We start from the raw sequence: 283959 nt of genomic DNA, 5'->3' as shown, positions 1-283959 counted from the left end.
GCGAAAGGCAAAGGAGAAAGGGAAAGATATACCCATTTGAATGCAGAGTTCCAAAGAATAGCAAGGAGAGATAAGAAAGCCTTCCTCAGTGATCAGTGCAAAGAAATAGAGGGAAACAATAGAATAGGAAAGACTAAAGAGCTCTTCAAGAAAATTAGAGATACCAAGGGAACATTTCATGCAAAGACGGGCTCAATAAAGGACAGAAATGGTATGGACCCAACAGAAGCAGAAGATATTAAGAAGAGATGGCAAGAATACACAGAAGAACCACACAAAAAAGATCTTCATGACCCAGATAATCATGATGGTGTGATCACTCACCTTGAGCCAGACATCCTGCAATGTGAAGTCAAGAGGGCCTTAGGAAACATCACTACGAACAAAGCTAGTGGAGGTGATGGAATTCCAGTTGAGCTATTTCAAATCCTAAAAGCTGATGCTGTGAAAGTGAACTGCACTCAATATGCCAGCACATTTGGAAAACTTAGCAGTGGCCACAGGACTGGAAAAGGTCAGTTTTCATCCCAATCCCAAAGAAAGGCAATGCCAAAGAATGCTCAAACTACTGCACAACTGCACTCATCTTACATGCTAGTAAAGTAATGCTCAAAATTCTCCAAGCCAGGCTTCAACAGTATATGAACTGTGAACTTCCAAATGTTCAAGCTGGATTTAGAAAAGGCAGAGGAACCAGGGATCAAATTGCCAACATCCGCTGGATTGTCGAAAAAGCAAGAGAGTTCCAGAAAAACATATATTTCTGCTTTATTGACTATGCAAAGAATTTGACTGTGTGGATCACCACAAACTGAAAAATTCTTTAAGACATGGGAATTCCAGACCACCTGACCTGCCTCTTGAGAAACCTGTATGCAGGTCAGGAAGCAACAGTTAGAACTAGACATGGAACAATAGACTGGTTCCAAATAGGAAAAGGAGTACGTCAAGGCTGTATATTGTCACCCTGTTTATTTAACTTCTATGCAGAGTACATCATGAGAAACGCTGGACTGGAAGAAACACAAGCTGGAATCAAGATTGCCGGGAGAAATATCAATAACCTCAGATATGCAGATGACACCACCCTTATGGCAGAAAGTGAAGAGGAACTAAAAGGCCTCTTGATGAAAGTGAAAGAGGAGAGTGAAAAAGTTGGCTTAAAGCTCAACATTCAGAAAATGAAGATCATGGCATCTGGTCCCATCACTTCATGGGAAATAGATGAGGAAACAGTGGAAACAGTGTCAGACTTGATTTTTCTGGGCTCCAAAATCACTGCAGATGGTGATTACAGCCATGAAATTAATGCTTACTCCTTGGAAGGAAAGTTATGACCAACCTAGATAGCATATTCAAAAGCAGAGACATTACTTTGCCAACAAAGGTCCGTCTAGTCAAAGCTATGGTTTTTCCAGAGTCATGTATCAGTTTGAGAGTTGGACTATAAAGAAAGCTGAGCACTGAAGAATTGATGCTTTTGAACTGTGGTGTTGGAGAAGACTCTTGGGAGTCCCTTGGACTGCAAGGAGATCCAGCCAGTACATCCTAAAAGAAATCATTCCTGAATACTCATTGGAAGGACTGATGTTGAAGCTGAAACTCCAATACTTTGGCCACCTAATGCGAAGAACTGACTCACTGGAAAAGACCCTGATGCTGGGAAAGATTGAAGGTGGAAGGAGAAGGGGATGACAGAGGATGAGATGGTTGGATGGCACCACTGACTCAATGGACATGAATTTAAATAAACTCCAGGAGTTGGTGATGGACAGGGAGGTCTGATGTGCTACAGTACATGGGATCTCAAAGAGTTGGACATGACTGAACAATTGAACTGAACTGAACTGGATTTGCTTCAGAATTATCAAGAGAAAGGAGGAAAGGACAAATGAAATTAGCATGGCCATGAATTGAAAATTGTTGCTGTTGGATGAAAAGTACATAAAGGCTCATTCTACTACAATCTCTCCTTTTGCAGACACTTCAAATTTTTCATACTTAAAAGAAAATATTTTCCAAAAAATATTTATCTAAAGCACATAGTTACCTTAAAAAAGCTCTTATTAGAGTCATGCTTAATACATGCATGTAAATATGAATAGAATAAGAACAAGTTCTCACACATTTGGCTTAATAAGTCCTTTTCTATTGTATTTTTAAAACAAAGATCATCACTTCCATCAATATGGCTGACTAGATGCTCCAAAGGACTCTTTGGCTGTAAAACAACTAAATTCTCTTGAAGGCACACTGAGACATGACCAGCTTCACAAGAGACAGGGGATGAGTTCAGAAATCTTTTCCCTAAAATCACCTGAGATGAGAAATAGCAGGAACTGATGCAGCTGGAAGGGACAGTATTGCCTAAGACTGGTTGGCCAATGACATGGCCCACTGTGCCAACAACAAAAGGAACTTCAGACACCTTATGTGAGCCCAGACCTCCAAGGAGGCTGAAGAAGTGAATTGCATCTGGGGAAACACAGCCATGCCCATTTGTTTATTATATTGTCAGTGGCTACTTTTTGCTACAGGAGCACTTTTCAATAGTTAACAGACTGTTAAGCCCACAAAGTCTTAAATCTTTGTCATCTGGCCCTTTAAAAGAAAGTTTGCCAAGTTGCTTTAGATACTTCAAAGTGACACCAATCCTGACTCATTCCCAGAGGAGTTTCAGAGGCCTCCACTTTGCCTTCCTCTCAGGAAAAAAGATACAATATGGAAATCATTATAATGGCCATGCATAAGAATTCTAACTACACATTCCAAGACCAAAGAAGTGAAGTGAAGTGAAAGTCACTCTGTTGTGTCTGATTCTTTGCGATCCCATGCACTATACAGTCCATGGAATTCTCCAGGCCAGAACACTGGAGTGGGTAGCCTTTTCCTTCTCCAGAGGATCTTCCCAACCTAGGAATCGAACCCAGGTCTCCCAAATTACAGACAGATTCTTTACCAGCTGAGATTCAAGGGAAGCCAAGACCAAAGAAATGACTATGAAACAGGTGTGCCCATGAACCCAAGGGACCCGCTGTGAGTTGACATTGGCCAGGGCTTCACTGACTACCTAGCCCTACTGTGCTGCACGCTAATAGGCCATGATGACACCTCTTCAATAGTCCTGGGACTATGTGAGTACTTCCCTTCCCCGAGTTACCAGAGTAAATGGCCTTGGATCCCTGTGGGAAAGCTCCAGGGTAGTCATTCCCAGGTGTACTTGTCATGGTATACTTAGTTCTTCCTCCTGGGGACCTGGTCTTCAGTTTCTAAGGCTGACAATCAGTGAAGGTTCAGACATTAAGCAAAGGATTATGACTTTTTATTGCTACTACCCTTAGGCTGTTGGTCATTTATCCAATTCTTTTTTTCTGACAGTATGAACTGAGTAGTACCCTTGTCAGCTGCCCATCTATTTTGCATCTAAGACTGCCATGTTCTATTACACTTCTCTGTAAGTCTTTGTAGAATGATCTCCCTCAACTGTCCCTTCAACCTACCCAATCATTACAAAAACTATGTCCAATTGGATTCTTTTATGACAGTCCTTTGTAAGCTACCCAAGAAGCCTTCTGTTTTCACACCTAGCTTTTAATTTACCTGTTCATCTCTTACAGCATTACATCATCTTTTTCCAGGGCATCAACATTGGGTAGCAATAGCCATCCAATCTCATTGCCCTTAAGGTTACCATTTCCCCATATACTTCTCAACTGCCTGTTATGTCATATCAGCTAGTGAACTACACCCAACTATTACATCACCCCCAGTTCACCTCTGACGAGAATGTTAACCATGGATTGTCACCTTGGGCCAGAGATTATACTTACTTGTCCCACCTCAGTGATGAGGACCTCATTGCCAATAAGTAGGTGCATGATCTAGCTTCAAACTCTCATCTTATCACCCTTTCTCCAACCACTCTTCATATCACAGCTGTCTTGATAGGGTTACCTCTGCAGGAGAAATGGAGGCTATACAGAAAAGGAGCAAATCAATTTGGAAAAATTATAGCTAATGCTCCTATTCTTGGGTGGGTGGCGTATTCTCTATTGTTTATTTTATTATCTGGTAATTAACATACACTTACTTATAATCTTTGGGTATATCTAACAGCAGTTTTTAATGGTAAGAAGGCAAAAAATAAACCAATTATTGTTTATATTGCATAGCATCTTCTGCTACCATAATTTTAAAAATTATGAAAAAATATTACTGCATTTAAATTTTTTCTTTTAGTCTTCCAAATACTTTAAAACAGTATATGTGTTATTTCGTTGTTGTTCAGAGTATACATGGTCAGTGGGAATTAACCAAGCATAACGGTAGTTCATTATCTTTGTCACTCTTTAATGCAATCTTGATTAATTTTGAATAGAAAAATGACTTAACCTTTAATACTATTGTCTGCCTAGCTTTTTACCAATTAATATTTTTAAATCTCTGTTTTGAGGTACAAATAGAAATTAATATGTCTCTATAAGAAGTCGTGATTTTAACAGGGTTTCGACGTAATTCTAAATGTAATAAAGGATAGTTTCCTGGGCTAAGTTTTAAAAAACTGTCTGTACTGATCTTGCTTCACTAAGTTTCACCTTCCCATAAACTTTGTTTCAATGTTACTGTAATGATTCTCAATTTTTTGCCTGATGCAGTCCTTAAATACTGATAAGATTTTTCATGGACCAAAGTTATCAACAAAAACCTTGGATGACTGTCTTTTGTTGTTTAGGCAGGGGAGTAGGTACTTGTGTCTATGCTTTGTAAAAATATAAAGTTTGCTGTTCTGTGGACAATAAATAAGAAAGAAGAATTCAGGGAAATAAAGAGGGAAGCCATAGAGGACACTTGACCAAAGTCAAAGCAAAAAGCAGTTAAGTGTCTAAATTCAGACAGTGACAATGACATGACAGTGATAATAAAAAGATTGAAACCAAGAAACCATTTGGACATATACTTCCCTAGTATACTAGGGAAGTACATGTGATCAATTTGATACAGAGATAAAGGCTAAGGACAAGTCAAAAGTGATTCAAAGCTTCTAGTCAGGTGGACTGGATGGAGATGTTGCCATCAACACATAGTGATTAATGAGGAATTGACAGGTTTGGCAAAGAAAAGATTAGCTCGAGTTTTAGCCATGTTGATTATGAGAAGTTCACCGGGCATAGAGGAAGAACCAACAGGAATTTTCAAGCAAGGACATTTGCCAAAGGAATACTTTGTATGATTTGTTAACTCTCTTAGTTTTTCTCTGCCATTACTTCAGTTATGCCTTTCTTATTTCCCTAGAGGAAACCAGACAGATCTCTTAGATATGTAGGAAGGGAGAAAAGACAGCTATACAGATAGTCTGAGCTAGAAGCAGCACTAAGCCAATCCTAGTATCATGTACAGGTCCATGGAACTCTAATGCAGGCTGATTTTTTCCATATTATTTTAAATTTTATTCTTTTTAAAATCATACCACAAAATATTTTCAAAGTTACGAAATGTATAAGTTTTCACATTTGCATCATACAGCTCATGCTAAAAAATGCATGATTGTGTACAAAAAACCATACAACCCATAATTTCCTGTTGAGCCAATACAGAAATAATCAATATATAACAGCAAACGTATCAACTATTAATATATAGCATTACACCAACCAGTCCTTTTATAAATGGAATATGTAAACCATTAGCAGCAGGCCAACTTGGGTGTTTTTTTTTTTTAAGTTGAGTTTAGCTTACCTTTAAATAGATTTGCACTGGGAGAAAGGTAAACATTTCTCAAATATAACACTACTTAATTCAACACAAGCCATTAGGAATGGGAGGTTTTTCTGTTACTTTATATTTCAGTAACACATTAAAAAATAAAGGTTTCAGTTAAGCTATTTCTCTGAAATTTTCATAGTCTAGCGAAGTTTATTAATGTGTCTTTGTGTTTAATAAAAATGTGACTGAATGCTGTTGCCTCCTCAAAGCTGTTCTCACCTCTGGGATTAGGTTTCTTGGCATCTAGTTTCAGGTGATGCTGTTCACTTTGATAGCTATCCCTGCAATTTTGTTATGATGCCACAAGATGGTGATAAAAATATTGTGATCGAACTGTAGAGGCTGGGCCCCAAAGATGCAAGATGGGGAGGAAATTAATTAATGGGCATCCTCTCCACCGATGATTTTAACTTTTATAGTCTGCTGCTGCTAAGTTACTTCAGTAGTGTCCGACTCTGTGTGACCCCATAGACATCAGCCCACCAGACTCTCCTGCCCCTGGGATTCTCCAGGCAAGAACACTGGAGTGGGTTGCCATTGCCTTCTCCAAACTTTTATAGTCACGACAGTACAAATACATTGTTGTGGGCAAGTTGTAAGTGGATGAATTTTGTCTTCTGAACCTTCAACTTTCCCATTCAAACCCTTACCACCCTAGGTACTTCTTCCATTTCCTGGCCCATCTATCAGTACCTGTCTCTGTTCCTTCAACAATAACTGTCTAGTTGTTAGGTGTAAGATTTTTTTATTTAATAAAATATTATTTCTGCTTTCCTCATATCAGTATGTAAGATAGGTATTATTATTACCTTTTCACTGAAGATAACAATGAGGGAAAACTGAGGATCCATAAGATTAAATTACTTGCCCAAGATAGCCCAAAGCACTGGAAACTTTATTAAAATTTGAATTTTTTTTTTACTGAGGCATAATTGACATATAATATTATATCAGTTTCAGGTATATGATATAATGACTTGATATTTGTATATACTGCAAAATGATCACAATAATAAACCTAATTAACATCCATCACCAAACATAGAAAAAATTTTTTCTTGTGATGAGAACTTTTAAGATCTACTCCCTCAGCAACTTTTAAATATGCAATACGGTATGATTAACTATAGTCACCATGCTATACACTGTATTCCTAGGACGTATTTACCTTATAACTGGAAATTTGTACCTTTTGACCTCTTTTATCCATTTCACCACTGCCAACTCTCCATCTTTAAGAACCACCAAACTGTTCTCAAAATATATCTATGAGACAGTATTTCTCCCTCTGTCTTATTTCACTTAGCATAATGCCCTTAAGCTCCATTCATGGTGTGACAAATGACAGGATTTCCCTCCTTTTTACGGCTGAATTACATTCTATTGTGTATACACTGCTTTTTCCTATCCTTTCATTCATCTGTGGACATTTAGGTTGTTTCCACGTGCTGATTATCAGAAATAATGCTGCAATGAACATGAGGGGGCACATATCTTTTCACACAAAATTTCAAATTTTCTTTTCTTCAAATAAATATCCAAAAGTGTTATGCTGGGTCATATGATAGTTCTTTTTCTCCATGTTTTGAGAGACCTCCATGCTCTAAGACACTGGAAATTTTAAAGCCAGGTCTAATCCTCAAAATTCAGCTATCATAATATGCTGACCTCATATGTTACCTGCTTGGGTTCTCTCAAGGTCTTTAGTTAAAGGACTTTTTTTGAAAAAAAATCAGGTTTTTGGTTTGGAAGAGTTTGAGGGAACTAAGAGTTCTCAGAGGATGTAGATTCTCCTATTAAACAAACAGAAAACATGTTTGCTTACATTATTCAATTCAAAGCAACGATCTGGGGTTCCCATGTGCTAGACACTGTGCTCAGTGTTATAGAAAAAAACAAAGATAAGTGAAATCAAGTTCTACTTCCCAAGAAGTTCCAGTGCTAAGTCGCTTCAGTCATGCCCAACTCTGTGTGACCCTCTGGGCTGCAGCCTGTCAGGCTCCTCTGTCCATGGGATTCTCCAGGCAAGAACACTGGAGTGTGTTGCCATGCCTTCCTCCAGGGGATCTTCCTAACTCAGGGACTGAACCCATGTCTCTACCTGCATTGGTAGGTGGACTCTTTACCACTATTTCTCTCCATTTTGGTCTACCAAACATCACTGGATGGCATGTTATCCTAACAGAAGAATTAGGTTTAATGAAAGTAGCAACAACCTGAGTTGTAGAGTAATACATAGCACAGGACTTATTAGGACCTATTCCAAATCGATACATTTAACAAGGACTATGCAATGGCACACCACTCCAGTACTCTTGCCTGGAAAATCCCATGGATGGAGGAGCCTGGTAGGCTGCAGTCCATGGGGTCGCTAGGAGTCGGACACGACTGAGCGACTTCACTTTCACTTTTCATGCATTGGAGAAGGAAATGGCAACCCACTCCAGTGTTCTTGCCTGGAGAATCCCAGGGACGGGGGAGCCTGGTGGGCTGCCATCTATGGGGTCGCACAGAGTCGGACACAACTGAAGCGACTTAGCAGCAGCAGCAGCATACATCAAGGAATGCCTTGAAGGGCAGAGGAAAAGCATGAGTTGGTAGGAGAGACCATTAGAGTTTTATGGATAACTCATATGTTATAGTGGACATTTAAAAAAATTTATCTTCATCCCTTCCTTGAAGAATCTACCCCTTTCATACATGGTGAGACCCCAACGGAGCTATTAATCACAACACAGCCCTGCCCCTATTGGCCATAAGAATAGGCACATGACTCCTCAAATCATCCAATCATGTTCTTCAAGGCATTGTGATAGGTCCAGAGATGTGCCTGTGTTCCAAGTAGAGCCAATCAGAATCCATGTGGGGCATTGATACATGGAAGTAGAAGCTCTTTTGTTTACATTGTGATTTCTAACCACAGACCAAAACTGCCCACAATATGGAACGAGTGTATAAGTGGAATAAAGCCAGGCAGAGACAAACAGTGCCAAAACTTGGAGAGTAACAGGACCCTGATGACATCATTTGAACTCTTAGATATATTTCTTAAACTTTCAGTCGTATGAAACACACACAGACATAAGCAAAACATTTTGTATGTACTCATTTTTTCAGGGTTTGTTTGTTTGATGTAGCTGCAAGTTCAAGAAGCAGCATGAGTAGTTAGGTTGAAAGTATAAGAAGTTAGATTGAGTATCTCTTGCTTGGACCCAAGAGTCCTAACTTAAAAAAGAAAAAGAAAATCTATACTATCCTTAAACCCTGCAGTTAGTGGAGCTGCAGCCTTTAATCTCTTGAGAGTTACGTGGTGCAAAGTAGAGAGCCTGGTACATCTGCTCCGCTTTTCATTTGCTGTTCCCAGAAATACAGCTCTCTTGAATACCAGTTCACTGTGTTTCCAGGTCTCTTCCAAAAAGATCTGGTGCAATCCCTGCCAGTCTCCTTCAATATCAAGGATGTTACTGAAAGCAGCATCTTGAATCCTACGCAACCAAGGCAGCCTTCTCCTCCCTATTAGCAATTTGAACGATTTGCCATCAGGTCTTGGGACTTGACCCTTTTTCTTTGTCTGACTCCCTGCAGATGCTGAGCAATGAATTGAGATCACTGATCTAAGGTTTCTACCTCCACAAACAGAAATATCTTAGCTCATTCCTCCTTGTGATGAGTAAATAGACTTCCAACTATGAACAATCTGAAAACAAGCATTTTATGGGCCCTCTCGGATCATTGTTAAATTGGTAAGTCATTAATCAATTTCAATTACCTGGCAGGATGGGAGGGTGAGGTCTGGAAATCATCATCATGGCTGATAGGCAGTGTGTGGTGCACTGGTCTGGAATTCGGCTACTGAAAACACATGGAAAAAGTAGCTGAGGTTTCAGCCTCACAAGCTCTGATAATTTACCACTAAAAATAAACATGTGCTCAAGAGACAACTACTATGTAAATACTCCCAGAAAGATTTTTCAGCATCTGCATACAGAAGCTGCCATCCAATACACAGGGAAGCTGGGGGCACAGCACACAAAGAATGCTTTATCTTTGGTAGGGGGGTGGGGGAGCCAGCATCTGCTGAGTTTGAAGGAAAGGCAGGACAAAGAGTCGCTTCTCTTGTTCGGGCAGGGAAATGAAACGTGATTCATTGTTCTGTCTTAAGCAGCCGCACGTTTACTGTTCCACAACCATGCTGAATACTGGAGTTTGCTTTTCCGTGTTAGAAGTATACTAGTCCTTAATGTTGGTGGCAGGCTACAAAATACTTCTTGGGAAGCTAAGACATCAACACACCTCATTCTCACTGAGTGTGCCATGTACAGCATATTACCTGGCACTTAGTGGGTGCTTAATAGTTTGTATTTTCCCATTAATAATGTCTAGTGCCCTGCCATACTCGGTCGTGTCTAACTCTTTGCGACCCCATGGACTGCAGACCGTCAGGCTTCCTTGTCCACTGAATTTTCCAGGCAAAGATACTGGGGTGGGTTACCATTCCCTTCTCCTCGGGATCTTGGACTTTCCTGGTGACTCAGAAGGTAGAGAATCTGCCTGCAATGCGGAAGACCTGGGTTTAATCCTTGGGTAGGAAGATCCCCTGGAGAAGGGAACTGCTACTCACTCCAGTATATTGGCCTGGAGAATTCCATGGACAAAGGAGCCTGGCAGGCTACATAGTCCATGGACTCGCAAAGAGTCGGACATGACTGAAAGACTTTTACTTTTTCTCCTTGGGATCTTACCAGCCCAGGGATCCATCCCTCATCTCTTGCATCTCCTGCATTGGCATGCAGATTATTTACCACTGCGCCATCTGGGAAGCCATTTTTCCATTAATAATGTCTACCGAAGGTAACTATGATTTGTGAAAATCAAAACATTTTAGGCTGCTAAATTAGAACACAAATACTGTAAAATCAAAGGACTCTTTCCTTTACCACAGGATCATTTTAACTGAAAGTTCCCTCTCTTGGGGGTACATTTAAAATGCACAATTTACATCCAACTTTTCCATGATACTTTGAGGTAAGAAACAGGGCATATATTTGTGTGTACCATTTTGCCTCCATCCCGTTTTGTAAAGGAAGGGCTAAAGGAAGAACTGGCTGAAAGAACACTGTTTTGTGAAACAGAAAGCTGAAAACTTAAAAAGCTTCTAACTTAAAATTAAGCTTGGGGATTATCTGAGGTCTTCAAATATTCATACAAACTGTATTCTTCATTATAACAGGTCATGGGAGAGACTGTGTGATGCTTAAGGATTTTATTGCACAGTGTTGTGACAGGAAAACCTCCAGAATCATCAATTTATGGATTTATGGGGTTTGAATATGAATTCTTGCCACAGATCACAGACTCACCTTGATGAGGAGTTGCTTTGGCTGAGCTATGCGAGACATGGAGACCCCTGCCAAGATAAGGAGGGCTGGGGAGCCATATGTGGAAGGGAAAGAACATGTGCTACTTGATATTCTGCATTCTTGGTTTGTCTGGAAGTCTAGAAGCCTAAACCTGCCCCCCAAAGTAGATCAGCCTTCCTAGCCTCCCAGTTGAGCCCAGTTCCTCACCAGCCCACCCCAGCCCTCAGATCAGATCAGTCGCTCAGTTGTGTCCTACTCTTTGCGACCCCATGAATCGCAGCACGCCAGGCCTCCCTGTCCATCACCAACTCCCGGAGTTCACTCAGACTCACGTCCATCGAGTCAGTGATGCCATCCAGCCATCTCATCCTCTGTCGTCCCCTTCTCCTCTTGCCCCCAATCCCTCCCAGCATCAGAGTCTTTTCCAATGAGTCAACTCTTCGCATGAGGTGGCCAAAGTACTGGAGTTTCAGCTTTAGCATCATTCCTTCCAAAGAAATCCCAGGGCTGATCTTTAGAATGGACTGGTTGGATCTCCTTGCAGTCCAAGGGACTCTCAAGAGTCTTCTCCAACACCACAGTTCAAAAGTATCAATTCTTCGGCGCTCAGCCTTCTTCACAGTCTAACTTTCACATCCATACATGACCACAGGAAAAACCATAGCCTTGACTAGATGAACCTTTATTGGCAAAGTAATGTCTCTGCTTTTGAATACGCTATCTAGGTTGGTCATAACTTTCCTTCCAAGGAGTAAGCGTCTTTTAATTTCATGGCTGCAGTCACCATCTGCAGTGATTTTGGAGCCCAGAAAAATAAAGTCTGACACTATTTCCACTGTTTCCCCATCTATTTGCCATGAAGTGATGGGACCAGATGCCATGATCTTCGTTTTCTGAATGTTGAGCTTTAAGCCAACTTTTTCACTCTCCACTTTCACCTTCATCAAGAGGCTTTTTAGTTCCTCTTCACTTGCTGCCATAAGGGTGGTGTCATCTGCATATCTGAGGTTATTGATATTTCTCCCAGCAATCTTGATTCCAGCTTGTGTTTCTTCCAGTCCAGCGTTTCTCATGATGTACTCTGCATAGAAGTCAAATAAACAGGGTGACAATATACAGCCTTGATGTACTCCTTTTCCTATTTGGAACCAGTCTGTTGTTCCATGTCCAGTTCTAACTGTTGCTTCCTGACCTGCATACAGATTTCTCAAGAGGCAGGTCAGGTGGTCTGGTATTCTCATCTCTTTCAGAATTTTCCACAGTTTATTGTGAACCACACAGTCAAAGGCTTTGGCATAGTCAACAAAGCAGAAATAGATGTTTTTCTGGAACTCTCTTGCTTTTTCCATGATCCAGCGGATGTTGGCAATTTGATCTCTGGTTCCTCTGCCTTTTCTAAAACCAGCTTGAACATCAGGAAGTTCACGGTTCACATATTGGTGAAGCCTGGCTTGGAGAATTTTAAGCATTACTTTACTAGCATGTGAGATGAGTGCAATTGTGCAGTAGTTTGAGCATTCTTTGGCATTGCCTTTCTTTGGGATTGGAATGAAAACTGACCTTTTCCAGTCCTGTGGCCACTCCTGAGTTTTCCAAATTTGCTGGCATACTGAGTGAAGCACTTTCACAGCATCATCTTTCAGGATTTGGAATAGCTCAACTGGAATTCCATCACCTCCACTAGCTTTGTTCGTAGTGATGCTTTCTAAGGCCCACTTGACTTCACATTCCAGGATGTCTGGCTCTAGGTCAGTGATCACACCATCGTGATTATCTGGGTCGTGAAGATCTTTTTTGTACCACTCTTCCGTGTATTCTTGCCATCTCTTCTTAATATCTTCTGCTTCTGCAAAGGAGAAAAGGAAAGATATAAATATTTGAATGCAGAGTTCCAAAGAATAGCAAGAAGAGATAAGAAAGCCTTCTTCAGCGATCAATGCAAAGAAATAGAGGAAAACAACCCTTGCCCTAGGCTGTGGTTATTCACATCTGTCCTAGAAATTGCTGTAATGAAATCCTCACTGGAGACGACTGAGACTTGTATTTCTATGGGCTTCTTTCTAAATTTAGCAGATGGTTTAGTTTCTTTTCTCTTGTTTTGAGTTTGTTTATGATTCTGTGTTACCATAACATTACTTAAGGAGGATTGAGGTTTTTCATGGATTCTGACTACCTGAAGTCTGATTCTTACTTTCAGCATTTACTGAGTAATATTTCTGACTAGCTCCTTCCCATGCTTGCTCCCTATATCAGAATTTATGAGAAATCATCACCTAATTCTAATGTCCAGTAAGTCTGTCATGGGAACGAAATGTCAGAAGCTCAGAATTTTAGGAACAGTCTTGTGACTAATTAACTCCATAGGCTTGAGCAAGTCCTGGACTCCAGGATTCTTGTGATGGTTAATTGTATATATCAATTTGGCTGGGCCACAATGCCCAGGTATGTGGTCAAATGTTATTCTGGATGCTTCTGTGAAATATTTTTGCAGCAGTGGACTTTGTATAAAACAGGTTGCCCTCTATAGTGTAGGTGGGCCTCATCCAATCAGTTGAAGACCTGAATAGAAAAAGACTGATGACCCTGGATCAGGAAAGAATTCTGCAGCAGACAGACAACCTTTGAACTTGAACTGCAACAACAGCTCATCTCTGGATCTTCAGCTGCTGGGACTTGCCAGCCTCTGTAATCATGTGAACCAGTCCCTTAAAACTCTGTCTCTCTCTCTCTTTTTTTTTTTTAATTACGGAGACAGCGTTCCCGCACCCGCGGGTGCAGGTAGGCTGCCCCCCGCCTGAGGTCGCGGGCGCCGCGCTGCTCGCAGCCCCCTCCCCTCAGGAGGAGCGCCGAGCCCCTCTGGGCCGCGCCGCGCCAGTGCTTTTTTTCTTTTTTTAATTTATCAGTTCTGTTTCTGTGGAGAACACTGACTAATACAACCTTCTTTTTTTACATTTTAAATTATGGGATAAATTAAATCCATTCTATAGATATCATGATGAGAAATAATGTGTGCAAAAGAAATATGAAATAAAGCACGGAACAATACAGGATTTTTTTAAATTATACCTTCAACTCAAGAGTTTATAGTTAAAATTAGCAGTTTACTTAAAGATGAGCACCAGAAATTTCTCCCTCTGCAAACAGCCCTTGCATGAACTTCTAACCTTCAGTCAGGTCTCCACTATTGGGCTCAGACAAGTCTGACCCAAGTATGGCCCCAAGGGCCTCAGAAGAAGTGGTGCTATTTTAAGATGAATGTCAAAGTTGTTATCTCTATGTCATTTACCCAGTTATAGCTGGGGAAGGGGGGTCCTAAACTAGTCCCCACTCTCTTCACCAAGGCACACAGGGGTTTTCCAGGTGACCTCTGATTTTATGAAGTCTTTACTCACTAAGACCAGACTGATGACACAGTGACTTCTTTGTTCATTGATTAAAAAAAAAAAACAAACCTATACCTCCAACAAGGCTTTATAGAAAATCCATCATGTACCACAAACAGGGTTCAAGTATGATGAAGACATCATTCACATGAAGACACACTGTCCGAGGGAGATGATATGAGACATTCTCCAGTTCCTAAAATCAAAAATATGGAAGTGCCTTTATAGCTTCCCAGCTTTTCTCCTGAATCTTATTTTTTTTTTTTTTTGCTCAGAGTCACATAGAATCTATGAATATTTTCACATCACAAGTTAGTCACCTTTTCAACTTCACTAAAGATTAATATTAACATCTTTTATAAGGCAGTCACTTTTTTCCTTATAAATGGAAATAATTGCTATGTTTATTATGCTTGCTCCTTTAGCAGAGCAGAACCTTACATGGACCAACGGACTGGTTCAAAATTGGGAAAGGAGGACAACAAGGCTGTATATGCCACCTTGATTATTTAACATATGCTGAGCACATGGAAGGAATGATGCTAAAGCTGAAACTCCAGTACTTTGGCCACCTCATGAGAAGAGTTGACTCATTGGAAAAGACTCTGATGCTGGGAGGGATTGGGGGCAGGAGGAGAAGGGGACGACAGAGGATGAGATGGCTGGATGGCATCACCGACTCTATGGACATGAGTTTGAGTGAACTCTGGGAGTCGGTGATGGACAGGGAGGCCTGGTGTGCTTCGATTCATGGAGTCGCAAAGAGTCGGACCCGACTGAGCGACTGATCTGATCTGGTCTGATCTGAGCACATCATGCGAAATGTCAGGCTGGATGAATCATAAGCTGGAATCAAGATTGCCAGGAAAAAAAATCAACAACCTCAGATATGCAAATGATACCACCCTAATGGCAAAAAGTGAATAGGAAATAAAGAGCCTCTTGATGAAGGTGAAAGAGGAGAGTAGAAAAGCTGGCTTGAAACTCAACATTCAAAAAACTAAGATCATCGCATCTAGTCCCATCGTTTCATGGCAAATAGAAGGGAAAAAAGTGGAAGTAGTGACAGATTTTATTTTCTTGGTTTCCAAAATCACTGCTGATGTTGACTGCAGCCATGCAATTAAAAGACGCTTACTCCTTGGAAGAAAAAACCTGTGTGTATGTATGTGTGTGTGTGTGTGTATGCGTGCATGCGTGCTAAGTTGCTTTAGTCGTGTCTGACTCTTTGCAGCCCTATGGACTATAGCCCACCAGGCTCCTCTGTCCATGGGATTCTCCAGGCAAAAATACTGGAGTGTGTTACCATGCCCTCCTCCAGGGGATCTTCCTGACCCAGGGATTGAACCTATGTCTCTTATGTCTCCTTCATTGGCAGGTGAGTTCTTTACCCCTAGTGCCAGCTGGGAAGCCCCCATGAGAAACCTGAACAGCGTATTTTAAAAGTAAAGACATCACTTTGCTGACAAAGGTCCATATGTATAGTCCAAGCTATGGTTTTTCCAGTAGTCATGTATGAATGTGAGAGCTGGACCGTAAAGAAGGTTGAGTGCTGAAGAATTGATGCTTTTGAATTGTGGTGCTGGAGAAGTCTCTTGAGAGTCCCTTGGACAGTAAGGAGATCAATTCTAAAGGAAATCAATTCTGAATAGTCATTGGAAACATGATGAAGCTGACGCTCCAATATTTTGGCCACCTGATGTGAAGAGCTGACTCGTTGGAAAAGAACCTGATGCTGGGAAAGATTAAGGGCAGGAGGAGAAGGGGATGACAGAGGATGAGATGGTTGGATGGCATCATCTATTCAGTGGACATGAATTTCAGCAAACTGGGAGATAGTGAAGGACAGTGAAGCATAGTGTGCTGCAGTCTGTGGGGTCACAAAGAATTGGACATGACTTAGCCATTGAACAACAGAACAACAGAACATAATGAGTGATGAACAGAGGACTCAGGTAATTGATGGGTCAGTAGATTCGTAGTCTCTTTCTCATCTTTGTGATTGAATCTACTCTCCCAACTGCCAGCCTCCTAGAAACTCAGTCAAATCTCACTGAAGGATTAACGCAGCCTGAAGTGCATCTCTGATCAGAACATATCCTAGAATTGCTCACAGACTACTAAGGGCTCACTCATTTATATAACAAATATACATTAATAGTGTTAGTTGTTCAGTTGTGTCTGACTCTTGGCATACATTAATACCTACACTGTGGTAGAAACCCAGGAGGGGCACCCCTTGGCAGTTCAAATAAATATCAAATTCAGTAGCCTGGCAGCTGTGTTAGTCACTCAGTCATGTCCAACTCTTTGTAACTCCATGGACTATAACCCACCAGGTCTTCTCTGTCTATGAAATTCTCCAGGCAAGAATACTGGAGTGGATAGCCATTCTGTTCTCCTGAGGATCTTCCTGACCCAGGGCTTGAACCCAAGTCTCCTGCATGCAGGCAGATTCCTTACCATCTGAGCCGTTGGGGAAGCTGAGGGCCCCACCTTATGGTTCCAGCCTCCTTTTGGGGTATATCTTCGCATACCACACACTCACCTTCCAACCACAATTCTTGGTTCCAAGGATTCCCTGTACCAGTCTCAACCTCCAGGCAGGTCTGGGCAGGACTGGAATCCCTCCCGGTCTGCAACACCAAAGGGAGAGCCAACCTTTGATCTCAGCCCTCAGGCAGCATTTGTGATGCTGATAATACTGGAGAAAGGCCTTGGAAAAGAATAGGGGAAGCTCTGGGCTGAGAACAGAGAGAGCAGAGTTCAAGACCCTATTCTTCCTCTTATTGCTTTTGTGATTTGAACTAGTCACTTAATCTTTCTGAGCCTCATTTGTATAATAAAGAGATCAAACTAGATTGATCTAAAATCCCTTATGGCCCTATTGAAGACTCCAACCTACATGATTAAAGAGAGAAGAGAGACAGTACTGCTACGTTTGGCTGCATAATGAGCCACAGGGTGTACTGAACGGTTCAGCTACTTTCATTTGTCATTTACTTGGATATAATCTCCTGTGTTGCTTTGCCCCAAATACTGAGTAACCCTGATCTCCATCTGGTACCTATTCTGTGGGCATTTCAGGAACTTTCATTTCCTGTATTCAAGTCTGGAATCCTTGAGAGCCCTAATTTCCATTTGAAGGGAGACATTTCTGAACTTACAAAAGCTGAACATTCTATGATTCATGTCATAAAGAGATTCACACACAAACACTCATAAAATCCAATTTAATTAATATGTAACAGCTATTCTGCCTATTAATAACTGGGATTTTTTTTAACTTATGGGTTTATACAATTGAATCTTTATATCGTTTTGTATGAGTCTAAAATTTTCAATCGTAAGAAACAAATATTCATAATTCTAGGACTGCAGGATTAGTCATTTAAAATTTTTTTGGTTAGAATTTCTGCCAATGATCTAAAAATAGTTAAAGGAGTTCTTTTACTTTTATTTTAAATATGAATTCCTTTTTACTTAAATCATCTGTCATCTGAGGCTCCCAACTTCCCTCTGAATTGAATTCTGTGCATAAGTTTATAACGCCTAAAAATATTAGTTTAAAATGTAAACATCAACAACATCCCCACAACTATGCTCAAGTTAAAATTCTTACTATTAGTGGATGTGATTATGAAATATTCTAAACACTTAAGAGCACTAAAAAGATTTTGTCTTCATACAGCTCTAATTTTCCCTGGAGGTTCAATTCCATTTTCAAGCATATCTACTTGCTCTTTTAAAAATGGCTAGAGAAAGCCAAGATAAATATGTGACCAGAAATTTAATGTCTCTTTAAGTTTATTAAACAGGGAAAGAAAAGAAACAGCCATTTATTATGTACATTTGTGTTAACTCATATGTTAGGTACTTTCATACATTTTCTCTCATTTAATTATAGATAAAAAGCTTATAGGAAAACAAAGGAAAAGTAATGAGCTTTGAGGATGTAACAGAAGTCTGATGATTCTACCGAATTTACAAAGATTTTTTAATGCCTTATTCATTTATTTATTTATAACTGAAGTATAGCTGATATACAATATTATATTAGTTTCAGAGGTACAACATAGTGATTTGACACTTAAATACATTACAAAGTGACCACCAAATCTAGTTACTATCGGGCACCATACAAAGTTCTTACAATATTACCAACTATATTCTTTATTCTCTTTGTTATTAATATATCCCTGTGACTCATTTATTTTATAACTGGAAATTTGCACCTTATCTATCTCTTCTCTCACCTTCTGGCAAATACCAATTTGCTCTCCTATAAGCTTGTTTCTGTTTTGTTTGTTCATTTGTTTTGTGTTTTAGATACCATGTGTAAGTGAAATCATATGGTATTTGTCCTTTTTGACTTATTTCACTCAGCATAATATCCTCTAGAGCCATCCATGTTGTCACAAATGATAAGATTACATTCTTTTTTATGACTGAGTAATATTCCTCTGTGTGTGTGTGTGTGTGTGTGTGTGTGTGTGCGCGCGCATGCACCACATCTTCTTTATCCATTCTTCTGTCAATAGCCACTTAGATTGCTTCCGTATCTTGGCTGTAACAAATAATATTGCAGTGATCATAGGAATGCATAAGTCTTTTCAATCTAGTGCTTTTGTTTTCTTTGAGTAAATACCCAGAAGTAGGATGTATGGTAGTTCTATTTTTAATTATTTTAGGAACATCCATACTATTTTCCAAAGAGGCTGCACCAATTTCATTCCCACCAACAGTGCACAAAAGTTCCTTTTCTCCACATCCTCACCAACACTTGCTCTTTGCTGCTTTTTATGATAGCAATTCTGACAGGTATGAGGTGATAACTCACTCTGGGTTTGATTTGCATTTCCTTGATGATTAGTGATGTTGAGCATCTTTTCATCTGTCTGTTGGCTGTCTTTATGTTGTCTTTGGGAAAATGTCTATTCAGGTCCTCTAGCCATTTTCTAATTGAATTATTTATTTTTTTGATATTGAGTTGTATGAGTTTCTTATATATTAACCCCACATTGGATATCTAATTTGCAAATATCTACTCCCATTCAGTAGGCTGCCTTTTCATTTTGTTGGATGGTTTCCTTCCCTTTGCTGAAGGTTTCAATGCCTACTTAAAGGTCAAGTTGAATAATGAGTATTTATTTGAACTTCCTAAAAATATCACCACTCGTGTATAATTAAAATAAAACCCCCTGGGCTCACCTTGATAACTGAAAATGTGTTCAGCATTTTTACTCTCTATTTCTCCTCTTCTGTCATGTTAATTCAATATTAAAATTGCATTTTACTTAGTCCTCCCTTTGTTCAGCTTATTTTCTAGGAAATCTGAGAACAGATTTGCATTAGGTGTGAGATGTTCTTCTTCGAGTGTTGCAAAAATGGATTTCATTTGTATCTAACAGACTCCATTGACATAAAGTAAGACATTTTTAGGTTACTTCTAATTCAAGTTTTGAATTGTTAATGAGTGTGTAGCAAAAATAGCAATTAAAAAGTAATAGCACTTCTTAGTATCTCTAAAGTGTACTGAAATTGTCCAAGTATGTTACTGTAAAATAGAAATTATTAGTGGGGCAAGATTTTTTTGATCCTGATTGGCAATTAATAGTTACTAAGACAAAAGACTTAAAAAAAAAAACAATCTTCTAAGGAAAAAAAAAAAATCTGGTCCCTTCTACAAGCAATCTGTGGAAGATAGAGTATAAGAAGACATTCCTTAATTATCCATAGAGAGAAAAAATATGAATAAATATTTTCAAATATTAAAACTTACAATAGCGATGTCAGTGGCATTTTTATTGATTGATTGAAAGTTGGCATTATGAGAAATTGATGCATACTATTATAGTTTATGGAGAAGGCAATGGCACCCCACTCCAGTACTCTTGCCTGGAAAATCCTATGGATGGAGGAGCCTGGTAGGCTGCAGTCCATGGGGTCGCTAGGAGTCGGACACGACCGAGCGACTTCACTTTCACTTTTCACTTTCATGCATTGGAGAAGGAAATGGCAACCCACTCCAGTGTTCTTGCCTGGAGAATCCCAGGGAGCGGGGAGCCTGGTGGGGCGGTCTCTGGGGTCGCTAGGAGTCGGACACGACTGACGCAACTTAGCATTGTAGTTTACTAAAGTGGAAATTTAATAAACAGGACTCAAGTGACTCAAAAGATTTATGTTATTAATAGCAGATATTGACATTTGGGAGCAAAGAATCATCACATTATTTTTTCATTTGAAGAAATGAACCCGGTAAGTTCTCTATCATCGTCATCATTCCCTTTTTACTGCAGATACTGAAATAGTGGCAGGCCAAGATAAGAATGGCTGGTCACTGATCTTAAACTCACTATTGGTCCCATTTTCCAAGAGGTTTAATTGAGAACATCAGATGGACACAATTATTAGCCTTTGTTATGTCTCACCTATATTCAACTCCTGTTAGCTTAACCAAAGTCAAGAAATTGTGTAGATTATAGCCCAGTGCTTTTCAAACATAAAAATCACCTAGAAAGCTTGTTAAAACACAGAGTCCCAAAGATTCTGATTCGGTAGATCTAGGAGAAACCTGAGCACCTACATTTTATCAAGTTCTCAGATGATGCTTTTGCTGCAAATGGCATTATTTCAGTCTTTTTTATGGCTGAATAGTATTCCATTGTATATATGTACCACATCTTCTTCATTCATCTATTGATGGACATTAGGTTATTTCCATGTCTTGGCTATTGTAGATAGTGCTGCTATGAACATTCAGTTTAGTTCAGTTCAGTCGCTCAGTCGTGTCCGACTCTTTGCGACCCCATGAATCACAGCACGCCAGGTCTCCCTGTCCATCACCAACTCCTGGAGTTCACTGAGACTCATGTCCATCGAGTCAGTGATGCCATCCACCCATCTCATCCTCTGTCGTCCCCTTCTCCTCCTGCCCCCAATCCCTCCCAGCATCAGAGTCTTTTCCAATGAGTCAATTCTTCGCATGAGGTGGCCAAAGTACTGGAGTTTCAGCTTCAACATCAGTCCTTCCAAAGAACACCCAGGGCTGATCTCCTTCAGAATGGACTGGTTGGATCTCCTTGCAGTCCAAGGGATTCTCAAGAGTCTTCTCCAACACCACAGTTCAAAAGCATCAATTCCTCGGCGCTCAGCTTTCTTCACAGTCCAACTCTCACATCCATACGTGACCACTGGAAAAACCATAGCCTTGACTAGACGTACCTTTGTTGGCAAAGTAATGTCTCTGCTTTTCAATATGCTATCTAGGTTGGTCATAACTTTCCTTCCAAGGAGTAAGCGTCTTCTAATTTCATGGCTGCAGTCACCATCTGCAGTGATTTTGGAGCCCAAAAAAATAAAGTCTGACACGGTTTCCCCTGTTTCGCCATCTATTTGCCATGAAGTGATGGGACTGGATGCCATGATCTTCGTTTTCTGAATGTTGAGCTTTAAGCCAACTTTTTCACTCTCCACTTTCACTTTCATCAAGAGACTTTTTATCCTCTTCACTTTCTGCCATAAGGGTGATGTCATCTGCATATCTGAGGCTATTGATATTTCTCCCGGCAATCTTGATTCCGGGTTGTGCTTCTTCCAGCCCAGCATTTCTCACGATGTACTATGAACATTAGGGTGCATATATTTTTTTGAATTATAGTTTTCTCTGGATATATACTCAGAAATGGGATTGCTAGATCATATGGCAAATATTTGCTTAGTGTTTTTAAGGAACCTGCATACTGTTTTTTTAAAGTGACTGTGCCAATTGATATTCCCACCAACAATGTAGAAGGGTTAGCTTTTCCCATGGTCCACTCTTTCAGTTACATTTTATATTCTACTGGTTTTATTTAATGTAGTGGCTAATGAATAGATTGCTAGAGCTGCAAGGAAATAGCCAATAGGTCAGCAATAACAGCTTTAGTGCTAATTGGGCCATGTGGTGTGAGTGTGAGCTGCACAACTCTAGAATGTTCTACTTAGCCTACACCCTACACAACTGGTAGTCTCATCCTTAAGTACTAAATGAGTGTGTTTTAGAAGAAAGAGAGAATGGAACAGGTGGTGGAATGAAAGAAACAGTATTATTTTAACCATTGGATTTTGGGGATCTCTCAGATCCAGGAATATTGCCATAATCTGTCTGATCAGGCTGTTTTAGGGTCAGAAAGTTTATCTAAGGAGAAAGTCTTAGATCAGTTTTAGAAGGCAGGTACTAGAGATTAAATGTTTGTGTCCCACCACTCCCCAAAATTCATATGTGGAAACCTACTTCCCAATGTGATGTTATTAGGTGGTGGGGCTTTTGGAAGACGTTTAGGTCATGAGGGTAGAGCCTTCAGGAATGGAATCAGTGCCCTTCTAAGAAGTGACTTTGTAAGAGCTCCCTCACCCCTTCTGCTATGTGGAGATGTAGCAAAAAGACAGCCATCTATGAACCAGGAAGCAGACTCTTATCAGACATCAAATCTTCTGGCACCTTGACCTTAGACTTCCAGTCTCCAGAACTATGAGAAACAAATTTCTGTTGTTTATAAGCGACTCAGCCTATGGTATTTTGTTTAGCTGTCCAAGAATCTGCGGAGTCTTGAAGTTCATGTAATACTATTTGGGGTCCAGAGGACAAAAGTCATCACAGAGTTGGGAAAAAAATCATTCAACCCATTTTTTTTCTCAGAACATCTGTGGCTTTGGTGGCAGGAGGACCTCGAAAGCATTAGGAGGCAATATCAAGGCACTATCAGTGAGGATACCAGCAGCAGAGGCCATGAAAACCTGCCTCCTCCAAGTAGCTGGCAGACAACTGCCTCCCACCCAAACCTCCCAGAAAGTGAAAGTGAAAATGAAGTCACTCAGTCGTGTCCAACTCTTTGCGACCCCATGGACTGTAGCCCACCAGGCTCCTCCGTCCATGGGATTCTCCAGGCAAGAATACTGGAGTGGGTTGCCATTTCCTTCTCCAGGGGATCTTCCTGACCCAGGGATCTCCCGCATTACAGGCAGATGCTTTAACCTCTGAGCCACCAGGGAAGCCGTGAGGCAGGGTCAAAAGAACTGAGCAACCCTGGGATACCAGCTAGGAACTCCCAGGAGGGAGCCAGGGGAGCTCAAGGAGATTCCAGTGGAGGGTAGGGCTGAGATCTGAGAGCAGTGCAAGGGGGAATAAAGAGCTTGCTGAATATTATTAATAAATGCAACTTCTTTCATGTTCTCAGGCTGGTGAATTCCAAGCACATTCAAAGGAAAGAAAAATTTAAAAATTACAGCAATCCTAAGAATGCAGATTATAAGCATTCCCTTTTGTGATAGGAATAGCTTCATTATTTTACTATTAGTCACACACTGTAAGTAATTCACTTTTCTAATCAATATCGGCTGCTTGTAAACTGACAATTCAACTAACACTTCAGTCTGCTACCAGGTTTTGACACCTGAGACAAATCCACAGGGGCTTCCCTGGTGGTTCAGTTGGTAAAGAGTCTGCCTGCAATGCAGATAACCTGGGTTTGATCCCTGGGTTGGGAAGTTCCCCTGAAGAAGGAAATGGCAACCCACTACAGTATTCTTGCCTGGGAAATCCCATGGACAGAGGAGCCTGGTGGGCTACCATCCGTGAATTTTTAAGAGCTGGACATGACTTAGTGACTAAACCTACCTCCCTACAAACCCACAGCACTGTGAGTGTGAAAACATCGTACGTGTAGATTTTACTGAGCTCAGATTTACTGAGTGGTAGAGATCAGTTTCTCCTCCTCCTCCCAGTATTCCTTCCTTGGCCCATAAAGTCCACTTCTTTGGAAGTAATGGAAAGAGAGCATCTGTCCTCATTTCACTTCAAGAAATGAGGAGTGATGTATCTAACTGATGGATTTGGGAAAAGGAACAGAACTGTTCCTAGCTTAGTTCTTTCTGCTTTTGGTATGGTGAGTCCTCAGGAAAAAAATTATCTTCTGGGAGAATCTTACACTCGTGTGGTGGATCTGAGCGGGTAGTCTAGTTCAAAACCATTTAGCTGCTGTTTCAAACCACATTCTCTCATCAGGGTCCCAAAACAAAAGAAGCAGATGGCACATTCAAACTGGAATAATTTGAGGAGGAAATATTTACAAAGGGACAATTTACAAAGATGGGAGCAGAGTGTAAGAAAAGTGCAAGGGACTGTGCTAGACAGAGCTCACCAATGTGGGTGACCACCATCCAATGTGTTGAGGACCCGAATAGAACAATAGGACAAAAGAAGGCTGAATTCACTCTCAGCATGAGCTGAACATCTTGGTCTTCTCTTGCCCTTGGTGTTCCTGGTTCTCAGGCCTTCAGACCCAGACTGGAACCTACACCATGGATTCTCCACTTCTCAGGCGTTAAAACAACACCACTGGCTTTCCTGGTTCTCCAGTTTACAGACAGCGGACTGTGGGATTTCTTAGCCTCCATAATGACAAGAGCCCATACCTGATAATAAATCCCTCCCCCCCGCCCCTACTTATTGATTTTGTTTCTCTAGAGAATTCTGACATACAAATAGGCTATTGCAGCCCCACTTACATTATCTTGCCATTTTGGCACCATCCATTGCAAGGCATGCTACTCAATAGCTTCTAACGGAAAGCACTGGCAACTCTCTGTCTGATGGATTTCTCAGACCAATAGAATACACCTGACCTGCATACTGAGCAGCTGAAAGTGCCAGACAGATAACAGGTTCTGAAAGCACCCCTCAATCAGTGACTGATAAGAGTTGAAGGACAACTGTCTCAGGCTCTTGCTCCTCAGAAATAATTTCAGGCATCTTCTGTACTATCTCCCAGAGCTCCCCAGTAGGATGGAGTCCTAAGTGTCCACGATGGCAATATGCTTGATTGTACACTCTCTATTAGGCTCCTTGTCTCATTTCCCCATTGTCCTACCTATACTTCTAAGGATTACTCCCAAATAAACTATTTTCCTCAAGTCTTTGATTCAGGTCTCCTCTGGGTGCACCCAAATTACACCAGTAGTATAAACAGGGTGGGGCTTCCCCAGTGGCTCAGCAGTTAAAAGAACTCACCTGGAATGAAGGAAATGCAGGAGACACAAGTTCGATCCCTGGGTTGGGAAGATCCCCTGGAGGAGGGAATGGCAGCCCACTCCAGTATTCTTGCCTGGAGAATCCCATGGACAGAGCAGCCTGGCGGCTACAGTCCATAGGGTCGCACGGAGTCAGACACGACAGAAGCGACTAAGCATGTACATATACAGGGTGAAAGGATCAATAAGTAACTGACTACTGGAGTTTAAGCATATTGTTTAGAAACATAGAGGATTGCACCAGAAGAAACATGTAAAACAATTGAAAGTGATTGCTTTGGGGAGGGGATTTGGGAAAAGCCTTAGGAAACAGGTGGGCAAGAAACAGCTGGTGTTTGTTAAAACTTTGTAATATTATTTGACTATTTGATACATATACATGTATTTCTTTTATGAAAATAAAGATAATATTAGAACATGCCTTTGACTTACTTTCAGAACAGAGCAGCAAGGGAGTAAAAGAAAAATAAAGAAATATAGGCTGATTAAGCTGGAAGAAGAAAGAAATTTCCTTGGGAAAAAATGGAGCTTAGTTAGTAGGCTAAAAAGATATGAAGAGAAAAATAATATTCTAAAGGCCAGATAATCAATGAAGTATGGAAAATCTAACTTGTTAGAAATATGGGAGTATAAAACAGGGTGATGTTTTGTCATTCCTGGTTCTTGAGAGGCCAGTGGGGCCCAAAAGAAATGTAAAAGGGAAATACTCATAATTTCAGGGAGCAAACCAGAATGGCATTTCTTGAGAGGATTCAGATGCAAGAAGTACTGAATGGCATTCCCTTAAAGCCATAAATAGGATGCCCATAAAAATGTAAACTGGAAAGTACCCTTTGGAGAATGAAATGGCTCTAATAAGTTGTAATGGAAAACTTGGACAGCTTGTAGAGAAAATGAGTGAGAAAAATCGATGTAGAATATGCTACCTACATTGTTAGGTATCACAATCTGAAGGTGAGAGAGTAAATGAAAGAGGATGGATTTTGGAAAGGAGAAGACACGTAGAAGGATAGAATGGCATAAGGTGAATTTCCCACTTTTATGGCTTTTAGCCCAGGGACAGGCTGCAGTTGGCACCATGCAGAACAGCTAGAACTCTGGTAGAAAGCTCAGAACAACTCTGAACAACCAGAAGACAGAGTGCAGAGAAATACAGCTGCAAGAAACAAGAGAATTATCCCAGAAAGTATTTACATAGATGGAGTTAATACTCTCGACACAGTGCTGCCAGACCCCTCAAGTCTAGCTAACAATAAAAGAACTGAACTGAGATCTGAACTGCCATCTAAGGAATAGGAAGTCTGAAGTCTGAGTCAAGCCAAGTCAATTGCCTGATAAACCAAAGCCCAGTGAGAAAGAACACAGAGTCAAGCTCTTCTGAAGAATTTAATACAATCCAGTCTCTACAACATAATTTTCACAATGTTTAGGATACAGCCACGAATACCCACAACATATAAACACCAAGAAATTGCAATTGAGTCTCAAGAGAAACAACAATCAATACAGACCAAAACCAAAATGATTCAGAAATCAGAATTAGGAGACAAGAGTTTTAAAGCAGCTATTGAACTATTTACAGATTGAAGAAGCTCAGCAAAACTCAAGCAGTACAAATATAAGGAAAACTGTACCCCGCGCATGAAAATCAGACTGCTTTAAAAAAGAAAATAAAAGTCTTTGAATGTAGCTTGAGATAGAAATAAATACCACATTTCTTGTAGGTTATTGTTAACATTATATCTGAAACAATGGAGGACAGAATACCGTGCAGCGACATATTCAAGGTATTGAAGAAAATTATATTCAGCAAAAATTTCCTTCAAGAATAAAAATGAAATCAGAACATTTCAGATTTAAGAAAAAGAAGCTAAGAGTATCCATCATCAGAAGTCCTGTACTACAAGAAATACAAAGGACATTCTTCAGGCTGGAGGACATAATATCAGAAGGAAACTTGGATCCTCAGGAAGGAATAAAGAACATTGGGAATAGCAAAGAGCTAGGTATTTAGAAAAACCTTTTTTTTCTTCAACCTTTAAGGATTCATAAAGCAAAATTATAACATTCTCTTTGAGGACTTACTGTATATGGAGATGCAATAAATAGGGCCATTATAGCATAAATTCCATGGACAGAGGAGCCTGGCAGGCTACAGTCCATGGGGCTGCAAGAGTCAGACACGACTTAGCGACTAAACCATAACATAAAGGAAAAGGCTAGTAAATGCAATTTCTATGGTCGCAAGGTTTCTACATTTCACATTAAAAGATAAAGAATAACCTAAGAGGGCCTTAAAAAGTTAAGAATGGTAGTTTAATTCCTAGAACAATTAGTTAAAGCATTTAATGCAAAGAAGTATAGCTAGTAGATTAAAAGGGAATTCTAAAATATATGCAATTGATCCAAAAGAAGGCATAAAAGGAGAAACAGAGGAACGAATGATAACAAGAACATAAAATGAATATCAAAATGGTGGACATAAATCCAACCATGTCAATATAAGCTTTTCAATGGTGAAAAGAGTCTTTTCAACAAAAGACACTAGAATAAAAGGATTATACATATGAGGAAAAAATTGACCCTTAGCTCACATTGGACACAGTTATTAATTTCCAGTGGATCAGAGGTGTAAATACATAAGCAAAAACCATAATGCTTTAGGAAGAGAACCTAGGGAAAAGGTTTCAAGATTTGGGGAGGGATAACGTGTTCTTGGGGTACAAAAGCAATCACTACTCTGGAAAAATGATAAATTAGACTTCATCAAAACCAAAAACTTCTGCTCATCAAAAGACACTGTTAAGAAAAAGAATAGATAAGCCACAAATTAAAACAAACTGAGATTTATTTGGCAGAGGACTTTTTATAAAGATGTAATCAGGATAGAGAGAAACCAAGAGAGATAATTCCAGACCAGAGTTGGTAACAGCAGAGGGCAGGCAACAGTTGCCAGAAACCAGAGAGAAGTGAATCATATAGAAAAGCTCACCTTGGGAATAGCTGTGACCTTCAGAATGCAAAGCAGTGACCTTTGGTCAAGACAGCCAGACTGAGGCAATCCCATAGGAAGGAAGCAGGGGCATAAATAGCCCATATATCACTCTCCTCCATCTCGCCCCTTTCACCATGGCTCCCTTTGGACTGAAGCCAACTGAAAGTCAAAGGCAGGAAAGCTATTTAATAATCATATGGGACACTGTCAGGGCCCCACCCAAATCACCTGGGCATTTACATTCCAGTGTGATTTTTGTCAAAATCATATTTTAACATTTTTATTATATGATTACATAGGAACTGCCAACAAGACCATTCCAGAAGTTCCTATAGACACATGGTCAATCCCTGCCAACTCTCAGCTCCCCATCTCCTTCAGCTCTCTCCTAGGATCCATCACCAGTGCAGGGATTCCAGAAAGCACACTGCTTGGCACAGCCCATTCACGGTGCCTAACAAGACTCCCTTCTGAGAAAGCTCAGAGAGACTTTCACACTTGCAGAGCTTACGAAACAACTGAAGATTTCCTTACCGCCTCATCACCATTCACCATGCTTTTTAACACCCCAACTTATTATCTGCCAGGGTGGAGTGGACCAGGCAGATGTCTATGTTTGCCAGTGATGTTTGAGAGGGGTTCTGGAATTGTAACCAACTGACTGGACTAAAATTTGAATGTGAAATAGACTAGAAGATAATTGGGTAACTGGTAGCATTTGGGGCAGAAAACAGCTAAATCACCAACATAGCTGAGCACCAGAATAAGATTAGATACTAATTTCTGAGGAAGTTAAAAAATTAGATTCAAGCAAGTTTAACTGTTTCTTAAACCAATATTTACTTGTTCAGAAGACCTGCTGAGGCATTGTGTTTTATCCTAACAAACCTGAGGAGACCTCAACAGATCTCAGTTCTTTGCAGCCTTAAGATATCCCATTATATCTTTCAGTTAAGCGACAGGCATAAAAGAAAAAGGAAACATACTGCCTTACACAACTGGACAGTCTTGAAGTAGTCAAGTGAAGTTTGATCTAGCAGTTCAATGACATCACCAATAACTTTTCTCATTGACTATCCCGTCAACCATCTACAGGGTTGGCTTGATTTTCAGGTTTCAAATAGAAGCTTTCCTTTCATGGTGGCAGTGATTTCAACCCTTACAGTTTTATAATTCGGTGCTTGGAGGAATAGTGAAGAAACTTCTGGTAGTTTCCACACAAATTGTGGGATTTACTCCCACTGAACCACCTCATGTAATATTCCCATCCATGAACCAATCTCAAGGGTCAGGAACATTGAAAGAGCTAATTTGTCAATGTTCCACACCGGAAGTTAGAAGTGGCTTCAATTTTCATAGAGGTTCAAGGCTTCCCAAAGATATTGGGGCCTATGAAGAATTGCATAGTGGGAAAGGAATGCTTGGAAGTAACCCAGTATCTGCCTATGTCCACTTCCTAGCCTAAATGGCAACCCAAGGATATACCACTTCTATTGGTTTATTGAGCCCTAGCATTCCAAGCTGAGAAAGCCCTTTGGTTAAGCCTTGGTCCTGTACTAATGTGCAAGTATCCCTTGTAGGATAATCAGATCAGTCACTCAGTCATGTCCGACTCTTTGTGACCCCATGAATCGCAGCACGCCAGGCCTCCCTGTCCTTCACCAACTCCCGGAGTTCACTCAGACTCACGTCCATCGAGTCAGTGATGCCATCCAGCCATCTCATCCTCTGTCGTCCCCTTCTCCTCCTGCCCCCAATCCCTCCCAGCATCAGAGTCTTTTCCAATGAGTCAACTCTTCGCATGAGGTGGCCAAAGTACTGGAGTTTCAGCTTTAGCATCATTCCTTCCAAAGAAATCCCAGGGCTGATCTCCTTCAGAATGGACTGGTTGGATCTCCTTGCAGTCCAAGGGACTCTCAAGAGTCTTCTCCAACACCACAGTTCAAAAGCATCAATTCTTCGGCACTCAGCCTTCTTCACAGTCCAACTCTCACATCCATACATGACCACAGGAAAAACCATAGCCTTGACTAGACGGACCTTTGTTGGCAAAGTAATGTCTCTGCTTTTGAATATGCTATCTAGGTTGGTCATAACTTTCCTTCCAAGGAGTAAGCGTCTTTTAATTTCATGGCTGCAATCACCATCTGCAGTGATTTTGGAGCCCAGAAAAATAAAGTCTGACACTGTTTCCACTGTTCCCCATCTATTTCCCATGAAGTGATGGGACTGGATGCCATGATCTTCGTTTTCTGAATGTTGAGCTTTAAGCCAATTTTTTCACTCTCCTCTTTCACTTTCATCAAGAGGCTTTTTAGTTCCTCTTCACTTTCTGCCATAAGGGTGGTGTCATCTGCATATCTGAGGTTATAGATATTTCTCCCGGCAATCTTGATTCCAGCTTATGCTTCTTCCAGTCCAGCGTTTCTCATGATGTACTCTGCATAGAAGTTAAATAAACAGGGTGACAATATACAGCCTTGATGTACTCCTTTTCCTATTTGGAACCAGTCTGTTGTTCCATGTCCAGTTCTAACTATTGTTTCCTAACCTGCATACAAATTTCTCAAGAGGCAGGTCAGGTGGTCTGGTATTCCCATATCTTTCCGAATTTTCCACAGTTTATTGTGTTGCACACAGTCAAAGGCTTTGGCATAGTCAATAAAGCAGAAATAGATGTTTTTCTGGAACTCTTTTGCTTTTTCCATGATCCAGTGGATGTTGGCAATTTGATCTCTGGTTCCTCTGCCTTTTCTAAAACCAGCTTGAACATCAGGAAGTTCTCGGTTCACATATTGCTGAAGCCTGGCTTGGAGAATTTTGAGCATTACTTCACTAGCATGTGAGATGAGTGCAATTGTGCGGTAGTGTGAGCATTCTTTGGCATTGCCTTTCTTTGGGATTGGAATGAAAACTGACCTTTTCCAGTCCTGTGGCCCCTGCTGAGTTTTCCAAATTTGTTGGCATATTGAGTGCAGCACTTTCTCAGCATCATAATCATAAATCATGGGCAGATGTAGATTTCAGGAAGCCAGAAAGCATTTGAAAGCATGACAGCCTTGGATACCTAGAAAGGAGAAGAAACTACGAAAGGGGAAGTAAAGAAGAGACTTAGGATGCTAATGACAAATTGTGTCTCATTTTAAACAGTGGATACTTTTTTAATGGTCAAAATTACTTCCCAATACCCACAATAATATTCCTCTCAACTGCACAGAGCAGGCTGAAAATGCCCATTTGTCATCTCTGGCCCAAGAATGGCTTTAGGACTTCACAGACCACTTCAGATATTTGAGTCATTTTTTATTAAACTCTGGTGGGTCATTCCAAAGAGGGAAGATGGGTTTGTCCCAGGATTTTTCTCTTTACTAAACTGAAATAAACAAGATCCATAATCAGCCATTTTCTCCCTGCCTTCTAATAAAATACACAGACACATACATACTGTTAAAAGTATTCCATTCTTGCCTGAGTCAAAATCTGTACAGAAAAGATGCATCAGGCAATAACCCTAGAGGCTCCTCAATGTGCCAGCTCAGAATTATGAGCATTTTAATGAAGTGTCAATGAGGCACATTTATCCCTACTTCATACTAACCTGCTTCCCATTATTCCTCTCCCACTCTGAAAGGCCTAAAAACAATTTGGATAAAAACAAGCTTATAGAACTCAAACCTGATAAGATGATAAGCCAATAGGACACAAGATATAAATGTCAATTTATTCCTTTATAATAAAAATTTAAAAATTAGTCCTATTGTATAGCACAGGGAACTATATTCGTGTCCTGTGATAAGTCATAATGGAAAAGAATATGAAAAAATAAAAATACATGTGAAACTGATTCACTTTGCTGTACAGTAGAAATTAGCACAACATTGTAAATCATTTATACTCCAATAAAATAAATTGTAAGCAATTTAAAAAATAATGAGTTAATTTGAAAACAGAATAAGTAAAGACTATGCTTATAAAAACTAGGCAGTTTGGGCACTGGCAGATTATTTTTGACTTAAAAAATTTTAAATAAGGACACATGTAAAATAAGGTCAGTCTCCCTCATAATTTGTTTAAATGTATATGTGTTTCAACAAATTAAATATCCACTTTTGAAATAACAAACTTCAATTCATAGCTCCCACCATATATAAAAACTAACTCAAAATGGATCATATATTTAATTGTAAAACGTAAAATAATAACATTTCTGGAAGAAAATATAGGATTTTTTTTGGTGACCATTGGTTAGGTAAAATTCTTTTTGAATATGATACAAAAAGCACAATCCATAAGAGAACAAAATGAACTTCACCAAAATTAAAATTTTCTACTTTTCAAAAGACATAGTTAAAGGAATAAACAAATAAGCCACAGACTGGAAGAAAATACTTGCAAATCATATATATATATATATATATATATATGAAGAACTTATATTCAGGATACATAAAGAACTCTCAAAATACTATAATACATTTTTCAAATGGGCAAAAGAAATGAACACCTGACCGAAGAAGATATGTGGATGGCAGATAAGCCATGAAAAGATACTCAACATCATTAGTCAATAGGAAAAGGCAAATTAAGACCACAGTGATATACTACTTCACATCTATTAGAATGGCTAAAATTAAAACTACTTACCATACCAAATATTGTGAAGGATGTAGAGAAATTAGAACATCACAGACTGCTAGTGGGAAGGTACAATAGTTCAAAATTTGGGAGAAAGTTTGGCAATTTCTTATAAAGTCAAATATACACCTACCATATATTATAATGGGCTTTCCTGGTGGCTCAGACAGTAAAGAATCTGCCTGCAATGCAGGAGACTCCGGTTTGATCTCTGGGTCCGGAAGATCCCCTGGGGAAGGGAATGGCAACCCACTCCAGTATTCTTGCCTGGAGAATTCCATGGACAGAGGAGGACAGCCCACGGGGTTGCAAAGAGTCAGATACAACCGAGAAATGAACACACATACGTACATTATAATCATTCCATTCTTATTTATTTACCTAAGAGAAATAATGGAGAAGGCGATGGCACCCCACTCCAGTACTCTTGCCTGGAAAATCCCATGGACGGAGGAGCCTGGTAGGCTGAAGTCCATGGGGTTGAGAAGAGTCGGACACGACTGAGCGACTTCCCTTTCACTTTTCACTTTCCTGCATTGGAGAAGGAAATGGCAACCCACTCCAGTGTTCTTGCCTGGAGAATCCCAGGGACAGGGGAGCCTGGTGGGCTGCCGTCAATGGGGTCGCACAGAGTCGGACACGACTGACGCGACTTAGCAGCAGCAGCAGCAGCAAGAGAAATAAAAGCATACGCCACACAAAGACTGTCCCACAAATGATTCATAGCAGCTTTATTTGTAATAACTAAAAATGGAAATGACACAAAGATCCATCAACAGATGATAAACAAATGGTGATATACCAATAGAAGAGAATGCTATTGGGCAATAAAAGGGTGTGAACTATTAAGACATGAGACACAAGAACAATTAAAATAATTATGCTGAGTGAAGAAAGCCAGGCCAAAAACAAGAGTATATAATGTGTGAGACCACTTACATAAAATTAAAGAAAATGTAAATTAGTATAGTGACAGAAATTGGATCAGTGGTTGCCTAGCGGTGAGGGTAGGGTAGGGAAGACAGAAGGAGGGGTTACCAGGGGCACAAAGAAGAAACTTCAGAGGTTATGACTTTATTCCCCATCTTGGTTGTGGTGAAAGGTATGTACATATTAAAACATCAAATTGTATACTTTAAATACGTGCAATTTATTGTATATCAATTGTATCTCAGTAAATATATTAAATAAATAAATGAAATTTAAATGTTTGTTGAAAATATCCAGCCATGTTGTCATTTGACAATAGTTGCTGAACCCTCTGTGCAGTGAAGCTATAAAAATAGGCATGAGATGTAATGTCTATACTCCAAAGTCTTTCAAAGTTGATGGAGAGTTCTAATTTTGGACTGGGGGAGTGGAGTTGTTTGTGGGACATAATTACATAGATTTAGGATCGAGAAGTCTAGAGCCAAGGACAGAGCTGTGAGCTAAAGATAAAGATACTGGACTTACCATTTGTACAGAGCCAATGAAACAACTTACATGGAGGAGGTAATCTAGAAATATAGATTGAGGACTGAAATGACCGAAAAAGGACACTAATAGTAAGAGGAAGATGCCCCAGTGTGAGACTGGAAAGAGACCAACCCGGAGCTTGGATAGCAGCTCAGAGTGACAGCACAGGGAAGCAGTGCTCAGTCACTCAGTCATGTCTCACTCTTTGTGACCCCACGAACTGTAGTCAGCCAGGCTTCTCTGTCTGTGGAATATTCCAGGCAAGAATACTGCAGTAGGTTGCCATTCCTTCTCCATGGGATCTTCTGGACCCAGGGATTGAAATTGCATCTCCTGCATCTCCTGAATTGGCAGGCAGATTCTTAATGTGTTATCAAAAGGAGGACAGTGTCAGATCATTCAAGGAGGTTGGGGAAGATAAAGGGTGGACACTGTCAAATGAATTGGGCAAATTGGAAGTCTCTGGTGACCTTGGTAGGGAGATACTTGGCGTGTCATTGCAGAGGTGAATGCTCTAAGACACCAATGCTCTAATACTCTTGCCTTATACTTTGGTTATTATAAAGCAGGCAGAAAAGAAGCAGTTGGGCAGTCATATCATCCATTCTCAGGACGTTACAGCACACTGGAGCACTGAAAGAAAGACATCTGTGTGTCTAGACTACTAGCTTTCACTTCTTTACTTTGTCTTTCCCCAGATAAACATACTCATATGCCTAATTTTGGTCAGAATTCCCGGCAGTCATCACTTTATTATTCTTTTTCTCCTTCACTCAAGCCCTTAGGTCCTTTATTTCTTTCTATCTCCATCTCTGTCCTTCAAGCTGTTAGAAAGAGTGGTCCACACCCATCATTTCCACTTCCTCAGACTCCTTCCACCACTCACCGTCTTCAGACATCCAGAAATTTGGTCCTGATATGATGGGGAGCAGGGAAAAGGTTGTACTGTCAGACCAGGGGTAGCCTAGAGAGTTTGGTCACCAGGCTGTGAGATGCTAAACATAATTTGATTTTCCAGACAAAAACTACACTGAAATGTCTGAACTCTTCACAACCAATGCAGTTTACTCTTTAGTATAATGACCTACCTGTTCCCTTGTACTGAGACAGGACACGTCTCTGCTCACAGCTGCAAGCACTTGACTGCCACGGGTAGACCATCTGTTCTTCTGCTTGTGGCTTTTGGCAAAAGGGGATGTCTGGTGGAAGCTTTCAGATTTGGATTTAAGTAGCTCCCCAGTGGCTAAGACTGTAAAGAATCTGCCTGCAATGCAGGAGACCTGCATTCGATTCCTGTGTCAGGAAGACCCTGTGGTGAAGGGCATGCTACCCACTCCAGTATTCTTGCCTGGAGAATTCCATGGACAGAGGAGCCTATTGGGCTACTGTCCATGGGGTAACAGAGAGTTGCACACGAGTGAACAATTAATACACACACAACTCTCTTTCAGAGAAGTAGACTTTGAGTAGGGTTGTTAGTTTGGCTTTTATCTTATGTCCTAGTCCTAGTAACTGTCTTTCCTCCTTCTTCCTCATCCTGTACTAGAATTCTTGGAATGAAATCCCCACTCTCTTCCTGTTCCTTAGTATCTAGCTTGTAAGTTGGCTATCTCAGATAAGAATTTCGATTGGTACAGAAATACATCTGGTCTGGGGTGAGCAGATCCTCACCGTACTTGTACTGCGTCATCTTCCTCCCCTCTTCTCCTTGGCCAATTAGTCATCATCTCTGTGATAAGCCCCTGGATCCAAGTCTTTCATTCCCAGTTTGGCAACTAGATTGCTGCCTTCCAAAATTTCTCCTCTTTGTAGCTTCCTTGGTTTGGGGTCATTTCTGGCTATAAGTCATCAGTCATAGGCTTCATCTTAGAAACTCTGTTTTCTTAACTTTCTCCTTCACCTGCCCGGTCAGACACTCGTTCTCATTAATAGCATCTTCAGGTTCTATCTTGAGACTACTGATAAACAAGATTGTTTATTTCTGGGGATTTGATGGAAGAGGCTTATGGTGGCTTCATAGAGCCAACTGCTAAGTACAAAAATATATTAAAATAAATATAAATAAATAATGTTGTCAAACTGTTGGTAGCTTGAAATTGGCCATGGTAGAAGTATTTATATATAACATGGAAATTGGTAAATGCTACCAAGTGGGGCCATTTTTTCCCCTTAAAGGTGGTATACTATCACACCATTGCTTGTTTCTCCTCCATAATTGCCCCCTGCATAGCTGTACATGCACACATACACACAGGCACTCACTCAGTAGACAGCTCTAATGCCAGATCCTCATCTCTTCAGTCTACCTTAGCCTCCAGCTGCAGAGAACACTTTCACACTCACCCAAAACCAGTGATATTTTTTTCCTACTTTAAAACATTCACTTTAAACATTTAGTAATGGAATATATGTATTATATATATATATATTATATACATATATTTAAAATACATTCCGGACCTTAGCTGCTGCTGCTGCTGCTAAGTCACTTCAGTTGTGTCCAGCTCTGTGCGACTCCGTAGACGGCAGCCCAGCAGGGTCCCCCATCCCTGGGATTCTCCAGGCAAGAACACTGGAGTGGGTTGCCATTTCCTTCTCCAATGCATGAAAGTGAAAAGTGAAAGTGAAGTCACTCAGTCGTGTCCAACTCTTCGAGACCCCATGGACTGCAGCCCACCAGGCTCCTCCATCCATGGGATTTTCCAGGCAAGAGTACCGGAGTGGGGTGCCATTGTCTTTTCTGGACCTTAACTAGACCTATTAAAAACTACTGACCACACTATTTGGGAAATACTAATGTATTCAGCTAAAGCTGAAGCTCCAACACTTTGGCCACCTGATGGGAAGACCCAACTCATTGGAAAAGACCCTGATTCTGGGAAAGATTGAAGGCAAAAGGAGAAGAGAGCTGCAGAGGATGAGATGGTTAGATAACATCACCGACTCAATGGACATGAATTTGAGCAAACCCCAGGAGATAGAGGAAGATAGGAAAGCCTGGCGTGCTGCAGTGACAGAACATCAACAGTGTAGTACATCTGTGCCTTCAGAGTGCACTTAATCACACGGAGGAATCATTCGTGGGGGGACCCTACTTACTACGATGTCTCAGTAGAAGGAACTCATATATCAGTACCATAGATGATTCATCACAGCATATTAACTTCTGTGAACTTCAGAGTGGAAGGAAGACCAGCTAATTATCACAGGTATTTCAGAAACCTTGGTGCAAGCCATGCAGTGATAAAACTGCATGAGCCAACCAAAACATCAAGTTGTTTGCTTCTGACAAGATTTTTATGAGATCATGCTGTTACTTCATATTGATCTGGAGCTCTGTCACATATTTCTTTGATTAACAGCAATGAAAAATAAATTATTATTTATCACTGAAGTGCTTTAGTAAATAAAATCATTCAAAACATGTAAAGTAAAAACAAAAAGGACATTGAATGGCTGGGGACCACTAGACTGAATTTTTAAAGAACACACCACATTTTTATTTTTAAAAATCTAATGTTTAGTTGCTATAAACATGTAGAGGTTGCTAGTCAAGTGACTAGAAACACAGGCTCTGGAGACAGATGGGCTGGATTTACTCTGGAGCTTTGTCACTTACTATCTCTATGATTTGGGGGCAAGTTACTTAATTTCTCTGTGTTTCATTTTTCTCACCTATAAAATGGAAATAAAAGCACCTACTTCACATGATTATTGTGAAACCAAAATGAAATAGCACATGAGGTGCTTAGAATAACAAATCAGAATTTTAAATATTTGCTCTCAAGTTCATTAATAACACTATTTCTGGAGTGCTTACAGTGTGCTTGGAGCTTACTACATGCTTGATATTCAATCTCTTACTACTCTCTGAGGTAAAAATTAAGCCCATTTTATGACTAAGGAAACAGACTCTCAGTGAAAAGATGTAACTTTTCCACGGTCTTGTGACTAGTAAGTGAAAGAGCTTGGCTACCTATATTTTAGTTTTCATTTAAGTGATAGAAAGATGCAATACTGAAGCTTGTATTGGAATCCAAGCCACCCTGATATTTAGTATTCTATCAGGAAATGGCAACCCACTCCAGTGTTCTTGCCTGGAGAATCCCAGGGACGGGGGAGCCTGGTGGGCTGCCGTCTATGGGGTTGCACAGAGTCGGACACTACTGAAGCGACTTAGCAGCAGCAGCAGGAAATGCTTCCTTTATAGTCAACCCAACCCTTGCTTGCTGTGGCATAAGCTATTCTTGTTCTGTCTTCAGCAGAGACAGAAAAACTCATCAACATCCCTGTGCTTCCACTTGAAGACTGTTACTAAGTTGCCCTTCTGACTTGGTATTCTCTTGGTTTTAAAAACCCACAACTCCCATAGGCCTTCCTCACGAACTCTATTTACTAACTATTGAATAATTTCTACAGCAGCATTTCTGCTTTGCTGCTGCTGCTGCTAAGTCGCTTCAGTCGTGTCCGACTCTGTGCGACCCCATAGACCGCAGCCCACCAGGCTCCCCCGTCCCTGGGATTCTCCAGGCAAGAACACTGGAGTGGGTTGCCATTTCCTTCTCCAATGCATGAAAGTGAAAAGTCCAAGTGAAGTCGCTCAGTCGTGTCCGACTCTTCGAGACCCCATGGACTGCAGCCTACCAGGCTCCTCGGTCCATGGGATTTTCCAGGCAAGAGTACTGGAGTGGGGTGCCATTGCCTTCTGCATTTTTAAGTTAGACTTTAAAATTCATTATGAATGTAAGCCAGGCGCACTATCCTTTGGCTGAACTTGCTTTGCTTTTGAAGCAACTGCATGTAAGGACTCCTGTTTGGGACTTCCTTACTCCACCACCCCATCTAGAAGGTTCTGTCCACAATGGGCCACAATATACTTAGTAAGGATTTTTAAGTTTTTCAAGGTTTCATGTCACTTTGTTTCACAGGGTTGAGTCTGGAGGTACTTATATTTAGTTGTGCGATCAGGAAGACAAATGGCAGTGTGGACTGGCCCTCTTTACAAGACAGATGTTGCTCTTCATTCAGTTACCTTGTCTGAGTCAGGCACTGTGCTAGACCCAGGAACAAAAGACACGGTCCCTTCTCACAGCCAGTGTTTATCTCACCACGGAGATAAATGCCCAATTACCTAATTATTACATTAGAGAAATGCCCTGGAATCAATAGGAACCCCGGAAAAGGGGCAGGAAGACTGCTTGGAACACAGAGGTAGGGGGGTCTGATTAAAAAAAAAAAATCCTGGGTAACTTCAGACAGCCAGGCTCTGACCCCACTTTTACTGTTAACTTCATTATGCCATCAATTGTGGTTGAATTGTCCCTGCTGTCGTGCCTGACAAAATTTTTTTTAAAAAGAGAGAAAGAAAAAAAGAAAAAAGATATGTTGGGGTCCTAACCCCCAGTACCTGAGAATGTCATCTCATTTGGAGGTGGGGTCTTTAATATGAAGTCATTGTGCATGCTAAGTCGCTTCAGTCATGCCTGACTCTTTGTAACCCTGTGGACTGTACCCTGCCAGGCTTCTCTGTCCATGGGATTCTCTAGGCAAGAATACTGGAGTGGATTGCCAGGCCCTCCTCCAGAGGATCTTCCCGACCCAGGGATCGAACCCACATCTCTTATGTCTCCTGTGCTACAGGCAGATTCTTTACTGCTGAGCCGCCATGGAAGCCCATGAAGTCATCAGGGTGAGCCCTAATCCAATATGGTTGGTGTCTTTATAAAAAGGGGAAATTTGTACATGAAGACCGATGCACATAGACAGGACATGATGTGAAGAGACACAGGGAAAAGACAGCCATCTATAAGCCAAGCAGAAAAGCCCAGAACAGATCCTTCCCTCACAGCCCTCGGAGAAATCAAGGCTGTTAACACCAGGCTTTCAGACTTTCAGCCTCCAGAACTCTGAGACAATAAATTCCTGTGGTAAGCTGCCCACCCCGTCTCTGGTGCTTTCTTATGGCAGTCCTAGCAAACTAAAACCTCATTTCCCTATCACCAGCATATGCCATGTTTCAGGCTCCACCCCAGGCAAGGCCAGTCCCACGTGTGGGAAGGGCAAAGGCACTCAGAGTACAACCAACCAGAAAAACGCCTGAATCTGCCTTTGGTTCATTCCTATGGTGGGCTTTTGTTTATAAGGTAAAAAGTAACAGTCAGTAATACGGGGACTTTTGGAGTACAAGCTATACCCAAGAGACAAAACTTTCTGTTAAGTAACACATCAACATGGCTTTACTCAAATGGTCAATAAATATACATGACGTTCCATCTCGCTAGAATCAGACTTGTGACAAAACTACTCTTGGTCAACAGAAATTGCTAATACACATCAGAGAACGAATGAAAGGCCTCCTGAATGAGTGACAACCTGTACATCTCTAACACACACTGGGGCCACGTCTTCCTGTTGGCACAACTAAGGTTGAATGAACCTTAAATTACCTTCCTAGAATACACAGTGACATGGAAACTTTAAAGCCAAATAAATAAAGAAATAAGAAACCTTTCTATTAGGTATATATTCATTTCAGCTTCTGAGAAGATTTTTAACCTAAACAAAATCTGGAGCAATGAAAATATAACATAACATTTAGCGCCTATATAGACTAAGAAAGTTCAGCCAAGGGACATTATTTGGTTTTTGTGTTTCCAACATGTTTTGCCCTTAGGCCAGCAAGGTTATCCTTTCTCTTCTCACCCTAAGTGTTCCTCTTTCCTGGAAAGTTTCCAAGCAGAACCCTGGTTCCAGGTCGTAACAACTCGGTCTGCTGCCACTGGAACTCCAAGGGAGTGACTCATGCCTGTGGATTTGCCTCAGCAAGTCTACAGCAAGTCTTTGTTCTTATGCCCGTCCACCCCTCAACCTCTCAGCATTGGCCAGGCTCCACAACCGGCTTCTTTTTCAGTCTCTCTTGACTTCGGTCCTTTCGCTTTTTAAAGACATTATAATTATAAAAATGATATACAAAGGGAAAAAGAGAAGTGTACAAAGTTAAAAATGTTTTAATATAAGGGTTACCAAAGTCAACAGGGTGCATATCCTTCAAGATAAGTAGACTTCCGCCCTCCTTCCCCTTTTTTTAGAGCACATATTGTACATATTGTTCTGATTTGCTCTTATCACTCAAAAATATGTCATGAACACTATTCTGTGTCAACACATGCATAGTTCCCTGATTTTTAAACAGTTATTTATTATTCCACAGTGTATATACATTCAATTTTTCTAAGCATTCCTTTATTCATAAGTGTTGAAGTGCAGTCTGATTTTTTTCTCTTACAAATAATACTGTAACAGACATACATGTAAGTACACTCTTGCACACATAAGTATTTCTGTAGGATAGCTTACTTGTAGTGGAAATGCATGGTCAAAGTATATATGCATTTTTAACATTTACAGATACTGCAAACTGCTTTCCAGAAATGTTCATACTATATCATCAATTCATACTATAGTCAGTTGAATATGAAAGTTGTATTTTTAATGTGCACTCACAAACATCTTATATTAAAACATTTCCTTGCCAGTGTAATAAGTAAAAAATGCTCTTGCAATTTACACTCTGATCGTTGATGAGGTTGAATATGTTTCCATATGTTCATTAGCACATATTCCTTCTTCTGAAAAATTACTTCTTCATGTCCTGTGTTTATTTTGCTGCTTCTCTTTTTTATATTGATTTCTAGAAGCTATTTGGTATTTGCATATTAATCTTTCCTATTGTGAATATATGTTGCATTTATTTTTTCCCCTTTAAGTAATATTGTTTATGGTACCTGTCACTGTATAAAAATGCTTGGGTTGTTTATTCTGTAGTCAAATGTGTTTAATTTTTCTGTTATAGTTTCTGGGGTTTTATATCATGATAAAAATTATTTCTAACTAGTTTTTAAAAGATAACCAGTATTGTTAAAGAATTTCCTACATTTTCTTTTAGTCTTTTACAGTTTTCTTTGTTTATTAATCCACCCAGAATTTTTTCTGCAATCTGGGATAAGATAGCATATTAATTATGCTTAACTCATCAGAAGTTTGCTTTTTTAACTCAGATTACATTTCAATGTGTGTGTTCAGCAAATAAATACCCTGGGGAACTCAGAGACTCAGGATCCCGCCATCCTGTGTTTCTACCCTCCACTAGGTAAGAAGTCAGCAAATAATCATCCCAAGGAAATGTGGACCCACTGCCTGTTTTTTTAAATAAAGTTTTATTGGAACACAATCATGTCCATTTGTTTACATAATGCTTATGACTATTTTCCTGTAAAATAGCAGATAGTTATGACAGAGAACTCATGACCCACAAAGCCTAAAATATTTACCATATGGCCCTTTATAGAAAAAGTTTGCTGACTCCTGCTCTAGAATCCTTAGTTTCCATGTGGCAGATGGAGATGAGAGATCATGCAGGTTTTCCACAGTGGAGACTGGAGGTGGAGCACAAAACTTTCATCTACATTACACTCGGCGGAATTCAGTCCTATGGCCTCACTTCACTACACAGGCTGAAAAATGTGAATTAGTTGTGCACCTGGGAGGAAAGAGTTGTAGAATTATTAGCCATTCTCTGTTCAATGTGCCCTGCAATTATTTATATCTTTTTTCCTCCCTACTTTTAATCAGAATGGTCTAGATTATACTGCAGAGACAAACAACCCCTAGATTTCAGTGACTTTATTTCTCACTTATGCTCAGGTCCAATAAGGGATGGTAGGAAGGTATGGCATTCCTCATGGTCGTCATTCACTGCAGTCCAACAGAGCAGCCACCACAAGCACCTTGCTGGCTAGGTGCTACAGGGAAAAACAGAACAGGGTCATACCTGCACTAGCTCTTGACTTCTGCCCAGAACTGATACTCATCACTTCCATCTACTTTTCACTGGCTGAAGCAAGTCCCAGAGCTACTCTGTACATTAGCAGGCTTTTGTTATTGTTCAGTCCCTAAGTTGTGTCCAGCTCTTGGCAACCCCATGGAGCCAGGCTTCCCTGTCCCCCACTATATCCCAGGGTTTGCTCAAATTCATGTCCATTGAGTCAGTGATGCTATCTAACCATCTCATCATCTGCCGCCCCTTTTTCCTTCAATCTTTCTCCATATCAGGGTCTTTTCCAATGAGTCAGCTGTTGGCATCAGGTGGCTAAAGTATGGGAGCTTCAGCTTCAGCAACAGTCCTTCCAATAAATTTTCAGGGTTGATTTACTTTAGAATTGACTGGTTTGATCACTTTGCAGTCCAAAGGATTCTTTAGTAGGCTGCAGACAGGCAATCCTCCCATATGCTTTGAAGGAGGTAGAGCTGGAATATTTGTAAACAGTTCTAATGAACACCACACTCACACACACAGAGCGCATTTATCTCTTCCCCAAAGGAGATCTGCCAGATACCACCCAGTCTCTGCACCTAGTCAAAGTCAAGGCTCTCTAGATAAAAGGCTTTCCAGTAGGTCTGAAGAGCACTCTGGAGCCCAGTGCTCAGTGGTCTGGAGCCAGGCAACTAAAGTTACTCTCTGTCCTCACACTTATTTCGATGCCCAAATCCTAAAGACAGCTGACCACGCCCTGAAACAGGCTTCTGGGATCTGAGTGGTGTCCATGTCTGTATGGCCATGCCTAGAGAATCAGGACAATCTAGAAGCTGGAAAATAAGAACTATGGCATTTTGCTGAAATCTTGCAAGGAAAAGGTCAGCCTCCTTGCAGGATAGGTATTGTTCCCTCATGTTTATAATTAAGTACATCAGATAAACGGGGTAAGTGACTATATGGAGGGAAGCAGTAGATACAGATGAAAAATACCTGTGTGAAAATAGTATACAAACTACTATACTTTGTTCATCTTTCAGAAAATGTTTAGTCTTATGATTCTGTTTGCTTAAAGAAAGACTTTCACTTTTCTATTTAGCTTAGAAAATAGTAAAATGGGATTCATGGATTATAATCACAGAATCATTTTGAATAAGTCATACTAGCTTTAAACATATTACCTTCTGATTAAACTTTCAAATAATGTAATTTTTCAAGTAAATTCTCAATATCTGGTGCCAACACCAATACATATCTTTTTCATATTCTACTTCTTTGAATGTTTCTATCTCCATGAAATTATAGGAATGTTAACTCATGTTTTAAAAATCATTTAAGCTTAACTCGTCAAAATACTGCTTTGTTAGTTATTTGATGTCCAAGAAATTTTTACATATTTTTCAATAATCAATTTGAATGTTTATTGAGTAAACCCTCCCTCTCAGAAACAGAAGTTTTCACTTTTCTTTCCCCTATAGTAAATTAATCTGAGCATCAAAAGGTTGAAGTTTTATTTGAAACTCACTGTGTGTAAACTTTTAAATATTTATTATTTATCTACTTTGGCTGTGTTGTGGCTTGCAGGATCACCGTTACACCACGTGGACTTCTTAGTTACAGCATGCATGCAGGATCTAGTTCCCTGACCAGGGATCGAACCCGGGACCCCTGTACTGGGGGCATGGAGTCTTACCACTGGACCACCAGGGAAGTCCTTGTATAAACTTTTAAAAGTCTGACTTCTTTTGCTAGGTCCCTTAAGTGACTAATGAAAGTTGTAATTATTTTCTTTTACTTTATAATTGTCTCTTGATGGACTAGGACTCCATTCCCAGGAGAATTAGTTTTAGTCTAATTTGTGTTATAGTGGCTATACTATACACCCATTCTCCATTTATTTAATCAAATTCAATGCTTTAATATTTTCACCCTCCATACACATACCAGTTACCTACTTTGCCTTGAAAAAAATCCCATGGACAGAGAAGCCTGGTGGGCTATAGTCCATTGGGTCGCAAAGAGTCGGACTCCACTGAATGGCTAAGCAAGCGTGACTACCTACTTACTGAGAAATAGCCCTTAAAGGTAAAAGGCCATGTACAGGCATCTGAAAACCCTTTCTTCCCTCTGGTCATATCCAGGTCGTGAAGGCTTTCTTCTTTCAGACTTTTAAATAAATTGGCTTTGGAGTCCCAGGAGGTAATGAAGTAGAAGAATGGAATGAAAGGACTGAGTTCAATGTTATTTCCAAAGCCCTTCCTAGGAAAACAATAATTTATTACTCATTTTGGAATTCTAAATTATGAGGAGAAACTCCTCAAAACTTAAGTGAATTATTTTGCCAGAGGACCTAAAAAATGCATCAAATTCCAAGTCAAATTGTTCCAAGTTACCTTTCCATCTAAATTCGATAAGCAGTATGAAGTTTATCCTTTATATTTGCATATAATACGACTTTTAGAGGCAAACTTTCTTTTCAGTAGCATCAGTGGGGCCAGACTGTGTAGGTTCAAATCCTCCCTCTACATTTTCTCCTCTCCTTGACTCAGTTTATCTATTAAAAAAAAGTTCAAAAATACTACCTATCTGACTGGACTGTTTAAAGGAGTAATTGAGTTAATGCTTACAAAGCTTTTACAATTTTTTTTTTAAATTATATGATCCCATATTCCCATCCAGGATAACAAGAACCACCACAAGTTGCGTGAGAATTTAAGTTCCTCCGCTTTCGGCTCCTTTATCCCTTATTAGAAAAGTGCTTTGTCAACATGAGCACACTACTTTAGCAGATTTGAGCTTTGCCAGAAAGGTGTTTGTATCTAATTTCAAATTATGAATTCCTGAACATTGGATGATGTACCATGCTGCTATACGCTCAGGGGCCCCTTCGAGTGTTGGGCGTGAGAGTCGTAAGGAACTCTGGCCTGCGTATGTCTAAGTTTTGACAGCCAAGGAGCCGCTAAGAAAGTTATTGGTATTGAGAAAAAGGGAGGCTAAGTCACCCTGAAAAAAAAAAAAAAATACACTGAACTGGAGAGCTGCCTGCATTTCACTCTGCTGCCTCTGGAAGAGGTGTGTTATCTAAAGTGCTTCCATCATGAATAATGATGGAGAAACTGCCTTTACTCTCCGACTACTGTACTTTCAGGCAGAAATCCATGGGCTGGTGCCCACGGCATCTATCGGGAACTTGGTTATCACACACGTTTAAAGCAACCAGTACTCAGCGTGAAAGGCAGCGAAAGGGAGGGGCCGGGACACTTCGGGTGAGCAGCGTTTCTAAGGTCAGACCCAACCCAATCCCCGCCCCCCCACTACTTTTTCCGCTGCTGGTTCTCCTGGTGATTTCGGAAATCGGCTACCTTTGTTTACATGTTGGCTCAGCACTAGAAAGCCTTAGTGCTTTCTAAAAAAGAGAAATCTCTTGCGTTTATAGACAGTGCTGGGGGAGCAAAGTTCCTTCTCCTGGGCAGGGGAGGGTGCCTCTCCTGCAACACGTGCCGGTGGTGGCAACATCTCTGAATCGCACAGAGGCAGCTTAAGTGAGGGAGAGGTTCGGGGGAAGGCGAGGAGGGTGGTGTGGGGCAAGCAAGCAAAGTGCGGAAGCTGTATGGGGATTCTTCTAGAAAGTGGGGTGGGAAAGGAGCTAGGGAGGGCGTGTGGAGGGAAGGGATCTGTGTCAGAACGTGCGTGTGAGCGGATACAAAACCCGAGAGAGGCGTGAGCAGCGCTGTGTGTGCGAGCGGGAGCGAGGGGCGCCGGCTCTGGGTGTGTGCGCCTGGGTGAGTGACACCGAGGGGCGGGCTGGCCGGCTGGCCGGCGGGCGGGAGCAGCCTGCGAGGGGCGGGAGTGTCCCTGCGTGGAGCGGGCCGACCCGGAGTTGTGTCAGTGAAGGAATCTAGCCCGGGGGCCGAGCCGGCTGCGCCCTCCGCCGCGAGCGCCGGCAGCGCGGGGCTAGCTCCGGACGGCGCGCGGCCCAGGCAGCGGCTCCTGCTCCGCCCGCCCTCCGCGCCGCAGGGGCCGCCACCGCAGCCGCGCCTCCCCTCGCCGGCAACCGTGCCCCCAATCCCCGTCCCCGGTCCGGGACGGAGAGGCCGGCGCTCGGCACAGAGGTAAGCCCAGGATCTCCGGCCGCCGCCGCCTCCCGGGACCCATTCCCCGCCCGCCCGCCCGCCGGGCTCGGGCCGGGACGCGGCGGGGCCTGCGCAGCCGGGACGGTAGCTGAGCCCGGGCCGCGCGATCCGCAGCCTGAGTCGCCCAGCCCCCGCCGCCTCCCGGGGCGCTGGGTGTGGCCCCCGCTCGGCGCCGAGGCGGGCTGGCCAAGCGGACCGGACGCGGAGGTCGCCGTCCTGCCTTTCTCGGGCCGGCACTGGCGAGCGAGCCGGCGGGCGGGAGGAGGCGCAGGGTGCGGTGCACATTCGCGCGCCCAGGGCGAGCGTGTGGTGGCGGCGCTCCGACGTGGACCCGCCCGCCCCGGATCTGAATCGGCCGCGGTCTCTCGCCTACCCTCCCTTACGCGAGCGCCCCCTTCCACCCGCCGGGCGGACGGAGACCGATCCCCTCTTGCCGCCGCGCTCCTGCTCCGAGCCGCCTCTGCCGGCAGCATCACGCCCTCGATCGCTGTCCGGCCTGGGGGCAGCCGGTCCAAGGAAACTCGCGCCCCTCGGTGCTCGGTGGGAGCCGGATGCGGCGGCTCCCGGAGCGGGTAAACTCGCCGTGGTGGTCCTCAGGGTGACGGGAGGCGATGCCTGGAGACTTGGCCGCGGGAGTAAGCGTTCGCGTCGCCGCGACTGGGCGGGCTGACCCGGAGTCGGCCGACGTTGGCCAGAGCTCGAGACAGCCGTGGTTCCGGAGATGCGAGAGGGTCTTCCCGCTCTATGCCCACTCCCGACTTTTCCGTGCCTCGGAAGATCGGTCCCGCTCGCTCGCACTCTGTTTGGTGATTAATACTTACTGCAAACGTGGGAGATGAAGGGTTGAGACTTTTACCTGGACAGGGGATGCGACTGAAACCTCCTATCATGTCAGCTTGAGGTTTCCACCTCTTAGGGGGTTGGTGTGTGTGTTTGTGAACTTCCTGAGCTTTTGATTCCCAGTAGTCCGGGTTTTAGCAAATGCCAAGATTTTGGAGCCCTGACATTTTAAAGATTCTTTCTGTGCAGCATTTTCCTTTGAGTGAGCTACAAAATCTGTAGCTTGAGAACTAGGGAAAAACCTTGAACTTCAAACACAGCCTCTTTCATGAAATGTTATGTGCAGTATTTTTTACTTGCTTATTTGATTTTTTAAGAAAATGTTATATTAAAAACTTTTACCAGTCCTCTCGCACATCAGGAAAAAAATGACTCAAATTTTAGAACCTATGCAGAAGAAGAGCTTTATGCCAGTATTTGAAAGAGTAAGGTCGTGTGACCTTTATGACTGGTTTAGTTTGTCCTAAAGGAACGATTCATTGCCGTATCTGATTGATTTTGTTTTCTAGAGATTAAGCAGATGTGTAATATGGCAGAGAGAAGAGACAGGAAGTCAGAATTGCTTCATTCTGAAAAAAGAAAAAATATTATCCAAGTAACAAATTCATTTACTTTGAAAGATACTCTGAAATGAAGTCTCCAGTCGCTTTGTTGTATAAAGTATTTGATTGGCCTTTATAAAATTATATCAACTAAAACGCAATGTGTTGTATAGATGGGGCAGGTTTTTTATCAAGTAATTGTAGTATTTAAAAAAAATACCTGTGTATGAAAATATTTGTTGGATCTCTAGGGGAGATCAACTAGGGGAAAATCAACTTTGGGAATGATTTTCTATTTGGACAAGGCAAATGCTGCTGCAGTCTCTAATTAGAGTTTTGGATTAAACTCAAGCTTTGTTAAAACCTATTTTATGGAGCAGCAGAACAAAAAATATGTCTAATTCTTTATTTGTGTGTGGCTTTAAACACATACGTGCACGCGCGCACACACACACACACACTTACACGACTAGCTCCAAAGGATAATTTGCATAAAAATACAATCACTTGAATGCAGAGACTATCTAAGAGGATGGTTAGAAAAAAAAAAAAAAACGAAACTCAACATCAGGGAAAGGAGTATATTAATTGGCAATTTTCTTTCTTTAATCCTTGCCTGTGAAAATATTAAATAATTTTCTAGGAATCAATTTAAATTACTTACTAAGGCAAAATGTTCAAGACTCCTTTTGTATTCATTTTGTTTTAGGGAGCCCCCTAATGAAAGTCTCCAACTGACTGTTGCTGTGCTTGCCTGATTTTCAAGTGGCCTTTGTGGGGATAGATTTCTGTGGGCTTGTGAGGCTGCTCAGCCAATCTCTGTAACGATCAGGAAAAGAAAATGCTTAGGCCACACCATTGCAGTCTTTGATACTCTGCCAGTAGGAAGCATCTCAAAGACCTACTTTGCCATGCAGATGGAAATACTTTCCATCAGAAGTCAAGCTTTAGAAATATTTCATTTTTGGTTCTAAGTTTTATCGGTTTCTCTGTCTCTGATGATAGAATTGTGCTGTTATCAATGAATATTCATTTATGGCTTTTGTGTTGAAGGCACTTAGGTGATCTTCATCCTGTTACCTGTGTTATCTTTACACAGCTTTAATCAGCATCTTATGAGGCAGGACAAAAACTTTGGGTTACTGTTTGATGGATAAGTGGAAGAAGTTGAGATTGCTCATGGTATGATCTAAACGGCAACCATGTGTCTCCCCATGTGATGATAGATGGAGTGGGTTTTGTGTGACATGGATACAGCCTGCTCACTGCTCCCTTGTGTTTCTTCACTAGTCATCTTCTGTAGACCCTTCACTGTTATTTAAAGGTGATAATTGAATCAGATGGCTGTTACAGTGTTTGTACCCAGAACAGTTGCTTTCACAAGCATAACACAGGACATGACGGCAGCTGCATAATATGGGCAGATTTAAGTGATGGAGTCTGTTTATTGATCTCTGAATGATTGTGCATAATTCAGCCAATCAATTCATTCCATCACTGTTCTGTCTTAGTGTGTAATCACACAATTAAAATGTGATTTTCATGATACAGTTAAAAAACACCAGTACACATAATTATAGAACAAAAACAAACCTTTATTTTTTTTTCTTCCTTTTTTTTTTTTTTTGAAGTAGTCTGCTGTGAAGGTGTTATTTCCTTGACACATCAAAATGGCTAATTTGGAGTTGTGACGCTTGTTATGTAAATAGGCCATATGTTGAATTTCTACAGAAGTTTATTCATTCAATGTTGTGATAATGGATAGGATCCCCTAAGTACCATAGCTAAGAAAAATAGCCTGTGAAGATGCATTTCTACTGTGTATATCATTCCCATTATTTTTGTTTAACAGCTAGTGTTTTTATTTTCTAATAAAAATATTCTTAAATGGGATGTTGTCATCTATCCTTATATGTACCAATTATTGTAGTCCTGATGTGACTTAGCAGCAGCAGCATTGTAGTCCTGACTCTAACTTTCTTCTCATTTATGCACTTGTTTAATAGTTTTCATGATTGATGTTCTGTAGTTAGGGCAGAAGCTACATGCCTGATCAATTTTTTATATTTTTCTGCTAAACCCTTTCCTTTCACAATGAAAAGACTTTCCTTTTCTTTCTACTGTTAGCATTCGCTTCATCACTCAGACTCAGACCTAGGAACCATCCTGACTTCTCTCTCATTCATTCCTTTAAGTAAAGAGAAAGTGAAAGTCGCTCAAGTCACGTCTAGCTCTTTTTGACCCCATGAACTATAGAGTCCATGGGATTCTCCAGGCCAGAATACTGGAATGGGTAGCCGTTCATTTCTCCAGAGGCTCTTCCCAACCCAGGTCTCCCACATTGCAGGCAGATTCTTTACCAACTGAGCCACCAGGGAAGCCCAAGTGGACACCAAATCTTGTCAACTTTTCCTTTGTAAGAGTTTCTCCGAACCAGCCCCGACATTCCTCACTGCCTCCCCCAATAGCCGAGACCCTTGGCCATCACTATTCTAGGATGATTATAGTCGGCTACATCCTGTATCTCTGTAATTGAGTTCTCCCAATGCGAAGCATTTCATCTTATCAATGTTCCTAAAACTCTGCTCTTTAGAATTCTTATCCAAGGATTGTCTCACGAGAAAACTGAATTGAATTTAGGTTTGTCTGATTCCAAAGTTCGTACTCTTTTCACTAGTTCAAGTATTTATTATGCCCTCTACCCACCACATTTGGTCCAACCTCTCAACCTGGTTTTAATGTACCTGCTGCTGCTGCTAAGTCGCGTCAGTCTTGTCCGACTCTGTGCGACCCCATAGACGGCAGCCCAACAGACTCCTCTGTCCCTGGGATTCTCCAGGCAAGAATACTGGAGTGGGTTGCCATTTCCTTCTCCAATGCATGAAAGTGAAAAGTGAAAGTGAAGTCCTCCAGTCGTGTCTGACTCTTAGCGACCCCATGGACTGTAGCCTACCAAGCTCCTCTGTCCATGGGATTCTCCAGGCAAGAGTACTGGAGTGGGTTGCCATTGCCTTCTCCGTTAATGTACCTGACTCTTGCTCAAATTTTACTTACCAACTTTATTTCCTACTTTTCTAACATGAAGCTCCTATTCCTACTAATTGAATCTCACTGCCCTTCTAATTGGAGAAGGCAATGGCAACCCACTCCAGTACTCTTGCCTGGAAAATCCCATGGACGTGGACAGAGGAGCCTGGTAGGCTACTGTCCATGGGGTCTCAAAGAGTCGGACACGACTGAGCAACTTCACTTTCAGTTTCATGCATTGGAGAAGGAAATGGCAACCCACTCCAGTGTTCTTGCCTGGAGAATCCCAGGGACGGGGGAGCCTGGTGGGCTGCGGTCTATGGGGTTGCACAGAGTCGGACATGACTGAGGCGACTTAGCAGCAGCAGCAGCAGCCCTTCTAATTTGTTCATGCTGTCTGTTTTAGATGCCTTTTCCTTTTCCCTCTGACCTAAGCACAATCTCCAGGTTAAGTCCACTTGCCCTAATCATGTTGCTGTCCTTGGATTCTTCTTCTACCCTTTTGCCTGCATCATTCTTTAGAACACTCTTATATACTCTCTCTTATACTCCCTTATACCATTGTGTTCTTAATTCTTGCTTTCCCAACTAGACTGCAAGTCCTCAGAGGGCACTGAGGGACCTTGTATGCTGTCTTTGAATCGTCTACCAGCCTTGGGCACAGCACACCCTTGATAAGTAGACCTGTAGAATCAATAAATTAGAAAGGTGATTTTTTTTGTTGTTTTTTTAAAAGATGGGCTTTGATATTGCCTGTGTACTGCTCATCATTGTGTCTTCAGAGCCTAATTTGCAGCTTGACACTTAGTCATGACCTCAATAAATATTTGTTAATGTAGAAATTAATGTTGACATTGGATGAAAGGGACCAGCATTTGAAGAAGAGTCTGTCAAGGAGTTTTTTCCTATTTTTTTTTTTTAGTGGTTCTGATCAGTCTCTTCATTCATCAGCTATGAGGATTCTGAGACCTCGGCATTTTCCAGAGTTGAGATAATGATGGACGCTGGCAGTTGTGAGTTAGAATTAAGGAGGCTGTCGTTATTTTAGGGTGGAGTGATGGGTCCCATTAGTGAGCACAGGTGAAAGCACTGAGGCCTTATGCCAGTATTTTATACAGAGTTATCATTTCTATAAATGGGCTTCCCATGTGGCGCTAGTGGTAAAGAACCTGCCAAAAGGGACGTGGTTTCAGTCCCTGGGTCAGAAAGATCCCCTGGAGGAGGGCACGGCAACCCACTCCAGTATTCTTGCCTGGAGAATCCCATGAACAGAGGAGCCTGGCGGGCTATGGTCCATAGGGTTGCAAAGAATTGGACACAACTGAAGCAACTTAATATGCATGCATGTATTTCTATAAATATTCAGGCTAATCAGCTCTAAGGGCTTCCTGGGTGGCTCAATGGTAAAGAATCTGCCTGTGAAGTAGGAGACGTGGATTTATCCCTGGGTCGGGAAGATTCCCTGGAGAAGAAAATGGCAACCCACTCCAGTATTCTTGCCTAGGAAATCCCAGTTCATGGGGTCACAAAGAATCGGACACAACTTAGTGACTAAACAACAGTTGCAGAGTTACCCAATCGTTTCATTTAAAAGCTTCTTGAACATTAAAAAAAATCCGGGAATCCATCTAAGGATGAAAAGTGAGGTAGGAAAAATTGCCACACCCATTCTGCTGTATCAGGACAAAATTCAGTTCTTTCAACTTTTAATAAGACTCACTTTGTACAAGGCCCTGTTTCTGCTGGGAAGGAGTTTATAGTTCAGTAGGAGAAAGAACATATGCATCGCAGAAACAAAGGTCTAAGAGAGCTCAGAAGGGAAAATTTCCTTCTGCTTGGGGAGTGGTGAGGGCCTTCCAAGAGTGACGGTTGTTTGAGCTGATTATTGAAAGGCTTCGGGTGAGATTTCAGTAACTATATTGGGAATATAGAGGTGGGGAAAGGGCCACAGCGTTGGGAGGAGCGCAGGGCAGGCATCCCAGGGTTTTTTGACTCTAACATCAGTCCTTTTACATATTTTACTACCACTGCGCCAAAGCTGAAATGCTACTAGGACCCTCCTGGGTAGTAGTAATGAAACTTAAAAGGATATACAAATACCTGCAATTGTTACTTTTGGTGCCAAGTGCTGAACTGACCATGACATAAAGTGCAAAATAAATCTTGTAAGGATTATAATTGGTGTGTTTCTGGGTAGCATCCAGCTTGCCTAGAATTCCTGAAAAGGATTCTTGCAACGTGGAAACACCACTGAAGGCTGAAACTTTCTTAGTAATGTAAACAGGTCAGCCCTAATCGTGGTCCTAAGTAACCAGGCACCTGTGGGACACTGCGAACCTAGCAGAGCATGAGTAAACAGCTGCATGAGTAAACATGCTGTTCTGTAGTTCCCAGGTTCTGATTCTGACCCCTTGGATTATAAAACTAGGACAGATGGGTATGAGTTTCAGGGAGACAGATTTGGGGTCAGTATAAGGAAGGTGGTCCTGTAATGGATGGAGCTATTTCACGAGGTGATAAGACTAACTAAATGTATTCAGGCATGGGCTATACCAGGCAATGTCTACATACTGCATTATCTCCATCTTTCCTCAAATCACTGCTATTGCCCCCTCCCACCTCATTTACCGATGGGCCATCCTGAAGCCTAGCAAGGCTGAGTGGTGAGTACATTACAGAGCAGGTGTTAACCCTGGCAGTTTGAAAGCAGAGACTGAATATGTACTGGATGAGGAAAGGGGGCAAACCTCAGATGGCCACTAGGATTTTTAAGGATGCTTCCTCACGCTAGGATCGAGTCTTAATTCTCCTTGGGGGATCAAGAATCCTGCTAATTGTTGCCAAGCACTAATTCATCAACAGCAGCACCCAATTCCTAGAAATTCAGAACAAAGAGAATGCAACCATCACCATCATGATGGCTACCACTCACTGATCATCTCATTTAAATCTAACAGCCATCTTGCAAGGTAGGGATTATGTATCCTTTTAAGGAAGGGGCGCCGTAGCTCTGCCAAGTTACATAGATTAATCAAATCTACAGAATTGACGAGTGGCTGTTTTCTTATATCACCCTTTAAGGTAATGCATGGTGATGATGTCAGACATATTTACCTATCAGTTCAGCATAGACACCAACCATTCAGAGAGGCCACCAGCTATACACAACACTGTGATTCTTCTCAGAGATGGGATTCCCATGAGGTCCTGTTGAGGCAAGGTCTGAAGGGATGTGAAAGCTTGGTAGTTCACCAAGATGACACATCTGGAGTTCCAGAAAACTGTAGTGCCTTCTTTTTATGTTCAGCATTTATCTGATTTTACACACCATACCTAATAGGGATTCCCAGGTGGCACTAGTGGTAAAGAACCCACCTGCCAGTTCAGGAGATGTAAGTGATGCAAGTTCGATCCCTAGGTTGGGAAGATCCCCTGAAGAAGGGAATGGAAACCCACTCCAGTATTCTTGCCTGGAGAATTCCATGGACAGAGGAGCTTGGTGAGCTATAGTCCGTGAGGTCGCAAAGAGTCAGATACAACTGAGCAACTAACACGCACACACTATAATTGTATTTCACACAGATTTCTGAATAAAGAAAAGTAGTTTCACAACGGTGCTTTCGTGTCTTCCTTGTAAATGTGTCTTCTTCCTCACTCCTTTTCTTCCTTTTACTTTCTGTACTCCGAGGCCCATCTGTCTGGACACCATCCCCTCTTTCTTCCTCAAGTGTCTCTTTCCATCATCTCTCTTTCCCTCAGGGTCTCAACCAGCCTTCATTTTTGTCTCATAAGCATTCATGAATCTTTCTCATTCTTTAATAACAAGAGAAGTCAAGCAAAATCCTCGTGGTCCCTTCCTTATCAGTCTGGTCATGTACCATCTCCCTCCCTGGTCTGAGAAGGCATCTCCTTGAAGAACAGGTCCTCACACATCACTTACCCTGCCCCAACTCCCCTTTCTTCTCCACCCTCTACAGCTCTGTTCTCTTGTAACAGCCGCCTCTGTGCTTCAAACTGCCAGACCCATGGCCCAGGATTTTCTTATAATTCTTGACCTGTGCACTGCCTCTGGTGTTACTGATCTCTCCACCTTGAGACCTTGCCCACCTGTTTTCTGAGTCATGCCTCTCCTGATTTCTTTCCTATTGCCCAACTGCTCTGTATTAGAGTTCTCTGCAGGCGCCTCTTTTCCTCCCAGACCTCAGCACCCTTGAAGGTTCATCCTTCAACCCTCTCTGCTCACCTACTTCTTGATTCTGTTACCACCTATAGCTGTCGATTCCTCAGTCTGCAACTCCGACTGTGAACTCTCCTGTTACCTGTGCCAGGCATCTTAAACTCAGTAAGTTCAAAACTCTGCTTCTACAGCCAGCCTACTCCTTCTGTGTTCTCTGCCTCAATTAATGAAGCCATTTGATCAATTTTAAAATCTAGGAGCTGTTTCTTATTCCTCTATTCTTATTTCTTATTCCCCTATTCTTCATTGATGACTCAGCCATGTAAAAACTATCTTCTCACACCCTTAATTCTGCCCTCACCTCTCCAGGCCATTACCTCCACAACTACCTTGGTTCAGGCCCTCATCACTCTCTCGAGGGTTACTGCAGTAGCCTTGTAACTGGTCTCGCTGCCTTCTGCCTGGCCTGCTTCCAATCCCTTCCCCACACTGCCGCCTTTCTAAAAGGCAAATTTGATCACGGACTCTCCGCTGCTGAAAATCTTTCTGCAGAGTCACTGCTCCTCCAGGATAAAAATCTAAGCTCCCTAGCCTGGCACAAAAGCTCCTTTGTGATCTGGCTCTCCCTTCGGGTGTGTATCAAAGTCTTCTCTAATGATCCTGGTCCCCACTGACTACCCTTGCCCATAGCATCCCTCCTAAAGGAAATGAGCTGTTACAGGAGAGAAATGAGAGGAGGTATGGGAACAGAGAAGAGATTACAGGGCTGTGGTGTCCTGTACCATGACCACTATCTGCCTGTGGCTGCTGAGCACTTGAAACACACTTGGTCCAAACAAAGATATGAGTGTGAAATACATCACGGATTCAAACTCAGCATGCAAAAAAGAGTGTAAAATAACTCATTAACAAATTTTAATATTGATCCCATGTTAAAACAGTAACATTTCGAATATAGTAGGTTGAACATTATTAAAGTTAATTTCACGTTTCTTTTTATTTTATTTTTTAACATGGCTACTAGGAAATTATAAACTACCTGTGTTTGGGCTTCCCTGGTGGCTCAGATGGTAAAGAGTCTGCCTGCAATGCAGGCATCCCTGGGTCAGGAAGTTCCATCCCTGGGTTAGGAAGATGCCCTGGAGAAGGAAATGGCAACCCACTCCAGCATTCTTACCTGGAGAATCCCGTGGACAGAGAAGCCTGGCGGGCTACAGTCCATGGGGTGGCAAAGAGTCAGACACGACTGAGCAACTAACACTCTCACACTTTGACTGTGTGGCTCGCATAGTAGTGCTGTTGGACAGCATCAACGGAGGACATCTCCTTGCTCCCAGGAGATACATCCTGTTTGAACCACTCCCAAAAGCTTTCTGAATGATTAAGTCAACCCTACAGGTGTAGAGAAGCAGCAGTTGCTCCATTTCATAAATCCAGAGATACTAAGTTGGTGTAGATGGACAGGGAAGTCTGGCGTGCTGCAGTCCATGGGGTTGCAAAGAGTCGGACATGACTGAGCAACTGAACTGAACTGAGATATTAAGTGCTTTAGATAAGATTCAGTTTCACAGATTGTGAAAATTGCAGCAGGGAGCCCTTCGTACCACGTATTCAGGGCTGAAATCTCAAGTCAGGCACATCTGTCTCCCCCGACCCCCCAGTCACCCTCGGGAGAGGGAAGCAGAGAGACTGTGCGTTAGAGGGAGGCTTTGAGGTAGGCAGGAGGAGCAAGGGCAGGGCAAGAGGCGCCCCATTCCCAGGAAGCCTCCTGCTTGTAAGGTACAGACAGAACACCAAGAGCCATGATCTCTGAGATCCCCCATCCTGCCGTGGCTCCTTCCCCAGTGGGAGAAGTCCCAGCTCCCCCACTGTCTTGAGTCTCAGTAATATGTCCATGATGAAGCCACTGTGCGTCAAACAAAATGACCTGCCTAACAGCTGGTAAGTTCTCAGTCGTGCCTTAGGATACCGGGGGCAGCAATCTGTGGATCATTTGGCCTAAAAGGCTTGGAGTAAGGTATAGAGCTGTCACAAGGACCCGGAAGATAATATGTCCTGAGAGATATGCAGAGCTTTCTGTCTTCAAGTGGAAAAGCCAAACAGTGATAGGAAAGCAGAACTTATCAGGTTGGAGCCAGGAGAAACATGAAGGTAAAGGGAATAAGCCATGACTATTAAGGGAAAAATCCCATGGAATCCCGTGCCAGTGAGGCTGATAGGCAGTGGCCTCAGCGCTTGTATTCTGGTGGTTTGCATGCTGTGTTCTATTGAACCTCTTGGTTCTAATAAGAATGCCCTGGGCAGTTGTTCTGACTTGCCTTTATGTATCAGGCATTAGTATAAGATTCTGGTAGGGAGAGAGGTGGTTGTGTTAAAAGTTTGAAAGTCATACTGTACAGAGACTGGCCTGAGAAAGTGGTGACCACCCAGGTGTGGTGACTGCTCTCCCATTGGCAACATCTGGGACTAGTGCAGGCCCTTAACAGGGGCTCCAGCTCCTTTCCATCTGAAGCTGAGTGACTCTCCATTGGACTGACTGTGCAGTCTGCCTCCCCTTACCCGGGACGCCAGAACCATCTCATTCTTGGGTACCAAATTTCCACTTTGCACCCCAGGTTCTCTCTCACATTCCCAAGTCCCCACTTTGAGTTCTTGTGTAGGAATCCCAAATTGCCTTTGGTAAGGGTCCCATCACTTACCTCCAAGCTTTCTTAAGCCGATAGTCTTGCCTCTGAGCTACAAGCGCTACAGTAAGTGCCTGCTGCTCCATTTCAAGCTTCTTCAAAACTGGGTCCCATCACTTACCTCCAAGCTTTCTTAAGCCGATAGTCTTGCCTCTGAGCTACAAGCGCTACAGTAAGTGCCTGCTGCTCCATTTCAAGCTTCTTCAAAACTGACTCCTGCCAGCAAAGGGCCAGAAACTCAGTTTGGCTGCCCTGCTGGTCTCTGGGGTCCCATTTGTACCATAAATGCAATTTGGGAAGAGAAGGGGAAGGCAAGTGTAGCCTGGTTTTCCTAAATTATGGTATATCTGCTTCTTTGTTCCCTGTGGGAAAGTTGGTCTTACATGTAGACTAGAAAGGTAGCTGCTGCCTTTATAATGGTGTGCTTTCAGAATTCATTCTACTTAAAAGAGCTTTTCAAATATCAATACTTACTCTTTCTTGCTCTCTAATATGCAAAAGCCTACATTATAAAAGCTCTGTTTTCTTTCCCAAGACCACTATGGTTTGGAAGAGAAAGGGCAGATTTGATGCTTGGAAAGCCTAGTTTTGACTCATGTAATTGACTGGCTGTAATGAACTTGAGCCAATTACTTAATCTTCCTGAAGATTAATCTTTCTGAACCTCAGTTTTCTCGTTTATGAAGTGAAATTAATAGTACCTACTTGCTTTGTTACGATTTTTTTATGACTAAATAAAACAAGGTATAAAGTGCCCAGCAGCAGGGCCTAAAATGCAATGCTAAGGAAGTGGTAACTTACCAGATTTTACAGACCCTTTCCTGAGACTGATAAGGAAGAAGATAAGAAATCTGGGTCTAGAGACCCAGAATTCAGCCATCCCTGGGTGAAAAAGGATCAGAAGGAAGTTGCCTTCACATTTTTGCTTAAGGCAAGTCCTGCCTAATGGTTTGCATTTGTGAAAATATTCATCTGGGATTATGAATGCAGCATGAAGCCATGGGAAAAAAAAAAAAGACATGTTTACATCCTTTGCCAGGATAATATAAGAATAAACAAAGCAAGTTTTTGAATCTCTGAATAGTCAGGTGCACTGCCATCAAAATAAACTTTTATTTCTATTCTTTGCTGATAAATTATAGATAAAGGAAGCCACTAAAATAACCCAGAAAAGGAAGATTCATATACAAATTAGATACCAGGGACAGGCTTCACACTTGCTTTGTTGGAGCCATTCTTCCCTTAACTGTGGGTGTTTGGGAAGTTCTTTTATTGTCACCTTTGTTGCTAACAAAAAGAGAGAAACAGCTTTAGTATACTCAGGAGAGAATGGTTTTGATTGGAGGCATGTTGTTCTCAGTGTGGGCTAACTTTCCTGTATTGTAGTGATTGCTAATACATAACTGAGGAAACCCGTAAACAGAGCTGGATCTGACATACTGCCACTTCTAATTGGCCTGTGTTTATTATAGGAATGGGGGCAGTCCTATAATTTTTAAAGGGGAAAGTGGAAGATGTTATGCTGGCTACTGTGACTGCTAGTGTTCTCATCTAGAAGGTCTTTGGCCTTTTTCCTGTATGTATTCTGTGAAGTCTAAATGATGGGCTGGATTCAGTGCATGCAGGGGCTGTCAATGGCTTCCTGGGTCCTTGGATGCAATTGATCGCCCCTGGCGATACTATAGTATCAATGGAGTGTCATATTCAATCCATGAACACTCACAAAGAGAGTATAAACCCGCTACCTTTAATGCTGTTAAAAATAATAGCATTAAAAATATTATTTAGTGTTGGTTTGTGGCATTAACATATAAACTCATTTATTGTTCTACTAGTCTCGGAGTAAGAACTGTTGCAGTTGCAGTGGGTGGTATCAACTGAGGTGGTCATGACAACATTAATTTATCATTTCCAAACCTTGGTAGGATTTCACCTTCTGAATCTTCTGGATTGTCTGTAGTTATTTCTCATTTGTTAAGGCAAGGCATATTTAGCTGTTCCTTATGGAAATACACTAGAAGTATCTTCATGAAGGTTGATGAAAATTGTTCCTTTTTTGCAAATCATTTTTTCTCTCTATCAAGACATTTTTGGATTCTAACTTCTAAAAATTTAATCTCTGAGTGGTACATCTTTCACTTGTTTGTCGATTATACTTTTGAAAAAGGTGTTTCCTTTGTCATTGATAAAATGTGGACCAAGACAGTCCAAAGACAGAGTTCTGTGACTTTCTCCACGAGACTTCTTGACATCCATACATGAATTGTTAGCTGTGTTTTGTTTGTTTGTTTCTTTGTTTGAACGAGTTTGATCATCTTGCACTTGGGTTTACTGTCTTGCCCCCAAGCTCTCTCTAAGAGGATACAGCCAGGAAAGACTTAATCCGATGCCTCAGTGATGCCATCATTATTGATCCACTTACTGCCAATCATAGAACCTGTATTATGAAATGTAACGAGATTAATTTGGAGTAACTTGTAGATTGCATACATTCTTCTTTTGAAAAGTTTACTCAAGAGCATATGTAAATGACCCTGTTTTTTATTTATTTTTAGAAAATAATTTTGTAAAGTAAACTCATACTTCACCTCTAATTTCAACTCATATGAGCTTGTTTGGTTAAAAGGAATTGCTTTCCTGTGTATCACTCAGTTCTCTTTATGGAATCATTGCTTTGAAAACTAATTGGTGGTGGGATGGGAAATCAGACCTTGGGTGTCACTCCAGCACATCATTATACTCACTCCTCCTGGGACAGACATGAATCACACTGAGGCATGTCCACACAGCATGCTGGCATCTATGTAAATGGCTCCATGACAGCTTCACTAACTGTGACCATGACAGAGAATGCACTGATGGCATCATGTCGCTAACGGATGTGTTTTCTCTAAGTAGAAAACTCTGTATTATTTGAAAAAGTTCCCCACCCGCCGCCACCCACTACACAAACTCTTTGACTTTTACATTAATATCAAATGTCAAATATACAAACAATATTTATGTACTGTATTTTGTTTTCTTTGTGTACAAAATAGTCTTCTACATGCTTTTTACCTTGGACTCAATAGAAAGAAAAAAATAATGTGAAAGAACAGTAGCACTGAGGAATTCAAATCTGCAATAGAAAGAAATAAACTCTTGCTTCCTAGAAATACTGCTCTTTGGTAGTGCTTTATATTTTACAAAATACTTTCAACAAGTTTTTTTGCAAAAAACTTTTTTTCTGACTATAAAAATAATTGCATATCATTGAATTTGGAAAAAATACTGAAGTGGGTAAAAGAATTGTCAGCTAAAATTTCACCACCCAGAGATCATCTTTGTTAGCACCTGGTATATTTTCCTTTCAGATATGCATTCATGTGTGGTTGTGAGTATGTGCATACATTGTGTGTGTGTGTGTGTGTGTGTGCTTAAACTAGCTTCATGGTGGACCTGAGAAGTTTGTACTGAACAGTCAGTATGACTTAAAAATGCCTTGGAATCAATTTGAAATTTTAGACCTGGCTATACTACTTATGTAGTGACTGTAAATTGCTTAAACTATCAAAACTTCCATTTCTACTTCTATAAAATGGGGATAATAATAGTATTCATCTACTAGGTTTATTGTATAAGAATTAATAAAATAATACATATAAAATACTTAGCATGGTACATGCCTCGTAGTAAATGCTCAGTAAGTGTGAGCTATTGTTATTATACAGGTTTTCTTGTCTCTTGTCCTCACTTTATTTTCTAGTAGCAATTTCTCTTGTCAAAAAACATTACTTGAGAAGTATTTGGAATGACTGCATATATTTCAATACATGAATATACCTTAATGTAATCATTTCTCTATGCTTAGACCATTTCCAGTTCTTTGCTGTCATGAAGAGCGCCACAGTTAATATCCTTTACATTCATTTCTGTGCATAGACAACAAAATGAATTACTAATGGCATTTTACAGAGAAGCAGAAAAAAATGAACAATTCTTTAGTATCTGCTAATGTGCCAGGTGATATGCTAGGGATTTTTTTATCTCAAAATTCTCATTTAACTCTTCCATAACCCTGTTGAGGTACGTCTGTTACCCCAGTTTTTGGATGAAAACCCTCTGATGGGAGACAAGCAGCTTGCCCAAGGTCACAGAGACAGTGGTGGTGGAGATGGTGTGTGAAGCCAGCTGTCTGATTTCAAAGCTTAAGCCTTTCCATTCTGGCAGGCAGCTCGTGCCTATCTTTTTAAGGCTGGCGGGATGAATAGTCACCATTGTGTTTTTCATGAAATGTCACTTGGTGCCACATAAAAGATAGGACACTTGGCTGGAACTCTGAGCTTGCTTAATATAGCACCTCCCATGTGTGTATGTTCTTATATGTTTTGGAATCAAGCCTCATTAAAATAAAGTGTTAACTAAAGGAAATAAAACATTGGTATGATTATTTGATGAAAGCAAACCTTGAGGAAGAAAACATTTATTTAGTCAAAAAATACAGAAATCGTCTTTGTTTTAGTTGGATGGGCTAGGCTGGAATTGCTTACCTCCCTAGCAATCTGAGTATTTCACACACATCAGTATAGGAATTAAACAATAACAGCCAAAGTAAATGGATGCTGTCAAAAGGGATTATAAGTTTCATTACTTGTATATTAAGGGTTGAAAGGAAAAATCTTTAGCCTTAATTGTAAGATGATATATCAGGAAAGAGCCAAAACAATTGCTATAGGTATAAGTATAAGGGAGACATAAAAATGCTGGGACAAACCTCCAAAGAATTATTTGGTGAACTGACAGGTTGTCTTTAAAAAGTCAGCCATTCGGAACATTTATCTTGGCAGCTCTCAAATCTGACTTACAGTGTGTAGTGTGGCAGTCAATTTTTGTAGGAAAAATGCATAATTAATACGAAGATCAAAGTAGAAAGTATTGCCAGTCAGTACCTAACACACAGTTTCTTAGAACAAAGGAGCAATTGAAGTTGTCTTTTAATAGGGTAATCCTGGCTTGTCATTTTGTAGGTATCAGTTCTTAGTGAAAAATGAAAGAGAAAAAAAATGCCCCGGTAGTAATATTTCATATCTAAGAGGTACTTTGTTGCTGAGTTTATAACCAACTCTTGTCTAGTCAAGAAAGCTACCTTTGGTTTCTGAGTTCTTGAATTTTCATAGTCCTTGAGCTTACACATACTTGCCTTATAATTGTCTCAGTTTCCCTTCAGATCATTTTAGTTCCTGCAGGGAAGAAAGAGTGTCCCTCATAGCCCAAGAACTAAGAAGGTTTTGCATCTTGACACAGCATGACCACCAACTCAGGCTGTGGAGAGTAGGTTGCCCATGGTGGGGTAGCAGGTGGGAAGGGCCTGCGAGTTGAGTGTGGGCTCTCTGCACAACTAGTGAGCAGTTACCACTGTGGACAGAGGGTGGACTCTGGATCTGCAGATTGGATCTTAGATGTGGCTTCATCCAGCCCTCGTAGCTATGTAACGCTGGGTTAAGTGCTTTACTGCCTCTGAGCCTTGGCTCCCTCTGCTCTCACACAGAGATAATGATTCCTGCACAGTCAAAGGTCATAGGGAGGATTAAATGCATTGAGCCAACCAATGGGTTAACTCAAAAGTGCTCTGATGATTAGCTCCCAAGTTACAAATAAATAGACACAGGTCCTGCCTCCCAAGGAGAAGCCAGTTTACCATTTGAAATATTTTCAAATGAATAATGGGAATATTTGTAAAAATATACCATTCCTGGTGCTAACCTCACTTGACTCTCCTAACTCTTTGCTTATACATTTTGCAGTAATATAGGGATAGGCTCCATGCTTGCCCAGGAAGCACCTGGTGCCCAACGAGCATGGCGTCTCTCAGAGCTTGAATGCTCAATCCCATGGCACATCCCTCTGATGAAGGAAGGAGGCGCTTGGCATCAGTAGGTGGTTCCTTTGAACACAATATAGACCTTTATAAAAACAGGCATTTAAGTCTGCTGTGTTGTTTCAAGATAGAAGCAAAACTTGTATGTTTGATGCATTATTTTAGCTTTCAATAAAAAAGATTTATAGAAAAGATATCAGATAGGAAAACATTCCAACAGGGTTGCATTATAAATAATTATAAGCAGCTCTTTGATTATTAAAGCAATCATTTTGCCAAAGGGGAGAAGGAAAGAGAAGAAGTTAGGAATTTTGACACTGGACATCACACACACTTTTCTGAAGTCTCCCGTGGTTCCCCTGCAGCCCTGGTAATGTTGGCAAGGGCTCAGAAACTGCTTCTGTGTCTGGCTGCCAGAGAGTCCATCTCACCTGCGGGGCTGCACTTACTCCCTTTCCCTGGGATGTTTCGGGCTAATCTCCCTGCCCTTTCTTGCCTCCCAGCTGGTCGTGATGACCCTTTCTCTCAGTCCTTTAGAAGGACAGGATTGGTTTATTGGCCACCAGTTTGAGCCCACGTCTTATGAATGTGTTTCAGGTCTATAATAACTGAAGTGTCTCTGTGGCTTTCCTCAGGGATGGGGGACAGGGGAGTGGTGTAAGCCAAGTGCTAGATGTTTTATAAAAAAACCCCATGAAGGACATGCTACCTGGGAATGGCTAACCCTGCTTGCTGTACTCATCTTGAACTGGGTTTGAAATTTTGTTTCTCCTTCTATGCGTGTGCCTGCTAGGTTGCTTCAATCATGTCCGACTCTGCAAACCTATGGACTGTACCCCACCAGTCTCCTCTGTCCATGGGATTCTCCATGCCCTCCTCCAGGGAATCTTCCTGACCCAGGGATCTAACCTGCATGTCTTCTGTCTCCTGCATTGGCAGGCCGGTTCTTTACCACTAGCGCCACCTGGGAAGCCGTTTCTCCTTTTATACAGGAAACTATTCTAAATTTCCCTTATTTGCTTTGCTACTGCATTTCATTAATCTCATTTCTTCATCAGCTATTTCTTGAGTGTCTGCTCTGTACTGGGTACTCTGAGAGGAACAGAAAGGAATTAAACATGGAAAAGGAGAGAACAGTTCACACCTCAGGTAGAAAGCAAAATATGTCTGCAGGGTTGAGAGAAAGGGAGAAGTTAAGTGCGTAATGATTTTTTTTTTGAGCTATATTTTCTATAATAAATTGTGCTACATAAAAATCTATACCAACATTCATTTATGTAACAAATCCCATTAAAATGAAAATTCCTGTTGTCTGTGACTGAAGCAAACATCATTAGAACACAATTTCAATGCAAAAGAAGACTTTGGACAGTCCCTTGGAGTGAGTTGAAATGGGACTTGACCTCTATATCAAGCTTTTCCTCTATATTGTTCATTTCCACGTGTCAACAAATACTTGATTTGATAGTAAAGCCAGTTAAATCAATATTTCTTGCTGTAGTGAAGGTACAGCAACATATATCCAAGGGCAGCATATCCCTACCAGCCTTATTTTGTTCATTTTAGTTCAGTCTCTCAGTCGTGTCCAACTCTGTTCGACCCCATGGACTGCAGCATGCCAGGCTTCCCTGTCCATCACCACCCACTGGAACTTGCTCAAACTCGTGTCCTTTGAGTCATTGATGCCATTCAACCATCTTATCCTCTGTTGTCCTCTACTCCTCCTGTCTTCAATCTTTCCCAGCATCAGGATCTTTTCCAATGGGTCAGTTCTTCACATCAGGTGGCCAAAGTATTGGACGGCTTCAGCATCAGTCCTTCCAAAGAATATTCAGGACTGATTTCTTTTAGGATTGACTGGTTTGATCTCCTTGCAGTCCAAGGGACTCTCAAGAGTCTTCTCCAACACCACAGTTCAAAAGCATCAATTCTTTGGCGCTCAGCTTTCTTTATAGTACAACTGTTACATCCATACATGACTACTGGAAAAACAATAGTTTTGAATAGACAGAACTTTGTCAGCAAAGTAATGTCTCTGCCTTTTAATATGCTGTCTAAGTTGGTTATAGCTTTTCTTCCAAGGAGCAAGCATCTTTTAATTTCATGGCTGCAGCCACCATTTGCAGTGATTTTGGAGCCCAAGAAAATAAAGCCTGTCACTGTTTCCATTTTTTGTCGATCTATTTGCCATGAAGTGATGGGATCAGATGCCATGATCTTAAGTTTTTGAATGTTGAATTTTAAGCCAGCTTTTTCACTCTCCTCTTTCACTTTCATCAAGAGGCTCTTTAGTTCTTTGCTTTCTGCTATAAGGGTGGTGTCATCTGTAAATCTGAGGTTATTGATATTTCTCCCAGCAATCTTGATTCCAGCTTGTGCTTCTTCCAGCCCAGCGTTTCTCATGATGTACTCTGCATACAAGTTAAATAAACAGGGTGATAATATACAGCCTTGATGTACTCCTTTCCCTATTTGGAACCAGTCTGTTGTTCCATGTCTGGTTCTAACTGTTGCTACTTGACCTGCATACAGATTTCTCAGGGGGCAGGTAAGGTGGTCTGGAATTCCCATCTCTTGAAGAATTTTCCACAGTTCGTTGTAATCCACACGGTCAAATGCTTTGGTGTAGTCAGTAAAGCAGAAGTAGATGTTTTTCTGGAACTCTCTTGCTTTTTTGATGATTCAACAGATGTTGGCAATTTGATGTCTGGTTCCTCTGCCTTTTCTAAATCCAGCTTGAACATCTGGAAGTTCACAGTTCATGTACTGTTGAAGCCTGGCTTGAAGAATTTTGAGCATGACTTTACTTTGTTAGCGTGTGAGATGAGTGCAATTGTACGGTAGTTTGAACATTCTTTGGCATTGCCTTTCTTTGGGATTGGAATGAATCCTGACCTTTTCCAGTCCTGTGGCCACTGCTGAGTTTTCCAAATTTGCTGGCAGATTGAAAGCGGCACTGTAGCAGCAGCATCTTTTGGGATCTGAAATAGCTCAACTGGAATTCTGTCACCTCCACTAGCTTTATTCATAGTGATGCTTCCTAAGGCCCATTTGACTTCTTTTGTTAAGTGCATATAGTTTATCATAAACCTACTTGATTGAACTACTTTCACATAAATAGGCTGAAAATAATCCACAAGTCTACCATTAAAAAAAAAACACAGAAAATCTCTGTCTTGTCGCTCATCTTTCATTTAAGCAATCCCAAATTTATTTAGCTCAATTTCATCATGAGGAATGACAGTATGGATAAGATCTTGATTGTGATAGGTATGCTTTCTTTCTCTTTGCTCTAAAGGGTTCACCTGAACACACTCTCCCATCTTCTGTCCCAGTCAGAGGATTTCTGAACATACCCACAAAATGGTAAATACTAATGAACCCAAGAGTCTCAGATTGTAGGAATCTAATCATCGTGATGGAAGGGAGAGTAAGGTGAAAGCCTCTTACCTTACTCTTTCTTGGAACTTTTAATTGTTAGAAGCGTTCTGAAAATTACCTATTAAAAGTTCAGTGTTTCTGTAAACAAATGGCCTGAAGCATCAATATAAACATCATCAAATGTATTTGCTGTTTTCAGAAAATTGAGCTTCTCTTGCCTGTACTGTGAATAGAAGAGTGACTGTCATTTCTTGGGCTCCTACTCTGTGCTAAGCACTTACAATATCTCATCTCTCATAGTTAAAATGATGCTTTAATGCATGTATTATTATTTCCATTTCATGTTCAGTTTCAACTGCTGAATAACTTATCTGAGGGCACCAAGCTAGAACGGGTATAAGCAGGGATTTAACCCAAGTTAGTCTGATTCCAAAGCCTTTTCATTTTTTTCACCAGGTGTCTTGAGAAGGAAAAAAGATTTTTTTTTTTAATTGTTAAAGTTACACATGTTCATTATAGAAAGCTTGGAAAGCAGACAAAATGATAAGAAAAAAATCACTCATAATTCTTCACCCCAAGGATAATCAGTACTAAATTTTAGTTTTCTTTCTAAGCTAGTGAAAGTGAAGTCGCTCAGTCGTGTCCGACTCTTTGCGACCCCGTTGTCTGTAGCCCACCAGGCTCCTCTGTCCATGGGATTCTCCAGGCAAGAATACTGGAGTGGGTTGCCATTTCCTTCTCCAAGCTAAAGAAAGCTATAATTTATATATCTCAGAGAGTATTGTTCTTCAGAGTTGTCATCCTTAAAGTGTATTCATGTTCTCTAACAACAGTTGCCATTGCTTAAAGCATTTTTAGAACCTTATTCAGAGCCAATTTAGGTACTAAATTCTCTGTAGATTCCCATGCACTGGGTACTTTGGTAGAGACATGGCAAAGACAATGTATCCATTCCCTAAATGCTTGTCAGAATAATATATTTTATGTTCTACCTTTTGTGCCTTCTAAAATTATATGCTGCAAATATTTGACCATCCTGTAAAGAATACCATCATTACCCTCTCTAAGGACCATAAACATCTTCTGCCACTTCTGTTGTGGTAGGAGATGGAGTTTACCAAAATGCTACTTCCTCCCGTGTCAAAGATTGATGGACATTTTGGGTTATATTTAAAAGTCTTTATTAAAAATTAAATCTATAAATGTTTACTATCTCGTTTGACAACTCATGTTATTTATTACACAGTCCACACAACAATCTTTGCGTTTTGTGGTACATAAAGAAAATCAAAGAATTGTTTTTGTCAAAAGTTTGAAAAAGTACATTTTAAAATCAATTTCTTTTTAATGGAAGTGTTATAGTCACTGAATGATTTCCCTCCAAGGAGCTTCTGTAAAAGCAAATATATCTTAAGTGTGATGAACTGATCTTTAAATAAAGTCGGTAGCATCTTGTGTCAAGGTAAATGTTTCTTAAAGAAGCAGGCATGCATGAGCACAGACACACACATATGTAAAAGAAAAGATTGCTATCGAAATGACCGTTGGTATACTTTATTAAAGTGAAGAAAGTCAAGTGCCAGCTGAGTTTTCATCTCTTTGGTTTATTGTACACAACACTGTTGCTTTAGAAAACAAACCTAACCCTCAACTCAAGCATCTCCCTTGTTGTCTGGTTTCTGCCTTATTTTTCACATTCTTGTCTACCCCACCGGCTTAGCACAGTACCCTCTTCCCAGATGCTGGGCAGCTGGGGCACCAGGACCCTGGGTCCTAAGATTGGCTCAGAGTTCTTCGGGGCCCCACCACAAATGGGGGCCCACCAGGCATGCACAGGTGTCCTAAGGGCTGTGCTCTTCCCTGGTTTTCCGATTGCCAGGATTTCCTGAGACTTCACCAGGCTCTCAGAGCTCATCACAAAGTGTAGGCTTTGTCTTGTGTTGATATCCCGGGCACATTCATAGCGTCTGGCATTGTGTTCAGTCAGCGTGTTAGCAAAATGAAGGGTTACAATATATTCTCTCAGAAATGGACTGTTGGAAGGATAAGTTAGTCCGATTGAAAGAGAGTCAGAATAGAATTGTGGATTAGAATCTCAGAGCTTAAAAGAGCCTCTCAGTCAGTCCTCTCACTTAAAGATGAAACCCGGAGCAGTCAGCTGACTTGGAGAAGGTCACCCAGAGAGTTGGCACCAAGCCAGGCCCAGCATCCGGCATCCTGAGGTCTTGTCCCGTCCTTCCTGGCTCTCACTCCTGTCATCTTTCCCTGGTTGTTTCAGGGAGGTTGAGCTGACTTTGCAGGATCAGTGACCAGAGCTTTTGAAGCCCCACGCGGAGCTTAACAGAGCAGCAGATGCAGAGGGATTCTCAGGGAAGGCTTGGAGAGATTGTGGACTTAGTGTTTGCCTGGTTGACTAACCAGCCCGGCAGCTGTCTCTAATGCCTAAGTGGTTACTAGCTGGGCTTGTATGGATATTACAGGCTATCTTTTGGAAAGGAGACTATCATAGAAACAATAATAACTAACATCTATTTGTGATAAATTAGGCAGGATATCCCTGTGGTTTCGAGTCCAGGCCCTGTGGTCAGATGGTCACAGAATCCCAGCTCCATCACTTGTCCTGTATATTTTTATAAGACAGGTGCTTTCAACTTTCAGTGCCTCATTTTCTTTATCTGCACAATGCAAGCGGCAAAAGTGGTTATCTCAGAGTATTGGCTTCCCTGGTGGCTCAGAAGGTAAAGGATCTGCCTGCATTGCAGGAGACCCAGGTTTGATCCCTGGGCTGGGAGGATCTCCTGGAGAAGGGCATGGCAACCTACTCCAGTATTCTTGCTTGGCAAATCCCATGGACAGAGGGCCCTGGCAGGCTACAGTCCATAGAATGGCAAAGAGTCAGACATCAATGAGTGACTGACACTTTCACTTTCTTTCAGAGTATTGTAGACTTAACTCATGGAAGCCCTGGAACAATACCAAGCAATAAATGTTAGCTATTGTTATTATTAAAATGTCACTGCTGTGAATAGTAAATTCATTGCACAAATTATATACTATCTGGTCTTGCCAACATCTCTGTGAGGAAGCTGCTATTATTATCCTCCATTTTACAGTTGAGTAGACTGAGGCACAGAGAGGTACCCCACCCACACAGTTTTAAGTCACGGGTAAGACAGCCTGAGCTTGGATGTGAGTGTGAGGAAGATGAGCAGTGTGGCTTTGAAACGTGAGATCTGATTTCCCAAATTTCTTTTTTTCCCCCAGAGCACTCCAGACCCTGGCCACTTTCAGGACTATCTCCGTGGATTCCCAGGTAAGCAGAGGTGGTCCCTCCCTTCTCTGTGTCCTCCTCCTGCCCACATGGCCGGCTGCCTCTGCACCTGTCGCTGATTCCCAGGGGTTTTGTCATAGCCTGTCAATCTTCAAGGGTTTTAGCACCAGAATGCTTATGTATGGGTTCACAAGCTGAAGGGCCAAGTTGCTGGTGCTGGGGTGGGAGGGGGGCGTGGGGGAGAGCAACAGAGGACCGGAAGCACTGCTGCCCCACCCGCGTGCACCTTCTCCACCTGCCTCACCGGTTCTGTAGTGTAGTTTCACGCATGTAAAATACTTCAAAGTGCCAGGGGAAAAAGTCTTTTAGAGATCCTTGTGTTGTAGAAAGGAATTATAGTTAAGAGGGGCAGGCTCTGGAGCCAAACTACTTGGTTTTCCCTCCTTGCACTGATAACCATGTTTGGTGTTGTTGAAAAGCTTGGTTCCCTGAATCTAGAAGTCTGGTTTGCAGTCTTCAGTGCTCACTCAGTGCTGACTTGGAGTGGAAGGACACAGCCTTTTGAGCCAGACAACCTGGCTTTGCATTCTCTTCTGCTGCCTAGTAACTGTAGTGTCTCTGCGTGTCCCCAGCCTCTCTGAGCCTCAGTTTCATCCTCTCTAATATGCAGCTAATTATACCCATCTCTGCAAGAGTTGCTGGGATTTGTGTAAAGTGGACTGCATAAGATTGACATTCAATTCAATGGCAATTATTATTATTAGTTATTGATATTTGAATGGGCTCATAACAAGTATTTTCTGGAGGGGAAAGCATGTTTTTTTTTTTATTCCACATACTTTCCCTGAAATATTTTCATTTTCTCCACCAGCAGTCTTGCTTGTTTAAAGTAATTTGCTTAGCAAGCCATATATTCATTGTGAAAAGATCGTCTCTGATAGAACCTGTCAAATGATTATAAATTCCAAATGGAAGTAGTCCAAAATAAAGAGGTCTTACTGCACGTGAATGTCTCCATGAATACTTAAGCTTGATTCTTTTTCTAAAACCCTGAAACTTCAGGAGTAAGATGACTGTAACTTTTGGAAAAGAGTCATTAACATTGGTGGGAGGTGGTTGTCTTCCATTAATGAAATAGAATATTTTACTTCCTCATTTCTGAAATCTGAATCACCATAAAAACATTGTCTTCATTGTTGTTCAAAGGGAATTATTATGGAAACTACTGACTGATTTCTCTCTCTCTCCCTCTCTGTGTCACACACACACACACACACACACTTTAGTTTTTCTTTCCCTTAGGCAACTGAAGAGTTACTATGTAAATTTCTGGCAGCCTTCTCCCCATCAGACAAGCAAGGGCACAATCAATTCCTGTTTTCTTGGAATGTACCAAATAATCAGAAACTCATTATTCTGCTTGAAGGCAACAAGCAGCTTGATGGAAAGATGTACCAATTGAAAACAATTCTGATCATATTTTTGTCAGGAGAATGAGATGCCTCCAGCTGTCTGTCACTAATTATATTAGAGGTAGAAAGCAGGAATGTTTTGGCCTGCAAAAGATCACTCTAGTCTCATGTTGGAACACTAGTGTTACTGGCTGCTTATCCCAGAACAGTGACATTGGGCATCCATTCTGTAACTCATCTTGCCAATTGGTCACAGTCTGAAACATGTCACATGAGCACACTTAAAGAATTTTCTAATTATAGTTCAGAGGCTTTACTTTTATCTTTTTATGTTCATTCTGCAGACATCACTGATGGAAATGATTTCTCCCTCAGCCTAATCCTATTGCCGGCAGTTACAAAAGAACAGAGAGATGGCAAATGAAACCCACAGTAACTGAAGAGGTGTCCGAATTCAATTAGGAAGCGACCTCTCCCATGTGGATGCATAAGCCATATAAATCCATTTTAATTGTGATCTGTGGTACTTATCTGGTCATGTTTATTTTGGATGCAAGTGCCAAAGCTGGATTTAGACCAGAACTCCAGATCTTCAAGCTCTAATGACTAATTTGGGTATCCATTGAATCCCTTAATTCATTTCTTAATTAGTTCTCCCAGAATTAGAGTTGCTTGGTTATAATCATTTTCACAAAATTTTCCAATAAAAACAAGCATACATAGATTTTTTTTCCCCCTATGGTTCACACATTTGCTATGGTCTTAAAGAATTGTTCTTGTTGTTATCAAAATTATAACAATGACAATAACAAAACTAACATGTTGCCAGGCAATAGAATATGAAGTGAGGCACCAGGAACTGGTTTTGATTCCCAGCTCAGCTATTTACAGTCATGGGATCTGGGCCAAGTTGCTTTCCCTGTATTTCAGTTTCCTTTTGTAAATGGGAGGAATAATAGTACCTACCTCATAGGGTTGTTTTAAGGCTTGAAAAAGCATTGCATGTATGAACTAACATGCAGACAGTCCCTGGCACTATGATAGATGCTACTTATTATGTTTATTGTTCATAAGACAGTAGGAGACTGATGGGCAGATTTGCTGGTGCCACAATATTGTCATCCAAGTTTGTCCCATTTATGTCATCCATTTGGGGATCACTCATGATGGTAATGATACGTTGGGGACTCTGAGGTTGAAATTAATCTCTGTTGTTTGTATTTGTACACCTCAGTTTAGCTTAGGATTAACATTTTTGGCTTTCCATGCTTGATCAATATGAAACCTTTTGGTGTAAAATTGCTTTAAAATTTGAATGAACATTTTGTTCTCTCAGTAGGCACAATACTGGTCCTCATTAAAATGAAAAATACAGTTATGATATGTAAAAAATATATGTGGTGGGGAGAGGAGGCTTGGGGGAATTGACTTCAGTAAATTCATTGGAAACTTTCATACTATTTTTTAACAGTTAAATGCATTTAATGTCTTAGTTCAAATTTAATCAGTGTGCAGGAGTAAAAGTCTAGGGAAAGATAAATCTAGTAATTTAATGAGCTTTCCTCATGGCTACATAAGAGTTTATTTTAAAATTGATTGCCAAGTGATTCACTAGAATTACCTTTCTTAAGTTTTTTTTTCCCCCCAGAAACTAAGGTTGGTCCAGCAGTTCTACTCTCATGCATGCACAGGTGTGCACTTGTGTGTATATGCTAGAGAAATGTGCACTCACATATATCCAGAGATGTGTAAGTTGTTCTTAGCAGCATTACTTATATTCATCTCAACTTAGAAACACAGAATAGCCATCCATTGTAGAATAGATGAATAAACTGTGCAGTAATAAGAAGAAGTTATGATTCTATAATTATAGGATGGAATATTATACAGCAATGAAAAAAGAAAACTTGGAGCTACACACAATAACAGGGATAAATCCTAAGACATAATGTTGAAAGAAAGAAGATACAGAAGACTACATAGCAATCTTATTTCATTTGTGCAAAGTGTGAAAACAGACAAAAACTACACTCTGTTGCTAAAGGGTATGGACAAAAGTGACCAGGAATTTACTGCTGAACAAATCCCTTCTAAAGGAGAGTGTGCTGGGGAAAACAGAAGAGCTGTGGGACTCCTGTGAGTCCTGGCGATATTCTGGTTTTTGACTGGAGCTTGTAGGTGCGGGGGCTTCCCAGGTCAGTAGTAAAGAATTCCCTGACAATGTAGGAGACACGGGAGACACAGGTTCAATCCCTGGATCAGGAAGATTCTCTTGGGGGAGGAAATGGCAACCCACTCCAGTATCCTCACCTGGAGAAGTCCATGGACAGAGGAACCTGGCAGGCTACAGTCCATAAGGTCACAAAGAGTCAGACACATCTGAGTGGCTGAGCATACACACATAGTTGCATGGGTAAAACACTGTATTATTATTATATCTATATATCTATATAGATATATATCTATATATATATATCTATATGAAAGTGAAAGTGAGGTCGTGTCCAACTCTTTGTGACCCTGTGGCCTGTAGCCTACCAGGCTTCTCGGTCCATGGGATTTTCCAGGCAAGAATACTGGAGTGGATTACGATTTCCTTCTCCAGGAGATCTTCCCCACCCAGAGATTGAACCTGGGTCTCCCGCGTTGTAGGCAGACGCTTTACCGTCTGAGCCACCAGGGAACATTATATATATAATGTTAATTATATTTATATTAATTACATTAATGTTTTATCTGCTTTTCTGGTTGTAGGTTAGAGTTCATAATTTTAAAAGTTTTTTAAAAAGGCAGAATAAACTCTCTCCAACCCAGGTTGGTTTATCCTTGTCCTGCATAGTTTTAGGCCAAGAGATTCCTGTGGTTATAAGTGGCTCTAGAAGTAAACTACTGCCTCCCTGCCTGGCAAAGTGGCCTCTAAAGTAGAATATGCACCCCAGGGAGCTCTTGAGAAGATCCATTTGGTTGAGAAGGAAATTGATTAGAACTTGCGTTTACTTTCATCTCATTATCATGAAACATTATGATAACAGGTAACTGTATTGACACTGGCATCCTTGCTGAGTCCACGTGTCAGATGTTCGAGTATCACCTGGAGGGAGGGAGGCAAGACCTCCTCTTCACAGTGGCTTCCCCTCTGGTTCATCTGCCTTGGTTATTGTATGGAATATATCATACGTGGTCACCTGGATTTACAAATTCAATGTTTTACTTTTAACAAACCCTCACAAACTGTCTTAAATAGAGTCTTCAAAGAATTCCCATAAATTGAAAATAGTTTTAAATTTGCATGCAAGAAAATGGCAAAGTTTAACATGAACTTTGTTGGCCCCAGTGTGAGGTAATGACCATGATCAGTTGAATCAGATCTGGCAAGAAGCTGACCACCAAAATTCTAAATTATCTGAAAGATGTATAGATTTACATCCACTGTGGTTAATCTTGAACCTTGTCCTGAGTATGTTGTTTTGAGACATCGCAAAATAGTACATCAATTCTGTCATTCTTTTCTATTTTAATCATGTTTTATAAGATATATAACATGTTAGTACAATAACATATATATATGAATTGTAAACAAACAAGGAAACTTTTTTGTTCCAACATCTAGGATGAAAATACCTTGAACTTCACTGTCATGCAGTTCAAAGGCTACTCCTTGCCAACTGTTAAAATGTGTAGAATAGAGTAAACTTGCTATCCATATCAAAAAGATGCACTTCTTAGCCTTAATTTTTTTTACTGGTAAATATCAACAGTAAGGCAAGGGTTTATATATTTTACTTTACTAAGACTTTCCCCAAGCCCTTGGCTTGCAGTTGGGTAGGAGAAAATGAAAAGGGGTATATACTCAGAATGGCTCTGTTTTTCTGTTTCGTTTATATTCCCTGTAAGATTCCTTTATGGTTACATCTATGCATACCCACCAAGGTGCAGTGGACAGGGTGCTTGACCAGCAGTCAGGAGACCTGATTCTGAGCCTGGTTCTGCCAGTAGCCAGCAGCCAGGCCACAGCACAGAGGCGGGATCCTCCCTGAGCTGTCTTTGCCTTTTCTCTATCATGAGGGTTGTGATAGCAACCCTTCCCTGACCTGGCACAGGGATCACATATGAGAGCCTCTTTAAAATGGAGTTTCCTTCAAACAGAAGGAATTATGGTCCTGTCCCTTCTATTTCAGGCTTTCCAGGTAGTGCTAGCGGTAAAGAACCTGCCTGCCAATGCAGGAGACATGGGTTCGATCCCTGGGTAGGGAAGATCCCCTGGAGGAGGGCATGGCAACCCACTCCAGTATTCTTGCCTGGAGAATCCCATGGACAGAGGAGCTTGGCAGGCTATAGTCCAGGGGGTCACAAAGAGTCAGACACAACTTAGCAACATTTATAACTTCTTATTAAAGTGCTGACATCTTTAACTTACAGAGCTCTTTTTATTGGAAGCTACAGAAACTGACTGGCTAGCTTAAATCAAAATATACTTATTTTTGAATTGTTTTATTGGGAGTACCTATAGGATTGAAGGGACTTCCTAGGTAGTGCAGTGATAAAGAATCTGCCTGCCAGTGCAGGAGACACAGGAGGTACAGGTTCCATCTCTGGGTTGGGAAGATCCCCTGGAGGAGGAAATGACAACCCACTCCAGTATTCTTGCCTGAAAAATCCCATGGACAGAGGTGCCTGGTGGGCTACAGTCCAAAGGGTCACAAAGAGCCGGACACTGAACACGCACATGCACTCACAGAATTGAAGGGATGGTGGAGTCTTCGAACTGCACAAAGGGCCACCGCCAGGGAAGGCCTTGCAGTCTTAGCATTGGACTCTGTGGCCTCTTCTCTAAGGCAGCGCTGCCAGTGTGGTGGGTCACTGATGACTTCTGCCCTCTGGGGTTCATGGTTCCAAATCTGAGGCTCCATGAAGGGGAAATCTAATTTATCCAACTTGGGTTGATGAATCGCCTTTTGACCAGTCAGCCTCAGGTGAGGAGATGAGGTCACAGAGGATGCACAAGATTCCTGGGATCTCTGGCTCTGTATGTCTGGGCCCTCTCAGAAAATCGGGCATCCCTGTGAGCTTCTGCCTACCATTGGTATTAATGTTTCCATAGTTACTAATGATTCAACTCTCTTTAAGGGATTTGAATTAAAAGAATCAGAGAAATATTAATACAAGTATGGAAGTATATACAAGTGTTTTTTTCAATCAATGTCAATGCACCTAACTGAGCCTGGGTTTCTCATATATTTCTTGAGGTAAACACTGGACTTGAAATCACTTTCATTAGATGCTGAAAATTCTCTGAAGGTCCCAAGGGGTCCTCCTGCCCAGGCCACTTCTCTAAGGTTTGACTCCATTTCTGCCTTTAGCTACTGCTTTACCTCTTGTTAGAAGAAAGTGAAGTTGCTCAGTCGTGTCCGACTCTTTGCGAGAGTAGCCTATAGCCCATCAGGCTCCTCTGTCCATGGGATTTTCCAGGCAGTAGTACTAGAGTGGACTGGCATTTCCTTCTCCAGGGGATCTGCCCAACCCAGGGATTGAACCCAGGTCTCCTGCATTGTAGACAGACACTTTACCATCTGAGCCACCAGGGAAGTCTTTCTTGTTAGAAAGAAGGTATTAAATCAATTTTAGCATTCCTAATGCTGATGCTCTTCTTACTGACAGCTTGACTTGCCCTAAAATTTTATGGAATGTGGAAAGAAGGTAAGAGAGGTGCAGAGTCTGTGTACCACAGGCAAGTCATCATACCAATCTTGTGAGCCTATCAAAGTATATTTGAATATATCACAGCCATTCCTAGACAGACATAAATAGCTGTCTCACACCCTCACACCAAAAGGGTATTCAGTGCTTACCGTTTGTTCTATCAGGGCTCAAGTAGATACGTGCAATATTCTAATAACGGAAAAGATGGAAATGTTTATATCCCCGAGAAATCAATGCATATCTTCCAAAACAAGTTAACTCTTGCTATCAAATATTGCCCTGGCAAGTCCTAAATGGATATTGTCCCCTTAGGAACAGTCACTCTATAGCTATAAAGAGAACAGAAATTCTTTGTTTTTTAAGCATATAGACTAAATGTAATGACCACATTTTAGGTTGTTAACACGCAGTTAAATTTCTTTAAATCAAAAGACAAGTTCCTTCTTAGAGAAAGAGTACCACTGAAGAAAGAGATGTGGTAAAAACAATCATTATTTTACCCAGTCTCCATTTTCCCAAGTTGCTGAGTTATAACATAGTCTATGATTATACTTTTTAAACCAGCTCTCAATAGATTACCAACCCAGTGCCTCACACTGGTTAGCTTATAAGGATGATTTATTATTCGTCCGGTTTTAAATGCTGACCCATGAAATGCTAAAATTGTATTGGCAGCTGTTGTCCAAAGGTTTGCAGATGTCCTGACTAATGCTTTGAAAGTCCAGCATTAGCAGTAAATCACAGCATACGTAATTTTTCAATAAAGTAATGGAAAGGATTTTGCATTCTAGGTCCTCTAAGCTTTGGAATTTGGAAGTTACTTATATGGGAAATTAAAAGGGTAAAATGTTCTCGGGCTTTAACTCTTGAATTTGGGGCCAGCACAGTCAATAGCTAAAGCATCTTGGTAGCTTTATTCTCCTAACCCTGAGATCTCTTGGCTCTGAGAACTGACGAAGTTGCCAAGTATAGGCCTAATTGCATTCCTAGCTACTGAGAAAAAAATTTTTTTTTCCTTTTCTTTCAAAGAAATACCTTGAGCATTAACATTTTCTGGAATAGCAGAATTGTTTATAAGACTTTTGCAGAGGTTTCTGAAAAGAGAGCTTGAAGAGGGCTCTGGCAGCCAATTAAGAAGCATGCGCTGCTCACCTAGAGTAACAAAGAGTTAGGGAGAGGAAACCAACAAGTGAAAAGAGATGTGGCTTTGTCCTCTCAGCTTGCTCTCTGATTAATGAGCTGATGTTCTCTTTTTTTCTTCTCTATGTTCTACTCAAAGATGTAGCAAAATAGTGCATGATATATTCAGCTAGCCCCATGATAGACCACCAGCTGAGTGTAAGTTTTGTTCACTAGTATTTCCAGTGCTGTGACCACTACTTGATACATAAGAAATGTTCAATTAGTATTTGTTGAATAAAGGAATGTATTCAGGCAGGTCTCTCTATGATCTGTAAATTGGTGATTTGTATATTGGGCCAAACATCCTGGAATGTGAAGTCAAGTGGACCTTAGGAAGTATCACTACAAGTAAAGCTAGTGGAGGTGATGGAATTCCAGTGGAGCTATTTCAAATCCTGAAAAATGATGCTGTGAAAGTGCTGCACTCAATATGCCAGCAAATTTGGAAAACTCAGCAGTGGCCACAGGACTGGAAAAGGTCAGTTTTCATTCTAATCCCAAAGAAGGCAATGCCAAAGAATGCTCAAACTACCGCACAATTGCACTCATCTCACATGCTAGTAAAGTAATGCTCAAAATTCTCCAAGCCAGTCTTCAGCAGTATGTGAACCGTGAACTTCCAGTTTTGTTCAAGCTGGTTTTAGAACAGGCAGAGGAACCAGAGATCAAATTGCCGACATCCACTGGATCATCGAAAAAGCAAGAGAGTTCCAGAAAAAACATCTACTTCTGCTTTATTGACTATGGCAAAGCCTTTGACTGCGTGGATCACAATAAACTGTGGAAAATTCTGAAAGAGATGGGAATACCAGACCACCTGACCTGCCTCTTGAGAAACCTGTATGCAGGTCAGGAAGCAACAGTTAGAACTGGACATGGAACAATAGACTGCTTCCAAATTGGGAAAGAAGTACGTCAAGGCTGTATATTGTCACCCTGCTTATTTAACTTATATGCAGAGTACATAATGAGAAATGCTGGGCTGGATGAAGCATAAGCTGGAATCAAGTTTGCCAGAAGAAATATCAATAACCTCAGATTTACAGATGACACCACCCTTATGACAGAAAGTGAAGAAGAACTAAAGAGCCTCTTGATGAAAATGAGAGGAGAGTGAAAAAGTTGGCTTAAAGCTCAACATTCAGAAAACTAAGATCATGGCATCAGGTCCCATCACTTCATGGCAAATAGATGGGGAAACAGTGGAAACAGCGACTGACTTTTTTTTTGGGGGGGGGGCTCCAAAATCACTGCAGATGGTGACTGCAGCCATGAAATTAAAAGACGCTTACTCCTTGGAAGGAAAGTTATGACCAACCTAGACAGCATATTAAAAAACAGAGACATTATTTTGTCAACAAATGTCTATCTAGTCAAGGCTATGGTTTTTCCAGTAGTCATATATGGATGTGAAAGTTGGACTATCAAGAAAGCTGAGCGCCAAAGAATTGATGCTTTTGAACTGTGGTGTTGGAGAAGACTCTTGAGAGTCCCTTGGACTGAAAAGAGATCCAACCAGTCTATCCTAAAGGAGATCAGTCCTGGGTGTTCATTGGAAGGACTGATGTTGAAGCTGAAACTCCAATATTTTGGCCACCTGATGTGAAGAGCTGACTCATTTGAAAAGACCCTGATGTTGGGAAGGATTGAAGGCGGGAGGAGAAGGGGACGACAGAGGATGAGATGGTGAGATGGCATTACCGACTCAATGGACATGAGTTTGAGTAAACTCTGGGAGTTGGTGATGGACAGGGAGGCCTGGCGAGCTGCGGTTCATGGGGTTGCAAAGAGTTGGAGAAGACTGAGCGACTAACTGATACTGAACTGATACTGATATTGGGCCAGGTATACTCAGAGCTTCCCAGGTGGCACTAGTGGCAAAGAACCCGCCTGCCAATGCAGGAGACATAAGAGATGCAGGTTTGATCCTTGGGTTTGTAAGATCTCCTGGAGGAGGGCATGGAAACCCACTCTAGTATTCTGCCCTGGAGAATCCCATGGACAGAGGAATCTAGTGGGCTGCAATCCATAGGATCACACAGAGCCAGACACATCTGAAGTGACTTAGCATGCACATACTCTAGGCCAGATTAATTCTGATCAAGGACTCAATATCTAAATTTCATAGACTGTGATTTTCCAATATGATGGAGAATTAAGGGCTTGAAGAAACGAACACTTGGAACAACCCAAATACTCAGGAATATAGAAAGGACTGTTACAACCTTCCAGCAGGCTTAACTGACTCTAGAAGTTAGCATATCCAGCTATCGCAGCTTTTCTGAATGTAAATACATTTGCAGAGTTCTTACCATACTGACAGTATCAGTTTCAACTGTACAGAATCTTGCTTTTAACACATCAGTTGGCAAGCACTCAGTGCCAAGGCCAAGGGTTAGCCCTCTGCTTCACTTCCCTTCTCCAAGCTGCAACTTCTCTCACAGAGCCAGGCAGCTGTCTCCCAAATGTACGCTGTCAGTAACATAGGAACCCAGATGACCAAAAGAGGGTAAATCAGCACAAATTTATTGTCAGAGCTGAGAGAAAGAACCTCAGAGTGAATGCTCTGCTGATTGTGGGTCAGAAGTGTTATCTTTGTGTCTCAAGGACAGAACGTTTAATAAAGATTGGGTACAAAATACACATCACCCTTGAGGCATGCTCAACTGTGTCAACCGGAGAACCGTTCCTCAGGATTTACAATTTCCTCTTTTTCCTAAATTAAAAAATGCTAATGTGAACTCTTGACTCTCAACAGCACATGTTATTATTGTATATAGGGCAAAGAGTAAATAAGACACTTGCCTAATGACATAACAGTTCATTTTAACTCGGCAAGCTGGAAGTAATTTTAGCTTGTTTTCTTTTTTTCCATGCTTCTTTATGGAAATAGGCCACAATCATTTTTATTCCACCATTCTTCATTACCTTATGGCATGCTTCCTGTTTATGCTATTAAGAGCTGTTTTTAAAGACCCTTGAGGGATATCCTTTAGCACATTCTTTTTAAAAATAATTATTCATCTGTAGTACTGCTTCAGAATGTCTGAGGGTTTGGAAATATAGAAACTTCTTAATGAGATATGCTTAATGGTCTGTGCAGAGTATTGCAATATTTACACCTAGTTCAGTTAACGTAAATTATATTTAATTAGTCATTCTTGGAAAATAGTAGATATTTTAGAATAGATTCAGTACCTAAAACTCACCATTTGCCTGTTATGTATAGTGAGTGTGTACATGCTCAGTCATGTCCAACTTTTTGCAACCCCATGGACTGTAGCCCACCAGGCTCCTCTGTCCATGAAATTTTCCAGGCAAGAGTACTGGAGTGGGCTGCCATTTCCTTCTCCAGGCATTATGTATAGTACTTTAGATAAAATTCTATGTGTAGTATTTATAGATTTAAAAAAAAGGTATTTGCAGTGGTATAAAGCAATGCTTAGGGACTCATAATAATATGAAGAACATGTCTTGTTAGGGTATGACAAACATCCACGTGGTTCAGACTTCTACAAAAAAAATTCTTTATAAACTTTAAAGTGCAATATGAATGTTATCGTTATTTTTACACTTGTGACATGCAGGACTTCTGAGCTGAATGACAGTCTATAACTTGTGTTTTAATGTTGAATATGTTCCTGTTTCAAGTGAAATTTCCTTTTTCACATATAATTCTTGTGTCAGAGACTCCCTGAGTTCCTTAATTGGGTTCCTTCACACAGCACTTGACTTTTGAACAGTCCAGACTACACTTGTGCCGGGAGGAGCAGGTTTCACATAATGGTTTAGAAGGCGGTGTGATTTCTAGGAAGAAACCTCGACTTGCATCACAGCTGCACTCTACAGATGATGGCTAAGAGCCCCACCATGGCCATCTCCCAGTCCCACTCGAAGTCCACCTGAAGAGGATTGAGAAATCACTCATTCGTGGCCTTATATGACCCACCTTTGGGTCCTCTGGTCCTACTTTTCCAGCTCTTCTCTTCCAGGATGCTCTCTGCTGCTTTGGCATCTCCAGCAGGCTATTTTAGCCTGTGTCTTGGATGTCTTGGTCACTCTGTCTGTCCTCCCAGCACGACTTCTCTGCACTCTAGCCTCCTTTGGGATCTTCAGAGCTACAAGAAACTGGAAGCCAGGAAGTGTGTGCTGGTGCTATTCCTCTGCCCTCTTCCTGGCAGATTGCTCTTTTCCTTAGCACTCCAGCATTGCCAGTTGCATCTTTGTCCTCCTGTCTTGCCCGAGCTCCAGTGGACTGGGTGCAGGGGAGTACTGAGGGTGAGGGGTGCCCGCCCAGAGAAGTGCTTCATTGTCCACACCCAGGGCCAGGCCATGGGAAACAGACTCCCGGACAATCACCATGGGCTATGCAAATATTACTTCCATTTAACTTGACCTTTCATTGTGCTCTGAAATGACTGAAAATACTTAAATGGCATACAGTAATTTTCTGGAAACAAAAATAAATGGGGTTCTTTTAAGAAGCCACACTTGAACTTTTGCCCTTTCCTTCCTTTTCGAGTCATATCCAGTGCAAGGTTGCCTTAATTTAGCATGTAGTTTCCTTTGGTGAGAAATTGCTAATTTCTCTACTGATAAAATGATGAATCATAGAAGCAGTGTAATTGCTAAAGATAAGGATACCTCATCTGGCCTTAAAACCCTCAGCTCTGGGAATTGAGTCTTGTGAACAGTTTTTAAGTGATAACTGTGTGCCAGGCACCTGCAGACTGACTGATTCTGTAACCTCTTTAACGCACCGATTCAACTATTCCTCACAGCGTCCCTGTGAGGTGGGTAGTATCGCTGTTTGTCTGTGTTCTAGGATGTACACATTGAAGCATAGTGAAAGGAAGTTAGTTGCCCAAGTTCACATAGTTCACAGTGATCAGGACCTGGACTTGAACCTGGGGGTTTTCCTCAGTGCCCACATTCTCAACTACTGAACCAGCTGCCTAAGTGCCACAAGCACATCATATAACCCCTGGGAGCCTGATTCCTCATCTCTGAAGTGGGACTAGTGACATCTACCTGACTAAATTGTGGGGAGGATCAAATGAAATAATCATTTGAAAGGGCCCAGTGGATTGTGAAATACTAAAGCCTCGGGGTTAAGTTTGGGCTAACTGTCGATATGATATTTTCTAATAGGTGGATTTTAGTGTTTGAATCTGGTCCATGCTCCCTGGATGCCCTATTAAAATGCTGAGTGTTTGGTCTTGAGGTTTTTTTTTTTTTGGAAATTTCAGAAAACCTTAGATCTCACAATGAAAATGATCCTTTGTATTCCTAAATGGTGGCATTTGGGAGTGTTTAGAGCAGGGCTCCCCAAACTCTAGGATCTAATGCCTGATGATCTGAGGTGGAGCTGATGTAATAATAATAGAAGTAAAGTTCACAATAAATGCAATGTGTTTGAATTATCCCCAAACCATCCCACCCCCCGCTACTTCCCACCAATCTGTGGAAAAGTTGTCTTCCATGTAACTGGTCACTGGTGCCAGAAAAGATTGATGACCACTGATGTAGAGCACAGGCAAAACTCAGCGTTGTACTTTTAATATGCCAAGTACATTCAGTAATATTTGTTCTCTTTAATCCCTTTAACATTAACGTAGCACTTAACACCCCTCCCTTTTTTCCTAAAGCATGCAAAATTAATTTTCTTCCAAGTCTTCTGTTTACCTCATACCAAATACTTGTCATAAAGCGTGCTTCAGTGTATAGTGTGGGGTCTGCGACCATGTTTTTCCAGCACGCGGCCCTGACACAGGAGATACCAGACAAGGTTTAGGCTGATGGAAGACAGATGGAAATTGAGTCTCAAGAGGAGGATTTAGAAAGACCATGTGCTAAAAACCCCGTGTTTCAAAGCACAGGACAGGAGACCAAAGCCAGACCCCTGAGAGGTCTGACCGGTGGTGCTGGAAGAGTGGGAGAGCCTGGGAAGAAATAGAAAGAGCAGACTCAGAAGAACAAACCAAGCAGGAGATGGAGGTTTCCTGCAACTGGTCTGGGGGAGAGGGAGGCTTCCCTGCTCCCCATGATGCCCGGCTGGCTTTCGCTGCCCTCAGGCCCCCTATGTGTTTTAGTTTTCGGGTCTCACAGTGTTCTCACAAGTCAGTGTCGGAGATCTGCATTCTTACAGTCTCTTGGGAGAAGTGAATACCCAAAGGCCTAACTTTCTGTGCTGTGTTGGAGCTTTCATGCATCCTAGAAATGGAGTTCTTCCTGGTTTGTTAATGAGACTGGCATTTTATACCTAGGGCATGCTGTTTGGAGAGGCTTCCAGACAGGAGTCATGATCATAACGAGTTATTTTTTCTTCTTTTCTGGATAAGAACAATATCCTCGCCATTCAGTTTTCAAATATAGCAAGTAGTCATGATAGAAGAATATCCTTATGTTAAGAAAGGGGTTGGCAGCCTCGTGATGTGAAATGTCCAATTTAGAAGACACATTTAAAAAGAAAAGCTGCCTTAAGTCCTTTTTTGGAATCAGTTGGAATAAAAATGAGTAAATAAAAAAGTTAAAGTACAACACATGGTCTGACAACACATTCTCCTTCCTCTCTTTAGTCTTGCAGATACTTGTTGATTTTGCCTGAACTTCAGGTGTCATTTTTATCATTTCATTAAACTGTCAAACTCCAAACTGGTTCTGGCATCTAACTGGGGGCATAACTTGGATGATAGATTTTCTGGCTGATGCATATAATCGGCGCTCTACAAGAATGTTGTCAGAGACTAAATATCTAGACTCTGTTTAAGAATACTGGCGTGTAAAAAGAGTACTTAATACGGGAGGGAGAAAAAGCATCAAATTCCAAAGAAAAAGTTGAAATGGAATGTGTAAGTCAGGTATATAAATAGAGAGCTTCTAGTGAAAAGCTTATCTAATTGATTAAGGTGTTTGCAGTAACAAACATCAGAATTACAGATAAAAGCCACATCTATTACACTTAACCAGCCCACACCTATAAGATTTCTCTTCATGGAGTGCTGAACTGATCAGAACACTAGATATGCATGTAACTCAAGTAAATTAAACTGTTGACTCAATTTGTAGAAGCAGTTTTGTTGTTGTTAAGTTGCTAAGTCATGTCTGACCCTTTGCAACCCCATGGACTGCAACACACCAAGCTCCCCTGTCTTTCATATCTCCCAGGGTTTGCTCAAATTCATGTCCGTTGAGTTGGTGATATTATCTAATCATCTCATCCTCTGTCACCACCTTCTCCTTTTGCCTTCAATCTTTCCCAGCATCAGGGTCTTTTCCAGTGAATCAACTCTTCGCATCAGGTGGCCAGAATGTTGGAGCTTCAGCTTTAGCATCAGTCCTTCCAATGAATATTCATGGTTGATTCCCTTTAGGATTGACTGCTTTGATCTCTTTGCTATCCAAGGGACTCTCACGAGTTTTCTCCAACACCACAGTTTGAAAGCATCAATTCTTCAGCGCTCAGCCTTCTTTATGGTCCAACTCTCATATGGATACATGACTACTGGAAAAACCATAGCTTTGACTATTTGTACCTTTGTAGAGGCAGTATGTATTTTTAAAAGATCTTTTAAAATGTGTTCACTGTTTTATAACAGAAATTTTATTTCTAGAAATGTATGCTAAGGAAATAATCCAAGATATGTGCAACTGTTTTGGCCACAAACGTGTTAATCACATCATTACTTATAAAAGGATAAATAGGAAATTGCTTACATGTACCACAATAACAGATTAGTTGTATATATTAATATGTATATATATTATGTTATAGTGAACTACTGTTCAGCTATTCTAATGATATAGATAAATATTGATAATGAAAAGATGTTCATCATATATTGTTAAGTGATGAAATCCTCTTATTTAAAAAAAAGGCATTCCCTTCTCCAGGGGATCTTCCTGACCCAGGGATCGAACCCTGGTCTCCTGCATTACAGGTAGATTCTTTACCATCTGAGCTACCAGGGAAGCCCCCATTAAAAAAACAAAAATTCTTAAAAAAAAATCCCTCCAAGTATGCACAGAATGATCACATTTTTGCTAATATATGGATATATTCTTAGAAAATGATCTGGAAATATATTTGAAGGTTTTAAAAGAGATTCTCTGGGTAGTAAGATCCATGAGCATTTCAAATGTTCTTCTGTTTTTTTCTGTCTTTAATTTCCTGCTCTAAACATATATTGCTTTTCTAATAAGAAAAAACCAGCAAAGTTTATTTTTAATTGAAAAAAGGAAAATATATGAGTCAAACCACATGATCCAGATGGATCCTAGAGACCTCGTGATACTTTTCAGTGGAATACATTTGTAAACATTTTTCAGCTGAAAATGCCATGATTCGAGACCAGTAACTGCTCTCTCCTACACTTGATTTAGCAGAGCTTATTAGTTTTCTTCTTAATCTCTGCAAAACGAAGGAACTCAACTTATTAGATTATCTCTGGGGTTTCTTCCTACTCCCAAATGCTAGGTCTATCCTTTATTCAGAGAAACTGCTGAGCTAATTACAAGCTGCCATATGATGAAGGTGTATTAATAAGTATTCATCTTATTATTCGTAGTACATTCAAACCAACCCACTCTGAAAGACTGTCCTTGAATCTGTCCTCTGATACTTTGGAGAGAGAGACCTTCAAATGATCTATTTTTTCCATCACATGTTGATTACCCTTGTTTTGAGTGTTTGGGGAGAACTTGTGTATGATGAGGGTCACATAACAGAGCACATAACACGACTGCTCCAGTGTTTTGGGGGAACATCAGCAGTAGGTGGGAAGCAGTTGAAGGAGACAGTGACAAAGAACTCACCTCCACTAGAAGATAAAAGCCCCGCCAGCTGTTAACCCTGACAGCCTCCTCCTTTGGTATCAAGGAGAGCTGTGTCTGTCCTCGGCCAGGTTTAGCTCAGTGAGGCGCGATATTGTACATTTCTTCTCATTAATCACTCTGGTAGATGTCACGGTGTTAAAATCAGTTCCTCCTACCTGTAAACATACAATTTCAGAATGAGTTCACAATCAACATCGAGGTAAATTACAGTACACATCTGGCAGACTGACTTCCTAATTCTGTAACTTCTGAATGGAAGTTGGAAAGAACATTGTGCCACGAGTTAGGAAAGAAACCTGACTCGGCCATGAACTTGTAGAACCTTAGAGGTTTGTTTTTTTTTAGGTCCAAGTTTTTCTCCTCTCTAAAGTGAGAGGGTTGAATTCAGTGGTTTTCAAGCTCCCTTCCAGCTCTAAAATTATATGAAAATGATCTACAAAGGCCGTTTATTGTTGCCTACATGACTCTAGACCCAAGGCAGGGTGTCTGTTAACAATCCGGCTCTTATCTCTCTTGGTGCAACAAACCCTGTTTTCTTGTTTATGTTCCTTTTCTTGTGCCACACTAAATAATTTCCATCTCATTTTGGCATGCTCTATATCTAATGTATGATGTGTCTTTGTGACTAGTGAAAAAAAATTCTTAATAGCAGCTGCTTCTCTAGTTTTTAAAGCTATGCCCTGAGAACTAAATGAGAGCTAAATGTTAATTCAAAGATTCCTGTATTTGTTATCATTTCCAACCTAACCTATAGAAGTCTAAGGCAAATCTGAGACAGAAAAATTCCTCCCTTGAGACAGTGAACTCATAAATATGTAGTATGATTTGTCCCTATAATTTAGAAGAAATTAGGATATTTAACATTTTTAGCAACATTTTTTTCACTGTATACACTGAATATGCAAAATTGGGCTGCTGCTCATGCTTGCTGATCCTGCATTTTTAATTGTAGATAGCATATTTTAAAATTGAGTAATTATTTCAAATGAATCTACTGTAAAAGGAGAATCAGGTTACCCTAACGAAAGATTTTATAAATCAAACACTTGGGTGCTTTTACTTAATTTCTCATTTGTAGACTCCTGGTAGCTCAGACGGTAAAGAATTTGTCAGCAGGGCAGGAGACCCGGGTTCAATCCCTGGGTCGGAAAGATCCCCTGGAGAAGGAAATGGCTACCCACTCCAGTATTCTTGCCTGGAGAATTCCATGGACAGAGGAATATGGACCCTATAGTCCATAGGGTTGCAAAGAGTCAGACGTGATTGAGCAACTAACTCTTTTACATATATAGGATATCTGTTTTCTGTAGTAAGCACAGAAAACCCAACCGAAACAGGCCACAGTGGAGACTACTAATTGCCCACCCAATGCCCATTCTTTCTTTCTTCCTTAGTAGCCCACTCTGGTTTTATTCAAGGGGAAAGACTACATTTCCCAGCCTCCCTTGCAGTTAGGGGGTAGCCAGTGGGGAAATTGTTAGTTGGGACTTTCAGGAAACCTCTTTGGCAGGAGTTGCCTGGGGTGTGTATTTCTTGACTCTGCGTCCTCTGTGTTTTTCTGTGGACTCTCCCTTCTGAGCTCCATGTGTGCACAGTGCGGCTGAGGATGCTTTGTTGCTGTGCTCAGCCGTATCTGACTCTTTGTGACGCAGTGGACTGTGGCTCCTCTGTCCATGGGCTTCTCCAGGCAAGAATGCTGGAGTGGGTTGCCATTTCTTCCTCCAGGGGATCTTCCCTACCCAGGGATTGAACCCATGTCTCCTTCATCTCCTATATTGGCAGGTGGTGAATGATTTTACCACTGCACAGTGTGAGTCCCATCACTTTCTTCTACTAAAGCCTAGCAGAAAGAAAGTCCAATTCCCTAGTAGCTCAAGCAAAACCCTGAATTGGCTTCACCTTGACTTGATTCCCCAGTTGGAGTTGTGTTGAACCCATAACTGAGACATACAGAATGACGTGCTGATGGATTCATTGGAGGCCCAGGAGAAGTGGGAAGGAAGACACTGGATGATGACCAAACCACAAATATCTCCCCCACCAAATTTTCCAGTTTCTTTTCTGAGTTGTAGTCTCTAGTATTGAGTAGATGATCATTTGGTTTGCAGAGTTACACTCAATAATGATTTGGTCTTTGGATTCATTTTGTTAAAGAAATTAAAGTGTGAAGGCCATACAATAAATCCAGATTAAATATCAAAATATATATCTTTTAGTTTTCCAGATTAACATCTTGCAATAAGCCATATAACGTCCCTTTTTCATCACCACCCTATTTATGGCCTTCTAAAAGGATAGAAATCAAAGTTTGCCCCCCAGAAAGTTTTTTAGACCCCCAAATGACTATGTTTCCAACATAGCTTGTTGATGCAGCCGAGGACATTGTCTCCAAACATGAAGTTATTATAACAAGTTACAGCTAAATCAAATTTAAAATGACTTGTGATAAACCCTGAAAAAGTGGTACTTTAAAATAGTAATGTCAGCAAGCTGCCTATTATGTCACCATAATTCCAGTGCTCTGAGTTTAGGTGGAGGAGTCACTGGGCAATGACAGAAAACACCATGGGCTGCTGTTTTGTAGGAATGACCACGTAGATGTGATCTGGAAGTGGTTTACTGTAGTCGCATGACGGAACACAGCACACCACAAGACAGATGACTGTGGCCACGGTTCTGAAAATGTTCAGATGGCTTTCAATTAGCTTTGGGCAAGGCTGCTTCTTGCAGAAGCCAGTATCGATTTTTCAGAATGCCCCCATTCTGAAGGAGAAGGAAGGGCTAATCATGTCCATCCTTTGAAGCTACAGGAAAGCATCACTGGAGTGTGGGCTGTAGAAAGCTTTCTTGCAGTGGCCGGGGGACTGGCTATCTGGGCTGAAGACAGTAGGAATGAGAGTTTGGCCCCTGTGGTTTGACACTGGCTTTTCTACATGTACTTAAGCTCTTGGAGCCTCGATTTCATCATTTGTAAGATGGGAGTATTTGAAAATCTAGTGAGAGAAGGCATTTGCATGCTTCTAGCCCAATGCCTCAGACCTATCCTACTTGCTCAGTAAACATTAACTACTTTTCTGTTTTCAGAGTTGTCCCTTGAAAAGAGGGAAGAGTGCTGAGTTTCATTAAGAAAAAAAAGAAAGTGTGACAGTAAAACAGTTGAATTTGGGTCTGCTCCACCTGACGATGCTTTTACTTTGTTATATGGAAAAAATAGAGAGTGGATATGGGCATATTGTAGGTGTCTTAGAGTCCTGTACTATACTTCTGATGCAAGTTGGTTGCAAATAGCCTTTTTGGAAGGAGTGTGTCATTGGATCATATCCAGGAATGACAACCACCTGCTGTGGGAGCTGCAAGGACCTGAGAAGTCAGTGAAGCCTCCGGCTGCATGGTATCTTGTCAGGGACCCCTGAGACTCTATCTGTCTGTCATTTTGCATCTGCTGGGGAGAGTGAGCATCTCAGAGTAACAGGACCTTAGGAGTGTAACCCTTCATTGCACAATGAGGGAACTGCAGCCTGGAAAGAGAAAGTAACTCAAAGGCCACACACAGAGTCAATGACACAGGCAGGACCTTAAACCTGAGGTTCCTGATGCCCAGGTCAAGGATGACAGTAGTCCCTAGACTCCTGGGTTTCCTCAAAACCACCCTTTCTTTTTTTTTTCCTAATTGCTGGTTTCATCCAACAACTGAAGGACAGGAACTCATTCCTTTCAGCAAGTTCAGTTTGTTAGAAGCCACCTTACTCCCTCCTAGAATGTCAACATCTGTAGGACTTCCTATTGTGTCCACGTCATCTCCCACAAACGGAACCTACAGCTCCTACTGAGGGGGTCTAAGAGTAGCCCCCATGCTCACTGTTGAATGGAAGGCCTCTCAGTTACTGCCCAGACAGCCCCTTAATTTCAGCATGGTGCCCCGCACTGTCTTCTTCTAACGTCTGGACTCCAGCTCCTTGGGTTCAGTTTCTCTAGAATAAACCTCCGTGTCCCACAGGGCTGGGGAGGGATGGTTGCTGGGCTGCCCTGAGTGGTGTGGACCTGTCCGCATCCTGGGCCTTCTGGGGTTCTTTGGGGGCCTAACTGGCTGGCTTCTCATTTGTATTCTTCTCACTGGCCTCTGCTGAGTCAGGTCCACCCCTCTGTTTGCTCTCTACCTTTTACAATTGTCATGTCACATCTTTCGTCCTTCACAAAGGACCACATCTGTGGTCCTTTGGGGTTTATACCTTGTTTATTTCTGTCTCTCTTAATACACATTTCTAAGGTGGATCTGAAGCCCAGTGGGTAGTAACTGACCAGGACTGAATGCAGTTTAAAAAAATTTTTTTTTCTTTTTTGAGTGTTAAGGACCTTGGCCCTCAGCAGTACAGAGAATGCGTTAAGGAAATCTTGGGTGTGAGGAGTTGCACTCAGCAAAGAATGCATCATACCTTCCTTGACTGCCGAGAACCTTCTGAAAAACAAATCTTACCAGGTTTTGTGTTATCACCAAAAATTAACCTCCCAGCGTGGTTCACTATCACGTTTATGGAAGTGTTTTGAGAATGAAATGTGCCACTATGAAATCAATGGCTGGGAATCAATGAGAACCGCTGAGGGAGAGGCGTGTTTGTATATTTCATCTGTGGCTGAACACTTGCTGGGAAGAAGCGCTGAACATCTCTCAGTGTCTTTGTTTTTAGAGACACCAGCCAGCAAGAAGAAGCTTTCCTCTGCCTGTGTACCTACCAGGACTGCAGAGGAAGAAGTGTTTGTTAAGTGAATAAATTTAATGTATGTAAATGTTTTTGTGACTCCTGCAATGTGTTTGCAATATAAACAAGGCAAGATGCTTTTCAAACTCCTGAGAAAATAAAATTAAATAAATGGCACATATTTTATTTTGTCAAGAACTAAAATTTTCCATTAAAAAAATAAATATATTAGCCTGTCAGTAACTCCTGATGTATTTTAGTTAGTACCCCATTCCCGGATTCTGACATACGTTATTGTTACCAGAGGGGTTCACTAACATTGTATTCAGAATTGATAATTGATTTACATAGCTGTAAACTGAAGGAGAAGGCATGAGAAGTTTTGTATTCACTCCTCCCCCGACCATCCCCAAGGTGAGGATCACAAATTGAGTTTTATTTTGATACAACTACAGTTCAGCCTTGTGAAACCATTGCTTTGTCACTCATTCGTGTCCTACTCTTTGCGACCCCATGGATTGTAGCCCGCCAGGCTCCTCTGTCCAAGGGGATTCTCCAGGCAAGATACTAGAGTGGGTTGCCATGCCCGCCTCCAGGGGATCTTCCCAACCCAGGGATCAAACCCAGGTCTCCCGCATTGCAGGCAGATTCTTTACTGTCTGAGCCACCCGGGAAGCCCTTAGCTAACAAGAACGTAGTGGTCCTGTGGACTTCCTTCAGGAAGTACTGGATTCTAGAATAATCTGAGGAGTTTGGTTATAAATCCCTGCCCCCTTGACATCGTTCTTTAAGAGAGGGGGTCTAGTTCGGTGTTGTTTAATTAATGGCTGCTTTCTGTTGGCTTCTAGTGCATCTAAGAATGTCCTTCGTATCTCTTCTCCAGTATGTTTGGTCACCTTTCTGGTTTGGGTCAGCGTGTATCTCAGTTTATGTGCTTGAAGGAAGAACCAGAGATGCATGCACTCCTGCATGTCCCCACCTCTTGCCTTGATGACATGACAACACCTCATGGTTTACAACCCAGAGAAGTATGCTTGTCTTCTGATTTTGTTTTCTCATGTGAGCAAAACTGACAATTTAAAGATGATGGAAAAGGGCATACACTTAAAGACATAAAATGAGTTTTGCAAGCTCTATGTACAATATAGAACATTTTGGTTTTGATGCCACTGTATAACCAGCAGAAGGTTAAAAACAATAAAGACAAACAGCGTTTCCCTCTGTCTCTCTTAAACATCATCCAGATAACTAGTTTGGCTAGTTTTTTTCCCACTGTATTGATCAGTTGCTCTGGCCTTGTGCAGACACAACACAAAAATGCTCTTGTGAACCTGGTGCCATTTTTTCCCCCCTTAAACGTTTAGCTTTAGAATAGCTGGATTTAATGGCAGGGGGCCTCAGCCTACGTTCCTGAAGGCTCTTTTCCTCCCACTCCCTTGGAGAAGGATACATGATTAATTTTTCCCCTTCTCTTTTGATTATAGGAAAACTTGGATGCATGGTAACTCAGTGCCAGCACACCTGAATTCAAGGGGCAGCTCCCAAGACAATTACCCTCTTGTTCCCAAGTCTCATGGGCCTGGGGAGCACTGAGGGCAAAAGGGTAATGAATTCATCTAGGTGGTGATAAGAGCTACATTCCAAGAGGATTAACAGCACAAAACCCCCTATTCTAGGAGGAGGAAAAAAAACCCACGGAAAAAGCAGGGGGAGGGGGAACACCCACATTGACACACAAACATAGCTGCACAGGGAGCTTTGTAGTGAGTGCTCAAAGCCACGCTCCGATTTTAACTGTAAAAAACCGAGCTACACTGACAAGAGCATCTACATGTTGTACATGACAGAGACAGTCTTTAAAAGGCGGGGACCATTCTTGTTTATAGAGGAAGGGGTCTGGTCGTAGTCTTCACTTTGCCCGGAGAATTATATCTGGCCCCTATCAATTGCCTCCTTGACTAAGATGCAGAAACATTTCCCAAATACCTTGATTTCAGACTTTTCAAACTACGGGAGTGAACAGCGGGGAGAAAAAGTCCATGTTATTTGCTAACCACATCTGAGGATGGTTCTGCTAATGGAATTTTGGTCCCATGTAAACTTTCCTAAAACAGCACCATCGCTGCAGTGAAATTTAGGATCTTGATTGTGCAACTAAAGTGGAGGTCCCTCGTATGTGTTTGGATGGATATATTTGGTGAAACGTAAAGGCAGCATCATTTCTGTCTGCTAATCAAGGGCCAGAACCAGCCCACACACATCTGCCTAGCTATTCCTCACTGCCTGTTAGGAAAATAAACCTCTCATTTTTCAAAAGAGGTCACTGCCCCTGAAGAGGAAAACCAGAGCACGTGACTGTGGTCCTTGGATCTTCTCACCCTCTTCCAAAAAGCCTTCACCATCCCCCACCCTCAGTGGCTACCAGACCCCAAATTTTCAGACTTTAAATCTCAACACCATTTGTCTTGCCACATCCCTTCTTTCACAGAGCAATTTGACTTAGTTTAGCTTATCCCTTAAAAAAAATATTTCTGAAGGTGTTTGCCATTCAGCCACTTTATTCTTGAGAAGTAAACACGTAATCGGCACTTATGGAAGCAGTGACTTTTCCAAGTACCGCACTAGAGTCTAAAACAGAAATATACCACGCTATTGTAGGAAATGACAGCTTTTCCATTTTCTTGGCCACACTCTGGTCTTATCGTCATTTGAGAACATTCCACAAATATCAACATGGCCTTCAGTAAAGATGCCTGATCCATATTTTGCATGTCCGAGTCTATTGGAAATGTACCCTCTTGATGTCATTCAGCCTTAATGAAGTTAAACATTTGCCAGGAGAGTTTGTTTTTGAGAGGAGTTGCTTCGGGAAGGCATGTTGCAGCAGACTGAAGCTTAGCTAACCGTGAATAAGTGTTTTCCTGTGTCTATAATTTTAACACAATCATTACCTCAGACCCCATCTTTTATCCCAAAGAGGAAAAAATGTATTGATCAGACCATACAGCTTAGTGAAGGCTCTTTGTTCTTGGTAGAAACAGATATTGAGGCTTCTTACCTTCCTGCAATGAGATGACTTCAGCTTTACCTGGAGACCCTGGTCATGGAGCCCTAGGGCTGATGCAGTTAACCAGCCCCAGTATAGTCGCGTGCAGCCATCTCCCTTTGCTTACCTGTTTCAGCCTCTGAGGTCCTCATCGATGCGGGAGGCTACATATGGCCAAGGATTCTTGTTAATGTCTTTTCTTCTCACCTTAGGGGGTAGTTTGTAGAAAATACATGTACCTTTTAACTGTCGGTAGATGTATTTTAAAGTACTTTCTGGGATCTTTGAGAAGATCCTTTTCCATTTAAGAGAAAATAGCCATGAGTTTGGGCTTCCCAGGTGGAGCTAGTGGTAAAGAATCTGCCTGCCAATGCAGGAGATGCAAGAGACGTGGGTTCCATCTCTGGGTCGAAAAAATTCTTTGGAGGGGGCAATGGCAACCCACTCCAGTATTCTTGCCTGGAAAATTTCATGGACAAATCTGGCGGACCACAGTCCAAGGGGTTGCAGAGTCAGACACGACTGAGCGTGCGGGTGCACACACACACACACACACAGCCATAAATCTGGTAGTTATTTGCTGTGACCGAACAGACCAGATTTTAGCAACAAAGGCAGTACCTTTGACGCCTTGCCAGGGTTGTGTTTTGTAGCTAAACATGACATTTAGGAAATGTCAACCGTGAATGACTTTTTTAAAAACTGTAGTTAAGTGTGGTTGGATATACATACAATCCCTGACTTACAAGAACTTGACAAACAAGTTTCCAGGAGACAGAAAAAGCTGCCCTTCCTCCACCCTCCGCGTTCTCAGGATCCCTTTCATTTCTCCTCTTTGCCCTTCCACCCCCCTCCCTCCTGTCCTCTCAATGCCAGAGCCATTTCAGCACTGCCATGGAAACTGCCATGGAAAAACTTGGCTCTTCTGGAAAAACTGTGGTTTCTAAAGTGGGAGAAGAAGCTGAACACAATGGGCACAATTGGGCCTGACCCCAGAGACAGCTCCTGGGCAGGGCCAGGTGCATGCCCCCATTATTTTCTCTGATGTGGTAGGAGTCTTTTAAGCTCCATTTACTTTTATTCATTTGGACTTTTTTTTTTTTTTAAGATATGGGATGTCTGTGAGAGAAACGGAGAAAGCAGCCTTCTTTCATTTGTATGTTTATATGAACTGGGTCGAGCCACGATGACCACACATACCAACACAGCCCTGGAGTATTGCTTAGTGTTTTCTATCTCACTGTTGATAAAAGGTTTCCCCACAGGCATCTGTTCTTCACAGCTGCTTTGCAAATGGTGAGACTCGTAACTCAGTTTGCAGTGTTTGAGATGCTGCAGGCAGGACTTTAGAAACTGCAAATTCAAATTTGGAATCCAGTTCTTGTTTTCCATATCCCATTGGGTGTGTATTTTTATACATGTCTGGGTTTTTGTATATACACATGATCACAGCTCTGCCTTTTTAAGTGAAGCAAATATGTTTGCATATGATCAGCAAACAATTCAGAGACTCTCAAACCATGTCTGACCTCGATATTCTGCTATTTTTTAAGATCCTTGTACCTGGAAGGTGAAAATTAGATGAGGGGGTCTTATTTCACAAGCATTAGAGATTTGAGAGTGCTGTGTGTGCCTATAAAACACACTTAGAAGCCATGTTAAGATTTTGCAACTTGACTGAGAAATACCTATGTAGTGGTTGGTTAAATAATAAAATCCATGAATTATATTTCTGTTTACAGACCTAATTCCAACACTGATAATATGTTTACATCTGTGGTTTTGAATTACTTATAGTGAGTCAGTCCACTTTTAGTAACTGAGTATTATATGTAGCAACAAAGTGTATTTGAATTTCATACCTGAGAGCCAGGTTCATTAAATATTTTCATGTGATAACATTCCTGATCAGGGCCTAAATAACAATTCTGAAACTGAAAATGATAGGAATGCATAAAAGTACACTATACAGGTCGATTTATAGTAATAATGATGGTGGGTCTAAACTGATTACCACACTAGCAGTGAACATACAATGGGAATGTCATAAGAGATGAACTGGTGCCACTTCCTGAGATAGAGAATTTTCACATTTTATATAAAGCCAGAAGTAAAAATGGTTCCAAGAGAAAACATGTGTTAAGGATTATAACTGTTTTAACTTAGAAGGAAGGAAAAAATTGGTTTATCACAAACATTGCTATTTTTTCTCCCAAAGTATAGAAACAGTTTCCATTCTCTGACTCCATGATGTCATGCTCTGAATATGAAATGCTGAAGGAAATGGAATGATACAAATGAATGCTAAACTTATAAATTCAATTTAATAGGAAATGAAAATCTGAAAACTTGATAAATATCTAATCCTCAAGGATCATGGAATTATTATTTGCTAAAATCTTGTTCCTGATTAGAATTCTATAAAGTTCTACCTGAATATTTTCTTGAAAACTGTAATATGTCATCCTCCAACATTCTTCAGAAACGTTGAAAGCTGTTCCATTCACTTTTATTGTATGGCCAGGTGTTGTTTTGTTTTGTTTTAACATAGGTTGATCCTTCTAATCTGCTTCACTTGGGTAGGTTACTACTTTTCCCAAGGAAGATTTCGTTGGCAGTATCTGTAGATTTATGCTTTGGGCTCTGCTGCAGTCTTTAGCACTGCTACTTAAGTGAGACCACTGAAAAATTAAGCCAAACCTAGAGTGTGTTGAAAAGACTTTCCGTATCTAAATGTCACAGGAGTTTGCAGGCTCTGACTAACTCACCCTCTCGCTTTCTTTGGAGACAAGTAGGCAGTTACAGAGACCAACAATTTCTGCCTTTTGATAAACCTGGAAAGAGGAAAAAGGATCTATGTAACTGATGTGATTTGTTGTTATTGTTGTTAAATGCCTCTTTTCTTAAACAGGATTTGAAAAACCAACCCAGACCAAATTACTTTTCCCTTACTTTAATACACCCTGGATAAATTTTAAAGCATGGGTTGTATTTTATATAATAAGAATAGGGAAACTTTATTCCTATTTTGTATGAAATGACAACTATGGTAACTTGGTTTAAATCCATTTACCTTCAAGTAGACCATCATCATGTTAAGTGTGAACTGGCCCTGGGTTTTAAAATCTTAGTCATTTTAAAGCGTCATTGTGTGTACAGGAGCAGTACCTGTCTCAGAGTGCACTGCAGACATCATCTTTGAGAAATGACAAGGATAATCGGTTTGGCTTCATAGCTGAAGGCACCCAAGTGCACAGAGCCTGGGAGAGACCTGCTTAACCACTGAGACAAGGAAACTGCCCTCATGTCAAGCAGCTAATGTTCTGTCACTTGCCAAACATTCCTGCTACAGATTCATGTTCTGAAATTTTCATGAACCAACTAGACACACAAACTGTGTGGTCTGGATTAAATAATATCTGCCTAAAAGGAAAGAAGTGAAGTTAGCCAGAAGGCCAGATGGCAGCTGTATTTTCTGCAGAACTCTATTTGGAAAGTGAGCTTTATGTAATTTTTGGTCATTTCTTACCATCTTAGGAGACCACTTTCAGAATGAGTCATTGAGGGATAAAGCACATAGATTTCAAAAAACATGAACTGCATAAACATAGGCTCATTGTTTAACCTGTCCACAGAATTATTGCTATTTGATGAAAATACTTGGATTTCTTCTCTTCCAGCATTGTTATAACCTACTCCTCTATCCTATCCTTTTTTTTTTTTTTTTTATTCAGCAGGCTGAATTACTCCAGAGCTAAACTCTGTCGCTTACAATACCATGGAGTTCACATAAAGGAAAAATGTGGCTGAAAAGGCCATGGATTTATTACTAATCTTGTCTTTCACTAGATTATTCACTTGAGTGTAGAAAACCAACAGTTGTCAACTGCATATACACATACATGATGTTTCCCTTCTTTTTGAGGCAGAGTGCCGTTTCTAAATTGCGTCTTCCAGAAAACTTGGTACCTTGGACTTATAAAGATTTTAGTTCATGTTCTGTGTTTAAATTACTTTGAGGTTGTAGGGTGAGCCCCAAGCTTTTAAATAGGAGCAAAGAAATACCAGCCCACATGGAGGTTACTTATCATAGCAATTCAAGACAGAGGAAAACATCAAGAAATCAATTAATGTTGTTCATTTTCCAAATGGTGGAATTAGCTCTAGGATTATTTGGTTTCTTCTCTTTCTTCCTTCATATCTCATTGGTTACAACACTTGATCCTGTTCCCTCTAATGGACTTTTAGTTTCCTACTTTTTCTCTCTATTATTACCTGCATTCCCCTTGACAGACTCTCATGGTTCCTCATTCTAGACTCAGAACTGATCAAACCAAATCCAAATTTTGTTCCATCCAATATGCATCCTAATCCCTGTGTATCTTCAGAAAACATTGATGTCATGATGGTGCCCAAAATCATTCTGTGTTTTCCTGTTTTGTTCTACAGCACATTAGATGTGGATCGTCTCTGCCTAGATTTCATGATTCAGGGTACTTTGCTGCCTTCTCTCTTCTCTCTCTCATTCAATAACTGACTTTATTTCCTGCTACTCTACAGTGTGTTAGAGCTCAAGCCTCTTGCATTTCTGTGATGTCTGTACTTAGAATAAGATAGTCTCACTTGGGATACCCTTCCCTTTCTCCTATTAATAGCTTGATAGACACCCATTCACCATTTCCTTCCAGTTCAATTTATTTAACACATACCGACTGAGCTATATATATGTTAGTTGCTGCTATATGTTAGTTGCTCAGTCATGTCCAACTCTTTGTGACCCCGTGGACTGTAGCCCGTCAGGCTCCTCTGTCCATGGAATTCTCCAGGCAAGAATACTGGGATGGGTTGCCATTTCCTTCTCCAGGGCATCTTCCCAACCCAGGGATTGAACCTGTGTCTCCCGCTTTGCAAGCAGATTCTTTACCATCTGAGCCACCAGGGAAGTCCTGGTAAACACCTGCCAACTGAGCACCTGCCATCAAATTGAAAGTCACCTTACATAGGGTATCATGAGGAGTATTAAGGCTGTGTGAAATGGAGTCATACTGTACTGCTTAAGTCTGTCTGGACCACACCAGACTGCCACATCCTTCTCTTCTGAACTTCTAAGTACTTAAAGTCTAGACCAGAAGACTATGGAATGGAGTGCTCAGAATAACCCCAGGGCTCAGGAGGAATCTCTTGGAACTTCTATTTACATTCTTTCGTATCTCTAAAAATTTCTATTTTGTAGTATTTTATAAAGTATATTTACTACAGAGATACATGTGTAGCATTTACAAATAAATAACATACATATATTGGGGAGTCCATTTTAATAATAGTGAGTGATCAAAAAGTATATAAAGCCTCAAATTCAGGACAATTCCATTGCGGTTTTCGAAGGTAAGCAGACTGGCCCATCCAGACCCACTCATTCTCTCATTCAAAACTTGTTTACCCTTCCCCTGCAGTGTGCCGGGGAAAGTTTTAGTTTTATTTCTGATAAAAGCTCAAAGTTTTAGTTTTATTTCTGATAAAAGCTCCCTGGAAAATGTGACTTTAGATCAGGACCGGGATGGTTAGCTAGTATGTCTCCCCTGGGGTTAGCAGACAAGTCACAGGCAAAGTAGACAGATGCAGCGCCTTTTCTACCTCCCTCTTTCCCACCCAGGGCTGCACACAAAGCTTCCTGTGTGACCAACAGCAAAGGCTGGTGGCTTCCGACAGCAAAGGCTTCTGGCTTCTGACAGAAGTGGGATGGGGCTGTTTGCTTTATTCTTTCAAATGCACCTATAAGATAGGCCACTCCTTCTTGGGGGAAGGAAAGGAGGTAGCCGGTAGAGAGAGGTGGGCAGTTGTTACTGTGGGGTTAGGGGATGATCCCTGCTCATAAGTATGCCACTGTTGCTTCAGCTTTTGAGTGAGTGAGTGAGTGAAAGTCGCTCAGTCATGTCTGACTCTTTGCGACCCCATGGACTATACAGTCCACAGAGTTCTCTGGGCCAGAAAACTGAACTGGGTAGCCTTTTCCTTCTCCAGGGGATCTTCCCAACCCAGGTATCAAACCCAGGTCTCCTACATTGCAGGTGGATTCTTTATCAGCTGAACCACAAGGGACACCTCCTAATAAGTAAGATTTTCTGTTGTGACCAATCTATCTCCCTATGAAGGAGCACTCCTCTCTTTTACCACAAGAAAAAGCAAAACACATAAATCCCATTGATCCGATTTTGAATTGTGTGCTTGAAGGTCTAAGATACGCCTTATGTGACCCTGCTCCAGAGTTGATTACACAGAAAAGAGCCCTGTGTGCCTGTGTATGTGTTTCTTTGGAAGAATAGTGTGGCTGTCCATCTCATCTAAATATATTGTACAACACCTTTCTCAGCTGGACCAGCCCATGCTCCACTGTGCACACTCCCCTCCGGCACCACCACCGCCCCCCGCCCCCACCTCAAGCTGTTGCTACTATTAAATTTTGTAGTCTCTGGCACATTGTGGAAGGGAAGACATAGGTCAAAGCATGTGGTCATGAGAAATAAAGCAAAGAGAAACCAAAACTTGTTGCTTCTCATTGCTCATAATCAGAAAACAACTTCATGTCATGAGAGAGAGATGCGTGGAAAGCACCTCTGGCCCCCAGGCGAGGGACCTTGTTGAGGTCACCTAGTCCGTCGGCACTCCTTCCTGACTCACAGGGCAGAACTCTTAACATGATATCCTAGAAGGTTAAAATCTGCCCAGTTAAAATCGGTAAACATCTACAGAGAAAGATGTCACAACTACCTTCAGTAACTAATTAGGATGATTAAGAGTGGATATATGTATAACTGATTCACTTTGTTATACACCTGAAACTTATGCCACATTGTAAATCAAATATACTCCAATAAATTTTTTAAAGAATAAGAAATCAATTAAATGTAGTTTATACATTAAAAACAAAGATGATTAACCTGGGGCTCAGTGACCACCATTCTTGAAACTTTCAAGGCTTTCTTGCTTCAGTTTTAAATGGTTTTCTTTCCATAGTGGACAGGACAGTTTATCACCATCCTTTGTCTGATTCAGTGATATTCAATTGACCACTAGATTTATGACTGAATAAACCAGTCCATTCATACATCTACTTTTGTTTACCTTGATTCATCTCTGTGGTACCTGTCTGTATCTTCCCCAATTTGGTTCCCACTTTAGTTGTGGAAATTAAATATAAAGATGATAGGATGGTTTCCATGTGATTCTCCCATGTACTCAGCTTAAAAACACAATGCTCACTCAGAACCAGCTCTTTACTTGTCCATTCAGGTTTCTGTAGGGTATTAGGATATTCATACCTAAGTCGTTAAGACAGAGAAATCTTTTTAATCCAAAAAATATGAATGCTGAAAGTTTCAGGAAGGCCAGTTCAGAAAATGGTTTGACTAAAATATTAGTTAGGGTTCTGACTTGGCTGCTGTGATAAACACCAGACTACAGCGACTTAAAAACTTGCAAGTTGATCTCTGCCTATGAACAGTCTAAGTGTACAGGCTGATGTGGAGGCCCCACAGTGATAGGGACCAGTCTTATTATATTGTAGCACCGCCATGCTGTCTTCATGGCTTCCGTTTCAAGAGCTCATACACCAGCCAGCTAGAAGAAGGGTACAAGGGGAAGTGGAAAGCACCAGTCTTTCTTCTTAAGAGTACAGCCAAGAAGTTGTGCTTGGGTATCCCTTCTTTTCACATCCTGTTGGCCAGAATGTAGCTACATGAACACACTGAGCTGCAAGGGAGGCTGGCAAGTCTGTCTATGAACTGGAGGGTCATGTTCCCAAGTAAGACTGCAAAATTCTATTACTGGAGGAAGAAAGAAAGATGAATTTGGAAGACAACAGTTAGCTCTGCACCTGGCTTGGTAGGGCTAGCCTAGAGAAGCGTGTTTCAGATCGAGAACCATGACTTCACTAGGGAACTTGTAAGCCGCAGAGATGATACCTAAGGATATGAAGAAGGAGAGAGTCTTGCTGGATGTAGAAGCTGAGACTCCTGGATAAGCTTGGTGTTGCAGCCTTGTGGGTTTCAGGCCTGGAGTTCAACAATAAGGCATACCTCTCCTGCCACTGGGAGAGAAATTGAAGCTTAATTCCAGAAATGTCTTTTACTACTGTACGACTGAATTAAAATAGATTTTCTAGGAGAAGTTTCCAGGCTAAATAGGTTCAATACAAAGCCAAGACCCCACATAGTTCCATTACAGTGATTTCAGGCTATAAAAACCATGCTGCCCTCTTGCCCCTAGGTCCAGATCATTCTCTGAACGGGGCAGTAACATGTATTTGAGCCCTGTCATGATAAAAATAAAATTTTTTAAAATGCTAGGAAGTGAAAAATTTTGAGTTTAACAATTGTAGTACTGCTACCACCCCATTGTAAGGTCTGCATTCTTTAAGGATGTTCTAGGAAAATAATGGTGAAAAAAATACTCATGATTACAGTGCTATACATACTCCATCTGGGACTTGCATGTCATATTTGTTTACTTGATTAGCCAGGCACTTTTTCCTGTTAGTGTCCACATTCATCTTTTCCAGATATAACCCTGGTTTTCATCTCATCCTGACAAGACCAACCTGGATTTTGACAGTCACACTGATTTTTATCTATTTAAACTGCTAGAAGCCAAATCTGATTTTGTCCCTGGCTTTTGTTATTGAGAAAAGTAATAAAAAACCAAGGCAGAATTAGATCAGGAGCATCCATTATTTTAACCAGGAACAAAAAAGAAATATAATGCTCTAAGTATTGGATTCATTTGAGTATATAGGGGATGTTAAGAATTCCATTTAAGTGTGTTTTTCAGCTGATCTTATATTTGATATGCAAAATCAACATTCTCATTGCCTATTGTAGAAATAATAATCAGGTAATAATAAAAACTCATTTGCTGAGTGTTCAATTTATATCTTCCCAGCACCAATTTCTGTGGTCAAAGTTTAAGCCTTGACTTGGTGGCACCCAAACTGTATGGCTGCTACACAACAGAGGAAAGGATACTTGGGAGCTTTGGAAGAAAGAAAAGCAATCGGTTTCTGCTTCAGTACCATTATTCCTGTCTGTAGACTGTGCATTCTCAACAGGGGATGCATTTCCCTCATGGGGGTGAAAACTGGTGCTTGAGGGTATAAGTGGCAGAGTGAGAGAGCTGTGATACGGGATAGTCAGAGAGATGCTACCATGCCAGCCTTGAAGGTGGGGGGAGGGGGCACGAGCTATGGAATGTGGAGAGACTCCAGAATCTGGAAAAGCAAGGGAACAGAGCCTCCTCTACAGCTACCGAACTGTAAGGTAATAAATGTGTGCTGTTTGAAGCCCCTTAGTTTGTGCTCCTTTGTTCCAGCTGCAGTAGAAAATGAATGCACTCAGTTTTCTCTCCTGTTCACAGAGAAGAATAGAATGATACATGTCACAGGTTTGTTGTAAACATTAAAGAAAATAATCTGTGAGTGGTACTTAGCATAAGGAACATAGTGACCCACTCAAGCCTTGACAGTGCTCGTACGGGCAACGTTTGTGCCCTCGGTGTACTTTCCCATGCCGAGGTTGCTGAGAGGTTTCTTTCTCTGATTATTTCTGATTATTCTGTTTATTTCTCTGATTATTTTGACAACAGTCAGACCTTCAACTGACTCTGTCACTTTAAAGGGGCTTTGTAGATATCTCCTCAGATTTGTCATGTATTGATTTTATTTTTAAAAATTTTATTCAAGTATAGTTGATTTACGATGTTAATTTCTACTGAACAGCAAAATGACTCAGTTATGCATATGTACATTCTTTTTCATATTTCTTTTCATTTTGGTTTATCACAGGACATTGGATATAGTTCCCTGTGTATATAGTAGGACCTTGTTGTTTATCCATGATATATATACTTTCAGTTTGCGTCTGCTAACCACAAACTTCCAATTCGCCCCTCATCCTCACCCTGTCCTCCCCTCACCCCACCTCCCCACCACAACCCACAAGTCTGCTTCCTGAGTCAGTTTCTGTTTCAGAGATATGTTCAGTTGTGTCGTATTTTAGATTCCACGTATATGTCATATCAGATGGTATTTGTCTTTCTCTTTCTGACTTACTTCACTTGGTATGGTAATCTCTAGTTGCACCCATGTTACTGTAAATGGCATTACCTTCTTTTTTATGGCTGAGTAGTATTCCATTTTATATAGGTACCACATCTTCTTTATCCATTGATCTGCTGATGGACATTTAGATTGTTCCTATGTCTTGGCTCTTGTAAATAGTGCTGCTGTGAACATGGGGAGGGGGTGCATGTATCTTTTTGAATTATAGTTTTGTCTGGGAATATGCCAAAGAGTGAGATTGCTGGATCATATGGCAACTCTATTTTTAGTTTTTTGCGGAACCTCCATACCGTTTTCCAATTTACATTCTCACCAACAGAGTAAAAGAGTTCCCTTTTCTCCACACCCTATCCAACTTTTATTATTCGTAGACTTTTTAATGGTGGCCATTCTGACTGATGTGAAGTAGTACCTCGTAATTTTGATCTGCATTTCTCTAATAATTGGCAATAATGAGCATCTTTTCATATGCCTGTTTGCCATCTATAGGTCTTCTTTGAAGAAGTGTCTGTTGAAGTCTTCTGCCCATTTTTTGATCAGATTGTTTCTTTGTTATTAAGTTATATGAGCTGTTTGTATATTTTGAAAATTAAGCCCTTGCCAGTTGCATAATTTGCAACTATTTTCTACCATTGGAAGAAGCACAAACTAGAATCAAGATTGCCGGGAGAAATATCAATAACCTCAGATATGCAGATGACACCACCCTTACGGCAGAAAGTGAACAGGAACTAAAAAGCGTCTTGATGAAAGTGAAAGAGGAGAGTGAAAAAGTTGGTTTAAAGCTCAACATTCAGAAAACGAAGATCATGGCATCCAGTCCCATCCCTTCATGGCAAATAGATGGGGAAACAGTGGAAACAGTGTCAGACTTTATTTTGGGGGCTCCAAGATCACTGCAGATGGTGATTGTAGCCATGATTGTTATCTAATTATAGATTGTTTTTTTTGCTTTGTTTATGGCTTCCTTTGCTGTATGGAAGCTTGTAAGTTTGATTCAGTTCAGTTCAGTTCAGTCGCTCAGTCATGTCTGACTCTTTGCGACCCCATGAATTGCAGCACGCCAGGCCTCCCTGTCCATCATTAACTCCGCGAGTTCACTCAAATTCATGTGCATTGAGTCGGTGATGCCATCCAGCCATCTCATCTTCTGTCGTCCCCTTCTCCTGCCCCCAATCCCTCCCAGCATCAGAGTCTTTTCCAATGAGTCAACTCTTAGCATGAGGTGGCCAAAGTACTGGAGTTTCAGCTTTAGCATCATTCCTTCCAAAGAAGACCCAGGGCTGATCTCCTTTAGAATGGACTGGTTGGATCTCCTTGCAGTCCAAGGGACTCTCAAGAATTTTCTCCAACACCACAGTTCAAAAGCATCAATTCTTTGGCGCTCAGCTTTCTTCACAGTCCAACTCTCACATCCATACATGACCACTGGAAAAACCATAGCCTTGACTAGACGGACCTTTGTTGGCAAAGTGATGTCTCTGCTTTTCAATATGCTGTCTAGGTTGGTCATAACTTTTCTTCCAAGGAGTAAGCATCTTTTAATTTCATGGCTACAATCACCATCTGCAGTGATCTTGGAGCCCCCAAAATAAAGTCTGACACTGTTTCCACTGTTTCCCCATCTATTTGCCATGAAGGGATGGGACTGGATGCCATGATCTTCGTTTTCTGAATGTTGAGCTTTAAACCAACTTTTTCACTCTCCTCTTTCACTTTCATCAAGACGCTTTTTAGTTCCTGTTCACTTTCTGCCGTAAGGGTGGTGTCATCTGCATATCTGAGGTTATTGATATTTCTCCCGGCAATCTTGATTCTAGTTTGTGCTTCTTCCAGCCCAACATTTCTCATGATGTACTCTGCATAAAAGTTAAATAAGCAGGGTGACAATATACAGCCTTGATGTACTCCTTTTCCTATTTGGAACCAGTCTGTTCTGTGTCCAGCTCTAACTGTTGCTTCCTGACCTGCATATAGGTTTCTCAAGAGGCAGCTCAGGTGGTCTGGTATTCCCATCTCTTTCAGAATTTTCCACAGTTTATTGTGATCTACACAGTCAAAGGCTTTGGCATAGTCAATAAATCAGAAATAGATGTTTTTCTGGAACTCTCTCACTTTTTCCATGATCCAGAGGATGTTGGCAATTTGATCTCTGGTTCCTCTGCCTTTTCTAAAACCAGCTTGATCCATTTATATTTGCTTTTGTTATATTGCCTTCGGAGACTGACCTAAGATAACCATCATGTATTGATTTTATTTCAACTGGGGGATGTTCTTTTCAACATGTTTTGAGTATCATTAACTCTTAGGTCCTTCCTTCAAGTAGTTCTACCCCCATTGTTTTCCCCTCTTCTGATCTGTTTGAAGCTTTGGTGGTGTGGTGGAGAAAGAAACTCCCAGCAGTGGTAGTGAGGAGAAAAGGGCCAGCTGCCAAGCACCCTGGTGAGGGAGGGCGAGTCCCAAGTGGGCTGCCATTCCAGAAAGACACTCCAACTTAGAGCCTGACTGTGCTGAGAATAATGAACTTGGATTGTTTTCTTTTTTTAACTTAAGGACTCTGTGTGTGTGTGTGTGTGTGTGTGTGTGTGTGTGTGTGTTCATTCTTGTTTTGCTGTTTTTGTTTTTTTTTTTTAATGACTGACAAAATCCCACTGAAATGACACTCCTCACAATGTAGCATTCACTGACTTGCTTCATTAAGTCAGCTGGGTCGAGCCTAGTGTGAATGAAGTGAAGGCCACAGGTTTTTCTCTCTTTGTTGAGTCAGTTGTTTTCACAGAGAACAGCTTTTGCATTATCACAGGAAAAGAAACCAGTGGAACTGTATCCCTACTACTTAAGTGCTAAAACTATGTACGTTTACATGTGGTTATCTTTGAGTCTTTGCAGCATCATGGAGAAGGCGATGGCACCCCACTCCAGTCTGGTGGGCTGCAGTCCATGGGGTCGCACAGAGTCGGACACGACTGAAGCGACTTAGCAGCGGCAGCAGCAGCATCATTATAAAATAGATATTACTACTCTCACTTCTTGCTGAAGAAGGGGGTGTATCTTCACAATATCACTATGAAATAAATAAACAAATGTCATGACCCCCATTTCCAGCGGAGGCCCCAGGGGTCCGGAGGATGGCAACTGTGCTGGCTTGACTGGGACAGCGATGTGACCCTCTGTGTGGGCTGCTGCTAGCCGGTTGCCTAGGCAGGCCCTTTCCATTGAGGCCTTGTTTCAAAACCTAATTTTTAGTCTTGCTGGTCCATACACTGGACTTTTTCTGTGAGCTCAGAGATACTCAGATTCTCTAGTGATATTCTTGGGCTAACATAGTTTTTCTATGGATGATGGATCAGCCAGAAAGCTTATGTCTTTATTAATATGGCATTTCTTCTTTCTAAGGACCAGGAAAGACATCCTCTTTCCAAAATCAAGGGCTCACAGACTTCTCTTGCCCTTCATTCCAGTCTGATCCCCTCAGTGCCCCTGAGTTCTTCCTGAAATATGCATCCGGCCATTTCACTCCCTTGAAGGACCACTCAGGGACACCTTGCTCCCCTCAGGTTAAAGCTGAAGCTCCATTACTTAAGTCACAAACCTTTCTCTCTTTGGAGTCATCTCTTCTCTCTTCACTCAGTTTTAGGGATATTGAACACCCCCATCAGCCCTGAATCTTTTTTGCATCTGTGCTTTGGTTTATTCTGGTCACTTTGCTAAGATCATAGTCTTCCTAGTTTTTTCCTCTTCACTGTAACCCATTTATCTGTCTATTTCAGGGCACAGCTTAGACCTAGCATCCATCTGGAAGCTTCCCCTGATCCTCCTAATCTCAGTTATTTGCTCCCACCCTCAAGTCAAAGTCATCTAATAAAACTTGTGTTTCCTCTATAATAGTTTGTGTTGAATTGTGTCCTGTTTATCTATCTGGTAACCCTCACCAGAATCAAAGTTCTCTGAGGCCGGGTCCATCTTTCATTCACTATTACTTTTCTACCTCATACTTGTCACAGCCTTCATATTCAGGAAGTGCTTAATAAAGTTTTCTTGAATGAATAGAGAATGAAAGACCTCTGTTGAAGCCTTTGCCTTGCCACTTTCTAGTGTGTGACTTTTGCTTTATATGTAGGAAACTGTAGGCCCTCAGTTTCCTCATTTATGAAAAGAGAAATTTCATTGAGATGATATGAAATTCTTTCCAATCATGAACATGTTGGGATTCTAATGCAACTCGTTAGCCATCCAGAAGCTATAAATCAGTAGTCAGTCACACCTTGCAAATGATAAGTTGGGAGCATTGCCACAGAATTCATTTCTTGAACATGGATTGATTATTTCACTTCATCCACTTATATGTATATTAATGGTCATTAGATTCATACCTGTTCTTGTGTTGATTTTTCTGTCCTTAACTCAAGGGCTTATTTTCTGCTGGAATACTCTCTGCATCTACACTGATAGAAACATCTGAAAGGAGCCTTTTAAGCCTGAGAAAATGATAAATTCTGTTTATGTCCACTGTTTGGTTCTTATGTCCACTAATTTTTTACCTAGAGGGGCTTAATGAAATCTTTTACTGTACTAATAATTTCAAGTGAAGGTAATTAAACAAGCCATTATATGAGAACAGCACTATCAAATAAGAAAAAGATCTGCAAGTTTTGCTGAATTTTTTTTTTTTTTTGGTGAACTTGAGTTGGTAATGGACATAATACCATATATTAACAATGTGGAATATTTGATATGAAAATGAAAGGGAAAAAGAGAACTACCAACATGCCAGCTATAAGAATATGAATATGAAATGTTAATCATTGCAGTGACTCACACATGATGTCTGCTGGGTTATCCCTTATGAGGGAATCCGTGTCAAACTACAAGACTGCATCTGAGCTTAAAGATTTTGGAGGCTGCTTCCATGTACATTCTTAGTGCTTATTATCATAGGAATCAGAATCTTACCATGTCTCAAGTACATCTTGCTACTAAATTAAACATGTTTAGGTATTTCATTAATATTTATGTGTAGTAATCTGAAGTAGTAATTTACTAAGAGTTTCTATAGGTGCAATTGCTAAGTTGCTTCAGTCGTGTCCAACTCTGTGTGACCCCAGAGACGGCAGCCCACCAGGCTCCCCGGCCCCTGGGATTCTCCAGGCAGGAACACTGGAGTGGGTTGCCATTTCCTTCTCCAATGCGTGAAAGTGAAAAGGGAAAGTGAAGTCGCTCAGTCCTGTCCGACTTAGCGACCCCATGGACTGCAGCCCACCAGGCTCCTCTGTCCATGGGATTTTCCAGGCAAGAGTACTGGAGTGGGGTGCCATTGCCTTCTCTGTAGGTGCAATTAATTTTTCCTAAAATTTGCTCTCTGTTTCCTGGTAATTATGACTAACTCAAGACTTAAAAGCTGAATTTCAAAATTCTTTCTTTTTTTTTCTCTGAGTGTGCAGCACGAACCTTGCTCCCGCTGACCTGGGCCGCGCCTTGCTCACCCCTCAAAATTATTTCTTTTTTTCCCTGTGGGGGGGCCTTGGCTCATGATGCCCGGGCCCAGGGGTGGCTCCCGGTCACAGGCCCGCCACCCACCGCTACTGCCACCACTGCTGTCTCCGGACGTAGCCGCAGCCGCTGCCGCCGCCGGCCCTGCTCGGCCGCCATCGCTGTGAGGCGGCTGACCGCGACAGCTCCTCCTCCGCCTCCAAAATTATTTCTTAACCTTACTACGAAGCCTTGCTCATTTCAATGTTATTAAAATTATATACCTGATGGGTTAAGACAGCAATACCATAAGTATTCTAGGTAAACTCACTATAAATATATTTTATTTTGTTTTTAACTGAAAGTTATCTTGTCCAATACAGAATTTCTTTTATCTTTGGACAAAACTGTATATGGCTAGTTTATAGGGTAATTACCATCAGGGTTCTTTTCCTCTTTCTTTTCCTCTTACTTTTATATATTGTTGCTTATGTAGCAATCCATGATGATCTCTGACCTTGTGGCTCAGCAAAGCCTGCTTCCAGGTCAGCTGGCCATGACCTTGTTTGGACAGAGCACAGTCTTTTAGCAGCACATCAGGAAAACACCAAAGACAAATGCATTTGTTCTTCCTCTACGTACAAGTTACTCTAAATCACAACCAGTGAAAATGATTTAATGACTCAAATACTTGGTACAAAAACCTTGATGAAAATCTATGTTTTTAAGCAAGTAAGAGTGTATCTTTATTTCATGTGGAAAATTGTGGTGGTTTATTTGAAACAGCTTTTGCATTTTATTATAGATTACTTAAATTACTTTTCAAAAAGTAGGCTAGAAAAATTAACAAACTAGTGCTCATATTTACATGTCCTACACTCCAATACTTTGGCCACCTCATGCAAAGAGTTGAATCATTGGAAAAGACCCTGATACTGGGAGGGATTGGGGGCAGGAGGAGAAGGGGACGACAGAGGATGAGATGGCTGGATGGCATCACCAACTCAATGTTTATGAGTTTGGGTGAACTCCAGGAGTTGGTGATGGACAATGAGGCCTGGCGTGCTGCGATTCATGGGGTTGCAAAGAGTCAGACACAACTAAGCAACTGAACTGAACTGTTGAAAGTGAATTCCAATTTTTATGCAAAATATAGGGTATATGGCTAAATAAAATATAGTTCAAATCTTGAAAGTTACTCATCATTTTGATGCTCAACTGAATATTCTAAATTTGGCCATATTCTTTTAAAATGTTAATTATTTCCATCACTAATGTCAGTGATTCTTAATGGTGGGTGGTGAGGGTCTATTTTGTTTTATTATTATTATTTTTAATGAGTGATATGGGTTTTTAATTTTTAATTAATTAATTTATTTCATTATTGGCTGCACTGGCTCTTCTGTGCTGCCTGTGGGCTTTCTCTAGTTCTGGCAAGCAGGGCTACTCTCCGGTTGCAGTGCACAGGCTTCTTACTGCAGTGGCTTCTCTTGTTGCAAAGCCCAGGCTTTAGAGCATGCAGGCTTCAGTAGTTGAAGTGCATGGGCTCAGTATTGCGGTTCCTGGGCCCTAGAGCATGGGCTCAGTAGATGTGACTCGCAGGTTTATTTGCACCACATGTGAAGTCTTCCCAGACCAGGGATCGAACCTGTGTCCCCTGCACCAGCAGGTGGATTCTTTACCACTGGACCACCAGGGAAATTCAGGACTGTTTTATAAACAATGTAGTATGCTGTCTTGTAGCTCTGATTTTTTAGATTACTTAATTTGAAATTTCAAATAGCATTATAGGAAAATAAGAAAGGTTTTCATTATCAGAAGATTGAGAAACCTGTTTTAACTAATCTGCAGTTAAGAAAAAGTTGGTCCATGGCAGTATTTTTGATGGAGAATAAACAGAAGGAAATGAGTTGTTCCCATGGAGCAGGAATCCAGACATTCTATGTGAGTCAGAAGTGTGAATAGCCAAAAATGCAGGGAAGGACATGTTTGGAGAAGTTAAAAGGAAGAAGGAAAGAATACAGTGCCCAGAACAGTTCTTTGCACATAGCAAGCACTCAATAAATAGTTCTGAGCAAATAAATGAACTTAGACTGTGCAACCATATGAAGCAGGCGTCTAATTTACTTCTGATATCGAGTACAGAAGTGACACAAAGGTAGTTAGTAGGGGTGTGGAGAGACTTAAGCTCTTTGGGCATCACTAGAAGTCTTATTCATGTTTAAATGAAGACAAATCTTAGATACCAGTTTACCTAACTGACATTTTCATCTTTAGAAAGATGAAGAAGGGCTTCCCTGGAGGCTCAGTGGTAAAGAATCTGCCTGCCAATGCAGGAGATCTGGGTTCAATCCCTGATCCAGGAAGATCCCACATGCCACAGAGCAACTAAGCTTGTGCACCACTGTCGAGCCTGTGCTCTAGAGCCCAAGAGCCACGACCACTGACGTCTGCTCAGTCTAGAGCCCGTGCTCCACAACAGGAGAAGCCGTTGCGATGAGAAGCCCATGCGCCACAACCAGAGGGAGCCCCCACTCTCTGCAACTAGAGAAAAGCCTGTGTGGCAATGAAGACCCAGCACAGTCAAAAATAAATACAAATTTTAAAAAGAAAAGAAAGGTAAAGAAGATGAAGGAAATGTCTATTTGGGGATCAAATTTTAACCAAGAAGAGATTTCTTGGTGAAATAGAAATGGAAAGAATGTGTGTCCATTTATTCAACAGATATTCAGTGGGCATCTGCTGCGTTCAGGCACTCGGAAGACAGTGGCTATGATGTCATCTTGCTTTTGTGATAACCAGGGAGCAGGTGACATACATGCTGTGGACTTCAGGAGGGAAATTTCAAATAGTCAAAGAAGTAGATGTGCTTCTATAGTCTGAGACTCCAAAAGAGAAGATGACAAAGGAAATGAGAAACCCAACCCTTAAATTCAGATTAGGGCCCTTTCTATGTGCTCCCGAAACTCCTGAAAACCCCTTGACAAGTCCAGTGTCAGGCTCAATCAGAATTCCCCTGCACTCATCTCTACTCTGAAGGTTTATGCTCTAAGAACTTCCCTGGTGGCTCAGATGGTAAAGAATCTGCCTGCAATGCGAGAGACCTGGGTTCGATCCCTGGGTTTGGAAGGTCCCCTGAAGAAGGAAAAGGCTATCCACTCCAGTATTCTTGCCTGGAGAATCCCATGGACAGAGGAGCCTGGTGGGCTACAGTCCATGGGGTTGCAAAGAGTTGGACGCGACTGAGCAACTGGAACCAGAGATCAAATTGCCAACATCCGCTGGATCATAGAAAAAGCAAGAGAGTTCCAGAGAAACATCTATTTCTGCTTTATTGACTATGCCAAAGCCTTTGACTGTGTGGATCACAATAAACTGTGGGAAATTCTTCAAGAGATGGGAATACCAGACCACCTGATCTGCCTCTTGAGAAATTTGTATGCAGGTCAGGAAGCAACAGTTAGAACTAGACATGGAACAACAGACTGGTTCCAAATAGGAAAAGGAGTACATCAAGACTGTATATTGTCACCCTGCTTATTTAACTTATATGCAGAGTACATCATGAGAAACGCTGGACTGGAAGAAACACAAGCTGGAATCAAGATTGCCGGGAGAAATATCAATAACCTCAGATATGCAGATGACACCACCCTTATGGCAGAAAGTGAAGAGGAACTAAAAAGCCTCTTGATGAAAGTGAAAGAGGAGTGAAAAAGTTGGCTTAAAGCTCAACATTCAGAAAATGAAGATCATGGCATCTGATCCCATCACTTCATGGGAAATAGATGGGGAACAGTGGAAACAGTGTCAGACTTTATTTTTCTGGGCTCCAAAATCACTGCAGATGGTGATTGCAGCCATGAAATTAAAAGACGCTTACTCCTTGGAAGGAAAGTTATGACCAACCTAGATAGCATATTCAAAAGCAGAGACATTACTTTGCCAACAAAGGTCCGGCTAGTCAAGGCTATGGTTTTTCCTGTGGTCATGTATGGATGTGAGAGTTGGACTGTGAAGAAGGCTGAGCGCCGAAGAATTGATGCTTTTGAACTGTGGTGTTGGAGAAGACTCTTGAGAGTCCCTTGGACTGCAAGGACATCCAGCCAGTCCATTCTGAAGGAGATCAGCCCTGGGATTTCTTTGGAAGGAATGATGCTAAAGCTGAATCTCCAGTACTTTGGCCACCTCATGCGAAGAGTTGACTCATTGGAAAAGACTCTGATGCTGGGAGGGATTGGGGGCAGAAGGAGAAGGGGACGACAGAGGATGAGATGGCTGGATGGCATCACTGACTCGATGGATGTGAGTCTGGATGAACTCCGGGAGTTGGTGATGGACAGGGAGGCCTGGCGTGCTGCGATTCATGGGGTCGCAAAGAGTAGGACACGACTGAGCAACTGAACTGAACTGAACTGAACTGAGCAACTAAAAGTGAAACACTTTCACTTTAAGCTTTAAGACAGCAGGGTTGCATCTCTCACACTTATCTTTGTATCCTAGCAAATAGGACAGTACCTGGCACAAAGCTGACACTCACACACCCACATATACTCACACCCACATATACTCACACCCACAATTCATTATATATGTAATGAAGTAAGCAGTAAACAATAATGAAATGCTGATAATATAATCATGAATATTTTTCCAGATTATCAAAGATAATGTACACCTTCACACACACATTCCAAGTCTAACAGTTCAGTTTTTTGAATGATTAGAATTAAAGGGTTAAAAGTTCTAACTAATGAGGAAAAGAAATGGCTGCGGCTATAAAGGGCATGCTCAAAGTAACTCACAATATAAAAGACCATTTCAAGAAGAATGCAGGGAGAGGCAAATAACACAGAACAAATACCAAAGAGAGAGATAATCCCATTAGAATAGTGTCAGGAAGCCTAAAGTCCAGAGTGAGCTGAAGTATGTAAAACATTCTAAAAACAACAAAAGAGACTTAAAAGGCTGGCAAGGAACAATGCTACAGAAAATGACGGTGACAAAATAAGCCAAACATAGAAAACTGGAATGCTTGTGATGTTCAGTACTATGCCCATTTTTGCTAATGACATAGTTATTATTTCTGTCAAGACTGGGATACTATTTTTATTGTTGTTTTTTTTGTTTTGTTTTGTTTTGGTAGACTTTCATTTTACTTTTGTAGAAAAAAAGAACAAGAAATGGATAGGACCTCTGATGAGAAAAACAAAAGGCTATTCATCTCTTCCTATGTTTGCCTTTTAATCAAGGATCATGATTTCTCACCTGGTAAGACAGAACAAAATGTAAAGAAGAGGGAATTGAGGCCCACAGCCGTGAAACACCAGATCCTTAGCTGTTTGGTGTGGATCGGGGTCTCCTGGCCCAGGCTGTAGCCTGAGAACACTCATGCCTGTAACTGTTCCACTCTAGCCAGCCATCTTGGAGGCATTTGTGAATGGAAAGCCCCCCAAGTGCCTGGTGATTGACAAAAAATAGAAAATATGAAATCCCAGGAAAATTCAAAAATTTATTCTGAAACTTTTGAGAACACTCAGAAAAGAAAGAGGTAACTATTAGGCACCAAGAAGAAGTCAAACAGGACTAAATGATTTTCCTGTTCACTAGAGTAACTAGAATGCAAGATGAAGAAAATGTGGTAGATATGGTGTATATGGATTTCATCCAGGCAGTTTTCACAACATCTCAAGATCCTATTATGAATTTAATGAGAACTATGAACTGAATAAAAGAATAGTCAAGTGGATTCACAGCTAGGTTTGCATAACCAAGCCCAAGAAGTGCTAAAGAATGGGTCCATGTGATCTATTGACATCTACTTGTGTTATTTTCTAGATCCTTTATCAATGACTTGAATGACGATTACTCTGATAAAAATAATAGAAATAAGAACCATCTGTTAAACTCTTCTGTTACTCTGTATGTATTCATTTATGTAAAACAATAGTCCTATATAGTTGAGATTTTTATCTCCACTTTACAAATAAGCAGCACAGAGGGTTGAAGTAACTTCCTCAAGGTCACAGAGCTTATAGGTGGCAGAACTGAGATTCAAGCCCAGACTGTTTACTTAATGGCATAAGTTATATGAATTATATCCATCAATATGTGGATGACCAAAGTGAAATGTGAGGCTTTGCAGGTGGCTCAGTGGTAAAGAATCCACTTGCCAACACAGGAGACATGGGTTCGATCCCTTGGTCGGGAAGATCCTCTAGAGAAGGAAATGGCAACCCACTCCAGTATTCTTCCCAGGGAAATCCCACAGACAGAGGAGCCTTGCAAGCTGCTATCCATGGGATCGCAAAAAGAGTTGGACACAGCTTAGCAACTATAAATAAACAACAACAAAGTGAAATGTACAGGTATGTAAAGTTAGAGCTTTGGTGCCCCCACCCCCAAAATAATAATAGAATGGAAAAATTAGCCCAGTGAATAAAGATAAAATTAATTTGAGCCAAATGTAAACTCATACACTCAAGTTCCAAATAAATCAACTGCAAAAGTAAAGATTGGAAAGATAGGACTTATAGCAAATCAGGAAGTCTTGGGAGTTTCATTTAATATTGGCTCACTATGACCAATGAATAGTGTGATTGTCAACCAAGTGCAATCTTAGAGCGAAATTTAAATCATTGTTCTTTTTCCCATTAATAATTTTCTACCCCATTTGACTTTTTTTAACCAAGTCAACTTTCCATTTTTGATTCTAGTTCTAGGGAATACTAAGGTTTTTCAATTTAGTGGAATGAACCCACTAAATAATTTTTAAATGAGTCCCTTTATTTGCGTTGAACCAAAACAATGGCAGCAGACTAGTGGAATAAGCAGAAGCTTGACAGTCAATCCCAGAGTTTGAGTCCCCTTCTTGCTATTAACTGGCTCTGGGACCTTGGCCTTAAAGTTTCAATGCCTAGTTTCCCTCATCTAGAAGATGGCAACAATAACACCTTCCTTGCAGGAACATCCTGAGGACTCAGGAAGTAGACATAAAGAGAAAATTATACGGCATGGTGTTTCTTCACTATTGTAGCCCCAAACAAGTAGGCTGGTGCCTGACACAGAAGGTGCTAGGCAGTGTTTTCTAAGTGAATACCTAATGAATGAATATGTTCAGTAAAGGATGAAAGTGAAAGTCATTAAGTCGTGTCCGACTCTTTGCGACCCCATGGACCATGCAGTCCATGGAATTCTCCAGGCCAGAATACTGGAGTGGGTAGCCTGTCCCTTCTCCAGGGGTTCTTTCCAACCCAGGAATCAAACCTCCTGTATTGCAGGCAGATTCTTTACCAGCTGAGCCACAAGGGAAGCCCAAGAATACTGGGGTGGGTAGCCTATCCCTTCTCCAGGGGATCTTCCAGACCCAGGAATTGAACCCCCGTCTCCTGCATTGCAGGCAGTTTCTTTACCAACTGAGCTATCTGGGAATAGCAGTGTTATCATGAGAAGTCTTTGTAAAGCAACAGACTGATTATTCACAGGTTTGAAGAAGGGGAATGCTTTGTCATAGCTAAATTTATTTTTTCCCATTATACAGCATAGCTTCAGGATTTTTTAAAAACTAAAGTAAAACTATGGACTTTAGGTCATCTTTGTAGTGTTTCCTCAATTCTTACCCCATTTCTTCCCTGAGAAAAATGGGGTAAGGACTTCCATTCCTCTCATTTTGTCTAGTGAGATATTATTTGAAAGCTTGAAATGAAAAATGAAACCAAGTTAAGTCTGGCTGATAGCCATTCAGAAATAGATTTTTTTTTTCTAAGTAGATTAATTTTCAGAGACATTTTCCTCTTTAAGACTTCCTCATTTTTAAAAGAAGCATTTAGTAAAACAACAGGAATATGTTTCCAGTGTCTAATTATCTCTTTTTCAAGGCTGAATTTGGTAAAGTACATAGTATTAGCCGTTGGTCATCTCCCAGGTGAAAAATAAAACCAAATGAAATCTTTAATATAATTTATGACTTTCTTTCCTAGAGCTAAGTGAAACTTGGCTTCATAGCTTTTGTTTGTTTGCAGGCCTTTCATGTTAGTCAGATTAAAACTAATGTTTTTACAAAACTGTAAGGACAAAGAATCAAGTTGAACTGGTTTAAAAAAACAACAAAACTCCAGTATTTAATTCAGCATTTCAAGAATAGCAGAGAAAATAGAGTCTGGTTTCTGACAGTGGGGTGGGATGTGGAGTTGGGGTGGGGTGGGAATGAGAAAGAACTCTCCCAGTTGCTAAAAGGAAAACGAAACAAGGATGTTATCTCTTCGCTGTTACGAACAGGACAAGCGTATAATTGAAACCAAAGCACATAACACCTTTTCACATACTGCCTTCTGATGTCATCTAATTACTTACTGCCTGCTAATCTTATCTCCTTCAGAAGCCTATCTTAAAATTACGCTGAGTTACCATTAGCTAAACACATCTCATCTAGCCAAGACACATAAATGGACTCCCAGTAAATATTTTGTTGAGTTTTGTGGACTGCGCAGGTGGGTTTTCTTTCTGGCCTCATGCATGGCTGACTCGTTCATGCCAGAGAGGTTTTGGTTTTGCTCTTTCTCTTACCTGAAATGCCATTCGCATCATTGGCAGTACTGCCTCAAAGCAGTGCAAAAGAGCGCCTCCTCTCCCCTGATTAACCCACCTAAACTGAAGCCATCTCACCCATCGAGAAGCCTGTTTTATAAACATGGTTGTAGTCATTTCAGAATGATTTAAGATTCTAATTCCTCTTGGCTCTGGCATCACTCATACCCCTACAATATACACACCTCAGGAATAGGCATTGAGTCTTATTTCCCACAGCAATACACACAGGCACACCCCTACACATGCAGTGTCCACCCATGGAAGGCACACTCAGAGGACGTGTTCTACAGCAGGGTAATGAAATGTTTAACATTAGTGAAAAAAGCCAGACAGCCCTGATTGTTTGTCTCTATCATCTGCCAAGAATGGGTATAAATGGAAACAAGGCTGTGAGAGATGGATATTTTTCATCAGATAAGTTATCAAAACCTAATACATTTACACCTCAAAATTGCTTTAAAGTAGATTGGATGACTAACAGAAAGTCTTTCAAAGGGAAGTAATATATGGTATTATATTTATTTGAGAGACCTGTACAATATTTGAACTACTGTACAAAAACCAGTTTTGAATCATTCAGTCTTTAGAAAAATGATTTGGAAGAGATTAAACTATATATCGCTGTGGCTTATAGACAGTCATAAGCATTTGGTACCTTCCAAACTTCACCCAGTGTGAGTTGAGCCATAGGGCAGGCTGAGACTCAGAGCAAGGTGCATGCTTTCAGGCCTTTGATTGCTGTACACTAAAGAAATAAGCAGACAGTTTGTGAGAAGGTTTACAAAGAACCCATAGTGTGCATAAGGGTATCAACAACAACGAAAATCCATACGTATAGGTGGAGTTAGAGAGTATTTAATGGTGAGGTTAGTGGTTAAATGTGTTTAGCATTGGGCTAGAAACCACTCTTTTTTCCTCATATTCCATAGAAAAGATACATTTTCAGACAGAGCTTTGATGGAGGTGAACGGGAGGGCTAGTCTAGCTACCTGATTATCCTGCATACAAGTCTCTGAGTTAAGAAAATAAGTAGGAGATGTTGGGAAAGTTACCTGGTTAAAGACATGGGATACGTGGGGTCCAATATGGGAAGATATAGAGGGCTTCAGTGTCCATGACTGGCTGGAACACTGCTGGGTTGGAGATAAGTGGGGAGAAGGAGAAGGAGTGGATTGGAGGGTGTGTAAGTGAGGTGGCTAGAGTGGCATTTGACACCGCTTGTTTTAATGTGACAACGCTCGTTTTAAGTGATTCCCCAATACTTGATGTTGAAACCTGGGGAGTAAATCATTGCAACCAAGAAAAGAAAAATAAAAGTGAGAAGACATTTATTTATTCCTCTTTTTCCACATGTCTTTATTGAACATTTCAAAGGTCAAGGACACTCTCCTAAGTACTTTGGAAAAGAGAAAGGAGAAATTGAATTGGTCAGAGACAGGCTTTTTAAAAGGAAGGGATTCTTTCTGTAATTCATTTTTTAAAAGTACTTATTAATTTTCCCAAAACAGCATATATTTCAGTTGGCAAATTTTTATTTTTTATTATAGCTAGAAATTGAAATAAAATTTGCTAAGGCAGTGAATATGATGTCTAGAATTTTGAACCTATCAGTCAAAATGAGTTTTATTATCTGTGATTGCATTAGAATAAATTCAAGGACATTAAAATTATGTTAATTCTCTCTTTTATCCATCTTGATACAATTACCTAAAATCAGCATGTATCAAAGGAGATTTCATAATTTTTAAGCTCTTCTGTTATTAGCTCTAAGACTTTATTTGAACTTTATCCTTTCCGTGTTATAGCTGCTCATTGCCCTCTGAAGACAAGTACCTTGAAGGTCAACTTGGTCACTAGAGCACTGACCACACCTGCCAACATAGGGCAGGAAAGTGTGATCTGGCATGGGTTTCTGAGTCATTCTACAAAGAAGAGGTGTTATAGTCTTGGATTTACTTTTGCTTGTGCTGAAATTTTAAGAACATGATAAACAAATGGCTCTGTGGACACCAAGCCCTGGGAGTCTCTCAGGATGCTGCAGTCAGGCCTCAGCCTTGTGCTGCCACCCACAGCTCCCTCTAATTGCCCTTTGCCTCATTTAAAGTGGCAGCATCCATGGTGAGGAAAGGGTATATCTACATGAGGGCAACTTGTGGTCAGAAGATTGTGTTTCAAGGACCAGCTCCATCACTGGCCAGATGCATGACCATAGCCTTTTATGGCATAGTTTTTCACCTGCAAAGTGAAGATGGAGGAAAGCAACCACATATGCTTTGGAGGAATTGATGAGATTATTTATCTATTTAGATTTATTTTATAATGCATAATGTGCCCCAAGCACTGTTTTAATCACTTGAAAAATGTGAACTCATTTCATCTTCATTACTACACTCTGAGGTAGTTACTATAAATAGCCTCAGTTTACTGATGAGGAAATGAAGGTGTAGAGAGGTTGAGTAACTTACCTAGGTCCCCAAACCAGTAAGAGGCAGAGTTGAGATTCAAACTTGGTAAATTGCAGTTACTTATTTTCTATCATAAGAAGATAAAGAAGAATCTGAATAGCAGAAAATGGGCAGTGTTTCCTCTTTGTGATCATTTAGGGGACCCTGATTCTGTGGCAAATAGATGGGGGAAATGGAAACAGTGACAGACTGTATTTTCTTTGGCTCCAAAATCACTGTGGATGGTGACTGCAGCCATGAAATTAAAAGATGCTTGCTCCTTGGAGGAAAAGCTATGACAAACCTAGACAGCATATTAAAAAGCAGAGACTTCACTTTGCCAATACAAAGCTAAATCAAAGCTATGGTTTTTCCAGTAGTCATTAAATGAGGCTGAGCACCAAAGAATTGATGGTTTCAAACTATGGTGCTGAAGAAGACTCTTGGGAATCCCTTGGACAGCAAGGGGAGATCAAACCAGTCAATCCTAAAGGAAATCAACCCTGAATATTCATTAGAAGAACTGATGCTGATGCTGAAGCTGAAGCTCCAATGCTTTGACCACCTGATTCGAAGAGCTGACTCACTGGAAAAGACCCTGATGCTGGGAAAGATTGAAGGTGGGAGGAAAAGGGGGATGACAGAGGATGAGATGGTTGGATGGCATCATTGACTCAATGGACATGAGTTTGAGCAAATTCCTGGGGATGGTGAAGGCCTGGGAAGCCTGGTCTGCTACACCTCATGGGGTCATGAAGAGTTGGACATGACTGAGCGACTGAACAACAAACACCAAAGATACTGTGTGTCTGGTGACTATGGCACCATAATTAATGCAGACACCCCTGCCACAGGGCTGGCTATGAAGCTCTCTGGCTGACTGCCTGGGAGTAGTTAGTGAGACGATGGGGACAAAGAGAGGCCTGAACCTAAGGAAAAATAGTGCCTTTCTCAGAATGTGTTGAATTTACGAGGGATTTTTCTTTCTTTCTTTCTTTTTTTAAACATCAAACCAGCAAACAAACATGTATAAGACCACGGTGCCTGTAGGTGACACAGGCCTGACAGGCAAGAAAGCCTTCTCTCTTCTGAGTTCCAATGGTTATCCCCACCCCCAAGCTCCTCACACTGGCTTTTCATTGGTAAAATCCACTTTAAAAAACTTCATTCCTATGGGTGAGAGCATCACCCCAAATAAAATGTATATACCCCTGGACACAGTAGTACCTTATTCATTGGGTGTAAGATTAGCTGGCAGTTGCCTCCAGTTAGGTCTGGAGCCAGGAACAGGTTTTAGAACAGGGAGGAGGTGCAGGGCGAGGAATGTTTGCTGATTGATTGACCTGCCTATCCTGGTGTCACAGAAAGATTAGAAGCCCTTAACTGACTCACATTCTCAGAAACTGACCTTTGGAAGGATGACTGCGGTCCCGCCCGCACTGTCTCTGAGTCTCTGGGGCAGTCAGTGTAAAAGTTCCAAGTTCAATCTTACAGCTCTGCCTTCCCCAAGTGGGGAAGAACGAAAAACTGAGCATTCGCTAACAGAGGCCTGAAAGCCAGAGCACGGGGCAGTTTTAGGAAACAAGGATACAAGGAAACAAGCATTTTCGCAGAAGGTGAGTCCCTCCAAGCCTCAGATGTCCTCAGCCACCATCCCACCCCTGGTTATCTTGCCACCACACTCAGGATCCTGCTACTTATCCCAGTCTCCGACTCCACCTGAGTCACACTGTTAAGATGACTGGACACAGTAAAAGCAAGTTGCTAAAGGTGGTCAGTTCAGGGGAAAGGCTTATCTGTCTGTTGAGAAAGGCAGCCAAGCCGGGCATGGGAAGCCCTGATTTGGACGCCTTACCAAGTGAGTTGAGGTGGATTTTGTGAGAAAGGCTTAGGAGCAATGGTACCGGGTTGGGGAAGGAGGCATGAGAGGGTCCGGCTGCCTCTAGTTCTCTTCTGCCTCAGTTCCCTAGCATTTCTCTCCCAGCAGATGCCATCATAGCCTGTTTTGATTCAGTCGGTGCCAGGGGCAAACGTTTCAAGGAAGAAGATGGGACCTGACTTTCTCCACTACTTTGAGAAAACCATTCAGTGTTTACTGGGAGGGTGCTGACTTAATGAAGCAGGAATATTGTGAGTTCCTTAGAAGAAAGGTTTTTGAAACCAGAATACGCTCTGGAGAGATGGTGGCTTTCTTTACCAGATGTTTATTCCGTGACAAATGAGACCACTTCCCTGAACTGGCGGTGAAGGTAGAGCTTTGTTTGCCAGGTTTTGTTAGTACTTTTCTTTGCCAGGCCAGAGCTATAATGCAGAACCGCAGTGCGTGTTTTCTTTGGAGATGGGTATCAGTGTTTCCCTTCAAGATTTGCTGTAAAAACAAGCCGACTTCCAGCCCACCCCCTCTGCAAGTCTGCCCCTAACCCTCTGATGAGACTGGCTAGCTGGGTTGATCGCAACCCCAGTGGTGCTCTGCCCCAAACCTTAAGCCAGTTCAATTCCAGGTCTAATTTCCTGAGTCCACATGCTGCTTTCCTCCCCCACCTCCTCTTTTCTGTATTTTTGCTTGTATATCTATCTCTGTCACATGGTTTAAGCTCCTTTGGGGGCAGGTATTTTTTTAGGGCTCCAGAATCACTGCAGATGGTGATTGCAGCCATGAAATTAAAAGACGCTTGCTCCTTGGAAGGAAAGTTATGACCAACCTAGACAGCATATTAAAAAGCAGAGACATTACTTTGTCCACAATAGTCCATCTAGTCAAGGCTATGGTTCTTCTAGTGGTCATATATGGATGTGAGAGTTGGACTATAAAGAAAGCTGAGTGCCGAAGAATGGATGCTTTTGAACTGTGGTGTTGGATAAGACTCTCGAGAGTCCCTTGGACTGCAAGGAGATCCAACCAGTCCATCCTAAAACAGATCAGTCCTGGGTGTTCATTGGAAGGACTGATGTTGAAGCTGAAACTCCAATACTTTGGCCACCTGATGAGAAGAGGTGACTCATTTGAAAAGACTCTGATGCTGGGAAAGATTGAGGGCAGGAGGAGAAGGGGACGACAGAGGATGAGATGGTTGGATGTCATCACCGACTCAATGGACATGGGTTTGGGTAGACTCTGGCAGTTGGCAATGGACAGGGAGGCCTGCAGTGCTGCGGTTCATGGGGTTGCTGTGTCGGACATGACTGGGCAACTGAAATGAACTGAACTGAACTCCTGGAGTCAGGAGGTCCGAGTTCAGATCCCAGCTCAGGCACTTGCCTGCAGTGTGACTTAAGGAGCTCACCATTGTGTGCTCACATTTCTTTCTCTATAAAATGAAGGTTAACATACTCCACAGGGTCTTTATGAGAATTAAATGAGTTCATACTTGGTAAGTGCCCAAGTTCATACTTGTGTATACAGGAGAGTATGTGGGTGTGTTAGTTGCTACATCGTGTCCAACTCTGTAACCCACCAGGCTACTCTATCCATGGAATTCTCCAGGCAAGAATACTGGAGTGGGTAGCCATTCCTTTCTCCAGGGAATCTTCCTGACCCAGGGATCAAACCTGGATTCCTTACAGTCTGAGCCACCTGGGGTTTACAGGAAGAGTTCCATAAGTGTTATTTTGTGACCATTGCCAGCATTCTCTGTAGAGCCCAGCATGTAGGTGTTTAGTAAATGTTTGTCAGATATTAAGAAAAAACTTTGTGTAGGAATTGCCATAGCTGGGTAAAGAGCTGGGGGAAAGGGAAAAAAAAGAGAAGGCTTGTTATTTCCTTTTCAACATTTGGGGAGTTGGTGTGAGGTGCTTTGGTGCTCAGGGGTGTGAGGAGAACTGTGCTTGATCTTTTGTCTGAAAGCTTCTGGGGTTTGGGATTTGTTCCGTGGGCAGCAGAGGGGTGGTGGGCAAGGCGGTGTGATCTGTGGGCAGACAGCTTATTATAGCATGCTTGGAGAGAATGGATTTATTCTTCCGAACCTCAAAACGCCAGCCACTTCACCTTTCCCAAGGCATCTCTGAGGATGGGCCTGTTGTAAAGACTTGAGCTGACATCATTGCATCTTGAAAGAACGGAGCATAATTGAATTGCTGATACAAGTGGGTACTTGCACTGGGCCCCGCTCACCCACATCTCTATGGAAACACATGTTTGCTTGAAAGCCCAGCAATCAGAAGCAGAGTCTTCCAGGAGCCAGCATTGGGTCACTTTTAGAAAAAGGCATTTATTTATATTCTCGAGCTGTCAGAGACCTATGCAATGAAATAATTTCAAATTAAATAGAAAAATCAGGCCACAGATGAATGCTAATAGAGCTTGCCATGCACCCTCCCCCTGTGTTCTCAGGGGCCTGAGATCTACGCGTTTATTTTAGCTGTCCTTTGCTCTTTTGCTCCTATTTGCATTCTGCTGCAGTGAGTGAGGAGGTGGTTTGGCACTTTATGCAAAAATGGTTAATCTTCATTCATACGCATTTGCCGGTACTAAAATGGAAAATGCAAAGCTGGGCTCGCCATCAAGTCTGCTTTGTGCTCTCCCAGACCACTCTGTGTGTGCAGTGTGTACAAGGGCGTACAATCCAGATGACTCTGCCTCCTCTACAAGCACCCAGGGCTGTTGAGTCAAGACATTCTCTCAGAAAGGTCTGAAACTTGCATCAGCCCATCTTGCCCTGGATATGCTCAAGTGATATCCTAAGTGATTGGAAGCTTTTATCTGCCTCTGGAAGCAGGATTTTTCAAATAAGTATTGACTGTTAATGACCTGTTTAAAGAAAACATTCAATTTTCTTTCTTCCCCCTACAAAGAACTTAGTAGGCAGTGACATTTCTAAACCAAAGGCTAACTCTGCTTTTCAAAAGAGGCAGAGACTGGGCTTTTAAATGTGAATTTTTTTTCCCCTGACATTTGCCCCTAAAATGCTTTTCCGTGAAGCTGTTCTAACAGTGGGTTTAGTCCACTGAAGTGTCTTTGAATAAAAATGCAACCTTGAGATCTTTTTTTCCCCCTCCAAATTAAACAAAAAAAGTCTAGGTTAGGAGTCTTCATATGAAAGTCGTATTTCAGCCACCGTTCCCTGTTTCATTGTTTATGTGTCCTCATTCCTAATAATTAAAGCAACTTTCCTCCAAGGAGCAAGGCACCGCACAAGAACCTTTATTAAACTGTGGGAATTAAACCACAGAAGAAAGAGCTGAAGTACTTGGAATATGAGAGACCTCAGTAATTACAAGACCAGATAAGGAACAGTAAAGGTGGGAGTGAAGGGAAAGAGAGCACAAAACGGAAGAGAGATTAAACAATGGAAAAGTTGAGCAATGGAAAACCTATATGTTGTTACATTTAGACAAGGTTCCAGTTTCATAGAGGGAGCACTGTTTCCCTCTTGAGCTAGCATGTCAGTCCCCTTGACTGTGCTTAGGTGACTGGACAGTTAGTCCTTGGCCAGTTTAAAGATAATCTTTACAGAGAAATAGCCAAATATATGGGAGATAGCACCCATGTCTTTTTTTTTTTTTTTTTAAGGTAAATTTTCAGCTTTCAGCTGCTCTGGCTGCTCACTGCTCCTATCACCCCAAGGGCCGTTACAGACTTGAGTACCTGTGAGCTGCAAAGGGCCACAGAGGTCCCATGCTCTGAAGGTTGGAGAAGATGCCATCCCAAAACATGCCTGGGGAGTTCAGAGCATGGTACCCCCAAATATGCTGCTTTGGTGTATTTGGTGAGCTATGGGCACTGAAAAACAGCAAATACAGGAAGAGGCTTTCTTTGAATTCCGCTTTTCTGCTTAAAGACAGATCGTCCAAGAAGAACTCAGTTGCCATAAATTCCCTCCCTGGTTGGTGAAACTCGCAGGGGGCAAGTTGACTCTCCTCACAGAAGAGACTAGAATTGACACCACACTCAGCAGACTTTGTCACAAGCTATCATAGCTTCCATCTGCCCTTTTAAGGACTTGTCTTTCCTAAAAATCATTCACTGTCCCCTCAGAGGCTTGTACCCCCTCTGCTTTCCCTGTTAAGATGGTATTTATCCTGAATTCTAGGCTACCTTGGGGAGAATTCTTCACTTTCTCCTGACCATCTTCCATGTGTCCATGAGATACGGGGTTTCCCTTGTGGCTCAGATGGTAAAGAGTCTGCCTGCAATGCAAGGGACGTGGGTTCGATCCCTGGGGAAGGGAATGGCTACCCACTCCATTATTCCTGCCTGGAAAATCCCATGGACAGAGGAACCTGGCAGGCTACAGTCATGGGGTTGCAAAGAGTCAAATACAACTGAGTGATACCATGAGATATACATGTTAATAAGCATGTGTTTGTTTTTCTCATATTAATCTGTCTTTTATTATGGGGGTCCCAACTAAGAACTCAAAGGGTAAGAGGGAAATTACTTTTCCTTTCCTAGAACTCCATCCTCTTTTTCTGCAGCTGGAGACCTGAGGCCCTCATGCTATACTCTGACAACCTAGAACCTCTGCTCAGATGTTCCACCAGGACGAATGGTGGCCCCATAGATAAATTTGCAGCCTCTCCCTAGATCTCTATCAAAACTCACCTGTCCTGTCTCCCATTCTCTCTTACCTGTCCTGTCTCCCATTCTCTCAGAGCACCACTCTCTGCGAAGGGCCAAATGATGGCAGTAGAGAATGAAATAAACTAACGTATGAAGTCACTCTTTCTCCAGGAGATGATGATAGCATGCCATAAGCTAAGTAAGAGTGTAGCTATCTCTTAAGAGATTTTCCCAGCTTAGGCTTTGACACTCTGGTAGATCATGGGGTGCTCTGTTTTGACTGAGAGGCTTTCTGCTACTTTTCCAGTCACGTCATATAATTGATTTCCTCCCCACAAGATCAGGGCTTGAAAGGTGGCGCTAGTGATAAAAGAACCCTCCTGCTAATGCTGGAGACATGATACTCCTGTTCAATCCCTGGTTGGGAAAGATCCCCTGGAGGAGGGCATGGCAACCCACTGCAGTATTCTTGCCTGGAGACTCTCATGGACAGAGGAGCCTGGTAGGCTACGGTCCACAGGGTCACAACAGAGTCAGACACGACTGAAATGACCTAGCATTTAGCACCACAAGATCAGCCCCGATTCTTCCTCTCTGAGGCAGCCACAAGATGACGTCTCAAGATCTATGTGATCCCAACACTGTCAAGGCTGTACAAAAGTTGGCTACAGAGACACTTTAATTTAGAAAGATGTAGTAGTTAAACATTAGACCCTGGAATGTCGTGGCGCCTCTGGGCAGCATCATAGAACCAGGAAGCAGCTTGTTGGCCAACGGCCCACTAAATGCAGCTTCTAACACTCTCATCAGAGGCAGAAGCTGAAGGAAAACAGCCATCTCTTTATAATAGGTACATTCCTGCCCATTCCCGTGCGAGTTTCGTGGTTCGCTCTGCAGTCTGTGTGCCCTGTGAATGTATAATACAAGGCATACATCACATCCCTGCCTCACTGGAGAAGGCAGTGACTGGGACTGGTTTTATTCTCCTCGCAGAGTTCTTCCTGCAGTTCATATACGCTCCGTGACTTGTTTGTGACGGTTTTAAAGTGTTTCCAGCACAGTGGCTCTGGGCCCCAGAGTCACAATGCCTGTGTCTTGAGTCCTGGCCCTGTCACTTACCATGCACCCGGGGTTAGTCACTGAACCTCTGTTGCTCAGCCTTCATGTGTATGAAATGGGGATAATCAGTTTCTACTTTATAGGGGTATAAGGGTTAAATGGATAAATTCATGTCAAGCACTAAGGAGAGTGCCTGGCACAATATTAGTGCTCCATATTTATTGCTATTATTATAATTAGTATGTTGGTGAAATGACCATTCCCTAACAAGGTAATTGGTAGGAAACCACCCCTAAGCCCCCACACCCTGTTTATCTGTCTAGGCTTCTGGAGAGTCTGTTGTGTGTAGTGGCTGGGATCAAAGAAGAGGCCCATTCTTAATATTCCCAGGCGGCAGATCTCACAGTTTAGTCTCTGTGGGTCTGAATGCCCTGGAGGGCTGGTTGGAGCACTGACCACTGTACCCACTCCCAAAGCTTCTGATCCAGTCCTTCTGGAAATGGGCTGAGAATTTACATTTCTAACAAGTTCTCAGATGCTGTTCCTCTGGGAAGCCCACTCAAAGAACCACTGCTCCAGGACACCAGCTTCTAGCAGATGTAAGCCACATAGGCCGTGTAAATTTTCCTAGTAGTCACAGTAAAAAAAGTGAAAAGAAATGGGTGAAGTTAAATTTTAATAATGTTTTATTTAACTCAACACATCCAATATTATCATTTCAACACACGATTGACATAAATTAGTATTGAGACAGCTTACATTCCTTTTCTTTAGCATGCCTTTGAAATCCAGGAAGTATTTTACAGGACATTCCAGTTCAGACCAGCCCGCATTCAAATCTGGCTTTGCAAGTAAATGACATGAGTAAGTTTCTTTTTTCTGACCTCCACCCTCCCATACCAACTGACATTCTCTATTAGGTTTTTATAAATCATGGGAGGACTTTGCATAAATGACCTTGAAAAAATTGTTAAAATGATTATTTAAGTTTTTTTTTTCTTATGTATTTCCTCTGCCTCTAAATTCCATTCCAGAAAAGTAATAGGATACCTGAGAACAGGAAAGTCAGTCTAAGAGTAGTAATAGGTTTCAGAGAAACAAAAGTGAAACTTTTATTACTGCCTACGCAGTGAAACAAGCGAAAACAGAGATTGGGCTTCCCTGGTGGCTCAGATGGTAAAGAATCCACCTACAAGGCAGAAGACCCTGGTTTGATCAGAGTCAGGAGATACCCTGGAAAGGAGAATTGGCTACTCACTCCAGTATTCTTGTCTGGAGAATTCCATGGACAGAAGAGCCTGGTGGGCTATGGTCCATGCAGTCACAAAGAGTAAGACATGCCTGAGCAACTAACACCTTCTTTTACACTCTTAACTTTTTATAATTTATATGATTGCATGAGATATATTAATATATATGTAATATCTTTTTCAATTGTTCAGGTTGTTGTATGTATTAACCTTCTCTGAATTATATTAATTAGAAATGATGAAACAAACATATGTTCCAGAATTTATACTCTTCAGGTTTATTTTTCATAAAGAATATTTCTCTTTTTTACAAACTAGTAGATTTTCTGACTAGCATTAATGCATATTAAGTAAGATTTTCGCATAAGTAAGTTCAGTTTGATATAACTTTGTACATGAAGTGATTGGTGGTAACTATAGTTGTGCATTATTAATTTTACACTGGAGAAGTATACAGATGATATATTGGTGATAAACAGTGAAATTCTTTCCTTTGGGACTGATATCTCTCCTAATAAGTTTTTGAGGTAAGAGATTAATCTGAGGTTTCATAAATAAAATTTCAACAGTTTCCTTGATCTTTATTTTTCTCTGGGCTATATGTAAAATTGAAAGCCAAAGTATAAAATTACAGGAAAAAAAATTTCAAACATTCCTAAGCTGTTGAAATGTTGTTCCAGGATCAGGACTTGTGTTTCTGTGTTTGTGGATTTGAATAGTTAGGCCTCAGTCATTGCTGTGTTCTAAGAGCAATTTTAAGTGATAACTGGATTAGAAACCAGGTTCTTTCCCAAGAAGTCAGAGTGTGGGATCACGGTACCTTTCTTTTGGATTTAAAACTCTGAGATCAAGCTATGTTACTGATAGACCATCAAGGGTGGTGACCAAGTGTGGCGAGAGGGGAGGAAATAGGAGATCTGTTGGCCCCAGACTTCTGTCTCTCACTCACAGCATCCATGGCTTCTCAGGTTAACCCAAAGGATCTGCAGCTTTGAGGGATAGAGTTTCAAGTTGCTGAACTCTGGACCTGTCATTTAGGAGGAGGTGCCAAGATATGGTTTCTTAGAGGAAAAGTTCCTTAACTATTCAAATTAAACAAGTCATATTCAGGGGATCTGACTGTCCAGATACAGTTCATAACAGAGAACAGAATCCCAGAAAACAGGGGCATAGCACAATTTCATTTTCAGAGGAGCGAGGGGGTCAGAGGAAAGGCAGTGAACACATGATGCTGTGCCAGGGCGAGGCGTGCTTCAGAGTATTCTGGGCAGGCTATTGCCAAGCCCAGGTGTGGACACTCAGCAAGGACCTTTGACAATGAAGATCAGCCTTGTCCTCGTTGTCATCTTTATTAATGAAACCCAATTTAACTATCTAAACTCTTAATTCTAACCACTTAAACTCTTAATTCTTTAAGGCAAACCAGATTTACTTTCTATTTATATTGAAATCTTTCCTCTAGTTTCCATAAGTGGAGCTGTAGCTGATTTTTCAGTCTCTCTGTTACACACCAACCAGTGGAGAGCCTTGGCATGCAGAGGCCATTAGAGTCCAGCTGGAAGGGATTGCCTGTAGAGGCAGCCCTTCATGCAGGGGGAAAAAGAAAAAAAGAGCGTAAAATAGACAAAGAACAGCTCCCTAGAAATTATTTTTATCTTATTTTCCCATCTGAGGAACCTGTAATAGCCCCATTCTACCCTCACAGCCAGCATTTTCCTCCCCACCGCAAAATAATATTGTAATTAATCTTACTGGCATCACAACCAAAGAAGAGTCTTCCTTGACTTAGACGCTGAGGTCAATGAGAAAGGGAATTGCCAAGGAAATTGTGTATTTCTGTGAATCTAGCTCACCATTCCATACTGCCAGTTACTCAGATCTCAGAAATTTTCTGTGCTCCATGGAATTCCTCCCTGATTCTTCTGTAGATTACAACACTCCGGCTTTAGAAAATGCTGCACACTCAAATCTTAGACAACAAAGCAAAACAAAAACAAAAACCTTTTCTATCAGATTTCACACCTCTTTAATGGCAGGAGTAGAAGTGTCTGGAAGACTTAGCTAATCTAGTCTAATGAGAGGAATTGTGGCTCAGATCCATCCTGACAAACAGCCCCAAGTCCTCCTGTATCCTTTGAGCCTTCCTTACTCCATTGTTGCAGCCTGGGTCTCTTTCACTACCTCCCCCATCCTCGTTCTCTCTCACACATACATATACTATCACATGCAGAAAAATCCATGTGTAAGCCGTGTATGTTTGCATAATGCCAGAACCTCCATTTGAATAAGAAAATCAACCATTCATATGTCTTCAGATATCATGCTTATTGACCATCTTGCAGGCACTGTGGTAACTCATCAAAGGTTTCACATCTATGGCTTGTTAAAAAAAAAAAAAAAAAAACGCCTGATATTTGTCCTTATACTTCACATACCATCTCTATTCACTGTTATGGATAATCAGAAAATAATCCTATTGTCTTTTACTAGTAACTCTCAGGGGCAAAAGTACATGAGAATGAAATTCAGACATTATTTGCCAGCTAGCATTATTTACTTTCTCCCTTATGCCAAGGCAGAGGATACAGGATTTACCATTTGGAAGAGTTAGTGAAATGGGAGGTGTATCCAGTGGGATGGGCACTCTTTGCAGAGTATATGGAAAGGAGCTGTCTCTCTGGTGATTGAGTGTGCAGGGTCTCCCCCACCACAGTGCCCAAATTCATGTGTTAGTGGCAGTATCATTTGGAAGCTTGTAAAAATAAAATTTTACTGTTTCTAACATTAATATTTAATAATAGATAGTAGTATATGGATTCTTATTTGAATGGTGATAAGGTTACATATTCCCAAGCTCAATAGAAGGTAATGGATCTGAATTTATGCTTTATTTAAGACCTAAGCTTAAAAGAAAATGCTAGGGAGAAATCAGAATTTTTGCAAGTTAAACCTTGAAATGTATCAAATCTAGATACACTCTTGGTTTTTCTAGCTTGGAGGTAAGCTATTTTGTTTCACTTATTTATTTGTCTTGGTGTGATCTTAGTTCCCCAATCAAGGATTGAACCTGTGGCCACATTGGAAGCATGGAGTCTTAACCACTGGATCATTAGGGAAGTCTCCTAGATATACTCTTTGTAGCAAAAGTCAAAGAATATAAGAAAGAGCTTCAGTGGTTCTTGATTGACAAAAAGCAAATAGAAAGTAAATCTGGGTTGACAAAACATGCAAATGGATAGTATATTGATATCTTGGCCTATCTAGCTGCTAATTTCTGCACCAATCTGTTTGTCCATTGTAAGTCATTTGTGCTCAATTTCAGAAAGAGATTGAAACTATAGAAGACTTACAGTCTATCTACTTTAATAATAGCAAAAGATTTAGACCAGATGAGAAGGTAATGCCACAGCTAGATATTAAGAATAAAGATCTTCTCATAGTGGGCCACTTCTCAAAGAAGATTGGATACCAAAGGCTTAAAACCTAAAGAATTTTAGGAAACAATGATTATGGGCAGTTTTAAGAGTGCCTCTGAGACTAGAGATCATGAATTTATAGTCATTAAAATATGATAAAGGTATATATGTATAGATTGAGAGGGATATTTCTATACTGATAAGTGAAAATGCAAGTTTTAAAACTGTTATGTGTTTTTTACGTTTTAACCTGAAACCATTTCTCCTGTTTCTTCCTGGAGCGTTTTGGTATAGTTACATACATGCAGGAAAGACTCAGTCAGTGTTTGCTATGTTGAGATTGAGAAACACCGAAGCAGTAGAGATTATGACGACAGTGCTTAGTTAAAATAGGTACACTTTTCCTCCTCTCACAGTTTTTTGACCACCATTCTTTTACATAATAAGGAACACAGATTAGGTGCATACCCATCTGATTTTGTCATTTTCTGTGTCAGTACAGTATGAATAAAAGATTTCAGGTTGTCATCTGGAATTATTGTAACATGCTTTTAGACCATATCTAAGACAAGTGCTTAGCTTGAAAGTATTTTTATATTCTAAATTGGTATTTATGATTATGGCAAAATGAAATTGTTTACTATATTGGAAGAGAGCGTAAAAATAACACATTGAGAAATCAATTTTAAAAGTTAATCTTTTTTTTTTTTCCTTCTTGGTAGGGCTTATTCCACTAGAAGCAAGATGGCCGAACTCAATACTCATGTGAATGTCAAGGAAAAGGTAGGATATAATTATATATTGGTTTGCAGAAACTCCAAACTGGATAATGTAGTCTCTAGCTAGTAAAAACTCAATTATAATGGAACAAGAGGAAAATGGTTTCGGGGGAGGGGGTGGCGGGTGGTGAGGGATACATAATAAGTTTGACACCGGAGAAAACCATTCCACACAATCATAAGTAGCATGTACGCCTATTACATTCATTTCCTCATTTAGTCTTGACTATAACCGCATGTAGTTATTTTCATTTTACAGAGGAGGGAATTGAGACGCAGAGAAGGTAAGTGCTTTGCCTAAGTTCACATAGCTACAGTGCCATTCTACAGTTGATACTCTTACCCACCACGCTGGGTTCCATCTAAACGCAAGGGTATTATGTTACATCTCCAAAAACAGCCTCATAGGTTTATCCAAAGTCTTACCTCATGGTCATGCTGGGTGGCCTTTACAGTTTCTTTCAACACAGAGTTCAAGAGTCTGAAAATCCCCCCCCTCTATTTGATGGAGGCTGATGATATCAGAGTCCTTCCAAATCTTGTCCTCCTCTGTGACTTTCCTCCACTTCGGGTCACAACCCCTCACCTGCCGAATCTGCTCCTTGCACTGTTAGCTCTTTAACGATCATAAACTGTAGATCACAGGAAATTATGGAGATCAGTTTGTCCAAACCACTCATCTGCCCTAGGGGAAATGAGGCCCTTCCAGAGGTTTGTCCATGGTTGCACAGCAGAGTGGAGGAGCCTCCTCTGGAACTCCCTCCAGCTTTCTACATGGCTGGCTGCCTCCCACCTCCACTAGGCTGTGAACTGCTTGAAGGCAGGAGTTTGTCTTTCATCTCTTTGTATCCTCCTAGTACCTCAAATACTGAATGAACAATGAGAGAAGTAACACCGCTGGAATCCTTAGTAATTTTGCCTCCATTTAGCTGAGAAGTATCAGATGCCTACTTCGACCTCCACACTGTTCTAGATGCCCGCAATGTGGCACTGAATGTGTAGATGAGGTTCCTGCTCCCATGGAGCTTGCTTTTTAGGGCAGGGAAACAGAGAGTAAACACAAGGACAAGTAAATGAATGCGATCGTTTCAGATAATGATGTTACGATGAGAAAAATACAGCAGGGTGGCACAGGTAGGTGGCTACTTAGGTGGGCTTGGTCAGGGCAGCTCTCTCAGAGGAGGTGATGCAAGCTGAGATAAAGAAAACAGGAAAGGAACATCGTGCAATGATCCAAGGGCAGAGTGTTCCAGGTAGAAAAGCAAAAGCAGATGCCTGAGGAGGACTAAAGTTCATAGTGTTTGAAGAGCAAGTGGGCAAGTGGCTGGTTGACCACAGTGCGGTAGGCAGAGGAATGGTGATGGGAGATGAGATCAGAGAGCAGGGCATGAACCAGTATTGGTAGAATTCTGGCTCCTCACCTGTGTGTTCCTCAATCTCCACAGCATCCATGAGTGGAAGCCAGGGGTCCACAAAGCTGGATGAGAAAAGATGAATTTTCATCTTTATTCATATCTGAATGAAATTTAAAATTTCCTTCAATCATGAATATAGGCAAGGGAGAAAAACAACCCACAGGAGTAGCTGGAGTACCTCTGACTTTCACAACTAGAAATCACAAATATCTTCATATCAGATTACATTTGTTACAGATATCTTAAAATGCTATTTGTTCATCTCTATTGCAAAATTGGAGCTTCCCCAGTGGCTCAGCAGTAAAGAACCTGCCTGCAGTGCAGGAGCCACAGGAGACAAGGGTTCCATCCGTGGGTCAGGAAGATCCTCTGGAGAAGGGCATGGCAACCCATTCCAGGAATACCTGCCTGGAGAATCCCATGGACAGAGGAGCCTTGTGGGCTATAGTCTGTAGGGTTGCAAAGAGTCAGCCACAACTGAAGCGACTTAGCACACACTGTAGAATTACTGTAGTTACAGAACTTGCCACCCTATTGTGTTATTTGATGTTGACAGAGAAGCACATATATATTACTGTAGCATAAACTTTTTATTAATGTCAACGTTATTTCAATATGAGTGATTTACTCTGTAATCCTATGTACTTTAGTTAAATATTATTCTGAGAAGGACCCCCAAGGCTTTACCAGACTGTCATAGGGGTTCTGTGCCCCCCAAAATTTAGAACTTGACATAGAAACATGTAGGGTTTTATTCAAAGGGCAAAAGTAGCCACTGAAAGGAATTAAGCAGGAACATGACCTGATATGGTATATTTTTCAAAGCTCCCCCAGCTTTGCCAGCTGTGGTTTGTTGTTCAGTCGCTCAGTCGTGTCTGACTTTTTGTGACTCCGTGGATAGCAGCACGCCAGGCTTCCCTGTCCTTCACCATCCCCCAGAGCTTGCTCAAACTCATATCCATTGAGTCGGTGATGCCATCCAATCATCTCATCCTCTGTCGTCCCCTTCTCCTCCTACCTTCAGTCTTTCCCAGCACCAGGAAAAGTTATTTAATATGAAGATCTATAAACAAGTACTACTTGTTTGATGAAGATACAAAGGCTTGAGATAAAGTGATTTGGTCAAAGTCAGACTTTCAAGGAATGTGAAAGAGCAAGGATTTAAACTCAGCTCTGTCTGGTTCTGGTTCTTCCTCGTGCTCTTTCCTCTACACTGGTTCTGGTTCTTTCTCTCGCTCTTTCCTCTACATTACCGCTCCCCAGAGTTTTCTACCAGAATAACCCGAGAGCACAGAAGAACAAACCTCCTACTTGGGGACATGGTCAACACCAACTTCCACATAGAATTTCTTTGGGATCTTCTGTGCTATCTTAAAAATGGGTGCAAATTTTTTATCTATTGTATTCCATAATATATTCCCTATATTATATTAATACAGAACTGTGTTCACTTATTGACCGCTGAGTGAACAGTGGCAGAAGTCTGTGCCCTTTTATATTGTGGCTTCATATTCTCCGTGACTCACAGTCATACCCTCAGGCAAGAATGTGTTCCCAGTTGGAGAAGCTGAGTTTGCCACCACAGTGCTGACCAGATATTGGCCCCTTTCAAATGTCTGTTGATGGATGGGCTGAACAGCTCTTAAAGTTGGATTATGAGAAGGAAAAGCACTTTAAAGAATCAGTCATAATAATTGATTCCCTACAAAACATGGCCAGTGGACAGACCAATATGGTAGGCTCAGCAGATAGAGTGTCTTATTCAAAATAGAGGTAGTGTCTAGCCAAAATGTGGAAGGAGGCTGATCCATCATCTCACAGACCATAGAGGTTCAGTGCGAATGCTCCATGCATTGGCTTAACCGCCACATTCATCTGCTTGTCCTGACCAACGTCACATGTATGTATGAAGATTAGCAGTAGATGGTGTTTTTGCTGTTGCATTTCAGTAACTTATCAAAGTGTTGGCATTATTTTGAAAGAGGGTGATGTTTAAGTTGTAAATATTATTCATCTGCATGACAATGAAAGTAGAGCTCTTCTAACTCAGTTAGTAAATTCCATCTTCCCATATCAAAAGGTTAATAGATTTCTTAGCTCAATAAAATAAATCATAATAAACAACTGAAAATTCTGATCATTTGTAATTTCACATTGATTTATTTTTGCACTTTTATTTCCTTTAGTTATTAGCTTTTATGGCCTTTTTATGATTAGTTTGTTTCCCAATCTGTCACACAGCAGTGACATTTCAGTTCTGAAGATTAAGAATAATAACAACTGTTATGTCTTACATTATAAATTATAAGCTCTTAGGAGATGTGAGAACAAATCTGTGTGGTGTGTTTATACACTATCTAGTCAAGCACTGTGGGAAGTTAAATACTTAGTTAAAGTCTTGCAGTGAGATAATTTCCTCAGTTATCTCTGGTGCGTTCACTCTTGGATGAATTGGAAAGGAAGAGGTGAGAGCATCATTTCTGTCCTCATGCAGCTTTTAATCCAAAGACATAACTTCAGGTCTCATATCCAAGACAATTGGCATTTGCAATTGACACTCTTTGTGATTGGGTTATGACTGAAAGGATTTAAATTGGAAATATTCTTTTTTAAAAACTATTTATTTATTTATTCATTTTATTCTGGGATGTGTTGGGTCTTAGGTGTGCCCACGGTCTCTGTAGCTGTGGAGCTTAACCCCTTGGCATGTGGGATCTTAGTTCCCTGACCAGGGATTGAACCCATGTCCTCTGCAATGGAAGGTGGATTATTAACCGCTGGACCACCAGGAAAGTTCTGGAAGTAGTCTTGAAGTCAGAGTTTAATGTCCTTAGTGTGACATCCACTGTCTGTGTGAGCTGACCCTGTCTGTTTTTCCACCTTTACCTGTAGCCATTTCTCCACTCCCACTTCAGTGCAGCTATCCTGACCATGAGTGTTTCTGCCTCCAGGCCTTTGCAAAGATAGTTTCCTCTCTCTGGGATGTCCTCCCCAGGGACCCTCACTCACTACCCTTTAGGAATCCTTTCAGGTACCTCCTTTCTCTGCCCGCCGGCCCTTCTACTGTTCTCCTTTGTGCTTCAGTGGGGTTCTCTGCCTTCTGCCCCTGTATTGTGATGCTTAGTGGTCTGTCTTCCCAAGTGAGATTGTGTGCTGCTTGGGGGCAGGCACGGGGCCCTTCTTGTCTTCATATTCTTAGTGTTGACACATAGCTGACCCCAATGTGAGTTAAATAAATGAATGGATGACAAATGAATGAACCTGCCTGCTTGAATTGTTAACGTTCTTTATAGACAAATTTCCCATTCACAATATTTTGCAAAACCTCAAGCGTTCTTGAAAATTGAAATGTAGGTTAATGGAAATGTCATCTCATTTTAGTACTTACTTTTCTATTAAATAAAGCAAGTTTTAAATCGCTTCTAAAAACAAGCTTAGGTTACTTAGGTTGATTCCCTGTGGTTCTGTAGAAAAGCAGCATCTTTATGAGACAGTTATCAAATACAGGTGGTCTCAGGTAGGTTTCAGTGATAACAAATGAGGTCCTTTGGTGAGTAACCAGTCTTATCTCACTGTACTGTTTCCAAAAAATAGGAAGAATATTTCACTTTGTTAAAGAAAGATACCAGAACAAAATCTTCAGGCTAATCAGGTATCTCATGTGCATGCTCAGTTGCATCCAAATCATTGTAACCCCATGGACTGTAGCCTACCAGGCTCCTCTGTCCATGGAATTGTCCAGGCAAGAATACTGGAGTGGGTTGCCATTTCCTACTCCAGGGGATCTTCCTAACCCAGGGATCAAACCTGTGTTGCCTGGATTCTTTACCACTGTGCCACCCTGGGGAACCCAATCAGGGATCTTATATTTAGGGCCAATTCACTTTTTACAGCTCTTTACTAACTAATGCCTTTAAAAAATAAAAAAAGAAGAAGAAGAAAAAGAAATTTAACACTAGAAACTCATAGATGAGTTAAAGATAGGGCTCAGTGGTGACTATTACATTATTTCTCACGTGAAGCACTAGGGTACCAAACTAAATTGATTTATAAAGTTTTAGATGTAATTCTCATCTGACTAAGGAAAGATTATTGCAACTGGCATCCACAAAATAACATTTTTAGTTAGATATTTTCATGCATTATTATAAATCAGTTTAAATAGATTACAATTCAGCAGTACAATTTGGTGATGGAAAGCCAAGAAGATCCTTGTTTGTAAAATAGGATTACAGATGGAGTTACAAAATAATATTTGCTGAATGTACAGTTTTGATCTGATAAAAAATCCCAACCAAAAGTGATCCTTAAGCCACAGAGAAAGCAAGTATGCTCAGGAAGTAATCTCCAGCCAGGTAAAGTCATGGAAGGAGAGTGGAGATTGGAAGCAGAAGCAGAGATTATTACCTCTCCCCAGTTACTAGTTGAGTGGTCTGGAGCAAGTCACTTGACTTTTCTGGGCCTCAGTTTCCTGATCTGTAGGTTAGACATGAAAATAAAACCTACCTGACAAAGTCATCAAATCCGATAATAAATGTACGGCAGCTTTATAAGCTCTTAATCCTATGAACTATAGAGCATCCGGGGGAGCTCATCAGTGTATTTTATTATTTTAAAAAAAGGAAAAAGAGCTTATTAAAAAGGAGTTCATGTTTTTGTTTGGAACTCAAAGTATAATTCACACAGAAATGAGATCAGAAAGAAAACATAATAAAAATCCCAAATGAGAAAAAGAACATAAAACTGGACTTGACTTTTTCAAACTTTTATAGCTATTGCTGAGCCTCACAAAAAATAAGTGAGACTAGAAAATATGATGATATGGAAATGGGGAATTGCTTGGTCTACAATATCCTTGCTGCAATGTGTCACTTATTGTGAACAGCTTTTTGAGCTGTTAAAGTTATAGAGGTAAATTGGGTTGTAAACAATAATCATACAGACTCATTAAAATGGAGGAGGAGGACTAGATAAGAGGAGAGGAGCCTTTGGTCCACAGTGGGCACAGGGAGGGGTCGTCTCCACCATCGTGCTGGTGCCTCACGTAGACTCTGTGTCCTGGAGTCTGTCCTCAATAGGAGGGCAGATGTTCCATTTCATTTTATTTTTTCCTAAAACTGTCTTGATCTGTGTTTTACAAAGTACTGAAATATTGTTCAAGTCTTTACATGGAGGAGTGAAAGTGTGAAAGTGTTAGTCACTCAGTCGTGTCCAAATCTTTGTGACCCCATGGACTGTACCCCACCAGGCTCCTCTGTCCATGGGATTCTCCAGGCAAGAATACTGGAGTAGGTTGCCATTCCCTTCTCCAGAGGATCTTCCCTACCCAGGGATCGAAGCCTGGTCTCCTGCATTACAGGCAGATTCTTTACTGTGGAGGAGTATTGTCAGAAAAACCCAAGAGTTTGATTAAAGAGATTTTAGCAGGATCAGAGAAAGTACAGAAGAGACCCATCATCATGCATCTTTAAAATATTAACTCCATTTAATAGGGAATTCATTTCATGGGATGTGGACAAGTTTTAATGATATGCAGTTGTTTTTAAAGATCAAACAATGCAAGCATTGGAGCAAATTTTTATTTCAACCTTTTGTAATAGTGTTTAGGTCAGTTTAGCCCAGTCCTTGGATTCAGGCAGCAACAACACAAGCCACACACACAGCTTTTAGGTTTCACCACGATTAGGTTCTTATCATCATTTTCTCATAGGAAAGGGTCATTAAATTTCCCTTTCAAGAAAGGAGAAACATTGACAGTAGTTATTGCCTAATGCTTATGTACAGAACTGCTGTTATTGTTGCTTGGCAACTAGAAGAGATTTGACAAGGAGTCTAAAGGAACTGAATGAATAAATGGAAATGTCAGCATCGGTTTCTGGGGATAAGAAGAAATTTACTATTGTAGGATTAGCATCACATTGCTTTTTTCCAAGCTACACAATCGGAATTCAGTGTTTCTGTTCTGTTTCTCCTGCCCCTCACGTCCTTCCAGCCTTTCATCATAGCCCCTTTTGCACCATGGCTGAGAGGTAGATACAAGATAGATGGTTAATGCTAAACGATACAAGAGCATGTAAAAATTAAAACCTTTGGTGACAGGAATAAAAGTTACCTCTATTGGCAATCCCTTGGAATTTACGGGGACTTTACCAATATTCTAGTTATTTTTCACACACACACAAAATGATAAAGTTGTGATGGTTTCTTCTCTTCTGACCTTGAGCATTAAAAATCTGTCCAGATAGATTAAATAGGTAGGTAGGTAGATTGATTGAGTCAGCGTTTAACAGCATACTGCTTGTATTATTGTTAAAACCACTTTTTCTCTGAGATTTATCCCCAACTTGATTACAAGCCTCTTATAAGCACAAATGGACTTTTAATTTATTTGTGTACTCAGTAGCTTCTATAGTAGTAATATCATAGAATTTATGCCCCCCAAATATTTGTTAATCACTATTGAGCTAAATAACTGAACCAAGATTCTGTAACGGTGATTCTCAGGCAGCAGGAAGAAAGGAAAAGCAAGTGGAGCGTGCCTCCCTGTTGTTGGGGCAAGCCTTAGAATGTCAGTAAGAAAAAGATGGGAAAAGGCATATTAGAAAAGGCATATTTGTGTTCGTTTGAGTCCTCCAAAAGCAGAAGCCAAGGTGGGATTACGTGAGTAAGAGATTTCTTGGGGTGGGAAGCAGGTTAGGCAGGTGCTTGTAAAAGAGCAGTAGGGGCAGGCAGGGAGAATTTATAGACTGCCACGCATGCCGGTCCACTATTGTTGAAAGAAGAAGGAGAAGACAAGAAAACAGGGTAGGAAGAGTCTCCCTGGGCAGTGAGTGCAGTTCTGAGGAAGTTTGTGCAGGTGGATGAGGCATCCTCAGACCCCAGCTAGAGGACTCCCGAAACCCTCATCCTGTAATGAACTTCCGCGAGTACCCTGCCACCTACCTGAGGCATCGTATGGTGCATCCAGGTGGAGTGTGACTTGCGTGCTTGGGTGGGGAGAGCATAGCTTGGGTGGACCCAGAGGGATGGTAGCTGGGCCGTCGGTCACCTCTGTTTCCCACAAAGGGCTATTTTTGAGAGGATAACACAATTTTAGATTTACAAAGGAAACTGAAATAACTACTTTGGAATTGAATCATGTAAGAGAAAAGCATGAGATTTATATGCTTATTGAAAAGAATCCATAAAACATTTGAGAGCCTCTGTTAATTAGTAAGTTAAAATACAGTTACTAGAATTTCCTTTCCTTTAGCAGATGAGCCATACTGCCACTAGCATAGGGAGTCTTCGTGACTTCTAGGGAAGGGATGATTTAGGAGTCTCATTTTCTATTCAAGTATACTCTAACCACATTTAAGGAAACAAAGGAACACATTAATTTTACTGAAAAATTGTGTGTCCTTTGGTACATTGGGCTTTAGTATCCTTATCTGCCAAATGAGGACTCTCCTTCATGTGGAGGAGCTCCAAAATCCTTTCCAGCTCTAATAATGGATGAATCCATGGACTTTCTCACCTCATAAGCACCATAAAAGACAGAAAAGGGGATTGTACCATGGGTCAAAGAACCTGTTTGCAGCCTTGGTCCTGATATAAATCAGTGGCCTCCACTGGAGCACACTACACAACCTCTCTGGGTTTCCTGGGTAGCTCAGCTGATAAAGAATCTGCCTGCAATGCAGGAGATCCCAGTTCGATTCTTGGGTCGGGAAGTTCCCCTGGAGAAGGGATAGGCTATCCACTCCAGTATTCTTGGGCTTCCCTGGTGGCTCAGAGGTTAAAGCGTCTGCCTGCATTATGGGAGACCTGGGTTCGATCCCTGGGTCAGGAAGATTCCACTGGAGAAGGAAATGGCAACCCACTCCAGTATTCTTGCCTGGAGAATCCCGTGGATGGAGGAGCCTGGTGGGCTACAGTCCATGGGGTCACAAAGAGTTGGACACAACTGAGTGACTTAACTCTCTTTCAAGCTACATGTATGGTTCACTTGTGTGGCATGTCTGATAACTGTCTACAGATCCTTCAAAACTCTGCTGCTCATTTTTTTTTTTTCCTAATTGGAGTATCGTTGCTTCATAGTGTTGTATTAGTTTCTACTGTACAGCAAAATGAATCAGCTTCATGTATACATACATTGCCTCTTTCTGGGATTTCCTTCACATTTAGATCATCACAGAGCTTTGAGTAGAGCTCCCTGTAATATGCAGTTGACTCTCATTAATTATCTATTTTATACGTAGTAGTGAATATGTCTGTTGCTCAGTTCCTGAAGATAATTATCCATAAAAATGTACTGAAATGATGATTGAAGAGCCATGATACACTTTAAAGTTAACGTTTTTCTTTCTTTCATTGTAGTGAGAGCATTTAACAGGAGATCGCTCTTTGAGCGTTCACTACAATGTTGTTAATCTAGCAGTGTTACCCAGCAGATCTCTAGAACTTAATCAGCTTGCGTAACTGATATTTTCTACCCACTGAACAGCAGCTCCCCATTTTCTTTCCCCCATTCCCTAGCAACCACTGTTCTTCCTCTCTGCTTCTATGAGTTTGACTGTGTTAACACGATACCTCATGTAAGTGGAATCATGCAGTATTTGTCCTGTTTCCGACTTATTTCATTGAACATAATGTCCTCATGGTTTATCCACACTGCTGCATATAACAGGATTTCCTTCTTTTTAAAGGCTGAATAATATTCCTCTGTATGTATATATCATATTTTCTTTACCTACTCATCCATCAGTGGATGTTTGTTTGTTGTTTTTTTTCCCAGTTTTTCCAATCTATTTTTAAATTTAATTTTACATTGGAATATAGTCACTTTAAAATGTTGTGTTAGTTTCATAAGTAAAGTGATTCAGTTATACATATACATATAACCATTTTTTTCCAGATTCTTTTTCCATGTAAGTTTTTATTGACTCAGACTGAAATTGTAGCTATTTGACTAAGGCTGAATCCACAAATTAGTTTTAACTCTTTTTATCACTTTTAGAGAAAAAGCAAACAAAATCATTGGGAAAACAACATCTGGCCAGACAGATTATCATTTTTACTGATGTTTAAATCAGCATACCTTCTTAAAATTGGTCAAATCTGTTAAAGTCTAAAAAAAAAAAAAGTATGTGGGTGAACAAATACACTTCCCCTAAAGAAAGGGCATGTTCCTGGTTTCCATGGTGGTGAGATGGTGTCCATCCTTCATGCCACAGTGAAGAAATAGCCAATAATTTATTTTGGGGGGCTCCAAAATCACTGCAGATGGTGACTGCAGCCATGAAATTAAAAGACACTTACTCCTTGGAAGGAAAGTTATGACCAACCTAGATAACATATTCAAAAGCAGAGACATTACTTTGCCAACAAAGGTCCGTCTAGTCAAGGCTATGGTTTTTCCTGTGGTCATGTATGGATGTGAGAGTTGGACTGTGAAGAAGGCTGAGTGCCGAAGAATTGATGCTTTTGAACTGTGGTGTCAGAGAAGACTCTTGAGAGTCCCTTGGACTGCAAGGAGATCCAACCAGTCCATCCTAAAGGAGATCAGCCCTGGGATTTCTTTGGAAGGAATGATGCTAAAGCTGAAACTCCAGTACTTTGGCTACCTCGTGCGAAGAACTGACTCATTGGAAAAGACTCTGATGCTGGGAGGGATTGGGGGCAGGAGGAGAAGGGGACAACAGAGGATGAGATGGTTGGATGGCATCACTGACTTGATGCACGTGAGTCTGAGTGAACTCTGGGAGTTGATGGACAGGGAGGCCTGGCGTGCTGCGATTCATGGGATTGCAAAGAGTTGGACACGACTGAGGGACTGAACTGAACTGAACTGAATATAATTTACAGATTAACTTAACTCCTTTGTTCTGGTATTGACTAAGGGGGTGACTAGGGCTTCCCAGGTCGTGCTAGTGGTAAAGAATATGCCTGCAGTGCAGGAGATGTGGTTTTGATCCCTGGATCAGGATGATCCCCTGGAGGAGGAAATGGCAACGCACTTCAGTATTCTTGCCTGAAAAATCCGTGGACAGAGGAGACTAGCAGGCTACAGTTCATGGGGTTGCCAAGAACTGAACACAACTGATTGACTGAGCATGCATGCACAAGGGGTAACTAACTTCTTTATTTGGTATTGATTAAAGTATCATAAAGGAGAAGGCAGTGGCACCCCACTCCAGTACTCTTGCCTGGAAAATCCCATGGACGGAGGAGCCTGGTAGGCTGCAGTCCATCGGGTCGCTAGGAGTCGGACACGACTGAGCGACTTCACTTTCACTTTTCACTTTCATGCATTGGAGAAGGAAATGGCAACCCACTCCAGTGTTCTTGCCTGGAGAATCCCAGGGACGGGGGAGCCTGGTGGGCTGCCGTCTATGGGGTCGCACAGAGTCGGACAGGACTGAAGTGACTTAGCAACAGCAGCAGCAGCAAAGTATAATAGCGACTAGTACCTGAATGAGCAGGGGGAAATACCCACAGGGAGAGTAGATTTGAGTAATTAACTTCCTCCCTCAAGTTCCAAAGAAGTGAGGAAAGATTTTTTATTGACTATTCTAAGTGAAGTGAAGTGAAGTCACTCAGTTGTGTCTGACTCTTTGCGACCCCTGTGGACTGTAGCCTACCAGGCTCCTCTGTCCATGGGATTCTCCAGGCAAGGATACTGGAGTGGGTTGCCATTTCCTTCTCCAGAGATCTTCCCGACCCAGGGATCGAACCCGGGTCTCCCGCATTGCAGGCAGATGCTTTACCGTCTGAGCCACCAGGGAAGTTATTATTATGCTTGTAACTGACTATTCTAAGTTACAAGCAAAAGATAAGTTTAAAATATCTCACTTTTCTATTTTGATTAAAATACCAAAATCAGACTTCCCTGGTGGTCCAGTGGTTAAAACTCTGCACTTTCAATGCACAGGGAACAGGTTCAATCCCTGGTCAGGGAACTAGATCCCATATGCTGCACTGTGTGGCCAAAAAAAAAAAAAAAGGGAGTTGAATTAATTAAAACTTTAAAAAAACAAAAACAAAAATGCCTTGTAAAAATAAAATTCCCACTTTCTTTTTGCCTTCACTAATAAATTCAAGTATGAATTTCATCAAAGAAAGTTGCTCAAGCTCACCAGAAATATTTTCCTAAATCCTAACACTGTGTGGATATAAAAGGCTGGCTGAGAAAAAAACTTCACTGTATCCTAAATAACCAGACCACCTGACCTGCCTCCTGAGAAATCTGTATGCAGGTCAAGAAACAAGAGTTAGAACTGGACATGGAACAGACTGGTTCCAAATCAGGAAAGGAGTACGTCAAGGCTGTATATTGTCACCCTGCTTATTTAACTTACATGCAGAGTACATATGAGGAATTCTGGACTGGATGAAGCACAAGCTGGAATCAAGATTGCCAGGAGAAATATCAATAACCTCAGATATGCAGATGACACCACATTATGGCAGAAAGTGAGGAAGTAAAGAGTCTCTTCACAAAAGTGAAAGAGGAGAGTGAAAAAGTTGGCTTAAAATTCAACTTTGAGAAAACTAAGATCATGGCATCTGGTCCCATCACTTCATGGCAAATAGATGGGGAAACAATGGAAACAATGAGAGTCCTTATTTTGGGGAGCTCCAAAATCACTGCAGATGGTGACTGCAGCTATGAAATTAAAAGATGCTTACTCTTTGGAAGGAAAGTTATGACCAACCTAGACAGCATATTAGAAAGCAGAGACATTACTTTGCCAACAAAGGTCAGTCTAGTCAAAGCTATGGTTTTTCCAGTAGTCATGTATGGATGTAAGAGTTGGACCATAAAGAAAGCTAAACGCCAAAGAATTGATGCTTTTGAACTTGGTGGTGGAGAAGACTCTTGAGAGTCCCTTGGACTGCAAGAAGATCCAACCAGTCCATCCTAAAGGAAATCAGTCCTGAATATCCATTGAAAGGACTGATGCTGAAGCTGAAACTCCAATACTTTGGCCACCTGATGCAAAGAACTGACTCATTTGAAAAGACCCTGATGCTGGGAAGGATTGAAGGCGGGAGGAGAAGGGGATGACAGAGGATGAGATGGTTGGATGTTATCACCAACTTGATGGATGAGTTTGAGTGAACTCCAGGAGTAGGTGATGGACAGGGAAGCCTGGCATGTGGCAGTCCATGGATTTGCAAAGAGTCAGACACGACTGAGCAACTGAACTGAACTGAACTGATCCTAAATTATGTGCACGTCTGGTGTTTCTGGGAAAATACGAGGAAGAATAAAGTGCACTTATGCAGAACGTGTGGATATACACTGAATACATGCTAGTAGCGAAGTAGGTGAAATGAAATGTGTGTTAAGTCCATTGCTTGTCTCAGTATAAATTGGTAGGGTTGCTGCTGCTGCTGCTAAGTCACTTCAGTCGTGTCCGACTCTGTGCCACCCCATAGACAGAAGCCCACCAGGCTCCGCCATCCCTGGGATTCTCCAGGCAAGAACATTGGAGTGTGTTGCCATTTCTTTCTCCAATGCATGAAAGTGAAAAGTGAAAGGGAAGTCACTCAGTCGTGTCCAACTCTTAGCTGCTACCAATAGCAATTATTTGAGATATACACCAAACCTATATGTGGTAGATGAAAGGTGAAACTTCTGATATGAAAAATGTGTCATGGACTAAATTAAACATGGACAGCATATTAAAAAGCAGAGACATTACTTTGCCAACAAAGGTCCGTCTAGTCAAAGCTATGGTTTTTCCAGTAGTCATGTATGGATGTGAGAGTTGGGCACCATAAAGAAAGCTGAGCACCAAAGAATTGATGCTTTTGAACTATGGTGTTGGAGAACTCTTGAGAGTCCCTTGGACTGCAAGGAGATCCAACCAGTCAATCCTAAAGGAAATCAGTCCTGAATATTCATTGGAAAGACTGATGCTGAAGCTGAAACTCCGATACTTTGACCACCTGATGTGAAAAACTGACTCATTGGAAAAGATCCTGATACTGGGAAAGACTGAAGGCAGGAGGAGAAGTGAATGACAGAGAATGAGATGGTTTGATGGCATCACTGACTTGATGGACATGAGTTTAAGCAAGCTCCAAGAGTAGGTGATGGACAGGGAAGCCTGGCATGCTACAGTCCATGGGGTCACAAACAGTCAGACACAACTGAGTTGAACTGAACTGAAGATACTTCATCTGAAAAGTGTCTTTTAAGATCAGATACTCAAAGACAAGTCAAAATATCAGTCTTATTTCTAGGCATCAGGGAAATTTTATAACTTCTTTAAGCTATCGATTTTCATTTAGTGTTGTAACTATTACATTAATTTGCTTTTTTGCCCCTCAAATGCTCAATGACTTGAGGAAGTATAGACACCGAGTTGATGGAAAGAAGCCTGGATTGTTGTTGCTTAAACAACCCTTTGAGCCAGATGGTGTTCTCTAGCGGCTCTAACAGGATCTCTCCTGTTAAGAGGTGGGGTCTGTGCCCACTCCCCTTAAAATTGGGTAGGCTTTGACTGACTCTGTGTGGCTTTCGAAGTGGGTGATTGAGCTTCTTGCTCACTAGTTGGGACACTTGTTTTGAAACTCTGGGCAGCCATGTCAACAGTCTAAGTATTCTCAGGCCTCCATGCTGTGAGGAAGCCCAGATGAACCCAGAAGGACCACATGGAGAACGCCTGAGCATAATACATGGAGAGAGAGAGATGGTCAGCCAGACTCTGGCTGCACCAGTGGCCCCCTCCCCTACTGCACCAGCTCCTCTCTCTGTCTGTCTGAAAGAACCCAAGGTAGACCTTCTCAGCCGAACTCCTCTTCAACTCCTGACCCACAGGAACATTGAAATATCATAACTGATTTTTGTTTGTAGCCACAAAATTTTGAGGTGACTTGTTATGCAGCAGTAAATAACTGAAATACCTCCTCAGAAAGTAAAACTGTTCTAAACTAGAACTGATATTTTAAAAATGACACTGTTACATAAACTATGCAGAAGTGTGGATGAGTGGATAGTAGGCACAGGTAAATTAGTTGATAGGGTAAGCAGTTATACCTAAAAAGAGGTTTTGTCCTAGCTCCCTTCTTTTCTCTTGTTTCTATACTCTGCCTTAGGTATTCATGCCTTCCCTTACATCTCTCACTCATGCTTTTCAGTTGTGGGTGGCCATTAGAGCCACTTCAGTTCAGTTCAGTTGCTTAGTCACGTCCGACTCTTTGCGACCCCATCGGCTGCAGCACACCAGGCTTCCTGTCCATCACCAACTCCCAGAGCCACTAGGAAAACTTAAGAAAAAAAAAATGAATATCTAGGCCCATATTTAATTGCTTGAGGTGGGACCCGAACGTAGGTACATTTTAAATCTCACCAGGTGGTTCCAGTTTGCAGCCAGGGCTGAGAACCACTGTTGGATGCTGCTGCTGCTGCTAAGTTTCTTCAGTTGTGTCTGACTCTGTGCGACCCCATAGACGGCAGCCCACCAGGCTCCGCCGTCCCTGGGATTCTCCAGGCAAGAACACTGGAGTGAAAAAAAAAAAAAAAGAACACTGGAGTGGGTTGCCATTTCCTTCTCCAATGCGTGAAAGTGAAAAGTGAAAGTGAAGTCGCTCAGTCATGTTGGACTCTTCGAGACCCCATGGACTGCAGCCTACCAGGCTGTCCATGGGATTTTCCAGACAAGAGTACTGGAGTGGGATGCCATTGCCTTCTCCGCTGTTGGATGCTAACAGCACCCATATCTGTATCCCAGGCTCAGTTCTTCCCTGGAGCTACAGGTTCATAAAGTCAGCTGCTTTCTAAACATCTTGAAGCGGAGTCTCCCAGCCCCCTCAGAATGCTCCATTTTTACCACTCACTACTCCTTTTCTCAGGAAATGACACCACTGTCCACAAAAATGTTCAAGCCAGACACCCGGGAACCATCCAGATTCCTTCATCTTCCGTCTTCTTCATTCCCTGTGTCTGTGTGTGTATGCTCAGTCACTCAGTCTTGTCTGACTCTTTGCAACCCCCCGGACTGTAGCCCACCAGGCTCCTCTGTCCATGGAATTCTCCAGACAAGAATACTGGGGTGGGTTGCCATTTCCTTCTCCAGGGGATCTTCCTGACCCAGGAATCAAACCCATGTCTCCTGTAGCTCCTACATTGGCAGATTCTTTACCACTGAGTCATCTGGGGGCTTCCCTGCATCTAGTTAAATACACATCAGTTACTTCCACCCAAGTAAATTATGAGTCATTGTCTCTACTGCTCCATCTTGGTCTACATTCTCTCCCTGCATTAAAATCCTGCCAGGCATCTGTGTGCTCTCTTCCAACTCATCCACATAGAAACCACAGTGACTTTCTTAAATACACAAATAATCACACTCTTCGGAGTAAATCCCTTGAATGGCTACCTTTAGAATAAGACTCAGAATCATAAGATGGCTTGTGATGCCTGGCACACTTTGCCTCATGCCTTTTGGATCAAGCTTCATCTGAAATCCCATTCCTTCATTTAATGCTCCAGCAATCCTGGGCCTTTATTCCCTTTGAACATGCTCCCAGATACTCAGTCCTGTCTGTGAGGAGATGCTATAAACTCTTCCTGGAATGTTCCATCTCCTTTTCCCTTTCCCTCTCCTGGCTTGGTCTTAATTGCCCTTTATCCTGAGTTTAAACAGACTCCAGAGCCTCAGATGGGGTTTCTCTGAGTCTTTGGTTTAGGTAGGTTCCCCTGTTACAATTGCCCAAAGCATCTTTACTTACCCTTCTGGAAGGCTCATCAATCATCTGCCTTCCTACGCTATAAGCTCCCAGGCATGTCATGAAATGTATATGTCACTGCATATACTCCTCTGTCCATTGGTGACTGAATGAATGAATAAACAAGTGAATGTGGATTAAGAGAGCCGTATCAGCTCTGAGGGAAGTTCTTGGCGTGATACACTGATCTCTGTGCTTGGCTATGGCCCATTTAAAATTCAGATCAACAATTTGAATAAGTTGTAGAAGACGGCTACTTGTTTTAAATGATATAAAATTGAAAGGATTGGCTAACATATTCCCTGTGTTTGATGGCAGAAAGCAAGGTTCTAAAACCAAACAGCTAGCTGGAGTGATGGGTCAGAACTTACAGACTGTAATTTAATAAAGGTAAATGCAGTATCCTGTCCTTGCATTCTAGTCACTATGCAAGTATCCAACAGATACTTGTCACAGAAACAGTCCAGGGTGTGTTAGTAACATAGTAAGTTCTGTTTGAGCCAGTACAGTAAGTCCCCTACATATGAGAGCACGTTCATTAAGTCCAATTTGTTTATAAGTCCAACAAAATTAAGCTAGGTACCCAACTAATACAATACTGTACTGTAATAGGTTTATACTTTTCACACAAATAATATGCACATAAAAAGCAAACAAAAAATAACACATTTTTTATCTTACAGTACAGTTCCTTACAGTAGTACTTAGCTACGTCACTGCTGCTTTTACACTCGCTTCCAGACATCCTGGTCTTGAGATAAAGATACTGCGCTACTGAACTACACTCAGCACTGTACAGTAAGGTACACAAAAGCACAACTGCTTGTAGGGGATGCAGGCACTGTACGCCAGACGTGTGAACTAATTTATGTGACGGGACGTGCGAATGCAGGTTCGCATCTTTGTTTATTTTATTTTTTTTTTAACTGTGCATGCACCAGTTTATTTTTTCAAAAAGAATCACAAGAAGGATAAACTAGAAATTAATGGTAACATATCCTAGAGAAGGAGAATGGAAAAGAGGGAATGGGGAGGGGAACTACTGATGTTTTTCTTTTTTTTTCTTCTTTACTAGTTTTTTTTTTTTTTTAACTTTACAATATTGTATTGGTTTTGCCAAATATCGAAATGAATCCGCCACAGGTATACATGTGTTCCCCATCCTGAACCCTCCTCCCTCCTCCCTCCCCATACCATCCCTCTGGGTCGTCCCAGTGTACCAGCCCCGAGCATCCAGTATCGTGCATCGAACCTGGACTGGTGACTCGTTTCATACATGATAGTATACATGCTTCAATGCCATTCTCCCAAATCTTCCCACTCTCTCCCTCTCCCACAGAGTCCAAAAGACTGTTCTATACATCAGTGTCTCTTTTGCTGTCTCGTATACAGGGTTATTGTTACCATCTTTCTAAATTCCATATATATGTGTTAGTATACTGTATTGGTGTTTTTCTTTCTGGCTTACTTCACTCTGTATAATAGGCTCCAGTTTCATCCATCTCATTAGAACGGATTCAAATGTATTCTTTTTAATGGCTGAGTAATACTCCATTGTGTATATGTACCACAGCTTTCTTATCCATTCATCTGCTGATGGGCATCTAGATTGCTTCCATGTCCTGGCTATTATAAACAGTGCTGCGATGAACATTGGGGTACACGTGTCTCTTTCCCTTCTGGTTTTCTCAGTATGTATGCCCAGAAGTGGGATTGCTGGGTCATATGGCAGTTCTATTTCCAGTTTTTTAAGGAATCTCCACACTGTTCTCCATAGTGGCTGTACTAGTTTGCATTCCCACCAACAGTGTAAGAGGGTTCCCTTTTCTCCACACCCTCTCCAGCATTTATTGCTTGTAGACTTTTGGATCGCAGCCATTCTGACTGGAGTGAAATGGTACCTCATAGTGGTTTTGATTTGCATTTCTCTGATAATGAGTGATGTTGAGCATCTTTTCATGTGTTTGTTAGCCATCTGTATGTCTTCTTTGGAGAAATGTCTATTTAGTTCTTTGGCCCATTTTTTGATTGGGTCATTTATTTTTCTGGAATTGAGCTGCAGGAGTTGCTTGTGTATTTTTGAGATTAGTTGTTTGTCAGTTGCTTCATTTGCTATTATTTTCTCCTATTCTGAAGGCTGTCTTTTCACCTTGCTAATAGTTTCCTTTGTTGTGCAGAAGCTTTTAAGTTTAATTAGGTCCCATTTGTCTATTTTTGCTTTTATTTCCAATATTCTGGGAGGTGGGTCATAGAGGATCCTGCTGTGATGTATGTTGGAGAGTGTTTTGCCTATGTTCTCCTCTAGGAGTTTTATAGTTTCTGGTCTTACGTTTAGATCTTTAATCCATTTTGAGTTTATTTTTGTGTATGGTGTTAGAAAGTGTTCAGTTTCATTCTTTTACAAGTGGTTGACCAGTTTTCAGGTTTGTATCTTTGAAAGTCTTCAACTGAAAGTTCACATGTAGGAGACTTACTATAATTGATGAGGCTCCTGGAACTGCTCATGCCATCTTAGATTCCTTTAATGGAAAAGTGGAGCCACACCAAGAGAGGTGCAGTTTCCACAGTCCCCTGCCTTGATCCAACTATCTCTGGAACAATGTACTTCATTTATGGAACCACATTTCATCAGCGTACACTCGAAGGAGTTTGACCAGGGTGCTGAGAGCTAGCCTCTCTCATCTGCTCATTCTCTTGAGCATCTGCTCTGCGTTCTCAACAGGATCTCTCATCCCTTAGTCTGTCCCTAGTCCCCGGGTTCATCATCCCCCTTCATAGACCACAGATGCCTTGATTAGGTACCTTACGATTCTCGGCCCCCATATCCCTGAGACCTAGGATCTACCACTATGTTTTTTTAGGGTTCGTAACTTTGGCTCACTCATTTTCTTTGCTCCTCCATCTGGCATGTTGAGAATTGCTTGGAGAAAGCCAGGCCAGTTGGCTCCATGACAAATCCATACCATCCAGCATCGTGGCCCCTCAGTCTGGCTCAGCTCTTTCGTTCCTCTAGGCCATATTCTGTCACATTCCCATAAGGAAGCTCTAAACCTTTTCCCACTTAAAAAAAAAAAAAGTATTTATTTGACTGTGCCGGGCGCTAGTTGTGGCCTGTGGGATCTAGTTCCCTGACCAGGGATTGCTTGCATTGAGAGCACAGAGTCTTAGCCACTGCACCACCAGGGACGTCCCGCTTTCCCCACTTTTTAATAAGCAAACTCTAAAATTCTCACTCAGGAGAAATAGTTTCCTTAAACTTTCTCTTCACAATCTCAGATTTCTTCTCTGTCTTCACTCTTCCTTTCTCTCCTTCCTTCCTTCCTCAGAATTCTGAGAAAGAGAAAGAATCTGTCTTTGCTTCCAAAGCTTTTATTTCCACATGGATTTTGATACCATTTTCTTCCATTTCCTCTGGGACTTTGCTTCATAGTTTATCTTCTGTATTTTCCTCTCTTCAAATTCTTTCTCAGTGCCAGCCCTCTTACCTCCTCAGTGAACACACTCAAGTGCTTTGTGGAGATTAATTGTGTGGTGATTGTTTTAAGATGGATTGGAGAGAGGAGAAACCAAGCCAGAGAGTTCAATTAGAAGGCTTTTTCTAGAGTCCAGGTGAAAGGCAGAGGGAAACTGTCCAGGGTAGTAAAAGAAGAAATATAGAACAGGTGAGATTCTGAGAGGATTTTGTTGTCAGAATGACCTTGAGTTAGTTGCTATTTATGACTTTGTCTTATTTTCCTGTGGTTTTGTCAGCTCCTTGGGGGCAAATACCATGTCAGATTCATCTCACAATTTCTTCTCACTTTCCTTCACGAAACAGAGCTTTGAACGAATACTTAGGATTTCCTTAAAACGTGGGGTGGGGGCAGGGGTAGGGGTGGGGGTAGGAATAGAGGGAGAGCTGCCCCCTGGAAGGTATGTTTTTTTTTAAAAAGAGGATCATCGTTGAGAAAGGGAAAGGTAGCTCCATATTAGGAAGAAAAGAAGAGTAGACATTTCTTCCTCAAAACATGGCCCGTTGCAGTATTTTCCCATTGCTGTAACAGATGGGATTTGCTATAACAAATGGCCACAGCTTAGTGACTTAAAACACCACAAATTTACTATCTTACAATTCTGGAGAACGGAAGTCTGAAATGGGTCTCATTGGGCCAAAATCAAGGTGTCAGCAGGGCTGCATTGCTTTGGGGAAAATTCATCTTCTTGCCTTTTGCAGCTTCTAGAAGCTGCCTGCATTCGTTGGCTCGTGGCCCCCTTTCATCTTCAAACCTAGCAATGGCTGGTAGGTCTTTCTCACAGTGAGTCAGACTTATACTCTCTTCATCTTCCTTCTACTTATAAGGACCCTTGTGATTATATTGGGTTCAATGAGATAATCTAGATAATCTCCCCCTTCTCCAGGTCATCTGATTAATAATCTTAATTCTATCTGCAGCCTTAATTTGCCAATAACCTCATGTATTCCCTGGTTCTGGGGGATTAGGTGGGGTAGATGGCTTTGGGGCTACTGTTCTGCTGCCACATCCTTGGACAGGCAGCATCTCCACAACCTGGGAGTTTATTAGAAAAACAGAATGGGGCTCCACCCCCAAGTTACAGAATCAGAATCTGCATTCTCATTGGATCCCCAGGTGATTTGAATGTACTTTAACATTTGAGAAGTCGCTAGTAAGCTACCTGTAAGCTTCCCTCTGCTTTAAACTTGCCACAATTCTATGAAAACTGCATTTTTTTCCCCACTTTCAAATCTTCATTATTCCTTCTAATCCCGGTTTCCTGCCCAAAAAAAAAGTTAATTTTGATTTATACCCCTGGTGTTAATTCCCCAAAAGCCAGCCATGAAGAAGATGACAGCACTTGATGCATATTTTTTACTGGCAGAAAGTAGATGTTAGAAAAGGCAATTAAATTATAAAGTTATCCATGATACAAAGGTACTGGCCTGCAAAGAATATTTTCTTTCTCAAGAAGATTCATAGGAGAACAGCCTTCATTAGTGTGTAGATAATATTAGTGGCCCAGCAAGTGAAGCAAAACGTACACAGATGAGCTGTTTTTAAGGCATCTCTGAAAGGATCAGCATTTGAGAAATGTGACCAAAGCTGATTATAAAATTCCTTTCAGAATTGCAGGAATGGCAACCCATAAATAACTGGTTCTCACTGGTGCAAAAACGAAGTTGTAGGCTGTTTCTCCTTTTGTAGGTGAAAAGATTAAGCTCACCTCTAAGATGCCAGGTCCTCAAGATAAGGACCAGCAATGTCTGAGACCTAGGAGGCATTTCATACACTTGGGGGTTTGGATTCTTTTCACCACCATACAATATGTTATGTTGAATTACAGAGATGCAGTGGAAAAAAAAATTAGATAAATAAAAGTGCAATATTTCAATGACCATCTTACTGGACTCCCTACTTCCTTTTGTTCATTCATCTATTTGAACATTTACGAATCATCTACTGAATGGCACCCATTGTTCTAGGCCCTGTGGATATACAGCTGTGATCCCTGTCATTTATGAGCTCACATTCCAGTGGGACAAACAGTCACATAAGTAAATAATTAGGGTGACGTGAGTGCTAAACAAGATCTGTGAACCAGGCTCGTGGGCCTCTCTGCTCTGATCTGTCATTCCCATTCTAGCAGGATTTATCTTCAATGTTGCCCACCTCTCCCCTTTGCCAATTGGATTAGTTATCTGGCTTTTTTACTTTTATTTTCAGCCCTAGTTACAAATGTTGTCTCTAGGCATTCTTTACTTGTTCTAGAAAATGAAAACTCAAGTAAAAAGGAGGTTACTCTAAAGATGGAGTGGGGACTCATGGGACTTCAGAACAAGTTAAAGAAGCAGAAAAGGCAGGAAGTGAGGCAGCTCCCGAACAGCCCTTCTTCAACTCCGCTCTGGCTTCTCTCCCTTTGTGTGGAATAGTCCAGACTCCAAGGCAGAGAGCCTGGTTGGCCCACTTTGTCTTTTCAGACAGGCCCCTTCCTGACTGCTGCCATCATTGTCACTGACTCTGCTTCCTTCATGTCACTCACTCAGCATAAGTTGTAATTACATTTTTTTTTAATTTGTATGTTTCACATCTGTTTTCCTCTCTAGGTCTGGTAGCGACCATATCTGTTTTATTAGTGCTGTATCCAGCCATAGTGCAGTATACTATATGCACACAGTGTACTGCTGCATCCTGACCACAGCAGGCATTTAGTAAATAAATACATGAAAGAATGAGACCAAGGTGGGGTGGGGTGGCGGGAGGCCAGGAGCACATATTGTTAGCCACTTTAGCGATGGGCTTCCTTGTGGTACCACTCAACTTGCAGGGGAGGGAGAGATTGAAGACAGCCTTGGGTCCACTGCTCAGCAAGGCTGAGGAGGAATGTTCTTAAGAAGGGTTGTATATAGGATGATCTCCCCCAGATAAGTCCTGGTCACCAGGGTAGACGTACATTCTTTCCATTTCAAAGACATACCAACCTTTATACCTAGAGACACCCTTCTCCTTCATGGCCCAATGTAAATGCTTCCACACTTTCCTTTTTAAAATTTATTGAGCAGCTAATATATGCCAAATTCTATATCAGACACTTTACATGCATCATCTCTTTTCATTTTTACTGAGACTCTAGCAGGTAATATCCTCATTTTACAGCTACAGAGCTAAGTTTCAACAATTTCAACCATTCATCCAAGGTCATAGAACTAACAGGTAACAGAGCCAAGGTTAGAGAACAGGTCTGTTTAATTCCAGAGCTTCTTGCGTGGTATTTGGCTGTTTCCTCTCTATTCTCCCCTCCTTGACTGCTCTCTTCTCTGTGACACTCCAGCCTTTCTCACACAAGCAGCACAGCGCTCACATGCTTTCAGGTGCAGATATTCTGGCCGCCCTGCAGTGCTGTCTGTCTTAGGGCAGTTGTGTCCTCAGGGCCTGGTACCCAGTGGAGGCCCAACCAATTCCTGGGCTGAGCTTCGGAAGGATAGGCGATTACTGTGCTATTTTTAAAACTCCACAAAGTACCATGAGTATCTTATTATATAGAAATGTCATAAATATTCTTCCCATCTCTGTTACTAAAATTTAAAGAGCATGTGTCTATTCTCTATAACTATATAATGCTTAGGTCACATAACAGTCAGCAGAGACTCACCCGTCTATTGTTGTGGATGGTAAATGCAGAGTGATGGGATGGTCCAACACTAGCAGAATATTCCTTTGACTCAGAAGAGTAGCCTGAGTAAGGACTGACTGTAGAGCACAGGGAACTGTACTCAATGTTCTGTAATGGCCTATATGGAAAAATAATCTTAAAAAGAATAGGTGTATGTGTATGTATAGCTGATTCACTTTGCTGTACACCTGAAACTAACACAGCATTCTAAATCAACTATATGCCAATTAAAAAAAATGATTTTAGAGGGTAGAGAATGAAGGAGAGCTTTTTAGCATATTTGTATACAATTAGCAAAACCCCACTGTAGCACAATAACACATATGAACTAATGGAAAAGGAATAAAAATATTAGCATACCATGTCAAAAAAAGAGCAGCCTGGTATAGCTACAAATTGACATTCTCTCATTCAACAGATTGCTATTAAATACCTACTCTGTGCACATTTGGGCTTCCCTGATGGCTCAGTTGGTAAAGAATCCACCTGCAATGCAGGAGACCCCGGTTCGATTCCTGGGTCAGGAAGATCCGCTAGAGAAGAGATAGGCTACCCACTCCAGTATTCTTGGGCTTCCCTTGTGGCTCAGCTGGTGAGGAATCCACCTGCAATGCAGGAGACCTGGATTTGATCCCTGGGTTGGGAAGATCCCCTGGAGAAGGAAACGGCTACCCACTCCAGTATTCTGGCCTAGAGAATTCCATGGTGTATAGTCCATGGGGTCACAAAGAATCAGACACAACTGAGCGACTTTCACTTTCATATCCGTCTATCTGTGCACATTATTAGTCACTCGGGTGAGCATGGTGAAGATGCAGAAATGACTGGGAGGAGAATTCTGTCTGCATGTTCCTTATCATTTAGAATACGCACCTTACACAGACAGGCCTGTGACGTAGAAGGTGCTGGGGTTAGGAGACATCCACTGATAAGGTCTGCAGGAATTGAAAGGAGACAGAGATGACTTATGGCAGGGATGGTGGAGACAAAGAACCTCACAGGATACATGGCATTTCAGCTGGAGTATAAAATTTGGGCAAGTGGACACATCTTTTGTTGTTCAGTCTCTAAGTCGTGTCTGACTCTTTATGACCCCATGAACTGCAGCACGCTAGGCTTCCCTCTCCATCACCAACTCCCAGAGCTTGCTCAGACTCACGTCTGTCGAGTTGGTGATGCCATCCAACTATCTCATCTTCTGTGTCCTCTTCTGCCTTCAGTCTTTCCCAGCATCAGGATCCTTTCCAGTGAGTCAGTTCTTCACATTAGGTGGCCAAAATATTGTATCTTCAGCTTCAGCATCAGTCCTTCCAATGAGTATTCAGGACTGATTTCTTTAGGATTGACTGGTTTGATCTCCTTGCAGTCTAGGGGACTCAAGAGTCTTCTCCAGCACCATAGTTTAAAAGCATCAATTATTAGGCACTCAGCTTTTGTGGTCCAACGCTTACATCCATAAAATGACTACTGGAAAAGCCATAACTTTGACTATACACACCTTTGTCAGCAAAGTGACATCTCTACTCTTTTTTTTTTTTTTTTTGTCTCTGCTTTTTATCAAGGGCAAAACTCACATGGAGGTAGGGGTAAGTGGCCAACACTGGGCTTGTGCTCATCTGTAAAGGGCAGAGCAAGAAGGGCATTTGGAAAAGCAGATGAGTGCCCAGTTGTCAATGGCCTGGAGTGCCACGTTGTAGACACTGAATTTTACTCTTAAGGAAGATGGGGAAGTAGTCCTGATGATACTTGAAGAAGAGTAGTCTGGCAATAGGCTCAGGATGAATTTGCAGGTGGGAGACCAGAAGCAGAGGGAACTGTTATTTTCTGTTTATTTGATAATACTGGGTCTTTACTGACCACACAGCTGTGTAGGTGGATTGAAAACTTCTGTTAGAACCATTTTTTGAAACTCAGACATAGTCTTAAGTGACTCATCTGTAAGCCAAGGAGAATTTCTAAGGAGTCATCACAGATAGGCTCAAAAAATGCACAGTGTGAATGAAGAAATCTGCTAACAGCTCTTAAGCTAGACAAGTCAGGTCCAGGAGAGGTAAGTTAATGTGGGAAGCTGAAGTAAACCGCGTCTGTGAAAGCCACACTGCCTTGCTGCCTAGTACTGGCAAAATGCCAGACACAGAGAACAGACCTATGGACACAGGGAGAGGAGAGGAGGGAGAGGGTGAGATGTATGGAAAGAGTAACATGGAATCTTACAATACCATATGTAAAATAGATAGCCAATGGGAATTTACTGTATGAACCAGGGAACTTAAAGAGGGGCTCTGTGACAACCTAGAGGGATGGGACAGGGAGAGAGATGGGAGGGAGGTTCAGGAGGTAGGGGACATGGGTGTACCTATAGCTGATTCTTGTTGATGTATGACAGAAAACCACAAAATTCTATAAAACAATTATCCTTCAATTAAAAGATTAAGTTTAAAATAAATAAAGAAAAAGAAAATGCCAGCAGGACGGGCCTGAGGCAGAACGGGGCAAAACCTGCCATCCTAGATAGAAAACCCCAGGGAGAGGAGAGAAAGGGAGATTAGAATGCTTAAGTTAAATCACAACGCTTTTTTAAATGTTTATTTTTTATTGAGATATAGTTGATGTACAATATTATATGTTACAGGTGTAAAGTATAGTGATTCACAATTTTTGAAGGTTATATTCCATTTAGAATTATTATGAATATTTGCTATATTCCCCACATTGTGCAGCATTGTACAGTTGGGCGGTATATCCTTGTAGCTGATTTTATATGTAATAGTTTGTATCTCTCAATCCCCTACTCTTATTTTGCCCCCGCCCTCTTTCCTCTTCCCACTGGTAACCACTAGTTGGTTCTCTGTATTTGTGTCTGCTTCTTTTTTGTTATAATCACTTATTTGTTGTATTTCTTAGATTCCATTTATAGTGATATCATACAGTGTTTGTCTTTTTCTCTGTCTGACTTACTTGTCGTTGTACCCTCCAAATCCATGCTTATTGCTACAAATGGCAAAAATCTCATTCTTTTTTGTGGCTGACTGGTATTCCATTATATATATATACACCGCATCTTCTTAATCCTATCTGTTGATAAACACTTACATGGTGTCCATATCTTGGCAATTGTAAAGAATGCTATTATGAACATTAGGGATGCATGTATCTTTTCGAATTACTGTTTTTGTTTTTCTCAGATGTATACCCATGAGTGGAATTGCTGGGTCATATATGGTAGATCTATTTTTGGTTGTTTGAGAAACCTCCATACTGTTTTCCACAGTGACTGCACCAATTTACTTTCCCACCAACAGTGTACCAAGGTTCCTTTTTTCCCACATCTTCACCAACATTTGTTGTTTGTATTCTTTTTGATGAGAGCCATTCTGGTAGGCGTGAGGTAATAGCTCATTGTGGTTTTGACTTGTATTTCCCTAGTGATTAATGATGTTAAACATCTTTTCATTTACCTGTTAGCCATCTACATTTCCTCTTTGGAAAGATGTCTGTTCAACTCTTCTACCCATTTTTTAATCAGTTTTTTTTTTTTAAGTTGAGTTGTATAAGCTGTTTCTATATGATGAATATTAGCCCCTTATTGGTCATGCCATTTGCAAATATTTTCTCCCGTTCATTAGGTTGTCTTTTCATTTTATCAGTGGTTTCCTTTGCTGTGCAAAAACATTTAAAATCAAAAAAACTATTGAGGTGCAAAAGGCAGATTTGTCAATAGCAAATTGAATTTGCCATTTAAATTAGTAAAAGCAAAACAGGGGAACAGTGATTAGGGAAAGGTAAAGCAGTTGCTAAATGAACCGCTAACTCACGGTCCAGATTGTCCCCCAGCATCCTGTGCTGCCGTCTGGTCGGCCCCCCAGGAGACTGTTTTATGGTGTGAGAACCCTTGAGGGATGCAGTCGCGTGCAGATTCAAACAGTGGGCTTCAGTGTGAAGCTGCAGCAGCGGATTCACCAGCTTAGGCTGTGGCAGCGACGTAAAGGCTGTGTGTGTGAAGCGGTGCCAGAAACAGCCTTTGCAAAACAGCCACTGCAGGCGAGAATTTTATGAGCTCCCCATATGCAAACTACCATTAGTCACGCATTGATTGATCCATTGCTCCAGGAGCTTCGTTTCCTAACGCAAAGGCAGCTTTTCAGCACAACCTCCCTGTAACACTGCCTTTGTCATCCACACCTTATGTTTTAAAGCTCCTTAAGAAGACCTTTTTTAGATTTAAATGCTTAGACCCCTTATGACTGCTGCATCTTGAATAGTGACACTGTGAGGTTTCTGTATGTTTATGCATGCATATGAGTATCTAGATTCCTCCCTCTTTCTCCAAGACATTTTCATAGCAAAACAAATGTAGTGAATTTATAAATAAGAAGGTGGAAAAATAATGCTACTCTCTTCCATTAGCCAAGGACTGTGATTAAAGCAGAAACTTGGCCGAGAAGTTCACTAGAATTCAACATTACTATGGAATATCTAAGAATAGATTTTTTTTTTCCTTTCCTTCCTTTAGTTTCTTTGACATTCTTGTTTTAATTGTCTCCCTCTGGGAACTATTTGCAATATTCATAGTTATATTTGATATCAGAACTCAGTTACTGACAATTTTCTGAGGATATGTTCAGAGATAGGATATATAAAGTGACAAGGATAGATGCTTTCTATATTCTACCATGTTGGATTTTTTTTCTTCTTTTAAAGAGTAACAGGCAAGAGCTGTGTACCTGTTAAAGAGGAAGTATCTCTATAAGCTATGGTTTATATCATGTTTTGGCTTAACATAATAAAATAATGTTTTGCAGAGGAGAGTCTGGAAACAGGGCAAACAACTATTTTATGTTTATTCAAGAATTTATACTTCTTGATCTTTACTGATCACACAACTGTGGAGGTAGATTGAAATTTTTGTGTTTTTTTTTTAATTGAAGTATAGTTGATTTACAATATTATATTAGTTTTCAGGTATACAGCACAGTTATTAAGCATTTTTATAGCTTATCCTCCATTAAAAGTTACTATAAGATAATGGCTATAATTCCCTGTGCTGTACAATATATCTTTGTTGCTTATCTATTTTATACATTGTCATTTCTATTTCTTAATTTTATGCCCTAATCTTACCCCTCCCTGCTTCCCTGTCTCTATCAGTAACCACTGTTTTGTTTTCTCTGTGAGTCTGTTTCTGTTTTGCTATATACATTCATTTTATTTTTTAGATTGCACACATAAGTGATACCATACGGTGTGAAAGTCTATGTCTTCCTCTGTCTGATTTATTTCACTAAGCATGATATTCTCTGGGTCCGTCATGTTGCTGCAAATGGCAGAATTTCATTCTTTTTTATGGCTAAGTAATATTCCATGTGTATGTGTATGTGTGTGTGTGTGTACACACCAAGAGCCAAGCTTTGGAAGCAACACAAGTGTTGCATATAGAAGGTAATACCATACATATATACAGAGAGAGAGGGAGGAGGGAAAGAGCTATTTTTCTTTTTTTGTAATGTTTTTGTTTTGTTTTGTTTTTGGCCACACCATGCAGCTTGTAGGGTCTTACTTCCCTGACCAGGGATGGAACTCTTGCCCTTGGCAGTGAAAGTGCAGAGTCTTGACCACTGGACTGCTGGGGAGATCCCAAGAGATATCTTTCTAACATGATGAATGAATAAGAAAGGACAGCATAAAAAGATGGTTGAGGGATGCTCACAAGACCAAAATCTTTTACATGACCTTGCGGGCTACATGATCTGGTCCCTGCCTGCCTCTGGCCTCATCTTGTACTTTTGGAAGCCTCAGCCTCTGTCCTGCTCCATACTCCCTCCTCATCTGTGCCTGGTTCCTCATTCATGCTGTCCGCTCTAAGATGGCCTCCCCCTTAACCTCCCAGCCATCTCTTCTCTTTTGTCCATCAGATTTCAGCATACCTATATACACTCAAGTCTCCTTGACATGATTTATAGCATTTATTGCAACATGTACATAGATATTTATTTGTGTGATCATTTGATCAGTATGTGCATACTGATATGTCCCCTCTAGTCAGTAAATTACAAGAAGTTTGGTGCCTTGTCACACAGTAGGCATTCAAAACATGTTCACTGAAAATAAGTAAGGATTGTGCAGTGCTTTTGTGATCATCAATGTGGATGCCACTCACCTTGGCACCATATAGTATTCTCATATTTGTCAATAGTGGCTGCAGTCATCCCCTTGATAGAAAGCGGAGAGAGCCAGGTTTTGCTAAAGTGGATAAAGTATCCTGTAGTAATTGCAAGTTCTGTGAGCTAAAGGTCAATAAATTCTATTAGGCAAGAAGAAAATGTGCAAAATTTGACTAAGAAATATCTATAGGTCATTAAAAATTGAATATTAGCTTAACCTGTTGAAATCCTTAGCTCTCGTGTATGTATTTACACTGGTTTAAATGTTTGATTTTCAGAAGTGTGTTGGGGAACCTTTTCTGTATTATGGCTAAGATTGCCATTTCAAAAACACAATGCCCCACATTTTTATATCTCTATAAACATTAATGGAGTTTCACAACATACTTTTGTGAACCACAATGTGACTGTCTCCACTGTGGAGATAAGAGAAGCTGAGGCATGAAGCTATTTCTGTAAATTTTCCAAAGATAGGCCCTGAGCTCATGGAGAAGAGAGCCAGAGACAGAGAACTATCTGTGTGCTCACTGAAAACACATGTTGTGTGCATCTGGAGTCCTGGGCATGGGCTGGGGGGGGAGGGGAGTAGATTGCAAAACCAGAGTTGGCTCTTCAGGCTTGCTACTCCAGTCCTAACAGGGAAATCTTTGTAGAAATGTGTATTCAAATAAAGAGGGTATCAAGGTGATTACCAGGATTAACTTTTATGGGTCCAAAATGCCTTGAGTATGCTTGATAGCAAGAAGACAGATTAGTCAGCTTTTTAAGGCCTTTCGAACAGTTGTTTTTTTTTTTTCTATCCAGTGAGAGATTCATGGATGAAAAACATTCACAATGTTGGCCTTTCTCTTTTCCTCTCCTTTCCAGATCTATGCAGTTCGATCAGTTGTTCCCAACAAAAGCAATAATGAAATAGTCCTGGTGCTACAGCAGTTTGATTTTAATGTAGATAAAGCAGTGCAGGCCTTTGTGGATGGTGAGTATACATGTCCTGTGAACCTGTAGATGTTAGAACTAAATATTCCATATATTCTGTGTTTTCTTCTTTGAATGCATTGAATACCAATTATTTACTAATGCTTTATTTTTCATAAAAATATGCTAGACTTTAAAAACACGTCTACATACACTGGTGCTTGCCAGGGTCCTGGAGGTGGTGAGGGATGGGGACTTAGGTTTAATGGGGACAGAGTTTCAGTTTAGGAAAGGAAAAACTCAGGAGACGGATGATGGTGAGAGTTGCACAACAGTGTGAATGTACTTAGTGCCCCTGAACTGTACAGTTAGATAGAGTTAAGATAGTGTATTTCAGGGGCTTCCCGGGTAGCTCAGCTGGTAAAGAATCCACTGCAGTGCAAGAGACCCCCGTTTGATTCTTGGGTCAGGAAGATCCCCTGGAGAAGGGATAGGCTACCCACTCCAGTATTCTTGGGCTTCCCTAGTGGTTCAACTGGTAAAGAATCCACCTGCAGTGTGGGAGACCTGGGTTCAATCCCTGGGTTGGAAAGATCCCCTGAAGGAGGGCATGGCAACCCACTCCAGTATTCTTGCCTGGAGAATCCCATGAACAGAGGAGCCTGGTGGGCTAGAGACCACAGGGTCGAAAAGAGTTGGACATGACTGAGCAACTAAGCTCACAGTATGTTTTATATTATGTGAATTTTACCACAGAAAACAGCATTTAAAAAAACACATCTATGCATTAAGAGCAGAATTTGGAAGTTCTTTTTTCCTCATTGGGAAAAAACAGAAGACAGACTGTAGATAGTTTGCAAAGGATACCTGTTCTAATGCTACTAACGCCACTGTCGACCAGTCTGTCCAATCTGTTGTTAAACAATGTCCTTTATTTGATGATGTCCTTGTTAATGGAGGATAATGAACTTCACTCCTGATCTGAAAAGCCTTCTCAGCTCTTCAACCAGCATAGTTCTACTTAGCCTTAGGATTGGAATCCTTGAACTTGATGCTTACATAGTCTGAGAGGACTGATTTGGTCTTTAATATCCTTAGTTTATCATTTTGAAATTTCCTAATTAGTCAGAATATTAGTTTGTCTTATCCACCTCTAGAACGTTTTTCGCTGTCTAAAAAATTTTTGATGTTTTGAACAGCCCATTTCCAGTGATCTTATAGAATCTAAATTCTCAGGAATGTAGTTTTTTCATAAATGTATAACCTACTGTTTTACATTTCCTATAAATTATGGGAAATTCTTCTCTCCTAGACAAATTAAACAAATTTCATTTATGAACAAATACCTTATACCTGTTCTTTGAGATCATATATCTTCTGTCCTAGCATTAGTTTCTGTTTTGTTAATATGGACTAACTAAACATAATCTGACCGAAAGTTCAGGGAATACCTTTCAACATATCCCTCCATTTTATACTAGTTTTACCTTCTGTTAAACTTACTCAATTTCCTGGAAATAGAATAATCTTCCTAAGTTTCTACATATGTTATAATTGCATCTCAGGCAAGGTCTTGAAACCAATAGCACACTCACATTCTGATATCTGCAGTTAGAGTTTAGAGTGCTAATTGAATTCAAAATGATTATCATTCAAAATTGGAGAAGGAAGTGGCAACCCACTCCAGTACTCTTGCCTGGAAAAATCCCATGGACAGAGGAGCTTGGTAGGCCACAGTCCACGGGGTTGCAAAGAGTCGGACATGACTGAGTGACTAACACACACACACATCATTCAAAATGGGACTTCCCAGCTGGCACTAGTGGTAAAGAACCTGCCTGCCAAGGCAGGAGATGCAAGAGACCAGGGTTTGATCCCTGGGTCAGGAAGATCCCATGGAAGAGGGCATGGCAACTCACTCCAGTATTCTTGCTTGGAGAATCCCACGGGCATGGGGGCCTGGTGGGCTACAGTCCATGAGGTCGCAAAGAGTCAGACATGACTGAAGTGACTTAGCACACATGGTTCAAAATAGACCTGCAAGCAGACTCACAGAACATAACTTTTCTGACTATTTTTCCTGCTTCATGAATGAACAAATATGGAATCTTTATTTGTAAGAAACAAGTACAGAGAATGGGATGCTAATCTAACTTCGCAACATTTGGTACAGTTTGTCTCACACAAAAAATTGAGAGGTGCACAGCCTGGCTCAGATAAACTCTCTTTTTCAGTTTCACTTGCCAGCGTCACTCACATGGAAAAAAGCTTTAGGAAAGGAAACAGGTTACTATCCCCATGCCTCCCCACCCTCAGTTGGAGTGAGGCCCCCACATTCTCCATCCTGAAAGTTTTTATTACGGTGACCCTGATGAGATGCCCAGATGCTCAGTAACTGATGGACTGTCATCAAATCCGATTATATTTAAATAGAGCACCATGCTTGTCTTTCTTGAAATTTTCACCTTGTCAGGATTAAGGTCTCATTTTAAAAAATTCATCGATTGCTGAGATATCATTTTGGATGGGGGTCAATAGGAAAACATGTTTAAAGATCACTGAAAATCAGAAATAATCACTAGGAATCATTTATGAGGCACACTAAAAGCACACTTTCTGAGTGGCTTAAAAAACTCCAAACAGGACTTCCCTGGTGGCTCACTGGTCAAGAATCTGCCTGCCAATGCAGGAGATACAAATTCGATCCCTGATCCAGGAAGATCCCACATGCCCTGGAGCAATTACTCCCCTCTGCCACAACTGTTGAGCCTGTACCCTAGAGCCGGGGAACCGGCACTACAGAGCCTGAGCCCACATGCTGCACCTACTGAAGTCCTGGAGCCCTAGAGCCCGGGCTCTGCAACAAGAGAAGCCACTGCAGTGAGAAGCCTGCACACCACAGCTGGAGAGTAGCCCCCGCTGGCTGCAACTAGAGAAAAGTCCCTGAGGCAGCGAAGACCCAGTACAGCCAAAAATAAATTAATTAATTAAATTATGTATATAAAAAAAACCCAAGCAGTTTTAGTATAATTAAAGTTTAATAATAACAGTTTCAAAATTGTCTGTAAACACAGGTTCTTCAGAATTACCCTCTAAAAGCTCATGGTCCAAATTGCAAATAGAATTTATGTCCAAATATAAAAATAAGAGGAATAATTGAATATTGCAGTTGAAAGTAGTAAACAACTCACCCCTTCCTCTGATTTAAAAGAACAGTCTTTAACGTTTTTTTAATTTAATTTTATTTGGAATACTGAAGTTGAGCTATAAATAAGAACTACCCTAATAATTCTTAGCCACGGGTGTGACTTAGGAAGTAACCTAGTGAAAGTGACTTCCTAAAGTTCTTCGAAAGGAAAATACTGTGAAACATTAATTCTCTGGGCAAATTAGAAAAAGATCAGCCTAGTTAATAAAAAGTCTGAATTATAGCTTACTTTTAAACGCAGTCTTACTATTTCAAGTACATGTAACGCAAAAAGCTTTCGAGGGGCACTGAATTGGAAACTCTGAATGGATAGGAATAATTAGTCTTTTTAAACATTAGTCAAAGCAATATGGCCTTCTGCTTATCTAACAGTGACAGTAGACTCAATAATTGGGGCCCTACTAATTTGAAATTTGTTATAAAGACTAGCCTGAAGTTTATCTTTGTTTAGCCAACACACTTATTGTAGAGAACTATTAGTATAATGAAATTGTATGAGAATGCTTAAAATTGTTGAAAGAATACATTTAAGAGCTACTCTTTAGAAATACCTATGTAAATAAGAACAACCGGTCTACTCATTACCAATAACTTGTTGAAATTACCCCCAGCAGTTTGGAGTGAGTGAGTGAGTGCATGCTAAGTCGCTTCAGTCGTGTCTAACTCTTTGTGACACTATGGACTGTAGCCCACCAGGCTTCTCTGTCCGTGGGATTCTCCAGGCAAGAATACTGGAGTGGGATGCCATGCCCTCCTCCAGGAGATCTCCCTGACCCAGGGATTGAACCCAAGTCTCTAACATCTCCTGCGTTAGCAGGTGGGTTCTTTACCACTAGCACCTTGGAGTGAGTGAAGAAACTTAGATTACATGAAGATACTTATTGTAGCTGACCGCTGGTTAAGCATTTCTTTTAAAATATTTTCTAATTTAATCAAGTTAGACTTTTCCTCTGCATCTGGGCGATGCCACATATGCACGTGAAGAGTATTGCAGAACCTGGGACTCAACTTATTATTTAATGAGCTTCTTGTTTCAAAGTGGAACCTTGTTATTATTTAATGAGCTTGTTTCAAAGTGGAACCTTGCAAAGACTGCGTCCTGTCCTTATCCACAGTGACATGAGCAAAATTAACATCAGATCATCTGTCCTTCTTGTCACCCTGCAGGTTGTGAACATAATGAGTAGAGGCAGAAAATGAGCAGAAATAGCCAAACAAAAAGTTAGGATTCACATGGTTAATAATATTCAAAATCCCATGTTTGGCCCAGAAGATTATAGGTATTTTGATTCATATATAAAACAGAACAATTTTAATTCTACCTATGGCAATGAAGCTATCAGAAAATTCTCAAGATATATTTCATTTTCTCTAAGACAACATAATGATAAAACAAAGTAAGCTTCATGTAGTGGGGCTTAATACTTTGATAAAACCAAGATCATGCAGTGAATTAAATGAAAATCTGGAAATAAAAAATGAAACTGGCATTTTTATTAAGGTAGGATGTATCAAAACAAATGAAAAAGCCAGGAAAAAAAATCGCTACCAAAATGGAAAGACAGAGATGAATTTTGTGTGGTGTTTTATTATGTGAATACATGTTGAAGATTCTTTGTCTTTGTCTAGGCAGTGCAATTCAAGTTCTAAAAGAATGGAATATGACAGGAAAAAAGAAGGTAAGATTGATATGGATTGTAAATTAGTAACATCTTCCATCAGAACCTTCGTGGTTGTTATCATTTTAACAAGGGTGCCAATTTTGTGCTTCTTTCAAATATGTTAATATGTACACCCAAGAAGCTTCCAGATTCATGACTCTCTTAAATTACAAGCCACCCTCCCTACTAATGCCCTTGTTTTCTGTTCAAGTGTTTTTAACCACCAGGTGTGCTTTAGAAGTCCCAGAGTTTTTCTTTTTAAGTATTAAGGCAAGCCCAACCAGAGAATTCAAAGGATCCTAGATGTTAACTTGCCTGAACGTATCCCACAGCACAAAGGAAAACATTAAGGAGCTTTTTAAAGATACTTGAAAAGCTCTAAATATATTTTCACATGTTTTTCCAGCCGAGAGAATCTGTGCAGGGCTGCCCCGAGAAACATTTTTCCTGAGTTCTAATAAGCTAGATTTTTAATAAAGGAAGAAAAAAAGGACGTACATGCCTTAAAGCCATGGTAAGTAAGGGACCTGTTTGCCTTTCTTTCAAACCCTGGCAGACTGACTGCTCCTTGTGAGCAGAGGGGAGATTTTAAGCTGCCCCATTCAAAGTTATATTTCTTTCTTGTCTAGTCACACTGTTTCGACCTCTGGGCACACGCGTGGTGTGCTATGCACACACTGGCCTTCCTGGTCTTGTGAGCATGTATGGGTACTCACTGGCTCCTTTGAGGTGCGGCTTCTTGTTCTAGGCCTGTCATCTGTTTCATGACTTTGACAAAAAGTCTGCTTCTCTTTCCAAAGTAACTTCCCCAAGGGGAATCCCAGTATATACTCTTCCCACTGAGGGAAGATCACTGGCCCGAGGAATAGGTTTTAACAAACGCACACGTGAAAGCAGTATTACTTTCATAAATTCCCAAGATTACTGAAATTACTGGAATGATCCTTTCCTCCTTTTTCTCCTCCCTGTTCATGGAGAACAGGGAGAATTACGAGGCTTTTTGTTCAACCTTTGTATGCCACCATCTTTGACAATGTCTGCTTATCTTTAATCATAGCTTCCCAGACTTCTGTATGAAATGAAGATGGTTTGCAAGTGATTGAAAGGCAGTATTTATACTTACATGGAAAAATTTCAGATGTGTGGATTGGGTTTTAAATTTCTCTGATGTGGAAAAAAAAGAGCAGATGGCAGCTGCAGACCCAGCTCATTACCAAGCCTTCTTCTTAGAGGTTAAATGGGAAGATGGTCTCCCTAGCCTAGGAGACTCAGGCCTCCTGTGGGAATAGGTGCCCCTGGGCCTTCCCTTCACCCAGTCATTGCACTTCTTTCCCCTGGAGGAGCCCTTACGCAGAGCCATGCTTGTGGTTTCAGAGGAAAAGAAAGGGAATGGGGAGGAGAATCAAGAGAAAATTGTTTCTTCTTATTTCTTTTCAAGCATATTGCAGAACAAAGCCGGGCTGATGTTTAGCTGGTGGGACACTGATGCCGCAGGCAGGCCAGGGTCTGTCCTGACAGGTCCCTTGTCTGTTCTCATTGGCTGAAGCCTGTACCAAGGTCTAAAAAATTTCAATTATCTAAAATTCGGGGTAGGGACTTTGCAGGTGGTTCAGTGATGAAAATTCCACACTTCCACTGCAAGGGGCATAGGTTTGATCCCTCTTCAGGGAACTAAGATCCTACATACTGCAAGATGTGGCCAATAAATACATTAATTAAATTACTAAAAGATATAAATAAAAAATGAAACAAAATGCATAGTTGTGTTATTCTGAGCTAAATGTAAGAAAAGTCTTATGGTGCTGTTGAGCTAGCAGCCAGATATTCCAGGGGTACAGAATTCAGGTGGGCCCACGTTGGTTTGGCAATGTTTGGTAGTAGTTCTCCACTCCAGCTAGAATGTTCATGGGGATGATTCTGGGACTTCCTGGACAGTGTGGCAGCAATCCAGGGGTGGCCTGGTTGAGGGGGTGCCTTTTCAAAGACCCAACCTGGACTTTGGGGATTTGACTTCACTTCCTCATTTTGCAAGGAAAATGAGGAATTCATTTTCCACCCTCCCCTCAAGTTTCCCTCCTCCCCAGAGGAGTAGAACCTCAGGGTCCTCCCTGCCCTCCTCCCACCCTCATGGTCTCTATAAGGAATGAGAACTCTTCTTTAATAGCACAGTAGATGAATTCAAGTTCCTCCAGGGTAGTAACCATGAGATTTTTTACTCTATGACCATTCAGATATGTAGGCCCTCAGTTTGCTCAAATGATATGTCAGCTATTTTAAGCCATTTCCTGCTGTTTTTTGCTTGTAAAGGAAACTTTTTGTTTTCTATGTTTATGAGGTAAAAGTTTATACAACTCATTGTGGGAAAGAAGATATTTATAGTAACTTGGATGGTTAATAAAGACATCAGTGTTTTCACCCATTTTATTTGAAGAGTCAGAAAACAAAAAAAGAAAAAGGATAACATATCTTATTTTGCGTTCTTGGACTCCCATTCTATTTCAAGGTGCTTGTGAGCTGCATAATATTCATTTCTCATTTGTTTCTCATTCTAGAACAATAAGAGAAAACGAAGCAAGTCCAAGCAGCATCAAGGCAACAAAGATGCTAAAGACAAGGCAGAGAGGCCCGAGGCAGGGCCCATGCAGCCACCACCGCCCCAGATACAGAATGGCCACATCAACGGCTGTGAGAAGGACAGCTCATCCACTGATTCTGCCAGTGAAAAACCAGCCCTTCCCCCTCGTGAGAAAAAGATCTCAATACTCGAGGAACCTTCAAAGGCACTCCGTGGGGTCACAGGTCAGTTATTCTTAAGTAAAGTTGCTTAGGAAGACATAGAAGAAAAGGATGGCAGGGGACCCACTGGGACAGTCACTGCTACTGTTGTTGAAAGGAAACGATTGTCCTGCAACATTGTCCATAGATTCAGACAGTCTTCAGGCAGGATGGTAGGGGCCGGGAGGAAAGTAACAGGACCAGAGAAGACATGTCCAGTCCAGCCCTGCAAAAGTCAGAGCATTTTTTTTTTAATTTTATTTTATTTTTAAACTTTACAATATTGTATTAGTTTTGCCAGATATCGAAATGAATCCGCCACAGGTATCTAAAAAATATAGTTCTAGTCTCTATTGGAATCATCAGGAAAACAGAAATTCCAGCTTACAGAAATTTTCTTTCTAAAGACACTTTGGCTGGGATAAGGGACGGATAACTGGTGATCAAAGGAAATGTTATTAAAGGGTAGACCAAATTATTTTATCTCCTGGTATTTTGTATCGTGCGATAGAATATAATCTTCCAGGGTGTTAGAATCTGGAATATTCTTTATTTGTGCTACAGCTGTATATTCATTACTCAACGAAAGGCTGCTTCTTAATCAACTGTATAACCTTAAGGGAATCATTTCATCTCTAGTGTCCCATTTCCTTTCTGTAAAATATGGCAACTGTACAGGATTCTACTAGATCTGTGATCTTCAATACTGTTTGGCCCAATGCTCCATTTTTATGTCAAGTCCTAAAGTAAAATTCACAGATAATATAAATCTACCTAGAAACAGAACATCAATAACATAAAAATATAAGAAGTTCAAGAATAGCTAAAATAGAAGGCTTAATAAAATGGCCAGATGTTCATACCCACTTATCATGAATTGCTTTACACTTACAGAAAGGGAGAGAGTAGTCAACTGGATAACATGAATACTGCTTCTTTATATTCAACATGTGAAGTAAAAACTAAATAAGTATATTTTAATGTAGACGTGGGGTCACTGGGAAAGCAGCTGCTACAAATGCAGACTGACAATTGCTGATTATCCACTCAAATACTGTGATTGCCCTTGTGGTTGGCCATGGAATTTCCCAAATGGTGAAAAACTCTTGGTGAAGTTATAAACACCAGAGAGTACAGTTTTCTCTTAATGTATATAGTAGTTGAACCCTGGAAATCCAAGTAAATCTTGGAAATCCATAGGAAAACTACAAAAAATACTTTGAATTTATATGTCACGTGTCTGGGAAGACATGAGAAAATTCAGGTCACTGGGCGGTTCTTCGTTGTGTGGGATTCCTGTGATTGTGAGTCATCTAGCATCCTGCCCCCAACACCCACCCATAGAAAATTGCTTGGATAAATTTTAAAAGTTTTTCAAAACACCTCCTAAAATAAACCAAAGATGAATAAAACAGGGGCTTAAAAAGCAGAGACATCACTTTTCAGACAAAGATTCGTATAGTCAAAGCTATGGTTTTTCAAGTAGTCATGTATGAATGGGACTGTTGAACCATAAAGAAGGCTGAGTGCCGAAGAATTGATGCTTTCGAACTATAGTATTGGAGAAGACTTTGAGAGTCCCTTGGACTGCAGGAAGATCAAATCAGCCAATTCTCAGGGAAATTAATCCTGAATATTTATTGGAAGGACTGATGCTGAAGCTGAAGCCTGATGCGAAGAGCTAACTAAAATTGGAAAAGACCCTGATGCTGGGAAAGATTGAGGGTGGGAGGAGAAGGGGGTGACAGAGGATGAGATGGTTGGATGGCATCACTGACTCAATGGACATAAGTTTGAGCAAACTCTGGGAGATAGTGAAGGACAAGGAAGCCTCACATGCTGCAATCCTTGGGGTCACAAAGAGTTGTACATGACTTAGCAACTGAATGACAACCTACGGGGAGAGTTTAGTCGAGCAGAAGAGACAGGTGCAAACAGAAAATCACATGATAACCTGTTCTGAATCAGGGATTACCATGAGGAAGCATGAAATAACTGACACTGTGTAATACATTAAGAAGTTTCCTAATTGCTCACAAAGCTCTAATTTTCTTCCATAAACATTACTTAACAGCACTATTAATAGTGCTATAATTCAGAAAATCCTTACTACACAATGATATCTTACAACAAACAACAAAAATAACCTATTTCTCTTTAGAATCTGGATATTCCAGTCATCTTTTAATTCAGCTTTCCCTCTGCCTACAATTTTGAGAATGTTTTGATTTATGGTCAGGGCAAGAGAAAGAAATTAAATAATCGAATGGCACATTCCCAACTTTGCCTGTGATTGCTTTCACACGAATTACTTTCAAAATCTAATTACTCAGGTTGCTGTTGTGATATCAATCATACATTAAAAGCCCAGCACATATATTTGTTCATTTACTTATAATTTATACCTTCTTCCTAAAACAATTTCAGTAACTCTATCAAGTATATGACATTAGAGCAAATGCAATATTGAAGCGCTTCACTTCACAGTGGAGAGCTGCCTTGAAAGTTAAATACCCAGCAGATGAGTTCTCTGTACAAGGGGGCTTTTGTGAACCCTGTCATGAAACTGTTGGCAAAGAATACTTTATTGCACAAAGAACCATCCCAAGATCCCTCAGTTTTGTAAGTTTAGCATAAAGTCATTAAGGTATGTCAGCATTATTTGTTAATAATTAATAAAACAAAGATATTACTCTTGTAAATCTTTCTGTTAAAGAATAAATGATGACAGTGGAAGGTTATCAGAAGTTTTTGCAAAAGGAAGGGAATTCTCCTGGTTGACCATTAACTTCACCAGCAGCTTGTGATCATAAATTTTAAAATGAGTTTATAGCTAGTTAAGTTTCTTCCCAAAGATAATGAAGATTCATCAGGAGGTTGATGCCAAAACTATCAAATGACTTCTGAAGTGCTTTGTTCAATTTTTCAGAAATCCTGAGATCTCTGCTAAATATTTTACAGATGAGTGTCGGATCTTGCGTATTACTGCACCCTATTTTGAGTAGACCTTTGAAACTGGGAAGGATGGGAAAGATCCCTTAATCCCCTCACTATATAGCTGAGTAAACCAAGGCCCCCGGGGTCAAGAAGCTGAGAAGATCTATGCCCCATGGGTAACTCTGTCTGGTTAGCAAAAGCCTGACTCAAATCCATGCAATTTTATGCATGCATTAGAGAGTTATTAAAGATGTATACAATTGAAAAATTAGGGAAAAGTAATTATAACAAAACCAGATAATGATATTCTGTACTTGAGTGAGTTCAAAGTATGAGCCTTGAAGAAATCTCCAGTCTGCTGGTGGTGGAGCATTTATCAAGCTTTCCAGTGATGAAACTGGCTCAGGGAAGCTTGCCCTGAATGCCCAGTTGGGCAGCAGGCTGTGAACATGTGGAAAGCGTGTTTTATCTTTTATAACACCTTGACATTCAAGATCTCTCTTTCTAAAGGTTTTTAAAAGGATCATTTGCTGGTAGGGGAAAAGTTAGCTTTAAGATATATGCAGGTGGTTCCGGGGTGTTAGTGTGACTTCCCACATGAAAAATAACCACCAAAAGCATCATCGTTTCAGGCTGTAAATATAGTACTGTCGAGTGGGACAATGCTGCAAGTCAGCGTATAGCTCTGAAGTTGGGGAGTTTGATTTAAACTTAGTACAAAATTACTTTTTTAAGCCTTGGAGTAGTTTTTTCTGTATTTCAGAATTTTTAATAACCACTCAAATTAGATCTTTACATAATCCAATCAAGATTATCTGCTGCTGCTGCTGCTGCTAAGTCGATTCAGTCGTGTCCAACTCTGTGCGACCCCATAGATGGCAGCCCACCAGGCTCCCCCATCTCTGGGATTCTCCAGGCAAGAACACTGGAGTGGGTTGCCATTTCCTTCTCCAATGCATGAAAGTGAAAAGTCAAAGTGAAGTCGCTCAGTCGTGTCTGACTCGTAGCGACCCCATGGACTGCAGCCCACCAGGCTCCTCCGTCCATGGGATTTTTCAGGCAAGAGTACTGGAGTAGGGTGCCATTGCCTTCTCCGAAGATTATCTGCATCTAAGTACAAAGTCAGACAAGGAATAGATCAAGATTTATTTTCACAGAAGTAATGCCAAGGGTCACTTTTATTTCTAAGGCTCTATCTAAATGGTTAAAGTGCATTATGACCTTAGGTTTCATTTTTCCCAAATGTGGCTCCTGCTCTATTTTCCTCAAGGGTCCGATTGCTGAAATGTCTATACGCTTATCACCGCATGGGCTAGAATAGGAATTCAGATTCCTCTGCTGTTCTTCTCCCCCTGGACACAATTCCCATCCAATAGGAAAGGAGCAGGATTGTGAGCCACCAACTGGCTCCACTGAGATAAGCTTGGGGGCGGGACTTTCCTTGTCTTCAGCTCCTCTTCCCAGCAGGCTTCCTTTATTTCCTCTCGTCTTGTAAAGCATCTTGGGAAGCCAGCTCTTCTGTTACCCGTTATTTGTTTCTAACAGAAGGCCCCATGCTGTGTTCACTGACCTCCACGACCCGAGCTTCTGCCCTGTGTGGGAGAACAGGGGCAGCCTCATCGTTTACCTTTGCCATGCAGATTCTGCGTGCGGCATGCCTCTGGGACGGAACCGCTTTCTTATTCTCTAGGTGAACTGAACCAACTGTGAGAGAAAGGGTCCTGTTATTTTAGAATGTTGGCTGCCTGTCCCTCATTTGTGCTTCATATAAAAAAGAAGAAAACAACAACAGACTATTTTACAATATTTTTGTGGTATGGGGTTCCCTATAAGATTTCCAAGCAGATTTTTTAATCCTGTTGTTGGCCCTAGCTCCAAGATTATCTCCTCTGCTTTTCTAAACCCTATATTGGACCAGAGGATTAGAAAAGATCAACAAGAAGAAAGCAGCTTGCCTAGAACTTTAATAGAAAAGCCAAATGTGTATATTCCAGGATTTCAGCCGTTCCAGCTCTCAGATGGAAGCAACATAATATCATTGCTAAGAAGCAGGGCTTTAGCATTAAACATGTTTGGATTCAAATCTTGGCCTCTTCACTTACTAGGTGTGTGACCCTGGAGAAGCTAACCCTTCTGTGTCTCACCTGCAAAATATTCTGCAATTGTGATGAGGAGTAAATGAGATAAATAAAGTGATTAGCACAGTATTTGGCACAGAGTAAACCCTGAAGTCATTTCTTTGTCTATATAGGAAATATCTTACGCATCTAACATGTGCCAGAAATTCTTCTAGAGGAAGTAAACAAAATAAAAAAGTTTTTGCCTTCCTGGAATTTCTGTTCTTTTGTGGGGAATGGGGAGAAGAGATGCACAGTAAACCAGAATACACCAAAATGTTTATGTGAAAGTGTTAGTTGCTTAGTGGTGTCCAACTTTTTGTGAGCCCGTGGACTGCAGCCTGCCAGGCTCCTCTGTCCATGAAATTCTCCAGGCAAGAATGCTGGAGTGGATTACCATTTCCTTCTCCAGAGGATCTTCTGACCCAGGGATCGTGCCTGGATCTCCTGCATTGCTGGCTGATTCTTTACCATCTGAGCCACCAGGGAAGTTTAAATGTTTATGCTGCTGCTGCTGCTGCTAAGTCGCTTCAGTCGTGTCCAACTCTGTGCAACCCCATAGACAGCAGCCCACCAGGCTCCCCCGTCCCTGGGATTCTCCAGGCAAGAACACCTGAGTGGGTTGCCATTTCCTTCTCCAATGCATGAAAGTAAAAAGTGAAAGTGAAGTCGCTCAGTCGTGTCAGACTCTTCGTGACCCCATGGACTGCAGGCCACCAGGTTCCTCCGTCCATGGGATTCTCCAGGCAAGAGTACTGGAGTGGGGTGCCATTGCCTTCTCCGTTAAATGTTTATAGATTATAGTAAACGTTGTGAAGGGAGCAAGAAGGAGAGAGGCTTTGGGCAGGAAGAGGGGTGTGTGTAGCAACTTCAGATAAGGTCCTATGTGAATGGGTGAAGGAAGAGGATATGTGGATGCTGAGGGAGCCCCCATTCACGTTCTCTGACATCAGGCTATCTTGGTCTAAACAGCCAGTGTTTTATTTAAACCTTGCTGCTGCTGCTGCTGCTGCTGCTGCTAAGTCGCTTCAGTCGTGTCCGACTCTGTGTGACCCCATAGACAGCAGCCCACCAGGCTCTGCTGTCCCTGGGATTCTCCAGGCAAGAACACTGGAGTGGGTTGCCATTTCCTTCTCCATTGCGTGAAAGTGAAAAGTGAAAGTGAAGTTGCTCAGTTGTGACCGACTCGTGGCGACCCCATGGACTGTAGCCCACAAGGCTCCTCCATCCATGGGATTTTCTAGGGAAGAGTACTGGAGTGGCTTGCTATTGCCTTCTCCAATTTAAACCTTAGTTAAGGATTATTTTAGCTAAAGCCCTTGTAGCGTTGTAACCATTGGTTTTCAATTAAAGATTTAGTGCTTTGTTAGGGTATATAGCTGACATTAAGTACTGTCATGTGAATAGGCGTTTTGAAGCATATAGTTTAAAGCACGTAAGTTTAAAGCACATTTATCATTATTCTCGCTCTGTTATTTTGGCATCTGATGCCTTAGTGCTAACTCCCATTTGTAGCTGTGTGTTGTTCAGTCTCAAACTCAGCTTCCAGCAGCACGGTGTCTGAATAGTTCGGATAATATTAGAGGCAGCCTTACATTGTGTTTCCCGTGTCTTAGACCTCTGCTTCCTTTCTCTGTGTGTGATAAAGCAGGAGACGGAGACAGACATAGGATGCGGTGACACAAGGACACGGGATAAATAAAACCCCTCGGGTATTTTTCTGTCACCTGGGTAGAGTGAACTCCAGAGCCCTCCCCCTTCTCTTTCTCATCTGAAAACTACTTTTGCTGCATCCCTACAGCAAAAATTCAAACCATCTTCATCTCTGAATAGCTGATACCTTCCCAACTTCCCACTCAAACCTGGTTAGTTACAAGGTTTCAGTTACAAACAGACTTAATTAAATGGAATGCACTCCTTGCAAAGAATAAAATGCCTTTCATTAATTTTTTGGACTGCATGGAGATCCAACCAGTCCATCCTAAAGGAAATAAGTCCTGAATATTCATTGGAAGGACTGATGCTGAAGCTGAAACTCCAAAACTTTGGCCACCTGATAGGAAGAACTGACTCATTTGAAAAGACTCTGATGCTGGGAAAGATTGAAGGCGGGAGGAGAAGGGGACGACAGAGGATGAGATGGTTGGATGGCATCACTGACTCAATGGACATGAGTTTGGATAAACTCCAGGAGTTGGTGATGGACAGGGAGGCCTGGCATACTACAGTCCATGGGGTCGCAAAGAGTCAGACACGACTGAGTGACTGAACCTAACTGAATTGAAACCTTTAAAGGTATTAATGACATTTAAGACCTTGTAAAGACAATATAAACTAAAAGACTGGTTTCCAGTTAGAAAGTTCCCAGCTTGATCTAAGCCAGTCCAGTTTTACAGAATGGAATAAACCTATTTGTTTAAGTCTTTGTTCCAAAGTTATTGGCTCCTCTGAATTTCTGTTAATTACCCTGTCACGTAGAGATAGAAGAATGATGTAAGGTGCAAATTAAGGTATACAATAATTGTAATGTGAAAAGAGTTTCCTTGGGGTTTCATCACTATAACATCTTAAGAAAATTATCTTTACTCACTGTCTCCATGTCTTCACCTCTCTCTCACTTACCAATTTTTTAAGGTCCCATCACTCCAAAGAAATTGCCCCCACTGAGTTTACCATTGGCCTCCACATATTGAATCTAGCAGACATTTTTCCAATCCTTAAGTTACCTTTTCCTTGCAGGACTATTGACCACTCTTTCCTCGACCATCATGTCTTTTCCCTTTGGTATCTATGACCTGACACTTTTCCTGATTTCTCCCCTCCATCTTCATTGCTTCTGTGTTTCCTTTGAGGGTTCATCTCCTCTAACTGGCTGTTAATTGTTGAGGCTCATCACGACTGGTTTAGTTCCAAGTCCTTTCACACATAAAGCTCTCTCTTCTTAGATCATCTCAGTCGTGCTGTAACTTTGATTGTGTATGCTGGCTCACATACTCCTCATCCCAGTTGAGGCTACTCTCTGAACTTAGACTCCTACTTGATATTTTCACTTTGATATTTCAAAGCACTCTAACATCATGCTCAAAACAAACTCCTGATCTCTCTTCCCAGTCTTAGCTTTCTGATCTTAGTATACCATCCATCCATCCTGAAGCAAATCAGAAATCTAGGCATCAGTCAAGACATCTTCCTCTCCCCTGATATTCAGTTGATCACCAAGTCCTATTGATTTTCCTTTTCAAATATTCCTGACATCCATCCATTTCTCACTATCTTGATCTCTACATTTCCATCCAAACCATCTTCTCTTGTCTCTGCTGCTATAGTAATCCACTCCTTAATCACCTGGCATTCATTCTGTTCCCCTCTATATCATTCTCTATCCTGTAATCTCTTCAGTTCAGTTCAGTTCAGTTACTCAGTCGTGTCCGACTCTTTGCGACCCCATGAATCGCAGCACTCCAGGCCTCCCTGTCCATCACCAACTCCCGGAGTTCACTCAGACTCATGTCCATCGAGTCAGTGATGCCATCCAGTCATCTCATCCTCTGTCGTCCCCTTCTCCTACTGTCCCCAATCCCTCCCAGCATCAGATAACACATATTTGGACTCTTAAAGATAAAGACCAAAAGTCTTACTCTGGCCCATAAGTGAAAGTGAAGTGGCTCAGTCGTGTCCGACTCTTTACAATCCCATGGACTGTAGTCTACCAGGCTTCTCTGTCCATGGGATTTTCCAGGCAAGAGTACTGGAGTGGGGTGCCATTTCCTGCATATTCTGGCCCCTGTGTCCCGTTCCAGCCTCATGATCTGGTGTGCTGATTCTTGCTCTTTGCTTCAGCCATACTGGTCTCCTCTTAGTCCCACATAGGGGCTGTGTACATCAGTCAGGTTTAAGTCAGGAGACAGAAGCCACACTGGATATTTGAATGGGTGGAATGTAATAGCAAGAACTGCTAACTAAAACAGTAGGAGGTGGCTAACTACTAAATGGGTAAGTGAGGACTCTCAGGGGTCTAGGCTTGTCAAGAGAACAGTTACTATTTCCAAGAAGGCTGGACAATAAAGGAAGTAGGACTGGGAGATTCCCCTAGTCTAAAACTAGATTCTGACCTCATCAAATAAAGTGTGTGGCTACCAGTTGTTTGTTGTTCGGTCGCTCAGTCGTGTCTGACTCTTTACAACCCCATGGACTGCAACATGCCAGGCTTCCGTGTCCTTCACTGTCTCCCGGAGTTTGCTCAAACTCATGAGTCGGTGATGCCACCCAACCATCTCATCCTCTGTCATCCCCTTCTCCTCCTGCCCTCCATCTTTCCTAGCATCAGGGTCTTTTCCAATGAGTTGACTCTTTGCATCCGGTGGCCAAAGTTTTGAAGCTCCAGCTTCAGCATCAGTCCTTCCAGTAAATAGTCATGACTACCAGAGGAACATGCTCGCAGCCTTGTGGTGACAAAAGATCTTGGCATAAGGCCTGGGCCGAGCTGTTCTATAGAAGAAGCCTACCATTTCCGGAGAGTGTAGATGGACTGGAACTGCTCAAAGCCATTGCCACTGGGGGGAGTCAGGGAACATGGCATAAGCGTGCATCTGGAACTCCTCTGCATGGCTGCTGGCTCCTGTAGGGAATAATAATAATGATGGACCAAAACCAGAAGTGTACTTCTGCCCTCATCACCTTGCAGGGGACTCTTTGTTGCCCTCTACTAACAAAGCTAACAATCTACCAATTGGCAAAAGAAAATTGTTTACAGGGTCCACTGCCAGTTATCACAAAGTAGGGCAAACAAGGGTAGATTTAGAGTCAAGAGATAATAATTTGATAACTGCTTCAAACACTCTGCCTGGAATGCAGTTTTCTTCCCTCTTCATCTGATTAGTCTTTTATGTGATTTCAGGTGAGCTTAGTTGTTTCTTCTGTGGAGAATTCATTCTTGATATCCCTAAGCCAAATACATGCCAATTGTAGGTTTCAGGACTATGTACTTTTTTTTTCCATAAAACTTATCACAGTTGTAATTCTACTTTTGTTTGTGTGGTGGTGTGGTTTATGTGTCTTCCTCTGAGGCTGCAAGTTCTATGAGATGGAAACCACAGCTGTCTTTTACCACTGTTATGGTTTTGGTGTCTAGAACAATAACTGGACATAATAAGCACTCAAGCCTTTTTCATGATTTGTATTGAGTTATTAATAATAAATAAATGGATATGTATAGGTTAATTTGGGGCTTCCCTGGTGGCTCAGATGGTAAAGACTCTGTCTGCAATGTGGGAGACTTGGGTTCAATCCCTGGGTCGGAAAGATCTCCTGGAGGAGGGCATGGCAACCCATTCCAGTATTCTTGCCTATAAGTTCCTATGCTGCTTTTTAAAGATAATTGTGGATTTTGTATTCCTGATTTTAAAAGACATTTATATTAATTGAAGAGATGTGAAAAATACAGTAAGGTTTAGAGGGGAAAAGCCTACCTCCTAGAAACAACCACTGTGGAATTTCATTTCAGAATGTTTTAGATTTATAGATATATAGGGGTCATTTTTACAAATGTTATGTAGTGTGTGAACTTTTGTATCTTGCTTTTTACTTAACATGACATTATAAACATTACCTCATATCATTTTGTTCTTTAAAAACTTGACCTTAATAGCTGTGCTGTGTTTTTATGAATTTGCCATTTAGTTTAATTATTTCCAAATTATTGTCCATATGCATTGTTTCCACTTGCTATTATAAACAATGCTATAATGAACATTTTTTGTATATAAATCTTTATGAACAATCATCTTCTTGACATACTTTCTTAGAAGTGGAATTATTGGATTCAAAGGGTATGAGTATTTTTAAAATTTTTAATATATCGCTGTCCAAAAAGATTGCACTAATCTCATTGTTTTATTTGTAAAACTGATTAGTAGGAAAATGGAGAATTTTGCAACGTTTAATTTCCATTTGCATCTCTTCTTTAGTGAATATTTAAGAACACTAAGATCAGTGGTCAAAAAACTACCAATTACTTTATTATTGGTTATCAGAAAACACTGTTGTATTCACATAAGTACTTTTAAGAGAATGGTAATGCTTTAAGTAACACAGACATTAGAAATTTTAGGCATTATTTTATAATAGCAAAATTATTTTTTATCAAAGTTTTTTTCTTGATAGGACCACTTACAATACTAAGTTAATCATCATGAGATGGTGTGATTTACTGAAATTACATTTGTATAGGGGACTATGAAGTCATGTTAACTCAGTGAGTTAAAATAATTATTTTAGAACTACTCTATAATAAATATATCCTTTAATATGTATTTTTATTTTTTTAACTGTGCTGGGTCTTAGTTTCAGCATGTTGGATCTAGTTTCCCCACTAGGGATTGAACCCATGTCTCCTGCACTGGAAGCAAGGAGTCTTAGGCATTGGACCATCAGGGAAGTCCCTTAGTACATCCTTTAAATTTAGACTTGAATACCGCGTATACTTCCTTCAGTCTACCTTTAAGTATAAAAGGCTTTCACCAAAAAGCTAAAGAGACAAGGGAGTCTTCAGAGACTTTCAAATCTGAACACATACATAGTTGTACATATATTATGAAAATCTTTGGCTCTAAGTTCATATATTTCTCCCCAAAGGAAGATTTGTTTTCTTTGATATTGTTAATAGAAAAAAACCACCACTGTTCATGTTTTACTCTGTAAAATAAATCAAGGACAAGTCCAATATGTAAGTAGATACTAAGATTTAGTAACTGGAAAATGGATAGTTCTCAGTATTGACAAGAGTTAAGTGTAAGTACAATTACATCCACTACAGTTGAGTGTCAGTGGATCTACGTGACTAGAAAATAATTTGGCAAAGCATATCAATAATTTTTTAAGGAAAATAAAGGCAAAAATTTGTGTCTTCTTCATCACAAACCCTACTAAATTATAGTAAAGGAATTTTTAAATATAGAAATCCACAATGATGAAGGAAAGGGAAAAGACAGCCTCAGCTTCTAGAGGAGGAAAAGTAGATGGAAGAGGATTGACTGATGAAGCAGAGTATGGGAAGCTGCAGCACAGACTTCAGAGGGAGGGAACTTTGGCAGGAAGGATGCTGACTGCCTGGCAGAAAATGGGGAAACTCTAGATCTAGAGTCAGCCTTTAGGATGGGGGACAAGCTTAGAAAGAGAGGTATAAAGCAGGGTAATTAAATAAAGATATTTTAAGGAACAGTCCACTATCCCCTTACCTAATTCCATTCCAGTTTGTTTTATAAGATGTCTAATGTTTGCCTTCAAGGTAAAAAGGGAGGGGTGGGAGTAGGGAGAGCAGAAAGTGATATGCTAGTATTTTAATGACCATTAAAATAAAATACAAAATTCTTCACAAGAAAATAACAAAACCCAGTGTTTCTCAAAGTGTCATCCACAATATTCAGTATCCAGTTTAAAGTATTACTATATTACTAGACATTGCAAGAAGAAAATATGACCTTTAGTGAAGAGAAAGATTAGTCATTAGAAGCAGACCCATAGACAACCCAGATGTTGAAATCAGCAGACAAGGATTATCAGTATGTTTTAAATTTTTCCCAAAAAAGTGGACTTAATAGGTGAAGGTAGGAGAATTTCAGGAGAGATGGAAAGAATGAAATGACAACCCTGGGACTAATAAGTACGGTATTTGAAGTTTTGTGAAAGTCATCAGATGCCTTTGGCAGCAATTTGGACAATAAAGACTAAAGGATCAGTGAACTTGAAGACAGGTCAAAAGAAATTATCCAAACTGAAGAAAAGAGAAAACAAAATGACAACAAAAGCAGAGCCTCGGTGACTCAAGGGACAATATCAAGCATTCTCATAAATATGTAATTGGAATCTCAGGAGAAAAAAGGAGAGAATGGAGAAATGGGGGGACATATGAAGAAACAATGCCCACAGTTTTTCCAAATTTAACATAAAACAACAACCCACATATCCAAAAAGCTCAGCAAAATCCAAGCAGAGTAAATGATAGAAAACCACAGCAAATCGTGTCACAGTCAAACTGCTGAAAGTCAGAAATGAAGATAAAAGTTTAAAAGCAGTCAAAGGATAAAAGACACATAACAAACAGGAGACAACAAGAAGAGTAAAGGTTAACTTCTCATCAGAAATGATATGGGCCAGCAAACTCCAGAATGAAATCTATAATAGGAATAACTGCCAGTATGGAATTATATATATATCTAGAGAAAATATCCTTCAAAAAGGAAGATAAAGTCAAGATATTTTAAGATAAACAAAAATGGAAAGAATTTTTCACCAACAGAGTTGCACTACAAAACAAGCCAAAGGATATTCTTTAGGTTGAAAGTAAATGATACTAGATTGAAATTTGAATCTGCTGGAAGAAATGAAAAACACTGAAAATGGTAAATATATGGATAGAAATAAAAATGTTTTTTTTTTCCCTCTTTGTTTTTTTTTGAAAATCAATTAACTGCTTAAAGCAAAAATAATAACAATGTATTGTGAGGTTCAGAACAAACATAGAGGTAAAATATATGGCTATAAGTATACAGTTGATAGAAGTGGGTATGTGTAATTATTTATTTATTATTGTATGATTGTTACATTATACATGAAACAGTATAATATTGATTCAAAGGACACTATGATAAATTAATGATACGTACTATAATCCTTGGAACAACCTCTAAAAGCAAAGAATGAAGAGGTATCACAAAAAAGATAAGATTAACAATTTCTTGAAAACCATTTCACCTAAAAGAAGTAAGGAAAAAATCAAAGAAATAAAGAATAAACACAACTCAAAATGGTAAACATAACCCAGTAATACCAATAATTATATTAAATGGAGATGGACAAAAGACTCTAATTAAATAGCAGAGATTGACAGACTGGGTAGCAAGACCAGTAACAAGATTCAATTATATGCTGATTAAAGAAATACACTTTACACATGAAGACAGAGACCGGCCAAATTCACAATAGTTATGGGTTTTATCAGGCTTCTCTGGTGGCTCAGAGGTTAAAGTGTCTGCCTCTAATGCGGGAGACCTGGGTTTGATCCCTGGGTCAGGAAGATCCCCTGGAGAAGGAAATGGCAACCCACTCCAGTATTCTTGCCTGGAGAATCCCATGGACGGAGGAGCTTGGGTTTTATCACCATTTTATTAGTAACTGATAGAGCAAGTATATGAAAAATCTTTCAGAATGTTGAATATTTAAATAGTATTGTCAACCAACCTGACCTAATTGACATTTGTAGAACACTACACCTAACAACTTGAAGGACACATGGCATTTTCACCAAAATAGACCAATTGCTAGACCATAAAATAAGTTTCAAAAAAATTTAAGTATTAAAATCTTTAGATTATGTTCTTTGACCAAAAATAGAAGTAAAATAACATTTAATAGCAATAAGATATCTAGAAAACTTCCAAAAATTTAGAAATTAATGAACCTTCTAAATAATTCATTGATGGGATATTTCCTGGCAGTCCAGTGGTTGGGACTCTGTGCTCTCACTGCTGAGGACCTGGGTTCAATCCCTGGTTAGAGAACTAAGATCCCTCAAGCCATGCAGCACAACCAAAATAAATAAACAAAAATAAATACTCCATTGATCAAAGGAAAAAAAATTCACAAGAGATACTAGAAAATCATTTGAACTGCACCATAATGAAAATACAGTAACTCAGTTACCAGTATCAGTAATGAAATCGATCCTGATCCCACATTTATTTATTTAAAGACTAACAACAGGATAGTATAAAAGAATTTTATGCCAAAAGGGAAGTGAACAAATTTCTTTAAAAATATGAATCACTAAAATGCACATGAGAAGAAATGGAAAATAGAAATAGCTCTAAATCCATCAAAGCAATTGGTAATTAAAATTCCAGGCTGAGGTGGCTTCACCAGTGAACTCTTAATTTAAGAAAAAATAATAGCAGTCTTAAACAAATCTTTATTTCCTGAAATAGTTTAGGAATAGAAGGAAGTCAGCACTTTTCAACTCATTTAATGAGGCCAGCATAGCCTTATCAAAACCTGACAAAAATTATTACAGGAAAAGCCTCGGAACCACATTGCTCATAAATAAAAGAGCAAAATCCTCAACAAAATATTAGCAAACCAAAGTAAGGACAATATATTAAAAAGTTAATACACTATAACCAAAGTAGTTTTTTCCAGGAATGCAGCATTGGTTTAACATTTAAAAAGCAACCAATGTTGTAATAAAATCAAAGAAAATAACAGCATGATCATCTTAAATCACTTGATAAAATAAAAACTCCCAGTATATAAGAAAACTAACTGATAAACATATGAAAATTATACTGTATAGCCAATATAATACTTGATAATAAAATATTGAATGTAGTTTTCCTAAAATCAAGAACAATGCAAGAGTAATTGTTCTACATTGTCCTAGAATTCCTAGCCAGTCCAATAAGGCAAGGAAAAATTGGAAAGACAGAAATTACTCTTCATTTACAGATATCATTATTGCCCATATAGAAAATTACAAGAAAGCTACAAAACAAAAAACTAACAAGGAAATCAGCAAGGTGTTTTAGGTTCAAGTTCAATATATAAAAAGCTAATTTGTATTTCTGTATTTTAGCAACCAGCAATTGGGAAAGGAAGTTTTAAAAAATTACTATATATACAATGACATTTTGCATGTCATCTAAAATTTTTGTTCAGTCACCAACTTGTGACCAACTCTTTTCCACCCCATGGACTGCAGCACTCCAGTCTTCAGCATCCTGTCCTTCACCATCTCCCAGAGTTTGCCCAAGTTCATGTCCATTGAGTTGGTGATGCCATCCAACCATCTCATCCTCTGTTGCCCTCTTCTTCTTCTGCCTTCAATCATTTCCAGCATCAGGGTCTTTTCCAATGAGTCGGCAGTTCGCATCAGGTGGACAAAGTATTGGTGCTTCAGCTTCAGCATCAGTCGTTGCAAAGAGTATTCAGGGTTGATGTCCTAGGAATAAAAACTAAAGATGCACAAGACACTGAAAGCTGTAAAATGATGCAACAAATAAAAGAAAACCTAAAGAAATGGGGAGATATATAATGTCCAGTACTCAAAAGATGCAATATCACTAAGATACCAGTTATCTCCAAATTGATTTATACACTGAATGCAAATGCAGTTAACATCCCATCAGATTTTTTTGAAAAGAAATATACAAGTTCATTGTTAAATTTATATTGAAATGCAAAGGACCTAAGATCTTGAAGCAGTCTTGGAAAAGAAGAGTAAAATTGAAGGACATTCATTATTTAATATTAAGACTCGTTATATAGTAATTAGTAAATGAGATAGTGTGGTATCAGGGTGAGGAGAAACAATTAGATCTGTGGAATAGAATAGAGTTCATCAATAGAACACACAGATACAGTCAACAAATTTTCAACTGAGGTGCCAAAATAGTTTAGTGGAGAAAGGTCAACTCAGATTTATCATGCTGGAGTCTTATATTCTTTTTTCGCATTTTACGTACTAGTTGTTAAAGGCAGAAAGACTATGTCCCATTTAACTCCTGCGAATTAGCCAGGGCAAGCACATAGTGGTCATTCTATACAGGCCTGTTGAGTTAAATTGAATCAGAAATCAGATCCATACTCAGAAAGCTATATAACATCTATGTTGGGATTTGATAAGTAATTTTAATAAGAGGAAGGCTCAAGTAATAGATTCAAAAACACATAAGCTTCTAGGAGCAATTTTTTAGACACATGGACAAGGATTAAATTCAAATATAATTTTTATTGAAATCTGGGCAGATTGGGTGTTTCCAAAGATAACTTTTCTTTCCAAGAAGTAGCTACTTTGGTTCAAGTATTTGATGAATATTGGATAAAGACATAGCCAGAGACTCATATCAAACTAGGCTCCCTATAATTGGAAAGGCCCCAGGCATGCAAAGTATGAAAGGAATACTGATTCATTCATTCACCCATCCATTCAGTATTCATCATGTACCCACAAGGCGCCAAGCATATAATGATGAACAAGACATACATCACTGTCTCCACTTTTCTCATGTAGAAATTGAAGAGGATATTTTAAGGTTTCACTAAAATCAATACTCTTAGTCTAGAATATAAATTTGTAATGACTATAGATTGTAGGCCAACAAATTTCATGCTTCTTTTGGTTTGTATTAGGGCTCTTCAATAGAAAAATAGTATGAGCTGTATATGTAATTTTAAATTGTCTAGTAGACACATTTAAAAAGTAAAAATAAACAGGTGAATTAAATTGAGTAATATATTCTATCTAAATTATGTTGACAATCATATTGACAATGTGATCAATATTTTTTATTGATCAAAGGAATATTTTTAATTCTCCTTTTTTAAGTCTTCACATTTCAGTGTGTAATTTACACTTAGAGCCAACTCGATTCAGACAAGCCATGTTTCAAGTGTTCAGTAGCCTTATGTGGCTAGTGGCTACCTTATTGGAGAGTGATACGATTCAACTCCAAGTCAGCTATAGTCTACTGAAGATTACAAGTGGAGGGACTTCCCTGGTGGACCTGTGGTTCAGCATCTGCCTTCCACTGTAGGCAACACAGGTTCAGTCGCTGGTCAGGGAATTAAGATCCCACATGCTATGGGGCAATGCACCACAACTACAAAGCCCATGTGCCACAACTAAGATTCGGTGCAGCCAAAAATACATAAGTAAAAATTTCTAATTAAAATAATAAAGTTTACAAGTAGATTTCTGAAAGGTGGAAAACTGATGGTATTTCTAGCTCATAATGTTAGAGGAAAATCACTGTTTCCAGGAAAGGACTCTTTTTATTCTATTGCTAGAAATATAAGGACCTGTGGTCAGAATGAACTAATTCTGTTATAGTCAATAGTTCTGTAACCCTCCACCAATTCACCAGTTTTCATCTGAAAGAATCCTAGAGTTTTACTATATTTGGAGACAAATTGTACCACCAATGTGCAAATATACGCAAGTAGTCTTTGAGACGGAGAAGGCAATGGCAACCCACTCCAGTACTCTTGCCTGGAAAATCCCATGGATGGAGGAGCCTGGTAGGCTGCAGTCCATGGGGTTGCAAAGAGTCGGACACGACTGAGCAACTTCACTTTCACTTTTCACTTTCATGCATTGGCGAAGGCAATGGCAACCCATTCCAGTGTTCTTGTCTGGAGAATCCCAGGGACAGGGGAGCCTGGTGGGCTGCCGTCAATGGGGTCGCACAGAGTCGGACATGACTGAAGCGACTTAGCAGCAGCAGCAGCAGCAGTCTTTGAGAACTCAGATCTTGTCATCATTCAATGACCCCACCATTGAGACAGCTTTCAGGTCCTAAAAACAATACTACTACTCAAATTTCTCAATAAATACTTGTTAGATGAATGATGAAATGAACCAGTAGCCCTCATATCAGTTCTTTGATACACAAAATATATTCAGCTCTAGGTTAATAATCCCAAACTCATTTGCATGCTGGTCTTCCCATTTAAAATGCTTTTGCATTCAACAAAATAATTTCTTTCTTCTGTTCTAAGGTCATTATTTCCACTAGGCTATAATGGAAATCCCCTTTATTTTCAAGAATAACAGTAATTTACTACACTATGCCCAATGAACTGTATTTTAGAGTCTTAATTTATTGAATTTCATCAAACTTGAATCTCAACTGTGATTTAGAGAGAGTTGGAACCAGCCTATACTTACTCACTTTTAACAAAACATTTATACAGTCATCAAAAAATTAGTTTTTCATCTTTCGCAGTAGAGTTTCTCCTGGTGAGGGTACTACCCAGGTACCATCCAACTCCACCCCAACAGAAACACCTGGAAGCTGAATCCTGGATCCACTTCTGAATCGAAATTTCTGCAGGTGGTGTCAGGGAATTTGCATTTGCAATAAGTACTAGGGGAAAAGTCATGCACACTAAAGTTTGACAACCACTGCCCCTGCAGTAAAGTTCCAAACTTTAGTATGACTAAAGATAAAATTGTATACTATCATTTAAATCTGTTTTATTACTGGAGGAAATGATGTTTTCAGTACTTAATTACTTTGTTCACCACCTGGGCTGAACATTCCACTGTGTACTGTAATTTCCTTTTAAGTAAATTTTAAGAGGCACTCAGTATTCAGCCTATAAAGGATAGGCTGTGCCTTTTTGATATATAGGTAATAAATGATGGCTTCAACTAAAATCAGATTTACCCATCATAAATGGGCAAACGTCTAAAACCAAGCTGACTCGGACCAAATCCTATTCTTTTGTACTTTCCAAGTGTGTTCTCTATAATGCTTGTGACAGTGTCAGGAAAGGTATTCTTTGTTTCTTTTTTTTTTTTCCTATGAAATCATTTTAAGAGTATTTTAATTCAGTCACAATCCTACAGATAGCTATTGAGCTAGACACAAGTACTGGAGCTTCAAAAACGAATCAGATTTTGCATCTGCCTTTAAGGGCATCTTAGCCTCTGCAGGGAAGGAGCAGACATGAGAACCTTGTGTTGAATTTAACGCACCAGGTTATACCAGGAAGTAGAGAGAGGTGAGACAGAGGCCGGGCTTCATAGTGATGATGTTGTGCTCAGTTTGGGTATGAGCCGTAGTTGGCCAGAGAAATGGACTCATTCATACAGGGTAATCCAGACATCAGGATGGTCAGAAGTGCCAAACCTACACTCTTTCCATTACACCCAACTTTCTCCAAGAACCTGACCTGCAAAAGCAGGCTGGCTTCCCTTTTTCTCATACCCAGAGCTCTCTCTGGTTGTGAGTGAGATGTTAAGTGTGATACATTTCCTTTTCAGGCCACTAAGGTGCCATTTAATCCACTCCAGCCATAACTAAATAGGAACCTACCTTTAAAAGATGCCGAAAGCAACGTGCTGCTAATTTATTGCCACATCTGTTAAAGCTCCAGAGGGAATCTGACTCTCTAGATTTTAAATATAGTTGAGTTATTGTGATGATGTTTCCTGATTTAATCCTTCCATAAATTAGATGAAATGATCATAGAACCTGTTGTCACTTCATTCTTGCCCTAGCTCCTCTTCTGCCTTCATTAATTCCGAATAAAATACCACAAGACATTGATGTAGCACTTGGAGATGGGAGGGCTGTGTTTTTATAGCCTCAATTTGAAATCATACTTAAAGACATCTAAGCCTTTACTGAATAGTGGGGGAACTGTTCATGCATATAAGGCTCCTAAGGATCTTCCTGGGTAGTTATGGGTGAGGAAACTAAGACTCAGAGATAAGTGGCTTGCCTGGGGTCACTCTGTAAGTAATTACTAGAGTCAAAACACCCACTCAGGTCTTCTAACTCCAAGTACAAGGCTCTTTCTAGTATATCCTTTCATCTTCTGGGGAGTCTATTAAAACAGTTTCTTGACTGTTTGCAGTGAAAAGAACTATTGCCAACATGTTAACAAAACCCAAAATTGTGGCATCCCCATCACCTGATCATCAGTGTTTTTAGTTTATCACTTCACAGTCATTATTTGGTGTTTTCTTACAGAAGGCAACAGACCACTGCAACAGAAACTGTCCTTAGATGGGAACCCCAAACCTATACATGGAACACCAGAGAGGTCAGATGGCCTACAGTGGTCAGCTGAGCAGCCTTGTAACCCAAGCAAGCCTAAGACAAAAACATCTCCTGTTAAGTCCAATGCCCCTGCAGCTCATCTTGAAATAAAGCCAGATGAGTTGGCAAAGAAAAGAGGTAAAGTGATTTCTTTTGCACAAATGATTCAACATATTTTGCACACACAGAGAAGTATCTGAATGACAGAACTTTCCAAAAGATACTGCTTAGTGAAGAGAGTTAGACCTGAAATTGCATTTCTTTCTGTGAGCCACATAGATTGAAAACCAGATATAATTCCTCCATTGTTAATCAAAGGTCTTGAATGTTTAAGTGGAATTATATCCCCTTTGTCTGCCTCTCTGTGGCCATTCTTCTCTTTCTAGGCATGGATAAATTTGCACCTCAAACACTTGGTACCCTAACATCCTATAAAGCAAATGTTAATGCAGGAGCCTCTTTAGCCATGTAAATGTTGAATGTTTCCCTGATATACAGGTTATGAATTTGCATTGACTGAAGATGAGTTTAGAGGCCAACCATGTCTTCTGATATGATGTTCCTCATGTAAATTCAGTTCTGTGTTAGAACTTTCAGACAAAAGACACTGAAAGAGGGTTTTATATTGGACACACTGTATTTTGATTACATTTTGAACTTTGATATATTGATACTTTATGCATAACTAGTATTAAACATGAAAGGGGCTAAATCACTTCCTTTCTGATTACCAGAGGATTTAAATAATATTCTCATTCAGGCCTCAGTTGTATCTGATTTCCTTGGCTTGGGTTTGATTATACCTTCTCACTTTTCTTGAGAGAGATTTCTTTTTTCTAAGAAACCATGCCCTTGTTGGGATAAGTACAATTTGCCTATTTGCTCTGCACTATCTGTAAACCCTGGTGACAGTTTCAGGAAATCAGGCAAGATTGGCACCCACAGAGCTGCTTTAAGTACTGCTGGTATAATTACAGGCCTGGCTCAGGACTGATGGGGCCAGAGCCAGGGTACCTGGCACGGATGCTCTGTCCTCTCTCGAGTTCATTTGTACCTCTCCCAACCTCTATGTCATTTTCCTCTTCCAAAAGCCCTGCTGGCTTTAAACCACACAGAATGGTGTTTATAGAGAGAGCCAGCAGCACAAATGGTCTTTAGACGTATCAGATTCTAAGAATCCCCAGTTTGTAATAGAACATAATGATCTGAGCCTCTTTGCAAAGGGTAAAGGAGACACATGTGCCCAAAATGGCCCAGCCAGAGAGCCCACTGGTGAGATCACAGCTTCTCAGGGACCACACAAACCACCCACTCTGGATTTTAAAAAATTGGGATTATAAACATCCTCTTAATGGAACTTTTTTTTTCATTGAAAAACAAAAGAAGATCCCTTTTTATTGGAAGGGGATATAGTTGCCTTTGTCATTGTTGTTTAGCTCAGAAATAAAAAAAATAAAGTGTTTACTTTAACATGTTCTTTCTTGACATTAATTTCAGGCCCAAATATTGAGAAATCGGTGAAGGATTTGCAACGCTGTACTGTGTCTCTGACTAGATACCGTGTCATGATCAAGGAAGAAGTAGATAGCTCCGTGAAGAAGATCAAAGCTGCCTTTGCTGAATTACACAACTGGTGAGTAATTTCACTTAGAAACTATCAATTTATGGCACTTGAGCTGTTCCTATAGGTAAAAGCATCAGATGGAAAATGTTGTTTATTTAATACATAAACATCACAGAACAACACTTTGGCGAATTTTCTTAAACCCTGCTGACAGATGCATATCTTGGGAATAGAAAAGAAGAGAAAATTTGAAATAAAGGGAAACCTGATAGACTTATTCGCTGGAGTTTGAAGTTGGGTCAAAAGTATATGAATGATGTAGAACACAACCTCAGTAAAGGACAAAACTTCAAAAACTATATTTTTGACAAATCTCTGGAAGGTTAACATCATGAATGCTTACTCAGAAAGAATATTTTCCAGCGTGATATCATCATAAAATAAGAAAAGCTCCCTTAACAAAATTCAGAAACAGCTTATGTAAACTTAGCGATAGACCCCCATTCTTGGTATCCTGAAGACTGGAATTAAGAAATGGTATGCCAGTGTGGTTTTGGTCCTGCCCCTGCCCTGCTCTGCAATGGATTTTGATGGAAGACATTTCTTTCAGCCTTATACTTTTGCTCATGTCCACAGTCAGAGTGAAATATCTGTTAGTAAAAAAGATTAAGTTAATATCAGTAGAAAAATGTTCTCAGTGTATCCATCAGGACACTTTCAGTTTCAAGTGACAGAACCTCAAATCACAGTAGTTAAAGAGAAAAGAGGATTTATTACTGATGCACATGAAAATCCCAGGAAATTCCTTTAGGCAAATTTGGTTCTAAGCCCAGTATGTTAGCAGGATTCAGATTCCTCTCTCTCTCTCTCTCTGCCTCCTTTCCTTGACCAGTGTCCCCCACAGTCTCCTGGTTCTGCTTACTCTTCACTTCACTCTTAGGTACAGTGTCTCCATGTCGCAGCAAAGATGACACGCTGGCAGCTCCAAGCTTTCACAATCTTTAGCCCTGTGATCTGAGAGAAGACTTCGTTTCCAGTAGTTCTGACAAAAAAGTCCAAAAGGGCTAATTCCCATTGGCTGGGTTGGGACATAGATCTGTCTATAAACCAGTCCCTGTAGCTACAGGGACAGTCTTCCCACTAGCCAGGCCAGAGTCATGTGCCTGCCCAGAGAGTTAGCGGTGGGACATTTGCAGGGTGGGGGGAAAACCCCACCTGAACTCCATGAACTGAGAGGTGAAGAACCCTGGATCCCTGGAGAAAAATCATGGTGTTAAAGAGGAAAATTAGAACAAAGAAAACACAAGTCCACAATGTCCAGGCTCAAATAACATGATCCCCATATTGGCTTCTCATGATTCCAGAGTTTGATCACACTTTCTGCATATTCTTCCCATTCTTAAGTCCTTTCTTTGACACTGATGTGCTTTTTTGCTGACTGTAGCATAGTGTAAAACTAAGGATTATGTCAATCAGTAACCTAATGTAAAAGTCTCAAACTTTAAAGCATCTGCTACTTAGAATGTGAGATTCCAGGGGTGCATCAGTCACCAGGGACTTGAAAACAAACCATCTCCTTCAGTTATCATTCAGTGAGGAATCATTTACCCTCCACCCAGTGGAACACTTCTCTGTTTGATCAGATTATAACCTCACTAATTGTTCAAAGCAAACTCCAAGAATATGTTTGAAAGTACTTGGAGAAGGTAAAGATGCTATACAAATAAAAAGTATTATTATTACTGATTTTTAAATTTTATAGTTACATGACTTTTCCAATTTATCCTTCAGTTCAGTTCAGTTCAGTCACTCAGTCATGTCCAACTCTTTGCAACCCCATGAACCACAGCACGCCAGGCCTCCCTGTCCATCACCAACTCCTGGAGTCCACCTAGAACCATGTCCATTGAGTCGGTGATGCCATCCAACCATCTCATCTTCTGTTGTCCCCTTCTCCTCCTTAATTTATCCTTCAGTCAGTTCAGTTCAGTTCAGTCTCTCAGTCGTGTCCGACTCTTTGCGACCCCATGAATCGCAGCATGCCAGACCTCCCTGTCTATCACCAACTCCCGGAGTTCACTCAGACTCATATCCATCAAGTCAGTGATACCATCTAGCCATCTCATCCTCTGTCGTCCCCTTCTCCTCCTGCCCCCAATCCCTCCCAGCATCAGAGTCTTTTCCAATGAGTCAACTCTTTGCATGAGGTGGCCAAAGTACTGGAGTTTCAGCTTTAGTATCATTCCTTCCAAAGAACACCCAGGGCTGATCTCCTTTAGGATGGACTGGTTGGATCTCCTTGCAGTCCAAGGGACTCTCGGGAGTCTTCTCCAACACCACAGTTCAAAAGCATCAATTCTTCGGCGCTCAGCCTTCTTCACAGTCCAACTCTCACATCCATACGTGACCACAGGAAAAACCATAGCCTTGACTAGGCGGACCTTTGGTGGCAAAGTAATGTCTCTGCTTTTCAATATGCTATCTAGGTTGGTCATAACTTTTCTTCCAAGGAGTAAGCCTCTTTTAATTTCATGGCTGCAGTCAACATCTGCAGTGATTTTGGAGCCCAAAAAAATAAAGTCTGACACTGTTTCCACTGTTGCCCCATCTATTTGCCATGAAGTGATGGAACTGGATGCCATGATCTTCGTTTTCTGAATGTTGAGCTTTAAGCCAACTTTTTCTCTCTCCTCTTTCACTTTCATCAAGAGGCTCTTTAGTTTTTCTTCACTTTCTGCCATAAGGGTGGTGTCGTCTGCATATCTGAGGTTATTGATATTTCTCCCAGCAATCTTGATTCCAGCTTGTGCTTCTTCCAGCCCAGTGTTTCTCATGATGTACTCTGCATATAAGTTAAATAAGCAGGGTGACCATATACAGCCTTGACGTACTCCTTTTCCTATTTGGAACCAGTCTGTTTTTCCATGTCCAGTTCTAACTATTGCTTCCTGACCTGCATATAGGTTCCTCAAGAGGCAGGTCAGGTGGTCTGGTATTCCCATCTCTTGAAGAATTTTCCAGTTTATTGTGATCCACACAGTCAAAGGCTTTGGCATAGTCAATAAAGCAGAAATAGGTGTTTTTCTGGAACTCTCTTGCTTTTTCCATGATCCAGCAGATGTTGGCAATTTGATCTCTGGTTCCTCTGCCTTTTCTAAAACTAGCTTGAACATCTGGAAGTTCACAGTTCACGTCTTGCTGAAACTTAGCTTGGAGAATTTTGAGCATTACTTTACTGGCCTGTAAGATGAGTGCAATTGTGCGGTAGTTTGAGCATTCTTTGGCATTGCCTTTCTTTGGGGTTGGAATGAAAACTGACCTTTTCCAAGTTACCCTAATATGTAAAAGCATGCTCAGGGGCTTCCTTGGTGTTCCAGCAGTTAAGAATCCACCTGCCAATGCAGGGGACATGGGTTCAATCCCTGGTCCAGGAAGATCCCACATGCAGGAGAGCAACAAGGCCAGAGTGCCATAGTTACTGAGCCCAAGCACCTTAGAGCCATTGTTCCACAACAGGAGAAGCCACCACAGTGAGAAGCCTGGACACCACAACTGGAGAGCAGCCCCGGCTCTCTGTAACTAGAGAAAACCCGTGTGCAGCAGCCAAGACCCAGCACAGCCAAAAAGAAATAAATAAAAGAACACGCAACATCCAGACCTGTTCTCTGGAGCCAGAGTCAGCACACGTCACCTGTAAAGTGCCGGCAGGTTAAAAACCTTAAGCTTTACAGGCTGTAAGGTCTGTGTGCTCCTACTCAGGGCTGCTGTTGGGGTGTGGAAGCAGCTGGAGAGCCTGCAGAGGCAGGGGCCAAATCTGGCTCAGGGGGGGTTGTGGTTTGCCAGCCTCTGTCTGGAGGCTGCTCACAGAAGATGACTCTGTCTTCTCCTTTGTGCGGCATTTTAGAATACAGTCTTCCTCTGAGGCCCACGTGTGACACCTTCCCTCTGAGTGACTCACACACTAATCGACAGAGTGTAGCAATGACCTCAAATTACCTCTCTCCTCCAGCTGCTCTGAGTCCTTTTTTTATTTCCTTAGTAAAATGAACATCGCATGGCTCATGAGACGTCTTGAGATTTATAACCGATTCTTTGAGTGCTTTACTCCTCAAGAGCGGGAAGTGTGGGGCCAGGAAAGTCAGAACCCAGGGAAGATGAGTATCTTTGCTTGTAATTCACATCGTGTTTTATACTGATGGGAAGGATGGCTTCTGAATGAGCTCTGCCAAAGCAATACGGCTGTTTAAAAGTCACCTCCTTGACAAAAGGACATTTTCCCTCCAAACTGAACAAGAGAACATTTAGACCAACTACTTCCTGTATGGTATTGCTGCGAAAGGGGAAAACACCACCCCTTGTTTTCTGACCTAACCCTTCAGCAAAACAATCCCCAAATAATTACACAAATGTTAACTTGAACGTAAAACTAAAGTATTTTTTAACAACCACAAACATGCATTTATGCCAAAGGGAAAAACTTGACCTCTATTCAAAATAAGTATGCTGCCCAGGCAACAGGGCGATGTGCTTGAATTAAGCCTCTCATTTTCTGAGGAGCAAAGGCTGGATCTTAAGGATTGTGGTGCTCTTGAAAAAATAGTGGGTCACAAAATAGAAGAAAGCAGCTTAAAAGCTTAAAAAATGAAACTTCCCTAGTGGTGCTGAAATCACGAACTCTAGGCAGTAGAGAGAATTTTGAATGCAGCCCTATTCATTTAGTACGATGGAAACCTCAGGGTTGTGACACACATAGAGTGTGTCCAGATTTGGAGGATGTGGAGCCCTCTGGAGATTTCCAGGAGTGCCGGTTTTGAGGCAGATGTTGACTCGTGGTGCACAAGCAACAGGGGTGTGGAGTACATCCCTCTGCAGCTTCTCCTGCGCTTCCTCGGGGCCACCCTGTTCTCTCACCTAAGCTCTCAATAGGCGCTGTGTGTAGTTTAGAAATAAATAGACAGTTAAAAAAAGAAAAACCACCCTTCATATTCACTTTGCTACCAAAGCACCAGCTTCAGGAGGTGAATCCCGAGTAACTAAATTCCTCCCCAGGCTGGAATTCACCGGAATGAATTGTGTGAGGTTGGGAGAAAGCCGTGGTTTGCACATGCTCAGTACTGAGTGAAGGGTGTCTGAGCGAAATGAAGGAAATCCTTGTCCTTCCCAATCTGGCTGTGAAGAATGTTTTGCTCAATATGTTACTGAAGAAAGCCATTAAGTAGCTAACTTATAATATCAGAGTTGGCACTTAACCAGGACACAGTTGCACAGGGCTAAACGATCATTACATGGCTCCTTCTCATTTTTCCAGAAAGAATTAGGGATTTAAGAGGGGGAACAAAGATGATACAATACCCTCTCAATATGTCTTCACAGAAAATAAATTCTGCAACATGAGCGTCTGTGTGAAAAGTCACATCAGGAACTAACATGAAGCAGCTGGTTTCTTTCCTATATGATTGGCCCCCTACCACAACTGGAAAATATTCATCTTTCGAATCATAGCTGCCAGGTTTAATTGCTTTGTGTGCAGACTAGTCTAACTTCTCACAAATCTCTGTGTGCATGGCCAAGTTGATGTTGACGGCTTTAAATGAGCAATAAAACATTAAATTCAAAAAACATTGAGGAAGGAGAGTAATACTTGATAGTTTTGCCATATGTGGGGGAGAAAGGATTCCAAAATAGAGCTGTAAAAAAATTGTTAGGTGCTATTATCAGTTTAACATCTAATTAAAAGCATTCCTAAAGAAAACGGAAGATGGTTAAGGAGCCAGAGGGTTAGGGTATGTGCTGGGTAACCAGGTTGCAGAGAACGGGGGCTGGAGGGGATAATATGTTTAGGCCGCTTTGCTTTCAAAAAGGAAAGGGAAATCAGTCAAAGCATGCCTCCTATATAAAGTGGCCAGACATGTTCCTGGACCTGTGTTTATTTTCTCTTGAAACAGTGCCAGGAAATTGGAAGTAGGTCAGAAGTTTCCCAGCTCCCCCAACCATAAGCCCTCGCCCACCTTCCCTTTCTTTGTCGGCTTTCCCTCCATCTTGGAGTTCACTCCCTCCCTGCAAGGGCAGGTGAGCCTCCTACTGTCCCCTACAGGCCGGGGGCTCCTCACAGCGACCCCAGTCACTACATTATGCCTGCGTGTTCAGTTGCTCAGTCGTGAACAACTCTGTGTGACCCAACTGTGTGACACCCCACCTCCCTGAATGTAGCCAACCAGGCTCCTCTGTCCATGGAATTTTGCTGAAGCAGGTTGCCATTTCCTCCCTCCAGATCATCTTCCCAACCCAGGGATTGAACCTCTATCTCCTGGGTCCCCTGCATTGGCAGGTGTATTCTTTACTGCTGAGCCACCCAGGAAGCCCCTACTACACCGGAGGACCTTGTAATGGGCTCTCTGTCTCCTTTTTCTTTTCTTCCTTTTAATGACTGAAACTCATTTTGTGTCACTGGTAATCTCATCATTTTGATGACCATGTGATCCTCCCCCCAACCCCATCGCCCCCTCCAGAGTGACAGATTTGCATGTTAACCAGCTAACAGAGTCTGTTCAAGCTCTCCTCCAGCCAAAAGAATGACTCTAAATGTGAGAATTGCCAGCTAAAGAGAAAGCCACTTCGAGATAAGTATATCTTGTGCATCTCTCAAATCCCCCTCTGAAGGAGGGCTCTTTATCTGCTGCTAAAGCCCTGTGGGTAGCCAAGCAGAACCACACACAGACCACCAGGGTGGTCAGCAGGGTGGCCCCATGCACAGACCAGATATCACTACTGTGACATTTTAAATGTTGTGTCTTTTTCTGGGATATGAACTTGAGAATGCCTCCCGAAGAAGAAATTGTCAGTGGGGCTGTTGCATTTCAGAGCAAGCCAGGCAGCAGTCTGTCCCATATTCCCACTTTGCTGCTTCTTGGGTGCCTGAATAACATCAAATTCTTGGAGCAGGCAGCCTTAGAACTACTTCAGCTTGAGTCCAAATGAGACCATTTGTCTTCACTTTTGCAGATTTATCACATAACAGGATTCTTATTCTTTGGTTGTTTCCTCCCCTCTCCCTGCTCGAACTCCCCAAACTTTTAGCTGCCTTTTCTAATATCCGGCTCTCCATACAGTGCTAAAAGCCGAGATTTCTGTGCCCTTTAGGTTTTTTATTTGTTATCTTTGTGAATAACTTAGCATTGACTGAAAGATGATGCCTGAGAATTAATATTTACTTCTCTCAGTACCAAAGTATATGTGTATGCACTATAATTACAAACTCTAGAGCTCCGTGGTCATCCTCTGCTTTGGTACCAGGCCCAGAGATGCTGATTTCACTGGGCATAAGTGAACCCAGAAATAAGGTTTTTGTTTTTAAAGATCCCTTGGTGATTCTCTTGTGCATCTGTGGTTGAAAACCACGGATTGAGAGTCCCGCAAAGGAGGGTGATATGTCTGGGGCTGGAGCAGTGTTCCCAACCAGATGAATTTGCCTTCCCCCAGGGAGACAGTTGGCATGTCTGGAAATATTTCTAAATTGTCACAGCTGCAGAGAGGTAGTGTTACTGGCCTCTAGTAGGCAGACATCAGGATGCCACTATTAATACTTATCCTAGTATGCACAGGACAGCCTTCCCCACCCCACCCCCTCCAAAGAACGATCTAGTCCAAGACGTCAATAGGCTGAGAAAGCCTGAGTGAGAGGAAAGGGAGACGAAGATTGCACCAGTCCTTCTGCATGGTCTGCTGCAGCTCCTTGAGTGAAGGGTGGAGATTCCTCCCTTTGCAACTTGCCCCCACCCCACTACCCAGTAGCTGTCTGCCCCTCCTCCAGCAGCCCTCCTAATCCACCACTGCAGACGAGAGAAGGGAGATTTCCTTTCCATGCCCAAATCATTCACATACCCCCCAATGCAGCCATAGTGTCTTCTCTTTTCACAGCAGTGCAGTAGGAAGGCATTTCTCCCATACTTCCTGAAACATAAACCTTCTTGCTACACATTTTAAAGGTCAAATTACATTTTTGTTTCCATAAGACCAGCAGAAACAATTACATTGAAGTGTAGAAAACTGAGGACTTTGCTTCTTTGTCTATTTTTCATTATAGAATTCAAGTCAATCCTTAGGAGAAAATGGAAAAATTAAGAACTGAAAGTTGTAGCTGGTGATAGACAGTCACTTTCATTCACCATGCTGTCTCTGCTGAGTCTTTTTTTTTTTCTTTCTCATTTTGCAATAAAACCAAATAACGCAGTTATTGATTCAGGGACCCGGATTCAGATGAAGATCTGAGGCATGTAAAGATATATACAGTAGGGAATTGTTCCATTAAGTGTCTGTCTGGGGAGGTATTATTTTCCTCTGGCTTTAGCCAGGCAGCAGTATTGCTTGGTGTTTCTGGCTACACAGAAGTTGGTATATATCCAAGTACTCTGGTGCCAGTGACATCCTCAGGTGGGCCTGCCCTTGTGCTATTTAAACTGAATGACAACAGAAGGTCTTTTTGCAATCTTACCGTGCTGTAGTGGTTGGGCAAGTATTTGTTGACCCTCTCTTAATTATAAGAGAATTACCCTCTTTTAATTAGGAGAATATTGAAATTAAGGCACTCTGTCTACTTTGATAGGAAAGTACAGGGGAAATATATATTAGGTGAAACAGGTCCCAGAATCAGATCTGCGCCTCAGAATAGATGCTATGACAGCAAGCAAATCTGGCTTTTGAGTTCAGTCACGTGGAGGATGTGGATGTCAGTGTGGGTAATGAGTTGAGACTCCATTGTAAAACAGTGTGACTGAAATAGGAAGCATTCTGAGTGCATCGAGTGTCTAGGGCAGGGTGTTGGTCGGTAATAAAGTGATGCTTTTCTCTGAGCCCTTCAACAGAGGATGTTCATCACAGGATTACCAATAGGAGAGAGGGCTGACGTTAGGAACCTTTGTAGTCACTTAGTATTGTCACGTGAGGACTTTAACAGGCCTTTGGTTTCCTGTTAAAATATCAACAACGTGTTAAATAATTGCTAGATTTTGCCAACTCCTTAGCCTATACACATGATGCAGATAAAACCAAGAGTTTACATATTTTATGTTTTTTCCAAGAAGTTTAATACAAAGTCTCTACATCCTTCTGCCCTGCAAGGGAATACAATCTTTTCATTGAGCAAAGCCTATCCAAACAAGACTTTCTGACTAATCTCCTTCCTTCTCATCAGATGTTTTTTCCAAGTGCCTACCTGCTAGTGACTTGTGTTATCCTGTGGAAATTAGACAAATCCATTCCTTCTCCCCACACTCAGTATTGGAGATTATGCCAGCATATTAAAAGAACGCACATTATGGAGATGAGCATACACCTGCAAAGGATATCGAGACAGTAGTAGAAGAAGCTAATAAATATATTTATGCCTCAAGAGAGCCGTATGTATGCTTTTCTGTCACTGGCCTAGCTGACTAACTGCCCAAAATGACTCCTTTTCCTCACTTGGCGCCAGTCCAATAAACAGAAATCAGTTCCAGGATCCATTTCTGAAATTGTGAAAAGGGTAAATACCTTATACCATGGAGGAACTCAAGGTTCCTGTGACTTTGTGTCTATGGCAAGTCCCCGTGGCACAGCGCATTTCAAATCTTGCCTTGTTCGTGAATATGTGTCATTCTAAATAGGGGTAGCTCACTCTTGGGAAGCGAAAGCTTCTCTTTTCCTCTTTTCTTTCCTCCCCAAGGTTTTTCTCTGCGTTAGATGTTTCCCCAGGGCCACTGCAAGGACCGAGTGAATCAGTCGACATGAGGGAAGAGCAGGCTGATAAATACAAAAAGTACAGAACTGGCCTTTTCAGTTTGGATACGGTCCCCGGGAAACCAGCATAAATAGCACCTTGTATTAATAGCCTTTGTGAGCTCCACGTGTGATTACCTCCATACGTCCTGTCAGCGGCACACTTAGAGCTGGAAGTCAGCTTTCTTTCACTGCAGCCTTCTTGCAGAATAATAAACCCAGAAGAAGAGCTAGAGGATAAGAAGTTGGTTCTGATTTCAGCTTGAAATCTGAAAAGATTTCTGAATCTTTTCAGCAAATGAAGGCTGCCCGTCAAATCAGCTTCAGAACATGCTCCCGAATAGGAATCGTTAAGTTTTTATCATAGAACGGAAATATAAAAAGGAATTAAGCAAAGTGTTCTAACTATACAATCCCAAGAGAATGTGTATCATTTGTATGTGTGTGTTTTTAAAAATTTAAAATATAATCCATTTTCACTGAGAAAATAAGACAAATTTGTTCCTATATATTAGGATAAATATAAAATACATTATTGTTTGAAAAGTGGAATATCCTAGACACAGTCTCAGAGTACATCTTGGAGTTTATTTGTATTTATTAGACCAGTACAGAGTGAGAGTGTAGAGTCAAATGAGACCAAGGAGTAATTTGGGACACTTAATTGTCTAGCACAGCAACAAATCATATAAAAGCTGTACCTGAAGCTAATACAGTAGATTTCCTTACATGTATGTTACATTATTGCTCCAGTGACTGTTACCTTTGGTACTTAATAGGCCATATTGGAACAAAAGTGACATCTTCCTGGGTTTATTAACAACTTAATTAGGAGGCATGAGGTGTGGATTTCCACGGGATAGGATTTAAATCTCCTCTCCACATATGCTAGTACCGAATATGGTTGAGTTTCCTAACTTCTACTCAGATGCAAAACAGGGCTACTGTCTCTTTCTGGAGTTTTATGAAGATTCATGTACAAGATATGCACTCTGCAGATTATTCTAGAAAATTTCATGCCTGGTCCATGATAGAGGTTCAGTCTAGACTGGTTCTCTTCTCTTTCAGGTAAGCATTTAGTAAATGTCTTTTCCTCTCTACCAAGACATTAGGAGGAAGTGAATCCATTCCACCTTTATGTTTACTGAGCATACACTGGATTTCAGCTGTAAGATATGGATATTTCATCACAGCTTTTTACTGTCTGCTCCCTGGTAAAGAGAGATGTAAGGCAAAGGAACCTCTGATTCCGAATGGCCACAGTTGTCACATCAGGCCTCCTTTCCCTTTCCTGTCTTGCCATGCCTTCTCTCTACCTTCCCTTCCCTTCTCTTCATTCATCCACCCGATACAGTAGAACCCCAGGGCTAGTGGGTGAATATAGAAACTGCACAAAGGCAAGTACTGCAATGGAGCTGGGCCTGGAGGAGGAGAAATCAATACCGCCTGGTTAAGGAAGGGTCGACCACAGAGGTGACATTTGAGCTGGTCTTTGAAGGAAGACTAGGAATTTGTCATCCTGGGAGGGAAAAAGGATTCCATGCAGAAGAAATAACACAAGGAACCAGAAAATAAGAGAGACCACAACATGATTTGAGAGGAGTGTGTGCCCTGGGTCTCACTCCATCGAAGTGAATTGTGAGCACATCCCTCTCAAACCAAAAAATTTATTTATAAATAATTTATGTGTGCTATGGTTAATCTGTATACTGAAGATTGGGAAAGTCTACTTTTTGGAATGAAAAGTAAACACTGGGACTTCCCTGGTGGTCTAGTGGTTAAGACTCTGCACTTCCAATGCAGGGGGCACAGGTTTGATCTCTGGTTGGGGAATTAAGATCCTGCATGCCACATAGCTCAGCTTAAAAAAAAAATTAAAAATGTATGTACATGCAGTTTACTATTTTCTTTATGCCCCTATTTGGGAAGCCATTGGCTGGGGCAGGTCCTGAAGATGAGAGGCAACAGATGAGCCTGGAGATGCTGGCTGGTGAGAGCTTTTTGGCCCAAACCAAGAAGTACACATTCTCTCCTCTTCACAAAAGAGTCAAAAGATGCAGGAGCCCTCAGGAGGCCAGAGCAGTGGAGGCTAGGCCTGACTGCCTTGGGTCAGAAGTAGGCCAGCATTTCTGTGACTTTTTCTGGCCCTGTCAATCTCTTCTAGTTTCTGTTCATGAGTATGTGTTAACTGTGATTCATCACTATGATGGCTTCTGCCTAGATGCCCTCTTCCCCCCAAATTGGAGGGGAATGCAACAGTATTCAGAGTGGTTGGCTGTATTTTGGGTATGAGACAGAGATTTTATTTTGAAATTTGTTTTATCTTCCTTTCTACATTTCCCAGTTTTTTGTTTTTAATGAGAGCTGTAGTTGGCGCTAGTGGTAAAAAAAAAACCTGCCTAAGCAGTGCAGGAGACACAGGAGACGCGTGTTTGATCACTGGGTTGGGAAGATTCCCCTGGAGGAGGAAATGGCAACCCACTCCAACATTCTTGCCTGGAGAATCCCATGGACACAGGAGCCTGGTGGGCTACAGTCCAGGGGTCAAAAAGAGTGAGACACGACTGAAGTGACTTAGCACAAAATAAAGTAAATGAAGAATGTTACTTCCTTAAGTGGTACCCTTGTGCTGTAAGACAATCAACACCACAGATAGAAGTTTGCTTTCTTTTTCATAGATATAGTTTTGTTGTTCTTTTATTTTTTTAAAAAAGGAGATGGTAGTAAGTCATATCATTTTTATACCTATAGAAGCTGAAATACAGATAAGTTACTTTCCCTGAATGCTGATCACCATGTAAAGAAACAAAACTAAGAAGTAGTCAGCAAAGATAAGAAATTATATTATTAAGTCAAATCAGATGTAAAATTCTAAATAGAAGTATATAAGGAATGTAGATACTTTTTAATTAAGCATGTGATGATGTGGGATTTGTAGAATTTGCAGGATTTTGCAACTCTGATGTCATTTCTTAAATTCCAAGAAGAAAAAGGAATCCCTGTCCATATTTGTTCATTTTTCAATTAACTATTGTGTGTAAGGAACTCCAGGATTTTGTGGTGAGAGTTAGTCATTATGCTTCATCTGCACATGTCTATGCATCTCAGATGGTGTGGTGAAATATTCATCAACTGTAATTTAAATCATTATCTAATTCCAATATAAAATATGCAGACTAAGAGGTATTAACATTAACAGGTTATGTTACCTCTGATTTAAAAAAAAAGGGAAAAAAATGGCCTCAACCTGATTGGCAAATGGAGCCCAGCTGCCGTGTTCACTGGCCGCCAGAGCAGTGTGGCTCTGCCGTACGTGTTAACTCCGATTTGTGCTCAGAGATGTTCTACTTTATTTCCCTGAGAGTCACGATTTCTAGGCAGCTGTTCAAAGAGTTGCATCCCAACCCCAGCTGACAGGCTGTAGACATGCATGTTGGGTTTTGTATGTTTATTGCACAATACGTTGGAATTCAAGAAATCTTTAGATCAATTGTCAAATCACTGCTGCATTCAGAAAAAAAAATTCCAATTATAAGAACGCGGGTTGTTGTGAAACTGAGGTGCAAACGTGGACAGAGTAGAAGGTAAAAGACTCAGGAATCCCAACAGAAAGCTAAATAAATGAGCATAGCCGGCTCCTTGATGATGAGCTGTAGTGGCACACTGGCAGGTGGAGCTGGTTAGGAGAGCCATTTCTGGGATAACGCAGGAGGAACTGATCACATGGGAAGTGAATGAAGGGGTGTTGTGGAAACTGGTGAGTGGTGAGAACAGTCAGGGCAAGGAAGAGGCCAGGATGGACATGCAGGGGAGGAAGAATATTTACCCTCTACCCTTCTGTGTTCTTGATTGAGACCCTGTTATATAAGACAGATTAACAAGAGAAAAACAAACAGACATATATTAACATGGACATCTCATGTACACAGGGGAGACCCTTAGGGAAAAGTGAAGTCCCCACAGTGGCCTGGAATTCAGGATTAAATACCATCTTAAAAGGGAAAGAGGAGAGGCATGTAGATCTCTGAGGGGAGAGTGCATGATTTTTAGGAAAGATGAACTGGTCCTTAGAAGAGCAAATGGAAGGGCTGCTGCTGCTGCTAAGTCACTTCAGTCATATCTGCATCCTTGTGACCCTATGGACTGTAACCTGCCAGGCTGCTCTGTCCATAGATTTCTCCAGGCAAGTATACTGGAGTGGGTTGTCATGCCCTCCTCCAGGGGATCTGCTAGACCCAGGGATCGAACCTATGTCTCTTTATGTCTCCAGTATTGGCAGGCAGGTTCTTTACCAAAAGACAAAGTTGTGTCTCGTTACGACCCCATGGACTGCAGCACACTCAGCTGGCACCACCTGGGAAGCCCAGGAAGTATATGACAGCTTGTGACAAAGTCTGACTGTGGTGTCAATTCTAGTCTCTCCTGTGATGTCAGCATCCTCCCTGTTTGGTGAAAACTCCTGGGAAAGGAGGTGGGTGTATGACAACTGAGCTCCTTTTGAACAATCTGTCCTGAAGCACATCTGAGAACGTGTCTCGCTGCATTTGCTGTTTTTCACTGCCCATAGTGTTCACAGTAATCAATATACCGAAGTGCCGTGTTTTGGGGTGGCATATTCTGCTAGTCTTCAGGGAACAGAAGGGAGAAAGGAGGAACACGGAACTGGCAGCCATGCAAGAGCGTGGGCACCGTTTGTGGGCACCTGTTCTCTTGACCCCAGGAATAGAGAACCACGTGCAGTCTTGCTGTGTGTGTGCCTACCAGGCCAGGAACACCTTTGTTGGCAGCAGAAATAGTTGAGAAATGGGTGAACTGAAGCCCCTGACTAGTTTTGCCCTGGGCCCAAGAATTCTTGGCAATATATTGGGGAGTGGACTAGAGATGGTTCCTGTGGTAATAGTATAGTACACCCGAGGTGGATAAAGGGAGGTTTTCTGCCCTCCACCTGGTGGGCGCAATCCTTTATTCCAGGGCAAGGGATGTTGATGCCTAAACTCTGAGCAGTACCGGTGGTCTCTCCCATCAGCACCTGCTCCCAACTCAGGGTCCACACAGCAGCCACTAGGCACTACGAGGCTGCCAGGCACTCAGCTAGCCTTCCTCCCATGGTCACAGTTCTTACTCCTGATGCCACAGTAAGGAGCAGAGCCCAAGATGAGGGGAGATATTTGTACATTACCCTTTCTCTTTAGTGAAATAAATGGTAATTGTTTATATAGGAAGTCTGGCTTTATGGCTTCTCATTGACATGCTTTAAGCTATTTGATACAGGCCAGGAAAAGACATGACTGAGTGACTGAGCAACAACAAGGAGAGGTGAAACATCCCCTTTTGTTGTTGTTGTTACAAGTTTAGTTGCTAAGTTGTGTCTCTTTGAGACCCCATGGACTGCAGCACACCAGGCTTCCCTGTCCTTCACCATCTCCCAGAATTCGCTGAAACTCATGTCCATTGAGTCTGTGATGCCATCCAACCATCTCATCCTCTGTCGCCGTGTTCTCCTCCTGCCCTTGATCTTTCACAGCATCAAAGTCTTTTCCAATGAGTTGGCTCTTCACATCAGGTGGCCAAATTATTAGAGCTTCAGCATCAGTCCTTCCAATGAATATTCAGGGTTGATATCCTTTAGGATAGATTGGTTTGATCTCCTTGCAGTCCAAGGGATTCTCAAGGTCTTCTCCAACACCACAGTTCGAAAGCATCAATTCTTCAGTGCACAGCCCTCTTTATGGTCCAACTCTCACATCCATACATGACTACTGGAAAAACCATAGCTTTGACTATACCAACTTTTGTTGGCAAAGTGATGTCTCTGCTTTTTAATATGCTGTCTAGGTTTGTCATAGCTATCCCCTTAGCATTCAGTAGAATCCTTCCTCCGTAGCCATCTCCACATTTCTTTTTAAAATTATTTTTTTATTTTTGGCTGCATTGGGTCTTTGTTGCTGCGAGGGCTTTTCTCTAGTTGCAGTGAGTGGGGGCTAGTCTCTAGTTGTGGTGCGTGGGCTTCTCGTTGCGGCGGCTTCTCTTATAGCGGAGCTCAGGCTCTAGAAGCGCAGGCTTCAGTAGTTGTGGCGCGAGAGCTCAATTGCCCCACGGCATGTGGCATTTTCCTAGACCAGGGATCAAAGCGTGTACCCTGCCTTGGCAGGTGGAGTCTTCACCACGGGATCACCAGGAAGTCCAGTCTCCACAATGTTTTTCTCTCTCAAGGGACCGGCGGTCCAGAGGCTCTGCCTCGTGCTCATCCTCCTGGCGAGCACGGGCTGTGTCTGCTTCCTGAAGCTCTTTTTCTTCCACTTGGTTCTGCTTGGCATCCCAAGAGTTAAAGCTCTACATGGAAGCCCTTCATCCGCCAGAAGGTCGTGAAGCAGAATTGTCTGGGATCAGATGCTCACAGGCAGTTTCTCTCACTACGGCCTCCCTGAGGCCAGCACAGGAAGATGAAGTATGGCCTAGTTTTAACTCTTTAACATCTGACTCTGGCTGCTGTTGGAGATCTTGTTCATCTCCCTTTGAAATCCTACCTTCCCTTCCTCAGTATCTGCCAGTAGCTTCTGCTCTCCAGCTTCTCACCCAGTGATAGTCCAGTAGCTGCTCCCCATCAGGGCATCTTTATTCATGAAACACACCCGACTCTACATGGCTCTTCCGAGCTCTCAAATGAAGCCGTTTTGTCTCTCTGTGTCTTTGCCTCCACATTTAAAGAAGTCTTTCACAGAGAAGAACGTGATAAATCTCTTCCTGCGGAAGTGCCTTTCTGATTCTTTTTATTATTGTTATGATTAGTCCTCTATAGAAAGGAATCAAGACAGTGGAAACATTTTTATAAAATGACACTTTATCTCTGTGATTAACTGTATAATAAACCCTAAAGCCTGGGCCATGGTAATCTTCCTCTCCTTACACCTTATTGCTTTAATAATAAAAGCTTTTTTACGGCAACAGGATAAAATTTTACTATCTAGGCAGTTTAGATAAAATGAGAAGATGTGTTTTTGGAAGGATAAAGGGCACGTCTGAAACATGTGAGGTCAGCATGGGTTTTTTTGTGAGCTCAGTTTATGTAGAACATGTTTGATAGTGTCTGTCTTCAGTCTGGTGCCTTCCTGAGGACTTTATCCAGCTATTTAGAAAACTTTCAGTGGTCAGCAGAAAGCTGATTAAAGACTTCCGTGTTTCTTCCAAGTGTCACCTTTGAAAAGCAAATATACCCCAAATCTAGAATCGCAGATGATTAGTGTGGGGAAAGTACAAATTTCAATAATTTATTACCCTCCCAATTTGCAAACAGAATCATTCTCTACATGTTTTGATTCTGAGCCAAACCCTGTGAGGTTTTGTGAATATCATTGTACTTTTATTCATAAGCTTGTGTCTCAAATGATTAGATTCAATCAGTGACAAAAGTTATATAAATTTTTGCATAAACAGGATTTATATGCAAGCACTACAATATACCAATTAAGGAGTTTCATTACTGTTATGCTGTAGAAAAATGAATATGCTGTCTTCCCTTCCATTCATCACTATCAAGCCGTTTTTGTCGAGCAGCTCACAATAGTCTAAGATCATAAAGTCTAAGAATGGAAGTTTTTTAAAACTCCATCAGAGTTTCTCTGAAGAATGGATGATTAAGCAGAGACCTGAAAGATGCCACCAAGTGAAGGAGATGAAGAAAGGCAGGGTTGGGGAGGAAAGGTCTTCCAGCAACAGGAAGGGCATGTGCCAGAGCCCTGTGGTGAGGGGAGAGAGGAGCTCATACTTCCCAGGGTGTCTGTTAGGACGCTTGAATGAACTCACTGTAGTGATGCACTGGTGCTCTCCCTAATGTGCGGGGCACAGGGCACACTCTCGGGGTGTAAGTTACAAACAGCTCTCATCTGGAGGCTGCTGTCTGTCTACACACAGTGGTACCTTGAAAGCCCACACTTGACCTTTCTGCTTCTGCAGCAGGGATGGGACAGTGACACTGATTTTTCTGTGGCTCGTCAACTCTCCAGTGCCATTCCTCCCTCCTACCCTCCCTGTCTCCTAACACTCCCTCCTGGATTTTGCCCAGCACCCTCTGCCCTTGCCCAGCCCACAGAGTGGTTTCCCACCAGACACCCCTTCAGTGTGTATCTCTGTCCTTGTGTCTCTAAGAAATTTTCGTGGGACTTGTGAATGGCACTGATGAAATTGCTCAGAAAGTTGGACATGACACCAGGCACTGTGGGTATTTAGAAGGTGTTAGGCTCGGGGACTTCCCTGGTGGTCCAGTGGTTAGGACTCTATGATCTCACTGCATGGGTTCGATCCTTGGTCGAGGACCTAAGATCCTGCAAGCCTCAGGGAGCAGCCATAAAGGTGTTAGACACAGCCTTTCCGCTTGGACCTTCCTTTGAACTGGCTCTCAGCATGCTATGATGCTGTTTCCTTGCTGTCTGACAGCCTGCCAGAGGACTGGCCAGCCTCCACTGTCCCATCCTCCTTTGCAACTTCCACATCCTCTTCCCTTAGTCTTCCCTTCCAGAAACCTGCCGCCTTGAAAGGACAAAAGAATACAGTGGAATTCTCAGGTTCACCTTACTGATTCTCACAGGAGAGGTCCTGGGGCACTGCCTGGGGCCAGCACCTTAATCCTGCTTTGCATCCGGCTCATATATTCTGAGCAGGGTCCTGATGCAGCAGAGATCCCTTGGCTCGCCTTGATGCATGAGTTTTGAAAGCAATCATACATAGCAGTGCTTGAATTGCTAAGATGCTTGAGGACGGTCTTTTTGTTGAAATACCCAGAGGAGTGGAGGCATAGTTTGATGCCAACTTCACAGGCTTTTCACATCCTCCAGTTCAGTTCAGTTCCTCCAGTTGGCATTAAACAGATTAACAATTTATTGTGTGTGGCCTTCATCCCTCCTGTTGCTAGCCCAGGAGGCCTGAACTAACCGTGGTGTGAATGTCCAGCTTTGTTTAATACATGTTAGACCTAGGGATACAGATTATACCCCAAATGTCCATCTTGTAAACTCTCTGAGCACATAATTATGTTAACAAGTTTAATCAACAAAAATTAACTATAATCTTATAGCTGATAAAGAAATTAGCAAAGGCCCCTTCCTACACCATCTTCCTCACCCAGCACATGGACAAGCCACAGGGTCCATGGTCCTGTTTGGGGACTGAGGCCATGGGGATTGTGGAGGCTGTCATGGCTTTCTGACTGCAGTCTGCCCTGTCCCGTCCCTTGAAATCTAAAGACACCCCATCTGGTATCACGTGTACCTTGCATTAACTCAGGACTTGGAGACTCTAATCTTAGCCTTGTGGTTGATGGAGGGTGGGGAATCCTAAGTTCCTCTTCTCACCATTGTCATTTTCTTCTCTCTCCATCTGTGTTTCACTGTTTCCCCCATAAGCTCAACAGGTCCTCTCACCTTCTTCCTCTCAGCTCCCCCAAAAGAATGTAGGCTCCACAAGGATGGCAGGAATCTGGTTTTTTTTAATCCACAGCTGTATCCCCAGCCCCACCCTCAGCTAATATCTGTCCAGTGGCTGAATGATGTGTCAGTCTCTCCACAGACTAGAGTTTCCTCGTGCTCTTTGTGGCGTATCCTGTATAGCCACCCCAACTGGGCAACCCGGCTTCACAGTGCTGATGAAGAGAAGAGAGCAAGTCTCACATGACCTGCAGCCCATAAGTCAGCAGAGTCCCAGCCCCCTGGACTCCAGTTCCATGTGTGCAGAAAGTCAAAAGCCCTGAGATTTGTGTTAGTTCAGGGACGTGGGCCAGACCCCCCACATTCTCACCTGCACTCTGCCTTCAGGCTGTGACCTCTTCCCATCTCCTCAGCCCTGCACTGATGCAGACTTGACACTCAGCCACTTCCTCAGTCTGTGTGTGTGAGGGTCTATGGGGTATGTGTGTGTGTGTGTGTGTATACACACACACTCAGACCACTCACACCAAGTGTGGTGAAGGTCTGGATGCCCCAAGCAAGGCTTACCTCACACACCTCACAGTGGACACCTCACAGTAGCACATGTGGTCCTCCTGCTTCTGGAAGCTCCTTTGCTCACCTCACTACCAGTCATTTCTCCCAGCCTCTTCACCCTTACACAGCTCCCACCGTCCTGGCTGACTCTCTCTCTTTTCATCTCCCTTTCTATGTTGTTAAGTTGTGTCCAACTCTTTGCAAACCTGTGGCCTTCAGCACACCAGGCTTCCCTGTCTTTCACTATCTCCCAGAGTTTGCTCAAACTCATGTTCATGGAGTCAGTGGTGCTCTCCAACCATCTAATACTCTTTCGTCCCCTTCTCCTCCTGCCCTCAATCTTTACCAGCATCAGGGTCTTTTCCAATGAGTTGGCTCTTCACATCAGGTGGCCAAAGTATTGGAGCTTCAGCTTCAGCATCAGTCCTTCCAGTGAATGTTCAGGGTTGATTTCCTTCAAGATTGACTGTAAAAATTCAAAGCATTTTCTCAGGCAGAATAGCTTAGCGTGTTGTTGTCATTTGGGCTCCTGACCCCAGATCTCTAGGTTCTCACCTAAGCTCCCTACCAGCTTATCCATTACCCTTGTTTTCCTAAACTAGCATAGAATTGCCCACTGCATTCACTTGACCTCTATGTAGCTGCATTTGTGAACTTTACAGGAAAGCTAAATATACCTGATAATTGCAGGAGTACAAGCCTATTGACTTAACCCAGCATTTCATACAATTCATGAACATATGCTGGTTTATGATCTCCAAAAAGAAACACAAGAAACTCGTAGCAAATAGATACCTCCAGGCACGGGGACTGAGTAAACTGGGACAGGGATGGGATAAAGACTTTCTTCTCGCCGTCCATCTTTCTGCGTCATGTATTTCCTATGTTAACACACTGACATCATATGTACTTAATGTCAATAAATTAGGCACAATCCTCTAATATGCTAATTCCACCAAAATGGTCATAGCCAGTGACCTTCAGCCACGTGTCTGCGCTTGATGGTTTAGGCTTCAAGCCCAGTTCTGGAGAATTTGCCATTCCTTGTTCACGTCAGCTCTTTCCATTAGGATTTCCTGGTTGGAAAGAGCCAAGCTCTTCAGCAAACAGTCATTACTCTCTAAGTGCTTAGGTTGTATCACTGGTTGAGGAGCCCTAAACTCTTAGACATAGATACATCCCAGGAACCACTTCCTACCTTGACAAATACTACACAATATTTTCTCTTAAGGGGAAAAGACTTTCAACACACTTTAAATTTTAAAAGTACATCTGATGGAGAACAAAAAGTACATCTGTTGGAACAATCTGAGTATAATAAAGTAATAAGTGTATTGAAGTACATTAAATATGGGTTCATAATTAAACTATACAAACCAGCAAAAAAAAATCATCTAATTGATTACTTTTGCAGGAACCAACTATTGTTTTGAAAACTGATAAATAAAAGGGGAGAACCAAGCATTTATCCTGACTCATCTATGCAAACTGTACTTCATGATAACCAAATAGTTGGTAAAGGAAATTTCTCTTTAGGGAAGTTTTCAGTAAATAAATGAAAGATTGACAGAATTCAAATATTCTCATTTTTCAAATCCTGTTGATCTAGGCAATGACCACCAATAGCTACTAATATAATAATCATTAGAGATGTTCATTGTATTTCCTTTACATTTATTTTGAAATGTAGAAATCTGAGCACATTCAGGTTTTATTTTTTTTTCAAGAGGAATATTTATAAGTGTGTCCTGTTGTGTGTCTGCTGACAGAAGTATATGAGATCAGATCAGTCGCTCAGTTGTGTCCGACTCTTTGCGACCCCATGAATTGCAGCACACCAGTCCTCTCTGTCCATCACCAACTCCCGGAGTTCACCCAGACTCACGTCCATCGAGTCAGTGATACCATCCAGCTGTCTCATCCTCTGTCGTCCCCTTCTCCTCCTGCCCCTAATCCCTCCCAGCATCAGAGTCTTTTCCAATGAGTCAACTCTTCGCATGAGGTGGCCAAAGTACTGGAGTTTCAGCTTTAGCATCATTCCTTCCAAAGAAATCCCAGAGCTGATCTCCTTCAGAATGGACTGATTGGATCTCCTTGTAGTCCAAGGGACTCTCAAGAGTCTTCTCCAACACCACAGTTCAAAAGCATCAATTCTTCGGCGCTCAGCCTTCTTCACAGGCCAACTCTCACATCCATACATGACCACAGGAAAAACCATAGCCTTGACTAGACGAACCTTTGTTGGCAAAGTAATGTCTCTGCTTTTGAATATGCTATCTAGGTTGGTCATAACTTTTCTTCCAAGGAGTAAGCTTCTTTTAATTTCATGGCTGCGGTCACCATCTGTAGTGATTTTGGAGCCCAGAAAAATAAAGTCTGACACTGTTTCCACTGTTTCCCCATCTATTTCCCATGAAGTGGTGGGACCGGATGCCATGATCTTCGTTTTCTGAATGTTGAGCCAAAATCGCTGCAGATGGTGACTGCAGCCATGAAATTAAAAGACGCTTACTCCTTGGAAGGAAAGTTATGACCAACCTAGATAGCATATTCAAAAGCAGAGACATTACTTTGCCAACAAAGGTTCATCTAGTCAAGGCTATGGTTTTTCCTGTGGTCATGTATGGATGTGAGAGTTGGGCTGTGAAGAAGGCTGAGTGCTGAAGAATTGATGCTTTTGAACTGTGGTGTTGAAGAACACTCTTGCGAGCCCCTTGGACTGCAAGGAGATCCAACCAGTCCATTCTGAAGGAGATCAGCCCTGGGATTTCTTTGGAAGGAATGATGCTAAAGCTGAAACTCCAGTACTTTGGCCACCTCATGCAAAGAGTTGACTCATTGGAAAAGACTCTGATGCTGGGAGGGATTGGGGGCGGGAGGAGAAGGGGACGACAGAGGATGAGATGGCTGGATGGCATCACTGACTCGATGGACGTGAGTCTGAGTGAACTCCGGGAGTTGGTGATGGACAGGGAGGCCTGGCGTGCTGCGACTCATGGGGTCGCAAAGAGTCGGACACGACTGAGCAACTGATCTGATCTGATCTGATCTGAAGCCAACTTTTTCATTCTCCACTTTCACTTTCATCAAGAGGCTTTTGAGTTCCTCTTCACTTTCTGCCATAAGGGTGGTGTCATCTGCATATCTGAGGTTATTGATATTTCTCCCAGCAATCTTGATTCCAGCTTGTGTTTCTTCCAGTCCAGCGTTTCTCATGATGTGCTCTGCATATAAATTAAATAAGCAGGGTGACAATATACAGTCTTGACAAACTCCTTTTCCTATTTGGAACCAGTCTGTTGTTCCATGTCCAGAACTGTTGCTTCCTGACCTGCATACAAATTTCTCAAGAGGCAGGTCAGGTAGTCTGGTATTCCCATCTCTTTCAGAATTTTCCACAATTTATTGTGATCCACACAGTCAAAGGCTTTGGCATAGTCAATAAAGCAGAAATAGATGTTTTTCTGGAACTCTCTTGCTTTTTCCATGATCCAGCAGATGTTGGCAATTTGATCTCTGGTTCCTCTGCCTTTTCTAAAACCAGCTTAAACATCAAGAAGTTCACGGTTCACATATTGCTGAAGCCTGGCTTGGAGAATTTTGAGCATTACTTTACTAGCGTGTGAGATGAGTGCAATTGTGTGGTAGTTTGAGCATTCTTTGGCATTGCCTTTCTTTGGGATTGGAATGAAAACTGACCTTTTCCAGTCCTGTGACAGAAGTATATAACATAAAATAATTTCTCCTGAAATAAGAAACAAATCTGAATTTAATCAAATTTCTATATTGTAGCAAATTTATAGAAAATAGAAAAGATTGGGTTAAATAATACCATGGACGTGCAGTCTGCAAAATTAAGACCTTGAATAACTCTACAGGACATGTAGCCTGGTTTTTTTTTAACAAATAAATTTCAAAGGAAAAAAAATAAAGAGAAATAGGAGGAAATGTATAGATTACAATGGATATAGGGGACAGTCAACCAATTGTCATGAATAGGCCTCATTTAGATCCTGGTTCAAACAGTTAAAAAATAAAAAACTATGGAGCAATTAGGAAATTTTGAATACTGAGTATATATCTGATAACATTAAATTATTGTTAATGTTTTTAGGTATTGTAGTAATACTGTGGTTACATCCCCCCAAAGTTTTTATCTTTGAGCTGTCTATATTGAAATATTTATGGTTGAGATGAAAACTTTAAAAGTCTGGCATCTCTACTTATATACACATAAAAATCTGTGAGAAGATATATAAGTGATTTGTGATGTGTTGATTCTGGAAGGGGAGCAAGGAGTTAGGATGAGAGAGGAACTTTTGGACAGATAATTATTACTTTTCCAGATCATACCTTTTCAAAGGACTAACCAATAAGTATATTAAATATAATGGAAAAGGTTAATTTGACCTTGAAATGCTTATTTGGGTGAACAAGAAAGCATGGACTCAATATAGAACATGTGGATGGATTGACCCAGACCCATGTTTCCTAGGACCCTCTGCATCAGAACTGGGCCCTCTCTCTCCCTCCCAGACCGATTCTGGCAGAGTGAACCATAGCGACATTTGAGAATTACAGGCCTTGATAACCTGAGTGCCAGCTTTTTAGATACTTATTATATTGTTTTGGAACTTTGAAAATTCATAGGGCAAAAATACTCCCAAATTGAAATTCAAAGCAGTGCAATTCCGAAAGTCTGAAAAGGCTTGTGTTTTTAGATTTGCTGACAATGATTTAATCAGCAGATGTCACTGTGTAACACTGGGAGCATCCCTACCATGTTGCCTCATTTTTGGAAAGGCAGAGCCTGCTGCTGGCATTGTAACATAGAAATATTTATGGTAATCTTGTATTTTGTTTAATGAAAATAATTTTTCTTTTATTGCCTGTGCCTATTAAAAGTTTATCTTTGATTAACCATTCTTTGCTTTTGTTTTTTTTTTCCCCCCAGCATCATTGACAAAGAAGTTTCATTAATGGCAGAAATGGATAAAGTTAAAGAAGAAGCCAGTAAGTAGACACATGGTTGTTCGACAAGGAGCCTCCCAATCAGAAGTAATCGATAGGTCAGATGACAGTGATATAGATTCTGAATAAAAGTGAAAGCGTTAGTCGCTTAGTCATGTCCGACTCTTTGTGACCCCATGGACTGTAGCCCACCAGGCTCCTCTGTCCATGGACTTCTGCAGGCAAGAATACTGGAGTGGGTAGCCATTCCCATCTCCAGGGGGTCTTCCTGGCCCAGGGACTGAACACAGGTCTCCTTCATTGCAGGCGGATTCTTTACCATCTAAGTCAGATTCTGAGTGGGGGCCAAAAGGATGGAACAGAAGCACCCACTGAGCAGAGGGCAGAATATGCATGCAGCAAAAAATAGGTGTCACTTGGGTTTATTTAAAGTCCAAGAGACTTTTGTGCCTAAATAGGACTACTTATAATTAACTGGGTTTAAAATGATATTGAATATCAAATTTTTAAAATATAAGTTTTTAAGCCTTATAGTTTACAAATATTGCTATTTTACTTATACAATCCTTTTCACTTGTTCTTTCAACTCACTCAAGTTTACCAAATTCAGTTCCCCTAAAAAATTTGTTCTATTTGAAAGTTACTTCAATTCCCCTTAATATTTTGAATTACATTTGTAAATTTAATATAGCTTATTTTTTTAAGCACTTCAGAAACCTGAGAAGGCAAACTCACAAAGCTAACCAGCAAAGTATTCCAAGCTCTTAAGCAACACTTACAAGATTAATAATTCCCTGGTGACTCAAATGGTAAAGAATCTGCCTGTAATGCAGAAGACCTGGGTTCAATTCCTGGGTCGAGAAGATCCCCTGGAGAAGGGAATGGCAACCCACTCCAGTATTCTTGCCTGGAGAATTCCATAGACAGAGGAGCCTGGTGGGCTGCAGTCCATGGGGTTGCAAAGAGTGGGACACCACTGAGCAACTAACACTTTCACTTTCAGAGATGTACTAAATGAAATTCTCTTAAAACACTCCAATTCTGTTTACAAACTCAGTCAGATTCACTGACACCTAACAACTTAACACTCCAAAAGAAATGTTTTAAATTGAAATCACAAGTGAGATTGCTTTAAGATACAGAATATTCTATATATAAAATAATGAACACACATAGGCAGTCTTGATCATTACAAAATTTTTTCTAAATTTAACACAAAATATTAGTACTCTGGGTTTGATTTATTTTACTATTTTTACACCTATTTCTAAACCTTTCCACTGTTGTAAAGTTGCTCAACAGCCAGTAGGGTGGATTTGCCATCTCAGATAGGCTGAGATTCATGAGTTGGAAATTTCAGCTGAGACAAGACTGCTTAGTCAAATTCAACACAAGTGGACATGTTGATCCCTCTTTTATTTTTAAATTCATCTGCTTTGTTAATGGGAAACCTAAGACCATATTTTTCAGCTGGGATTTAGTTTTACAATTTTTATCTTCTAGGCATTTTAAATTCTTCATCCTTTCCCAAATCTTATCTCATAAATTGGATAAATGGCAGTCTGCATCCCCAATCAGCTTTCAGCTAAGTTCCTGTACTTTTGACTTCAGTGCTTTTTTTTTTTTTTTAAATCAGTGGAGGATCATACCAAATTCTTCATTCTTTTAATATTTTTCTTGCCTGGCCCTTGGCCATAATTCAGTAGTCATTTTATGAAAAATAGCTATCATTATTTTGTTAGACGACTTTTCTAAATAATTTTAAACAACATTTTAGAATCTAAAATACAGCAGGTTTTATTAAATAAAACTAAATATGATCCAGGGTTAAGCTGTGGAATATTTAGATATTTTCACAATCCCTTTGATTGTGAAAATATTTTATTTTTATGGAATTTGTTGATTTCTTCAGTAGCAGTAGATTACCCCATGACGGGATTTTCCCTGTTTCTTGGGTACAGCTTATTTTCAGTTCCATTTCCTAATGACAAAAATGCTAACTTCCAACGCAAACACAAATGTTTCTCTAGCACCAAAATAGAAAGTTACTAGCACATCACTTTCTCAGAGGTTAACAGAAGGCTTCAGATTTCAAGTGTTCATTCTTCCTCCTTGGGACAATAGTGTTCGATCCCAAGACCTGTGGGATTTGGGGCATCTCTGGAGAGCATCCCTATTTTTAAAACTGATTCAGTCAGTGAGCATTTACTGTGTGCTCTGTATGTGCTAAGCACTGGTGGAGAGTGGGACACGCAGCAGACAGATACGTCTGCAACTGCAGACTCAGAACCGTCAGGCTAGCTGAACCAGCGAGATGGGTTCACAGGATACCCCTAACTTCAAGAATCTGTCCTGGTGTAGAACTGCCCAGCGCCCTGGGGAAGCCAGTTCACTTACCTTGGAGGTGAACAGAACTGAAATCACATCCAAGTTCCACCCATTTTACTGGCTGTGTGACCTTGAACTATTCTGTGATGTTCTCAAAGCCAGATTCCTCATCAGAAAAGGGGACATAACACACACAGCTACCAAACACTTAAAATGTGGCTAGGCTAAATTGAAATGTGCTGAATGTAAAATGCACACTAGTTTTCAAAGACTGAATATCTTAAAAAAAAAAAAAAGTAAATATCACACCCGTAATTTCTGTATGGCTGACCTGTTGAAAGAATGATATATTGTGATATACTAGGTTAAATAGAAAGTTATTAAAATTAAAAATAAAAGGAAAGGGGGGCATAACATTTGTGTCTATCTCAAATAGTTACTGTAAAGAGAGAAGAAGACACATGTCGGACACTTGGCACAGTGCCTGATGCAGTGTGTCCAAAAGAGAAAGCCCATCTTAGTAAAGAAGTTAGTTCAACCCCCTGAGAAAAACAGGGGTCAGATGGTAAGTTATGCAGCGTCTCAGGTGACACACGTATGTTAACTGTGAGTCTTCTTTACTGAGAGAAGAAACCATTAAATCTCTCTATAAAGTACTGAACTGTCTTTGTTCGTGCTAAGTCACTTCAGTCGTGTCCAACTCTTTGCGACCCTGTTGACCACACCCCACCAGGCTACTCTGTCAATGAGATTCTCCAGGCAAGATTTCTGGAGTGGGTTGTCATGCCCTCTTCCAGAGGATCTTCCTGACCCAGGGATCGAACCCGCATCTCTTGCGTCTCCTGCATTGGCAGGCAGGTTCTTTACCACTGCACCACACGGGAAGCCCCAGATTGTCTTTACAACCACCATTTGAGCCTCCTTATCTATGGTCTCAAGATGTTTTCCACATTTTCCATTTCCTTCACATGATATAAACCACATTTCCCTAATCATAACATAAGCTTCTCCATTCCTCATGACACCTAACACAAAGCTGGGAAGACTGTAAGTACTTAATTGTGTTAAGTGAATCATTATAGTTAATTCAGTATCCATGGGCTGTGGGATCCAGTATTAGTGAGCATTAATGCAACTGCAATAAGAGAATAGATAAATATATCTCACTTTATTAATAGTATTTTTAGTTAGGGTTTTTTAGTATACTAGTCAAAACAGTTCACATAGGCTATTTCATTTAGTTCCATAATAATCCTGTGAGGGGTATACAGTTATTACATATTACAGATGAAGAAACTGAAGATGCTGTAGTGCTATGATCTCAAACTTTGGCTGCCCAGAGAATTGGAGGCCTAGACAAGCATGTTCCCAGAGTGTCGAATTTACTAGAAATGGGAAGAAAACATTATATTAATGGAACACAGATTTATTATGAAGCAAAATGCAAAATTCACCAGAATTTTTAAGGAATCAAAAGGATTTCAAAGACGCTTTGTGTTTAAAGAGCTACTTCTGCCCCAGCTCCTGGTCCCCTACCTCCCAGGATTTCAAGTACACACTCTGCTAAGGAGTATTATTCGAGAAGCCCTGAAATTTTCTATGGTTCAGGTAATATGAACAAGCTTCTAATGTATTCCAGAAACTTGAAGGAAAGTATAAATCCTATTGAGGAAATGGATTTCAGCATACCAGATGACTGTTTATAAAACTACATAAATAATATTAATTGAGTCTTGAATGCAGTGAAATCTAAAGCCATATGGAACTGTCTCCTTCTACAAATTTCTCAAAGGATGGTGCTTTCAAAGCATACTTATTCTATTTTAAATTATAGGATCAATGAATTTTAGGAACTGATCTGTTTTGGTTTTGCTTTCTGTTTCTGTCATTGATTTTTCTGAGGTGAAAATGTTGACTTCTCCCCCAGAAAATATTGGCTTTTGATCTCAAATTTTAGGGCTTTTTCATAATGGAAATCTTTGAAATGTTAATGAGACTATATGTAAAACTCATCCCAGCACTTGCTGATGCAAAGTATTCATTCCCATGCACATTTGCATGAGTGTAAACTCGGAATTTATTGGTGATCTTGCACCTGCATTCCTATTTTAGGGCCCATTTGTATCTATTTCTACCAAATCTTTTGTTTGGTATGAATGCCCAAATTCTACGTAATCAAAAAGAACAATCACCCCTAATTGTCACCAGTCCCACAAATGATCCGTTAAGAAAAAGTCAGATCTGTTTAACTGTGTAGTCACTCGGGGTCTACTGACCCCTTACTAGCTGCTCATCAAATCTGGACCTTCAGAATTTCTCATTTATCTTACTTTGCCAGAGGAAAGTATCTCATTTCATCTTCCTACTCAAGAATCATTTTCTCACTCTCTAGGCTTTAGTCCCACCCATATGTTGAATTATAATGGGAAATAATTGATTAATCAAAGGTATGCCTGAGTGTATGCTAAGTCACTTCATCTGTGTCCAACTCTTTGTGACCCATGGATTGTAGCCTGCCAGGCTCCTTTGTCCACGGGATTCTCCAGGCAGGAATACTGGAGTGGGTTGCCATTACCCTCTGTAGGGAATTTACCCACCCCGGGATTGAACCTGCATATCTCATGTCTCCTGCATTGGACATCTTTACCACTAGCACCACCTGGGAAGCCCAATCGAAGGTATGAGTCCTAGGTATTCTTAAGTGGCCCTGTAGAAAAGGAACTTCTGCCTTTCTTTGCATATTCCTGTTAAGTAATGCACTGATCCATTCATTGGAATCTTTCATTCAGCAAACATATTGGGCACGCACTGTGTCCTAGGTCCTAGTAATCATAAATACAAAGAACTAAATGTGCAGTTTCTGAATTGGAAATGCCCACAGGGGCCAGGAAGGTAACATTAGTGAGTCAAACAGGGTGCGTGGGGGCAGAGGAGCAGTGGACTAGGGCACACTGGGTGTCATGCTCCATGTAAACATGGCAGCGACCCCTCAGCTCTGATGGTTTTGATATGGGAGTGCTTGGCCAACTGTGGCCAGAAATAACAGCCAGAAATCCAGCTTTTGAATGGAATATCTTAATTTTCAAATATGGGCAATTTATTTGTAAACGTAATGTGTGGACCTGATGCAAAGAGCCGACTCATTGGAAAATACCCTGAGGTTGGGAAAGATTGAGGACAGGAGGAGAAGGGGATAATAGGGGATGAGATGGCTGGATGGTATCACAGATTCAATAGACATGAGTTTGAGCAAACTCTGGGAGATCGTGAAGGACAGGAAAGCCTGGCGTGCTGCAGTTCATGGGGGTCTCAAAGAATCAGATACACCTGAGCGACTGAACAACAACAATGTGTGGACCAAGCAAAATATATGTACCCTGTCACCAAAAGTGATAGTGGGCTACCTTTTTGTGACTTCCAGTGTGACTGGGTAACCTGGGACATCATTCAGTAATACGATGAAAATTCCTTTGCCTCCCATCATCAGGACAAGCTTTCTCCAGCTCCTCTGTATCCTGAAATGCTACCAGGCACAGCTCAGCCTCTGCCCAGCTACATGGTATTGTAAATGGGAGGCAGGGGGCATCCCAGTAAATAATCAAAGCATGATTAGAGTAGTCTGGCAGATGACTAGGCTTTAAGAGTTACAGATCAGTTATTTTACTGACATCTTGACACTGGTATCAGCATAAAAAAGATGTTTCTCAGCCTGTCTGAAGAATGGTTTATGGTTTGCAGGAAATATTAACTCTTGATTGATTCTGAACATCTTTGGGGGTTTTTGAAGTGACTATTTTGGACATTTATCAATTAAGAACTCTTACAATGGGAAATCACATTGTTTGCTGGGCATGTGCTCTGTGAATCTGGTCTAATAAAGCAGTTGACCTTTGTTCAGCTGAGACAGGAATGTGAATTCCGTGTGCATATCCTATTAGTTAGATGGACTTTTGCTATAACTCAAAATCTTTGTCCAAAAGAAATGAAGGCAATTCATATGTGACTGGAATGAGAGAACTGCAAGTCTATGTATTATAAAATCAAACTTCTTATTTAAATCTCACCCAATGTATTTGTATTCATTGCTTTGATTGCTTTGAGCTCCATGATCTTTTGGGGAACATACACAGACATATAAATTAACCTGTGCGCTTGTACATCTACTTGAACCTTTAGTTCATCTGGCAAGTGTGTGAAATGTGATGCTGAAAACTCCTTTGTATCTTCTCTGTATGTGCAGATGCTAAAGAGTGCACATGAATTCAGTTCAAGCAGGCTTTGACTCTCTCTGGAAATTTTTCCATTGTGGACACGTAACAAAAACAAGACACTGTGGTCTGCAACTTCTCTTTGGTTGCAAAATGGAAACAAATCTGCAGAGTAGCAAAAGCAGAGGCATTTTCTAGCTCACAGAAAGCTAATAAAGGAAAACTGTTATGTCATATTTCAATAACACAGCTAGTTGCCCTACATGAATATGTGTTAAGTTCAGAGAGTCCAATGTTCAAATTTAATAGTACAGCACACACAGAAGAATGGCTTTTGCTTAGTGCACTCCTGTCTTTGCAGTATCATTCAGATAGGATTTGTATGTTTCTTTTCTTGGAGATTGTTGTTCTGAGTAATGCACAAATCTGAAAGTCCAAATTAAGTAAGTGAGATCAGATGCCAGTGGGGAAAATGAAGAAGATTGTGGGTGTACAGTGAATCAGAAAGGACCATGTTTGGTTTGACGCTTGGTGGATAAAGACATATGGAAATGAGTGGTTGGTGCTGAGCACCCAGGGACAGCCCACCTCAGTGACCAATTCAGAAAACAGCCATGGCCCAACAAAGTGATCAGTCTGCAGACGGAAAACTAATCCAAGAAATTAGGTCATTTAATATGTCTAAATCCTTGGCGTTAACGTATTATTCCTTCTTATTCGGCAGTGGAAATCCTGACTGCTCGTCAAAAGAAAGCAGAAGAACTAAAAAGACTTACTGATCTAGCCAGTCAGATGGCAGAGATGCAGCTGGCCGAACTCAGGGCAGAAATTAAGGTCAGTTCTAAAATATCACAGCCTGAACCCTGAGCCAGAGTTCTGATCCCTATTATGTTTGTTCTGCATCCACAGAGCACTGCTCTCTGAGGATCTAAATCAGACACCCCGCTCTCTTTCACAGGGTTGAAATCGAGAATACAGAAGGGTAAAGAACCACCTAATCACTGTATTTAAATATACTATGGGTTGAAGGGATATAGCATTACAGAGGAGAGGTACAGGCTATTGAAAGTGACCCAAATAAAATGTATTCAACCATAAATTATATCTGGGAAAGGGGATATTATTTTCACCATATGTAATTTATGCATATAAACCGCACACATGTGAACACAAAGTATGAACCTAGTATAACAGTGAGGATTCTAAAGAACGCGCAATATGTGGCAACTTCTTCCCTGTATCCTTTTCTAGCTTACTTGCCCTTTTATTAAGAATACCATGCACAAATATGTATTTATTGGATTTCTTCAATGGCACACAACAGAAGCTGACTCTGCTAACCTCTGGAACAAGTAGAATTGGAAAAAATACGAAAGTAGCTCCCCAAAGCAAAGTGTGCTCTGAAGACTCCAGGCTACAACTGGGCAGGAATGTAGGCAGCAGTAATTACCAGACACTCTTCCAGGCACCATCCGAGTGTGACCTCCAGATGTCATCACCCCCTGAGCCACCCCTCTCTTGATTCAAATCCCAGAGAGAGACTCTGAACTGCCTCCATTTGGGTCACATCTGCCATTTGGCCAAGAGAGGTCTTGATTGACAGATCCACCAATGCTGTGAATCTTCAAAATTGTGTTGGGGTACAGTTACCAGAAGGAGAAGTTGTCACCAGAAAGGCAGAAAAAGTATCTACAACAAGATAGGAAGTCACAGTTAATAAATTTTCCGTACCCTCTTTTTCTCTAGTATACTAAACATACACATATACGCATGCACCCCTGCTTCTGACCAACTTCCAGGGAACCGGGGAGCTCTGAAGTCATATTTGTGTGTGTTAGTCACTCAGTCGTGTCCAACTCTTTGTGACCCCATGGACTGTAGCCCACCAGGCTCCTCTGTCCATGGAATTCTCCAGGCAAGAATACTGGAGTGGGTTGCCATTTCCTTCTCCAGGGGATCTTCCCAACCCAGAGATTGAACCTGGGTCTCCCACGTTGAAGGCAGACACATTTGCTGCTAGCTTTCTAAGTAGGGTTATCTGCCCATCCCAGCATAAAAGTGGTTGGGGATAGTAGAAAGTGGCAAGTAACTCTTTGGTCCCCTCTGTCCTGGTTAGACATGAAAGGGAGCCCTGTGGAGGTGAGGACTTCCCCTGAAGCTTCTGAAAAGTTCTAGAGGTCTTTCCCTTCTCACCTGCCCTCCTGGTCTTTGTTGCCTCCAACCAGTCGATTGTAATGGCCTCCCCAACCAGCCTTTCTGCCTCCACTGTCTTCCTCCAGCTCAGTCATTCACCCTAAGACTGGAGTTGTTAGAGCAGATCTGGTCTTCCCCACTGAGGGCTACTCTTCCATTCAGAACAAAATCCACCACCAGACTCCAGTATACATTGTGTGAGCACGTGTGCTAAGTCACGTCAGTCGTGTCCAACTCTTTGTGACCCCATGGACTGTAGCCCGCCGGGCTCCTCTATCCACAGGGATTCTCCAGGCAAGAACACTGGAGTGGGTTGCCATGCCCTCCTCCAGGGGATTTTCCCAACCCAGGGATCAAACCTGCATCTCCTGCATTAGCAGGCAGGTTCTTTAGCACTAGTGCCACCTAGGAACCCCCAGTAGGTTCTGACCATTGCTAATTAGTTTCAGTAGAAGAAACCCTTCATCTTGTGGACACAGATGCACTTCCAATGTCACAGACATTCTCTGGTCCCCAAGCAGATTAGAATAGAGAGTGGGGCTGGCTGGTGAAACCTGTCCTGATAACCAGAAAGACATCCTGGAAGGCAAAACAAATAACAAACACTTATTTTGATGACTGTGAAATTGCCAGCTTCCTGCTCTATTGAAATCCACTCATCTTCTAAGTTTCATTTCTACCTATCAAAACCCTACTCTTCGTAAAATGGTTGATAGCTCAGGCTTTGGAATGCAACAGCCCAGCTCTTGCAAACTTGGATTAATTACATATTCTCTTAGATTCTTAGAACCTCATTTCCCCCTCTGTAAATCAGAGTTAATAACAGTACTGACTTCATAATAATGTAATCAGATAAAAATGAGATTATCTGTTAAGAATTTGGCCCATGTCTGGTAAGTGTTCAATATTTTTTTAATGTTCCAGCTCAAATGCTTCCTCTTACATAACTCTTTCCCTAATTCCCCTCAGCAGGAAATAATTTCTTTCCCTTTCATATTCCTAAAGCACCTACTACATTCTACCTTATATTTTATTTTATGATATCTGTCTCTCTTGCCACATGGTGAACTCCCTGGTAAACTCACAGAGGGACTGAGTCATAGTTATTTCTGTATTTCTCCCTCTGTCATCTGCACATAGATCTTAATTTTAAATGAACTGAGAAGTAATCTCTTTACCACTTCCCTTAACAGCACTTGAAATTCTACCATTCAAGATAATGGTTTCTAGTTACTAAAGGCTTTTTGGACTTACTAAGTGTGCTAAGTTGTTTCAGTCGTGTCTGACTCTTTGCGACCCTGTGGACTGTAGCCCACCAGGTTCCTCTGTCTGTGGGATTCTCCAGGCAAGAATACAGGAGTGGGTTACCACGCCCTCCTCCAGGGGATCTTCCCAACCCAGCGATCGAACCCATGTCTTTACGTCTCCTGCATTGGCAGGCAGGTTCTTTACCACTTCCTGGTCCCCTATTAAAAATGGAGATGGATGTCTAGGAAGGTTGACACACTTTCTCATGAGGAATGATAGCTGAGCAGGCCATTGGGCAGATTAGCAAGACGGCCAGAAGGGAATCCCATAACTTACAACAGGACAGGAAGTGCCAGAAAGAGGGCGTAGGATGCTGAAAGGTTAAGTAGATGAGTCCAGACACTCATCTTGCCTGAACCACAGTTTTGTCTAAGCCCAGGTAGGGTAAAGACAGGACCTGCATGAGTTCCCAAGAACAAGAAGGTGATTGTGCTCCAGGACAAAGCCAAGCCCGCTTGAAAGGCACCTCCCAGCACAGAGTTGCCCTGCTCCCCACCTGGTGATGCTCTCACACCGACAGCAGGGGCGGGAGAACAGAGAGAATGGATCAACAGCGTGTCTCAGTCATTTCTGTCATCATGGGGTTCTGTCTCTTCCCCGCAGCACTTTGTCAGCGAGCGTAAATATGATGAAGAGCTCGGGAAAGCTGCCCGGTTCTCCTGTGACATTGAACAGCTCAAGGCCCAAATCATGCTCTGCGGAGAAAGTGAGTTCTGCATACTTGCTAAATAATTCTGTGTGAGTAAGGCTGGCACTATTGGAGTCAATATGGGAAATGTCAGGTGTGTGGTCCCCCAGGAGCCTGAAGTGAGGTCTAAAGAGGTTTAATGATCTAAGGTCATGACATGAGTCACTAAAAATGTCAAGATCTGAACTTCGAGTCTTCAAATGCCACTGCCCATCAGTAAATCCCCAGGATTTATTAAGCAGAACAGAACAGGTCAACTAGTTTATACCTTTTGCAAACTTTTCTTAAGCATTGCCGGATCAAGTGTCTCTGATTTCAAAAGTCTGGTTCTACAGAGACCTGTTATGGGAAGAGCAAGTCTTCCTAATAAGTCTGGGAACAATGGGCTATTGTCGTGAAAAGGCCCAGCTGTCTGTGTGTGTGTGTGTGTGTGTGTGACACACGCACTGCTCAGCAGTTCCCAAGCCTCTCCCTTAATTAGAGCAGTTAACGTGCAACAAAATTGGCTGATTCTTTCCCCCCTGCTCCAGCCCACCCACTGAGGGAGGTGGGAACCTGCATTAAAGTGGCTCCAAGGACAGTCACAAGGAGGTAGGAAGGACAGATGAAGGACATGGAATATCCACAGCCTCTTAGTGAGCTAAGAAATGGAGATCTGACTGCACTTTTTTTTTTTTCAAAGTGGAAATTGCATTTTTTCTCTGAGTATAAAAAATACAATCTTGATCTAAAAATTACACAGCCATATTAAATAGAACATGACATTACTTTTGAGGCTCATTCACACTTTTATGCACATATAATCTATTGTGTAAATTATGCAGTGTATTTAATTATACTGCATTTTATTTACTATACTACATGACATACATATATAGTAAGAGAATTTGCTCTTATCATTTCACAATATATGGTTGACATTTTTCCACGTCAATATATTTTAACCCATAATTTACTTAAATATAATTGACATAAACAGTCCCAGGATTGTGGCCATTTAGATTGCTTCCATCTTCTCACCATTAAAATAACATTGCTGTGAGCATCCTTGTTCACCTATCTTTGACAAATATCTGAATTTCTGATTGCCTTTCTTTTAAATTTTCTTTTTTTTCTATAGACTTCCTCTCTTATGAAAGAATCTACTCCATTTGCCATTCTCCATCCCCAGATTTTGTAGAAAAAAGCCAGACTATATGATTCACAGTTGGAAATTTAACTATGCAGACTAGTTTCCACCTCAGCTTGATAATGGGCTAGCCCCTGATGCCAAGAGACCCCACCATCTGAGGAGGGGAGGGCAGTGCAGCGTCCCCTGCTCTCCTCCAGAGCACACCAGTGCCACCTAGTGGGAGGAGCCATCCCTCACCAAATCCCAAGTGTCCACACTGGAACCCAGCCTCCCATGTTGGGAGACAGTGGTCCTCAAAAGGCCCTTTACTTCTGAGCTTTGTTGAGAGCACATTGGAATCCCACAGCTACTGAACCCTAGAAAATGACCCTAATAATGACCCCTAGAAAACTGAACATCGTTAGCAAAGAGGCACTAAAATCCCCTGGTCCTGTTTGGACAACCCCCAACATGCCATCACACCTGACCTGTCAGATGAAGGGCCTGGAGATGTATCCGTGTCCTTTCCATTTCTAATGTGCTGTGATCCCTACCCATGCTCCAGGTCCTCAGGAAGAATGCTGGGATTAAGTCTAAGCCAACACAGGTAGCAGAGAAAATTGCTTTTTAAAACTGGTGACCATTTTTAAGATCCAGAGGTCTTGCTGTCCAGACTGGCAGTCAAATTCTGGTGAACTATGACAGGAAGATCATGAATATATCCCTGAGTTGATTCCCTCCAGCCCCAATTCAGTATAATCACATAGAAACCATCCCGTCAAAACCACCCCTTTCAAAAGCCAGCGGGAGGGGTGATAGTAAACATTGAACAGACCTGCCTGATCCCTGCTGGGAACCTGTCTGATAAGCCTGGGTTGACATTAGCAATGGAGTTGTTGCAGATTTGCAGTGGGGTTCTAGAGTTGATAAAAAATGATAATATAGCTCTAATGGAAGATAGAAGATGCATCTTTTGGGCTGGCAGGCCTGGCCTTAAAGTTGGGGTGACAAACCCCGGGTGACAAAATCCCTGACACCCAGCATCACTCCATCCCCATGTTCTCAGAACACCGTGGCTCTGACCGGCCAAGTGTGGATGTACCCCTAGGTTGCTCTTCATCTCTGCAGCACCCGCTGGTCCAGGGATCTGACAAGAACAGCAAAAATGGGTTTGGTAATGGGGAGCCCAAGGGGCAGAGTGCATTTGTGGACAGGGCTGAGAGGGTACTTTGGGGTTTCATTATCCCTCTTCCCCAGGTGGTTCTCAACCTAAAGAACAATATTAAAGTTTCTCAGATTTGTCTCTTTTCCTACAAATGTCTCCCAGCTTGAATGATTATGCTATTCACTAATTCCCACAGAAGATATTTTGTGGTTCCAAGCACCTAAGTGCTTTTTCAAAGACATCTTTTTTTAAAAAAAGTCTTCCCTTACGGTTTTTATGAAGTTCCTGCCAACTTCTCATCTTCTAACAGATTACTGAGTGAGTAAGTCAGCAAGTGAGTGTTAGTTGCTCAGTTGTGTCCAACTCTTTGCAACCCCACAAACTGTAGCCCACGAGGCTTCTCTGTCCATGGGATTTTCCAGGCAAGAATACTGGAGTGGGTTGCCATTTCCTTCTCCAGGGGATCTTCCCAATCCAGGCATTGAACCTGGGTCTCCTGCACTGCAAGCAGATTCTTTACCATCTAAGCCACCGGGGGAGCCCACTGAGGCACAGCCCCTAACATCAAGCACTTCTTGTTGCAGTTACACATCCAAAGAACAACTATTCCTCAAGAACTCCCTGCAGCTCCCTGCTGCCACTGCTCAGCGCTCACGCAGCCACCTCTGGGAAACAGAGTAACTTTACCCGAAAGTCTTCGAGTCACAACAAGCCCTCCGAGGGTAAAGCAGCAAACCCCAAAATGGCAAGCAACCTTCCCAGCACCGCCGACAGCTCTCACCAGGCCGTGCCGGCTAATAAGCAGGTAAGCTGCCCCAAGGAGGCCACGCTGCCCAACCTCCAGGGGTCCCGCAGACCCTGGTGCCTTGCCTGGGCAAGAAACCACCCATTTGCAGTGGAAGAAAATAGCCACTGCTAGTCACCCCTAGGCTCCATCTGCCCCCAGCAGCAGCCTGACTTGTCGAGCCTCCATTTGCCTGGCCAGCCTCCCTGAGCTCCCCTAGTCCATCTGGTCCCCTCACAGGCACTCTCCCCTGTGGAGGAAGTGGTCTTCACACACTTGACAGCATTAGCAAGAATCCTTCTACATGAGATGGCATTTCTCATGACTTGAGTGCCACCCAGGTACTGGTAACTGGCCCACACACGGAAAGGACTCACAGACATGGGAACAAGATTGAGAACCAGGCTATTGACACCATTAGTGAGAAGAAATCTGGCATGTTTTTTAAGATCCTTTAATCCCATTTATCTTTAATTTATCCATAAGAGGCCAAAGTTAGTTCAAACTGCTCGCTCTTCTCTTGGGCTTTCAGCATGCATTTCAAAATGACATTATTAATTCTCATTACAATGACCCTTAAAAACAGAAATATCCAAAGGACAGTCTTCTCTCCTTCTGCTTCTCCATTATATTCTTGAGAAGTGATCCCCGCTTATTAAAGAATGACCATGAAATGGGATTTGATGATTCAGAAGTTGGGCATGCTATAAAGATATTTTTCATCATCTTTCAGAAAGAGAGCTTGAATAAAGAGACTTTTTTTTAAGCATTCCAAAATGCTGGTTTTCTAACAGATGCCCTGTTGGCTTTTGTGGTCTTGGTCTGTTAGAATTCTCATTAGTAACTCTGACAGGCATTTCTCTAGCCCCAGATGTCTTCATGAACTTTAAAATCGCACTTTGACAAGGAGTGTTTCATACAGTCCTTGATTCAAGATCATAATCAAATCTGTTTCACTGTCGTTGAAATACACCTTCACAGATTTTGTTCCTTGCTCATTATTAAACCCCATGCTAAAATTAAGTCCAAAATTTAGTTTGAATTTCTCTGTCACAATTTATTTAAAAACAAAGGAGGCCAGATTAAATGTTAACCACATAGATACCTTTTCAGTGCTCACTGTTTTATTATTTTCAGCAAAGCATTTCAGGTGAAAGCATGTTTAAATGTGAAAATATATCTAAGTCCAAGAAAGGCACTTGTGCTGGCCCCATGCCTTAGAGTAAACCCTTGTGGCCCTCCCCAGCCGTGGCCCATGGCCCTCCCTTCAGAGTGAGACTAAGAGATGACTACCCAGAATCTACGCTCTCCCTTCTGGAAAGTTCTCCGAATACCCGAGATCCTGGAATTCTGTTCCCAAATGCCCCAAGCCTATTCTCAGGGTCTGTCTGGACTACTTCCCTGGATGTATCATAAGTTACAAATATATCAAGTTCTTAGTTTGTGCACTGTGATTGGATGGTATTGGTTTAGGACAGACCCACTGCTAGTAACTCAGGGCCCAGGGCAGGAGTGTAAAGGCGGAGGCCCACGTCCCATGTGTCTGAATATTGTCTCTTCCCAACTCTGGCTTCATCCCACATTGTGAGGGAGCTGTGCACAGAGACAGGAATGTGGACACGCCTGCCTGCACACCTAAGCTTCGTCCCCACCTCCACAGATAATCACCCTTTAGACCTAGGGGTGTGTAAACTGGTAATGATCATGAGAATGCATATATATAGTCCATACAGAATGTCCCAGAAATATGTATGGTAGAGAACCATCATTTCCCTGCCTCTGTGTTACTTTTCTTTATGATTTATTTCAGGTTTATACTTGATGGGTTTTATTTGGCCTGGTTCTGGAATTGTCTGTCTTACACTTCTGTAACCTCTCTTTCAACATCAGATATTTTCTTGAACTTCCATTTACAAGACAGTCCACCATTCTTTTAAGCTTGAGGGTTTTATCAGCTTGACCTTATTTGCATGTTTTCACATTCTTCTGGGGTGTAAAAAAAAAAAGGTGACCTGTGACTTAGAGGTTTGGTTTCCCTGGTTTGATGTCATCTGGGGTTTGTTGGCATCTAATATCTACCTCTTTTCTTTCTTTCTTTCTTTTTATAGAATGGGTCTTCTAGCCAAAGACGAAGATTTAATCCGCAGTATCACAACAACAGGCTAAATGGGTCTGCCAAGCCCCAGGGCAGTGGTAATGAAGCCGATCTGATGGCGAAGAGCAACAACCGCCACGAACACAGAAGACAGCCACACAACGGCTTCCGTCCCAAAAACAAAGGTGGCGCCAAAAACCAAGAGGCCTCCTTGGGGACAAAGACCCCTGAGGCCCCCGCCCATCCGGAAAAGCCCCGGCGAAGGCAGCACGCCGCGGACAACGCGGAGGCCAGGCCTTTCCGGGGCAACGTAGCCAGGGTCTCCCAGTGCAACCTCTGCCCCACCAGAATAGAAGTTTCCACAGATGCCACGGTTCTCTCGGTCCCGGCTGTGACGTTGGTGGCCTGAGCGTGGAGAGAGGGGAAAAAAGGCCGTTTTTACTCAGTTGCGGTTCCCCGCAGGAGGTGCTGACCCAATTCGCTGCCAAAAGAGAGTCAATCTGAATACACAAATCCTGTACGGCTGTGTCATCCTCTCTTAATCATTTTTACTAATTCTAATAATCAGCTCTAGCTTGCTTCATAACTTTCATGGCTTTGCTTGATCTGTTGGCGCTTTTTCTCATCAACACATTGCAGCATTTTAGCCAGGCAGTATTTACTCATTTGTTAGGAAAATCAAGATGTGGCTAAAGATCAGAGGCTCAGTAGCAACCTATGTTGTAGCAGTGATGTCAGTCCATTGATCGTCTTTAGAGAGTTAATGTTGGAAACAAAATTCTTATTGATCAGACAAACATGATCTGCTGAAGACACATGCGCTTTTGTAGAGTTTAACATCTGGTGTTTTTCTGAAATATATATATATATACATATATTGCTTTATTTGAAACAAATTAAAATATGCTGCATTTGACACCTGGCTTGGTTTTTTTTTTTTTAATTGAAGCCCACTTTATCATAAAATGTACCATGAAAACTTAAAGCGGTTGTGGCACAGAGCTTTGAACAATGCTCTTTTCTCTTGGAATAAGGGTCCTTTTGGAAGAAAGAATTCCTTACCATAGCCTTGCCAGTACCTTACACATATACAGATGCACATGTACCCCAATCGTCTTGGACACGACTTGGCAGTTTGGAAACCTTGGTTGCAAGTAATATAAACCTCAACTCAGCCTCCTTTAAACAGTAAAGAAAACGATTAGTTCAGTGGCTGAAAAACCCAGCATAAAATTATGCCTTGGGTCCAACTGAATCAGGATTCTAGCTCCTTTCTCCTGATTATCTTAGCTCTCCCTTCCTCCTTAAGCTCACATTGTGTTCAGAATGGGGTAAAATACGTGCCTTGATCCTAAGATTCAGATTCATGTTCATCCCCAACACGGTCTAGAAGAAAAGAAAAGCTTTCCAGGTACCATCGGCAAAGAGCAAGTGTCTTTCTCAAAAGTCACAGGGAGCGTCTTGCATATCATTGCCCCAGATTGCGGGTAGGCTTGTCCCTCAACCAATCAGCAAATGAGATGTGCTAATGGGCATAGACTAATCAGAGTCCACCCCCAAGTTGGGTTGTTGCAGGCTCCCCAGAAGCACAGGGGCTGCCTGGAGCAGGGCTTCTGTTCCCTGAAGAATACAGAATGGATACCAGGGGCCCACACCCCAAGTAGCCCCAAGTACCCCCAAGTACCCCAGTCTTTGAGTGCAAGGTGACTCAGTTTGGCTACTGCTTCCATTGAATTTCCATGTATCCTGCAGATTTGTTGGCCTCTTTCAAGAGCAAATGCTTATTTTCAGCTCAATGTTAACATTTTTTCTGGCAGCCCAGGTTCAGTGGGCTTCTCTTCCAAAGAGCAGCCCTGAGCAGCTGAGTCCGCATACCATGCAAGCATCCGTTTCTTCTTTTGCCAAATACAAGGAGGATGTTTGCTCTGTCTGGAGAGAACTTTCTGAGGTCTCTGGGTGTATCCAGAGATTTAATAGGAATTTTAAATGTTAAGTCACATTCCGGGAAGGAAGGAAGGGTTGTTCGTTCAAATAAGAAAGATAAACGTTGGGGCCTGCAATCTCCGTTTAGTCCATCTGAGACCCTGGATTTATATTTTACAAGACAGAAGGACTTTGCACAAATTTTGTGTACCAAGATTTGGCTCACCACAGAAAATGTCAGTTTAAATAAATGTGACATTTTTAAAGAGGAGTCAAGTGATTCATGCAACAGGAAAATAATGGCTTTGCCAAGTCAGGGGCACACCTGTCTTTGTCAGGGGTGGACACGACTCTCAACCTTGACACACCCATCATGTTGTTCTCAGGGTTAAGAAAGCGCAGTCACGTTCCTAAGCACATAACAAATGCTCCAAGTTACTGAAAAGAAACAAGAAAGTATGCTAAGAAATATGCATACCTGTTTATGTTTTTTCCTAGATTTTGCCTTTCTTGTAGACCCAGGTATGTAAACATTTACCAATATACATTTTTTGAAATGGTAATTTCAATATTTTAGTGCCAGTGTGAGTCCATGGAAATATTGGGTGTGTGTGTGTGTGTGTGTATATATATAGATAGATAGATATATCTATATCTATATCTATATCTTCATCTATTCTGAGGGAATCATTGGTGTGATTCTAGAAATCTGGGTTAAATTCTGAGATTCTTTTAAACTGTGTCAAACTTAAAAAAAAAAAATTCCATGGGCTATGAGCACTCTAATCTCTCTACTTAATACACAGTAGCCAGAAGAATAGATTCTTTTTTCTAAACATTTCTCTAGTAGAGGTTAAACCATTCTAATACCCATGAAGATTGAATAACTTCAAAACTCACCTACATTGTATCACCAAGACTCCCATCTGTTAAAGACAAACCTCTCAGTTGGGTTACCAATTACATTCCAAATTTACATTTCATTTGAGAATCTCTCCATACTCCAGCTCAGTCATCCAGCCTATTCTAGGGGCTGAGCAAGGTTCAGAGGGTTAAACACAAGTTTGTATAAAATTCATCCTTAATAAAGGCTGTACTTACACGAGCTGGGGGGGAAGAGTGGGTAGGGAAAAAATAACACTCTATATCCAATGTAAAGCTCAGTTCACTAGCAGTTCAATTCTGCTGGCATCAGAAAAAAAGATTCCATTTTAACATTCTTAGCGAAGCAATATCCAACGAGGCCAATGGGGAAAGTTAACAGAGCAAAGGCAACACGCAGATTTTTGCTAAAGTAAGAGATGTGGGAATTCTGACTCTGAAAGCCTTAATCTCGATTTAACCATGTGAAAAGGTAATGTAGGGCCTGAACAGCTCTTTTCCTAAAGCAAACTGGAGGCAGGGTTGCGGGGGGTGGGGTGGTTTAGAGGGGAGAAGGGGGAACAATGGAGACAGAGGGATGCCTGAATTCAACAATACCTTTGACTAAGCTTCCTCCTTCCCTCCATCCCTCCCTGTCAATACTGTATCCTACTTGGCCTGTTTAGAGTGCCCTCTTGTGTCTGGATATGGTAACATTTTCATTTCTCAGCAGACACTCTAGTGACAGCATCCATAAAACATAATGGCACCTTTTTAATAACCACACTAGATTCAGAGCCTATACCTCAAATTCAGGCACAGGTAGGCTAGGATTCCAGACTGCCCTCGGGTGCCAAACAATAAAATAAAGGTGAAAGAAACAGTCACTTGCTCCCAAATTTCCTAAACTATAAAATAGCAAGTGTGTTAGTCACTCAGTTATGTCTGACTCTTTGCAATCCTATAGATTGTAGCCCATCAGGCTTCTCTGTCCATGGAGTTTTCTAGGCAAGAATACTGGAATGGGTAGCTATTCACTTCTCCAGGGGATCTTCCTGACCCAGGGACTGAATGTAGGTCTCCCGCATTGCAGGCAGATTCTTTACCATCTGAGCCACCAGGGAAGCCCATATCATAGTGAAAGATAATAATAAATAATAATCGTTCAATGACTAAAACTTTGCTCTAGCATTTTTCAGAAAGTACTGAGCCATCTTAACTGATCTAATTTGGTGAGAAAAAATAGGAAGAGTTGCTAGCCAGGGTTTTATTTGAGGCACAATTTTAATACTACTCATTGCAAACTATTCAAAGGAATTTTTGTTTTTTGTACTTTTGCTTTTCCCAGCAAAGCTTTATAAATCCTAAAGAAGTTTTCTGTCCATTCTTAGTTTCCAAGAACCAGGTCCCTGATCCTTGGAGGCAGATTAGCCCAAATCAGAGTTTTGATTTCATTATAGCAGCCCCTCAGGCAAAGGCACTCCAGCGTGGACTCGGTCATGCTGTCAGAGAAACACACAAGGTTCTCACTAATTTTTTCTGGTGACTGATTCTCAGAAGTCCCCTTATTTGTGAACTCTGCTTCTTCCTACAGCTCAGAAGCATTTTCAGTGTTACTATTAAGTTCAAGTTTCAGAGCAGAAATAACCACACACAGTTTTTACAGAATACATACATTTAGTGGCAAATTTGTCTATTGTATTTGCCTGAGAGTGTGCATAGATTTCTGGCAAAAAAAAAAAAATGTATTTTAGTACCATGATTGCAACCATGACCAAAGACACTTCTACAGAAAATAAATATAAAAAAGACTTCCTGTCATGGACAGAAAACTACTCTATTTTTTAACTTAAGTTTGAGTTATAGATTTACCTATTCCTAGTCTTTTGGGTGGAGAAGGAAATGGCAACCTACTCCAGTGTTCTTGCCTGGAGAATCCCAGGGACAGAGGAGCCTGGTGCGCTTCCATCTATGGGGTCGCACAGAGTCGGACACGACTGACGCGACTTAGCAGCAGCAGCAGTCTTTTGGGAGAACATGTACTTTTTGTAAATTACCATTAAGCTGCCCAATAACATTATTACTCCTCTGCTAGTGCCTGGCACATAGTGGTGGTTTAGTGGCTTGGTCATGTCCAACTCTTGTGACCCCATGGACTGTAGACCACCAGGCTCCTCTGTCCATGAGATTCTCCAGACAAGAATACTGGAGTGGGTTGCCATTTCCTCCTCCAGGGGATCTTCCCAACCCAAGAATCAAACCTGGTCTCCTCCATCTGCACGCAGATTCTTTACCATCTGAGCTAAAAGGGAAGGCCTGGCACATCAGTTCAGTTCAGTTCAGTTGCTCAGTCGTGTCTGACTCTTTGTGACCCCATGAGCTGCAGCACGCCAGGCCTCCCTGTCCAACACCAACCCCTGGAGCCTACCCAAACCCATGTCCATTAAGTCGGTGATGCCATCTAACCATCTCATCTTCTGTCGTCCCCTTCTCCTCCTGCCCTCAATCTTTCCCAGCATTAGGGTCTTTTCAAATGAGTCAGCTCTTCGCATCAGGTGGCCGAAGTATTGGAGTTTCAGCTTCAACATCAGACCTGGCACATAGTAGGTACTCAATAAATACAAGGAAGAGACAGCAACTATGAAAGAATGACCAACTCCAATGCGCTAGAGAATTCTGAAATCTAAATGACTTGTGCAAAATAATCCAGTCTGTCAATTCTAGAGAAGATGGGATGAGAGCAGCAGCTGAAGTCCCAGCCCTGGGGCAGGCTATCTGGAATCATATCAGGGTCCCATCACCTCCTGGCTGTGTCAGTGTGGACACATTTCTAAACAGCTCAATATCTCCATTTCTCCACAGGTAAATGGGACTAATAACCATACCTACCTTGAAGGGTTGCTACACAGATTGAATAATATTTGCAAAGTAATAATCTGGAATAATGCCTGGCACTTTGTACAGAGACAGTAACCACAGAGTAATTTGAATGCTTTATAAATTTATATGGGGAAGCTTTATCGAGAGAAATATGTATGTATATATGAAGTTATAAATAGTAATGGGAGTAGCTACTAAAGAAAACAGGAATAGCAGACACTGGGATGGTTTCTGTTAGAGCTTGAGGCAGAGCAAAGGATCAAGTTTGCGAAAGCTCACCACCACCACCCACCAGCCCTGCTCCCAAGGCTGAGGTTCTGACCTTGTTGGGGAGGGTATGGCTATGGTTCCAGTAGAGGTCAAGAAGCTCCCTGAGGTGCTAACAAGAGAGAAGCTCCCCACAGGGCACTGGAGAACCAGGAACTTTCTCCTGAAAGGCTGGTCAACTCACCAGGGGTCCAACCCCAGGGATGCCGCTGAATTCACTGGGAATCCTGCTGGGCACCAGCTAGGAAGCTTCCTGACGGGAGCAGGAGCTCCGCCCCTGGCAAAGGTCATGAGGAAGGAGGCTCGGCATACAAAAAGGCGGGATAGAGCCTCAGGAGTCCCCCTGGAAATCCTCGAACATCTACCCCCAAAACCAGAGTTGCCTACTTTCTGCTTTGTGCTCTCATCTACACCTCTGACTTTACGGGGGGCTGTCCCCCACTACCTCTCTCTGAAAAAAAGTTAACTTACAGCTCCAGTTAATAATTCCTGGGTGTGACAGTGTTTCAACCTACAAACTCCTTTGGAAGTCCTCTAGCCTGCCTGAATAGGTTTTTCCGGCCACAGGTGATTGTTCAGAGCCTCTCAACTGTGAGAGGCATGAGATGTTCTAAACTGTCTGAATACAGATCCCTTTGAGCAGTTAAAAGATTGATTAGAAATTGTATTGGTGAAGGGTTTTTCACTTGTTGGGCCAATATTTGCTGCTAAGTTTCCGTATCCCTTACCTGCTGTGTCCCTGGCACTGTATTGATTAATATAATTGGTGTAAGTAGTAGCTTTAATGCTTATAATCTTGGACCCTTGAGTTCAATTCTTTTTCTTGTTATAGCCCACCACACCTTTGCCCTATAGGAATGCAACTTTATCTAATGCTTTTGGAGGGTGGCGCCTGACTAGTCACCTTTAGAGAAAAATAAGTTTTCTGAAGAAAGGGTCTTATAATGTTAAGAGGCCTCCGGGCCAGAAGATGATGCAAATCACCTAAACTTTTGCATATGATAAATTTGCAGGAAGAAAGCCTGGCTTACTGCAGGACTCTACCCCTTCCCCCCATTACCCTCTAGGCATAACTTAAGGAAAAAACTACTTTGGAAAATAAAGTGTGGGCCTTGTTCACCAAAACTTGGTCTCCCCATGTCGTTCTTTCTCTCACCTTCTGGCTGAATTATTCAGCCTCTTTTCTCCACTAAATTTTCTCACTGAGCTGTCCTTATTTAACCACTCTTTATATCCTTAATTAATGTTTAATTAAGCAATTGTTTCCTGATCCTCGCCGACGCCATCCCCACTTCGAATTCCCTGGATCCACCGGGGCTGGACCCCGGCAGCCTCCTGCAGGAAGTAATGTTGAATTAACTGTGGAGCCAGCAAGGAGACCTGTGGGACTGGAACCTGCTGTTGCTGAAACTTGGGCCCATGGGTTTTCCACACCCTAACTGAGCACTCGTTGCTGGAACAAGAACACAGGGACACTCACTGAACAAAGCCTCCTCTTCCTTCAGGGTCCCTCCAGTGGCAAAGTCAGCTGGCTAAAAGGAAGTGCTTATGGGGTCCAGCTCTAGGATCACAAACAGGACAATGAAGAGCAGATATGAAATCAAGAGGCAAAGAGTTGAAACCTGGCATACCCTTAGAAGGGCTTACCAGCTCAGCTGGTAAAGAATCCGCCTGCAATGCAGGAGACCCCAGTTTGACTCCTGGGTCAGGAAGATCCACTGGAGAAGGGATAGGCTACCCACTCCAGTATTCTTGCCTGGAGAATCCTCATGGACAGAGGAGCCTGGCAGGCTATGGGGTCCATGGGGTCGCAAAGAGTCAGACATGACTGAGCAACTAAGCACAGCAGCCACATACCCTTAGAAAGCACTAAAAGAGTACCTGATAAATATATCCGTGAGACACACAGACACACTGAGTCCTATCTAGCTCATCTCCGGAAGCAATGTCAAGCTCCTATAAGAGGCCTAGAATAAAGCTGAAAGGCCTGCATGTGACATGCATGTGAATCCTGCTAGATGCAACACAGTTTACCAGACCCTCTGTGCTTCAGTTTCCCCCATCTGAAAAACGGAGATAATAATAAGACACCTACATCATAGGGTTGGTGTATTCAATTAAGTTAACATATAAAGGGCTTAGAAAGATACATCTTAGTTTTTATTAGATATTAATAGTGGCTTGGTTATAACAGCAAACAAAAATGTCTCTAATATTATACTAAAGCCAGAAATGTGAGAACTAACGGGATCGAATTTTTTAATTGGCAGGCCTGGGACAGCCTTCCTTTATTATTCTCCCCCTCAATTCTCAGGGCTCCATTCCTGCCAGTGTTTGACAGCTCTAAAGTTCCCTTACTCATCCACACTTCCCAATTGAGAGGCAGCCACCAGTATTTTGCTCAGGTTAAGTTATTCAACTACTGCAATGGTTCTCAACTTGGGGTAATCAATTTTGTGTCCACCCTCCAACCCCAGGAGACATCTGGAAAAGTTTGAGAACATTTTGATTGTCACAACTGGGCCAGGGTGCTGCTCAGTACCCCAGAGGGCACAGTACAGCCGTCCTCAATAAAGAATTATCTAGTCCAAAAATGTTATCTAGTCCAAAAGTGTCACAGCTGAAAACTCTGATCTGGAGGTTCCAAGGGCTCTGGAGAAAGAAAACAGAAACAGCAGATGAGCAAGGACATCCTGCCTTGTTCCTCCAGCTGCGCTGGATTCCCACTTGGTTCAGCCCATGTTACCAAATCCAGACCGTCTGGCCCACAGCTGGAATCTCAATGCACACTCTCTGATGTCTTTGGGCTATTCATGTCATCTACATGGAATCTGGATTCCCACATCTTCCAAACCCAGAAATTAGGGCGTAAGTTCTTGAAAGAAGTGCTACTGAAGTAGAACGTCCAAATTTTTCAGAAACCTTGGCAGAAAGAAGCAATGTTCGTTTTCTTCCAACTTTAGCAAACACATGACCTTTTTCTTTCCATAAAGTGCTCTCTGTTTAAAATGTTTCGCTTCTAAGTTTCAGGCCCTCAAATTTATTCCTGTAGCTGAACAAAATTTTACTAAGGTAATGGAAGTTCTAGGGTAAAAGAAGGGAAAGTATGAGAAGCAACATTATAAAATGAAAAGCTGTTAAATAAACAACTAGGACAGGGTACTGATTGACAGTTACTGTAAAATTCTGTTTGTCTTAGCCACAGCTTGCATCAGGAAGTGTCTAGCCAGCAAATCTAAAATGCGTATGGGCTGTCTGAGGCAACACATGTGAACAAAGAAAAATTAGCTTTTCTGTAACAACGTAAACCATGTGTAGCTCATGAGGCTGCGAGAACTATAAGTGAAAACGGTCCCTTTGAGGCCTCACCACCAACCAAATTCCGTGCATACAAAATTCTGAAAACAGCTGGAAACCAATCTTTTTTGTTTCTGCTAGTTATTCATGATGTTTCCTTTCCTGACTGTACTACCTGCTTGAAATCCTGCATTTGATTTCATCTGATTGAAAACTGCAGCTCTCAAGAATCACTCATCCACTCTTCGCTGGCTGAGGAATTCAGCAACTTGTTGACAGTTCTTGAGGGAGAGCTTCAGCATATGGAAGAATGACAGTATTTTCCATAATTAAAAAGTTCCTGGCTAACTTAGGAATACACACATGTAAATCATTTAAAAATATTTTTCACTTGCTATAGCAGAAGCTCTTTCCCTTCATTTTATGAAGTCCATACTTTCTACTTAGTTTCTAACCAGCATCCTACCAAATGTCAATTAAAGCTCTTCAAAGGGATTGAAAGTATAAATAGGGCAACCCTTTACAAGGCACCTCATATTCACATAAAGGTTAGCATTTTTCCCTTTTCAGCACAATTTACTACCACAAGTCTATATGCACATTCAAAATGCTATTTAAATAAAAATTCCTGTATGAACGATTTCTCAGGGAAGGCCAAATATGCTTGTATATCAATTCCTTCTTTAGAAATCAAGGTATGGTTGATAATAATTATACTGTATTTAACCACAGACTTCGAAGTGAATCAACAATTTTTTCAATGTTAGTACCTGCTAAGGAAGCAATAGGATTCAGTCTGTGAATGAAAAATTGCATCAGCAATTCTAGCAGGGGCAGTAAGGCAGGAGGGGAGGGGCCAGGCTGCTTTTTTCCTTTCTCAGAAGTCAGCATCTGTCTGACTTCTCTGGGGTCTCATGAGCCACATCTCTAAATTATTTTAAACAACTTGACAAGCTATGTAACTGTAATGATCATTACTAATGGTAACTGTGGTCATTAAAAACAATCATCAAATTAAGGGACTTTCACAAGCATCTCCTTTGTTCAACAAGATACATTCTGCAAGGTCAGAAATCAGTTTCTGCACCCCATGAAGACTGCTGCTGCTGCTAAGTCGCTTCAGTCGTGTCCGACTCTGTGCGACCCCATAGATGGCAGCCCACCAGGCTCCTCCGTCCCTGGGATTCTCCAGGCAAGAACACTGGAGTGGGTTGCCATTTCCTTCTCCAATGCATGAAAGTGAAAAGTGAAAGTGAAGTTGCTCAGTCCTGTCGGACTCTTAGCGACCCCATGGACTGCAGCCTACCAGGCTCCTCTGTCCATGGGATTTTCCAGGCAAGAGTACTGGAGTCGGGTGCCATTGCCTTCTCTTACCATATACATTTTATAAAATAATTGGGGTAGAAGAGGGGGTGGGGTGGGGCGGTTGCCCTAACTGTCAGCAACATACTAGAGGCCTACTATGTACCAGGCATTGCAAGTATAGAGGTAGCAGAGTCCCTCTAGGAGAAGATAGACATGTGAAGTTAGTTACATCTAGCTTTTCCTTTGGTCAGTGATGCTGTGTCAGTCTGTAAAAATTAGATTATGAAGCTAAAATGTGTGTTGGGAGTAGCGCAGTCATTATTGTACAGTCTTAACTTCATCTTCCTGATCTTTAAAGGACAAGGAAAGATTAACCTTCATTATGTTGTTCTGAAACTAAAAAGTAAAATAAACACAATGAAATAAATTATATGAAAATACTTTATAAACTATAACATAAGGCAATATTGAAACAAAAACTTGGTATTTAAAAATACAAATGAAACAACTGTTTCAGTAGATTCCTACTGTCAGCCTTAGGCTTTCCACTGTATAACTAACCAGTTTTAATCAGGGCAAACCAGTTTTCAACACAGATTACCTACAAGGGCATAGTTAATTATCTTTTTCATAAAAAAGATAATGAACAATACTTAAATACCCTACTCACCCCATTCAGAATTTATATTGTGTCCTTTGACCCAACAATTGCACAAACCTACTTTTCCAAAGTAATGATACTGAATTACTATTCTATAAAGCATTCTTTCATTTAAAAATTTTTTATTTTCCAGGAAGGGCCATGGGTTATGATGAGTTGCCAACTCATATGTTTGCAAAGTCTGGTATTAGGTAAAATGTTTCTTTATGCAAAATGAACGTACCCCCCCCACCCCAATCACACCAAAATAAAGTAATTTTCAAGTTCCAGGAGCATTTTGATTCCTGATATTTATAAGGGAAAGTCTGTACCTTTCCACTTTAGCTGTGCCATGGCCCAGTAGTTATTCCAAAAACTCACCTCTTATAAAGGCCAAATCTGCTCAATAGATGTCCCTTAAACTACTTGATGCAAAGAAAGGCAGGCTGTCAACTGAATCAACCATGATTAACTTTCAACATGTTTCCTCTCCAGACAAATGTTTACTATGTATAAAATACACATCTATTACTATAAAATCTTCTTATATGAATCCGCAATTCAAAATGTCATAGATCAAGCAATACGAATAATATCCTAAATGAAAGTACTTAAAACTCACTATGGTCTTTAATTTTCAGAAGACCTGGATTTTAGTATTTTTCAAGGTGACTGCATATTTTATATATTTCCCAGGGGACTATCATTCATGAATTTTTAAATATTCACTTTTTCTACCCAAATAAACCACTTATTTAAAAAAGCTGATGGTACTCAGACAGCTATCCAAATTGGTTTAACTATTTCATACATTAACTATACAAGAAAGCAATTTTGTGAGCAGAAACAGATATAAATGAACAAACTTTCACACTACTAAAGGGCTCCAGGAAAAAAAAAAAAAAAGGGCTCCAGGACTTAAAAATAAGTACAGTTACAGAAAAATATCACTTTTTATGGAAAGGTTTTGCTTTATTTAATAGAAAGCAATGTTTTGAGTATATTTACTTTAGTCTTTTAAACCAATGCAAGTACAATGATAAGCACTGAGTAAAAAGTATCCTGCTTTATGAACTTATTTTTAACACACTGAAAACATACTGCTCACTAAAGATAGAAACGTGATCCAATTACAAAATATAATATGTATGTGTAAGCACATACAACTGAACTGTGAAAAAATAGAAGATTAATCAAAATACTGTTTTAAAATATTAAATTCAAATTATGTGGAAATTTTATGCATAAAAACCATATTGTATAATCAGAGTAACTCTTTAATAGTCATTTCCAGAAAAAAAATACTAACTTTAGTTAAAAAGCTGAATTTTTTTTCTTTTTCAAAGTACTTTCAAAACTTCATGATCCAAATGAAAATAAAATACTTCACAATTCAGTCCAAAAACATGTTATATAATTCTAAACCCAAGAAATCTTCCTGTGATGTATAAAATAAATCTGCTAAGGGAAAAGAGCAAGAAAAGTCAATCTAGGAAAGAAAACTGTTTCATTAAGTGAGAGTCAAAGTGTGATCTCAAATTACTTTTTTTTCCCCTCCCCATCATTTCTTTTCATGTTACCTCTTGATTCTGAGAGTCACCTGCAGGGAGTTCACCTTGATCTACGTTTTCTCTCAAATCTTCCCCATCTGGCATGTAGCACAGGGGAGCACTAAATCCCCCTCTCTATTTCACCGGCAGGAAGAGCTAAGCTCAAATTTCACTTTTATCTCTCCGCTGAAATGAGTAACATCAAATAAGTGCCTAAAATCTATAATTATTTCAGCAACAAAGTAGGCTTCCTAGGTTTGACTTTGCCCAGCTGTTTTGTTGCCTTAATACCAATAAAAATTGGTATTTTTATTAAAAATAAAAAAAACTACACATTAAAAAACCTGAAATTAAAACTGTCCCTAGACAAATAATTTAAACATTGGGAAAATGAGAAGTAAACATAGGCCCAACCACTTACAGTCTCCCTCCTCCATTCCTGCTTCACGCTAATCATCCTAAATAGAAACGTAAGTGTTCACCTGGACAGTATGGGGAAAGAGAGCTGCTTGTTTGTGTTAACGGGGTTGGAAGCTTGGAGAGGCAAACGGTCCCAAGTCCCCATTTCCATCACTTGGTCTGGTCCTGCCCGTTCTCGGTCCACGTGCCCAGCGGGCTAAGGGCGTCAGGGGGCGGTTCCGGGGGACCCGCTGGCCTGGGTGTGGTGCAGGCAGGCAGGAAAGACCTGGTGGCACACAGTGGAGTCCGTCTCAGTTTGATCACTCGGTGCGGGGTGGCCGTCTTGTCCGAGAGCAGAACCTTAGCCGGAGGTAGGTGTGTGGCCCCGTTCTCAGGAGCCCCAGGCCCCTGTGCAGCCTGGGGATGTTCAGGCAGCCCAGTCCCCACCGGGGTTGGCACTTTTGACTGGGCAGAGCGCTGCACTGCCCTTCCTCCTGCAGCCAGGTTTGCTGTTGCCCGGGGCCAGGGTTGAGGGGCACTGGCCGGAGACACCCTGATGGAAGCAGAGTTCTTGACCTTAATTTGGGTGCTGGTGGAAGGACCCAAAAATCGGACTGGCTTAGGTCCGGTCTTACAGTTCACACCTTCTTCTTCTTCTTCATTGACTATTAGTCGCCTGTAAATACAGAAATGGGTGCTTGTCAGCATTTACAGGTTTAATAGCTAATGAAAATGTCTCCAAAGTTTAACTTCAAGGTGAACAAAAAGGTTTTTGTCAAGAATTTGAGTCAAGAGGTTTAGCGGTATCAACTTACCTACTTCATCTCTCATTGCCCACCAAGGTCAAAAAATAAATTAGCAAGGTTGCAGAAGATTGTTTCAATTTAAATACATTCTTTTAAACTCATGCATAATGTTAATACCAATGATAAGTTAAAATCTGAAGTGTTACACTAGAATTATACAACACATGACTTGTTCTCACAAAGCCTGATGCAATCCAGAGGATAACCAGGAGTGTCCCAAGTTGTTTTTCCCAGAAAAGCAGCTGCAAGAGATTTATTAAGGGAAAAAACGGGTTTCACAAATAAACTTGAGAAATGCTAAGTGTGTATTTTATTCTACTGAAGTTTTAAACTCTATATTAACAAAGATTCTATAGTAAAGACACCTGTTTAGCTTTGTTGACTCCACTGACCAATCATTCTGTAATGTAACCTTTGGCACCCAGTAAAATTAGCATGCCACAGAACACATTCTGGGAACTGCTAGACTAGTAAAACCCACGGTACAGTTAGATGCTTTTCGAATTTGAGAAGTATTGGACAAACCTTCAAAGATTCCTGAACTGAGTTACCATTCACTATAAAAAGCCTAAAGTGGGAACACTGGGGAACAGGTGATTGTTTCATCTACTGTACAGAAATCAACACAGAGAATCAACTAAAATGAAAAAACTGAGGAAAATGTTTCAAATGAGAGAACAAGATGAAACCTCACCAAAAGACATTAATGAAACACAGATTAAGTAATTTGGCTGATAAGGAGTTCAATAATGGTCATAAAAATGGTCACTGGACTGGGAGAAGAGTGAATGAACACAGTGAAAAACTTCAACAAAGATATGAAAAATATAAGTCACAGAGCTGAAGAACACCATAACTGAACTGTAAAATATACTACAGGGGTTCAACAGCAGGCCAGATGAAGCAGAAGAAAGAATCACTCAACTCAAAGGCAGGGCAGTGGAATTCACCCAATCAGATCAGCAGAAAGAAAAAGAGTGAAAAAATTGAAGATAGCTGAAGGGACTTATGGGACAACACCAGATTAACATCCACATTACAGGGCTCCCAGAAGAAGAGAGAAAGGAGAAGAAATCTTGTTTGAATAAATAAAGTTGAAAATTACATAGCTGAAGAAGGAAAGAGACATCCAGATCCAGGAAGCCCAGAGAATTCCAAATAAGGTAAAGCCAAAGAGACCTATACTAAGACACATTACAATTAAAATGTCAAAAGTTAAAGGAGAAAATCTTAAAAGCAGCAAGAGAAAAATAACTTGTTATATACAAAGGAACCCCCATAAGATTATCAAGAGATTTTTTTCAGCAGAAACTTTGCAAGCCAGAAGGGGGGTGCATAATATAGTCACAGTGGTAAAAGAAAGAAAAATCCAACCAAGAATACTCTACCCAGCAAAGTTACTATTAAGAATTGAAGGAGAAACAGTTTTCCAAACAAGCAAAAGCTAAAGGAGTTCATCACCACTAAACCAGCCTCTTGAGAAATCTGTATGCAGGTCAGGAAGCAACAGTTAGGACTGGACATGGAACAAAAGACTGGTTCCAAATAGGAAAAGGAGTACGTCAAGGCTGTATATTGTCACCCTGCTTATTTAACTTATATACATGATGATAAACACTGTGCTGGATGAAGCACAAGCTGGAATCAAGATTGCTGGGAGAAATATCAATAACTTTAGATATGCAGATGACACCACCCTTATGGCAGAAAGTGAAGAGGAACTAAAAAGCCTCTTGATGAAAGTGAAAGAGGAGAGTGAAAAAGTTGGCTTAAAGCTCAACACTCAGAAAACTAAGATCATGGCATCTGATCCTATCACTTCATGGCAAATAGATGGGGAAACAGTGGAAACAGTGGCTGACTTTGTTTTTTTGGGCTCCAAAATCACTGCACATGGTGACTGCAGCCATGAAATTATGATGTTGGATGACATCACCGACTCAATGGACATGAGTATGGGTAAACTCCAGGAGTTGGTGATGGACAGGGAGGCCTGGGGTGCTGCAGTCCATGGGGTCACAAAGAGTCAGACATGACTGAGTGACTGAATTGAACTGAACTGAAACCAGCCTTACATGAAATGTTAAACGAACTTCTTTAAGCTTAAAACAAAGGGCACTAATTAGTAACAAGAACACATATGAAAGAATAAATCTTACTGGAAAGGTAAATATGTAGTAAAGGTAGTATATTAATCACTTTAAGCTGATATAAAGGTTAAAAGTCAAAAGTAAAAAAAATAACTATGATTAAAATAATCAGTAAGACACAGTATAAAAATATGATATCAAAACATAAAACATGGCACGGGATAGTACAAATACTGAGATTTATGGTTTGATAACTTGATTTCTTTGGAAGGAATGATGCTAAAGCTGAAACTCCAGTACTTTGGCCACCTCATGCGAAGAGCTGACTCATTGGAAAAGACTCTGATGCTGGGAGGGATTGGGGGCAGGAGGAGAAGGGGACGACAGAGGATGAGATGGCTGGATGGCATCACTGACTCAATGGACGTGAGTCTCAGTGAACTCCGGAGTTGGTGATGGACAGGGAGGCCTGGTGTGCTGCGATTCATGGGGTCGCAAAGAGTCGGACACGACTGAGCGACTGAACTGAACTGAACTTTCTTTAGTGGTACGAATCGTACCACTAAAGAAAGTTATCAAACCATAATGGAAGAGAGCAAGATAAAGGAACAGAGAGGAACTACAAAAATAGCCAGAAAACAGTTAACAAAATGGAAATAAGTACATGTGTGCTCAATCTGACTGAGTTATGTCTGACTCTTTGCGACCCAAGGGACTGTAGCCTGCCAGGCTCCTCTGTCCATGGAATTTTCCAGGCAAGAATACTGGAGCAGGTTGCCATTTCCTACTTCAGGGGAATTAAGTACATACATACCTATCAATAATTACTTTAAATGAAAACAGACTGCATTCCCCAATCAAAAGACATAGGGTGGCTGAACAGATCACACGCTAGGACCCATCTATATGCTGCCCACAAAGTACTCACTCTAGATGTAAGGACACACACAGACTAAAAGTGAAGGGATGGGAAAAGATATTCCACAAAAACCGAAAGAAAACAAAAGAAAGCTGGAGTAGCTGTACTTAACATCAGATTCTCAGAACTGGAATCATAATAGCATACTGATTTGAAAACTGTGAATATAATATATTTGACCTTTAAACTCTACTGAACATAACTGAAATTTTGTAGGTGAAAAATGGTTCTTTGGGACCTCACAAGTGCTGCTAAGTCATCATTATCACCATCTTGACCATGAATCAAAAATAATGCTTAATACAATCCCAGAGGAAAGACAACCAACACAGAGGAGAGCTTCCATAAAGCCCCTTCTGCTTGCTTTGCATTTACATGCATCTTCCACTGAACTCCAGTCCTGTCTTTCTCTACCTTAGCACCACTGCCATTTGGGGTTCAATATTTCTTTGCTGTGAGGGGCTGCCCTCTGCCTTCTAGGAAGCAACCCTCTAAATGCCAGCAGCATCCCCCACCCTACAGTGTCTCCAAACATTGCCAAATATATCCCCTGGATAACAAAACTGCCTCTGGTTGAGAACCACTGCTCTAGACCCAAATGATATCTGCTCGCTGTAAGTTCAAATGGCAAAATGAAATTATGATAATAAAATGAAAGCCCTTAATAAAAAAGATGTTTTAATAATATAGGATTAATACTAAAAACTAAGTAAAATTCTCTGCATTCTGTGAAAGATTCAGAGAGTAAAAGAAAGCAGTCTGAAATTTCACAGAAGGACCGAAACAAAGTCTAAAATAGATGATCAAGAAATTAGAACATCAGAAAGCCACGAATAATACCCAGACAATGAAAATGAAATAATTTTAAATGTATGTAAAACACAGTGAAAGACACAGACATGCAGTGAATTTAATGCTAATTATTTCATAGAACATAAGAAAATACTACTAAATAAAAATGCTATTAGTATTTGTGGTTACAGAAAAGAATTCAGAGTAAATCACAGGAAGTTTCAAATATTAAGTCTAACACATTTTTTAACTATTGCCAATAAAGCCTGAGATTTCACTTTAGTGGGGAAAAATACCACAGCATTCCTACTGTGTCCAGTAGTATTTTTAAAATCAGACTCTGCTTAAATAATAATAAACCATATAACTCAGTTTTAAAGAATTACTTCTACTTTTTACATAGTTCTGGTAACTTTGCATTTATCTAGATTTATATTTTGATGGTAAGTCAGAATATTTATCAAGGTGATTAGTAAGCTCAGTGAGATTAAGAACCATTATTTATTCCCCCAATAAAGGCAGTAAAAATAAAGGTGACAGATTAATAATAATAAACCAACAGAGAACAAATAACCTCTTTCGAATTGGAGCCATGTGACTCAGGCTTCCAAGTAAAGGGCGCTCTTCCAGAGTCCAGCATTCTATCAGCTCGTGAGGCACCCGCCAGTAGCTAACACCTGGAAGATAAAAGACAATTTAGAGAACCACTGTCCACTGCCAAAGATTCAGCAACATTGTTTGGTATAAAACTGGCCAGGAAAACCTTAAAGTTCATGCCTCCTATTTAACAAAGAAAAGTACACACAGGAAAAGCTCACATGAAGAGCCAGGGCAGCAGGGACACAGCTCATGACCTGGGTCTACGAAGAGCTGGCTACCAGCCCAGCTCTGCTGCTGCTGCTGCTAAGTTGCTTCAGTCGTGTCTGACTCTGTGCGACCCCATAGATGGCAGCCCACCAGGCTCCCCCGTCCCTGGGATTCTCCAGCTAAGAACACTGGAGTGGGTTGCCATTTCCTTCTCCAATGCATGAAAATGAAAAGTGAAAGTGAAGTCGCCCAGTCATGTCCAACTCTTCACAACCCCATGGACTGCAGCCCATCAGGCTCCTCTGTCCATGGGATTTTCCAGGCAAGAGTACTGGAGTGGGGTGCCATAGCCTTCTCCGAGCCCAGCTCTGCTACTGATAATCAGCAGGTCATTATATAGACCTGGGCAACTGAGTGTATGCTGGTTAAGGCCACAGGCTTTGGAGCCAAGACTGCCTGGGTCTGGATCCCATTTCTATCACTCGCTGATCATAACACCTTGGGAAAGTTAACAACTTTTCTGTGCCCGAATTTCCTCATCTGTGAAATGATGATGAGAATTCAAACCTTAAATGAGAAAATAAAAGCAAAATGCCTAGAACTTAGCACTCAAGAGATGTTCGGTACCTTTATCGTAAGTCACAGTGTTGGTAGTAACGTGAAAAGATTGGACAGTGGGGGTTCTAACACTTGCCCTTTCTACCTCTTGGAAAATCCCATGGACGGAGGAGCCTGGTAGGCTGCAGTCCATGGGGTCGCTAAGAGTCAGACACGACTGAGCAACTTCACTTTCACCTTTCACTTTCATGCATTGGAGAAGGAAATGGCAACCCACTCCGGTGTTCTTGGCTGGAGAATCCCAGGGATGGCTGAGCCTGGCGGGCTGCCATCTATGGGGTCGCACAGAGTCGGACACGACTGAAGCGACTTAGCAGCAGCAGCAGGTTGCTGCGATCATCAATTCAGATAAATTTTGTGAACCACTCTATAAAAGGCAACCACTATATGAACAGGAGGTGTCGTCAATACTTTATAGGCACCTGTTCAAACAAGAATAATCTGAGGGGTTTCCCTGGTGGTCTAGTGGTTAAGAATACACCAGCCAGTGCGGGAAACACAGGTTCAATCCCTGGTCTGGGAAGATCTCACATGCCAGGGAGCAACTAAGCCCGTGATCCACAACTACTAAGCCAGCACCCTAGAGTCCTCACGCCACAACTGCGAAAGCCCACGTGCCTAGAGCCTGTGCTCCGCAACAAGGGACGACACGACAGTGAGAAGCCTGCTCACCGCAACTAGAGAGAGCCCACACGCGGCAACGAACATAGCACAGCCAGAAATAAGTACATAAATCTTTTTAGAAAAAGAAAAAAGAATAATCTGAGTTAATGTGGTAAGCCAAGATTCCAGTCAAATTCACTTAATTTTTAAATCTGCTGTTTTTTTTAAAATTTATTTTATTGAAGTATACTTGATTTACAATGTTGTGTTAATTTCTGCTGTACAACAGTGATTCAGTTATACATATGTATATGTATATATTATTTTTCATATTCTTTTCCATTATGTTTATCACAGGATTCACAACAATAGGACCTTGTTGTTCATTTATTCTATAGGTAACAGTTTGTTTGATATGATTCTGATTGAAAGCTGAAAATGTATTCTTATGAAACTTAAAAACATTATCTAAGTGAAAGAAGCCAGACACAAAAGGTCATATATTGTAGGATTCCATTTATATAAAAATTCAGAATATGCAAATCCACTGAGACAGAAAGCGGACTGGTAGTTGCCAGGGGCTGAGGGGAGAGGAGAACAGAGAGTAACCGCTTAATGGATACTGGGTTTCCTTTTAGGGTGAAGGAAATGTTTTGGAACTAAACAGAGGTGCTGGTTACACACACTGTTGGTGCAGCAAATGTCACTGAAATGTGTACTTTAATTCTTATGTGAATTACACCTCAATTAAAAAAAAAAAACCATAAAAATTATACATAGACACATTAGAAAAAGTTTAAAGAATGATGCTGAATAAAAATTGCTTGGCATTAAAAACAAAAGTAATCTTTAAATCCCAAGAAAGAATTTGGCATTTTCTTTTTCATCATTAAAGGTCCAGTAACAACAACCAACTTAGCAAGATGAGCCCATAAATTATTATATATATTGTGTCCAATACTCAAAGTCTGTGGACCTCATTTTAAGACAACTTTCTAGAACTGCTTGACTACTTAAACACCTACTTAAACACCACAAAAACATCCCTAAATCTCATCCAGTAAGTTTTCATCTCTAAGTCAGGTTTGCTGCTGCTACTGCTAAGTCGCTTCGGTCATGTCCGACTCTGTGCGACCCCATAGACTGCAGCCCACCAGGCTCCCCATCCCTGGGATTCTCCAGGCAAGAACACTGGAGTGGGTTGCCATTTCCTTCTCCAATGCATGAAAGTGAAACGTTAAAGTGAAATCGCTCAGTTGTGTCCGACTCTTAGTGACCCCATGGACTGCAGCCTACCAGGGTCCTCCATCAACGGGATTTTCCAGGCAAGAGTACTGGAGTGGGGTGCCATTGCCTTCTCCAAGTCAGGTTTACTGAAATGTAATTTACATAAAATAAGATTTACCTTTTTTAAGTACTCTTGAGTTTTGACAAGTGTGTACAGTCATGTAACTACGGCCACAATCAAGATATACAACATTTCTATCACCCTCAAAAGTTCCCTCGTGCCCTTCTACACTCAATGTCCTGCCCTCCATTCCTTAGTTTTGCCTTTTCCAGAGGGTCACATAAACGGAATCATACACTGTGTATGTAGCCTTTTGTGTCTGGCTTCTTTATGATGCTTTGAAGATTCATCCATGTTGATATATGTATCAATAGTCATTTCTTTTTATTTCTGAGTAGAATTCTATTATATGGATACACAGCAAACTGGTTTTAAAACTTTTATTTTTTTCCTATATAATTCATGTCATTGTATAAAACTTGGAAAATATAGAAAAGTATATATAAAAAATAAAAACCACTTCTAATTAAGGGATTAGGAGTTATGGCTCATGACATTTTGATGTATCTCATTCAAATCTTTTTTCTATTTATATTATATGTACATAATTGAAAACACATTATATTTAATTTTGTTTCTTACTTTGACCATTTCTTAATCATGGGCGCTCATCAATGTAAAAAGTTATTCAAAGTAATTCTAATAGCTATATCCCATCTATATCTTGTGGATGTGCCAATATGTATTTAGCCCTGTATTATAGACATTTATATTGTTTTTACTTTTTTTCTATTATGAATAATGCCTAGTTGAACATCTCTGTTCATAAGCCTTTTTCTGCATTTGATTATGTCCATAAGGTAGATTTCTGGAAGTAGAATTACTGAGTCAAAAGATATGAACAATATTGATGCTATTGATATGTACTGATAAATTTCCAAAAGTAATATTAATTTTATTCCTGCCAAGATTGCGTGAGATCTTTACTAATCTGGTATGTAAAAATAGTTCTCATTTAATGCATATTTCATTAATAATGAGTTTGAATCTCTGCCACATTTATTTCCTTTCCTGGGAATTTTATGGTCATGAATCTTATACCTTTATTTGTAACAGGGTTGAACTGATTTTCTAGTCAATTTAAATAAACTCTATTTATTGTAAGGATAATCTTTGCTTCATGTAATACTTTTATACAAGTTTTTTAATTAGTTTTAAAATTTTATTTATAACGTTTTATGCTTTAAAGTTAATACATTAAATATTGTATAAGCAAATTTATCTTTGTCTTTATGTTTCATTTTAAGCTTATAATTTATTTTCCAATTAAGAAATCAGTTATTTGGTTATATCTTACTATAGTTTATAAAAGTTTCATTTTTCACTCATAATGAAATAATGAAAAAAAATTAATAATACTGGCAGTATTTTGATAAATGCTGTGAGGTTAAAGTTATGTTCTTCTCCCAAGCATATTTCTCAAATAACCTATCCTTTTTTATTGGTATTTAAGGCTTTCTTAGGGTTTCCCTGGTGACTCAGGCAGTAAAGGATCAGCCTGCAATGCAGGAGACCCGGGTTCAATTTCTAGGTCAGGAAGATACCCTGGAGAAGGGAATGGCAATCCACTCCAGTATTTTTGCCTGGAGAATTCCATGGACAGAGGAGCTGAGTCAGACACAGCTGAGCAGCTAACACTTCCACACTTTTCTCACTTTCACCTTCTTCCTTTCAATAGTTCTTTCTCTCATTTCTGTTTCCTGTATTATGGCTTTCCACAGGCCTTCCAGAACTTTTATAAGATAACAGTAATACTTTATAACATGCTTTCTAAAAAGTTGAAGTCAGTTACACACACATGCTTTGTTAGAGTCAGAGATCCCAGCTTCCTGAGTCAGTGGAGAAGGAATCCCAGCCAGGCCCTCCCAAAGCTTCCTGGGCAGCCTGCCAGTCCAGGGGCACAAACGGAGACTGAGAACACCAGCAGGGGTGTTCCTCAACTTAAGCCCAAGTGTCTCAAAGTCAATTAAGTCTCAAGTAATAAGCTTAGAGAGAATAGCACTTTGTTCATTACACTTCATCCTATCTGTTTGAGGGGCATGATATGAAAAGAAAAAGGAGGAAAAGTACGGGTACTGAGGGAAAAAAGGCTTGGGACCACCATCCTGCCTGAAAGAGGAACAGCTGATGAAGAGTTTTAAAAAGGCTCTTCCGTTCTCTATTCAATCTTATGTGACTTGCAATGTCGTCTCTACCAGCTTTTAAGATCATTTGAGGACTAAAATGTGTCTTATTTATCTTTGGATAATTTTAGGACTTATTATAGTGCTTGCACCTAACAGACATCAATACATGTTAAGTAAGAAAAAAATACTTAAGCATAGAACAGTTAACTCTCTGCCATCTTTAATAAGTGGCGTGCCTCCCTGAGACTTCTTTTCCTCATCAATAAACGGTAAACAGCACATAGTCTTAGGACTAACAGATTCTAAGTGTAAACTACGTATCACACTGCATATCAAGTAGCAGTATTATTATCAACTCAAGTTAGCAGCTTGGTAAAAATGGTCAAATTTCAAAGTGTGCATTTAAATAATATTTTATTTTCTAAGGGCTCTTTAGCTATCTTCCTAGCATTATTTTCATTTTCTCTCTCTCTCTCTCCTTTTGATTACACATTTTATGCTTAACACAGATGTATACTTCCTACGACAATGCTAGGTACCCAAAAGGTGCTACAGGAACTCTTTTTAAATTGAATTAAGTAAGCATAACTAATAAAAGTGTATTTTAGGTTACTGAACTATAAATTATTAATAATAGCCAGTAATGAATGAGTTTTAAAAATTTTTAAGTAAACTGCTTCAATGTTACTATGAGGTGACAAATACCTGGACCCACACCAAAAATTACATTATCTAAAAAAGCAATTCAGTATGTGACCTTGCTTTGTCTTATTAAGGAAAAGTCTATCTTCCGCCTTGAAATAGAAAAATTGGACTGTACCTTTTCCTTCCCAGGCATCAAAGGCATCCATCATTTTCTTCAATTCTGCTACTGAATAATAGCTCCAAATGTACTGAACATTATTTCCCGCCTCCCTAGAAATATTACAAAAGGTAATGAAAATATACTACCTAAGTATGAATGTATGTATATGTATACAGCAAATAAGATACTTAATAAGTGCTTGCTAATTAAGGAAAAAAATATGTTGGTACTGAGTAAAATTGTTCTTCTGTGATCCTTAAGCATATATATATATGACATGCTCTATTATTATAATAAACTAAACTTACCAACTAATCTACATTTTATCTCTTTTTACTGTGGCAAAGTATTTGTTAACCCACAATATAAACTGTGTAGACAAACTAATAAATCTTTAAAATAAGTTTTCTAAAAAATCACCTAACTCCAGCAAAGTTAGAAAAGGTTCAACTTTGACTAAAACTTTTCTAACACTATGCCATGTACTTATATACAAACATCTCTGTCTGTAAAGAATTCAGAAAATGATGATATATTAATTGTCTAAAAAGCAAGCTCATGTGGTCATGCATTAGTCACTAATATGTGACCCAATCCAATCTCCCAGAGAACTAAAATAAAACTGCTAGGTGAATTGACCAGTATAAATAAGATTACAAGGAAAACATTAACAGAATAACCCTTAAGAATTTAACATGCTCAAGGTATAGAATTTTCAAGTTGGGACGGGACTGGATGAAAAGCCTTTCAGTTCAGTTCAGTTGCTCGGTCATGTCCGACTCTTGGCATTTCTTAAACCAGGACACCAAGACGGAGGCCAGTCCTGGGTCACCCAGCAGGCCTGCTGACTTTAGGTTAGGCTTCTGCTCGTGGACTGCAGTCCAGGGGAGACACCCAGGCATGTGGCTTTTCTCTTCTTTCTTTTCTCTCTGTATAAGGCCTTTCAGGGGATTCTGATGACTGTTCCAGCTGAGAACTTCTGTAAGACCAGATGGATGGCCTATTGCTCCTACAGATAACAAATGGCCTGAATTGCAATCTCTTCATGAAGCAGGCTTATCTCAACAGCTATGAAACTCACTCTGTCTGTTGAGAAGTACTGATGGTCTTCCCAGTCAACCACATATTAAATTCATAACACCTCTTAGAAGAGACCAAGACTTTATTTTGTTCCTTTTCATATTTAAATACGGACATACCTTTTAAAAATGCTTTTACTGTGAATTCTTCCTCCCAGCTGCTTATCAATAGCATCTGTTCCATCAGTTTTTGTGGAATATACACCAATAATTCTACTCTCACAGCTTGCACCAGATGTGTTAAGATAGTGGAGAACCCAAACTGTTGGTTTATTGCATACTAAACCATACGAATCACAGAAGTCTGTTAAAGCCTGAAGCAAAAAAAATATATATATATATATAAAGTTTGAATTTAACTCTGGAGCAAAGTAAAAATGAATTTGTTTTATTACTTTCCTGTAAAGCTATCATTTCACTTGGTTGTGAGGGAAATAAAAGGACTAAACATATAATCTACTTTTTATGCCTTTAAAAACCAAACCATTTGTTGAATTTGGGGTGTTGTAGAGGGGGCTTGGGCATTTCACTATCCCAAAATCCAACACCTTTTCATCTAGAGAATCCTTTTCCACTAGGAAATTATGCCTCATTTCCTCCTCCTCTAGACTCACTACCAACATCACTTTAAAAATCTTCATATGATCACTAAAAGTTAGAATTTTTTCTTTTCCCCCAAATTTTCCATTTGACTCAATTTTCCTTTTACCTTCTATTCACTAACCCCATGGTGGATGCTTATTCTGAACTCAAAATCCAATCATGGATGAACCAGATTAACTTGTTCTTTCACACTGAAGGATATGAATATATGAAACTAAATGCCTACGGTCTGAACTTATTTGGCATTTATCCACCTATTCATTCAGTCACTTGAATACTAAGTGATGTGTGAATACTATGTATATAAGGTCCTGGAGACAGGGTCCCAGCCCTCCTCAATTTATAGCTGATGGAGAAGACAGACATTAAATAAGTCATCAACACACAGTGTACTAAGTGCTACCAGGAAAGCCTACGAGGCGCTGAGGGCACAGAACAAAAGGACTTCACCCGGTGGGGTGGCTCAGGCCTTCCCTGGGAGAAACGGCGTTACTGCTGTGAGCAATAATGTTTTGTTGGTTTTGTATCCCAAGGGCCTAGAAAAGGGTCTGACACACAGGAGATGCTTACTATTTACTGACTCAGAAAAGGAAAAGAGGACCCTAATGTGTACTGCATTTAATATTGCTATCTAATTCCTGAATTGGCTTTTATCCTCACTTGCACATCAGTGAAAATCATCAACTGCATTATAAATTGTTCAAGGGCAAAAACTGAATGCTCCACACGGTCCCCAGAACAGTGTCTTAGGTGTAATAAGTACGAGTTGGCTGGCAGAATGAACGTATGCATGCTCTGTCCTTTGTGCATGCAAACCAGGACGAAAGACTATAAACGTGAATGTTAATCCACCCCAACTAACCCCACTTAGGTTTTTTTTTAGCCCCACTCTACAGATGCGACAAACAGTACCAAGAGACTGTTTAACAACTCAATCTATAAATAATTCCAGCAGCAGAATCTATACAACCATGCAAATTCCCGAAGGGGATCTGGAACCAAATCAACTTTCTCTTCATGCTGCATTCCTAATAACTATACCATCAACTTGCTCTCCTAAACACTGACGTCTAAGTCAACAGAATTCAGACCAATTCAAACCAGTTTTCACTATGCACAATTATTTAGGAAAAACATTTTTCTTAGATGCCCCAAAGTGCTAATTAATAGCAAATATGACACTTATTAATGAGAAAAAAACAGATGAAGCTGTTCAAGTCATGTAAACACCTTTAAAATGTGATTTAAAATAGAAGCAGCTTAAAAAAAAAATTTACTGATCTCAAGGTGAACTAATCAAACGTATTTCAACTTAATAATCAACTGCTACACTCATTCAATCAGGTGAAAGATTTTATTCCATCTTTTATTTATCATTACCATCCTTTTAAAGTTATGCTTCCCTGGTTGCTCAGATGGTAAAGAATCTGCCTGCAATGCTGGAGACATGAGTTCAATCCCAGGGTCAGGAAGATCCCCTGGAGGAGGAAATGGCAATCCACTCCAGGATTCTTGTCTGGAGAATCCTATGGACAGAGGAGCTTGGTGGGCTACATACAGTCCATGAGGTCACAACTAAAGTTGGACACAACTAAGCGGCTAACACATTTATCCTTTCAAAATATCATTTTGGGAAAGAAATTATTACCACTATATCTTTACATACTACAGTGCTGCTCTTAATTTAAGGAGAACTTCAAGAGTAGAAGAGTTCTATTTTTAAAAATAAAAAGCCATCAAAAAGTGGTAAATTTTCAACAAGGAATAAAAACTCCATAAACCTTTGAGTGGCTTTGTAATATACTTTCCTAGAACAGAATTTTGGCCTAAAAATGAATACTGGTAATTAAGAAACACAACTTCAAAAATCGTAAGATGTAAAACTGTCTCATTGTGGCTTACGTTACAACACAGGCTATGCAAAATAACATACAGTGCTTTGTGAATAATAAATGTATAATAAATGAATATTATATATTCATATATGTATTTTAAAGCTTAAGAAAATGCCAAGACCTTTTTAAGTTCTATATTTGACCTTAAAGAATATGTCTCCATTTCATTGGCCAAGTGGTCAGACAGGCTGTACGGATAAGGGATGCCAAAGTAATCAGCTTCTTCCTGCAGAGCAACCCGAGTTTGCTCCTCTGTGGGAATGTGAACTTCTCCATGAAGATAATCCAAAAGGTATTTAAATAGATGTCCATCACGGTCAATAACACAAGCTCCTAGAAAACATTCAGTTCAAAAATTATTGCATAGATACAAATAACCATGATAAAGTTTCAACATGTCAAACCAAAATTAGACTGAAGACCTCTACAAGTAGAAATGTTTCTTTCTCATAAGAAAGTTAATATCATGTGTTCAAGTAGATTTAGTCAAATTTGGGGAACCTCTTGGAGAAGGCAATGGCACCCCACTCCAGTACTCTTGCCTGGAAAATCCCATGGACCAAGGAGCCTGGTGGGCTGAAGGCCATGGGGTCGCTATTCGCACCTACCATATAGGAAAATGTATTCTGAGCTCCATCAGGAATTTTGGATACAATGACCACATTCCCACTGCTGGCTACCGCAAAGACCATGGAAGCCTCAGACTGCTGGAAGAATTTTAAGTTTACCCTAACCTCAGCCTGGCTGGGCCAGGAGAGGTGTATGGAGTTCTTCCCTAATGAGGGTATGTGAGTGTTCGTTACTATGTCTGGCGTTCGTATGTCAGTGATCGTACAAATCAACTTGCAGTGTCACTGACATATAAACCCATGGTTCCAAGACCTGGACACATGACCTTGGACTTACTAGGCTTGTCCTTTTGTACTAAACTTTAAAAGAGAAATGCTATGCGGGTACTACTTTATAAAAAAGGGCTTTTCTTAGACAATTCAGCAGAATTTTTAAAAAAATACTTCTGTATGGACAGAGGAGCCTGACAGGCTACAGTCCATGAGGTCATAGTCAGACACGACTTAGTGACTAAACCACCACCATGAGGTTATTCAATAATTCCTTTTCTCCATTGATTAGTTTAGAATAAAAGGATTAAGAAGGTATAAGCTTTGGAGCAGAGGAAACAACTCACTTGCCACTGACCACCTTTTCACCACAGCCTTTTTGTCCAGATGGACATCAAGTCCTGGGCACCACACATCAGTGAGTTTTTCATTCTTTCAACTGCCATTCATTTGGCAAACAAGACCCAGGGATACTAACAGCCCTTCAGGCTTAGAACTCCTCAACCTAACACAGAAGCAAGAGTGGGTGCTCTAAGCCCCAGAATCCCTCAGATGTACAAAAAGCCCTACTTGCATTCCTGAATTTTTACAACCAGCAGTAGGTTCAGTGTACCCCAAAACACTTGAAGCAAAGAGCAGCACCAGGACCCTAATCCTTGCGTTTTACAGTTTCTTCTGAAACACCAATTTTCAGTCCTCTCCCATGGTTGACTGATATCATCACTGCACTGACGTTTTCTGTGGCATACATGTCAGCCCACACAAGGCTCTGCAGCTGGACTAGGAGTGAATTTAACACTAATTCTACACTGACAATGACTGCCCTTAGCTATGAAGGCAACTGCTTTCTCTAAGAAACACAATTTTTAACTTGAAGAACACATACAGAAGCTAATATATTTAATCAAGCTCAATACAAAGACCCACTGAGTTGCATAAATGTAACACCTTTCCAAATATAATTAATCCCCCAAATCAGATCCATGGTTGGACAATGCAATGCAGGAGACCCGGAGTTCAATCCCTGGATTTGGAAGATCCCCTGAAGAGGGGAATGGATACCCACTCCAATATTCTTGCCCGGGAGATCTCATGGACAAGGAGCCTGGCTGGCTACAGTCCATGGGGTTGCAAAGAGTTGGACAGTTTCACTTTTTGACCTTTATATACATTCACTTTTTTGTCAACTTTTAGCGACAGCATCACAGATTCTAGAAACTGGTATTTAATTTCTCCAGGTACTTAATGAAACTCCATACATTAATGAAACTCCATACAGTCTTAATGATCTTAGTAATCAGCATACTGAGCTAATACATCCTGTTGTAATTAGAAAAATTAAAGGGAATTTAAACTAGACTCCTATTTTAATGAATATTCATGATCATGCTTACAGACTTGAGGTATTTACCTGATTCATCTGTTTTTAAAGGGAAACGACCACTGAACATGGATGCCAGCATTGAATCCTTAAAGCGGCACAAGGACTCCCGCCTGGCTGTGTAAATACAGCCACCCACGTTCAGTCGAAGAATATCTAACACCTCTTCTTCTGCCTTGTGACCTTCCATTGCTCTCTCCAACACCCACAGTTCTGCCTTGAAATACTTTCAGAAACTGCAAAACAAAGTGATCTCAGTCCCCCTCTGTAAAAACAAAGGACAATCACCACTGACATTTCCAATAATACATGAAATAGATTAAAAAGTATACACTCAAATGTGATTTTAAACAAATTCCTCAGCACTGGCAATATTGAATTGAAGGATTTTATATAACAGAAAAGAAGTCTCAGATAATCTGAGAAGCTGGAAAACTCTGTCCCCAAGTATGTAAATGATAATAAACTATTATAACCAAATTGAGGTGTTGAGATGATCGCTTAAAGAATTAAACGAGATAACTAATGCATTGTTTGTTACATTTAGAGCATAGGTGAGGTGTGCTTATGATCTCTTGTATTCACACATCTTTTCAAACTATAATAAGTCTTAGGGAGCAATGTAGACTTGCAGAGGTTATCAGCATGTAGCATGGAATCAGGCTGCTAGACGCTACTAGTTACTATCTTGGGACCTTAGGCAAACATTAATCCTCCTTTGCCTGTTTCCCCATGTCTAAATTGGAGGTAAGGATGATGCTTCCCTTAAAGGACTATCAGAGGAATGACTGACAGAAAATTTAAAAAGTATGTAGAACAGTCTCTGACTCTGAGTAAGTACTCAATAATGATAAATAGCATCTATAATGACATAAAAATCTACCAGAAGGTGTATACTGAAAGATGTTATATTGGCTCCAGAGACTTAAGGAAACCTAAGAGCAGACATTACTAACAATGGTAACGATAATTCTTAAATTAGGCAAATATAATTTGTCAACTAAGGTTAGAATTCCATGTATACCAAAAGACAAACTGGTCTAGAGGAACAAAATGATATCTGTAAATCATCTGGCTTCTTCCCTCCAAAATAGCTGAAGCTTTGGGGACATTTTATAGATTTTATTTCCTAACCCATTCTGGAGATAGGTGAACCACAGGTGACGGCAGTGTTCCTATGAAACCTAAAACAATACCATGATGAAAAAGGCACTCCCAATGTATCTGGACCTTTCATAGCAAGTGTAAAATGGCTGCCAAGAGGCTCAACTACACCCAAAGCATCCATGGCCATTCACCTATGCCATCAACTATGATCTTTTCGTAGATGTTCCAATTTACCCAACTTCCAATGAAATAAGAGAAGGAGACCATTAGAGTCTGAGGAATACCATGTGTGTGAAACATAATCAGTAGACAGAAACTATTATGGGCCAACAGTCCAGCTTTCGAAATCCATTTATCACTGTGACTTCCTACACTGCCTATAAGTCCAAGCAGCAGCCCAGCAACAAACCATGTGAAAGAAGCACTTCTGAGGCCTGGGGTGGAACTGGTTCACGCTGTCCCTGTTATCAGCTCCCTGGAATCCTGTCTATTCTTCAAAGCTGCTGGCAAACCTCATTGGTTACATGAACTTCCCAAGCAACCCCAGTTAGAATCTTTGTTCTCCAGATATACTCTGTACCCCTCTCCACATATTATTCCACTTGACTAATCTCTGGCTTGGGGAACTATAAATTGCATCACCTCTGTTGTTGTTCAGTTGCTAAGTTGTGTCCTACTCTGAGACCTCACTGACTGCAGGCAGCATGCCAGGTTTCCCTGTCTTTCACTTAATTCTCAGAGTTTGTTCAAGCTCATGTCCATGGAGTAGGTGATGCCATCCAACCCTTAGCATCACCCTTAACAATTTCCATTTACTGAGTGCCAGCCACTGTAGGAGTCACTGGACTGATTTTACCTAATTCACAGAAAAGTGCTACCGGGTAGGCGTTCCTGTCCCTACTGACAGATGAGAGCACTGCTGCTGCTGCTGCTGCTAAGTCGCTCCAGTCGTGTCCGACTCTGTACTACCCCATAGACGACAGCCCACCAGGCCCCCCGTCCCTGAGATTCTCCAGGCAAGAACACTGGAGTGGGCTGCCATTTCCTTCTCCAATGCATGAAAAGTGAAGTCGCTCAGTCCCGTTGGTCTCTCCGCGACCCCGTGCACTGTAGCATACCAGGCTCCTCCGCCAGGGGAGTTTCCAGGCAAGAGTACTGGAGTGGGTTGCCATTTCCTTCTCCAGGTGAGGACACTGGAGAAAGATGAAAGAATGTGCGCCCTGCTATAAATGGTGAAGTCAGCCCCAATCCAGGACAGCTGGACCAACTCCAAGTTCTTCCAGCCGCAGGCCACACAGCCTCCTTCAGCACTCTCACTAAGGCTCCTGACCCGGGCACGTCACTCACTAAACATCTGTCCATCTGAAGACTCCTGCTGATGGCAACAGTAACACAGCAGCACCCTGAGCGCAAGGATTCAAGAGAACCCCCAAGACAGAGGACTACCACTTCAAGGCCAGTCATAGGGCCCTATCCTCAAATGGGCCCACTTGGACTCCCTGCTGGGTCGGAAGGAGTCGGAAGTGCCCAGTCCTCTAAGAAAGCATTCCCAGAGTGCAGTCCTGTGACCACCTGCATCAAAACCATCAGGGAGGCTTGCTGAAAATGCAGATTCCCCGACCACGGTAGAGACTCCGGTTCACAAAGTATGAGGTGGGGTCAGGAGTACGCCAGCGGACCCTACTTTGAGAAACGCGGCTCAAGGGCCTCGAGCTCCTCCAATGACGCTGGACGAAAGGGGAGGGGCTGGGACACCACAAAGCCCCGCCGGGGTCTCCCGCACTCCGGGGATCCCGAATCTACCGGAAGCCGAGTCTGCGGCCCGGGCCCTTCATCAGGGCGCCGCGCCGCCTCCCGGGCCTGAGGCCCACCCAGCGCCCCGATCCTCCGGATGGGCGGGGCAGGGTAGGCGGCATCCCCGACTGACCTGCGGCCCGCCTGGCCGTGGGCGCCGCCGCAGCCGGACGCCGCCTGGCCCGATGCGGAAGTGAGCGCCTCCTCTGCTGCTCCGCAACTCCTGTAGCAGCGCGGGCCCAGCGGCGCCCCCGTGCGTCCCGGCAGAGCCTGGGAAAGGAGGGCCCGCCCGGGACACGCCCGGGACACGCCCCTCCAGCGCCCCGCCCCTCAGCCGCCGCAGAGGAGGCTGCGGAGGGGATGGTGGGAGGTTCCCGCCCCCACCCCAGTCTCCCTATCCTGCTGGGAAAAGAAAGGTCACAGGAGGGAGACGCAGTCTGGATGCCCGAGGAACGGATCTTGACCATTCAGAGGCTACTTTTACACTTGAAGAAAACAAAGCCGAAATTGCAATCGTCCAGGGTTAGTTCATAGTGGTAAGAGGCTGAGTTAGATTTTCTCACCTCTAGATGAAGGCTCTTCCCTCCAAACTGGGCTGCTCAATGCCATGCCAAGCAGTGTAATATTTGTGCTTTTGGATGGTGTTTATGGCTTACAAAGCTATTTCACACAGAGCATTCTTGTTTAAATTAGCTGTGTGACAGTCCTGTATTGTTATTCCTGTTACAGAAAGGAACACTGAGGCAGGAGCAAACATTTATTGAATACGTCTGTACACCTGAGGTTCTTCTAAATTCTTTGCATGCACTAATTTTCTCTTAACAATAACCACAAGAGTGCTTTTGGTTTCCAACTGCAATCTAACTTGTGCAAGAGACTTTGCTAGGTATTTCAAAATGGATAAAACACAGTACTATTCTCAAAGTACTTTCCTGGACTCAATAATAATTGGTTCCTAATTTTTCTAACTGGGTCTTAGAAGGGAATAAGATTGAGATAAGCCCACCTACCCCTCAGATATTGATAGTATGCAGGAGAGGGAGAAGGTTTGTTCAACCTATAATTATTGAGTGCTGCTGCTGCTGCTGCTGCTGCTAAGTCACCTCAGTCATGTCCGACTCTTAGCGACCCCATGGACTGCAGCCTACCAGGCTCCTCCATCCATGGGATTTTCCAGGCAAGAGTACTGGAGTGGGGTGCCATTGCCTTCTCCAATTGAGTGCTAGCTATGAACTAGTTAACTAGCACTCAACAATTATATTGTCCATTGTCATGTCCAGGGTACAGTGGACCTGAACTTGGGCAAACTCCAGGAGATGGTGAGGGACAGGGAAGCCTGGCGTGCTGCAGTCCATGGGTTGCAAAGAGTCAGACACGTCTGGGCAACTGAACAACAACAACAGAACTATGAAGTAGGCCCTGGAAGTGAAGGACTAAAAAATGTCCCTGATCAGTGTCCCTGACCTAATGTCTCATGGCATTTCCATTCTAGTGCAGTTGTCAGAAGACCTTGTCTGTAAATATTTTAGGCTTTGTGGGCCATACATAACTACTCAACTTTGCTGTTGTAGTGTTAAAGCAGCCATAGATAATACATAAACGAATGAGAGTGAGTGTTCCAGTTCTATTTATGGATACTGAAATTTGAATTTCATGTAATTTTCATGTGTCATGAAATATTCTTGAATATTTCAAAAACCATTAAATATATAAAAACCATTCATAGAGTGTGGGCTACCCATGGGTCAGAATTTGCCTACTTCTGTTCAAATGGGAGAAACAGACACTAGAAGCAGAGAACTCTCATTAAAAAAAAAATGGGACATTTTTAAAAAGGGAATTTTAAAGGGCTCAGTGGAAATGTTTGAGAGGAAGGGAAAGAGTGGGGGATTGGCTCAGAGTGATGGACATACTGGCAATATGGGAACAGAAGCTCAAGCGACAGTGGACAACTTGAGGGTTTGGAATTACTGGGAGGATTAAGGTAGACAGGGATGTGAACCATGATGAGAACAGTCCTATTAGTTCTGTTAGTTCCAAGTTAAAGCCAAAATCCAGATATTTAGCAGTATTGGATGGCCTCAGTAGTTATTGAGGTCACCCTCTGGCTGCTCCCAATTCTATGGTAAACAGAGTGAATGGGCAGGTCTTACAAGGAACCCAAGCATTAGGAAAGCCTTTGGGTGACTGTTCCCTCCACCAGCTCTCCCAGAAGTAAAGGACAATCCTAGCTCTGATGCATAGGAGCTTGAGGAGAAGGGAGATAGGAAGAGCCTGAGTCACAGACCTGATCAGACTCAAGACTGCCCTCCTCTCTGGCTCTTCCTGGAATGGGAAAGATAGGGACTTGGCATGTTTGAGAAGTAAATAACTTTATGTTCATCCTTCAGGAAAAGATTCCCAAACCATAAGCAACCCTCTTCCTCCAAGCCAGGACAAAGTATTGGAAAGAGAATGAGGGGTCTGGTTGCTCCTTTATTCACAAAACCTGAGTGAATTACATTGTTTTTCTTTTAAAAATTTCTGGTGCAGAGGGCATGTGCGTGTGTACTAAGTCACTTCGGTTGTGTCCGACTCTGCAACGCCATGGACTGTAGCCTGCCAGGCTCCTGCGTCCATGGGATTCTCCAGGCAGGAATACTGAAGTGGGTTGCCATGCTGTCCTCCAGGAGATCTTCCTGATCCAGGGACCTAAACTGCATCTCTAAAGTCTCTTGCATTGGCAGGTGGGTTCTTTACCACTAGCATCACCACACTTCTATCAAAATAACGCTAAGGGTAGAATTCCTGAGTAGCCAAGATAATAGCAGCCATTGCAGCATAAATCTGAACTCATTGTCCATAAAACTGAAAACAAAATAGATAACAAAACTGCACAAAACCCATGTTATCTGCATAACTAAAAGAGAATGCCCAAACTTCAGATTTTCTCAAAGTAGAAAAATAAACACCAAATCTCAGCAAGCTGTGTCCCATTCTCCTGCTGCAAACTTACACAGAAGTAAGGGACGGTACAGAGAAAATGCATAGAAGAGAAGACTACTGGTGGTTGTATGATTGGTCTAAGATAACCACAAAAGGGAAAAAGTCCACTTTTGTGCTAAGATACTGGGAAGGAACCGTGGTAAATCAAAACACTTGCATATGTTTTTAAAAAGTAAAGATGGACGTACTTCAAGGGAACAGTGTGTAAAACCCTTGCTTCTGGAATAGAAGGTAAAAAAGGAATGGAGAGGCCCCTTTTGGAATCTGGTGAAGAAGAAAAGAAGCAAAAGGAAATTTTAGGGTCAGGTAAGAAAAAAAGAGATCCAAAGCTGTGAAAATATGCAATCATTAGCCCATACATCCATGGACTTCCCTGGTGGCTCAGACGGTAGAGTTCACCTGCCATGCAGGAGCTGGTTTTGATCCCTGGGTTGAGAAGATCCTCTGGAGAGGGAATGGCAACCCACGCCAATATTCTTGCCTGGAGAATTCCATAGACAGAGGAGCCTGGCAGGCTACAGTCCATGGAGTCTCAAAGAGTAGGACACGACTGAGCAACTAACACTTTCACTTTAGCCCATATCACTCATACACACGTGCATAGATGCATATACACATAAGAACCATCCAGTAAGAAAAACCTTTCAAAAATCTTTGAAATGAATAGATGAAAACAGTAAATATACACGAAACTGTTACAAGAAAACAGAAAACAAGACAACTTCAACTAATAAAAAGTGCTTCCCCCCCAAAAAAAAAACTACCCCAAAGCAGAAAAGAAAAAAAAAAAAACAAAAAACTACAACAGAAACTCCAAAGAGAATTAAATATCCACCTTGAAATGATCTCTGGTGACCTCAGCCTGCAATGGCTTGGAGTGGGACTTGGGTTCCCAGCCAAAGATTGAGGCTGGGTCACAGTGGTGAGAGCACCAAATCTTAGCTGCTAGACCAGTGGTCAGTGACAAGGGCCCTGGTCCTTCAGCTTTGGAGAAAAGAATTCCCACAAAGATGGAAAGTAGTGAAACAAGTACAGTATTTATTTGGAGGCAGAGTATACACTATGTGTGGGTAGACACACAGGTGGACTCGGAGAGTTTGCTGAGTCATACCCTCATGGCATTTTAAGTTACTTTTATGGGGCATTTCTTCCGGGGTTTCTATTGGCTAATCATTTTTATTTGCCTTGTTCACAGTCCATGTTTAGCATATCTCAGGATTCTCCCATGTGTGTGCACACATCTCTTAGCCAAGATGAATTCTACTGCAAAGGCCTATGGGTAGAGCATCCCTTGACATCACTTTTCTTTGGCTTCCAAGGGGCCTTTCTGTTCACCTGTGGTCAGTGAGGTCTCCTGTCTTTGAGAATGAGAAATATGTGTTTTGTGAGTTTAAAAAGTTATGTGTTGTCCTTTAACTGAGAAAAGTATTTCATATTTGCCTTAAGGGTGAATGTAGCAAAGTTTTCTATAGCCAACTGTTATGATAACTATTTAGCTACTTATGGCTCCTGCCTTGGCTGAGAAAATTTTGATTTGATGACCCTATTTGTTTGAGTTTATTTACATTCATTGTCTACATTTTTACTTTGGGAGAAATCTGCAATCCACTGTATTTACCTTTTCCCTCTCAAATTCTACAGTGCTTTAGTCAGCCAGTTTGAAACCAGTGCTTTTTATATTTATTTCTATAACTAATTGTATCTTAAGAGGTCCTAACTTTGTATAATGGTTGATTTGATAATAGCTGAGAGTTTTAGGCACAAACTACTTCCTTTCATTCTGTTAGAGAAACTGTTTACAGAGATGGGAAAGTTTTGGTTCTTGTTTAATGTCCCTGACCTTAGTTTTTACTAAATTAAGGCATCAAAATATTTTAAATGTAGAGATGGCCTTTTAAGGAAGCAAGTGTTTTAAATAAAATGATAGTTAATAGTCCTACTTTTGTATGAATTTGAAAGCTTACAAAACTCTTTTGCTTTCATACTCATCTATGTCTACGACATCAGGCCTTTCATCTTTTCTTCCTGCTTCAGAGGAAGAGGCAACCCTTCAGCCCATGGCGTAGCATCCATGGAAGTCTGCTTCATCACAACCCACTTCTTTCCTGTGTCATCTGTTCTCTCTTTCTACTGACCTTTCCTCCAGCCTGTACAAAGAACACAAACCTTCCCTCTACCCTGGGTACCCTGGAGCTATTGTCACTTCTCTTTTCATCCTCAAAGAATCGTTTCCTCTCTCATCTCTGCATCCTCTGTGCTGCATCCTTACTGTTAACCTCCGAGGCTGTTTGCACTCACATCTCCAGTTGCAAAAGACAAAGTGGCTGTGTCCTCTTTGAAATGAGCTCCTCCACAAGGCCTATGTCTCCTCCTCCTCCCCCTCACTGCCTTTCTTGTTGCCCTTTCATCTTTCCTCCCTGTGTTGATGCTCACCAGGGTTCTATCTTCTACCCTCCTTGTGCTTACACATACTCTCCCTCCTTAACTGACTCCAACGATTTCTATAACTGTTAAGTGCTGACTCCCAAATCCAGACGTCTCTTCTAGGCTCCATGTTTTATACCTGTGTGTCTGCTGGACATTTCTACTTAGATAGTTAACCCAAAAGGACTTGAAAACAGCAGAATTCGTTGTTTTCCACAACTGCTATTCCTTTGCATTTGCAGTGAGGAGCAGAAGGGAGAAGGGGAATAGATAAGGAAGTGTGGGGACAGAGACCTCTTGCGATCCAGGGAAATGTCTGCGTGGAGAGAACACTGGAGATGTGGGCTTCAGGGCCCCCATTTTGTTGGACAGTACATGTGAATATAAGTCTGCTGGTAAAGCTAGTGACCACAACAGCTGACTTTGCAAACCTTCCCCAAACCTCTAGTTTGTATGGTTTGGATCTGTCCATGGGATTCTCCAGGTAAGGATACTGGAGTGGGTTGCCTTTTCCTTCTCCAGAGGATATTCCCAACCCAGGGATCAAACCTACGTCTCTTACATGTCCTGCGTTGGCAGGCAGGTTCTTTACTAGTGCCACCTGGGAAACCTCAAATGTTAGTTGCTCAGTCATGTCTGACTCTTTGCGACCCCATGAACTGTAGCCTGCCAGGCTCCTCTGTCCATGGAGTTCTCCAGGCAAGAATACTGGAGTGAGTGGTCATTCCCTTCTCCAGGGATCTTCCCAACCCAGAAACTGAATCCAGGTCTCCTGCACTGCAGGCAGATCCTTTACTGTCTGAGCCACTAGGGAAGCCTTTATCATTGGAAGTCTTGAATAAAGAAATGCTTGAACCTTTTTGGAGTTTCCTGTGGAGGCACAGTATAGAGGTTGGGAAGGAGACACTGCCCTCAACCCCTCCCTCTCTCTCAATATAGTCCAGCATGTGGATTAGAGAGGTGTAGGTGAAAGAGGTGCAGTGACAGCTACTGCTAGAGGCTATGCAGCTGGACAAATGGTAGCCCAACATAACCCCTGAGTAGTTTGACCTTTCTCAGGGAAGCCTCCTTCCACGTATACACATACCCAGATCAGAAAGAAGAATGCTTGGTATTCCTATTCCATATTCCCTGTCCTTCCCTGGGTTTCCCTGGTGGTTCAGACAGTAAAGAATCCTCCTGCAATGCAGGATACCTAGGTTCAATCCCTGGGTTGGGAAGATTGCCTTGAGAAGGGGGAACAGCTACCCACTCCAGTAATCTGGCCTGGAGATTTCCATGGACAGAGGAGCCTAGTGGGCCACCATGCATGGGGTTGCAAATACTCAGACATAACTGAGCGACTTTCACTCACTCACTCTGTTCTTACCTAAACCAAAGAAATAGTTTAAAATAACCTCCAGCCTCTACTTATGGAAATGTATGGGAATGGATAATCTTCCCATTGTACCCATTTACCTCTACCTCTAGCATAATGCCAAAAGGGACTCCCCAAAAATGTGTACTGAAGAAAAAGGAGACTGGCAAGCAGGTGGCCTGGTGAAATTCACGTGATGGACATCATCCCTCGAAACTGAAGTGGCAGATGACAAGTCAGTTCTGCTCTTTCAGAAAGAGGCTTAGGCCAGACTGCCTGGGTTTAAATTCCAGCTGCACTACTGACTAAATTTTACAGAAGTTACTTATATATTCTGTGCCTCAGTTTCCTCAACCATAAAAAGGAAATAATAATAACTACACATGGGATCATTATGAGAATTTGAAAGGCATATAAAGGGCTTGACATAGGGCTTAGGAAATGGTACTGCTGCTGCTGCTAAGTTGCTTCAGTCGTGTCTGACTCTGCGACTCCAGAGACGGCAGCCCACCAGGCTTCCCCGTCCCTGGGATTCTCCAGGCAAGAACACTGGAATGGGTTGCCATTTTCTCCTCCAATGCATGAAAGTGAAAAGTGAAAGTGAAGTCGCTCAGTCGTTCCCGACTCTTAGCGACCCCATGGACTGCAGCCTACCAGGCTCCTCTGTCCATGGATTTTCCAGACAAGAGTACTGGAGTGGGGTGCCATTGCCTTCTCCGAGGAAATGGTAACCACTTGATAAATGTTATCTGCTGCTGTTGTAATTATTACCCATCCCTCACCTGGCACAGCAGGAAGTCTTTTCATTAATGAGAATAGAAATAATGATTGTAGTAAGGTTGTATCAAATATTGAAACAAAGTTTTGTCATGCTTTTGGCTGCCCAGTTCAAAATGCCCTTCCTAAGTCTAGATGGGAGGCAGAGATGGCCTATCACTAAAAGCCTGACAGTGCCAGATACAGGTTGCATGTTCAGGACTCCCTTGCAGGTAGCGTTTGTAGCCTGAGATCCAAGCTGGACCAATCAGGTACACTCAACCCAGGCCTAGCAACAGGAGCTACTGAAGCCAAGTGGCAGGTATAGGGAGCACTGCAATACAGTGTGCCCACTTTTCTCAGAGGTAGTGGAAGCAGTGGTCCCAACAGCAGCGTGCAAGGCCACAGCTGGCCATGCAGGATCAGCAGCATCCTCACATGCTGTGACTGTGGGTGAGCCTTATCTGCTGCCAAGAGCCCTTGTTCTTGTCTGTTTTCCAAGCTTGTAGCTGTATCCTCTCTAGAAATGCTTTAAATAACCCAGTGTCCTTTACTGCTTCTATCAGCTTAGGTTAATTTTTCAACCTGCCAGACTGATAAAGATTATCAGATCAGATAGCTTAATAAAATGCACATACAATCAGATCAGATAGCTTAATAAAATGCACATACATTATTTCTACCTTTATTGGCTTATTGATTTGCAGTGTGCTCCTGTTCAGGGACTGTTTTTCTTGGATGATTTTTGTTTTGGTAATGCTGAGATGTTTAAGAGGATTGTTCATTGTTGTTGTTTGGTAGGAAGCTTTCCTCTTCTCCCTTTCCCTCTGTCTTCTTTTTTGGTGTGTGTGGGGTGGAGGGCAGGGGAGGGTTTCAGTACAATCAAATTCTAATGGACTGGAATCTACTCTTAGGAAGAGAAAAATCAGACAATTAATGAGTATGAAAATTGAAATAGAGGGATAGGAGCAAAATCAGTGCCCTCTGCATAAGAGTATCACAACACAACTGTGAGCTTATTTAACTGGTTTATTTTATGGATAGGAACTTGCAACAAAGAACCCAAAGGTAATGTGTGTTCAAGATACAACTAACTGTATCTTCACACTCCTAGTCCAGGGCTTATGGTTCTACCTACTTGTCTCCATCCAAGAGGCAAATGACCTAAAAGCAAGGTAAAAGTGAAAGTGTTAGTTGCTCAGTCATATCCAACTCTTTGCGACCCTATGGACTGTACTGTCCATGAAATTCTCCAGGCAAGAATACTAGAGTGGGTTCCATTTCCTTCTCCAGAGGATCTTCCCAACCAAGGGAGCAAACCCGGATCTCCCACATTGCAGGCAGATTTTTTACTATCTGAGCCACCAGGGAAGCCCCTAAAACAAGCTGAGATCAGGTTAAATTCAGCCCTTTCCATTATACTTTTTGACTTTATGGTTGTGTATGATAAGAATTTGGGCTTCGCAGGTGGTGCTAGTGATAAAGAACCTGCCTGCAAATGCAGGAGACAAGAGATGTGGATTTGATCCCTGGGTCAGGAAGATCCCCTGGAGGAGGGCATGGCAACCGACTCCAGTATTCCTGCCTGGAGATCTATAAGACAAAGGAGCTTGGCAGGCTACAGTCCATAGGGTCACAAAGAGTTGGACACAACTGAAGTGATTTAGCATGCAAACACATAAGAAGTTACATTTTCAAGAGCTTTTTATAGTTTACAAAACGTTTGGTTCATTATGTTCTTTGAACTGTGAAATAAGGTACATACAACATTCAGAAAACTAAGATCATGGCATCTGGTCCCGTCACTTCATGGGAAATAGATGGGGAAACAGTGGAAACAGTGTCAGACTTTATTTTTGGGGCTCCAAAATCACTGCAGATGATGATTGCAGCCATGAAATTAAAAGACACTTACTCCTTGGAAGAAAAGTTATGACCAACCTAGATAGCATATTCAAAAGCAGAGACATTACTTTGCCAACAAAGGTCCGTCTAGTCAAGGCTATGGTTTTTCCAGTGGTCATGTATGGACGTGAAAGTTGGACTGTGAAGAAAACTGAGCGCCGAAGAATTGATGCTTTTGAACTGTGGTGTTGGAGAAGACTCTTGAGAGTCCCTTGGCCTGCAAGGAGATCCAACCAGTCCATTCTAAAGGAGATCAGTCCTGGGTGTTCTTTGGTAGGAATGATGCTAAAGCTGAAACTCCAGTACTTTGGCCACCTCATGCGAAGAGTTGACTCATTGGAAAAGACTCTGATGCTGGGAGGGATTGGGGGCAGGAGGAGAAGGGGACGACAGAGAATGAGATGGCTGGATAGCATCACCGACTCAATGGATATGAGTTTGAGTGAACTCTGGGAGTTGGTGATGGACAGGGAGGCCTGGTGTGCTGCAATTCATGGGGTCGCAAAGAGTTGGACACGACTGAGCAACTGAACTGAACTGAACTGAACTGAACATATATTAAGCTTTTAGTGTGTCAAGCATTTTGGACTCTTTTGTTGACTATGAGGGCTACTTCATTTCTTCTAAGGTATTCTTGCCCACAGTAGTAGATATAATGGTCATCTGAATTAAACTCACCCATTTTAGTTCATTTTAGTTCACTTATTCATAAAATGTCAGTGTTCATTCTTGCCATGTCCTGATTGACCACTTCCAGTTTACCGTGATTCATGGACCTAACACTGCAGGTTCCTATGCAATATTGTTCTTTCCAGAACTGGGCATTACTTCCATCGCCAGTCACATCCACAACTGGGTGTTGTTTTTGCTTTGGCTCTGTCTCTTCATTCTTTCTGGAGTTATTTCTCCACTCTTCTCCAGTAGCATACTGGGTAACTTCTGACCTGGGGAGTTCATCTTTCAGTGTCCTATCTTTTTGCCTTTTCATACTGTTCATGGGGTTCTCAAGGTAAGAATACTGAAGTGGTTTGCCATGGCCTTCTCCAGTAGACCACGTTTTATCAGAACTCTCCACCATGACCCATCTATCTTGGGTGGCCCTACATGACATGGCTCATAGTTTCATTGAGTTAGACAAAACTGTGATCTATATGATCAGTTTGGTTACTTTTCTGTGATTGTGGTTTTCATTCTGTCTGCCCTCTGATGGATAAGGATAAGGAGCTTGTGGAAGCTTCCTGATGGGAGGGATTGGCTGTGAGGGAATCTGGGCCTTATTCTGATGGGTGGGACCATGGGCAGGGGATTCTGGCTTTTGTTCTGATGGGGGAGGGGGGAGGTCAGAGAATGATCTCTGTTCATTTCCAAGGCAAACCATTCAATATCATGGTAATCCAAGTCTATGCCCCAACCAGTAATGCTGAAGAAGCTGAAGTTGAATGATTCTGTGATGACCTACAAAAACTTCTAAAACACCAAAAGAAGATGTCCTTTTAATCATAGGGGACTGCAATGCAAAAGTAGGAAGTCGAGAAACACCTGGAGTAACAGGCAAATTTGGCCTTGGAGTACAAAATGAAGCAGGGTAAAGGCTAACAGAATTTTGCCATGAGAACGCACTGGTAATAACAAGCACCCTATTCCAACAACACAAGAGAAGACTCTACCCAGGGACATCACCAGATGGTCAATTCCGAAACCAGATTGATTATATTCTTTGCAACCAAAGATGGAGAAGCTCTATACAGTCAGCAAAAACAAGACCAGAAGCTGACTGTGGCTCAGTTCATGAACTCCTTATTGCCAAATTCAGAATTAAATTGAAGAAAGAAGGGAAAACCACTAGACCATTCAGGTATGACCTAAATCAAATCCCTTATGATTATACAGTGCAAGTGACAAATCAATTCAAGGGATTAGATCTGATACAGTGCCTGAAGAACTATGGATGGAGGTTCATGACACTGTACAGAAGATGGTGATCAAAATCATCCTCAAGAAATAGAAATGCAAAAAGGCAAAATAGTTGTCTGAAGAGGTCTTACAAATAGTTGAGAAAAGAAGAGAAGTGAAAGGCAAAGGAGAAAAGGAAAGATATACCCATCTGAATGCAGAGTTCCAAAGAATAGCAAGGAGAGATAAGAAAGCCTTCCTCAGTGATCAATGCAAAGAAATAGAAGAAAACAACAGGATGGGAAAGACTAGAGATCTCTTCAAGAAAATTAGAGATACCAAAGGAACATTTCATGCAAAGTTGGGCACAATAAAGGACAGAAACAGTATGGGCCTTACAGAAGCAGAAGATACTAAGAAGATGTGACAAGAACACACAGAAGAACTATACAAAAGACATATTAATGACCCAGATAATCATAATGGTGTGATCACTCACCTAGAGCCAGACATCCTGGAGCATGAAGTCAAGTGGGCCTTAGGAAGCATCACTATGAACAAAGCTAGTGATGGAATTCCAGCTGAGCTATTTCAAGTCCTAAAAGATGATGCTGTGAAAGTGCTGCACTCAGTATGCCAGCAAATTTGGAAAACTCAGCAGTGGCCACTGGACTGGAAAAGGTCAGTTTTCATTCCAATCCCAAAGAAAGGCAATGCCAAAGAATGCTCAACCTACAGCACAATTGCATTCATTTCACAGGCTAGCAAAGTAATGCTCACAATTCTCCAAGCCAGGCTTCAACAGTACTTCATCCGAGAACTTCCTGATGTTCAATCAAGCTGGATTTAGAAAAGGCAGAGGAACCAGAGATCAAAATGCCAATATCTGCTGGATCATCAAAAAAGCAAGAGAGTTCCAGAAAAACATCTTATTTCTGCTTTATTGACCACACCAAAGCCTTTGACTGTGTGGATCACAACAGACTATGGAAAATTCTTAAAGAGATGGGAATACCAGACCACCTTACCTGCCTCCTGAGAAATGTGTGTGCAGGTCAAGAAGCAACAGTTAGAACCAGACATGGAACAACAGACTGGTTCCAGACTGGGAAAGGAGTACGTCAAGGCTGTATATTGTCACCCTGCTTATTTAACTTATATGCAAAGTACATCATGCTAAATGCCAGAATATGAAGCACAAGCTGGAATCTAGATTGCGTGGAGAAGTGTCAATAACCTCAGATATGCAAATGACACCACCCTTACAGCAGAAAGTGAAGTGGAACTAAAGAGCCTCTTGATGAAAATGAAAGAGGAAAGGGAAAAAGCTGGCTTAGTTCAAAAAACTAAGATCATGCATCCAGTCGCATCACTTCATGGCAAATAGGTGAGGAAACAATGGAAACAGAGACTTTATTTTCTTGGCCTCCAAAATCACTGCAGATAGTGACTGCAGCCATGAAATCAAAAGACGCTTGCTCCTTGAAAGAAAAGCTATGACCAACCTAGACAGCATTTTAAAAGCAGAGACATTACTTTACCAACAAAGGTCCATCTAGACAAAGCTATGGTTTTTCCAGTAGCCATGTATGGTTGTGGGAGTAGGATTGAAGAACTGATGCTTTTGAACTGTGGAGAAGACTCTTGAGCATCCTTTGGACTGCAAGGAGATCAAACCAGTCGATCCTAAAGGAAATCAGTCCTGATTATTCATTGGAAGGACTGATGCTGAAGCTTCAATTCTTTGGCCACCTAATGAGAAGATCTGACTCATTTAGACCCTAATGCTGGGAAAGATTGAAGGCAGGAGAGAAGAGAACAGAGGATGAGATGGTTGGATGGTGTGAATTTGAGCAAGTTCTGGGAGTTGGTGATGGACAAGGAAGCCTGGCATGCTGTAGTCCATTGAGTCACAAAGAGTCGGACATGACTGAGGGACTGAATTGAACTGACTTGAATGTGTCAAGCTGAGTACACAAGACATAGTGCTAGTTAAACTCTAGATATGCAGAGATTTCTATAATCAATTTCATTTTAAACCACTATTATTTGAGTTTTTACTATAGTATACACTGTAATTTTAGCAGGTGGCCAATCAGTAAATACTTTTCTGCTTACAAAAGACTCAGCTAGATATCTTTGGAGACTGATCTTGAAATATACTAAAGATCTAATTCAAAACCATTGTTTGCATCATTTATCTAGATTCTAT

The 283959-nt window shown here is 41.3% G+C and overlaps 2 protein-coding genes across 29 annotated transcripts; one reads left to right on the top strand and one right to left on the bottom strand.

Annotated features, from left to right (window-relative positions):
- The first annotated feature begins 46836 nt into the window (after positions 1-46836).
- Positions 46837-238609, top strand: SPATS2L (spermatogenesis associated serine rich 2 like). Of its 18 annotated transcripts, XM_086346876.1 has the most exons (14): positions 47214-47258; positions 71382-71430; positions 128383-128449; positions 135820-135880; positions 167207-167315; positions 172092-172141; positions 174676-174922; positions 195483-195689; positions 197049-197184; positions 221797-221855; positions 229074-229183; positions 232454-232556; positions 235399-235619; positions 237707-238609. In XM_086346876.1, exons 4-14 carry the CDS (start codon positions 135842-135844, stop codon positions 238100-238102), a joined length of 1677 nt encoding a protein of 558 aa, XP_086203002.1. In that variant the 5' UTR covers positions 47214-47258; positions 71382-71430; positions 128383-128449; positions 135820-135841; the 3' UTR covers positions 238103-238609. The 18 variants fall into 18 exon arrangements, with proteins under 18 accessions (XP_086202925.1, XP_086202982.1, XP_086202900.1 ...); XM_086346799.1 differs by lacking the exons at positions 47214-47258; positions 128383-128449 and adding an exon at positions 46837-47018; XM_086346774.1 differs by lacking the exon at positions 128383-128449 and having other exon boundaries at positions 47017-47258.
- Positions 238610-249813: 11204 nt separating this feature from the next.
- On the bottom strand, positions 249814-270668 carry KCTD18 (potassium channel tetramerization domain containing 18). 11 transcript variants are annotated; one of them, XM_086346927.1, is made up of 7 exons: positions 270318-270668; positions 267557-267791; positions 265428-265639; positions 262929-263122; positions 261745-261839; positions 255997-256099; positions 249814-251491 (listed from the first exon to the last, which is right to left on the bottom strand). In XM_086346927.1, exons 2-7 carry the CDS (start codon positions 267714-267716, stop codon positions 250987-250989), a joined length of 1269 nt encoding a protein of 422 aa, XP_086203053.1. In that variant the 5' UTR covers positions 267717-267791; positions 270318-270668; the 3' UTR covers positions 249814-250986. The 11 variants fall into 11 exon arrangements, with proteins under 11 accessions (XP_086203053.1, XP_086203062.1, XP_086203081.1 ...); XM_086346936.1 differs by having other exon boundaries at positions 267557-267762; XM_086346955.1 differs by having other exon boundaries at positions 265450-265639; positions 267557-267762.
- Positions 270669-283959: the final 13291 nt, after the last annotated feature.

Source organism: Bos grunniens, chromosome 2 (genome assembly GCF_055505025.1).
Source record: "Bos grunniens cultivar Pamir isolate PY7600 chromosome 2, Bosgru_T2T1.0, whole genome shotgun sequence".
NCBI lineage: Eukaryota > Metazoa > Chordata > Mammalia > Artiodactyla > Bovidae > Bos > Bos grunniens.
Note: the sequence above shows the minus strand (reverse complement) of the source record. Positions and strands in the feature narration are given on the sequence as shown.

What these genes read in the sequence shown, in the direction of transcription:
- SPATS2L (XM_086346753.1), top strand. Translation starts at nt 48,331, where the DNA reads ATGCGAGAGGGTCTTCCCGCTCTATGCCCACTCCCGACTTTTCCGTGC. An exon ending in CTATCTCCGTGGATTCCCAG is followed by an intron (nt 71,431 to 135,819) that starts GTAAGCAGAGGT and finishes CCTTCTTGGTAG; the next exon opens with GGCTTATTCCACTAGAAGCA. An exon ending in ATATGACAGGAAAAAAGAAG is followed by an intron (nt 172,142 to 174,675) that starts GTAAGATTGATA and finishes TTCTCATTCTAG; the next exon opens with AACAATAAGAGAAAACGAAG.
- KCTD18 (XM_086346927.1), bottom strand. Translation starts at nt 267,716, where the DNA reads ATGGAAGGTCACAAGGCAGAAGAAGAGGTGTTAGATATTCTTCGACTG. An exon ending in TTTAAAAACAGATGAATCAG is followed by an intron (nt 265,640 to 267,556) that starts GTAAATACCTCA and finishes AATGTTTTCTAG; the next exon opens with GAGCTTGTGTTATTGACCGT. An exon ending in CAAATATAGAACTTAAAAAG is followed by an intron (nt 263,123 to 265,427) that starts GTCTTGGCATTT and finishes TTTTTGCTTCAG; the next exon opens with GCTTTAACAGACTTCTGTGA.